Below are 288,358 nucleotides of genomic sequence, written 5' to 3' on the forward strand. Positions count from 1 at the left end.
ATATATTATCTGGAAAAGGGGATACGGGTTTTTGTTAGTTCTTGGAGGCGGTAACAAGGGTATTACATTTATCATTAATATACAACGCAGAACGGATTATTCTCCACGCATATCAATTGGCAGTATTGGTTTGAGAGAGGAGAAGTATATACAAACACATAAGTCCTTGTTATAGAATGGGGTTCGTATAAACAAGCATTTATCTTAACCCCTTCAGTCCCCTATGGATGTACCGGTACGTCCTGCCCTTCTTGCAACAGCAGGGACACATCCCTGCTGCTGCACGGGAGATCAGGCTGTCGTTTAACAGTCTGGACTCCTCCCCGGACAGCAGAACCCAGCATCACCAGCTTTCTGCTGTCCAATCTGTGGGGACTTGAACAGAGATCACAGCGTGATCGGCGTGGGCGGGGGGGGTCGTTTGGAGAAAAAAAAACATTTTCTCACCCTCCTCCCATGCTAAGAAACGAAACTGAGAAATAAAAAAATAAAAAATAAAAAACAGGTTAGCGATTTAAAAATATATATATATATATATATATATATATATATATATATTTCACTAATACAATAAATATAAAAAACAAAACAATAAAGTGATGTCACAAGTGTCATTGTGACATCACTGGCATTAATAACATGTTCAAAAGGTCCCTAAGAGGACTTTTATACAATACAAAAAAAAAAAACCTTAAGCATAAAAATGCAACACATATAATACACCTTATAGTATGTTCCCTATAAGTGCTGGGAAAGTATTGAAAATCTCTATAAATTAGGTATTTCTGAAATCAGGACACCTGAATTGATAAGCTTGGAGGGGATTTCCCATCACTTTACCTAATTTTGTGAAGATTCAGAGGGAAAAAAAAATAAAAAAAATGTTCCCTAGTTTTTACTAAACTTCTCATTATAAATGTTCAGCTAATCATCTAACTATGGTATCAAAAGAAAGCTCTATCTCTCCTTGAAAAAACAATATACAGCTTACATGGTTACACTATTCACAGGAAAAGAGAATAATCGCTGGACCGACATGCCGCAAAAAGGGCAAAATTTCTCTCTCATATATATTTATATTTATTTTAGTGTTAACCATTTTTATTAAAAGTAACACCAAAATTGGACACAAAATGCAAATAATAAATCACCCGCAGGGGCCCTGCTGCTTACCTGTGCGTTGCTTGCACATATTGCACAAGCAGCATCTCTTGTTCCGCCTGGGGGAAGCAGGAACCCAGCGTAGTATGCGCGATTGAGGGAATGAATGAGAATGCGTGATTGAGGGAATTAATGAGTATCTGTGAATGAATGAATGTGTGTGTGATAGCATGGATGTATAAGTTGGTGGTAGCATGGCACAGAGAGTCTGTAAGTGATGTGCAGATCCCATAGTGCTGGCAGCATCAATACACAAGGGGCAGATAGCCAGGTTTCAGCATGTTTTGGTTGCTTGTACATGATAGGAGTGCGAATGCTATATTAAATATATGATTGCTAACAGCAATCACATTCCTATCATTCCCAGGCATACACAGGTTTCAGCATGTACTGGTTGCCTGGGCATGGTAGGAGTGTGAATGTTAATCATTAATAGTTATGGATTTTTTTTTTCCAATTTTGGTGTGTTACTTACTTGCAAGATTTTTTATTAAAAGTGTGGTTTTATTTTTCTTTTGAATGGTGGGGGACATTTTCGGTTTCAGCCAAGTGAATCCTGAATTTTCCCTATCAGTGCATCCCTATTTTTTTTTATACTTAAAATCACACATACCTCTGCCACTTCTCTTAGGTGTCTTCCTACTGCAAGTTTCTGATGCTAAGTGGATTTCATCTGGATTTCCACCCTCTTCCACTATCGCCTGTGGAACAAAGAAAGAAAGAAAAAAAAAAAAGTAATTTTAAACAATCTGCAAGCAAATTTGAAAATGTTTGCATGTGCGTCTTAATTACCAGTCTTTAAAAGACAGCTAACAGTGATGAGCACCTTCTCACATTTGTAAATTCCGATAGAATTGCAAGTGAAATGCAACTACTGCATTAGTGGTGCATCAACGGTGTAATCTATAATTAATAAAACTGAAAAACTATATATTATACACACATGCGTAATAATATTAATTTACATGTAAACTTTTTTCAAATTTAATAAAAACTATGATTTAGAAAAATGCATTTCTTGCTTTTATTTCCTTTTGTCAACCTGCCTCCCAGATATGACCCGTCGCTCCGTCATAGAAGCCCTAGCGGAAGTGTTGGGCAGCGGCAGAGGTTGCGCGCACACATTCACCGGCTGTCAGAGTAGGATCCAGGTCACCTGCAGCGCTGCAGGTGATCTGGATCTTAGTCTTGTAGTCAGAGCTCTATTTCAGATATGATTATAAGATGACCTAGAAGACGAGGTGTATTTTTCAGAGCAAACCATATATGTTTGAAAACCCTTTCCATGCACTAATTTTCCCACCAACCTGTCAAAATTTGCGGTGGTATTTTTGTGTGTGGTTTTTTCCCCCCATATACTTTGTACTTTAGGTATGAATTTACCGCTCCTGGAACACGTCACATCAAAACATGGGTTTGTCAAATCATATAAGAGGCAAACCAGCCTTTGAGAGCTGTGTATTTTTTTTTGGCCTTTGGACATCTGGTCAGTCTGTGCTTATGTCCTATTTTTGGGACATCTCTAAATCCAGTCAATTCGATATACCCTATCAAATCATGTGATTAGACAGCTGGGCTTCATTGATTTGCATGGTTGAATGCAGTACCTGCCCAGAACTCTCACAAGGGTCTGGAGACCCACAGACTCATATTCCAAAACAGTAGTACACGGACATCTGCATAAACTTAAATACTTTAATATTTTAGTAAATACTGAAATCAAGAAACATAATTGCACACTAATGAACTACTCGTACAATAACAGATGGTTAGTACTTTTCCTTTAAATGTTTTTGTAAACAGTACATCCAGGTATTCATGTTGTGAATATGACTTTAACAGCCCCTGGATCAGGGAAGGGCCATGTTTTAAAGGTGTAACTATCATTATTATTTATTGTTTTATATAGCGCCATCAAATTCCATAGCGCTGAACTATATGGTTGGTGAAACTCCAACTAAATTGTATTACTGCTAAAAGAAAATATTGTGCCGATTTAAAAAAAAAAAAAAGTTCTAGGTTTTCCATCATATAACATTTTCCAGAAGGTGCATATTTACAATTTGCATGTATACTTGCTCGGTCATCGTGGCTAAACCAATCGACACCCCTTATCACACTGTGGTAGACAATACAATGGTGCATTGGTAATTAATGAATTGGACACTAACACATGAGTCTATGCAGCACGGGACTTCACAGCACTGCCATAAAGAATCAGCTCAGGGGGGTGATTGTGCATGGAGGTCACCCAAAATATATATATGAGCAACCACAATGGTCTGCATTTACAAGAAATGTTACTGGAACCAAAGGAAAGTTTATTTTGCTAACCTACATTACTGCACTGTATTATATACCCATGTTTAAAAATGTCTTTTTTCTTTCCAAGGGACTTATCGTATTTGCTCGATTATAAGACGAGGTTTTTTTCAGAGCAAATGCTCTGAAAAATACCACTCATTTTATAATCCGGGTCGTCTTATAATCAGACCTCGACTAGGTCTGACTATGAGACTAAGATCCAGATCCCCCGCAGCGATGCAGGGGACCTGGATCCTCCTGTTCCCCACCCCACCCCCCGGTACTTCTGAGGCCCCGGTGCTTAGTCCGGGCAGCGTGTAGAGCTCTGTGCGATTCGTGTACACAACTTGCGCTGCAGCCGGGAGGAGGTGCGGCTAGCAGCGGGGGTTGTGTGTGTCCATCGCGCAGACCTTCCCCGGTTGTGAGGCGGCCGGGGAACTCTGACAGCCGGGGAAGGTCTGCGCCATGAACGGAGGCAACCCCCGCTGCTCGCCGTACCTCCTCCCGACTGGAGCGGAAGTTGTGTACACGAATCACGTAGCGCGCTACATGCTGCCCGGTGCTTAGTCCGGGCAGCGTGTAGAGCTCTACACGCTACCCGGACTATGCACTCAGAGGCTCCGGTGAGTTTGGAGAAGGGAGGGGGAGGGAGTGTTAAATGGGGGGCATAAGGCATTTCTGGAGGCAGAGTGCTCTGTGAAATGCACATAACTGGGGGGGCTGGTTGAAAAAAAAAAAGGAAATAAAAACAAAATATTTTTCTCAATATTATACTCAGGCTTTTTCTTTTTTTCCTAAATTAATATTCAGATTTTGGGGGGTCGTCTTATAATCGAGCAAATAAGGTACTCTTTAGCAGAGTTTGGTGCACATATCTCTTAAAGAGACCCAGCCTTCCAGTACAATGGAGTGAATTCTCTTTTCATGTCAAATTGTAAGTTTGCATAACGCATGGGCACTTTGCAGCATCAAGCACATAGACTGCCTTTTAGACCACCACCTGGATCATGATGAGTATAAGGGACAGTTGCACCTTCTACCATGCATTAAAGATGGCATGTACAAAGTGGGGTGGAAACGAGCATGGCCCATTTAAGTTAAGTTTTCATGGTATTCACCCTGCAAACACATAGGGTTGGGAATTTTGCAGAATTCACCCCAAATGCTCCTTTGAGTCCCACTGGGAGAAAGGTGCTATATGAATACTAGTTATTGTTTAGCAGGGCTGTACTTAAATGCAAAAATACACGTATCTATACATATTTTACCAGAAAAGTAGCAATCCTCTCAACTTGATCTTCTCACACAGTAACCCCCATTACGCCTGCCAGTAATTCCACAGATTTTAACATCTACTTCATTGCAGTGCAGCCAAGTAACAACTTCCTTTGCAGTACAAGCAGATGATATTTACAAGAAAAAATATGAAAGCAGCGCAATCTTTTCGAATGGTTGACTTGCAAAACACACAATTAGTGATACTTGGTTGCAAAGGAGTGTAAAGCAGTAAATGAACGGCCAGAAAAAAAAATCTCGTTAACCCTGCGCTAGTGTATCACCTTTCGTAGTTTCTCGATCAAAGCACTCTTGTTGCCACCGGTGTCCAAGTTCCGCCTTTTCAGTTCGGCCTTCAAGTCTACGACCCGCAGCTCGTTTAACTTCTTTTTCTCAGTTTCAGTAATTGCGCCCAACTCCTGAGGAATCTGACCTTCTGCCATGCTGTCTTGCAGTTAAAATGAGCAGGAATACTCGTATGACCACAACTCCACAAAAAAAAAAAAGAAAATTATCTAAACGCTCGTTAGCGTATACCACTAAAGACAGTTACATACAAAATGGCGGCTAAAGCGCTATAGAGCGCATGCTCAGGAACAACCCATCCGATTACTCGCACTTCCGCTCAGAACGCCATGACAACGCAAGTTCGCAAACTCTGCGGTAATTTGTGGGCGGGAAGGATTTTTGTGTCCTTTGTTTACTGGAATAAAAACGGGAGCTGTTTGCAAATTGCTATATGGAAATATATCGCTGCCGTATTTCAGTAGTATCCTTTCTAGATCACCCATTTACGAGTTGAGTAATGTGTAAATGATATCAAATGGCTTGTAAAATCTGCTGCAGTTACACTTGAAACTAGACTTAGTTAGGGATAAGCTGTTGCCCTCCGTATTGTGCAGCGGACAAGTGCAAAGGTAGTGGGAACAGCTCAGTTGTGTTCGTCGGACCGCCATAAACAGGGGAAAATATCCAAGAAAGGCTCCATTGGCTGTGTCTTTCTTCTGCTCAGATGATTAGGGTGGGAATCCAGGACAGATGGAAGACAATTGGAGTCATAAAAAGGACACATGGGTACCCATTAACACAACAACTATTTGGAATATCTATGGGCAAGACCATGGAAACAAGATTTCTCACTATGAACTGTCTAGTTCCTATTCCTGTAAGGGACCTGTGTGAGCTGGAGGTATGAAAGTCCTTTAGCTGGATAGAAACTAGATTTCTCACCATAAACCATCTAGTTTCTATCCCTGTAAGGGACCTGTGTGAGCAAGAGATATGAGTCCCTTTGCAGTATAAGAACTAGGGATTGTTATCCTTGGTATAAAAGTCCTTTAACTGGATGGAAACTAGATTTCTCACTGAACCGTCTAGTTCCTATCCCTGTAAAAGACCTGTGAGCTGGTGATATGAGTCCCTTTGCAGTATGAGAACTAGGGATTGTTATCCTTGTAAAGGACCATTGTTACCTGATGGTATAAAAGTCCTTTAGCTAGATGGAAACTAGATTTCTTACCATGAACTGTCTAGTTCCTATCCCTGTAAGGGACCTGCGTGAGCTGGAGATATGAGTCCCTTTCTAGTATAGGAACTAGGGATTGTTATCCTTGTAAAGGGCCATTGTTAGCTGAAGGTATAAGAGTCCTTTAGCTGGATGGAAACTAGATTTCTCACTATGAACCGTCTAGTTCCTATCCCTGTAAGGGACCTGTGTGAGCTGGAGGTATAATTGTCTCTTGGTTGTATAAGGACCTGTGTGAGCTGAAGGTATAAAAGTTCTTTAGCTGGATGGAAACTAGATTTCTTACTATGAACTGTCTAGTTCCTATCCCTGTAGGGGACCTGTGTGAACTGGAGAGATAAGGGTCCTTAAGCTGGATGGTAACTAGTTCCTATCCTTTAACAGGACCTGGCCACAATTGAGCAAAGGGTCCTTTACAGGGATAGAAACTAGCTCCCTTTACATGAGTTGGATAGTTCCTATCCCTGTATAGGACCTGACCACTAGGGGGCAAAAGGTAATTTTTCTGGATAGAAAATAGCTCACACACACTGAGCAAGCTATTTCCTATCCCTGTAAAGGACATGGTCCTTCTACCGGATAGGAACTAGTCGCAACCCATTAAAAAGGCTCCGGGTAACGTCCTTGTGTAGTTGCGTCATTCCGTCATCGGGTCTGTATCATCCCTGCCGTCCCTCCATCTTCATATAACGATCTGTTGTCTCTTTGTAGTCTGTCTAAGAAAGTTTATTCTGTAGTGTGATCGAGTGGGAGGGGGGAGTTGAAGAGAAGCCATCTTTACTCCTTTGTTTGACAGCACGGTGGCTTACAGCAACTCGGATCCAGAAGCGAACAACGGAGTAGTGATGGGAAGTTCGGATCATTAAAGTGAATCGGATCATTTCGATTCATTCACTGAAATGATCCGATTCATGATCCGATTCTTCGGATCACTCAGTGTGACTCACAGGAGTTGCTGTTTTAAAGCTGTGCAGGCACACTAACGATTGGCCCCGCCCCTTTTATTATGAATCCTCCCCCCTGCCTCCAGTGATGTCAATGAAGGCAGAGTGTCGTTCAAAGATTCGGATCTTACAGTGATCCGGATCACTGTAAGATCCGGATCATTGTAAGATCCGGATCTTTGAACGACTCTCTGCCTTCATTGGGATTCTAATCGTTCAGATAATATCACCATACTGTTATAAATAAATACATTAATAATCACTGCCCCCAGGATTTACATTCCCCTTTACCTGCAACTGCACCTTAAGCTAACTTTATTAAATTAATTAAATTAACCCTCACCATTAAATTAACCCTAAACACCCCATCAACCATGTCTGCCCCTAAAATTAACCCTTAACACCCCATCAACCATGACTGCCCCTAAAATTAACCCTTAACACCTCATTAAGCATAACTGCCCCCAAATTAACACTAAAGACCCCATTAAGCATAACTGCCCCCAAATTAACACTAAAGACCCCATTAAGCATAACTGCCCCTAAATTAACCCTAAACACCCCATTAAGCATAACTGCCCCAAATTAACCCTAAACACCTCATTAAGCATAACTGCCCTTAAATTAACCCTAAACACCCCATTAAGCATAACTGCCCCTAAATTAACACTAAAGACCCCATCAACCATACCAATTTATTAGGTAATTTATCTGGAGTACATGCAATTAATTTAGGGGCAGTTATGGTTAATGGAGTATTTAGGGTTAATTTCAGGGGCCGTTATGGTTAATGGGGTCTTTAGGGTTAATTTCAGGGGCTGTTATGGTTAATGGGATCTTTACGGTTAATTTCAGGGGCAGTTATGGTTGATGGGGTATAAGGGTTAATTTTATGCTGATGACTGAGGGTTAATTTAATTAATTTAATAAAGTTAACTGTAGGTGCAGTTAGAGGTAAAGGGGGGCAAACTCAGGGGAATCTAAATCCTGGGGGCAGTGTGAACATTATTAATGTATTTATTTATAAAAGTATGGTATCAGTAATATTCTCTGTAAGATTCGAATCTCTGTAAGATTCGGATCCTTGTAAGATCCGGATCCCTGTAAGATTCGGATCATTCGACTCTTCGGATCATTCGACTCTTCGGAGCATTCGACTCTTCGGAGCATTCGAATCATTGAACGAGTCTTCCTCTGTGTAACCTAACCCCAGAGTCTGTGTCTGAGTGCTCTGCAGATGACTCACAGCTCTAGGATCAGGTTACAGCTGAATGATTCACAGACTGAACCGCTACAAATGAATCGTTCAGTCAACTGAACCGATCCATCTGGATCACTAAAAAGAACCGGATCAAATGAACGATTCGTTCATGATCCGGACATCACTACAACGGAGCACCAAGACAAGAACAATCGTCACAAATAAATACTATTCAAAAACCATGATTATGTGTGTTCATTTCCCATATGTAGAAAAGGATATAACTTATAAATAAGAGGTAAGGAAAGTCCAGAGGCTATATAGAGGCTGTGGGGTATGTAATATTGAATTGGGGATATAGGTGATATACAAATGATAAAAATGGTATATAGAAATATACATCTATAAATATAAAAATATGTATGTAAAAATATATATATAAGCTAAAAATGATATAAATATATATGCAATATGTAAATTAATGTGTATATGTAATGAATACAATTAAATATAAATCTAATAACTATAAATAACCTGGATACAGGGGTATATGTATAGAATACTATATATAAAAAATATAAATGTAAAAAAAATATATATCTATCAATATTAAAATATAAAAATATATAAATATGGGTATATGTTAAACAACTAATATGTGTGAAAAATATATATAATATATGATTGAATTATAATATTTGTTGGGGAAACAAATGTATATAAATATTATTAATTAATAAAGGTTAATATATCCAATTCAACATTAAGACCCTCTCTTTTAAAAGTTTTAAACTTGTAGATCCATTCTGTTTCTTTTTTGGACAGCACTTCTTTAATGTCTCCTCCACGCCAGTGGGTAGATACTAGGTCAATCCCTATCATTTTAAAGTCTTGGAGGGAAAACGTTTTACAATTAATACAGTGTCTAGGAATACTATGTTTTATATTATTATTTTGTATTCCTCCCAGGTGTTCAAGACCCCATATTTTTTATTCCCTTGATGTGCGTCCAATATATTGGATCCCACACTTACATTCTAAAAGATAAATAGCATTTTTTGATTTGCAATGTATAAAATGGCGGATTTCATATTCTTTTTTTTTGTTATAGTGCATTTAAAAGAGGTAGTTTTCTTATTTTGTAAATGACATGTTTTACAAAATTTACATATCCCACAGTGGTAAAAACCAGGTGTGTTAGGAAATGTTCTTCTCCATTTTTTATCCTTGGGGCTATGATAGTTTTTAAATTATTACATTTTTTATATATAACTTTAGGTTTATCTGGAAGATGGTTTTGTAATATACTGTCCCCTTGTAATATTGGCCAGCATTTTTGAATGGCCTTTTTAATTTTAAATGCTCTGTCGTTATATTGTGTAAGAAAAGCAAAATTAAAGTCTTCATTCATTTTTAACTTTTTATCATTATGTATCAAATCTTCTCTTTTAGTGTCCATAACCGCTGTAAGGCTATCTGTTAATAACTCTTTAGGGTAATTCCTGTCTTCAAACTTTTTAATTAGATTCCTACGAATTCTTGCCAATTGACCCTTAGGAATGTTTTTCAACCATTGGGGGTAATGGCGAATCGAATAGTCAATAAAGCCATTCCCGTCAGTGGGCTTAAAGAAAGTTTTAGCCCTAATTTTTTCATTACTTCTACCAATTAATGTAAGGTCCAAAAAATCTATCTGTTTCTTATTTATATTGGAAGTGAACCTTTTTATGTTAACATGCTAAAGGTTTGCCAGGAACGGCCAGAGGACATAGTGTTGGGGTCCACAACCCAGACCCTGACAAAGTAACTCACCGGAGTACCCAACAACCAGCTGCCTCCACTGCCGCTGCTCCTGCTTCATTGGCTGTCTGTTCCGGCCGCACTTAACTCTTCCTGTACAGAAATGGTGAGGAACACGCACCGATGACGCTGTACACGTTGGTGGGGCGTCCTTTGGCGGTGGATTTAAAAACCAGCACTGAGTTGTACTTAGTGCTCAGATATTTTGCCTACTGTGTATTCCTATGATTATTATTATTCTATTGATTCCTGTTGCTGACCTTTTGGCTACTGTTTTTGACCACGCTGATCTCTCGAACCCTGACCCTTGGCTTCGTTTACTGGACGGTGTTTTTGCGTAACCCTGACTCGGCTTTTCATCTGGACTCGCTGCACTTAGTGGATCTACCCTGGCTAGCTTTTAACCGCTATCTTTGCTCCAGCAGTGGAAGACTGCGAGATAAAGCACCATCGGGTTGAGGCAGTCCAGTTAGAAGAGAAACCAGGGACCTTGCAGGGTGAAAAGATGTTCTTTACTGTCCCTGGGTAGTAGAGTAGAGGCTTCGTGCCAGGCCCCTCTACAGCAGCCTGCTTATTGGGTGTCTAAAGCATTTAGAGAAGGGATGCGCCACAATCTTAGGGAGATGCTTGATTTAGGACGCGGTCCAATGGTCCATGGGCTCCCCAGTAGTTCTTGTGCAGAAGCAGGGCGCTATGACCCATTTCTGCGTGGACTACTGCAAACTTAATGACCGGTCCACGACTGTGTCCAATGTGTTCATGTTTCCTATGGATTTCTTATGGGTTTCTAGATCATCCAAGTATACTATGATAAACCGATAATGTAATGTTCTGAAAAATTTTGTTGATGATTGTGACAGAATGACCTGTCATATAAGGCCCCAAGGTAGTCAGAGATGGCTCTAGCCTGGCTGCCAAACAAAGATTGTACAGGCAGGAACTCCATTGTTTAAATAATCCAATCAATAGGATTGCTGGCAGGGGGAGATTCAGTAGCTAAAGGAGATTAAAGGTTGGGTTGTCTACATGTACCTGTTTATCAATGTTAATTTATGTTAATGAAGTTCTGTGGATATATGAGTCTATGTTTTACAACAATACACTGTTCATTCCTGCTCTTTAACAGGCAATGGGTGGTCAGCTAAAGTGTCCTTAATGGCCCTAGATAGAAAAACGCAGCCTTCAGGTAATTGCTGGGGTGTGAAGAAAATAGGGTTGTATCTCTTTAATTTGTGGGCTGCACATGCGCAGTCCGCCGCAGATTGTACTGGTCGGCCATCTTAACTGAGGTTTGCACATGCGCAGTACGCTGTTTGTCGGCCATCTTAGGTGTGGCACGCCTCACCTGCAACGGTGGTGGCGTGTAGGAGAAACTGCTACGTCCGTAGCAGTTGGTAGGTAAGTGGGTTACACTATCTCCCTCCACAAGGGCGTGCTCTGAGCGACCAGGTTTTGAAGGCCAGCATAGATGGAAGTCACAAATTCTGGCTGGAGCATGAATATTACAAACGGGTTCCCAGGATCTCTCTCTCCTGACCCTTACAAATTCTCGAATCAAGAATTCGACATACCACATACTCCTCCTGACTCTGGACAACTGTGGGTTTGGGAGAGCAAAAATTTTCAGAAAATCTATTGGTAATTGCTGGTTTCAGTTGAGAAACATGAAAAGAGTTAGATATCTTCATGGATAAAGGTAGATCAAGTTTGTTGGAGACGTCATTAATCCTGACCGTATATGGACCAATGAATCTGGGGCCCAGGGTTCTGGTGTAGATTCTCCGTGGAAACCCATTTACTAGCCCCTGCTGCCTATATATATATATATATATATATATATATATATATATATATATATATATATATATATATAAATATTAGTCCCTGCTGCCGATAGCGGGTATAGATCAACACACAAACCCAGATCAATTGAAATTCACTTGTGATCTCAGCACTGAAGGTATATATCAAATAAACAGAATCAGACATACAAGTCCTGTATTTGCAGGTATACAATAATAATATATGAAACATAGCATCGCAGGTATAGATCAACTGGTATAATAAGACATATTAACCCTGTATTTGCAGGTACACATAAATAATGTATGGAAACATAGCATATCAGATATGGATCTACAGAATAACACAAAAACCCAGCTTTGCAGGTAAAGATCAATTGGAATTCACATTAAAACACGGCATTAAAGGTATATTTAAAACCCCCTAAATTACAGGCATAGATCACAGGTTGTACACCCAAAAGCCAGCCCTGGCGTCCACACTGCCCACATAGAACCTGGCCAGCACCCAGATTACACACATAAGATTTGCAATCTTTGTCCCCAAATAGCCCAGCAAAAGTCAACTTTGTCCCCAAACAGTCCGGCCAGTGCCATCTTTGTCCCATATACACCCTGCCTGTGCCATCTTGGTCCCCAAGGCTCAAACCTCCTGCTAGTGCCATCTTTGCCCTTCCACAATTATACATCTATGATACACAAACACTTTTACAGTCACTCACTAATTCACACTTTAATTTAGACAACTCAAACACACATTAACTCATGCTCCCCCTCATTCACTCAATGCATCCACACATTAACTCATGCTCTCCCTCATTCAGAAAATTCATCCACACATTAACTCATGCTCTCCCTCGTTCAGACAACTCATCCACACATTAACTCATGCTCTCCCTCATTCAGACAATACATTCACATATTAACTCATGCTCTCTCATTCACTCAATGCATCCACACATTAATGCACACTCTTTACTTATATCTACCCCCTCTCCCTCCCCTATCACTTTCAACCCCATTCTCCCTCCCGCATCACTTTTTAACTCCCTCCCTCCCGCATCACTTTTTAACTCCCTCCCTTCCTTCCCACTTTTTAACCCCCTCCCTTCCTTCCCACTTTTTAACCCCCTCCCTCCCTTATCACTTTTTAACCCCCTCCCTCATCACTTTCTAACCCCCTCCCTCCCTCCCTCCCTGATCACTTTCTAACCCCCTCCCTCCCTCATCACTTTCTAACCCCTCTCCCCCCCGTCTCACCTTGAAGTCCAGCGACGGGAGGACGATGCTGCTGTCTTCCTTCACCGCTCGCTGGTGCCCGCTGGAGTCCGCGGTCAGAAATAATACGTTGAAGAACGCAGTGGAGGCGAACAATGTCCCAGAGGAAGATATTGGAGAGTTCCTTGGTGGAAGGTAACTTGGTGATTTGAGACGTTTTAGAAAATAAGTAGACCACCACAAGGATAGTGGTGTTACCCTAAGACTTTGGTAGGTTTGTAATAAAGTCTATAGCAATGTGGCTCCAAGGTCTATCTGGGATAGGAAGGGGGCACAGCAATCCGGACTATTTAGAACATGGGATTTTATGACAAGCGCATACATAACATGCTTGTATAAAGTCTTTAACATCCTTGAGCATGTTGGGCCACCAATAAGTCTGTTGAAGGAAGAACAGGGTGTTATGAATACCTTGATGCCCTGCCACAGGGGAGGCGTGAAACCAGGCTAGTAACGGTTTCACAAACCAGGGTTGGACAAACAAGTCTTGACTGGGAACTGGGAGAGACGTAGGACGTGGTTGTTGAGAATTGGCAATCAGTTGGCCCAGAAATTACATCACTTCTCGACATCCAGTGGAAGTGAGGGAGAATGATTGCTACACATCATGGGACCCAATAAGATCGCCACTCAGTGAGGAAGTGTCATGTACCTACCTCTCATGGCCGCCACACCTCCGTGGCACCCACTAGGAGGTTGTCTTCCTCCTCCCCACCCCTGTTCTTCACTCCCTGCATCCATGCAGGGAGCTGGAGACCGCGGTAATGCCTGACGGTCCTATAAAGGCCTGTGGAACCATGATGGCGGTGCTCAGGTATTCAAAGCTGCTTAGTTGCATTCTGTGTCTCTCTGCTCCTGTCCTTTTGAACCTTGCTTTTTGACCTGGTTTGTGCCCCATTTTCTGCCTTCTTGTCTGCCGCCTACCTCTGACCCTTGGACCGTAAACTGGATTGCTCTTGTCTGCCCCTGCCCTTGACCCCTGGACCTTGACCTGGATTATTTCTTATGCTGTTAACCCATTACTATTTGGACTGGTTCCTGTTATCGGTTTCACCACATAGTGGTGCTCCCTTCATTGTCTCCAGGTTTTTCCTGCGTAACGTGTTCCTACTCCTGATACCTACCCAAGGTGTTACAGGAAGCTAATTAGAAAGAGGATGGAAAATGTAAAAGGCAGACAACATAAAAAAAACAAGGAAAGGCAATAGAAAAAAACTGAGGGAAAGATGTCAGAAGTGAGGTGGAAAAAAAGACAGCAAGAGGCAAGAAGAAAAGAAAAAATGCCTTGAGGCCATCCTTGACTCAAACCTCTCCTTTATCCCTCACATTCAGATCCTGCAACTTGTGCCTAAAAAACATCTCTCGCATCTGCCCATTCCTCACCCAAGAGTCTGGACTCTCTCCTCTGCAGTCTGTCCTAAATACTGCTGCTAGGCTTATCTTCCTAGCACGCCGCTCTAATTCTTCTTCTGAAATACTCTACTGACTCCCTGTTATCTTTAGAATTACCGTATTTGCTTGATTATAAGACAAGGTTTTTTCAGATGCTCAAATTGAGGTCTGACTATGAGACTAAGAGCGCTGCAGGGGACCTGGATCCTCCTGTCTTATGCCCCCTATTTAACCCCCCCAACTTACTGGTGCTTCTGACTCCCTGGTGTGTGGTCGGGGGAACGGGTAGGCGTCTACGCAATTCGCGTAGGCAATTTCCACTGCAGCCGGAAGGAGGTGCGGTTAGCAGCGGGGATTGTCTGCGTCCATCGCGCATACACCTTCCCCGGCTGTCAGAGAGGAGAGTTCCCCGCACCGGTGCAGGGAGTTCTCTCTGACAGCCAGTGTTAAATGGGAGGCATAAGGCATTTCTGTAGGCAGAGTGCTCTATGAAATGTCTTTTAACCCCCTATATGCCTCTCTGCCCCATAATATGCATTTTAACCCCCTAAATGCCAGAGTGGCATATAGGGGCATAAGGCATTTCTGGAGGCAGAGTGGCACATAGGGGGTCAAAAGGCATATCATTGGGCACAGTGGCATTTAGAGGGTTAAAAGGCATATCATGGGGCACAGTGGCATATAGGGGATATAAGGCATTTCTGGGGCAGAGTGGCAAGCCTGGGGGCAGATGTGCATAACTGGGGGGCAGGTTTTTAAAATAAAAGGAAATAAAACAAAAAAAAAATATTTTTCTCAATCGTAGCTTTTATTAAAAAAAAATAGTTTACATAGTTTACATGAATTAACATTTACTAGGAACTTTTCCTATAGGGTCCTCTTTATATTCAGACTTTTTTCTTAAATTAATATTCATATTTTGGGGGTTGTCTTATAATCAGGGTGGTCTTATAATCGAGCAAATACGGTAAATTTAAAATCCTTGTATTTACATATACGTCCCTTCATAACACTGCTATCACTATCTTTACTTTCTTCCCATGGGCTAAGGCCCCATTCAGGCTGCAGTGCTACATGCCTTTAGTTTCCCTATTCCTTGCTACAGTGTCCTTAGTCCTTGCTACAGTGTTCCTAGTCCTTGCTATAGTTCTCCCTTTGCAGTAATCCATTCCTGGATTTCTCCATGCTCTGTCCTGTACCTCTGATTACTTTAGCTCTCTTTGCTTTAGCTCTGTTTCCTTTATAAGGTGTGCCCCACCATGTGTGATGTTTGTCTCAGTCAGCAGTCTAAAGGAATGTTTCATTGCTATGTGTTTAGATTTCATGTTTGGTTTGTTTAGTACCTCTCTAGGCAGGTTTTAGTGTTAGGACATACTTTGGCGTAGTGGTGGGCTAAGCATACTAAGGCCATATGATGTGATGGAATCTCCAATTGTTATCTTATAGTCCTAGGCTTGTCTTGTATCCATGTGTGTCAGTGTTTTGTGTACCTTTGCCCTCCTACCCTGAAGCATCTGAGGAGTTTGGTTCCTCTCTCCTCTCCCCATGTCCCAGTTAATATGTCCTATCCTTGTTTAAAGGAGAAGCGTCCGAGGATTCTGGCTCCTCACTCCATTCCCTGTGTTCCTTGCCTTGTTACCTGTCCTGTATTGTGCCCTGTATCATGTATGTCTTGTCTGGTTATGTTTCTTCCTGTCCCTTGCTCCTTGCTCTGTCCCCCTTGCTCGCTATGTTTCTCCTGTACTCTACTTAGCTTCCCTACTCCCAGCCTGAAGCATCCTGCCCATTTCTATGTTCTGTTATGTCCAGGGTGCCTGCAGGTTATTACTTTGTTTTGAACTGGACAACATCTGCTGATATGTCAGGGTGCTGGTACATGGCTGCACAACCCTGGGTGCTCGGCACCCTGCATCAGGCCCTGACCACTCCGCTACTGCGCAATAACCCCTGAACACCATCTTTGGGCGCTCTGGGTCATGGTAGCCGTCTGACCACGGACCCGGGACCTTACAAAGGCTCTCCTCATCACTTATGACCTCTTCCCTTTCCTGATATTGTATGCATAATGTATTCATTCTTTCTGTTTGATCTCATATATACATTTTATGGATCACTGTCAAATTATAACTCATTTGGGGAAAAAAAAACATCTTTGTTCTCAGGCAAACTTAGTAAGCATAATAACTGCTTACTCTTCCCGATATTGCATGTTATTTTAAAATAGTCACAGCTTCCTTTTAACTTTTGAGTGCCAAGGAGGTGAGTAATACATTGTTTCATTTTGTGTTGCAAACATGTCAGGAACTGAAATGGTTAACTTTGGAGACTTAGTTCAGCCCACAATGTAAGATATTACAAAATACCAACAGGTTTCACAGAATCATTTTATCTTCCTTGTTTTTAAGGTTCGGTCTTCAGAACTTCAGAAGCTATAAAGCTAACAAGAAATTTTCTGACGTAATATGGTGAGTTGTATAGTTCTGTGTTATATTTCCTCTTGAGAACAAGAAAATTATTTTGCTGGAATCTTCTTCATCTTTTTTAGTATCTACATTATTTTGTTTTAGCTACATACTTTGTATCCTGATACAATCTATGTATTATATCAAGATGGTCTCTGACACTTGGCCCCACATACAACCTGCTGTAGAAGGGGACAGTGTCAAGATCATCTAAAATTGGAGCAACAGATCTTTGCGCCCCGATGGTTGACATTTAAGCTGCAAGGGTGGAATTTTAGGGTTGCCTTGAAAGGTTAGATTCTTCTCCATCTGCAGAGCTCTCAATCACATCCTTTCATTCAGTAATAACATAAAAAAATAAAGTATGTTCTTAAACTAACTTGACTAAAAACATAACAACAAGTTATTTGGTAAAATAGTTATGTATTATGTAAGGACAAATATAATTTCATTAAAGTTTGTGCAGATATTTTGTCCTCAAGCTGTGCTAATAACAAGTTAATGATTACATTTGTAGAACAAACACTTTGTACTTCCTGTGATGTTTTTTTTTTTCTTTTTTTTTTTACATCTGGTAACATGCTTCTTCTGAATGTTAATAGTTTAGGAAACAGCTAATGCAAACCAAGAGAAGTATATTAAGGGTGAACTGACACATTTGTAGTTGTCAGCATAACTAAAATACCTTGTACATATTTTATGCATGTTTTAATGTCATGAATACTTTTTGAGGCATTTCAGTGAAAAGCTTATTTCAAGGTACAAGTGGAAAATCAGCATTATGCAATCAATTTATTTTCATGAAATATTTACTTTTAATTTACTTACAGGCTTTGTAATAAGGGGGAGTAAGAAAAGGGCAAAAAATTGCCTTGGGGCAATGTTGGCCAGGAGCCCCACTGGCTAGAGCGTCCTTTATATATTTACCATACTGTGCTGTCCAGTCACAACACAGTGCTTGTTGTATAAAGGCTCTCTTTTCCTGCAGCAAGGGTAATGTATAGAAACACTGACAAAGTACATTTCTGGAGTATTATGGGCAAAGGCAGAGAGAGCTTTTCACCTCCCATTATTTATCAGCTAGTAAAAAGCTCCTTTTGTACATTTGAATCAACGCAACATAGACACAGACGATTTCTGCAAGCCTTGTCATTTGTGTATAGGCAATGTGTCTATACCATGCCTGAACCAATCAACAGCAATCAGAAATATAACAAAAGAGGATAAGCAATTTAATAGGGAAGGATATCCTTCAAAATTTTGGGAGCCCTGTGTTTAGATAGCTGCTCCGATTGTATGCAAATAAGGTGATCTTTATTCCTTTTTTAACCCCTTAAGAACAATGGGCGGTCCCTAAACCCATTGAAAATAATACATTTTGAGCCCGTACATGTACAGGCTTTGTCATTAAGTGGTTAAAATCTGTAAACATCACCAAATAGATATAGTGTGCTGTGAAATGCAGGATTTCAAAATTGTGACACACCTTTCACAACTTGCTGACACTTTGTTAGAGTACAACGGAAATTTAACTCTAAAATGAAAAAAACACCATAATGCACGATGGTCCTACCAGACTTCCTCTTTTCTAGGTGCCAAGACATGATGATGTTTCCTGGTGTTTCCTCTTTGAACAAAAAGTGGTGCAGTGCTACAGTGACTGTTCCTCTGAATGACTGCTGATTGGCACCTAAGCTTACAGCTGAAGTCTTATATGCTTAACCCCTTAATGACAAGACTGTTTCTTAATCGTAGTACACTTTGAGACAAAGGCTCTCTTAACATTTTGAAGTGTTGCTCTTTAGCTGTAATTTTCTTCTCTCTAATTTTGTGCACCGACACACATTATATATTGTTTTTTTTTTAGGACAAGCAGGGCTTTCTTTAGATACCATTATTTTTATCATATCATCTAATTTACTATAAAAAAAAAATGATAAAATATTGTGATTTTTTTTAAAAAAATGACCTTTTCTCACTTTTATTTGAAAAATCTTTTACTCATCTGCAAAAACTAATGAAAAAACCTGCTAAATAAATTCTACTATGTTTTTTTTTTGCTTTTTTCTGCAAGTTATTGGGCAATAATTACAAGTAGCGTTTTGCTGTTTCAAAACGTTTTTCCCCGAAATCTGGTCATTCCGCCTCATGTGGTATTTGGGACATCTTTAACCCCTTCGAGACAAAGGCTGATTTTACTTTTTGTACCCTTTGTGACAATGGCCTTTTTAACATTTCTGCGCTGCTTGTGTTTAGCTGTAATTTTCTTCTTTCCCGTTTACTGAACCCACACACATTAGATATTGTTTTTTTCAGGACAAGAAGGGCTTTCTTTAGATGACATTGTTTTGATTGTATCATATTATTTACTATTAAAAAAATTATAAAATATGGTGAAAAATTTAGAAAAAAATGACTGTTTCTAACTTTTAGTTGAAAAATCTTTTACTCATCTATAAAAGGTAATGAAAAAACCTGCTAAATAGATTCTACTATTTGTCCTGAGTTTAGAAATACCCAATGTTTTTATGTTTTTTTGCTTTTTTCTACCCATTATGGGGCAATAAGTACAGGTAGAGTTTTGCTATTTCAAAGCCATTTTTTCCAAATCTGGTAATTCTTCCCCCTTTGTGCCATTTCGGGTATCTTTGAACCCGGCCAATGCAATTTACCCCATCAAGTCATATATTTTTGAAAACTAGACAGCCCAGGGTATTCCAAATGCTAGTATTTTAACTCTTTCCATGCACCATATCTACCACCAGTCTTTGTCAAACTTTATGGTAGTCATTTTTTTGCATTTGTTTTGTCATACACATTTTACTTCAGGTAAGAATTAAAATGTTCTCGTATATGTCACTATCACAAAACACCCCAATATGTGTTCAGCAACATCTCCTGAGCGCAGCGATACCCCACATGAATGATTTTGCCTGGCTGTTTGGGGGCAAAAGGGCCACATTTGGGGCATGCGCATTTTTCAATGTTGAACTTTGGCTTTTGGGGATCCACTGCCCATGCCCTATTTGGTACATCTTTGAGCCGGGCCATTTCAGTATGCCCAATAAACCCATATATTTTTGAAAACTAGACACCCCAGGGTATTTCAAATGATAGTATTTTAACTCTTTCCATGCACCATATCTACCACCAGTCTTTGTCAAACTTTGTGGTAGTCATTTGTTTGCATTTGGTTTTCCACACACATTTTAATTCAGGTATGAATTAAAATGTTCTCGTATATGTCACTATCACAAAACACCCCAATATGTGTTCAGCAACATCTCCTGAGTACAGCGATACCTCACATGAATGATTTTGCCTGGCTGTTTTGGGGCAAAAGGGCCACATTTGGGGCATGCGCTTTTTTCAATGTTGAACTTTGGCATTTGGGATCCACTGCCCATGCCCTATTTGGTACATCTTTGAGCCAGGCCATTTCAGTGTGCCCAACAAAACCATATATTTTTCAAAACTAGACACCACAGGGTATTTTAAATGCTGGTATTTTAACTCTTTGCATGCACACATTTTACCACCAGCATTTTTTCAAAGTTTGCAGTAATATTTTTGTGTGTGTATTTTTCCCACACACACCTACTTTATGTATGAATTTGCAGCTCCTGGTATATGCCGCTGTCACACGACACCCCATAATGTGTTCAGCAACATCTCCTGAGTGCAGTGATACCCCACATGCATGGGTGTGTCATTTTTGGGGGGAACTAAAAGGCCACATTTGGTACGTGTGCATTTTTCTAATTGGAAATTAGATGTGTGGCCATCCTTCCCCCCGTGTTAATTGGGACGTTGTTGAACCTGGCCCATTCAATTTACCCCATCAAATCATACATTTTTTAAAAGTAGACACCCCACGGGCATTTAATATGCCAGTATTTTAACTCTTTCCATGCGAGAATTGTTTTAAGCTAATATGCTAATTTTAGGACTTGCTCACAAAAATATATTTTTTATATATATATTTTTTTTTATTATTATTTTTTTTTTAAAAAATTTTAACATTTTTTTTTCAACTTGGAGGTTCCCCTGATAGTGACATCAGTGGGAAATGATTTTTACATTTTACTGTTTTTTTACTATTTTTTTCTAATTATTATTAATTTTATTTTATTTTTTAATTTATTTTTACTAATCACACTGTGATTAGAAAGCTGGGCTCCATTGACTTGCATGGTGAATGCAGTACCTGTATTCAACCTGCAAGTGGAGCCAAAGTTCTCTAGATGGTCTGGACCATCTAGCGAACTTTTAAAATTTGTGGTTCCTGTTACAGGACGGCGGCCATCTTCCTTGATGGCGAAGATTGCCGGCAGCTGCGGCTGTGACCGCTCTCCGGAGCGGTCACAGCCCATCAAAAGGTTAGTGTTTGGTGTCGCTGGATGCCTCCTGATCGAGGCATTCCAGCGACACCATTTAAGCTTTTAAAACGGGCGTCCGCCGCCATACAAAGTATGGCGGATGTTGACGCCCCGTGGAGGGGCCAGAGATGGCCCCTTCGTGCCGATCGCGGCATTGCTGAATGCCTCAAGGTCGAGGCATTCAGCAACGCTTTTTGGGTGCAGAAAGCGATAGTAGATCGCTTTCTGCACCCGTTTAAAGACGTGCCGGTCCTGGCACGTCAATTGTCGTAAAGCACATGCTTTTCCGTGCCGTGCCAGGACCGGCAATTGTCATTAAGGGGTTAAACCCTTTCCTTGCTCTAATCATCAGCCTTTGTCAAACTTGATGGTAGTAATTTTTTTTTGGTATTTTTTTCACACACATTGTACTTCAGGTATGAATTTACTACTCACCACTTTCAAACAACACTCCAATATGTGTTCAGTAACATCTCCTGAGTACAGCGATACCCCCCATGCATGAGTTTGTTGTTGTTTTGGAAGGTAAAAGGCCACCTTTGTAAGGTGTGCATTTTTTGGCATTTGGACATCTGGTCAGTCTGTGCCTATGTCCCATATTTTGGACATCTTTGAAGCCCGCCAATTCAATTTACCCCATCAAATCATATATTTTTTTCAAACTAGGCACCCCATGGGCATTTAAAATGCCAATATTTTAACTCTTTCCATGCAACAAGTTTTGTGAAGATATAGCGCAAAAAAGTATTTGTATATCTATATATAATCGGGGAATTTTTTACGTTACCAAATTTTTAAAATTATTTAATTTTTTTTAATTTTATTTTGCTAATCACATTGTGATCGGGATAGGTGGTTGTGTTACTGACATGCCTCGATATCAAGGCATGTCAGCAACACTGATTATGCCTAGGAGACGATTGCTGATCGCTTCCTAAACTCTGTTTTAGACGGGGGAGGGCTTTCCTCCCATGACCCACGGCCAGCCTCATTTGTGAGGCTTCCGTGCATGCTGCAAAGCCGCTGATCACGGCGATGCAGGTTATTAACAGCAGCCCATACATACACATATGTACGGGCTTTGTCACCAATGCATTGCATCGTGACCCTGTACATGTATGTCATGAAGGGGTAATTGTTTATTCAAGATTTATGTGAAAGAGAAAGCCTTGTACTTAGTTAAACAAGTTCCCCAGATTGATCAGAGAAAAGTTGACAGTAGGGATCGGTCAATGCTGCAGGCTGCTTGCTACCATGGTACCTATGTAAAAAACAAAAATCAGAAATGAAAATTAAGTATATTTTATAATTTTTATTATAACTATATTAATGAATTAAAATATATTTATTTATAACAATATTTTATAAACCCATCTTGATAACCTACATGACCAAAAGTAGGTTGACATTACTTCTAATTATTGAGTTTCGTTGTTTCAGCCACACCCATTGCTAACAGGTGTATATAAAATCAAGCACATAGGCATGCCATCTCCTAAGACAAACACTGGCAATAGAATGGGTTGTGCTGAAGAGAACAGTGACTTTAAATGTGGCAGCATCATAGCATGTCACCATTGTCACAAGGGGGTTAGTAAAATTACTGCTCCTTTACATCTGCCCCGGTCCAAAGTAAGTGCAAAATAAATAAACACCACTGTGATAAATAAATGAAATAAGTTACTAAAAGACAAACCTTACAGATCCCCACAAACAGTAGGGCAAAAATAATGAAAGTGATTTATCCTTCACGAGGGGTAAATTAAAATAAATTGACAAAATACTTAGCAGCCGCTTGAGCACAAACTCATAATGATGGATCTGACAAAGAAGAAAACCAAATATAAAAAATGGACATAGCTAAATATAAAATAAGTAAAACAATATGCAGGTACTCAATGTTTTGATAAGATATTTTATTACACCTAAATCAAAAAACAAATAATAATAAAAACATTTGTAGTGGGTAAGTAAATAATAAGAATACCAATTGGTATATAGAATATCTACAATATCTTAACAAACAAATTATTCAATACGTTAATGCCTTAATGTTAATGCTTGCTAAAGTGTCATAGCAAGTAGAGGGGAAAAAAACTTTTTACATATGTGGACAATGTTGTCTCAGATGGAGTGTAAATTTGAATAACTCACTCGAATAGGTACGTAGAAACGGCCCGAGAGAAACCTTTTTTCCAAAACCAAATATACATGGTTACATAGTTAGGCTGAAAAAAGACATGCATCCATCAAGTTCAGCCTTTCCCATATCTGTTTATTTCTTGTCCCAAAAGGAAAAAAAAATCAGATGTGGCTCTTTCCAATTTTGCACAAACTAGGGGAAAAAAATCCTCTTTGACTCTTTGCAGTTAGATCTCTCCTTGGCTCAAGAAGCTGTTTCCCCATAATTTAAATATTGTATCCCTAAATATTATGTTTTTGCAAGTATACATCCAATTGTTTAACCCTTTGATGACAATTGCCGGTCTGGGCATGTCACGGAAAAGCAAGTCGTTAACGACAATTGACGTGCCAGGACGTCTTTAAACGGGTGCATAAAGCTATCTACTTTCGCTTTCTGCACCCAAACGGCGTTGCTGTAATTCCTCGACCTCGAGGCATTCAGCAACGCCACGATCGGCACTAGGGGTGTCATTTTTTTCTAAATTTTTCACCATATTTTATACTTTTTTTAATAGTAAATAATATGATACAATCAAAACAATGTAATCTAAAGAGAGCCCTTCTTGTCCTGAAAAAAAACTATATCTATATATGTATGTGGGTTCAGTAAACGGGGAAGAAGAAAATTACAGCTAAACACGAGCAGCTCAGAAATGTTAAAACGGCCATTGTCACGAAGGGTACAAAAAGTAAAATCAGCCTTTGTCACGAAGGGGTTAAATGTCTGTACAGACTCTGATAAAACTACCTCTGCGGGCAGATAATTCCACATCCTTATTGTCCTAACTGTAAAAAACCCTTTCCTTTGCCTTAGACTAAATCTCCTTTCTTCCAGTCTAAATGTGTGACCACGTGTCCTATGCATAGTCCTGTTTATGAATAGATTTCCTCACAATGGTTTGTATTAGCCCCAAATATATTTATATCCCCTCTGAGGCACCGTTTTTCTAAATTAAACAGATTTAAATTAATTAACCTTTCGTCATAACTAAAGTGTTCCAATCCTTTTATACATTTTGTAGCCCTCCTCTGCACTTTTTCCAGTGCTATAATATGCTACTTTAGAATAGGTTCCCAAAATTGCACAGCATATTCAAGGTGTGCTCTTACCATTGATTTATAAAGGGGCAAAATTATATTTTTTATCCCGCGAATTGATGCTGCTTTTTATACATGACAATACCTTCCCGGCCTTAGCAACTGCTGACATTGCACATTGTTTCCTAGCTTGTTGTCTATAACAATTCCCAAATCCTTCTCATTTGTTGTTATCCCTATTTCACTACCATTTAGGGTGTAAGTTGCTTGTGCATTCCTTACCCCGAAGTGCATAACTTTGCATTTAGTCTATCTAAATATCCTGCTCACATTGTATGACTTTACAGGGTTTAGTGTCATCTGCAAATATGGAAACATGACTTTCAATGCCTATTGGAAGGTCATTTATAAATATGTTGAATAAAATTCTGAACCCTGTGGTACCATTTATGACAACTCTCTTTACTCTATCACTAAGCCAATGTTCAATCCAAGAACAAGAATTTGCTTCTAGACCAATTTCTTTTAGTTTGAATACTAACCTATTGTGTGGAACCGTGTCAAACGCCTTGGCAAAATCCAAGTAGATTACATCCACTGCAACACCCTGATCTACACTTCTACCTACCTACTTTTTTTTAATTTTTTTATAATCTTTAATATTTTTCACGTATAAATAGATACAAAACATAATATAATAAAAACATGTATACCAAACACAAAAAAAAAACAGAGGTGTCGAAGGGATCGCGAGGGGGGGTTATGAGCAAGGTGATATTTATCTAATTGTTTTTTATTTGTTTCATCTGTCTTTGTTTAGACAGAACTATTGCTGTTTATTGTGTATCTACTCCAATTTTTTTCCCACAGCTCTCAGAGATGAACCGTTAATCCAATTTACACCTCCATACATATCTGATTTTAAGTTGTGCCTCCAATTTTTGTAGAGAAATGAACATATCCTGTTTCCATTGTTTAGCAATTAGCTTTTTTGCAGCCAGTAGGCAGTGTATCACAAAAGTTTTTTGTAGTGGATTTAGAGGAGGCCATCCCTGATGCAGCAATGCCGAAGCAGGGTTTTTCTTGATTTCAATTTTTATAATCTTTTTTTTATCAAAGCAAAAACATTATCCCATAAGGTTTTAATTTTACTGCAATTCCACCACATGTGTAGGTAATTGCCCTCTACTTGGTTACACCTCCAGCCTAATCTGGATTGTTGAGAACAGCTATGTTCAATTCTAGTTGGAGTTAGGTACCAATTATTGCATAACTTGAATTGGGTTTCTAAGAGGGATAAATCTCGTGTAGCCTTATTGACACTGTTGAGAGCTTTGTTCCAATCTACTGATTCTATGTTTTTTTCACATTTTACTATAATTTTTTTTTTCATTATCCCATTCTCGAAGACAGTCTAAGAATTTTGAGGACCCTTTCTTTAATTTCCCTTGATTAAATAAATCAATTAGTTTTAGATCTCCCGAAATGCGTGCGCATAACTCTCCTATGGTTTTAATCCCTTTAATTTTCCAATTTCTAATTGTTAAATCCTTTATCTGGATCACCCCAGATGATACAGTTTAAATCCCCAAGATCACATGAGTCTTCTATTTTATACCACCCCTCTTGTTTAGAAGCAACTGTGTGTATTTTTAGTATATGCAATAGGATATTTGCTTCGTATTGTTGTTGTAATAGTGGAGCCCCCATCCCTCTTTGGGAAACCTTTTTTGCTATTAGATTAAAATGAATTCTCATTTTTTTTTTTCTCCATATAAAATTATTAAAGCTAGATTGTAACATATTGAGCCAGCTAGGAGGAATTGCTAATGGTATAAAATGGAATAAATAAATCCATTTGGTAAGAGGTATGATTTCAGGGCATTTATTCTCCTCCACCATGAAAGGCCTGTTTGATTCCATTCCTTTAAGGTTTTATTTGATTGTTTTAATAAATTTAAAAAATTAATTTCCATAATCTCACTGATCTTCTTAGGGATCTTAATACCTAAATTAATTTCTCCCTTTTGATTATTTAAGTGATAATCTTTTTGGATTATATCCTTAACGAATTTATTTATGTTATTGAATTGGACTGTGAATTTTTGAATATGTAATTTATTGTTTGATACCTTACTATATTCTGTTATTTCTAGCATTAAACTTTTTAGTTTAATAGGTCTGTTAGCGTTATTATAATATCGTCGGCATATAAGGAGATTTTCAATTCATTATTCGTAGTTAAAAACCTCTAATTTGTGAATTGGATCTAATGTTTATTGCCAGTGGCTCTACTGACAAAATATATATAAGTGGTGACAGGGGGCATCCTTCTCTAGTCCCATTTTTTTTAGCTGGAACCAACTCGAACACAGATCTATTCTTACTACTCTAGCAGAGGGATTGCCTAGTGTGCCTATCCAGACAAGAATAATTTCTAGTTGGTGCTTGTGCCAGTTGTGTCATGAAGGTGTCATTTAACAGGTTCAAAAACCTGAGTCCCCTTGTAGAACTACGAGTCCCTCTATCCAATTTATGTCCGGGTAATTAAAATCTCCAAGTGGAAGAAGGTCAGCCCAATAGTTCTGGTTGTCATTAATGAAAGCCCGCAAATACTGTTCGAGGCGTTGGTTGGATCGTTCAGCCGCTCCATTGGTTTGGGGTGATAAGCTGTGGAAAAGGAAAGGGTGATACCCACAGCTTTGCAAAAGGCTCTCCAGAAACGGGAAACAAACTGGACTCCACGATCGGAAAGGATCACCTGGGGATTTAAGGAAGTCTGCAACGTCCTGTCTCCAGGAGGGCCACCAAAAACGTCGGCCTAGAGCCTGACAGGTGCGCCGGAGACCAAGGTGGCCCGCAAACTTTGTGGTGTGGTGCAACTGGAGTATCTTCTCACGGTATACAGGGGGCACGAACAACTTGTCAGAAGGGGTCTGGGCTGGAGCAGAGGGTTGACTTGCTTGAATTTGTTGCAGAAGGGGAGAGGAAACAGCAAGAGTGACAGCAGAGATGATACGGTTAGTAGGTACGATGGGTTCCGGGTCAGGTTTCTCCTCTGAGGCAGTACAGAACATACGTGATAAAGCGTCGGCCTTGGTATTCTTGGACCCCGGACGATAGGAAATTATGTAATTGAAGCAGGAAAAGAAAAGGGAACATCGTGCTTGTCGAGGTGTTAGTCGCTTGGCATCGCCAATATACTGGAGGTTCTTGTGATCCGTGAGGATGGTTACAGGAATACAGGAGCCCTCCAGAAGGTGACGCCACTCAGAAAGGGTGAAAATGACTGCCAGTAGTTAACGATTGCCTATGTCATAGTTCTTCTCCGCAGGAGAAAATCGTTTAGAGAAGAAGCCACAGGGGTGTAGAGGCCCTTCGTACGTTTTGCGTTGGGACAAATCTGCTCCGGCCCCGATTTCCGAAGCATCTACTTCGATTACAAAGGGTTGAGATACATCCGGATGTACGAGGATCGGAGCGGACAAAAACAGGGTCTTTAGTTTATGGAAGGCTTGGACTACAGCGGTAGGCCAGTTATGGCAGTCGGCTCCCTTCTTGGTGAGATCGGTCAAAGGAGCTACCACTTTGGAAAAGTCCCGGATGAATCGGCGATAATAATTGGCGAAGCCGAGAAATCTCTGTAGGGCTTTAAGTCCCTGTGGTTGAGGCCATTGCAGAATGGACTGGAGCTTGTCAGGATCCATCTCGAACCCTGTACCGCTAATGACGTAACCTAGGAAGGATACACGGTTGACTTCAAATTCACATTTCTCTAGTTTTGCGTACAACTGGTTTTCACGAAGACGTGTCAGAACCTTCTTTACGTGTGTTCGATGTGAAAGCAGATCAGGCGAATGGATTAGAAAGAATGTCATCAAGGTAGATGACACAGAAGTGGTGCAGATAATCCCGAAAACAGTCATTTACAAAGTCCTGAAAAACAGCTGGGGCGTTACAGAACCCGAATGGCATTACTGTATATTTGGAATGACCAGAGCGGGTGTTAAAAGCTGTCTTCCACTCGTCGTTCTGACGGGATACGAATGAGGTTGTACGCACCCCGTAGATCTGATTTCGTGAAAACTTTCGAGCCTTTGAGACGGTCAAACAACTCAGAGATGAGCGGCAAAGGGTAAGTGGTTTTTATGGTGATTCGATAAAGACCTCGATAGTTGATGCACGGACTTAGACCTCCATCGCGCACCGGCGGGAGGTGTGGAGTGGCGGATAAAGCCTTTAAGGAAATTTTCACGGATATAGGTCTCCATAGCTTCGGTTTCAGCCGGGGATAATGGATACACCCTACCCCGTGGGGGTACGGTACCAGGAAGCAGGTCGATAGGACAATCGTAAGGACGGTGTGGAGGCAAGGAGTCAGCTTCCTTTTTGTCGAACACATCAGCAAAGGTCTGATATTGTGGAGGTAAGATGGTGGTATCTAAGGAGGCAACCTTCAATACACAGGGTTGAGGTGAAACGCAAGTGGTACACCGCCAGGAGGTGATCTCACGGGTGGACCAATTGATGTCTGGGTTGTGTAGCTGCAGCCAAGGGTAGCCCAACACTATGGGAGCAGCCGGAGACGATTTTACATGTAGAACCACAGTCTCTTTATGGAGAACCCCTATTTAGAGACAAAGTGGTGTAGTGTCATGGGTCACTGAAGCAGGTAGGAGAGGGCGCCCATCGTTTGCCTCCACAAAAACCGGAGAGGCTTTCTCCTGCAAGGGAATGTTGTGGAGCCTGCAGAAGTCGCGGTCGATAAAGTTTCCAGCGGCCCCAGAGTCAATAAGGGCTGGGGCTAGAATGGGTCTCTCCTGGACTGTGAGAGCAGCAGGCACAAACATACGCGATGCCCGGTAGTGGAGAAAAACAGCAGGAAGGCCTAGAGGAGACTCCCCAATCCTCCTTAGGCCCTGTAGGTTCCTGGCTTCATGGGGCAGGAGCGCACATAATTACCTTGTTTGCCACAGTACATACAGAGGTCCTGTTGGCACTGGAGGGATCTCTCCTCCTCGGAGAGATGTGTGGAGCTGATCTGCATGGGCTTTTCAGGCGGAAGAGTAGCAGAGTCAGAAGAAGCCGGACGTGGCGCAAAACGCACTGGAGCCCTCCTTTGACGATCTCGCTGTACCTGGCGTTCCCGGAGGCGCAGATCAATGTGGCCAATGTAGGCGATGAGTTCTTCCAAGTCCGTGGGCAGGTCCCGGGCTGCCATCTCATCTTTCAGGCGGTCAGATAGGCCATTAGTGAAGGCAGCAACCAAGGCTTCGTTGTTCCATGCCACTTCTGCAGCTAGGGTACGGAATTCAATGGCATAGTCCTATAAACTGCGTGTACCCTGACGCAGTGAGAAGAGACTTGACGAGGCAATATGGCCGCGAACCTGGCCTGTCAAACACTTGACGGAAAGTGGTTACAAAGTCATTATAATTGTTGACCACTGGAGAATTGTGTTCCCAAAGAGGAGTTGCCCAGGCCAGAGCCCTGTCAGTGAGTAGGGAGATGACATACCCCACACGGGCTCTTTCGGAAGGAAACAAGTAGGGAGACATCTCGTCGTGAATGGAGCACTGATTGAGGAATCCACGACAGGTAGCAGGATCTCCTCCATATCTGGAAGGAGGAGGTAAACGGAGGGTATGAAGACCTGGGTCAGCAGGCGGTGGAACAGCAACAGGTGCAGTAGCGGGCACAGGAGGAGGACCACGTGCTGGATCAGTCCTCGCCAGGAGTGCTTGCAAAGCCTGAGCAAACCGGTCCATGCGATGATCCAGACTTTCAATACGTGCTTCACAGGTAGACATCTTCTGGCCAATCTCCGCGGGGTCTATGGTGACCCTTGGTACTGTAATGGTATGGTGAGGTAGGACCCCGGATGGCAGAGTGGGCCAAACAGTAACCAGAAAGTCAGAGAACCAACCGGGTCACACAGGTAATCAGGATAAGCCAAATCAGAATCCAGAGACAAGGTCAACAAGCCGAATCAATACCAGACGAGCAGGAATCAGGGGCGAATCAGGAGACAGGAACGAGGTCAACAAGCCAAGTCAAAGCAGAGCAGTCAGTCACAATCTAATGCGCAAGCAAGTAGCAAAAATACACCCAACATCTTCACTCAAGCAGGCAAATCTGTTAGGCTGCACAAGGTCAGGGCTAGCTAAACCTTTCCTCTTTCATTAGAAACAATAAGGACCCGGCCTGAGAGAAACCTTCTTTCAAAAACCAAATTTATGTCCCAATGCAAAGCATTTCAGCCTTTCTCAAGCTGGCACGTATGAAAATAAATACAAGTGAGAACCCTCCAATTGAATATTAACCCCTTTGTGAAAATGGCTGATTTTATTTTTTGTGCTCCCAGTCACAATGGCATTTAACCCCTTAACGACAATTGCCGGTCCTGGCACGACACGGAAAAGCATGTGCTTTACGACAATTGACGTGCCAGGACCGGCACGTCTTTAAACGGGTGCAGAAAGCGATCTACTTTCGCTTTCTGCACCCAAAAAGCGTTGCTGAATGCCTCGACCTCGAGGCATTCAGCAACGCCGCGATCGGCATGAAGGGGCCATCCCTGGCCCCTCCACGGGGCGTCAACATCCGCCATACTTTGTATGGCGGCGGACGCCCGTTTTAAAAGCGTTTAGGAGGCGATCAACGATCGCCTCCTAAACTTAAATGGTGTCGCTGGAATGCCTCGATCAGGAGGCATCCAGCGACACCAAACACTTACCTTTCGATGGGCTGTGACCGCTCCGGAGAGCGGTCACAGCCGCAGCTGCCGGTGATCTTCGCCATCAAGCAAGATGGCCGCCGCCCTGCAAGAGAAACAAGCAAGTTTTAAAGTTCGCTAGATGGTCTCCAGACATCTAGAGAACTCTGGCTCCACTTGCAGGTTGAATACAGGTACTGTAATACAGCTTTCTAATCACAGTGTGATTAGTAAAAAATAAATTAAAAAATAAAATAAAATTAATAATAATTAGAAAAAAATAGTAAAAAAACAGTAAAATGTAAAAATCATTTCCCACTGATGTCACTATCAGGGGAACCTCCAAGTTGAAAAAAAATGTTACATTTTTTTTTTTAAAAAGGCAAAAAAAAAAATAAAATATATATATAAAAAATATATTTTTGTGAGCAAGTCCTAAAATTTGCATATTAGCTTAAAACAATTCTCGCATGGAAAGAGTTAAAATACTGGCATATTAAATGCCCGTGGGGTGTCTACTTTTAAAAAAGGTATGATTTGATGGGGTAAATTGAATTGGCCGGGTTCAACAATGTCCCAATTAACACGGGGGGAAGGATGGCCACACATCTAATTTCCAATTAGAAAAATGCACACGTACCAAATGTGGCCTTTTAGTTCCCCAAAAAAATGACAAACCCATGCATGTGGGGTATCACTGCGCTCAGGAGATGTTGCTGAACACATATTGGGGTGTCGTGTGACAGCGGCATATACCAGGAGCTGTAAATTCATACATAAAGTAGGTGTGTGTGGGAAAAATACACACACAAAAATACTACTGCAAACTTTGAAACAATGCTGGTGGTAAAATGTGTGCATGCAAAGAGTTAAAATACCAGCATTTAAAATACCCTGTGGTGTGTAGTTTTCAAAAATATATGGTTTTGTTGGGCACACTGAAATGGCCCGGCTCAAAGATGTACCAAATAGGGCATGGGCAGTGGATCCCCAAATGCCAAAGTTCAACATTGAAAAATGTGCATGCCCCAAATGTGGCCCTTTTGCCCCCAAACAGCCAGGCAAAATCATTCATGTGGGGTATCACTGCGCTCAGGAGATGTTGCTGAACACATATTGGGGTGTTTTGTGATAGTGACATATACCAGAACTTTTTAATTCATACCTGAAGTAAAATGTGTGTGACAAAACAAATGCATAAAAAAAGACTACCATAAAGTTTGACAAAGACTGGTGGTAGATATGGTGCATGGAAAGAGTTAAAATACTAGCATTTGAAATACCCTGGGGTGTCTAGTTTTCAAAAATATATGGGTTTATTGGGCACACTGAAATGGCCCGGCTCAAAGATGTACCAAATAGGGCATGGGCAGTGGATCCCCAAATGCCAAAGTTCAACATTGAAAATGCGCATGCCCCAAATGTGGCCCTTTTGCCCCCAAACAGCCAGGCAAAATCATTCATGTGAGGTATCGCTGTACTCAGGAGATGTTGCTGAACACATATTGGGGTGTTTTATGATAGTGACATATACCAGAACCTGTTTATTCATACCTGAAGTAAAATGTGTGTGAAAAAACAAATGCAAAAAAATTACTACCATAAAGTTTGACAAAGGCTGATGGTAGAATAAGTGCTTGGAAAGAGTTAAAATACCAGCATTTGGAATACCCTGGGCTGTCTAGTTTTCAAAAATATATGACTTGATGGGGTAAATTGCATTGGCCGGCTTCAAAGATTCCCGAAATGGCACATGGGGGCAAGAATTACCAGATTCAGAAAAAATGGCTTTGAAATAGCAAAACGCTACCTGTACTTATTGCCCCATAATGTGTAGAAAAAAGCAAAAAAACATAAAAACATTGGGTATTTCTAAACTCAGGACAAATAGTAGAATCTATTTAGCAGGTTTTTTTATTACCTTTTATAGATGAGTAAAAGATTTTTCAACTAAAAGTTAGAAACAGTCATTTTTTTCTAAATTTATCACCATATTTTATACTTTTTTTAATAGTAAATAATATGATACAATCAAAACAATGTCATCTAAAGAAAGCCCTTCTTGTCCTAATATCTAATGTGTGTGGGTTCAGTAAACGGGAAAGAAGAAAATTACAGCTAAACACGAGCAGCGCAGAAATGTTAAAACGGCCATTGTCACGAAGGGTACAAAAAGTAAAATCAGCCTTTGTCACGAAGGGGTTAAACGTTTCTGTGGTGCTCGTGTTTAGCTGTAATTTTCTTCTCTCCCATTTACTGATTCAACACGATTTATATATTGTTTTTTTCAGACGTGCTTTCTTTAGATGTCATTATTTTAATTGTATCATATCATTTACTATATAAAAAAAGTATAAAATATAGTCAAAAATGTAGAAAAAAAATTTCTGACTTTAACTTAAAAACATTTTACTCATCTATAAATCTCATTTTCTGCACATTATGGGGCAATAATTACAAGTAGTGTTTTGCTATTTCAAAATTAGACACATGCTAGTATTTTAACTCTTTCCACCAGTCTTTGTCAAACTTTGAGGTAGTAATTTCTTTTGTGTTTTTTTTTCAACACACATTTTACTTTGGGTAATAATTTACAGGTCCTGGTATATGTCACTGTCCCCAATATGTGTTCAGCAACATCTTCCGAATACAGTGATACCACCGATGCAGAAAGCCAGTGGCGACTCGAGAAACAATATATAGGGGGGGCACACAAGATACCACAGTCAAACTGGGGGGCATTCATAATTTAGAAAAGTAATGTGCTATGGAATTATACTTTTGTTATTGGGCTAAAATAACACTTGATCATTCAACATGGGAAGCCTGAAGCCACAATTGAGTGCGACTAATCCTTGAAATAAATATTATAACACAATAAATAACTTTTCCACTAAATGATTTCAGGGCTTTGAACGTTTTGTCCCTTGAAGTCACTACAACTTCAGGAGGGCATTTTATCTCTTGATAAATATAAATTAAATAATTCCTACTGTAAGTTAAGTGCCAGGAAATAGATGACCAAACACACACACCAACACAGGCTCTGTCACACCAACACCCAGACACACACATCAGGACAGGCTCTGCCACACCGACAACCAAACACACACACACACACACCAGGACAGGCTCTGCCACACTGACACCCACACACATCAGGACAGGCTCTGCCACACCCACATCCAAACACACACACACCAGGACAGGCTCTGACACACTGACACCCAAACACACACCCTAGGACAGGCTCTGCCATACTGACAACTGAACACACACACCAGGACAGGCTCTGCCACACCAACACCCAAACACACACCAGGACAGGCTCTGTCACACCAACACCTATACACACACACCCGAGGAAAGGCTCTGCTACACTGATAACCAAAAACACACAAGCAGCAGGACACAATCTACGTCACAGACGTCTACATCAGGATGGATTTTTCACACTGCATTGTCGTTTATACCCCCCTTAGTGTTTTTGCCCCTTGTGTATTGATGCCCCTGCTGCCCATATATATTAATATTAGCCCCAGTTGCCGATAGCAGGTATAGATCAACACATTAACACACAAACCAAGCTTTACATGTATAGATCAACTGATATTCACTTGTGATCTCAGCACTGAAGGTATATATCAAATAAACAGAATCAGACATACAAATCCTGTATTTGCAGGTATACAATAGTATATGAAACGTAGCATTGCAGGTATAGATCAAATAAATACATGGAAACAGCATTGCAGGTATTAATCAACTGAATAAGACATACAAACACTGTATTTGCAGGTATACATAAATAATGTATGGAAATATATAGATATGGCTCTACAGAATAACGCAAAACCCCAGCTTTGCAGGTAAAGATCAATTGGAATTCACATAAAATTAATTTACATTGCTGGAACCTAGGCATGATGGGACTGTGATTGCTGTTAGCAATCACACTCCTATCATGCCAAGTCAGCCACTACAGGCTGGTACAGGGTGGCTGTATGTGATGTGCAGACCCCATACTGCTGGCAGCATCAATACACAAGGGGGCAGCTAGTTAGGTTTCAGCATGTACTGGCTGACTTGGCATGATAGCAGTGTGATTGCTAACAGCAATCACAGTCCCATCATGCCTAGGTTCCAGCACTTACACATCCATGCTATCACACACACACTCATTCATTCATATACTCATTCATTCACAGATTCATTCCCTCAATCACGCATACTCATTCAAACACCCTCCCCACCCCCTTACCTGCACTGCAGCTCCTTGATGCCGCTCACAGACTTCAGCAGGGGGCGCGGCCTCCCTCTGCGTTCTCTGCTAGCTTCCGCTTCCTCTATGCAGTACAGAAGACCCTCCCACAGGTAAGTAGCAGGGCTCAAGGTGTGGCCCGCGTAAAATCGGTTGCCCTGGCTGCCGATCTTACGCGGGCCGCACCCTTTCTCTCCTCCGCATTACAAAATAAATAAATAAATAAAAAGACGGGATTTAAAGTCGCATTGCGACTTTATTCCAAATTCGGCAGGGGGTAACAGGGGGGGCAAGGATTAACCTAGGATTGCCCCCCTGTAGCGACGCCACTGCAGAAAGCCTAGTGGGAGCGAAAAACCCTTTGGGTAAAAATTCAGCCCACCGTCCCTCCGGAATAAATTCCCTCAGCGAGTAAGTTTTTCTGCAATTGACCTAGGACTGTCACTTTAGATTAAAACATGCATATATCAACATATTTACATTACAATCTTAAATACCCCCCCCCTACCCAAATGCAAAAAAACCCAGTGGGAGCAAAAAAAAACCTTATAGGTAAAAATTCAGCCCACCGTCCCTAAATTCCCTCAGCGACATGAGTTTTCCTGCAATGTATTTTACAATACCCGTGACTCACAAATTACAGTACATTTACTATACAAAGCATAGGCATAAATTAAATGAAGTGATGGTAATGAAGTGGTGGTCCAGGATTATAGCTGTAAGCTCTTTCATGGTTCTATGGATTTAAAAGAATAAAATAAATATTAAAATCAAAAAGTTATATTGTCTTTTTGGCAATCCCTCTTTTGGCCATCAAAATAAACTATTGCCAGAACACATTCTCCTCAGTTTTGACAGTAACTAATTACTTTATGTTGGGATGCACATATATTTCAGCATCCCACTCGCCTCCTTTAAAAAAAACTTTTAACATTTAACCTAAACCATGATTTTCTTCTCTTTACAATAATACAATTTGATACAGTGTATACTTATCCACTGGTCCATCACCACTGTCTCTTAAGCTCTGAGATGTCCTGTAAGATCAAAAAATAATTGTTGTGGGGTAGGGTGGGGTTGATGGCAGGGTTAGTATCTAGGTTGAGACCAGTGGCGACTCTAGAAACAATATATAGGGGGGGCACACAAGATACCACAGTCAAACTGGGGGGGCATTAATAATTTCCACCATTAAATCATACCACTGAAAACACACACACACACACATATATATATATATATATATATAGGAGGCAGAGTGGCATTATGGGAGTTAAAAGGCATTGTATAGAGCACTCTGCCTCCAGAAATGCCTTATACCCCTATATGCCACTCTGGCATTTAGGGGGTTAAAAGGCATATTATGGGGCAGAGTGCCATATAGGGAGGTATAAGGCATTTCAGGAGGCAGAGTGCTCTATTAAATGCCCCCTTAACGCCACTCCAGAAATGCCCTATGCCCCCATTTAACACACACCCTATACCCCCATTTAACTAAAACACACACACACACACTCTCTCTCTCTCTCACCCTTCTCTCCCCCCTCAGCCCTCTCTTACCGGTGCTTCCAGCCGGGGCAGCGGGTTGACGTCGCCTTCCGCTGCAGCCGGAAGGAGGTGGAGTTGGCAGCGGGGGTTTGTATGCGTCCGTCGCCTATACTTTCCCCGGCTGTCAGAGATCAGAGTTCCCCGCACCGGTGCCGCAACGGTGCGGGGAACTCTGATCTCTGACATTCGGGGAAGGTCTACGCGACGGACGCTCTGAAAAAAACCTCGTCTTATAATCGAGCAAATACGGTATATATATATATATATATTGCCAAAAGTAATGTGCTATGGAATGATACTTTTGTTATTGGACAATACAATCCTTGATCATTCAACATGGGAAGCCTGAAGCCACAATTTAGTACGACTAATCCATGAAATCCTTTAAACAACACAATACCTTAACTTTTCCACTAAATGATTTCAGGGCCTAATATTAGTCCCTGCTGCCGATATATATATATAAATATATATATAAATATTAGACCCTGCTGCCGATAGCAGGTATAGATCAACACATTAACATACAAAACCAGCTTTGCATGTATAGATCAATTGAAATTCACTTGTGATCTCAGCTGTCAGGACTCGGGTGATCAGGTCGGGTAGGAGCCCATGCGCAGGGGATACTTGGGGTTCAGTATGTAACCCACGGTGCATGATTATGCAAACAAAGACACCACAAGCAGAAATCCAGGTAATGCAGTGTGTTTTATGTATATAACAGGACCAGCAAATAATGGTAATACAGTCAAAGCAAGAAACCGGACGTATGGCAAAATAAATACCGGTAATAAGTCTTTTGGCAGGGAGCCCACTTGGAAGGGCACGAAAGGCACACAGCCCGCTTGGAAGGGTACGAAAGGCACACAGCCACTTGGAAGGACACAATAGCAGGGAGTCCACTTGGAAGGACACAATAGCAGGGAGTCCACTTGGAAGGACACAATAGCAGGGAGTCCACTTGGAAGGACACAATAGCAGGGAGTCCACTTGGAAGGACACAATAGCAGGGAGTCCACTTGGAAGGACACAATAGCAGGGAGTCCACTTGGAAGGACACAATAGCAGGGAGTCCACTTGGAAGGACACAATAGCAGGGAGTCCACTTGGAAGGACACAATAGCAGGGAGTCCACTTGGAAGGACACAAAAGCAGGGAGTCCACTTGGAAGGACACAAAAGCAGGGAGTCCACTTGGAAGGACACAAAAGCAGGGAGTCCACTTGGAAGGACACAAAAGCAGGGAGTCCACTTGGAAGGACACAAAAGCAGGGAGTCCACTTGGAAGGACACAAAAGCAGGGAACCAGGAACAGTACAGGTGCAGAGCCACAGCAGGAAGGTCCATAGACTTCAATACAAAGGCCCTGAGTGAAGGGCAGGGCAGGTTCATAAAGGCAGGGCAATCCAGGTAACAAGGCCCAGCTGGATGTATTCACTAGGGCTCAACCCAGGTAACAAGGCACACCTGAGTTCTGAGTGCTCCAGAGGGCGGAGGGTGGCCACTAGTGGTAGCAGATGTAAATGGCATAAGTATGAAAAAGCCATGGTTCAGGCAGCAAAAAGTGGTTCCTGACAGTACCCCCTCCCCAAGGAGCAGCCTCCGGGTGCTCCTGGGACTGTAGAGAGGCAGTATCAAAACCTGTGGTAAGAACACTTAGTCCTAGCACGTAGAGCTTTTTCAAATACGTGCAGGTCCTCCTTTCTTACTACAGCTCCGTTAGAGGCAATGACACAGTCTGAGGAAAGGTCATCTGCAGTGCAGTTGTAAGACATAGTGGTATTGGCTGCTGGATACATAGACATGATGGCACGGTTCCGTACTCCCTCTTTCTTGGCTGTCCATGCACCAGAGGTCACGAAGCTGCCCTGTACCCAAGGCACCTCTGGGTGCTGGGGGGTAGTAACCGAACTGCACTGGTTCAAGGCTGGAGTGGCAGGCTTAACAGACTTCTGTTCACGCAGCTGTTGCTCGTAACGGTTAAGTTCTTTACGATGCACAATTGTCCCGTCAGATGCTAGGATGTAACCAGGAGCCCCTAAGGAGTGTTTTGCTGTTTGGGGTCTACGATTCTTATTCCTGGGAGTGATGGGAGTGGTGGTCCCAACTGCACAAACAGCCGTGGGGTGATCAATTGCGGGTGTGTCCGTTGTATCAGCAACAGAAACATCTGAAGACACACTGTCCATATCAGACCAGTCGGTTTCATCAGAGATGGTCTGGAGGTCATCCGACATGGCTACAGATGGTGCAGAAGTTCCAGGTACTGTGGATTGGTTAACCCCAGGATCACCAGGTTGGGGAAGAGATAGGGTGTGCTCCAGCTTTGATGCGTTGCTGTTGTCACATGCAGGTTCCTGGGCCTGGGGTTTGTTGGTGTGGGTTGCAGAGGGTTTAGCTGGTTTCAGAGGACATTGAGTGATCCAGTGTCCCTTTTTGCCACAGTAAAAGCAAGATTCCTCATCACGCCTTTGTTGCAATTCGGTTGCGGTAAGGGGTTCACGTTTCCTAGAAGATACCTTTTTAATTCTGGTAACAGGCTTCTTGGATTTCTCAGGTGCTGTAGCAGGTGTAGGTGAATGGTCTTCATGAGAGTGATTGGAGTTGGAGTCCCAGATATGCATTAATGATTTGCACAGTTCAAGCAAGCATTCTCCTATCACTTTGATTACTGAAAGTAACCCCGCTGACTCCTTGTAAAGGCCTTTGTATTCTGTCAGGACTCGGGTGATCAGGTCGGGTAGGAGCCCATGCGCAGGGGATACTTGGGGTTCAGTATGTAACCCACGGTGCATGATTATGCAAACAAAGACACCACAAGCAGAAATCCAGGTAATGCAGTGTGTTTTATGTATATAACAGGACCAGCAAATAATGGTAATACAGTCAAAGCAAGAAACCGGACGTATGGCAAAATAAATACCGGTAATAAGTCTTTTGGCAGGGAGCCCACTTGGAAGGGCACGAAAGGCACACAGCCCGCTTGGAAGGGTACGAAAGGCACACAGCCACTTGGAAGGACACAATAGCAGGGAGTCCACTTGGAAGGACACAATAGCAGGGAGTCCACTTGGAAGGACACAATAGCAGGGAGTCCACTTGGAAGGACACAATAGCAGGGAGTCCACTTGGAAGGACACAATAGCAGGGAGTCCACTTGGAAGGACACAATAGCAGGGAGTCCACTTGGAAGGACACAATAGCAGGGAGTCCACTTGGAAGGACACAATAGCAGGGAGTCCACTTGGAAGGACACAATAGCAGGGAGTCCACTTGGAAGGACACAAAAGCAGGGAGTCCACTTGGAAGGACACAAAAGCAGGGAGTCCACTTGGAAGGACACAAAAGCAGGGAGTCCACTTGGAAGGACACAAAAGCAGGGAGTCCACTTGGAAGGACACAAAAGCAGGGAGTCCACTTGGAAGGACACAAAAGCAGGGAACCAGGAACAGTACAGGTGCAGAGCCACAGCAGGAAGGTCCATAGACTTCAATACAAAGGCCCTGAGTGAAGGGCAGGGCAGGTTCATAAAGGCAGGGCAATCCAGGTAACAAGGCCCAGCTGGATGTATTCACTAGGGCTCAACCCAGGTAACAAGGCACACCTGAGTTCTGAGTGCTCCAGAGGGCGGAGGGTGGCCACTAGTGGTAGCAGATGTAAATGGCATAAGTATGAAAAAGCCATGGTTCAGGCAGCAAAAAGTGGTTCCTGACATCAGCACTGAAGGTATATATCAAATAAACAGAATCAGACAAATCCTGTATTTGCAGGTATACAATAATAATATATGAAATGTAGCATTGCAGGTATAGATCAAATCAATACATGGAAAGAGCATTGCAGGTATTAATCAACTGAACAAGACATACAAACCCTGTATTTGCAGGTATACATAAATAATGTATGGAAACATAGCATTCCAGATATGGATCTACAGAAGAACACACAAACCAAGCTTTGCAGGTACAGATCAATTGGAATTCACATAAAAACACGGCATTAAAGGTATATTTAAAACCCCCTAAATTACAGGGATAGATCACAGGTTGCACACCCCAACCACACTGCCCACATAGAACCTGGCCAGCACCCAGATAACACACATAAGATTTGTGCCTGTGCCATCTTGGTCCCCAAGGCTCAAACATCCTGCTAGTGCCATCTTTGCCCTTCCACAATTATATTTATCTATGATACACACAAACACATTAACTCATGTCCTCCCTCATTCAGACAAATCATCCATTTTAATAAACTACGCCCCTTGGAGCTTCAAATGAGGGGCTACATGTATTTCTAGGACAAAAGTTGAGTGCACAAATAATGATGGAATATGTCGCTTTGGCTTGAAAATATGTTTTATCTAACCATAGCGACATGTTCATTTGTGTCTTGCGCACTCCAGGTTTGTACTAGAAACACATGCAGCCCCTCATTTGATGCGCCAAGGGATGTCGTTTTTGCAAATGTGTACTTTTTGTGCCATAATTTAACTTCCTACGTGAGCAGTAATGCCACGTCAAGGCTTCAACCCTAATTACTGATCATTCACACGCCTTTCATATCTCCATTCACTCGTAGAAGCACACACCATACTTTAAATACATTCACTCACAGAAGCACACACAATTCTTTCCCCTTACAATCCCAAAGAAATGATGGTAAAGGGAGAAAAACAAATCACTTTTACAGCAAAAATAAGTTTTGCAGTAAAAATGCAAGGCGCTGCAGGGATGAGATGGTTACTCACGTACCGCACAGGCTAAATGGCTGATTTTAATAATATTTGCAGTTCATCAGGATTTCTAAAATTGCCTCCCTCTACCGTTGGCTAAATTTAACCCCATGATCAAAGGGATCATAGGATTAAAAATTAGTATCGGCCATTTTTAAAAAGGGAATGTGACTTTTTATAGCTATATGATCGCTATGGTAACATTGGCTACCACAGTGATCATTTAGCTAGAATACTTAAACTTTTTTTTTTTTTAAGTTAAACTACTTTATGTTTAAATAATTTAATTTGGGGGTCTCTAGGCAATTTTGATCTTTCTTTATCTGCCTTTAGAGACCCCCAAATCATTTTTTTACATTTTTATTTTTTTTTACTTAATATTTTTTATTCTTTTTTTACAATCTATATACCATTGGAAAGGTGAGGCGATTACCTTTCCAACGGTATATGTTGGGGGTATGTAGCTGCTTAGATGCCTGAGATACAGGCATCTAAGCTGCATGCCCCCATACCTCTTTAACTGACAATTGTCAGTTGTTAATAAAGTTGCGCGGTGACGTCATCGCGTCATTGCGCGAGACGTCACCGGGCAGATCGGGTGGCCCCGGTGATGCCCTTCTGTGTGAGGGGCAGATCGCCAGGGTAGGTGGTGATGGAGGTCCACAGACCTCCATCAAGGTAAGATAGTGCTAGTGACGGCATGGTGCCGTCGTTAGCACCTGACTGGGACTGCTAGCGACGGCACCATGCCGTCGTTAGCAGTCAAGGGGTTAAAGTCCCATTGTGGGACTGTCCTGGGTGGTTACAAATTCGGTGGGGGGGCAACAGGGGGGGCAAGGAATAACCTAGGGGGGACAATTGCCCCCCCTTGCCCCCCTGTAGCGACACCACTGGTTGAGACCCAAAGAGAAGTTGATCTGCTGGGTTTGTTCTGTCTTGTGGAGATTGTTCTTCAGAATATTCTTCACAACCAGGCAATACTTCACTCATATAACTTTGTGACCCTGAGCTGGAGGAACAATCAGATAATCCATCGTCTAAGTCAGATGCAGGAACTGCCAATAATTCTGACTTCTTATGCTCTTCTTCCTGTTTCTTGATCCCCCTTCTTAACTCCCTAGCCTGTTCTCCCAATGTTTCTACACCACCCCTTTGTTGTCTTGGTTCCCTATAGTGACTCACCCCTTCTTTCCCCCTCCAATTATCATTTTTCCTAGTGCTGTTTCCCCGAGGATACCCCCATCTCTGATTTCTCCAGGTATCCTCTCTCTCTCTTTTAGTGTCCCAGTTATTATCTTGCCAGTAGTAGTTGTACCTTTGTGGCTCATCCCATCTCTGTTTCCCCAAATTATTACCTATCCTTCTTTTGGTATTCCAATTATAACTTCCCCAGTAACTATTGTCTTTCTCTGGCTCCTCCCATCTCCGATTTTTAAACTTCTCTTCTTTTTCATTTCTCATCCAATTACTACTCTCCCTGTTTCTTCCATTATTACTACAGTCTCCAAATCTCTGGTTTCTCCAATTATTTCCTTCTGTCCTCCTCCAATTTTGACTAAATCTATGTCTGTATCCCTGAAGCTCCTCCCATTGCCGATTTCTTCAATTATTCTCCTTGCATGTTATATCTCCAGTTTCTCCTTGAAACTTTCTCACTGCTGAGACAACAAAAGCATGTTCAGTGTGAAGATGATCAATCCACCACTTGTCTGCTCTAGTTAGCAGCAGTTCTAGGTCTGTGGGCCTTTGGTCAAACAGCCTCACAAACTCTTGACATCCATGGGGTAGAGCATCCAACACTCTGGATATATGTGCTGGTGAACCCAACACCATTGGCTGCTGTGGCTGGCGTAGTGTAGACCAGAATAATATTTGCTGAGCTACCTCTCTAGGACCATCTGTTTGTTTCATTGTAATATTAGCCAATTCTTTTTCTACACTGAGTAAATAGAATTGTTTTGCTGCAATTCTTCCTGTCTGTTTAGATACACTGTCATTAAATCCCAGTAAAAGATTAGCTATGGGGCCCATAGCATACTCTAACAGCTCAGTCCATTCCTCTAATTTAAGGCCTCCTTTACTAGCTCTTTCTGCTCCCCTCTGAAACCAATGTGTAAAATTGTTAAAACCATTGGTTGGCATGTTTCCCCACCATTTTTGGAAACTATCCTTCTCAGCCATAGACAAAGGACATGTCTGAGTAGAAAAACCTATTGGCATTTGTTGCACATTAAAATTTTCTGAGACAATTATTGGGGCTTGTGGAAGATTAAGTTTTGGGCTATTATGTAAATCTTCCCTTGGGTTTTCAGGTTTTATTTTATTTTTATACTCCATTACCATGTTCTGTGAGTTCAGTGATTTTAACCAAATATGTATCCCTCTGTTCCTCTATGTCTTTTAATTCCTTTTGTAAGTTATCCACGATAGTGGTGGTCTTTAAGGCAGCTAGCATAATGCAGTCCTTTTCATTTTGTGCTTCCTCCATTTTGCCTGCTAATTCCATATTCTCTTTTTTTAATTTCTGTACCATGTCTGCCAAACCTCCAATTGTAGACAGTACAGATTGTGCAATTAAACTTTTTCTTTTCTTAGCACTTAGCTTTGCTTTAATAATGTTTGTTAAAACATCCATAAATCCTTCATATTTCCCACAGTTTGAATCTATTGGTTCTGGGAGCATGTATGGACCATTATGCTTTTGAATATAATTTCTAAAATAATTGTGCACTTCTACAGAAAAATAGTCAGCTCCTGGGAATGCCATTGTAAAATACTGTTAATCTTCAAAAACAAATTCAAATGAAACCCCCTTTCAATAGTGCAGACAATGGTAACAATGCTTATATGTTAACTAAGGCGAATACAGAAAAGTTCCCCTTTGATGGCCTATCCTGAAATGAGAAACAAAGAAAATGGTGAGAAAAACAAACAAAACCCCCCACACACAATTCAATTCACCATGAGGCAAAGGGTTTTTGTATTCAACTAGGCCTCACACATGCACCAGGCCTACCCCACAATCAATGGCAAAGATATTAAAATTTGTGTATAGAGAAATAAATTACAAAAAAAATTACTAAAATTATGCAATGTAAAAATGAAATAAGACACCATTTGCAATAAAAACATTAAAGATATCTCCACAATGAGGAATAGTGTCTTACTATCACCAGGCCTCATACACAAATCAGGCCAAGATTTCAAACAAACCAAACATCAACAAGATTATGCACAATATATATTCAAATCAGTAATTACACCCCTGTCTTGTGAAAATGCTGCACTGCAGTTGCGTTGTGCACTAAAAATGCAATTTAGTCACATAAATATCTGCTATAGAAGTCTGATATTCGTGGTGGCCAAATGTGGTGTTAAAACCAAATATAAAAATATATCTCACAAAGGTTCGTCTACTTTAACAGATATTTAATAAGAGACAAAAACACAGTAACATACAATAAATGAGTGACAGCCCAACATACAAAGCACTTTCCTAGAGTAACCTGCAACCTAAAGGTCCAACATAACCCAGCACACCACCGATTACCCCATCCATGCAGGATGGTGGTCAGAGAGAAACTGAACTAAGATTTTTCATTCAACAGGCATATTGAATCACTGTAGGTGTGCCCTTGTTAACATATCAAAAGACATGTAACACAGGAAGAGTTCAACTGGCAAAAACATTGACAACAATACTTATGTCACCATACCCTGCACCAGGCGCTGTCCAACTCCGCTACTGCACAGTAATCCCTGCACACAGGAGGCGCTCTGGCTCTGTATGGACCCAGTTCGTGACAGTTTCTCTCTGATTTCATCTTCTTTTTTATCAGTGGTTAGAGCTTCAATAATATTACGTCGCTTGTAACCCTTTTCAAGGAAACTGTACTTTATTTAATTAGCTTGAACATCAAAATCTTTGATTTTGGTACGGTTACCGTATATACGCATAAACGGCCCCTTTGGGATATTATTAAGCCAGACTTGTTGATGATAACTCCCTGCTTGAAGGTATGTATTTTGTTCAACTCTTAAAAAAGGTCCTAGTATATAGGAGTTGCGCATAGCCCCTTGGATGGAGGCTGCAGTGCTTTAATGCTTTTTTTTTTGAGAGAGCTGAATATTTTCGGGTCCTGAATATTTTCGGGTCCTGAATATTTTCGTGTCAATATGTGAAAATTTCAGCAGGCTTTGCCAATTAGGATTGTTTCCCGGTTCAACTGTCAGCCCTGTCACTATGCCAGCTATGTGGCCTGGCTGATTTGAATTATGAGCAGCATCCCTAATCTCCGCCCTTTGGGGCGTGCAGCTAGTTCACATGTGGCTACTTAATGTTCAGTTGAAGGCTTCTCACTTGTATTTATTATCATACGTGCCAGCTTAAGAATGGTACAGTGAGGCTGAATTTGGATGTAGATTTGGTTCCTGAGCTAAGGCTTCTCCTGGCCGGGTCCCTATTGTTTCTCCATACCTATTCAAGTAAGTTATTAAAATTTACACTCCATCTGATACAACGTTATCTACATATGTAAAGGTTCCCCCCCCCTCTATTTGCTATGACACATAAGCAAGCTTTAACATTAAGGCATTAAAGTATTGAATAATTTGTTTAAGATATTCTATATACCAATTGGTATTCTTACTATTTACTTACCCACTGCTTATGTTTTTATTATTATTTGTTTGTTTATTGATTAATGTGTAATAAAATATTTTTTTATCAAAACATTGAGTACCTGCTGACACCAACCTGGATCAGCAGCCGCTGGTACGAAGGAGAGGGAGACCGCCTTCTGCCAGCCTGCAGCCACAGAAGCCTCCACGGAGACCTCCCTCTGCTAGCCAGCAACCTCCACGGAGGAGAAGAAGGCCTCCATCTACCTCCACACACCCTCTGGTGGTTAGACCCAGAACCACAGGCACCTATACTTATAGGCCAGGGGCGTCCAACATGCAGCCAGGGCAACCGATCTTACGCGAGCCGCACCTCAAGCCCTGCTACTTACTTGTGGGAGGGTCTTCTGGACTGCACAGAGGAAGCGGAGTTCACGTGACATCCTACTTCCTCTGTGCTTTAGCAGAGAAGGCAGAGGGAGGCCGCGCATCCTGCTGAAGTCTGTAAGCGGCATCGAGGAGCTGCAGTGCTGGTAAGGGGGTGGGGAGGGTGTTTGAATGAGTGTGTGTGATTGAGGGAATGAATCTGTGAATGATTATATGAATAAATGAGTGTGTGTGTGTGTGTGTGATAGCATGGATGTGTAAGTGCTGGAACCTAGGCATGATGGGACTGTGATTGCTGTTAGCAATCACACTCCTATCATGCCAAGTCAGCCAGTACATGCTAAAAACCTGGCCAGCTGCCCCCCTTGTGTATTGATGCTGCCAGCAGTATGGGGTCTGCACTTACAGCCACCCTGTACCAGCATGTACTGGCTGACTTGGCATGATAGGAGTGTGATTGCTAACAGCAATCACAGTCCCATAATGCCTAGGTTCCAGCATTTACTGGATGGATGTGTAAGTGCTGGAACCTAGGCATGATGGGACTGTGACTACTGTTAGCAATCACACTCCTATCATGCCAAGTCAGCCAGTACATGCTGAAACCTAGCTAGCTGCCCCCCTTGTGTAGTGATGCTGCCAGCAGTATGGGGTCTGCACATCACTTACAGCCACCCTGTACCAGCATGTACTGGCTGACTTGGCATGATAGGAGTGTGATTGCTAACAGCAATCACAGCGAGCACAGTCCCATCATGCCTAGGTACCAGCATTTACTGGTTGCCTGGGTTGCCAGCATTTACTGGTTGCCAAGTCATATTGCTTATTTTTTCCAGTTGTGTGTTACCTACTTTTATTAAAAATGTGAGTTTTTATTATTATTTTTAAAGGTGGGGGCCATTTTCGGTTTTGGCTAAGTGAACCCTGAATGTTTTGGTCCAGAATTTTCATTTTAGTTCATCCCTAGAATAAATCTAGGGAATCCTGAATTTGTAGTCGCAAAACTTTCTAGGCCCAGAAATCAGTGAAAGGAAGAGTAAAGGTTTTGTGTCATTTTACTTTATTTTAATCTGCATATTTTATTAAAGGCCATATTTTTTGTCACAGTGAAAAATGAGTGCGGCCCGCGCACGTATACAATTCTGATGAAGTGGCCCACTGCAGAAAAAACTTGGACACTCCTGTTATAGGCTATGGTCTAGCCACATTCAAGATGGCTGCCGGATTCCACCAAACAGGAAGTGACATCAGACTGTTCAAATTTTGGCACCAATAGCTCCAATTGGTGCCTAGTCACTTCCTCATCCTTGATAAACCCTCAGTGGACATTTAGACCTTGCCCTCTGATGCTCGTGCCTATGTTTATAGTGCTACTCCTCAGTGCGCGTTTGGTTTGTGTCTTCCGTGTTTGACCAAAGCTTGTTTATTGTTACTCCTGACTTCTGGATTCCTGACCTCGGCTTATTATTCGTATATCGTGATCTCTGATACCTTGACCTCAGCTTGATCTTGTCCTTGAATTTATGCGTTCCTTGTGTCCTACCTGCATCAGTGTCTCCAACACCTGCATGTTTGTTTTACTTTTTTTATATATAGCGCTGTCCAGTGAAGCACACCACCACTGGACCAGGGGAAACATGTTCTCTGGAATGGTTAATCACACTTTACAAATCAATTTATAGTATACTTGGCATTCTTGTTTCTCTCACCCAAGTGCATATTTTACATTAATATGCATCTTCCAATTAACTGTCAATTATTTGTCCAAGTCGTTGATAAATACATAATAAATAATTGGCCCAAGGACAGAACCCCGAGGAACTCCACCTTTGAACACCTTGATGTGATAATCACCCTCATTAATCTGTCTTTTAACCAGTTTACTATCCAAGTACAAATTTTTCTAATCCGATATGCCTCATGAGTAAAGGTGAATCCAGACATGTACTTCCTTGCTCTTTTATGCCTAGACGGATATCAGCCATACACTACTGACGAGGCCAGGGAGGCCGAATCGTATGTCTGAGGTTTGCTGGTTCCCTCGTACAGGGGAAACTTGCCTCACGTTTTAGTTCTGGACTTACTTGCTCTCTTATGCTTAGAGGGATGTCAACTGTACCCCATTGACAACTCCTTGAAGGCCGCAACGTACGTCCTGGGGTTTGTTTGCGTCATTATACAGGGGACAGGCTATGAATTGTTTTTGGTATTACAAGACAAAGTGAACGCTACCATCAGTCCTGTGGCATGCCAACAGTAAAGCATCTTGAGACCATTAATGTGTGGGGTTGCTTCTCAGCCAAGAGAGTGGGCTCACTCACAATTTTGCCTAAAAACACAGCCTTTGATAAAGAATGGTACCAACACATCCTTCAAGATCGACTTCTCCCAACCATCCAAGAACAGTTTGGTGAAGAACAATGCCTTTTCCTGCATTTCATACTCCTTGCCATAAGGCAAAAGTGATAACTAAGTGGCTCGGGAAGAAAACATCAAAATTGAGAACTTGTGGTCAATCCTCAAGAGGCAGGTGGACAAACAAAAACCCACAAATTCTTACAAACTCCTAGCAGTGATTATGTAAGAATGGGCTGCCATCAGTCAGGATATGGCCCAGAAGATGATGGCATGCCAGGGCCTATTGCAGAGGTCTTAAAAAATATTGACTCTTTGCATAAACTTACCATGGTAACATCTGACAAAAATATGTAAGAACACTGAAGCACCAAACTTTGTGAAGGCCAATGCTTATGTCATTCTCAAAACTTTTGGCCATGACTGCATATTGTTCTTGTGCGTAATATGTTTACACAATATAACTGTTGTTTCACCATACTGTTAGGCATAGTTTGTTGGTGTTGCCTTGGGCCACCTTAACTAAAGATGTGGCTTTGGGGATCCACATCTTGATATCAATAAACATAGTAAGAAATCATTTTTAGTACCACAGCAGAGTTTGGATTTTGTTATTGGGAGGTGATGTTATTATCTCAGCCTTTTTGGCTAAGATCAAGTGAGTACCTCTGAGACAGGGAAAGCCTGGTCCTCTGGCCTTAAGGCTGGGATAACATGAAGCCCCCAAGTTGTAATTTGTCCACAGTCTTTGGTCCAAAACTGGGTGCTGTGCATGATTTTGTTATGCAAAAGCATGCTTTTTTTCTGCACATGCTGGTAAGCACTTTTTGCAGAGTATTTTATTAGGTATATGAAACAGTACAATAAATCAATAATTTAAAACATGTTAACCCCTTAACGACAATCCACGTACATGTACGGGGTTGCCGTGCAACGCGATAACGACAATGCCCGTACATGTACGTGGTAACGTTATTTGCAGTTTACCGCGGCGTTTTCACCGCGATCGGCGGCATCGCGGTTTTCCTGGAAGCCTCACAAGTGAGGCTATCCAGGCAAACCAAAAAAAAAAGTTTTGCAACCTTCCGATCTCCGCAATTCACAGAGATCGGCGGTTTAAACAACAGACCGGCGATGCAAATCACCGGTCTGTTAAACACGCCCCCCGAGCCTGATTCAAATCGGGTAAGAGGCATTCTAGGCTGCTTCTACATTGAGGCATGCCTGCAATGCCCCAGAGGGGGCTTCACAACCTCCCGATCGCTGTGATTCACCGTGAATCACGGTGATCGGTGGGTTAAACGACAGACCAGCGATTCATATCACTGGTCTTTCAATCACGCCCCCCTGAACCAGATGCAAATCTGGTGAAGGGCATTCCGGACTCCCTCTTTGTTGAGGGAAGCCTGCAATGCCCCAGAGGGGGCTTCACAACCCCCCCGATCGCCGTGATTCACCGTGAATCGCAGCGATCGGTGGGTTAAACGACAGGCCAGTGATTCAAATCACTGGTCTGTCATTCACGCTCCCGCCCCTGCCCCCGATGCAAATCGGGTGAGGGGCATTCCAGGCTGCCTCTTCATTGAGGCAAGCCTGCAATGCTCGGGGGGGGGCTTCACAACCTCCCGATCGCCGCGATTCACAGTGAATCACAGCAATCGGTGGGTTAAACGACAGACCAGTGACTGAAATCACTGGTCTGTCAACCTCCCCCCCCGAACCCGATGCAAATCGGGTGAGGGGCATTCCAGGCTGCCTCTTCATTGAGGCAAGCCTGCAATGCTCCGGGGGGGGGGGGGGGGGCTTCACAACTTCCCGATCCCCGTGATTCACAGTGAATCACGGCGATCGGTGGGTTAAACTACAGACCAGTGACCTCAGAGGGGGCTACACAGCCTCAGTGTATTGTAAAAAAAATATTTTAAAAAAATGTAATTAAAAAAAATAATATATATATATATATATATATATATAGTTACATGTAAAAATAATTACCTACTGTCACGAAAAAAGTGCAAATAGGTATATATGTATACGTTTTTTTTATACACAATAAGCGCTACCTACAATTAGCGCTGTATCTTCCCAAAAAAATCCCACACGCAAAGAGTTAAAATATTAGGATTATAAATACCCATAGTGTGCCTAGTTTTAAAAAATTATGATTTGATGGGGTAAATTGAATTGGCCGGCTTCAAAGATGTCCCAAGTATGGGACGTGGGCACAGAGTGACCAGATGTATAAATGGCAAAAAAATACACACCTCACAAAGGTGGCCTTTTACCTCCCAAATAACCCAACAAACCCCTGCATGTGGGGTATCACTGCGCTCAGGAGATGTTACTGAACACATATTGGGGGGGGGTGTTTGGCAGTGACATATACCAGGAGCGATAAATTTATACCTGAAGTACAACGTGTTTGAAAAAAATACAAAAGAAATTACTACCATAAAGTTTGACAAAGGCTAGTGGTAGAATTAGTGCATGGAAAGGGTTAAAATACCAGCATTTCAAATACCTTGGGGTGTCTAGTTTTTAAAAATATATGGTTTGATGGGGTAAATTGCATTGGCCGGCTTCAAAGATACCCGAAATGGCACATGGGGCAGAATGACCAACTTTGGGGAAAAATGGTTTTGAAATAGCAAAACGCTACCTGTACTTATTGCCCCAAAACGTGCAGAAAAAAACATAAAAACATTGGGTATTTCTAAACTCAGGACAAATAGTTGAATCTATTTAGCAGGTTTTATCATTAGTTTTTGCAGATGAGTAAAAGTTGTTTTGTTTAAAAAGTGAGAGAAAGTAATTTTTTAACAAAAAATCACCATATTTTATCATTTTTTGTATAGTAAATTAGATGATACGATAAAAATAATGGTATCTAAAGAAAGCCCTGTTTGTCCTGAAAAAAACAATATATAATATGTGTGGGAGCACGAAATGAGAGAGAAGAAAATCACAGCTAAACAGCAACACTGAAAAATGTTAAAAGAGCCATTGTCGAGAGGGGCGTGGTTTGCTGCTCACCAAAATGGCTGCTTGAGCCTCGAGCTCCGATGACCCACTGCTTTTATACTCGTGCGAATCGGTACTAAACTTCGAGATGGGCAAGCATACCAGACCGTCTACCACCCCGAAAACCTCTCAGGTTAAGGAGAAGTCCGCACCTACCTCAGTGAAAGCGTTTTTCCACAGTGTTCATGACACGGACTCCCGCGACTCCATGTTGCGGCCCTCACCACCAGAAAGCCCGCGTAGTGCGCTGTCGGAAGACGCGTTGGATGGAGGGCCGTCTGCCTCGAGCCTGCGTTCAAGATCTCAGGTGGGCTCGTCTTTGCAAGCCTCTCTGCACGACTTGCCGACGAAAGCGGACCTGGTCGCGATCATTACTGAGACGCACGCCCCTCTCCGAGCCGACCTGTTGGAGATAAAACGTGACCTGCATCAGATCGGTGAGCGCGTTGCTTCGTTGGAACACGATAATATTGGTACCCGATCTACAGTTGATGCTCTATCGGATCAGCTTAAGCTCCAAGCTAACACTATATCCAGCCTGTTACAGAAAGTGGAAGACCTGGACAATCGCGGAAGACGCTCCAATCTGAGGGTCCGAGGCCTTCCCGAATCTGTTCCTCCTATGGAGTTGGCGAACACTGTTCGCTCCATCTTTAATAAATTGCTATCGCGACCAGCGGATGCAGAGCTTAAATTTGACCGGGCTCACCGCGCGCTACGGCCTCGTCTCTCTGAACCTCAGCCTCCACGTGATGTCGTGTGTTGTGTCCAGGACTACACCTTGAAGGAGGCCATTTTGGCGGCTTACCGGAAGGTTAGTGCCTTGGAGTGGGAAGGCCATTCAATACAGCTTTTTCCTGACCTGTCCCCTGTCACCTTGCAATACAGAAGGGTATTGCGCCCGGTTACTACTGCGCTGCGGGAGGCTATGATTCCTTACCAATGGGGGTTTCCCTTCTCCCTTATCATACGGCAAGGCTCGGATCGTCACATCATCCGCCATGTTACTGATGTTCCTGCGGTGCTTGATGCTTTGGGACTGCCTGACATCTCGATCCCTGACTGGGAGTATTCCTGCACTCTGCCACCTAAATTGTCGAACCCGGATTTGGCTTGGTCGTCTAGACCGCAGCGCAAAAGGCGTCCTAGGAACCCTGTTCCGCCGGCTCCTTGAAGGCTACAATGGTGGTGGTGACTTTCTTCTATGTTTCGATGCTTATCCTACAATCACTGATGTTCGGAACTGCCTTTTTGACTATTGGATGGACCTTTTTTTATTTTTTATTTGTTTTTTTATTTTTATGTTTATGTATCTACTTTTGCTTTTTTGGATCCTGGGCTTGGCTCCTGGCCCTTCCTCACCGGCCGTCTCTGCCGCCAGAAGATCTGAGTTGCCAGGGAGGTGTCACACTATTTCTCCTATCTTCTCGCCGCCATGCCTGATGATGTTCGGTGCTGCAGTGTAGGCTCCGCTCTCTTCTCACAACTTATGTACCGCAGGTTCCAGGACATTTTCCTTTTGTGTTTTTTTTTTTTTTTTTTTGTCGCAGTGTTATGTTACGATGCTCAAAAATTTTTACGCCCCAGGCGTGTGACACACGTATGCAGCTGGTATACACCTTTGGATCTCCCATACATTCGCGAGTTATACATTACTTACCTGTGGCATCAAATGTCTCATTGGTTTGTTTCACATGCATCACACACTGATTTTTGGCCTTTTCTCGCATTTACACTATGTTGCGTTGGTGTGTTTGGTTTTTCATTCCCTTTTTAGTCTTTTTTTGTTTTTTTTGTGTTTTGTTTCCGGCAATTCTTATCCATCCACATAGTGCTATAAGTGATTGTGGGGCTAGCCCCTATTCTGTATGTATTTGGATATTTTTGTACCGATTTGTACTATTTGATTTGTTTTTTCTTGTGTTGCTATGATGTTTTTTTTATTTCCGTACTCTCTGGGATACGCCTCATCCCAGACTGTTACATATATGCTCAAGCAGTGGGTCTCGGACCCCTGTTGGTTCTCGTGGTTTCCCTATTATGCATACTGTGCATAGGTCTTGCTCTTTTTGCATGTGTATGCGAAATTGCCCTCCGAGCCGGCCGGCCGGGCCACTTGTGGTCCTGGTTCTTGGCTTTCCCCGTTCTTCGGGTTCGATGGCTCTCCTTTTGGGACACTTGTCTCTCCCTAGGACTAGCTTCGGCTGGTTCCTCGGGTGTTCTCGAGTTTTCAATTGTTTGTTTTGTTTCCCATTTTTTTTCTTTTGTTTTTCTGACGTGTACCGCCTCGCCGCCGAATCCTTGATCTCTCCAGGTGTTCATCATGCACTCAGCCACACTTAAACTTACTACTTTAAATGTCAGAGGGCTCAATAAGCCGGAACAACGCTCTAAACTGTTCCATTTCTTGCATACTACGAAGACTAAGATTGCTTTCCTACAGGAAACGCACTTTAAAGCGGGGTCTGAACCGAGATTCTTCTCTAAATACTTTACCAATGTCTTTCTCTCTAGCTCACCTGCCTCCAAAACGAAAGGTGTTGCAATTCTATTACATAAATCCCTTTCGTTTCAACACTTGGACACCTGGAGGGATGAAGAGGGAAGATGTGTTTTTATTAAAGGGAATATTGCTACATACAAATTTACGTTGGCCTGTGTTTATGCGCCCAACCGCAATCAGACTAGTTTCCTTATTTCTGCCTTGAATAAGTTGGCTGATTTTCAGGAAGGGATTACGGTGCTGGGGGGTGATTTTAATATGATTTTGGACCCTAGGGTTGATAGCTCTTCTGGTACGTCGCACATTCCTTATTCCCGTATCGCTAAAGTTAAACGCCAACTTCATAATTTACAATTAGCTGACGCTTGGAGAACGCAACACCCGACTACTAAGGATTTTACTTATTTTTCTCCCATGCACACTAGATACACTAGAATCGACTCAATTTTTCTTTCCCATTTTCATTTACCAATGCTCTCTACTTCTAGCATAGGAACCTCAATACTTAGTGACCATTCCCCTGTTCATGTTACGTTGTCCCTTGCCAATCTCCCTCCTAAGACTTGGGCCTGGAGGCTTAATGACTCCCTCTTGTCCACACCCGCTAACGTTCAGATTCTGGGTAAAGAACTCACACACTATTTTGCAGAAAACATCTCGCCTCATGTTCCCTTTTCCACGGTTTGGGAAGCTCATAAGGCGGTGATCAGGGGGCACCTGATTAAAATGGGTGCTAACCTTAAGAAGTTGGCCTTGGGCGAGATTCTGCTCCTGACGGCACAAATAGCAGACTTGGAAAGGTCACATAAACTTACCCTGGCCCCACATGTTTTAACACAACTCTCTGTCCTGCGGGACAGATTAGCTGCCCTTACCAATGCTCGAGCTAAGAGACAGTTTCTGTTGACCCGTAGCTGCTTTTACGAATTTGGTGACAAGGCTGGTAAGCTCTTGGCTAGGGCCTTGCGTGCCAAACGGGCGGCCACCTTTGTCCCCAAGATACGGGATCGGGAAGGTAACGTTCATTTTTCTACTCCTAAGATAGCGGCTTGCTTCCACCGGTACTATAGCACTCTGTATAACCTGCCTCCTGACTCGGGATCCTCTTTGGCATCTCGCCTTGACTTGCAGTCATACCTGGATAAGCATTTGGGCACACGTTTGAAGGTGGCGGACTCTGCTCTGTTGGAGTCGCCTATTACGTTGGACGAGGTACGGGAGACTATTCTCTCTTTACCTAATGGGAAGTGTCCTGGCCCGGATGGGCTCACAAAGCCATACTTTGTGAAATTCCTTCATATCTTAGGACCACACTTGGTTACGTTATTTAATGGCCTCGTTAAAGGGGACTATTTGGACCCACATACTAATACGGCTCATATAGCTGTGATTCCGAAACCCGGTAAGGATGGTGACCAATGTGGTAATTATCGCCCTATATCGCTTCTTAACACCGATGTTAAATTGCTGGCCAAGATTTTGGCCACTCGCCTCAAGCCTTATGTCCCATCTCTTGTCCACTTAGATCAGGTGGGCTTTGTCCCGGGTCGGGAGGCACGGGATAACACGATACGGGTGCTAGATGTGTTGTCTCATGCACATAAGTCTCATGTGTCCATGGCCCTAGTTTCTACGGACGCTGAGAAGGCCTTTGACAGGGTGGCCTGGCCTTACCTCTTTGCAGTGCTACGCCAAATAGGACTGGGCCCGACGTTCAGAGGTTGGATAGAATCACTATACTATAATCCAACTGCCAGGATTTCGGTGAATGGTTTCCTGTCCCAGCCGGTCACTCTGTCAAATGGCACCAGACAGGGATGCCCCTTGTCCCCACTTCTCTTCATCTTGGGTATGGAACCTCTGGCCAACGCTCTTAGGGATAACCCTGAAGTTAAGGGGATACCTATCGCTAACAAGGAGCATAAGCTCTCTTTATTCGCAGACGACATGTTGTGTCTTCTGTCTGATCCCCAGAGCTCCTTGCCTCACGTTCTTGCAGAACTGGACACTTTTCGGAAGTTCTCTAATTATAAGATTAATATGGACAAATCAGAAATCTTAGGTGTTAATTTGTCTGACCCAGCTAAATTGGCCTTACGTACTCGCTTTCCCTTTAAGTGGTGCGAGACATTCATTAAATATTTAGGTTTAAAGATCCCGAGTGACCTCTCCTTATTATTTGACTTAAACTTCCTTCCCCTGCTTCATCAGGTATCTGCGGACCTCTGTAAATGGGCGTACCCCCATGTGTCTTGGTTTGGGAGGGTGGCGGTTATTAAAATGAATGTCTTGCCTAGATTTTTATACCTTTTTCACACCCTCCCTATCTTTCTTCCACGCTCTTACTTTCGGAAGTGCCAAAGGACTTTTATTAAATATATTTGGGCCTCGGGCTCCTCCCGATTAGGCTTCCATCACCTTACCCGCCCCAAATTGAATGGGGGTTTGGGGGTTCCGGACTTGGAGCTTTACTACCATGCGGCTCATCTCCGCAGGGTGGTGGAGTGGTCGATTCTTGCCCCCAAGCAGTGGGTGGATATTGAGAATGCTGTGACACCTTACCCTATTTATGCGTACCCCTGGTTGCCAGACTTGCATAAGCGCGCTGCTTCTCTCAGGCATACCACTATCTCCCCTACGGTTACGATACTTAAAAAATATATGTCTCTGAAGGCACTAACGACCTCCCCCTCCCCTCTGTTCCCTTTGTCTGGCAATCCTGCGTTTCAACCGGGATGCGTACTCCGTAGGATATCACGGCTCTCCCCTTTGCCCTCTGGTGTCCTGCGATTACACCACCTTGTTACAGCGGCTGGTGTTGCACCTCTGCAGCAGTTGCTCCGCTTGTCCCCTCCATTGGCTCACGACTCCTTTTTATATGCACAGCTCGTTCATTTCGCCACCTCCCTCCCTCGGGACATTAATTACCGTAGACCTTTAACGGACTTTGAGTCACTGAGCGCATCCGGACGGGAACCGGCCCACTTGATGTCAATCTTATATGCTATGCTACTGGCACCGCGTGTAGCGACTAAACCTTATTTTATGGCTCTGTGGGAGACGGACTTACCTGGCCTCTCCTCCGCGGAGGACTGGGACAAAGTTGTTCTTCTGATTCATAAAGGGGCAGTTGCAAGTAGGATACAGGAGGCTTCTTATAAGCTCCTAGTTAGGTGGTACCGGGTCCCGCATGACCTGCATCGCTTCTTGCCTCAGGTCCCTGACCTTTGTTGGAGGTGTCTGGCGGGTCCTGGTACGTTCCTCCATATTTGGTGGGAGTGTCCTCTTGTGGTGCCCTATTGGGCCATTATTGAACGGGTTGTTAGGGAGATTGGAGATCCGAATTACGTTCTGGTCCCGGAAGCTGCTTTATTGCATCACACTGACCTCTCCCTCGCTCAGTATAAACACTCGGTGACGTTTCACGTTTTAAGTGCCGCTAAGGCGGTCATTCCGTGCTTCTGGAGACAACGATGCACCCCGCCGGTCCAGGCGTGGATTGCGAGGATGCAGCGTGTTTCCTATATGGAAGAATTAATTTGGTCTTCTAGAGGCAAAGCCCCCCAATATGAGCGCCGGTGGTTTTGGTGGAAGAATTTCACTTCTTCTCCTGAATTCCCTAGAATTTTGGGCCTATCTCCATAGGACTTAGTCTTACACTTCCACAACACATTGTTTTTTTGTTTTTTCTTTCTTTTTTCGTTTTTTTTTTTTTTTCACTTTCTGTGGTCCTGATTATGACTCATTAACTGGTGGGTTGGCGGTATACGTCTTTTTGTTTATGTTTTTGTTTTGTTTTTCTGTGGTTATTTTCTCTCAGGATGGTACCTTTTGTTATACTTTTGTCTGCAATGCTCCACAGACGACGTATGGGCTTCGGTGGGAGGAGCCTGGTACTCCTTTCGAATTGTATGCCCTTTTTGCGCCACTCTTTTACTTTAGGGGGCATCTATCATGTGCCTCTTGTATGCACCGGTTTTGACATGCCTGCTTGATGTATATTTCAACATGTGCAAGCATTATTTGTACTTCTGTATACCTGTCAGAGTCTGTATCTCTATTGTTTATTTTCCCTCTCTGTGGACAATGTCATGCATTTATTGTACCATCAATAAACGGAATTTGAGTATAAAAAAAAAAAAAAAAAAAAAAAAAAGAGCCATTGTCCCGCAATATACTACGAGTAAAAACCCCTATTGTCCTTAAGGGGTTAACCCCTTCAGTACCGAGACGTACCTGGTACTTCCTGGTTAACAGTCACCGGTAGACCGGGACGTACCAGGTACGTCTCCTCCAAAAAACGCCCCCACATCACCACAATCACGGTGATCGTGGGGGCGCTGCCGCTGCTGTCTGCCCAGGACTCCTGGGCAGACAGCACAGCCTGTCTAAGCCCGCCCCCAAGACTACGATCACTCCCACGGAGTGATTTTGTAGGCAGAAACAGCGATTGCAGAAAGATCTGCAATCGCGGTTTCAGCTGCCACAGGCAGCTTCAGGGAAGGGGGGGTGTTGAATGGGTCCCCACGCAAGTGTGGGGACCTGATCCATCACCCCCCTGCTGCCTGATCGCTCCATGAGAGCGTCAGTGCAGCGTTAACCCCTTCAATACCGCGATCGCGGCATTGAATGCCGCGATCGCGGCATTGAAGGGGTTAATTCCCGTTTTGTAGGGGCCTCTGCTGCTGGTGGTCTGCCTGGAAGCCCAGGCAGACCAGCAACAGCAAAAACGACCCCCCAGAAGTCCTCTGATCAGTCCTGTAGGACTGATCAGAGAGACTCCTCCCCTACAATCTCCAGTCTATTGGAGATTGTGTCCCAGCTGCCAGAGGCAGCTTCAGGGACAGGGAGACAGGGTTCTTTGGTCTCCACATGAGTGTGGAGACCAGACCCCCCCTCTTCCTCAATTAACCCCTTCAATGCTGCGATTGTGTATGACCCCCATCGCAGCATTGCAGGGGTTAATATTAGTCCCCACAAGCTTGTAGGGACTAAATATCAGTCAATGCTGTGCTTCAATGGAGCATCAGCATTGAAAGAGTTAAAAAAATGTAAAAAATAATAATAATAATAATAATAGTAATAAAAAAAATTAAAAAATAAATTTTAAAAAATTAATAAAATAATAATAATAATAAAAAAAAAATAACAGCACTGACCTGAAAGTCCAGGGTGCTTCCAGGTCAAATGCTGGGCTGGGCTGATCAGATCGCTCCTGGCCAATAGGAGTGATCGGATCATTATGGCAGCCCACGGATGACCCTGCTCTACAAAGAGAGAGGGGTCATCTAGGGTAATTATGAAAAACACAAATTATTAATAAATGAAATAATCATAATTATTACCTGATCACTTGTCGGTGACATTTTAAGTCGCTGATTATTGATCGGTCTCCCTGATTGATGTCAGCGGCCTAAACCTGTCACTTACAAGTAATCTGATTAAAAAAAAAATATTAAGAAAAATGTAAATGCACATGTTCCAGTTTTGCCCTCATAGCTTCCTCAAAAAATGCATGAACCATGCATGTGAGGTCTTGTTGGAATCAGGGGATCTTGGTGAACAAAATGTGGTGCTTTCTTCCACTGTTGCACTTATGGTGTGCAAGAAATTCAGTGCAACATTGAAATGTATGCGTTAAAAAAGCAGTAAAATAATTTCCCTGTGAAGTTTGGCAGACATCAGTGAAGAAATGGCTAGCTGAAAACTGTCAAAACTACCCTAGTTGAACACCTTGACTTGTCTACTGTTCATAAATATATACTTTTATGGGGTAATTTACAGCGGGGGGCTTCCAAAATGTCCCAAATCGGATATGGGCCCAGGAAACCAATTTCAGAAAATTCCAAATGTGAAAACGAAAATGCGCATGTTCCAGTTTTGCCCTCATAGCTTCCTCAAAAAATGCATGAACCATGCATGTGAGGCCTTGTTGAAACCGGGGGATGTTGGTGAACACAATTTGGTGTTTTTTTCTGCAGTTGCACATATTCTATACAAAATATAATATAAAATCAAAAGCAACATTGCAACATATGCAAAAAAACCCAAAAAATATAAAAATACCTCAAAATTTGGCAGCAATTGGCGATAAAATCCCTGTTTGAAAAGTGTCAAAATGACCCTAGTTGTACACCTTGACTTATCTACTTTTCATAAACATATAATTTTGGGGGGATAATCAGTATCTGTGACAATTATTGCAGTTATTAGACTACCATGCCAAATTTGAAAAAAATTACATTTCAAAAACGTGATGCATGCCTTGCAATATTTGCCCTATACTGGTCAAAATAGATGAAAATCCTGGCCATGTTGGGTGGTTTTCAAATCAGGACAACTTAATGAATATATTTGGGATAATTTTTTCCCATTGGTTCAATGTGTGTACAATTTGTATGTATACAAAACTGTAAAAAAATGCGTTTTTTTCATTTTTTCCCCACTTTTTCCAGTTTATTTCAAACAAAACAATGTACTACCCAGCTTAATATGGTTTCAAATGAAAGCCCTGCTTGTCCTAAAAAAAACAATATATGATTTGTGTGGGTGCACCAATTGATAAGAGAGAAATTACAGTTGAAGAAAGACATGGCAAAAACACAAAAACGGCTCCGGTCCTTTAGCGACACGTTAGTATCAAAATCCCGGTCCTGAAGGGGTTAAAGGATATAATGGAACATTTTAAATAAAAACATGAATCAAACCATTTTTCATTACATTAGGACATTACAATAAATACATAAAATAAGTCTTTGGAACAATCAGTCCATTCCAAGTAAAATGTTACACATATTAAGGCACCAAAGTCTCTATGCCCTCATTGAACCTATGCCTTTAAAAAGTACATGTTACATCTTAAGAAAAATGGAAGGGTCTTGATATTCTTCCTTAAGCAATAAAATATGTCTTCAATTTGCTTCTTTTATGCAATTTATTATAAAACTGGTCAACTGTGGGACAAGTAAAAATGCCATATAGTAGACAAACATTTATGCACTACCTGCCATGCAAGATCTCTGTGAGAGTTGGCTACAAAGTGGCAGCATACATTCTGCCAAACTCTTCTGGACTCATTTGTTCAGGTTGTTTTTTCGATAGTATAGCAGCAGTAAACTTCTTGATAACATGGACTTGATAAAATATCTGGGCTAAAATCTTGGAGGTGATTGTATTGTTTTCTCTTAAATGACATACTGCTTTGGCACAGGAGAGCTAAGAGACAGTGAGTAAAAGTTGTTATAGTTTCTAAAAAATGACCAGCCACGTAGCATAAAAATGGACACATAGCAAAAAAACCTTTATATAAAATACACTTCACATCAAGCATCCCCGTACCACCATTCACATTTTGCTTGCAAAGCTTTCTCTTTTTATTTAAACACTTTTGGAGTTCTAGCAAAACATAAAACAAACATGCATAAGTTTATTTGCGTACAAGTTAGAGGCAGGGAATACCTCCCCTAAATACATCATAATTGGTAAGAGTATTGCCTTGATTAAAATTCCCCCCACCAATGTCGGCTTTTGAGCCATAATTCTATTTTGGGGTTACATTTTTCTAAAACAATATCCCATGACCTCGCTGCATTGTTTGCGGAATCAAAAACCACTCCCAGAATTTTAGTAATGTCACTTAGGGTGTGGACAGCACTTGCCTGACTGCCATCCCAATCACCAATAGTAAAACCAATAGTCACATTTGTTAAAATTCAGCTTAAAACCAGAGGCATATGTTAAATACTCATTCTTATAGCTCTTTAGTAGTAGGGCTAAAAAGGGTTCAATGGGACAGAGGAAAAGGAGTGAAAGCGGAAAACCCTGCTTCACCCCATATTTAAAAAGCTATATTCCGCCAAAAGGCAACAATATAACATTGATACACTGAATAAAATAATCTGGGAATGCCATTTTCTTTTAAACCATAAACATATACTCATGGGATACTTGATCAAAAGCTTTTTTAAATTAAGAAATAAAATGGCCTGTTTTTGTTTACAGTGTTTTTATACCAGATCAAATCGTGTATTACCTTAAGGTGTTCCCAGAGATGCGTCCTGGGATACCACAGATCTGATCTGGGTGAATGACATTATCTATAACAGCTTACAGGACATGCTTGGCCATAATTTTATAATCAACATTCAGTAGTGTGATCCAGTTATCTAATTTTGACCTATCACCCTTCTTAAAAATTAATGTAATGATTCCTCCTCTCCAGAAAGGGGGCAACGTTTGGGTATTAAAAGCGTCTATAAAAATATTAAAAATAAAGAGATTGTCCTTTAAAAGTTCCAAAAAACATGACTTCCTGTGGAGTGCCTGGACTAGTTCCTGTACCTCCTTGCAAGAGAACCAATGGCACTTAAAAAGATTCCTGGAGATTTTAGTTTGATCATAGACTTACACATGGTCAACAGTTTCCTGCCAAACACAAGGTTTAAGGTGGAGACCCTAAAACATGCTTTAGAGGTCCTGTAGCCAGAAAATTACCTTGCTAGTCTATATCTACAGGATGCCTGCCTTCACATCCCAATCAATAATTCTCATTGATTGCTTTGTATTGTCCTTCCAGCACGAAAACGAATATTGCATTTCCAGATCAGGGTCTTTCCATTTGGCTTCTTTTCTTAGCCCCATGTTAATACAACAAAATCATCCTTGCCTCTCTCCGTAACTCTGGTACCAGCTCGCTGTAGCTGGATGACTGGTTCCTGGTTGCTCAGTCAGAGGATTGCCTTCAGGAACACATTAGTCATGTTCTGGGATTGCTTCAAGCTAGGTTGGCTGGTCAATTTGAAGAAGTCAATTTTGTACCCATGCCAGAGATATCCTGAAGAGGAACTTCCTACTTTTAGTCAAGAGAATGGATCAGGTGACAGGGAAAGAACCTTTAAGAAGATAGATCTGTTTCCATTCATCAGATTATGGTTCCTCTTGGCCTTGTGTCAGCCTATAATGCAACGGTTTGCAAGAAAGAGGCCAGAGACGGTAGTGCATGGATGTGTAAGTGTGGGGGGATAGCATGGTAGGGAGGCTGTAATCCCACTTCTTTCATGCCTAGGTTCCAGCATGTGCTTTTTGTCTGGGTATGATAGGAGTGTGATTGCTGTTAGCAATTATAAATATATTTATATAATATTGTTATTGATTTTTTTTTGTTATTGATTTTGGTGTGTTAACCACACTTTTATATAAAAGTAACACACCAAATTTGGACAGCAAAATTCAATAACTATATATATATATATATATATATATAGTCTGTGCCAGGTTAAATGTCCGTAAATGCCAGGTTAAATGTCCGTACGAGCGACCAATAAAGTCGCTCGTACGGACATTTAACTAATTGAACAGGGAGGGAGACCAGTGGGATGTGCCGGGTAAGTTGCAGCATTGGGGTTTTGAAACTCCAATGCTGCAACTTACCCTGCAGATGCCACTGGTCTCCCTCCCTGTTCAATTAGTTAAATGTCCGTACGAGCGACTTTATTGGTCACTCGTACGGACATTTAACTAATTGAACAGAGAGGGAGACCAGTGGGATGAGCCCATTGATCACCTGCAGGGTCTTCCTCTGGCATCAACCAATTGGTTGATGCCAGAGGAGGTCCCTGTAGGCGACCAATAGGCTCATTCGCACTGCCCTGTAACCCGTGACGGCGAACCTGCGGATTTCCACTTCCGGGAACTGCCGCGATGCTGCGAAGACAAGGTAAGTTAGAAGGGGGAGGGGGAATGGTAGACGAAGACGATCACGAAGATCTTCGTGGTGTGTGTCTTCGCCTTCGCCTACGTTTTACCGCCGCTGTCTTCTCTTCGGCGTGTCTTCGGAACGAACACGAAAACGCACTCTTCGTGTTCGTTTTCATGTTCGCCCGAAGACTAATGCACAAGTCTAGTTATGAGTCCAAGGGAGTTCTCTGCTTCCGCCTTTTTTTTCTATATTTTTTTTATGCTTTGTTATCAGCCAGACCTCCCTGAAGATACTCCAGCTCCTAAGAAGGCTGTGTCTAAAGCAAAGCGTTTTGCCTGTAAAAATGGCAAGGCTACTATGTCTGACACCCAGGGAGGAATCCATTCCAGATTTCAAGGAGTGGATGAAGGCTGAGCTCCAGTCCACTTTACAGCAGATCCGATCATCTGTTTTGGATTATTTTCCCCAGCCTGACATCTTGTGGTGATCCTCTACATAGGTTCCGGTCTTCAGAAAGAGACTGGCACCTGGAGGAACCCAAATCTCCGGAAGAAGGGGATCTCTCTGAAAAGACCTTTTTTTATTTCCTGTAGAAGAGGTGAACAAGCTGGTTACTGCAGTGAGGGCCGCTCTAGACCTGGAAGAGGAAGAGGCTTTTCCAGTGCATGTAAACTTAAAATCTATTATGACTGACCAGTGGAATGCTCCAGAAAGAAAGCTAGCTGTCTCCAGAAGAGTCTTCAGATTGTTTCCTTTCCCAGAGGAATTCTCTGAGCTCTGTTTAGCTCCTAAAATAGATGCTTCAATGTCCAGGCCCACCAGAAGATCTGCTATTCCCTTGGAAGATTCCTCTCATTTTCAAGATCCCATGGACAGGAATGTGGAAGGGGCAGCTAAGAGATCTTTGGAGGCCTCAGTAGCTATCTATAAAGGAGGCATTGTGGCAGCCTCGGTGGCCAGAGCTTAGGCGTTTGTGGCTCCAAGATATTGAGGATATCTTGGGTGGTGAAGGAGAAGAAGTTTATTCTCTGTGGCATTTTGGATGTGAAGAGTGCGGCATATTTTTTTGTGCGATTCGGCTATGGAATCCGGCCGTATGGCTGCCCTATCGGTGGTCTCTAGGAGAGCTCTATGACTTGAGTCCTGGTCAGCAGACTCTGCTTCCAAGCGCCATTTGTGTGGTATTCCCTTCTCTGGGAAAGCTTTGTTTGGGAAGGAACTACAAATTCTATTGGAGAAAGCTACTGGTGACAATTTTTTTTTCCGAAACTTAACCTCTGCCTCGTTTTTGTCCCAAACCATTAATTCTATTTTTATTCTATCCAGAATAATATTATTATTATTCTTATTGTTATTAATAATAAGTCAGGATTCCAGACCCTGATTTCGAGATAGACCTTATGGTTCTAGGTTTCGGTCTTTCCGAGGAAGAAGCAAACCTTCCTCCTCTAAACAGAGGCATGATGCCAGAAGCATTGCAGTTGGGGACAGGCTGAAGAGATTTCTTCATCAATGGGCTCTAATATCTTCAGACACCTGGACTCCAGAGTGTACAGTCTGGAGTTTGTCAGCACTCCTCCAGAGCGGTTTATGATATCTATGCCCCCTTCAGATTCTTTTAGGAGGATGGCGCTTCTGGATCTTATTCAAGATTTGTGAGGAAACAAGTGTTGATTCCTATGCCTTCGGGACAAAGGAGGCAAGATTCACAGAAGTTTTTTTGGGTATCCATCCTTTCTTCAAACCTTCACTTCCACTTTCAAGCCCTTCCTTTTGGTCTCGCTTCTGCAACAAGAATTTTTACCAAACTGCGGTCAGGAGTTGTTGCTTTCCTGGGGAAAGAAAGAATCAAAGTGGGCCCTTATTTAGACGACAATTTCTGGCAGCAAGCTCTCCAGATCCTCAAACTTGGCAGATTCACAGGACTGTTTGCCTGCTTCAGGTTTTGGGATGGATTATCAATTTTCAAGAATCCCATCTGCTTCCCGCCAGACCAATTTCCTTTCTGGGATTGGTCCTGGACACCTCCTGTCAGAAGATCCTCCTGCCAGGGGGGCAATGTTCAAATATCAACAGCCTTACCTGCTTTATTCTATCCAGACGTCTCTCTAGTCTAAGACTCCTCATGTGTCTTCTGGGAATAATGGAGCCTGCCCTGACATGGGCTCTTTTTCAAATCTGTCCTCTACAGGCTTTCATCCTGGAGACATGGGATCTGGCTATTCCGCTGCTCTCCAGGAAGTATGCTATTCCAGCCACTGTTCCATATTTTCCCTCAGATGGTGGCTTCAAGTGGATTCAGGTCTGGTCTGGACCGAACCTACATAGACAGTTGTTTCTACAGACACCAGTTTATCGGGGTGGGGGGCCACTCTGGAAGAAGAATACTGACACGGTTTCTGGTAAAACCGGTAGTGTCTCCTACATATCAATATGCTGGAGCTTCTAGCAGGTTGGAAAGCGCTCTTTTCTTGGCAGTCCAGTTTACGAGGGAAGCAGTGAGTTTCCTGTCAGACGATCGTATGGTGGTGGCTTTCCTGAACATGCAAGGAGACACAAACAGTCTCCAATTAGGGACCCTTCTTTAGAAGGTCGGAAAATGATCCAAGTTCAATCTTTCTCACCTTTCGGCTGTATTAATTCATAGAAAGGAGAACATCACAGCGGATTTCCTCAACAGGACGTCGGTTCTTCAAGGAAAATAGAGCCTGAACGATTCGACATTTCTGTAGCTCACGAGAGACTGAGGTGCTCCAGAGATCGACCTCATGGCTGCAGCAACCAACAGAAGACTACCTCTGCTTTATTCCCTGTCATCAGCAGGCCACCCCTTAGCTCTGGAAGCTTTTTCTCAGACTTGGGACTTCAAGCTAGGTTACATCTTTTTCCCCTCTTCCTCTCATCACAACAGTTCTCATGAGAATCAAGAGAGAGAGAGATGCTGAGTGATGCTGATAGCTCCCGACTGGCCCTAAAGGATTTGGTACCCAGAGTTCATCCGTCTGTCCGTAGAGCGCCCAAAGAAGTTGGAGAACAAGCCGGACCTGCTCCACCAAGGCCCTGTGCTCCACCCAAACCCTGCTTACTTCAAGTTGTCACCGTGGCTCCTGAGAGGGAGAGATCCAGGCTGGCTTCTCCGAAGAGGTGGCTGATATCCCTGTGAAGAGCCGACTGATGAAGAGCTGGAAGCAGGTTATCAATCTCCGGTATAATAAGATCCGGAAGTCTTTCTGCTTCTGGTGGTCTAACAAACAGCTTCAGTGGGATAATGTCTCTATCGGCGACATCTTAGATTTCCTCCAAGCAGGTTTTCGTAAAGGACTGTTTTCAGCCACCCTGTAGCTCCCTATCAAACAAACAGTTAGCTGTGCCTCCTTGGGTGTCTGGTTCTCTGGAAGCCATCTCTAGACTTCGTCCATTCAAGTGGCCTCTAGTGCCTTCCTGTCTATCCTGGCTTCTCCTCCTTTCGAACCTCTCGAAGACATCTCGATCACATTTCTCACCTGGAAGACGGTCCTATTTATAGCTTTGACATGTGCTAGAAGAACGACCGAGATCCAGTCTCTGTCCATTTTGAATCCTTATCTTCAATTTTTCACCTTTTCTTTTATGACAGAATATTGTCCTACCGGTCTTTTGTCGCCCCATTGCCTGGACATATATAGATGTTTGGACTTTTATCTACAGAAGACTCCTCCATGGAGTAGATCTTCCAATCTGTTTGTTTTCCTTTTTCGGAACTAGGAAGGTATTAGCACAACAAGGTTCTTTTTTAGCTAATTGGTTGATCTTTGCTATCGCTGAAGCCTTCAAAGCTGCTGGTAAAGAACCTCCCTTTGGTAGAGGGTCAGCCCATTGGGTCGCGACATCTTGGGCAGAAGCTTCTGGAGTTTACAATTGAGCAAATTTGCAAAGCTGCTGTTTGGAAAAGTGTTCATACCTTCATTATACATTATCATCTGCAGCCTGCCGGTCTGGAGGATGCCTAGTTCGATAGAAGAGTCTTGGAGTCCGTTGTTTCATTCCCTCCCTAATGTCTTTTTTATATCTCCTATGCTACCGGGAGTGACAGGGGAAACATAAAATTCTTACCTGAGAATTTCTTTTCCTTGTCACTTCCCGGTAGCAATTTTTTTTGCAATTTTTTAAGCACACAATTAAGGCTTACGATTTTGGCATATATTGTAAACTGGAACAACTGTGTTAAGAATCCTGCATTCATTATTTGAGGTGATGCTAAATGCGCACTTTCAACTAGGTCAGGTTTTCAAGCTTTTTAAAAACCACAAATCAAAAAAAAAATGTTACAGAATGTTTTTCTCTGCAGCTTTCTGGTTCCAGCTGCTTGTATTCAAAACTAGGGCAGTTCTGGGGCTATTTGAATATTCTTTTTTTTTTTTTTTTTAAGTAAAACAAATACATTTCTGAAAAAGAACACTGACTGTTCTTCTTTTTACTCTAGTTTTCTATGAAGTTTTAATCACATAAATAATTATAGTGAAAACACATGCAATTTTAACAGTTTCTGTTGCCTGTTTTGCCTTGTGACAAATGTTCCGTACATATGTACTGGAATGCTGTTTCAAATGTTGCATTTCATCGTGAAAGTGTAGAAGCGTAAATAGAACTACATTATGGCTATTCAAGGTACCTAGCGGTGTCTCACAAAAACATCATCAGATGATTATACACTATTTGAATGTGTTTTACTAATCTGCCCATAAACAAACATAAATTAAAAAAAACTTCAATAAAATCAATTAACATTTTTACTGTTCCATACTCTAGTGGAATATTGAACAAAAATGTGTGCAAGACCAAGCTGGTTGGATTAATATTTTTTACTTTTAAATTTAAATGGAAGCACTTTCCTACCACTGATTGGCAGCTGGTTTTTAATCAAAACCAGACAGCAGAGACAGCATGGTAATATACAGTAGGCAACAAAAGAGTGGTACTAGATATGGAGACCAAATTTTTTTCTGCCATTCGGGGACACACTATGAAGCAGATGAGATTACACACACAGGTATATATATATATCACACACTATTATTTATTAATTATTAAGAAGCCTTGGGAACCATGTTGATTTCAGATTTAATGATATACTTATAATACATACATACATACACTCATTACAGACATGAGTAGATATGGAATGTCAACCCCTCTAATACCAGGCATGAATAGATTCAGAGAATTAACTCCTCTATTACCAGACATTACACACACAGTCACACAAACAAACACAGTGACAAACACAGTCACGCAAACAGAGTAAACACACATACCTGGTGCTGGCTGCAGCTTACACTGAGTTGGTGTGAAGGAGGGACTCAGCCTATCAGGAGAGGCTTCTGAACTCTCAGGCAATCAGGAGAGTTGAGAAGTCTCTCCTGATTGGCAGAGACCTCCTTCACTCAGACTCATTTTCCCGGATAGAGGCTGCCCAGGACCCGGGACTTAAAGTCCCATTGCGGGACTGTCCCAGACAATCCGGGACATGTGGTCACCCTCACCCTAATACTAGATAAGAATATAAAGCTGCAGATAGAATAAGGAGGGAGAATAGGTTGTACAGTATATGAGAATAGTATGAAGAAACAGTATAGAGTATAGTCTATGATGAAAGTGGAAGGAGAAGTGAATGATTTGTACACTGTACAGTATATGAAAAAAGTATGATGAAACAGCAAAGAGAAAAATCTGTGATGGAAGTGGAAGGAGAAATGAATGATTTATATACAGTGTATCATTAATATATACTGTAAATATCTCTCTATTTATAGCAAGGTACACAAATCTGCAAGTTTGTAACAAGTACCGTATTTGCTCGAAAAATACCCCTCGTCTTATAATTGGGGTCGTCTTATAATCAGACCTCAAATAGGTCTGGCTATGAGACTAAGATCCAGATCCCCTGCAGCGATGCAGGGGACCTGGATCCTCCTGTGTTATGCCCGCCCCCCAACTTACCGGTGCTTCTGAGTCCCCGGTGCTTAGTCCAGGCAGCGTGTAGAGCTCTACGTGATTCACGTAGAGCGGAAGTTGTCTACGCGGATTGCATAGAGTTCTACACGCTGCCCGGACTAAGCACCGGTGACTCAGAAGTACCGGTAAGTTTGGAGGAGGGAGGGGGAGGGAGTGTTAAATGGGGGGCATAAGGCATTTCTGGAGGCAGAGTGCTCTGTGAAATGCCTTTTAACCCCCTTAATGCCACTCTGCCACCAGAAATGCCTTTTAACCCTCTATACGCCACTCTGCCTCCTGAAATGCCCTATACTTCCCTATATGCCACTCTGCCCCATAATATGCCTTTTAACCCCCTAAATGCCAGAGTGGCATATTGGGGTATAAGGCATTTCTGGAGGCAGAGTGGCACATAGGCGGACAAAAGGCATTTCATGGGACACAGTGGCATATAGAGGGTTAAAAGGTGTATCATGGGGCACAGTGGCATTTAGAGGGTTAAAAGGCATATCATGGGGCACAGTGGCATATATGGGGTATAAGGCATTTCTGGGGCAGAGTGGCAAGCCTGGGGGCAGATGTGCATAACTGGGGGGGGGGCAGGTTGAAAAAAAGGAAATAAAAACTAAATATTTTTCTCAATCGTAACTTTTATTAACAAACAATTGTTCACATAGTTTACATGAATTAACATTTACTGATAAAACTTTTTTCCTATAGGGTCGTCTTATATTTAGGCTTTTTCTTTTTTTCATAAATTAATATTCAGATTTATGGTCGTCTTATAATCGAGCAAATTAGTCACTGATACCTCCTCCAAGGTTTTTCCTTCTTTAATGGCTTTTGATAGGGGGATTTGATGATGATAATCAAGAACTAGTGTATTGTTACACTAGTTTTGCCATCTTTTCTTCACAGATTCCAGCTTTGTAAAATACCTTTTCAGCCAAATCGCTCCAGAATTATTATATGGATTTAAAAATATTCCATGATATGAAAAATTATTACTTCAAAATATCATAGGGGCAATTTGTGTGAAGTTTGTATAATAAGCATATTAATCTAAATATTTTCTATATTTTAATATTGATAGGCGAAAAATGAAGACTTTAGAAGTAGACGGTGCAGATTTCAAATGGGTATTGAAGATGATAAAGAGAAGATAAAAGCGCCTCATGGAATGAAGCCTGCTATTCCAGCAAAACCTATTATTGGTTATTCTACTGATCGATTCTTCAAAAAACCTATACCAAAAGCAACCTCTTCCCCAGAATTACCAGTAATTTCAAACGTAAAGAAAAGTGGAAATATTACAAATTCAGACCAGACTTTATCATTCGGAAATAAATCCATAAGCAACCTAGAAACAATGGACACATGTTCTATAGAAAATATGTTTAACAAACCTGTCATTGCCATAAAATCAATTGCTCCAAAACCTCACACAAACATTGTTTTTAAAAGAAATGCCACAGACATTTCATCAAAAATTCCACCAAATATCAACAAGCTTGATGCTGAGGAATGTAAAAGTATTCCAAAGTTAAAACTTTTACCTAGTAAAACTGTCCTTGGCCAAAGACCAAAAAAACCTGCACGACCTCTGTTTGTGGATTTCAAAAAACTTGAAGAATCAGATGACAGTGATACATATATTGTAATGAAAAGTAACCCAGGTATTTATATTTTTTTTGTTAATTATTAAAACAGTATAATATGGGTTTAAGAGGTTGTGATTAACACCTTAAAAATGATCAACAACATGTGGCTTTTGGAAAAACAATATTAAAAATATTTTGAAACATGGTTTTAACTAGACTTGTGCATTCGTCTTCGGGCGAACATGAAAACGAGCACGAAGAGTACGTTTTTTTTGTTCGTTCCGAAGGAATGTAGAACAGAATACAGTGCCGGCAAAACGTAGGCAAAGACGAAGACTCACAACCACGAAGAATCTTCGATCGTCTTCGTTTTCACTGCGCAACTGCCAAAATTTCAAACAGGAGTGAGCTGATCCTTTTCTGTCCAATCAGCTCGCTCGTGTGACGTCACGCTAAGGTTCTCGTCCAATGCCTGTGCTGCTGTTTTTTGAATTCTGAAACCGCCTTTATAAGACCAGAGCTTGCCTGATAGATTCATACATTTTTCGCTGTGACTGCTTTGGCAACACTGCTGTGCTGCATCCGAGCGTTACAGAGAGAGATAGTTCTGTTCTGTGTGAGACTGGTAAGCACCCATTAAAATTTAAATTAAATTATTATTTAGAGATAATACATCTTTAACCAAAACAGTGCACTGCTAATACTCTTAACCATAACAGTTCTTGTCCCACATTTTTTCCATTCACATACCTGCCAACACACCCAACATTTTCGTGGACAGTCCTGCTTTTTTCCAGTCCTGTCCAGTAAAAGTTGGGTTGTTGCAAAGTATGCCATTATAAATAGGTGGCAAATGTTAGGCATGTATTCAACCCCTTCGTTCCCCTATAGACGTACCGGGACGTCCCAAAAACGCCCACAAAGAAACCCCTATGGACGTCCCGGTACGTCCAGCCCTTCGTGCAGCGTCAGGGACACATCCCTGCCGCTGCACGGGAGACCAGGCTGTCGTTCGACAGCCTGGACTCCCCACTGACAGCAGAAGCCGGCTTTGCCGGCTTTCTGCTGTCCGATCGCCTGTAACAGCTTCCGGCATGAAAGCCGGTAAGCTGTTACCGGTAAACTGCCCGATCACGCGATTCGGTCATCGCGCATTCGGTGATCGGAGGACAGGATATCCCCTGCGGGGATATCCTGCCCTCCGATGAGGCACAGAGACGCTACGATCTCTATGCAGGTCTGTGAGGACCTGGATAGAGATCACAGTGTGATCGGTGCAGGGGGATCGCGGGGAGGGGAGTGAGAGACCATCATTAAATCATTAAAATAATAATATAAATAATACTAAAAAAAATATAATGTGAGCTGTGATGTCACTGTGACATCACTGGCATGTTCAGGAGGTCCCTAGGAGGACCTCTTACCATTACTGTGTAAAAAAAAAATATAAAAAATACAAAAAAATGTAAAAAATATTTAAATAAAAAAAATTAAAAAAAATATTTAAAAAAAGATAATAAAAAAAATTCTTAAAAAAACCTTACATCCCATTGCCCTAGCATAACATCTAGCCAGTATAACCCTCCTGCCCCCGTTCACAACCCCCAAACCGGTTAAGCCATAGGCATAAAAATTATACAAAATTGTACACCTAATAGTATGCTCCCTGGTGCTGGGAAAGTCTGGAAAATCTATATAAATTAGGTATTTCTGAAATCAGGACACCTGAATTGATAAACTTGGAGGGGATTTTCCATCACTTTACCTAATTTTGTGAGGATTCAGAGGGAAAATGTAAAAAAAAATTAGTTTATTTTTCTAATCTTCACTAGTTTTTACTAAATTTCTCATTCTAAATTTTCAGCTAATCATCCAACTATGGTATCAAACAAAAGCTCTATCTCTCCTTGAAAAAACAATATATAGGTACACTATTCACAGGAACAGAGAATAATCGCTAAACCGACATACCCCAAAAATGGCAAAATTGCTCTGGGCTTTGAGGTACCAAAAACCCCTGGGATTGAAGGGGTTAAGTGGTCCAAAATCGATTTTAAAATGTAAAATAATCCCTATTCTTTTATTAAACATCTATGGATGTGTGACTATGTATGATAAAAAGGAGGCCAAGTTCCTTGGAGCATTTGTCTAGGTCTCAGACAAGACAACTGCTCGGAGGAACTTGGCCCTCAGTTTCGGGCAATGTGTATTGTGTACACCTCGGATAGCACCATGAAGGTACGTGTGTGCGACTCTATTGGTCGTTTCGGCAGGGGGCTCGCCTGCCATCAACGAATGAAGTGCATTCTGCAGTTCTGCAATTCATTTGTTGATGCCAGACCAGCCCCCTTCCGGCGCGAACGCATCTGCTGCTGCTCCGATGTGTTCTTAACCCTGTATTAACCCCTGCTACGCAGCCGAGAGAAAACTAAGATTAAAACGAGCACGAAGAATGTCCACGAATATTCGCCCGAAAAGATTTTTTTCGCCCCGAAAACGAGCACGAAGACGAACACGAAGAGCCCCCTGGTGCCCAAGTCTAGTTTTAACCCATTAAGAACTAAGTATATATTATAATATGAGTACAGAACTACCCCTAAATATACACAGGCATGTGAACAGTCTATGTTTTTTCCATATCAGGACATAATAATATCAGGACATCTGTTCCTTAGCAGGTCTAACATTTTGGTAAATTCAACCTCGGATGAACAACACATGACATGTGTATTATGAGGGTATATTTTCTTTTTCACACGACTGTGTATATATATATATTGTCACGGAAGCCTCCGTGACTTGGGGGGTGGCTGGAGGCTGTATTCCTGATTGGCTGAGACCCCTGGATTGCATTACCTACTTCCAGCATTCGACAGTGGATACTAATTGCAGTGCAATATCCGGTTCCCTTGCTTGGATTTATGTTTAAGTCACCCTGCATCTGATTAGGGGAATTATTCTGTATACTGTTCCCGGGTGCCATGGGGAGAAGGATCATCTGGTGGGTGTACTCAGTCGGGGTACAGGTTGTTCCCGTCACATTGGTGGCAGCAGTGGGATGCTTCCTTCCAAGCGGAAATTCCAAACCACCACCGGGATTGATCACACTGCGGGCAGAGAAGGAGTGATACCAGGATCCTCAGCTCTGGAAGTGGAGTCTCGGATGGGGTATACAGAAGGCATGGGCCCGACCCAATGGACCTGTATCGACAGAGGACGAGCTGCTGTGGAGGGATATCTGACGGCATCTCTGGTTGGAGGCTCTTCAATGGGAACAGGACTACAATGGTAAGTGCCTCCCAACCAGCAAGGACATGTACTTGTTCCAGCTGGACGCACGGATGCTGTTTTTGGGAGAGCAGCCCAGGGAGGAATGGGTGTCTGAGTTGGATGGGCTGGTCCAAACAGAGATGATGTGGGTTGACAGATACAGGGTGTTACGTTGGTATGCAGCCCAGGTCTGTTCTTGGCTGGAGGGTACAGAGCCCACGAGGGCTATGACTTTGGTGGCCAGGATTAATATGGGACAGTCTCCAGGACTATCCGGACTTTGGCAGTACGGCAAAGTGGCTGATTGAGGATATCTGGGATCTCAGAGCGTTGCACCTCGCCGCTGCACTTGGACTGAGAGGTGATCTAGACTTTATAGTTGTGCAGGAATGGGAACTGGAGAAGGCATATAAAAAAACTGTTCGACTGTGTTCAACAGTATGCCCAGTGACCATGGATTTCTTGGATTTTATTGATTATTCATCCGATGATGTTGACCCGGGAGGGGTGGATGGGACTGCCGTCTCCACCTCTGAATCACAGGGATACTGGGTAGCTAGCCCAGATCCGATACCGGAGCTGTGCGACTGTGCTCCACAACTGGATCCAAAGACTGTGGATTTATTAGATTTTTTGTCTGAGGATGTTAACCTGGGAGGTGTGGATAAGACTACGGTCTCCACACCTGGGTCCATGGAATGCTGGGCAGTCTGCCCAGATCCCTTAACCCCAGCTGAAGCGCTGGCACCGTTGGCCTCTGCCCCACACCTGCAATGGCTACAGGGATCCAGGGGAATGCATCAGCAAGCCCATCTCCCTAGCGGCAGCTCACAAGTTCGGACGCAGGGGAACCTGTCTTTCCTCCCCAGTGGCAGTGGGAGCAACCAGGAGATGTGGCAGCCCGCCCCTCTTTGCAGCAGGAGCACCAGGGAGGGGATGCAGGTGGCTCATCTCCCCAGCGGCAGCTGACCAGTCCGGGAGTGAAGGAACCTGTCCTCTCTCCCCAGCGGCAGGCCGACCCAGGAGATTCCCTAGCCTCAGCTGAAGTGATTGCAACAGGGTAGTACATCGCTGGCCTCTGCCCAGCACCTGCCATAGCTGCAGGGATTCAGGGAGATACAACAGCCGGCCCGTCTCCCCAGCAGCAGCTGGGAGGTGGGACAGCCAGCCCATCTCCCCAGCGACAGAACCCAATTCCGGGTCCGGAGGAAGATGACTTTCCTCCCCAGCGGCAGTAACAACACCAGGGAGAGGATGACATTTCTTCCCCCCAGCAGGACAAGTCCAGGACCTGTGGGTACATATCCTTCACTAACACAGAGGCTTGAGGTCTGGTGTCTGGTTAGTCTCTTTTTGAAGGGGGGGGGGTAAATGTCACGGAAGCCTCTGTGACTTGGGGGGTGCCTGGAGGCTGTATTTCCCAATATAGATGGTAGACCCCTGCATTGTATTACCTACTTCCAGCAGGTGACAGTGGATACTAATTGCAGTGCAATATCTAGTTCCCTTGCATGGATTTATGTGTGAGTCACCCTGCACCTGATTAGGGGTACAAGGTGGCAACAATGAGAGAACCAGAGCTCTCTAGATCCAGTTTCCTCCTTCCTCCTGGCTGTCTGACTAATATTATTGGTTCTGATGGCAGGATTGTATAAGTTGGTGTGGGTTTCTGTTATAACTGAACCCCTCATCTCCTGCTGTAACCCCTGTTTCCACTTGGTATGACTATCCCATATTCCGTCTGAACCCCTCATCTCCTGCTGTAACTCCTGTTTCCACTTGGTATGTCTTTATCCTGCCTGTCTCCATACCCTGCTGCTCTCACAGGGTTACATTTGGTGCCCTCTAGTCTAGCTTAATTGCATTTGTTAGCCAATGTGTGAACCATCTGCCTCCTGTATGCAATCACCTTATCTGATCACTTGTGAGGTAGCCCTATAAATTCATAGGCCTCGCTTGGACATGTAGCTGCTGTGGCCTCATCATAAGTGGATATTTAAGAGTTACACTGGAATTAAACAGGAGGGAAAAAACATACCAGGTACCACTGCAGAAAGCAGTTTACCTCCATACAAGTTCCGTCTTGTTATTGGGGTAAGCCTCGGTCTTTTGGCTAAGATCAAGTGAGTACCTGTGAGAGAGGGAAAGCTTGGTCCTCTGGCCTTAGGGCTGGGGATGGCGTCAGAGAGCCCGAAGAGTTATAGCGTCCCCTATCATTGATCCGCTGGGGCACTCGGCACTGTGATAAGTGTGTGTGGGACACACTTTTTTTTCCACTTTGCACGGTTTGATAAGCACGTTCTGTTCAACTTGGATCTCCTCATGATGCACTTTTTTATATACCCACTCTTAAATTGCCCTGGCCGGTGGTGGAGGGTGAATTTTTTATCTTACCAGCCATTGGCTGGGGCCTGTGATACTTTCACTGGCATTTATTTTGGCACCAACACTTTTCAGTTTTTTTCGGATTCAGAGCATGTTTGATTCAGGTTTCGGATGAGTTAAGCACCATTGGTTCGCCTTAAGCAACAGTGAAGCTGAGCCCCCGAAGACTCAGTCCAGTATTGGTGGGGAGAGGGCATGAAGATCCGGCCCATGCAAGGTTTTCTGCCTGGGTGGGAAGGAAGGGGATGCATATCCTTTCAGGGAGTGCATGCCCTAGAAGACAAAAATTGGGGACTCGGCTCCACTGTGGCTCCCACAGTTTGGATCACCGCAATTGGGGTAAGCCTCGGTGCTGCCCATATCAGGGTGGTAAAGCACTGCATTGCTATGCTCCTATATACTGCGGTGCCACCGAGGATCCCAAAGAGCTATGTTTCCTGCTGTCTTTGACGCTAATCTTGCCTGATGGTTGAAGTTTCGTGTTCCCGGTGGCCATGGGGAGAAGGATCTGGCAGGTGTGTATAGATATGTATATATATATATATATATATATATATATATATATATATATATATATATATATATATACACACACACACACACACTGGTCACTTCATTAGGTACACCTGTTCAATTGCTTGTTTACACAAATAGCTAATCAGCCACATGGTGCATTATCCTGCAGGAAGTAGCCATCAGAGGATGAGTACACTTTGGTCATAAAGGGATCGACATGGTCAGCAACAATACTCAGGTACGCTGTCGCATTTAAACAATGCACAATTGGTACTAAGGAGCCCAAAGTGTGCTAAGAAAATGTCCCCCACACCATTAAACCACCAGCCTGAACTGTTGATACAAGGCAGGATGGATCCATGCTTTCATGTTGGTTACGCCAAACCCTGACCCTGCCATCTGAATGTTGCAGATGGAATTGAGACTAATAAGACCAGGCAACGTTCTTCCAGTCTTCCATTGTCCAATTTTGGTGAGCCTGTGTGAATTGTAGCCTCAGTTTCCTGTTCTTAGCTGACAGGAGTAGCACCTGGTGTGGTCTTCTGCTGCTGTAGCCCATCTGCTTCAAGGTTTGACATATTGTGCATTCAGAGATGGTATTCTGCATACCTTGAGTTACTGTTGCCTTTCACCAGTCTGTCCATTGTCTTCTGACCTTTGTCATTTTGTCCCTTGTGTATTGATGCCTCAGTCAGCACCTTTTTAGTATTAACGTGGTGGCCCCAGACCCTTGTATGATCGCCTCCAGCCAGCACTATTTGTATTAATGCCCCCAGCAAGCCCCTCCCCAGGGGAGGGCTGGCAGCCTAAGGCCTGGGGGGCGAGTCTAGTCAACTGGCCCATTGCACCATCAAAGCGGCTGCGAGCGTCATTGAAAGTGGCCGTCGTGCGGCAGTCACTCCACCAGCGCCTAATGAAATTAAAGTGGCCGGCGTGCACACACCGCATGCCTCAGCTCTTCATCACACCCCTTTTAAGACGTGGGAAGAGGAGCTGAGGCATGGCCCTTGGGTCTGACAGCCGCATGATGCAGGGGCGTACCTAGAGTATTTGGCACCTGTGGCAGACCCTGTATGTGGCACCCCCCACACACACACACACTTTAAAACTGCATAGTTTCTATGGTTAGGCAAACATTGACAGGGGTACAGCAAAATTGTTATCATTATATACTTAGGGATTACGCGGCACCACCGTCAATGTGTGCCTATACATTGAGCCAGACACTGACAACCCCTATCACTATATACTAAGCCAAACATTGATGTGGCGTAGGCTTACCACTTTAGTGACTGGCATAGTATATAGTAGGGATGCACCGAAATGAAAATTCTGGACTGAAACTAAAAATTCAGCATTCACTTGGCAAAAACTGAAAAGAAAAAAAAAAAAACCTTTAAAATACTTTATTAAAAGTAACACCAAAATTAGACAAAAAAATCAACAACAATATTAACATATATATATATATATATATATATATATATATATATACACATATATATAACAACAATCACAATCCTATCGTGCCCAGGTTCTAGCATGTGCTGGCTGACTTAGCATGATAGGAGTGTGATTGCTGTTTGCAATTATATATATATATATTAATACTGTCATTGAATTATTCTGTCCAATAAAAGTGTTAACACACCGAAGTTGGACCAAAAATAATGTATAACAGCAATCACACTCCGATCGTGCCTAGGCAGCCACTACATGCTGGAATCTGGGCATGAAAGGAATGTGATTACGGACTCCCTATGCCAAGCTATCCCCCAACACTTACACATCCATGCTATCTGAAACCCTCATTCACAAACATTCAGCATAACACCCATCACTCTCACACACTTACATTCAGCATAACACCCATCACTCTCACACACTTACATTAGGCATAACACCCATCACTCTCACACACTTACATTCAGCATCAGTGGCGTCTCCAGCTTTCATATTTAGGGGGGGCACATGGGGGCCAGAGACCAAAGTAGGGGGGCCAATTATAAAACGGTACATATACACTATATATATATATATATATATATATATATATATACATACATACACATACATACACGTTAGACGTGCATTTTTAACTACATAATATGCACTTATCTCTTTGAAGTAAAGACCGTGATTAAAATATGATTTAAAAATAACAGCTAAAGTGACAGTTATTTTTCATTCTTTAATATTAGCCCCTGCTGACAATATACAGAAATATTACACCCTGCTTCCGATATATATTAATATTAACCCCTGCTGCGGATATATATTGATATTAGCCCCTGCTGCGGATATATACTTATATTATACCCTGCTGCGGATATACATAAAAATTATACCCTGCTGCCAACATATATTAATATTAGCCCCTACTGCCGATATACATTATTAGTCCCTGCAGCCAATATATTATAAATATTAGCCCCTGCAGCCAATATTTATTGATAAGAGGCCATGCAGCCAATATATATTAATATTAGCTCCTGCTGCTGATATATATTAATATTAGACCCTGCAGCCGGTATATATTATTAGTCCCGGCTTCCGATATATATTAATATTAGACCCTGCTGCCAATATATTTGCCACACTGACTGCAGATCAGGGGAAGACTGAGAGTCGGTGCAGCCTTCCCTCCTTCTGACTGCACCGTGACATTGAGAGGTCCTCTCCCCTGTAATCATCCCCAGAGTCCCTTTGTCCCCTCATTCACTAAACCATACCGCTCTTTTACTTACTCCCTGTAGTTCAGGTATAGATCAAATAAACAACACATGGAAACAGCACGTGCAACTGAATGAGATAAAAAAAAACCTGTATTTGCAGGTATACATAAATAATGTATGGAAACATAGCAGTTACAGATCAACAGAATTTGACACACTATTTGACATCCAAACAACTATAAATCATTCTTTTTTATCACATTATTAAAATCCCAGAAATCAAAAAAGTTAAAAGGCCCAAATAAATTAAGGAGATTAGACATAAGGGAAACTTCAACAAAACTTTTAGCCATTAATGCATCACAACCATCTTAGCGCTGCGTCACCAAATGAACAAACGAACGCCGCATCACAGATACCACAATGCATACAGCTGCATATAACTAAGCTGAGTACCACTTGGTCTGTGAAGGCCTGTGAAACCAAGGGGGAATAGTGTCCTGTATTATGAAATCAAGAATTGAGTTTCACAAACTGAACCAACATCTACGTTTCCTTTATAATAATATATTCAGACTGAAATAAGAGTAAATAACACAAAACCTTTACTTTTCCTCTCACTTATTTCTAGGCCTAGAAAGTTTTGTCCTCTAAAGTGACCACAAAATCTGGATAAATAAAAATTACAAAGTTCTATTTAACCCTCTAGAGCAAGTAAAGTGCCAGGAAACAGATGACCAAACTCATATCAGGACAGGCTCTGCCACACTGACACCCAAACACATACCCCAGGACAGGCTCTGCTGCCACATGGACCCCAACATCAGGATGGGATAACCATATAAAATGCCTTCCACATTGCTTTGCTGTTTGTGTGTATTGACCCTTGTGTATTTGTGCCTCCCCAGCCACCCCCCTTTGTGCATTTTTGCAATACACCCTTGTGTATTGATTTATTTGATGCCCCCAGCCAGCCCCCTCCCTTGTGTATTGATTTATTTGATGCCCCCAGCCAGCCCCCCTCCTTTGTGTATTGATTTATTTGATGCCCCCAGCCAGCCCCCCTCCCTTGTGTATTGATGCACCAACCCCTTGTACTGGTTAATTTAACGGCCCCCATACCCATGTGTATTAACCCCCCCCGTTTGTGTATTGATATATGTGACATCCTTCTAACCACCCTGATGTGTAATTATGTCCCCAGCCAACCTTTGTGTATTATTTAATTTTCCCAATGCAGCCCCCCCCCCTTGTTAATGTCCCTCCTTCTGTCACATCCACTATTTATTTAAAATAAAATACTTTTTTTTGCTGGCCTTCATTCTTCCACTGTAACACAGCTGCTCTTCACACTTGTGCTCTTCTCCCTGTCAGGCAGTGACAAGCAACTGCTCCGTAAGAGCCCGCCCCCTTCAAAGGGGCGGGACGAAGAGCCTCAGTCAGTGATTGGCATGCTGGCAATCCATTAAGCGGCCAGCGGAGGCAGTTTTACAGCTGCTTTGAAGCTGTCAGCCGCATCGGCTGCAATTGGAGCTTGGTGTGCACACCGGGTCAATGGTATAGCGTTTTAATTGGGGGGGCACACTGGGGGGCACAGCATAATGTAGGGGGGGCCATGGCCCCCTCTGGCCCCCCCCTGGCGACGCCACTGTTCAGCATAACACCCATCACTCTCACACACTTACATTCAGCATAACACCCATCACTCTCACCCACTTCCCCCCCCGCGCCAGGTACGCATGACGGCCGCATTCAACCCTGGTCGCGGCCGCTTAGTTTTTAACTTTGAGGCCGCAGCAGCATTGAATGCTCGTCTGCCGGTTGTCCGTCATATATATAACAACAATCACAATCCTATCGTGCCCAGGTTCTAGCATGTGCTGGCTGACTTAGCATGATAGGAGTGTGATTGCTGTTTGCAATTATATATATATATATTAATACTGTCATTGAATTATTCTGTCCAATAAAAGTGTTAACACACCGAAGTTGGACCAAAAATAATGTATAACAGCAATCACACTCCGATCGTGCCTAGGCAGCCACTACATGCTGGAATCTGGGCATGAAAGGAATGTGATTACGGACTCCCTATGCCAAGCTATCCCCCAACACTTACACATCCATGCTATCTGAAACCCTCATTCACAAACAATCAGCATAACACCCATCACTCTCACACACTTACATTCAGCATAACACCCATCACTCTCACACACTTACATTAGGCATAACACCCATCACTCTCACACACTTACATTCAGCATCAGTGGCGTCTCCAGCTTTCATATTTAGGGGGGCACATGGGGGCCAGAGACCAAAGTAGGGGGGCCAATTATAAAACGGTACATATACACTATATATATATATATATATATATATATATATATATACACATACATACACATACATACACGTTAGACGTGCATTTTTAACTACATAATATGCACTTATCTCTTTGAAGTAAAGACCGTGATTAAAATATGATTTAAAAATAACAGCTAAAGTGACAGTTATTTTTCATTCTTTAATATTAGCCCCTGCTGACAATATACAGAAATATTACACCCTGCTTCCGATATATATTAATATTAACCCCTGCTGCGGATATATATTGATATTAGCCCCTGCTGCGGATATATACTTATATTATACCCTGCTGCGGATATACATAAAAATTATACCCTGCTGCCAACATATATTAATATTAGCCCCTACTGCCGATATACATTATTAGTCCCTGCAGCCAATATATTATAAATATTAGCCCCTGCAGCCAATATTTATTGATAAGAGGCCATGCAGCCAATATATATTAATATTAGCTCCTGCTGCTGATATATATTAATATTAGACCCTGCAGCCGGTATATATTATTAGTCCCGGCTTCCGATATATATTAATATTAGACCCTGCTGCCAATATATTTGCCACACTGACTGCAGATCAGGGGAAGACTGAGAGTCGGTGCAGCCTTCCCTCCTTCTGACTGCACCGTGACATTGAGAGGTCCTCTCCCCTGTAATCATCCCCAGAGTCCCTTTGTCCCCTCATTCACTAAACCATACCGCTCTTTTACTTACTCCCTGTAGTTCAGGTATAGATCAAATAAACAACACATGGAAACAGCACGTGCAACTGAATGAGATAAAAAAAAAACCTGTATTTGCAGGTATACATAAATAATGTATGGAAACATAGCAGTTACAGATCAACAGAATTTGACACACTATTTGACATCCAAACAACTATAAATCATTCTTTTTTATCACATTATTAAAATCCCAGAAATCAAAAAAGTTAAAAGGCCCAAATAAATTAAGGAGATTAGACATAAGGGAAACTTCAACAAAACTTTTAGCCATTAATGCATCACAACCATCTTAGCGCTGCGTCACCAAATGAACAAACGAACGCCGCATCACAGATACCACAATGCATACAGCTGCATATAACTAAGCTGAGTACCACTTGGTCTGTGAAGGCCTGTGAAACCAAGGGGGAATAGTGTCCTGTATTATGAAATCAAGAATTGAGTTTCACAAACTGAACCAACATCTACGTTTCCTTTATAATAATATATTCAGACTGAAATAAGAGTAAATAACACAAAACCTTTACTTTTCCTCTCACTTATTTCTAGGCCTAGAAAGTTTTGTCCTCTAAAGTGACCACAAAATCTGGATAAATAAAAATTACAAAGTTCTATTTAACCCTCTAGAGCAAGTAAAGTGCCAGGAAACAGATGACCAAACTCATATCAGGATAGGCTCTGCCACACTGACACCCAAACACATACCCCAGGACAGGCTCTGCTGCCACATGGACCCCAACATCAGGATGGGATAACCATATAAAATGCCTTCCACATTGCTTTGCTGTTTGTGTGTATTGACCCTTGTGTATTTGTGCCTCCCCAGCCACCCCCCTTTGTGCATTTTTGCAATACACCCTTGTGTATTGATTTATTTGATGCCCCCAGCCAGCCCCCTCCCTTGTGTATTGATTTATTTGATGCCCCCAGCCAGCCCCCCTCCTTTGTGTATTGATTTATTTGATGCCCCCAGCCAGCCCCCCTCCCTTGTGTATTGATGCACCAACCCCTTGTACTGGTTAATTTAACGGCCCCCATACCCATGTGTATTAACCCCCCCCGTTTGTGTATTGATATATGTGACATCCTTCTAACCACCCTGATGTGTAATTATGTCCCCAGCCAACCTTTGTGTATTATTTAATTTTCCCAATGCAGCCCCCCCCCCTTGTTAATGTCCCTCCTTCTGTCACATCCACTATTTATTTAAAATAAAATACTTTTTTTTGCTGGCCTTCATTCTTCCACTGTAACACAGCTGCTCTTCACACTTGTGCTCTTCTCCCTGTCAGGCAGTGACAAGCAACTGCTCCGTAAGAGCCCGCCCCCTTCAAAGGGGCGGGACGAAGAGCCTCAGTCAGTGATTGGCATGCTGGCAATCCATTAAGCGGCCAGCGGAGGCAGTTTTACAGCTGCTTTGAAGCTGTCAGCCGCATCGGCTGCAATTGGAGCTTGGTGTGCACACCGGGTCAATGGTATAGCGTTTTAATTGGGGGGGCACACTGGGGGGCACAGCATAATGTAGGGGGGCCATGGCCCCCTCTGGCCCCCCCCTGGCGACGCCACTGTTCAGCATAACACCCATCACTCTCACACACTTACATTCAGCATAACACCCATCACTCTCACCCACTTCCCCCCCCGCGCCAGGTACGCATGACGGCCGCATTCAACCCTGGTCGCGGCCGCTTAGTTTTTAACTTTGAGGCCGCAGCAGCATTGAATGCTCGTCTGCCGGTTGTCCGTCCGGCCCACCGGCCCGGATTTAGGGCGGCAATTGCCCCCTGCCCCCCGGCCCAGCCCGTCCCTGCCCCTCCCTTTATTATTGATTTATGTGATGGCCCCTACATAATACGTATTTATCTCTTGAAATTGAAATATGATTTCAAAATAACAGCTGAACTGGCAGTTTCTTTAATATTAGATCTTGCTTCCGATATGTATTAATATTACACCCTGCTGCCCATATATATATTATTAGCCCCTGCCGCCGATTTTATATATATATATATATATATATATATATATATTAGACCCTGATACCGATAGCAGCTATAGATCAACATATTAACACACAAACCCAGCTTTGCATGTATAGATCAATTGAAATTCACTTGTGAACTCTGCACAGAATCAGACATACAAATCCTGTATTTGCAAGTATACATTAATAATGTATGGAAACATAGCATAGCAGATATAGATCCACAGAATAACCAAAAAACCCAGCCTTGCAGATATAGATCAATTGGAATTCACATAAAAACTCAGCATTAAAGGTATAGATAAAACCCCTAAATGACAGGCATAGATCACAGGCTTCACACCCCACAGCCAACCCAAATTATACACATAGGACTTGCCCCAAACAGCCCGGCCTGTTGCATCTTGGTCCCCGTGGCTCCAACAGCCTGCTTGTGCCGTTTTTGCCTTTCCATAATTATACACCTGATACACACAAACACTTTTACAGACACTCACTAATTCACACTTTCATTCACACAATTCATTCACACAATCATTTATTCTCTCACACATTCACACAAATCATTTACACATATTCATTAATACATTCTGAACACTTCATTAATTCTCTCCCTCATTCAGACAATTCATCCACACATTAATTCATACTCACTCATTCACACTTATTTCAATATTCTTACTACCCTCTTTCTTACCCCCTCCTCCCTTTCTCACTATCTACCCCCCCTTTCTCTCTACACCCTCTGCCTCCCTTATCACTTTCCCCCCCCCTTCTGCCTCCCTTATCACTTTCTATCCCCTCTCCCTCCCCTACCCACTATCTACCCTACCGCGATGGAGGTAGAGGCCTTGTGGAGGAGACTGAGGGGCGCCGAGCGGTTGCTAGGTGCCCCTCTGTCTCCTCCGTGTCAAATAAAAAAAAAAAAAGAATGTTTCTATTCATGCTGCCCGGGACCCGTGGACATGTGGTCACCCAATTACAGCTAGACTGGCTGCCCAGAGAGAATAATCAAAAACCTGTGAAATGCCCATGGAAGTGATCCAGATCATTTAAATGCTACCTGAAGTGCTTCTTGCTCTAGACCTGGTGGCTACATGTGGAATTAAAGGTGAAATGTTTCAGATAGTAACCCAAAAATCATTAAATTGGAGCAGCCCAGTAACAGTCTGCTAACCTCTGCTACAGCTCAGACCATCTTTCCAGTTTACTTGATGTAGCCTCAGGCCTAACATAGTCCACACACACAAGACAGATAACAATTAATTGTTCAAACTTATGTAATTATTCAAGTTTATTGGTTATCTCTTTCCTCTTGAAAAAATTTGTGTACAGTAATGACCATGTATAAAGCTATCATAATTAAATCTGCTTGTCACAGTTCCTTTTTCATTACATTTTTGGAATGCTACACTACATATAGCAGCTCATTTCCCTTTTTTCTATTTATTATGCAGATTGTTTAAAACAGACGATTCCTAGATTATCTACATCCCAGCCAAACCTTGTAACCTCCTCTCCATTACATAAGTCTTTGAAGTCAACAGGGTAAGTACCAGTCCTAGTCACAAAGAAATATAAAATAACTTATGTTATATCCTATTAACGGCCAGTGCCTGGCACTATGATCTCTGTCTTTGCTTAAATGGTGTTGCTGTAATGCCTCTGCCCCCCCCTGTTCCTAAGTAGAGCTTAGTTGATTAAGACCTAAACTCTACTAGCCAACCCTCTAATTTGTGGACAAATTAAATTTGTTTTAATTATCTTAAATATATATATTGGTGGCAAAATCGGGCATTTTATTGGGCTTGCACACAGTGTGACTCTCTTTAATTGTTTAAAATGTAAAACCTGTTCCTGAGTAGTTTAAACTGAAAAACTAAAAACTAAAAACACCCAAAAAACACGTGTAAGGTGATGGTAAAAGAATAGGAACCAAAAAATACTTCTCTAATGTATCACTGCCGCAGCCCAACCAAAACGCTCCTCTCGGCGTTCAAACACGTAACCAGCAAAATTCGGGGCGCATGTGTACATAGAAAAAAGAAATAATCTGATAGTGTAATATTGTCAAAAACAATAAGATATGTAGAAGGTGTAAAATGCACTCACAAACAGTGCCAGCACAACAGGCTCGTCTGAGGTATGAAGACTGTTCTTTATTCTTTAAAATCTCTAAGAGCATAAAATAAAGAAAACAACCATATGGTGCAGTATCTTCCTTAATAGTATGTGCGCAAGTTAAAAAAGCACTTACAGGATGGTTGAATTCAAGTCGCTATTCAAAATAAATGTCCATTGAAGTGGATCAGGAACATGCAGATTAAAAACTTCTCAACGCGTTTCGCCGCTCACTGGGCTTCCTCAGGAGAAATAAATATCAATTGATGTCATCCGCTATGATAATCCGCAATCGTGGTGAGTAAAAATAGAATAAAACTTGATTGTCGCCGTCCGCTTTAAATGTCCTCCAGAATGCTTTTAGTCACGGTGCATGTTGGGAAAAAACGTCATCACTTCCTTGAGTCGTATCCTAGCAACGGATCAAGCTCCTCACAGTGTCACGGTGCATGTTGGGAAAAAACGTCATCACTTCCTTGCGTCGTATCCTAGCAACGGATCAAGCTCCTCACAGTGTCACGGTGCATGTTGGGAAAAAACGTCATCACTTCCTTGCGTCGTATCCTAGCAACGGATCAAGCTTCTTCTTTCTTCTTCCCTGGATGGGCGTGGTTTACATTCAGATGTTGATGCGTCAATGGTGGGCGTTTTTCGGTCTTCTGTGTATGACGAGGTGTATCCAGGCAACGTATACGCTGAGGCAGTTCTCGGCTTGATCTCTTTTCAGGAGCTGGATGTCGGAGCTTATGGAAAATGATTCTGTGAGCTATATTGGAGATCCAAGCTCATGAAGGTATAAAGGAGGTAAAGGACGGGAAAAAAATATATAATTATGTTCACAGCTCAAAAAACGAGTGAAAAAATAAATGAGAGATATAGGTCATATAAGGTAAGTATGTCAGTGTTAGACAGATGTATGAGAGAGATAGATTATCCATGTATGGATAAATAATTTTTTTTTTTTTTTTTTTTTTTTTTTTTATAAAAAAAAAATATATATAAAAAAAATAATAATAAAAAAATAAAAAAATTCAGTTAACATATGTTAAAAAACTGGAACCAAAAGGATATATATAAGGTACCAAAAAAAATATGTATATAAAGGAGAATATATATATATATATATATATATATATATATACATGTATAAACATATATCTGAGTGGAAGTGTACAAAACATTAGTAAAAGGACAAAGTCGAAGTACAGGGATTGTTTCTTACTGATGATCCAGTTTGAAATATAGTGGAAATAAAATATAATGTGAAGCAAGGCTAGACTCATATAAAAGTAATGATATCCAGATCTGTATTAAGGCCATCTTTTTTGTATGTTTGGAAATTGAAAATCCATTGTGTTTCTTTTTTTGAAAGTGTAGAAATGATGTTGCCTCCTCTCCAGTGTACCGTTACTGAATCTATCCCTATAATTTGAAAATTCGGTAATGAAAAGGAGCTACATGTATTACAGTGTCTGGGGACACTGTGTTTGATGTTGTTGTTACGGATCCCTCCTAGGTGTTCAAGCGCTCTAACCTTCAGTTCTCTCGTAGTTCTGCCAATATATTGCTTTCCACATGTGCATTGTAGCAAATATATAACATTTTTAGTGTTACAGTGTATAAAGTTTTTGATGATGTATTCTTTTCCAGTGTTTGTACAGATGAATGATGTTGTTTTCTTTGGTTGTGTATAGCAAGTCTTACAGACTTTGCAATGGCCACAACGATGGAAACCAGGAGGTTTTGTGGCAAGAAAATGTTTATTTATTTTTTCTATGGGTGGGAGAGCGCTAGGAGCCAATAGTGTTTTTAAATTTGCCAGCTTTTTATAAATAATCTTTGGTTTATTTGGGAGGTGTTTTCGTAACACCGTATCTTCAAGGAGTATGGGCCAACATTTGTTGATGGCCCTTTTAATAGCTGGAGCCTGATCATTAAATTGTGTAATAAACGAGAAGTCAAAATCTTCTCTATTTTTCTGTTTTTTATTATTACGTACAAGATCCTCCCTTTTAATTTTATGGACAGTCTCTAGACTATTGGTAAGTAGGTCATTTGGATATTTCTTTTCACTGAATTTACTCAGAAGATGATTACTTTGTTCCAGGAAATCTTGATCCTTAGTACAATTTCTGCGAATCCTAGTAATTTGTCCCTTTGGGATGTTTTTTATCCAGTTAGGGTGATGTCGACTAGAAAAGTGTATAAATCCATTTCCATCCGTAGGTTTGAAGAATGTTTTTGTGTTGATTGTATTATTTTCGACGAACAATGTGAGATCGAGGAAATCTATATGGGATTTGCTTATGCAAGAGGTGAATTTTAGATTATATTCATTATTGTTTAGATATGTAATGAATTCCAATAGACGTTCTTCCCGTCCGTTCCATATAATAAGGACATCATCTATATATCTCTTCCAGAGAACCAGATTCGCGCCGAAAGGGTTGTTGTTCCAAATGTGGTTTGTTTCCCAATCTGCCACATAGAGATTTGCGTAACTCGGCGCGAATCTGGTTCCCATAGCTGTCCCGCATGTCTGGAGGAAGAAGTTACCATCAAACGAAAAATAGTTGTGTGTAAGAATGAATCTTATACAATTAATTATGAAATCGTTCTGAAGAGAGTTGATTTTTTTATCCTCTATTATTGCCTTTTTTATTGTTTCTATACCCAACTCATGAGGTATTACCGTATATAGTGAGGCCACATCAACTGTAGCCCATATATAATCTGTAGACCATGTTACTTCTTCCAGAATTTGTAAGATATGTGTGGTGTCTTTAATGTGTGAACGGTTTAGTGACACTAAAGGTTGTAGAAAAGTATCCACGTATTGTGAAACGTTATTAGTGAGGGAGTCAATCCCACTAATGATAGGGCGTCCGGGGGGCTTCTTTAGATTTTTGTGAATCTTAGGGAGAAAGTAAAAGATTGGTATTTTGGGAAATTTATTATCTAAAAAATGGAATTCGTTTTTGTTGAGTATTTTGTTATCAAAACCATCTTGTAAAAGTTGTTTTAATTGAATTTTAAAGGTTTTTGTAGGGTCATTGGACAATTTCTTATAGGTTATTGTATCATTAAGAATCCTATAAGATTCCTCTAGATAGTATGTTCTGTCCATGATGACGATCGCTCCCCCTTTGTCTGCAGCTTTGATTACAATGTTTTTGTCTTCTTTTAGCCTTTTTAAGGACTCTTGTTCCACTTTACTAAGATTATACTGTCTTTTTTTGTTTCTTTCTATTTTCTCGAACTCTTTCTGTAACATGTCAGTGAACACCTCAATGTGTGTGCTTTTGTCTTGTTGAGGGAAAAAACCTGATTTTGGTTTTAAGGTTGTATGTATAAATGGGTCTGTTTCGAGTGATGTTTTATCCATATTTATGCCCTGCTCTATATGGTTTTTAGAGAAAAAACGTTTAACTGTAAGTTTCCTTAGGAACCTTTGTGTGTCTATAAATAGGTTAAAGCCATCCGGTCCTTTATTGGGGGCAAATTTGAGTCCTTTTTCCAGAAGAGAGAGTTCCGTCTTATTAAGGGTATGTTTAGATATGTTTATAATTTCATTATCTTTCTTGTTGCTATTCTGTTTTAATTTATTTCCCTGTCCTCTCGATCCTCTGAATGTCTTGTCTTTCTTTTCCTCATTGGGGACCCTGCCCTGGTCAAGAGTTTTCTCTCCTCGTTCTGTGCTGTTGAGTGGTGGGATTGATCTGATATCATGTATCTTGTTTTTCGGGATTGCTCCCTGTCTAAAAAAGACTTATTAAATTGGTTGGAAGTGTGTGGTCTATTACTATCTTTGTCCCCCCAAACAGAGGACGCGGGCAGTGGAGAGTATGTTTTAGAAATGTCTCTAAAATCATTAGGAGCTTTTTCTTGTCTTTTATAGTTGTTGTATTTATGGTGGTAATTAGAGGACTTTACAGCCCTTTCACCATATCTATCTGATGATACTTTTCTAATTCTTTGTCCATATCTCTCTGATGATGTTCTTCTGTCTGTATTTCTATGGTTTTGATAGTCATGCCTCGTTCTTCTTTCTGCATAATTCTTATTTTTATACTGTGTTTGTGTAGGTCTATAGATCATATCCCCTGTTTTTGGTTTAAAACCTTTATGTATATCACTCAGATAGTCTCTCTTATCTCTCTGTAACTTCTTACTTTTAGTTTCAATTATAGTTGTTTCCAATTTTAAGATTCTATTTTTCATATTTTCATTTCTTGTTCTTATTTCCATTGTATCAAAATGTTGGTCTATCCTGTTCTCTATTTGTTGTATATCGGTCTCTATATCTCTCATATTTTCTTGTGCAAAATCTATCAATAATTTCATTAATTCAAATGAGCAGTGGTCAAGAGTGTTGTTCCATTTGGTCATGAACGGTGTGTTGTCATGACCAAACGCCGGATATTTGTGAATTCTTAGACCCCTTGGTATTAATTTATGTGTAATATAGTATAATCTTAGTAAAGTGGAACAAGAGTCCTTAAAAAGGCTAAAAGAAGACAAAAACATTGTAATCAAAGCTGCAGACAAAGGGGGAGCGATCGTCATCATGGACAGAACATACTATCTAGAGGAATCTTATAGGATTCTTAATGATACAATAACCTATAAGAAATTGTCCAATGACCCTACAAAAACCTTTAAAATTCAATTAAAACAACTTTTACAAGATGGTTTTGATAACAAAATACTCAACAAAAACGAATTCCATTTTTTAGATAATAAATTTCCCAAAATACCAATCTTTTACTTTCTCCCTAAGATTCACAAAAATCTAAAGAAGCCCCCCGGACGCCCTATCATTAGTGGGATTGACTCCCTCACTAATAACGTTTCACAATACGTGGATACTTTTCTACAACCTTTAGTGTCACTAAACCGTTCACACATTAAAGACACCACACATATCTTACAAATTCTGGAAGAAGTAACATGGTCTACAGATTATATATGGGCTACAGTTGATGTGGCCTCACTATATACGGTAATACCTCATGAGTTGGGTATAGAAACAATAAAAAAGGCAATAATAGAGGATAAAAAAATCAACTCTCTTCAGAACGATTTCATAATTAATTGTATAAGATTCATTCTTACACACAACTATTTTTCGTTTGATGGTAACTTCTTCCTCCAGACATGCGGGACAGCTATGGGAACCAGATTCGCGCCGAGTTACGCAAATCTCTATGTGGCAGATTGGGAAACAAACCACATTTGGAACAACAACCCTTTCGGCGCGAATCTGGTTCTCTGGAAGAGATATATAGATGATGTCCTTATTATATGGAACGGACGGGAAGAACGTCTATTGGAATTCATTACATATCTAAACAATAATGAATATAATCTAAAATTCACCTCTTGCATAAGCAAATCCCATATAGATTTCCTCGATCTCACATTGTTCGTCGAAAATAATACAATCAACACAAAAACATTCTTCAAACCTACGGATGGAAATGGATTTATACACTTTTCTAGTCGACATCACCCTAACTGGATAAAAAACATCCCAAAGGGACAAATTACTAGGATTCGCAGAAATTGTACTAAGGATCAAGATTTCCTGGAACAAAGTAATCATCTTCTGAGTAAATTCAGTGAAAAGAAATATCCAAATGACCTACTTACCAATAGTCTAGAGACTGTCCATAAAATTAAAAGGGAGGATCTTGTACGTAATAATAAAAAACAGAAAAATAGAGAAGATTTTGACTTCTCGTTTATTACACAATTTAATGATCAGGCTCCAGCTATTAAAAGGGCCATCAACAAATGTTGGCCCATACTCCTTGAAGATACGGTGTTACGAAAACACCTCCCAAATAAACCAAAGATTATTTATAAAAAGCTGGCAAATTTAAAAACACTATTGGCTCCTAGCGCTCTCCCACCCATAGAAAAAATAAATAAACATTTTCTTGCCACAAAACCTCCTGGTTTCCATCGTTGTGGCCATTGCAAAGTCTGTAAGACTTGCTATACACAACCAAAGAAAACAACATCATTCATCTGTACAAACACTGGAAAAGAATACATCATCAAAAACTTTATACACTGTAACACTAAAAATGTTATATATTTGCTACAATGCACATGTGGAAAGCAATATATTGGCAGAACTACGAGAGAACTGAAGGTTAGAGCGCTTGAACACCTAGGAGGGATCCGTAACAACAACATCAAACACAGTGTCCCCAGACACTGTAATACATGTAGCTCCTTTTCATTACCGAATTTTCAAATTATAGGGATAGATTCAGTAACGGTACACTGGAGAGGAGGCAACATCATTTCTACACTTTCAAAAAAAGAAACACAATGGATTTTCAATTTCCAAACATACAAAAAAGATGGCCTTAATACAGATCTGGATATCATTACTTTTATATGAGTCTAGCCTTGCTTCACATTATATTTTATTTCCACTATATTTCAAACTGGATCATCAGTAAGAAACAATCCCTGTACTTCGACTTTGTCCTTTTACTAATGTTTTGTACACTTCCACTCAGATATATGTTTATACATGTATATATATATATATATATATATATATATATATATATTCTCCTTTATATACATATTTTTTTTGGTACCTTATATATATCCTTTTGGTTCCAGTTTTTTAACATATGTTAACTGAATTTTTTTATTTTTTTATTATTTTTTTTTTTATATATATTTTTTTTAAAAAAAAAAAAAAAAAAAAAAAAAAAAAAAAAAAAATTATTTATCCATACATGGATAATCTATCTCTCTCATACATCTGTCTAACACTGACATACTTACCTTATATGACCTATATCTCTCATTTATTTTTTCACTCGTTTTTTGAGCTGTGAACATAATTATATATTTTTTTCCCGTCCTTTACCTCCTTTATACCTTCATGAGCTTGGATCTCCAATATAGCTCACAGAATCATTTTCCATAAGCTCCGACATCCAGCTCCTGAAAAGAGATCAAGCCGAGAACTGCCTCAGCGTATACGTTGCCTGGATACACCTCGTCATACACAGAAGACCGAAAAACGCCCACCATTGACGCATCAACATCTGAATGTAAACCACGCCCATCCAGGGAAGAAGAAAGAAGAAGCTTGATCCGTTGCTAGGATACGACGCAAGGAAGTGATGACGTTTTTTCCCAACATGCACCGTGACACTGTGAGGAGCTTGATCCGTTGCTAGGATACGACGCAAGGAAGTGATGACGTTTTTTCCCAACATGCACCGTGACACTGTGAGGAGCTTGATCCGTTGCTAGGATACGACTCAAGGAAGTGATGACGTTTTTTCCCAACATGCACCGTGACTAAAAGCATTCTGGAGGACATTTAAAGCGGACGGCGACAATCAAGTTTTATTCTATTTTTACTCACCACGATTGCGGATTATCATAGCGGATGACATCAATTGATATTTATTTCTCCTGAGGAAGCCCAGTGAGCGGCGAAACGCGTTGAGAAGTTTTTAATCTGCATGTTCCTGATCCACTTCAATGGACATTTATTTTGAATAGCGACTTGAATTCAACCATCCTGTAAGTGCTTTTTTAACTTGCGCACATACTATTAAGGAAGATACTGCACCATATGGTTGTTTTCTTTATTTTATGCTCTTAGAGATTTTAAAGAATAAAGAACAGTCTTCATACCTCAGACGAGCCTGTTGTGCTGGCACTGTTTGTGAGTGCATTTTACACCTTCTACATATCTTATTGTTTTTGACAATATTACACTATCAGATTATTTCTTTTTTCTATGTACACATGCGCCCCGAATTTTCCTGAGTAGTTTAAGACAGTTGCCAATTTACACTGATGCCAGCCAAACCTGTAATTTGTGGACAAGTTATTTTTTTAAATAAATATTGTTTACAAAACAAGGCATTCAACCGGTCTTCAAAACATGTTCTTCATTAGTTTAAGACAGTTGCCCATTTATGCTACAATACAAACTTCTAATTTGCAGACAAGTAAATTTTTTGACATTTATTTTTCTATAATAGCATATAATGATGAATAAGTATCCGTGACAAAACCAAGCCTTCTATTGGGCTTGCACACAGTATTGTTTAAAATTGAAACTTAAAAAATGTAAAATTATTTTTCTCATTTTTACCTGCGAGTATATCAAACATTTGGAAATGTCCATGAGAAAAAGTGATTCCAGTGTTGGTGGGCTGGACAGAGCTGGTGGCAGGCGTGTACAAAACAGACACCGTCTTGCTTGGAGTGAGAAGTTGAACTACCCCACAACGAGTTGCATGTAGCAGCTGTGGGAGATGGGCACAGTGCGAGTTGTGTTGAAGTGTACTGAGCAGGGTTAAGGTGAAGGACATTTTGCCAATTCTGGGATAAATCTACACCACAGTGTAACTTTCTTTTTCAATTTCTATAATATTGGGAAAACTCAGAGCGGTTAGGGGTGTAGTTGGATAATATGATAGAGACATAGGGGAGTGCAGAGTTGTTAAGGGCTCTGTAGCCAATGGAGCAACTGGCATACTGGAGCAGCTGATGAGGAACGGGGATGGAGAAAGAGAGTAATCTAGCTGCCATGTTGAGGATGGATTGGAGTGGTGAAAGGCTGGAGAGTGGGAGACCAGTTAGTAGGGAGTTGCAATAACCCAGACAGGATATGGCTAGGGAGTGGATTAATATTTTGGTTGTGTCTTGTGAGAGGAATGGGCAAATTCGGGAGATGTTTTTCAAGTGAAAGCGGCAGGATTTTGGATGTGAATTAATGCCCCCCTTTAGTATCATGTCAGCCCTGGCACCCTGATTGCATCCATAGAATCTGCACCCAAATGGGAAGCATAGGACTTGCCACCTTTGCCCCCAAACAGCCTGCCTGTAGCATCCTACACCCCTACTTACACATCCATGCTATCACACACATATACATTCATTTCTCATTCATATACTCATTCACAGATATTCATTCAGATATGTATTCCCTCATTCACATGTACTTATTAATTTACTCATTCACAGGGACTCATTTATCCATAGATATTCATTCATTCCCTCAATCACGCATACTCATTCATATGCGCCAGGAATATAGGCAATGAGGCTCCATAGTGCACCACTGTGACAGAATGACCTGTCATACAGGGCCCCAAGGTACTCAGAGATTGCTCCAGTCTTGCTGCCAAACAGGCAGGAACTGCAATGTGTAAACTAATCCCATTAACAGGATTGCTGCCAAGGGGGGGAGATTCAGTAGCTAAAAGGGATTAGAGGTTGGGTTGAATACATGTATCTGTTAATTTATGTTAATGAAGTTCTGTAGCTATATGAGTCTATGTTTTACATCAATAAACTGTTCATTCCTGCTGTATTCAATTCAAGGTAGTTGTGTCTACTTATTGGGGACACATCGCAGGGTTCCAAGGTGTGCATGCTGACTGGTGCTGGAAGTGATTCCGGGGACAACTGGAGGATACTGGGTGATCTCTGGGAGTTACTGCAGCTCTCTTGGTGAACCCGTTACAACCACTTACTCATTGAGCTGGATCGGTTAGATAACAGAACTCCCTTGTAACTGGTCAAATTGCACTATGGACTTCTGCATTCTAATTCATATTATGTTATTCATATAACACTCATTTTAACAAAATGAATGTACTCTTTACTGTGATACGATTAAGACCCTTGTAATCTATACAGGGTCTAAGCTCACCACCCTTCTTCACAAAGGAAAATTGGGCACCTGCTGGGGAGGACGACTTGCGAATGAACCCCCGGGATAGAGCATTTCCATGGCTTTATTCTCTGTGACAGAGAGAGGGTATAGTCACCCACGAGGAGGTATTGCACCAGGTTGCAATTTGATGGCACAGTCATATGGCCGGTGCTGAGAACCGAACACTGGATTGGGTAGCTTTAGTCATGGGTACCCAATAACCAGCAAGTAATGCGGAACACTAATTCTTTGAAATTGGAGTACCTCATTGTGGAGAGCCCCTACAGTCATAGATAGTGGGGCAGTCTTGTGAGTCCCCAGAGCAGACTGTAGGGGTTTGTAGTCAATGGCCAGTGGTGCCATTTAGGGCTGCACCGGAATGGAGTGTTTTACCGTGAAAACACGCGGCTCCGGAATTGACCAGTGCCATTGTTTCAACTGACCTATCGTCCCAAGAGAGACTGACAGGGGATTCATAATATGGGTATCTGGGGACATAGTGACTGTGACGGGACCGACCTGTACCCCAACTGGGTACTCCCGTCAAATGTTGCTTCCAACTGCCGGGACACCAACAATTAACCCCTTCAGTGCCAGGCAGAACCAGCGTTGTAGATAGAAGGGGGGATGTCGCTGCACTGGAGCTGCGTTGGCACTGTGGCTATCCGAAGCTTAGCTACACAGCGTGGCTATTGTCCGGAAAAGGACAATAAAGGATCATAGCAGCCCACCCCAAGCATCAGGCAACAAAATGAATGTACAGACATTTGTTCCATATATCACAGGTGGTACACATGTGTCGTGATTTACAATAAACATTATGGTAAAACAATAAAGCACGTGGTATTGTAATCTGCTTCTGTTCTCTCCACCCTAAACCAAAGGCTTAAAAACAGCCAGTCGCTGTCAGGCCACATAGAAAATCAGAAAAAGGAAAGAAAAGTAAGGATGACCTGAAAACCCACAAAGCACCAATGTGCTGATAATAAATTGTGCACTAACTTGAATATAAAATGTATCATAAGGCAGATATAATAGAGAAGATCTGCTAAAGAAAATATCAAAAATAGTGTAGTGTGTTCTGTAGAGTTCTGTGAAGTGAATAATAGAAAATCACGAAATAAGCTCCATATAGAGGCGTGGAGCAGTGCAGCAAACGTGGGTATCTCAAAATAACAAGTGTCGATCCGATTAAAAAATTGGAGCATTATTGGGCATTACTTCATATTCAGATATCTCTATATATTTCTATTTTATTTCATTTTCATTTTTATCTTTATTTTATTTTCATGTTATTTTTTGTAACAATACATATATTCAAGGGGTATGACAAGACGAGAATTGACAGACTAAGACAAACCGATACATTAGGGAATGGGGTGACAAACATAAGGCACAGAGAAAGGGTAAGAGGTAGTGTGGTGGTTGTATCAATTACAAGGAGGTTCTAGCAGCTAAGATGGTATGCTTCTCTGAAGAAGTGAGTTTTGAGATGTTTCTTGAATGTTGGAAGGAGGGGGAATGCTGAAGGTTCAGTGGAAGTAGATTCCAGAGATAAGGGGCTGCCCGAGTGAAATCTTGTAGACAGGAAAAGGAAGAAGTGACAAGTGAGGAAGAGAGCCTTAGCCCATGGGAAGAATGTAAGGATCGAGTAGGAGAGTATTTGCTTATGAGGGCAGAAATGTATGGAGGAGCAGTGTTATAGAGGACCCTATATGATAGTACCAGGATTTTAATTCTGGGAGTGGAGATGGAAGGAGGGAAGATAATGAGTTCAGTTTTAGAAATAGCAGACAAGCAATTGGTAATATGGGACATGAGAGATGGAGAGAGATCAAGACATGTAGATTTGTTTATGTAACGATTAAGGTCGTTATCCCAGCCAGGTTGTGTAAAGTGTTTAGTCTCAAAAATTGCATAACTTTGGAGTTTTAAATAGGAAAAACCATGAGATATTCATATCTCTCTGCAATGTTGTAAAGAGAGTAAGGAATGGTTTGATTAATCAAAAAAGTGATGTAATTATGTGAGACCCATGGCGTGCCACCCCCCCAAATGGATGTTGTTCGGTCCTCCTGGAAATTGGGATTTTGTAGAAGTGGCAGGTATAGCGTGTATTGCCATTGTAGGCCAAAAGCAATACAATTTTTTTTCCATGCCTTAAAGGGTTATCCTTGACCTCTTCAGTGAAGTGGCCATATGGTGTGTGAAAAAGCATAGGCTTTCTAGATTTGTGTCCGTGAATTTATTGGTGTGTGTTATCCAATGTATAACGTGTCGCATTTGTATAGCAAGGCTGTAGTCCCTTAGGTTAGGTAAGTTGAGGCCCATCATCATGTCCTCCATTCCCCAGGGTATCTTGGGGCATCGTGAAGTGTCCTAAATGTAGTGCCTCATTTATGGTGATATTGATCTTAAAATCCACACTGGCCCATACAAGGAGAGCACGTAAGGAAAAAAGGTATATACAAAGTAAATCTTTATTAAACAATATGATTTGTGCTCCGTGTTCCCCTATCCGAAGTCTGCTTCGTTGTCCCCTATCCAAAGTCTGTATTCTGCTGTGGTGCATCTGCTTTTGTGCCTTTTATCACGCTTATTGACTAGTCCTGTTTCTCCTGTTCTGCCAGCAGACTCTAATATAGACTGCTATTTGTACAGACATACTTACAGCCTCTTTTGTCTTTATTTGCCTGTCTGTGCCTACCTACCAGTCATGATGCATCGTGGGGTACAGAGAGAGCCCTTGGTATCCCCTGCAACTGGGCTCCTACCCGACCTGCTTTCTCGAGTCCTGACAGGAGATCAATTGGTGGCTTTACCATCCTTTGTAGTCATGTCCATAAGTGGCTTTACCAGGGAGAAGTTTCAAATGAACTTACGATAGTAGTTGACACAGCCAAGGAAAAGTTGCAAGGAATGGAGACCTACTGGTTGGGGCCATTCTAGGACCGCAGAGAGCTTCTCGGGGTCCATGGAGAACCCAGCAGGGGAAATAACTTAACCCAAGAATGTAATTTTTTCTGGGAAAATTCACATTTTTCTGGTTTACTGAAGAGATTATTCTCTCTGAGCCATTGCAGCACTTCCTGAAACATGTCCCGGAGGACATCATTAATAAATTCCTGGAAGACTGCGGGAGCATTGCAGAGACCTCATTACGAGGTATTCATAATGCCCGCTCCTGGTATTAAAGTGGTCTTTAATTCTGACCCAATTGTATGCCCATCGTAGGTCGAGTTTGGTGAAGATGGTGGACCCTTTTATTGGTCTCTGTTATCAAGGGCATTGGCTAGGCACTCTTTACTGTGATACGATTAAGACCCCTGTAATCTATACAGGGTCTAAGCTCACCACCCTTCTTCACAAAGGAAAATTGGGCACCTGCTGGGGAGGACGACTTGCGAATGAACCCCCGGGATAGAGCATTTCCATGGCTTTATTCTCTGTGACAGAGAGAGGGTATAGTCACCCACGAGGAGGTATTGCACCAGGTTGCAATTTGATGGCACAGTCATATGGCCGGTGCTGAGAACCGAACACTGGATTGGGTAGCTTTAGTCATGGGTACCCAATAACCAGCAGGTAATGCGGAACACTAATTCTTTGAAATTGGAGTACCTCATTGTGGAGAGCCCCTACAGTCATAGATAGTGGGGCAGTCTTGTGAGTCCCCAGAGCAGACTGTAGGGGTTTGTAGTCAATGGCCAGTGGTGCCATTTAGGGCTGCAGCGGAATGGAGTGTTTTACCGTGAAAACACGCGGCTCCGGAATTGACCAGTGCCATTGTTTCAACTGACCTATCGTCCCAAGAGAGACTGACAGGGGATTCATAATATGGGTATCTGGGGACATAGTGACTGTGACGGGACCGACCTGTACCCCAACTGGGTACTCCCGTCAAATGTTGCTTCCAACTGCCGGGACACCAACAATTAACCCCTTCAGTGCCAGGCAGAACCAGCGTTGTAGATAGAAGGGGGGATGTCGCTGCACTGGAGCTGCGTTGGCACTGTGGCTATCCGAAGCTTAGCTACACAGCGTGGCTATTGTCCGGAAAAGGACAATAAAGGTTCATAGCAGCCCACCCCAAGCATCAGGCAACACTCGTGTTGAGGTGAAAACAGGACTCCTTTATTTAAACCAAATACAGGGCTATATATAGAAGTAAGAAAAGGGGCAAGACAAATATCACATGATCTAATTACCATGTCAGGAGGGAAGTAATTAGATCAAATCCTGCAACACAATACCTGGGCGAAGGACAGTGTCACGACCACCACCACACTGGCACTTACCGCAGAAGTTTTTCTACCCAAAGTACTACTGCTGAAGGAGAAGCCCCCAGCGGCAGCACCCCAGGGTTTAGAGGATCCCAACAGTAAGGAGGCCAGGTAGAGGTAGGTAATATTGGAACGGAGTTGGATCAACAAGGTATAGGTAAAGCGTAGAAGGATCTGGTAAAGGATCCCGCAGGGTGGAGATGATGCCAAAACGGTAGTCAGGAAAGCTGGGTCAGAGCACCAAAATCGGGTAGTCATACAAGCCGTGGTCAAAATCCAGAGAGGGTAGTCGAACAAGCCGGGGTCAAAATCGAGAGAGGGTAGTCAGACGAGCCAAATCAGAGAAGGTAGCGGTACAAAATCAGCAGGCAAGAGAGACGTCAGGCAAGCAAAGGGTCAAAATACTCAGGAGACTAAACAGCACGGTGCACACAGCAAGACCACAACAGGGTAACTGGGAGGAGGATAACCGGATTTTTAAATCCTGTGCCAGACCTAAGCTCCGCCCACTGGATGACATCAAAGATGCAGCTTCAGCCTGCCATCAAGACCACGCCCCCAGCTATGCTGTGACGACACGCCCCCGTCTTCTACTCAGGAACCATGGATGTGCCGAGATCGGGTAAGTACTTGTCTCTGGGGGTCTCCACCTCGTGGTGCCCGTCGCACACGGGCATTAGCTTGCCCGTGCTTGCCGGGACCCGGGACTGTGACAGACAGAATGACATGAGAAATAAATACCGTAGTGGCTCAATTATAGGCCGCACCCTAAAAGTTAGGTGCTTTTTTTAAAGAAAAATTGTAATTCTGTGTAATAGATATGCTGCCACTCAGCCTTCCCCCGAGATATGCTGCCACTCTGGCCCCCAAGATATTCTGCCACTCTGCCCCCCCCCTGAGATATGCTGCCATTCTGTGTCCCCCCCGAGATGTGCCCCCCTTCCCTAGACTTACCAGTGCAGACTCCCGGGTGTCTTGCGGGGCCGGCGGGGGACATCTATTCTACGCAATACATGCTGCATACATATTGCGTAGAATAGATGTCCCCCGCCGGCCGTGCAAGACACCTTCCGGTGCTGCCACTTCCTCCGTGGGAAGTGCCGGCAAGGAAGATTGTTAAAGCGCATCGCGCAGACGTTCCCCGGCGAGCGTAAACAACCCCCACTGCCGGCACGTCTGCACAATGTGCTTTAACAATCTCCCTTGCCGGGACTCCCCCCGTGGGAAGTCCCGGCGAGGGAGATTGTTAAAGCACATCGAGCAGACGTGCCGGCAGCGGAGGTTGTTTACGTGCATTGCCGGTGAACGTCTGCACCATGCGCTTGATCAATCTCCCGTGCCGGGACTTCCCACGGGGAAAGTGCTGGCAGGGGAGGCTGTCTGAGCGGATCAGAGAGTAGGATGCAGGTCCCCTGCATCTCTGCGGGGGATCTGTATCCTAACCCTGCTGCCTGCCCGGCGCCCGGAACTGCATGTCCCGGGCGTCGGGAGATAAGAATTGCGCATTCCTGCGCTAAACCCCTAATATAGGAAAAAAGTGCGGCCTATATTTGGGCAAATACGGTAATTACATTGGTTGGGGACGTAGACATGGGATGATGATAGTAAACTCAAAAGGGGTAGGATAAAAGCGCTAAAAGCAATAAAAAAAATTAATAAATAAAAAGTCCTTTTTAAAACAGAATTATTGTAGATGTAGCAGTAGAACCACTTGCCAAGGTTTCTTCTTCTTGGCTTGAACAAGTAGAGTAGTTCACAAGGGGGTTAGTGGTTGTGCTCTCACGGATGTGAATATGTGAAAGAAAGAGAAACACGATATGCAATATGTCTCTTAAAGCTTATTTTTTACAAAATGAAGGCCGCAAGGGGCTACTCACATTTGGTGGGGGCTTCTTCAGTTAGCCCCAAAGTATGCGCTTGGTCGATATAATCCTCACCTTAAAGATTTCTTTGGCAGCAATATGTACTATGGGTTTCTTCAGTTAGCCCCAAAATGTGCATTTAGGCGCTATAATACTTGCCTTGGAATTTCTTTAGCAGCAGCATTTGGAGCAGTCTGGAGTGTCCTTAGTTCCTTTTTTGGTGAGCAGTGATAGAATTGCTCAATCCTTAGCGCATAGGTGGTATGATCCCCACCAAGGATATAGTGGTGGCTGACAAGGTATTCTGTTTTGTAAATTAAAAAAGGTCCAGGAGCAAGATAAAATAGTTTTCAAAAAAACGTATTTATTTTAAACTTTTGGTAATAAAAACCAATAAAAAGGTTAATATAAAATAACACACAAAGGTGTTTCGCTTAGCACAGGCTTCCTCAGAGTGTATAGAAAGGCTCCAGATACATTGAATATTTTTATACCGTTTGAAATGTCTAAAATGGCGCCAAATGACGTCATCAACAAGGGGTGTGGCTTAAACATCACTTAAATTTTTTAATTGTTTTTTTATTTTAAAAAAACAAGCATAATTGGAACATTACAAAAAGAGGTGCATGTCAAAATCTATATTTAGGGTTTTTAAACAATATATCCAATACAATTCGGTCTTTCCTAATATCTTAACAATATCCCTCCTCTCCAGGGTATGGATATTTTTTTATAGCAGTAAATTTCAGTAGCTTTGGATCTTTATCATGATGTAAGAAGTGTTTAGAGACGTTATGGGTGGCGATTCAGTTTCTAATATTGAGACAATGTTCTGATATTCTAACTTTTAAACATCTTGTCGTCATACCTACATACTGTAAGCCACAAGGGCATTCCAGTAGATAAATTTCATTTTTTCAATTACAGGTAATGCATTCTTATATTTTATATTCTTTATTTGTGATATTTGATTTAAACATTATTTGTTTTCTTTGCGTGTCAGTAGTTAATCTACACTGTACACTACATTTACAAAAACCTTTGTCATTATTAAAAAACATCCCTTTCGTATCCCTATGTTTGCATGTAAAATTCTTTGTTAATAACATTTTTAAATTGGGTGCGCCTCTAAAAACTATTTTTGGGTTATCTGGGAGTATTTTTCTTAATATATCATCTTCTTTTAGAATATTCTATTTTTTTTAATAATAATTTAATAATCTTTTAAAAATTTTATTCTTATTATTAAAATCAGTTACTATAGGTAAGATAAAATTAGTATTTGTTTTATCAGGCTTTTCTTTATATTTTATTATCTTTTCTTTCTAGGTTTTCTATGCTAGCTATTGTGTGTTGAATTTTCTGTGCGTTGTAGTTTTTTTCAAAAAAATTGTTTTTAAAAAAATCCGCTTGTGCTTTAAAAACAGGGGTATCTGTAAGGACCTGGGTCCGTGGTCAGACGGCTACCACGACCCAGAGCGCCCAAAGATGGAGTTTAGGAGTTATTGTGCAGTAGCAGAGTTGGACAGGGCCTGATGCAGGGCAACCGCACTCTCCAGGGTGTCGAGCACCTAGGGTTGTGCAGCCACATACCAGCGCCCTGACATATCAGCGGATGTTATCCAATTCAAAACAAAGTAATAACCTGCAAGCACCCTGGAGCAGGTATGAGACATAACAGAACATAGAAATGGGCAGGATGCTGCAGGCGGGGAGCATGGAAGCTAAGCAAAGGATATAGCAGAAACATAGCAAGCAAGGGGGACTGTAATAAATATAGGGCCAACGCAAACTTCGTATCGGGAACAACACATATATTTGAGTATATGCATCAACAATAGGCAGAGTCGCTTAGATGCAAACAAAGGTAAAACATTTAATACAAACAAAAATGGAAGAAGAATATAAAAAGTAGATAACAAAAATGATACAAAATAAGTCTTACAAAACCTTGGAGAGGAATTTAGTTCATGACATCTGTCCTATGCATTCCTGAGGATGGAGGGAGGGAATGTTCGAGACTAGAAGCAGGGCCGGACTGGGACTGAAAAGCAGCCCTGGAAACATTTGGAGAGCAGCCCCATGTAGTTAATCTCGCGGTCGCGCTCTTATACCCACACACACGCCTTATACATACCCGAGTCACACTATTTACCAAACAAATAACTATAAAACATTCTTTTTATCATATTATTTGTATTAAAATACCAGAAAGCAAAAGTGTTAAAAGGCCATAATAAATGAAATATATTACACATAATGGAATCAAAACATTTACTACTGCAAAAATTTTTAGATGAAAAAGTTCCATTTTATTCAGTGGAACAAAACAGCGATCACATTATTCTTCACAATATTCTTGTAAGAAACTTTTATTTCTTTATTCATTCATGTAAACTATTTTTTCATATTTAATAAAAGCTACGATTGAGACATTTTTGGTTTTTGTTTTTATGTCCTTTTATTTGCCAACCTGCCCCCCCAGTTGTGCACATCTGCCCCAGACTTGCCACTCTGCCCCTTTATGCCCCTCTGCCTCCAGAAATCCTTATACCCCCTATATGCCACTCTGCCATATAGGGGGTTAAAAGGCATATCACAGAACAGAGTCGCTGTTGCCCAGAACCTGATGCAATCTTTCCCTTCCTCTAATAGGGTTACCAGCAGCCCCTTCTACCCCCTTTTTATTTTCTTTTGCACAGAGCCCCATGTCAAGGAGCTTTCCATTACTTAAGTTAATAGAATCTGATTACTTTAGTAGAATCTAATGTCTTTTTGTCTTGCAGGGTACATCCAGAAAAAAAACACAGATCAATTCTGGTTGAGTGCCAGACATCTGCCCCAGGCTTGCCACTCTGCCCCCTTTTAACTCACTATATGCCCCTCTGCCTCCAGAAATGCCTTATACCCCCTATATGCCACTCTGCCATATAGGGGGTTAAAAGGCATTTCTGGAGGCAGTGGCATATAGGGGGTTAAAAGGCATTTATAGAGGCAGAGTGGCATATAGGGGGTTAAAATGCATTTATAGAGGCAGAGTGGCATATAGGGCTAAAAGGCATTTCTGGAGACAGAGTGGTATAAAGGGGGTTAAAAGGCATACCATGGGGCACTCTGCCTCCAGAAAAGCCTTATGCCCCCCATATGCCACTCTGCCTCCCTGATATGCCTTATACCCTCATATATGCCACTCTGCCCCATGATATGTATTTTAACCTCCTATATGCCACTTTGCCTCCAGAAATGCCTTGTAGCCCCTATGTGCTACTCGGACTCCAGAAATGCCTTATACCCCTATATGCCACTCTGGCATTTAGGGGGTTAAAAGGCATATCATGGAACAGAGTGGTATATAGGGGGTATAAGGCATTTCTGGAGGGAGAGTGGCATATAGGAGGGTATAAGGCATATCAGGGAGGCAGAGTGGCATATGGGGGGGCATAAGGCTTTTATATAAAAAATATTATACAGTTTGTTCAAAAAATACATTTGTTTACTGACCTTCTACTTCTTCCACTTTGGGGCTTTTTCATCCTGGCCTCCGTCCTCTTGTAGCTGCAGGCCACTGTTTTCTATGTTAACAGGATGTCAGTGATACGACATCCGGTGCTCTAGCAGTCCACCCCTTCCACCCCTCACGCTGCTCCCATCACTATGCGGCCATCAGAGTAATAGAAATAATTTAATAATTTAATATGCCGGATTGGCTTGCCATATAATGTAAAATAAAAAAAAGTATTAAAGTAGCTCCGGCCGGCGGCGTCAGCACGTACCGGCCGTTTAGATTAAATTTCCATTACTCTGATGGCCGCATAGTGATAGAGCAGCGTGAGGGGTGAAAGGTCCGTGCGAGGGGGCGGAGCTTTCACCCCTCACGCTGCCCCCATAAGTAGGCGGCCATCACACACGGCCGCTGAGTGCTGATGCCGCCGGCCGGCGATGCTTTAATACTTTAATAAAAAAAGAATTGAAGTAGCGCCAGCCGCAGCGGCTGTTTAGATTAGATTTCGGGCAGCCGCCCGGCCTACGGAAATTTCCCGGTATCCCGGTGGGCCAGTCCGACCCTGACTAGAAGAGTACATCTCCCCTCAACCTCGCCTCCCACGCCTCTCTATGCCATACAAATGCCTTGCTTATATACGGTTTGGATAATGATTTCAATCTATTGGTCGTCACCTGATTGGGTGTTCAAACATGCTTACTAAGGTCTTTACACGTCTAAACCCTATTTTAGGTGGTCACTGTAAGCATATTGAAATGCCCTTTTACAGTAAGAATTATACCATGCATTAACAAGTTACTATCCTATCTATAGAACGCCTGTTCAGCAAATCCTTCATTCCATACTTAAGGTCAGGAAAACCCTTTTCCCTATCATTAAAGCCTATTAATATATCTCAATAATCATTTATTTGTGAACAATGACTACATATTTTTGACTATTGCCTATACCAATAATTACATATGGTCCTTTTATATTATTGGAGTTAGAAGAGATGTTAAATGTGTTAGAATCTTTTACAGGGACAGAGCGAGCAAGATACAGAGAGAGCAAGGAGGACATAGCAAGGAACAGAGAGACCAAGCAAGAAACATAACAGACAAGATATACCTGATACAGGGCACAACAGGGAACAAGACAGGACACCCCGCTGCCGGGGATACAAGACAGGACACCCCGCTGCCAGGGATACAAGACAGGACACCCCGCTGCCGGGGATACAAGACAGGGCACCCCGCTGCCAGGGATACAAGACAGGGCACCCCGCTGCCGGGGATACAAGACAGGTTATATCAGACTGACACACATAAATACAGGAACTAGCCTAGGACTGTATGATAACTATTGGAGATTCCGTCACATCTTATGGCTATAGTATGCTTAGCCCACCACTACGCTAAAGTACTCCAATGACGGTGGGTCCTAACGCTAATCCCTGCTGACAGTGATATGAAACAAACTAAACATGAAAACCAAACACATAGCAATGAGAGACATACCTGTAGACTGCAGCCTGAGAGAAACAGAACACACAGGTGGGGTACACTTTATAAAGGAAACAGAGCTAAAGCAAAGACCAAGACTGGAATCATGGAATCAAAGGTACAAGACAGAGAACAGGGAAATCCAGGAATGGATTACTGCAAAGGGAGGAAAACCGTAGCAAGACTAGAGAAACTATAGAAAGGCAAGGTAAAATAAAGACATGCAGCTCCGCAGCCCGGATGGGGCCTGACAGTATCTGTGCAATTCCATCTAATTCATAGCATTTGGCTCTTGGGTATTCCTTCCAACCAAGGACCATAGTGGCATCTGGATTGGTCAATAAAAACATTCGTGCATGCTTTTTTAAAATGGGTTTTAGTTTTAATTTTATTGTCCTCTATATAAATGTCTAAATCTAAAAAATGAACACTGTCTGGACTAAAATTAGAAGTTAGGATTATTCCCCTATTATTGTTATTTAAAAATTTTAAGAAATCATTAAGATCTGGTAGAGTCTCCCCAAATAAAAAACACATCGTCTATGTATCTGCTGTAGGTAACCAAGCTTGCACTCCACTTGTTATTGTTCCAAATTACGTCATTTTCCCAGTCCGCCATGAACAAATTGGCGCAACTGGGCGCAAACTTGGTTCCCATAGCAGTGCCTGTTAATTTAAGATAAAAATAGTCATCGAACCAGAAATAATTATTTTCCAAAATTAACCTAATGGCTTCTATTAAAAAAATCTATAAAAATAGGAGAAAAGTTTTCATCTGATTCTAAAAGATTTTTTACTGCTTGACATGGGATGATGATAGACATATAATTGGCTTGAGACAGACAATGGCTAGGACACAGAGATAACAGGAGCTCACAGGATTAACTACCTGTTGTGTAATTGATAATTAGGTATGCAGCAGTGACACCTAGTCATACCTACAAGGGGTCTTAAGACAAGGGCTAACTCACACAATAACAGGGGGAACACTTCATACTTATACAATCAACAATGCAAAGACAATCAGCCTTCTTCCTACAACAGGATGTCCAGCTGACATTAGAGTTTTGAGACTCTGAGTAGTAAAACATGGGGAAAATCAGTAGAAACTGACCCCCTGTGTCCACACACAGAAGTCTCTACAAGGCCTGGGTCCATAGTCAGTAGGGAGGAGGCTGGCTCTCAGGCCTCTTCAGGGGCCACAGTGATGGAGGGTTCCATCACACTAAGTAGTTCTGTGCTATGGGTTTTTGCACTTCCCAGAGAGGGTTTGCCCATGCTAAAGACTGATCAGAGAGCAAGGAGATGATAAATACCTTACATAAATATGCCTGCGATGTGCTGGTTTCAGGGAGACCAAACACGCCATTCAGTCATGACCATAACAGTTATGCAAAGGTTTCCTTTTGCCACCTGATAGGGGTGTGGAGTTTGGTATGAAAATGACCACTAGGACCAGAGAATTACAATGATCCTGGTGTCATAATTATGCCAAGCTCAGCGGGCATCATATTGGGTATTATGTGATCCCAGCCAAAAGATCCCAGGCAGATATGACACTCCTTCAGTATGTTACATTGCTGAACCCCTACTCCCACCCATTTCTCAGGTGACAGAAAAGGGACTGTCTTGGGGGGATAAAAAGGTGGGCAATTGGTAATGGGGCAGAGCATTATATATATATTATATATATATATATATATATATAAGAGCATGCCTATATATATATATATATATATATATATATATATAGATATCTATCTATCTATCTATCTATCTATCTATCTATCTATCTATATATATGTATATGTATGGCTATCACGTTACTAAGGGGTTAACTATATTGTTATCTTAGTCAGTTGGAGGAAGTGCCGGTAGCAGCAGAGGATTGCCAGAGAGGAGGATCCAAGTCCCCTGCAGCGTTATGAGGAATCCGGATCTTATAAAGTGACCTTGAATATAAGATATTATAAAATGACCTTGAATATAAGAAGAAGACTATTTTTCCTTTGCGCTGAAAAAAACTTGTCTTATATTCGAGCAAATACGTTAATCACACTCCCAAAACCAGAGAAAGTGACAGATACCTGCTTAGACTTTCACCCCATATTACTCCTGAATAGTGATATAAAAATATACACAAATATATCAGCCAATAGGATAGCTTTCTTGTTACCACAACCCCTTCATCAGGATTAAGCAGGATTTATACTTAATCGCCAAACTATTGATAACACATGCATGCTTGTGAACATAATTCATAAATCTAAGTCAGATATGATTCGATAGACCCCACCGGGCCATCTTATTTAAAACTCTTCATCACTTTATAGCTCTCTGTGAATGTACTCTTTAATGGCTTCCTTTCAAAACGTTTTCGAATCTCCTTGGGTCCTGCCTGACACCGGTGTCTCCAAATTACGTTGTACATGACAGTACGTCATGTACAACGTAATTTGGAGACACCGGTGTCAGGCAGGACCCAAGGGAACAAGGGAACTTGTTCAAACAAGCCGAGGTCAGGATTCCAGAAGACAGGATAAACGGTAAACACGCCGAAGTCAGGATGCCAGAAGATAAAGTAGTCAAGAACAAGCCAAGGTCAAACACGAAGATCAAGAATGTATAACACAGTCTGTGGAACGAGCACAAGGCATGAAAGACCATCAGAAGGCAAGGATTCCTCAGTCTGAAGGGTTTATATAAGAACCGGAAGGGTAGGTTTGAATTTGCCGCCAAAACCGCAACCACGTGACCTCCTGTGTCAAGATTAGCGGCCATCTTGTGTGTGGCATTATATAGGCCTGCAGTTTGGGAGTTCACGAGCGCCGAAGCAGGTTGCCATACCGGCTGCTGCGGCGTTGGTTGTGCGGTAGAGGGAGGTCTCTCTCTCCTCCGTGGCGGCTGCTGTTGTGACACCGTGGAGAGAGGTAGGCAGATAAGTAACAGTACCCCCCTCAAACGGGAGCCTTCTGGATGACCACCAGGATGAGATGGCCATCTGGTGTGGAATGCATGTATCAGTCGAGGTGCGGAAAGATTTGATGATGGCACCCAGGAACGTTCTTCCGGACCGAGACCCCCCCACTGCACTAGGTATTGCAAGCTGTCCTGCTGCCTCGGAGAGTCGAGAATCGCTTGGGGAATATGATCCTTCAAATTTCTCCTCGGTTCATCTGCTAGACGGTCTTCTGCAAGTAAACCAGTTTCAAACCAGAGGTTTCAGCAGAGAGGTGTGAAAGACCCGAGGAATGCGAAGAGTCCTGGGTAGCGAGAGTTCATATGTTACAGGGTTAATATGACAAACTACCGGAAATGGCCCAATGAATCGCGGAGCCAGCTTCATGGATGGAACCCTGAGCTTATCTCCAGGTACGTAGGGTTGTAGGAGCGCTTCTTGTTGGCTTGTCGCTCTTGACACTGAGCAGCACGTTCAAGTGTGGAATGAACCGAAGCCCAGGTGGAGCGCATAGTTGCAAGTCTTTCCTCCAGAATCGGAACAGGCACGTATGGTTCCAGGGAGAGACTGAGGATGGAGACCATACAGGCAGAAGAATGGAGATATCCCGGTAGCCTCCTGGTGAGTATTATTCCTAGCGACCGCCGCAAATGGCAGAAGATTGACCCAGTTATTGTGGTGGTCATTGACAAACAGACGTAAATATTGTTCCAGGTGTTGATTGGCCCTCTCCACCAACCCGTGGAGTCTGGGGATGGTAAGCCAAGCAAAAAGGCCGGGGTGATGCCCAATTACTTGGTGAATTCGCGCCAGAACCTTGCTATGAACTGTGTTCCTCTGTCTGAAAGTATCTCCGAGGGTAATCTGTGCAGTCGAACTATCTCCTGGATGGATATGTCCACCAAAGTAACGGCGCTGGGCAATTTTTTTCAGAGATAGAAAATGACCCATCTTAGAGAACCGGTCAGCAACAACTAAAATTACAATATGTCCCTTAGAAGGCGGCAGCTCGACAATAAAATCCATGGCCACATGAGTCCAAGGAACAGAGGGACGAGGAAGGGGTCGAAGGAGTCCTCTCGGTCGAGTACGGGAAGGTTTGTTGGCAGCGCGATTGGTACATGATCTGACAAAAGTTGTAGCATCATTCCCCCAGTGTGGCCACCAAAATGTCTGTGAGATCAGATCCTTAGTGCGAGCTACTCCTGGAACCATGGAGCATGCATAGTAGCGGAACTCGCAATCTGTATAGAACAGATAGCTTCCCTGGGGGCCTGAGCCTAAGACTGTGTGATAAGATCCAAGAGAGGGGTTGGATGGCAGCAATAACCTTGGTTGACGGAATAATAGGTTCAGGCTCCCTACTCTTCTCCTCCGGCAGCGTCGAGGATGCAGTGGTCCGCTGTAAGATGCTCATTGCGAGAGTATAGCCCCAACCCCAGACTCAGAAGCATCCACCTCCAGAACAAACAGTAGAAGGGGGTCAGGATGTCATAACACCAGAGCCGTCTTGAATTTGTCCTTGAGGAGAGAGAATGCAGACACAGCCTTGCGAGACCACTCAGTGACCTTGACCCCTTTCTTGGTCAAGTCAGTTAGGGGTGCAACGATTTTAGAGTAATTGCAAATTAAACGTCTATAGTAGTTGGCGAAGCCAAGGAAACGTTAAAGAGCCTTAAGGCCAACAGGCTGCGGCCAGTCCTTGATCACTTGCACCTTAGATGGGTCCATCTCAAAACCCTCTGGGGTGATAATGTACCCCAAAAAAGTCACCTTGCGACAGTGGCGTCGCTACAGGTTCCCCCCCTAGGTTAATCCTTGCCCCTCCTGTTGCCCCCCTGCCGAATTTGGATCCCGTCTTTCTTTTTTTTTCTTTTTTTTTTTTTAACGCGGAGGAGAGAGAGGGTGCGGCCCGAGTAAGATCGGCAGCCAAGGCAACCGATCTTACACGGGCTGCACCTCGAGCCCTGCTACTTACCTGTGGGAGGGTCTTCTGTACTGCATAGAGGAAGCGGAACCTAGCAGAGTTCACGTGACATCACATGACTCTGCTCCAGTCCCGCTTCCTCTGTGCTTTATCAGAGAACGCAGAGGGAGGCCGCGCCCTCTGCTGAAGTCTGTGAGCGGCGTCGAGGAGCTGCAGTTCAGGTAAGGGGTGGGGAGGGAGTTTGAATGAGAATGTGTGATTGAGGGAATGAATCTGTGAATGAATGAGTATATGAATGAATGAGTGTGTGTGTGATAGCATGGATGTGTAAGTGCTGGAACCTAGGCATGATGGGACTGTGATTGCTGTTAGCAATCACACTCCTATCATGCCAAGTCAGCCAGTACATGCTGAAACCTAGCTAGCTGCCCCCCTTGTCTATGGATGCTGCCAGCAGTATGGGATCTGCACATCACTTACAGCCATCCTGTACCAGCATGTACTGGCTGACTTGGCATGATAGGAGTGTGATTGCTAACAGCAATCACAGTCCCATCATGCCTAGGTTTCAGCATTTACTGGTTGGATGTGTAAGTGCTGGAACCTAGGCATGATGGGACTTTGATTGCTGTTAGCAATCAAACTCCTATCATGCCAAGTCAGCCAGTACATGCTGAAACCTAGCTAGCTGCCCCCTTGTGTATTGATGCTGCCAGCAGTATGGGGTCTGCACATCACTTGTACTGGCTGACTTGGCATGATAGGAGTGTGATTGCTAACAGCAATCACAGCAAGCACAGTCTCATCATGCCTAGGTACCAGCATTTACTGGTTGCCTGGGTATGATAGGAGTGTGATTGCTGTGTGGGCAGTGTGGACGGCAGGGCTAGCTTTGGGGTGTGCAACCTGTGATCTATGCCTGTAATTAAGGGGGTTTTAAATATACCTTTTTAATGACGTGTTTTTATGTGAATTCCAATTGATCTTTACCTGCAAAGCTGGGTTTTTGCGTTATTCTGTAGATCCATATCTATATATTTCCATACATTATTTATGTATACCTGCAAATACAGTGTTTGTATGTCTTATTCAGTTGATTAATACCTGAAATGCTGTTTCCATGTATTTATTTGATCTATACCTGCAATGCTACGTTTCATATACTATTGTATACCTGCAAATACAGGATTTGTATGTCTGATTCTGTTTATTTGATATATACCTTCAGTGCTGAGATCACAAGTGAATTTCAGTTGATCTATCCATGCAAAGCTTGGTTTGTGTGTTAATGTGTTGATCTATACCTGCTATCGGCAACTGGGGCTAATATTAATATATATGGGCAGCAGGGGCAAAAACACTAAGGGGGGTATAAACGACAATGCAGTGTGAAAAATCCATCCTGATGCAGACGTCTGTGATGTGGATTGTGTCCTGCTGTTTGTGTGTTTTTGGTTATCAGTGTAGCAGAGCCTGTCCTCGTGTGTGTGTGTATAGGTGTTGGTGTGGCAGAGCCTGTCCTGGTGTGTGTTTGGGTGTTGGTGTGGCAGAGCCTTCCTGGTGTGTGTGTTCAGTTGTCAGTGTGGCAGAGCCTGTCCTAGGGTGTGTGTTTGGGTGTCAGTGTGTCAGAGCCTGTCCGTGTGTGTGTGTGTGTGTGTGTGTGTGTTTGGATGTGGGTGTGGAAGAGCCTGTCCTGATGTGTGTATTCAGTTGTCAGTGTGGCAGAGCCTGTCCTGGTGTGTGTGGGTGTCTGTGTGGCAGAGCCTGTCCTGGTGTGTGTGTGTGTTTGGATGTGGCAAAGCCTGTCCTGATGTGTGTGGGTGTCTGTGTGGCAGAGCCTGTCCTGGTGTGTGTGTGTGTTTGGATGTGGGTGTGGAAGAGCCTGTCCTGATGTGTGTGGGTGTCTGTGTGGCAGAGCCTGTCCTGGTGTGTGTGTGTATGTTTGGTTGTCGGTGTCGCAGAGCCTGTCCTGGTGTGTGTGTCTGAGTGTTGGTGTGACAGAGCCTGTGTTGGTGTGTGTCTGGGTGTTGGTGTGACAGAGCCTGTGTTGGTGTGTGTGTTTGGTCATCTGTTCCTGGCACTTAACTTACAGTAGGAATTATTTAATTTATATTTATCCAGAGATAAAATGCCCTCCTGAAGTTGTAGTGACTTCAGGGGACAAAACGTTCAAGGCCCTGAAATCATTTAGTGGAAAAGTTATTTATTGTGTTATAATATTTATTTCTTTTTTTTTAATTTCAAATTTTATTTATTTGATTTCATACATAAAAAAGATAAAATCAGTCAAAAGAGAAATAATTAGAAGTACATAAAAAAATAGAAAAGAGACGATAAAGAAGTATCCATCATCAATTTCATACAGGTATATGTACTTCATTGAATATATATATAAATTATCTTCAATTAGACATATCTATTTTTATAATTTACTTTAAAAAAAAAGAAAAACAGAAAAAAAAGAAGAAAAGAGAAAGAGAAAAAAAGAAGAAAGAATAGAGAGCTGAGGGTATTCTTATTATTTAAGATATGTACTAAACATTATTTAATTTTAGGATCCAGTCCTCATAAATTGATATTCTTTTATGGTAAGTCTGGTTAATCCATCCTAAACCTTTTTCCATATGTAATTGGTATAATTGATTTTTGAATTGTATCCAGGAGAAAATATGATTTTGTTTCCAATACCTAGCAATCAAAATTTTAACAGCTGCTAGAAAATGGATTAATGGGATTTCCCTATCTTTAGAAAGATTAGAAGGAAATAAATGTAAAAGGGCAATCTCAGGAGATTTATTTATCTTACATTTAGAGAGTTTTATAAAAAAAATCAAAAACCTTATCCCACATCTGGCTAACCATACTACATGACCACCAAATGTGTATAAAATTACCTTTTTCTCTGTTACATCTCCGACAGATATCAGAAACCCCCGGAAACATAGAACATAACCTTGAAGGAGTTAAATACCAATGATTTAGAACTTTAAAATAATTCTCTCTTAATGAAATTGAATGTATAATACTATAAGTTATTGATATTGCACTTTGCCAGTTCTTTTTTGTAATCGGTGTCCGGATTACTTTAGACCATCTTGAAATAGTGTTAGTAAGATCTACTTCTACTTCTTTTTTAATACTTCATATATTTTTGTCAGTATTTTCTTGGTTTCTTTTCCGTTCAATATATGGCCCAATTTTAATTGATTATCTGGATCATCTTTAAAAAGTGCATATTTTAGAAAATGTTTTAATCTTAAATAAGGGAATATTTCTGTAGATGGTAAACTAAATTGCTGAACTAATTGTACAAATGGTTTAATAGAGTTTTCTGACAAAATATCTTTGAGATTCATAATGCCCAATCTTTTCCATTTCGCCATAGATATATCTGGTAGATTGAGTTCTATAATATCCAGTCCGGCTGTATATAATATTTTTTCTTTAAGACCAAGCTTTTTCTTGATTTTAAACCATTCTTGTATAGTATCTTTAATAATAATATTATTTCCTATATGAATCTTAGTTTTCAATTTAGATTGAAACTCCCATACTCCTGGTTAAGTTTTTAATACCGGAGAGGTATTGTTCTATTTTGTACCATGGTTGAGTAACACTTGTTTCTAATTGTGTATTATAGATGTGTAATATCATGCATGTCTCGTATGCGCGCTCTATTCTAGGGTAATTTAGGCCTCCTCTGTTCATTTTTTGTGAGAGAAGTTTAATTCCCAGTCTTGTTTTTTAACCCTTATTAATAAATTTATTAAAGGCGGTTTGTATCATATTCAACCATGAGACTGGCATTTTTAAAGGAAGATGTCTAAAAAGGTACGTCCATTTAGGAAGAATATATGAATTTATTATATTTATTCTGCCGACCCATGAATTCAAAATATTTTTCCAATTGTTTAGCAAGTAATTAGTTTCTTTAATACAAGAGATAATTTTTTTTCCATCAAATTATGTACCTTTGTTGTTAATTTAAGGCCTAAATAATTTAACTCCTGTGATACTTCTTTAAATTTATATTCTCCTTGTATTATATGCTTAATTTGTCCAGATGTATTTAGATAAAGAATTTCTGATTTGTCTATATTTAATTTGTAGTTGGAAATTTCTGCATATTTATTTATAGTTTCCAATAATTCTTTAATGGACCGAACTGGATCTTCCACTGTCAGTAGGATATAAACAAATTTTTAGTTCTTCTTGTTTACATGACGTACCTTTTATCTTTTCATTAGCCCTTATTATAGTTGCTAAAATCTCAATGGTTAATATGTATAGCATTGGGGACAGTGGACATCCCTGTCGTGTACCGTTATTAATATGAAACCAATTAGATTTAATATCTTGTCCCACAATTCTACCAGTAGGGTTTGAACTATATTCATTAATTCATTAAATAAAGCCGTTAAATATTTCACAATCTCACGTTTAAATGTTTTGTAAAAGAGGCCACTGAATCCGTCTGGGCCTGGACTTTTATTGTTCTTACTCTTACCTATTATCTTGATCACTTCTGACTCTTCTATAGGTTTGTTTAATTGATTTATTTGGTCTTTATTCAGTTTAGGTATAGGTATTGTTTTCAAATACTCTTGAATTTCTTCAAGTTTACTATTGTTGTTCAAATTATATAAGGTAGCATAGTATCTATTAAAGGCCTGCCCTATAGTTTCTGGAGAGGTATAAGTCCTATTATTTTCAACAATTTTGTAAATACGCTTATTGGCTTGTTTTTTTCTTAAGTCTATTAGTTAATACTTTATCCACTCTGTTATTTTTTAAAATACCACCGTTGTTTTAGTTTTTCAAGATTTCTACTGATTTTATCAAATTCTAGATCTCTTATTTTTGCTTTTAGTTGTTGAATCTTATTTGATCTAAATTTAGTTGGAGATAATTTATTCAATTTGGTAAAATCGTAAAGATTAATATACAGAGTGGATAATTCTGGGCCTCTTTTACTATTTTCTATTTTACCGATTTTAATGAGATAGCCCCGAACAACGCTCTTAAAGGCGCACCATAGAGTGGATCGGGATTTTAATTTATCGTCATTTTCTTGAAAATATAAATCTATTAATCCTTGCAGGGATTGAATATGATGTTGTATATTCAAAATCGAATGATTTAACCTCCAATCTCTGGGGAGTTTTTTCGGATAGTTAGAAAAAGTCTCACAAACAATAGCGTTATGATCTGACCATATTATATCTTTAATAAAGATTTTTTTAGTGTTGTTAATTAGAGAACAGTTTCCTATCATCAAATCTATGCGCGCATACGAGGCATGAGGTGCGGAAAAATGAGTGAATTCCTTTAACGTAGGATTAAAAACTCTCCAATTATCATAAAGATTATTTTTTTTAAGAAACTGACTTAAGCGTTTGGCCGAACTTACTATTCTTTGATCAAGGGTCTCGTCTCTTCTTAAGATTTTGTCCATACTAATATCTGGAATTGAATTGAAATCTGCCATAACTAGGACTCCCCTAATATATTTTTCCGCTTTTTCGAATAGTTCTTCTATAAATCTAGTTGGACCCTTATTTGGAGCATATAAATTAATTAGGGTGTGTAGTTGGTCCTCTATCTTATAGACCATGATAATATATCTAGCCTCTAAATCAATATCTTTAAATAAAATTTCAAATTTAATACTAGTGGAGACTATAATAGCTACCCCTCTCTTTTTTTATACTGTAAAGAAGAGGCAATAACACTTGAAATTTGTTTACCCTTAAGAGGGATATCCTGAGAGTTAAGCCAGTGGGTTTCTTGTAAAAAGCATGTCAATTTTTTCTTTCTTTAATAATTTCATTAATGAGGATCTTTTTTGAGGACTGTTTAATCCCTGAGTATTTAATGAAATGAAACGTACCATCTTTTTCGTGTTAACCACTTATACCCCCGGCTCAAGAAATTTAGAGAAAAAAGAATAATAGATAAGATATAGATACCTAGACAAAACGAAAGTTTAAAAGGGAAGAAGGAAAAGTATATCCTGTATCCCGGGCCTGCATAACTCAAGGTTAAGAAGGCCTTACATCCCCTCTACCTGAACCGAAATTCCTGTGCCCCATAGTGTGAATTATCACTTTATGAGGCTTACTTTTTGCGTGGTCCCCTTGTTGGAGTTCAGGGTCTTATTTATAGCAATTGTAGCCAAAAAATTGCTACCAAGGGAGGGAGAATTTATATATAAGTTCCTGCTCAAAGTATCTCAATCATATACGGATCTCTAAGTGGGTTTATATTCATTCATTCAGATACTATAAAATTGCCGAATTAATTTAGGTCAAATCATAAGGGGGAGGGGGAATTCCCTTAGTGTAAATGTTCATTGAACCTTTTTTTCCCCCCCTTTTTTTCTTTTCTTTTTGTTTTGAGAAATATAAGTGCTTCATCCTGTCTCATACTTTATAAAGTATTAAGCAAAAATTTTCCATGCATATAATAGTATCTCGTTAACACATTTTCAATAATTATACTCATTAATTCATCAAATTCTCATCTATTAGTGAGACTTAAATATAGTATCCTACTTAATTTCCCTTAATAAAGTGCCATGCTGATAATATTTAAAGTGGATTTTTTTACAAAAAAAAAAAAAAGCATGAAATACATGAAAGATATACCGTATTGGCTCGAATATAGGCCGCACTTTTTCCCCCCTTTCCACGGGGGGGGGGGGTGCCGGCACGGGAGGTTGTCTAAGCGCATCGTGTGGACGGTCACTGGCTGCAGCGATGCGGGTAAACAGCCTCCGGGTTGTTTACCCGCATCGCCGCAGCCGGTGACCGTCCACACGATGCGTTTTACCTCTGCCCCCAAGACTTACCGGAGCAGACTCCCGGGTGTCTTGCGGGGCGCCGGCGGGGGACATCTACGCAATACGCGTATACAACTTCCGGTTGTATACACGTATTGCGTAGATGCCCCCCGCCGGCCCCGCAAGACACCCGGGAGTCTGCTCCGGTGAGTCGGGGGGGGGGAGGAGGACAGTGGCAGCGTATTGGGGGGAGGAGGACAGTGGCAGCATATCTCTGGGGGAGGAGGACAGTGGCAGCATATCTCGGGGAGGGAGGACAGTGGCAGTATATCTCGGGGAGGGAGGACAGTGGCAGTATATCTCGGGGAGGGAGGACAGTGGCAGCATATCTCGGGGGGGAGGACAGTGGTAGCGTATCTCGGGGGGGGGGAGACAGAGTGGCAGAATGTTTTTTTTTTTTTGGTGCTTTTTAAAGAAAAAAACTTTTTCTTTAAAAAAGCACCAAACTTTTAGGGTGCGGCCTATATACGGGGGCGGCCTATATCCGAGCCAATACGGTACATACTTTATCTTGCCTCATACCCCATAAAATATTATAATAATAATTTAAAGTGCGTATATTAAAATTTCATTAAATAATTCATTTTCGTTTAATTATAACCATAAATTCCTCAAATTCTTCTCTATAGATAATACTAAAGTGCAATATCTACATCATACATCATTTCCTTCGATGAAGTGCTATAATAAAAGTGTTTAAAGTGCATGTATGAAAAAAAACCAAAAAAAAAACAAAAAACCCTTAGTATAATGAATCCTGTTTTCTTCTTTCTTTCCTTTCCCTCCCTTTCTTTTTTCCTTGAAAAATATAAGTGCTTTATCCTATCTCATACTTTATAAAGTATTAAGTAAAAATTTACCATGCATATAATAGTATTTCATTAATACATTTTCAATAATTATACTCATTAATTCATCAAATTCTTATCTATTAGTGAGACTTAAGTGCAGTATCCTACTTCATTTCCATTAATAAAGTGCTGTGCTAATAATATTTAAAGTGCATATATAAAGAAAAAAAAAATATATGAAATACTTTAACTTGCCCCATATTATAATAATAATTTAAAGTGCGTATGTTAGAATTTCATTAAGTAATTCATTTTCATTTAATTATAATCATAAATTCATCAGATTCTTCTCTATTAATAATACTATGCAATATCCTACATCATGCATCATTTCCTTCGATAAAGTGCTATAATAAGATTATTTAAAGTGCATGTAATAAAGGTATAAAAAGAAGGAGAGAAGAAAAAAAAACAAAAAAAAACCCATGTGTAATATTCATTGAGCTATTATTTAGAAAATGTAAATACATTATTTTACTTCGAAGCCTATAAAGTGCTATAATAGAAATTTTAAAGTGCATGTATTACAAATTAATGAATTCATAATTTTTCAATAATTATAATCATTAATTCATCGAATTCTTATCTATTGGTGTAATTAGTGTCCCACCAACTTTGAGCTGTTATAATTGAATTAAAGGTAAGAGTTTGATTTCCCTGAAATATCAGAAGATTAGAAGCTGAGTCCCACTTGTATCTAATTTGTTTCTCTCGTAAAGTTTGAGTTAAGTCTTTATACTGGGTACGAAGTTGTCTTGTTCTCCTGGATAGGTCTTGTAAGAAGATTATATTTTTAAATCTAGCATCCACTGCGGAGTAAGATCTTGAAGCTTGATAGACTTTCTGTCGGGCTTGAATCGTAGAGAATCGGATTATTACGTCCCTTGGAACGTCTGCAGGAAGTTGCTGTGGTTTCATAACTCTAAATGCTCGTTTTATTAAAGACGACTCTTGGGCTTTCTCAATGCCCATTTCCTGAAAAAGTATCATGAGTTGAGGGAGGAGATCTGACGACTTAGATTGTTCTGGTAGTCCTCTAATTCGAATATTTTTACGACGGCTAATATCTTCCATGGTAGTAATTTGCATTTCCAATTTTAATATTTTATCTTCTGAAATTTTTAGCTTATCTGAAGTATCCTTTAGGTCAATTTCTAATTTATCAATTTTATTCTCTATCAAGGATATGTTCACCAATAGAAGTGATCTTTTTGGACATTTCTTCATGATGATTTTGTAGTTCTAATTTTATCTGAGTTAACTGGTGTTCTGCACATATCTGTATGCATTGTTGCATTTTAGCTTGTGAGAATGAATCATCTTGTGTTTTTAAAGTTTTTATAGCTCTTTCCTGTGATGTTATATCTGAGTAGACCTCAGAGTCTTCTAATATAGAAGATATTGTGGTGGAAATTGAATCGTCAGGATTTATATGTTGTTTTTTTGATATATTTGGTGAAAATATTGACGCCGTTTTTCTTTCTTTTTTAGAGTCAGTATTTCTTTCCTTCCTCTTTTCCTCAGCATTTCTTTTTTCTGACATAATTTGTTCTTTCTTTCGTCCTGTCTTCTCTATTGCCCCTTCTTCCTCTCCCTTGTGCAATTCTGGTTTTTAATATTGTGTCTGCGTATAATTTTCTTACTTTTCCTTTTAAGTCTGACTGTCCTTAAATATGGATTGAATTTCTATTTCCTCAGACGTTTAATTTGCCTGAAATATTTTACTTTTACTTTTACAGTTCCTCTCTATCGCTTCCTCTGTGCCTTTTCTCCTCTCTTTTCCTTTATTCTTTAATTTTGCAAACAATAAAAAATTTAATAATATATAGCGGCGTTTAAGCAATGTCTATCGAAACGGAAAGTATTTAGTAGTTTTTGTGTAAAGACTCACTGCGCCCGGGATCCGGCACCACTCCGCGAAATATTTCAAAGCAGTTAGTTGTAGTTCTGCTTTGGAGGGATGATTGTAGCTCTGGAGGGATGATTTATAACCTTCGGGTTCACCTTTGCGCAGAGTCTAATCCTTTACATCATAGTTTTCGCCATCATTCCTTTACTACTGTTGTTGCTATTTTCGATAGCAGTTATTCTTGCCGCTGTATTTCTTAAGCCACAGGAGAGAAGGAGTCTTCATAAAGATCTTTTTTTTTTTTGCACGGAAGGGAATAGCGAAGGAGGTTGACCAGGGAACTGTATCCGTCCGGTATCCGTCCGGTATCCATCCGGTATCCGTCCAGTATAGCTCAATCTATCGTCGGGCGTCAGTCAGACATTCTCTGGAGAAACTATGCAGTTCTTTAGTTTGCCCGCGAACTCAGGACGCCGCCCCTCTGGCGTCTTACATCATCACGTCGTCTCCCACAGGCTATATAATATTTATTTCAAGGATTAGTCGCACTCAATTGTGGCTTCAGGCTTCCCATGTTGAATGATCAAGTATTATTTTAGCCCAATAACAAAAGTATAATTCCATAGCACATTACTTTTGGAAATTATGAATGCCCCCCCCCCAGTTTGACTGTGATATCTTGTGTGCCCCCCTTTATATTGTTTCTAGAGTTGCCACTGCCTTGCGAATCTCAAATGCACACTTCTCCAATTTAGCAGTCCATGTTGTCAAAGGCGGGCCAGTACATAAGAGTAAATAAGAATGTTGTCTAAATAGACCACGACAAACTGCTGGAGGAAGTCTCTGAGACAGTAATTGATAAACTCCTGGAACACAGCCAGGGCGTTGCACAGTCCGAATGGCATTACCAGATATTCACAGTGTCCCGAACGTGTGTTGAATGCGGCCTTCCATTCATGACCGGCACGGATACGGACTAAGTTATGGGCCCGCGGAGGTCCATTTTAGTATAGACAGTAGCCCCTCTCAACCAATCGAACAGTTCTGAGATGAGGGGAATAGAATATGGATTACGTCTCGTGATCCTATTCAAGCCTCTGTAATCGATGCAAGGACGCAATTCCTCATTCTTTTTCTTGACAAAAAAAAAACCCTGCACCGGCCGGGGATGTTGACCGACGAATGAAGCCACGTTTGAGATTCTCCTCAATGTACGTCTCCATAGCCTTAGTTTCGAGATCGGATAATGGATAGACTCTGCCTCTGGGTGGCATGGTACCTGGAAGGAGATCAATCGGGCAGTCATGTGGTCTATGTGGCAGCAACTTCTCTGCCTCCTTCTTGTCAAAAATGTCTGCAAAATCCTGGTATTGCCTAGGAAGAACCGTATGGGGATTTTCAGAAGTCGTAGACAAGGAGGCCATTTTAATGGGCTCGATGGAATGCTCCTCACAGGTTCCACTCCAGGACGTGATTTGTCTGGTCATCCAATTGATGATGGGATTGTGTGATTGTAGCCATGGGAAACCAAAATTTATGGAGTTGAGGGAGAGCAGATGACCAGGAACTGTAATTCCTCAGCATGTACCAGACCCCCAAAGAGTGTTAGTGGAATTGTAGTCCGGGGGACCTGAGCGGGATGAAGGGGTCTGCCATCGATGACCTCGAGCCATAGAGGAGTCTCTTTAGGCATTGTGGGAACAAGGTGCTGCTCACAAAACGTAGAGTCAATAAAATGATCCACGGCTCTTGAATCCAAGAAGGCCTCCGTAAGGATGTATCCCGCAGGATACCTTAATAGGAACAGTCATACGAGTTATACTCGTGTCAGAGGACAGCCCTAGCACACCTAAAGCAGGTCCTCTGAACCACCCTAGGTGCGGGTGTTTCCCGGTTTCTTAGGACAGAATCTCACCAGATGACCTCCCATGCCACAGTATATGCAAAGTCCCTCCCTTCTCCTGTACAGAAAGTCGGGTAGCTCCCAGCTGCATGGGTTCCTCAAACCCCGAAGGAGTCATAGGTGGAGGGATAAACTGCGGAACCAGACGTAGGTTGGAACGTGGCCCTCTCTCTCGTGCTCTTTGGATCTCTCTCTGGGATTGTCTCTCCCGCAGTCGAAGATCGAAGGTATCACATATGTGATGACTGCATCGAGATCAGAAGGTAAGTCCCTTGCGGCGATTTTGTCTTTCAAGTTATTCAAAAAAGCCGAAATCAAGGCTTCGTTCGTCCAGTCCACCTCGGCCATCAAGGTGTGACATTAAATGGCATTGCTGATAAGGGGACAATCCCCCTGCCGAATATTGAACTGCGAGGACGAGGATCTCACATTGGTTGAGAAACCCACGACAAGCAACAGGATCTCCTCCATAGCGTTGTGTGGAGGTAAGTTCATAGGTGTACGAGCCATGGGAGCAGGAACCGTACCCAGAATAGGAACAGGAGGGGTCGCTACTGCAGGAGAAGGCATTTGTAATCCAGGATCAGTGCACTGCAGTAGAGCTTGGAAAACCTGGGCAAACTAGTCCAGATGATGGTCTATCTAGATGAGCCTCAAAACGTCCTTGCTGTCCCATCAAAGCGGGTCTCATAATGGCCTTCTGATACTGTCATGTACAACGTAATTTGTAGACACCAGAGTCAGGCAGGACCCAAGGGAACAGTGAGTTCAAACAAGCCGAGGTTAGGATTCCAGAAGACAGGATTATTATTATCTTTTATTTATATAGCGCCAACAGTTTAGGCAGCGCTTAATACAATACATAAATTCAAGGGATATGACAAGACAAGAATTGACAGACTAAGACAAACCGATACATTTGGTGGAGAGAGCCCTGCTCGCAAGCTTACAATCTAGAGGGAATAAATCTAGATTTATCTAGAGGATAAATGGTAAACACGCCGAGGTCAGGATGCCAGAAGATAACGTAATCAAGAACAAGCCAAGGTCAAACAGGAATATCAGGAATGTATAACGCAGTGTGGAACTGGCACAAGGCATAAAAGACCATCAGAAGGCAACGATTCCTCAGTATGATGGGTTTATATACGAACCTGAAGTATAGGTTTGAATTTGAATTCTCATCTCTTTTACACAATATCACTTTGAAATTGCTCACTGACGTCATCTGTGACCCCAGCAATATCTACCACCATTGCTAAAGCAATTTACTGAATATGGACTAGTGCCATACCATAAAGCCAATACAACTAAAACCCAGGTTAACTGATAGCCCCCTATGAGAAAAATACACCTTTGAATTGAGAAATGTTCACCTCACGTACCTGGAGATTAAATTGGTGAAAAACCCAATGTTTTTTTTAATAGACCTATTATGTAAAACGGGAGATTTGCTCAGTAAACTGAAGCTATCTTGATGGGGATGTATTCATACAAAGTTGCCCACTTTTTATTGATAGAAAGTCTCTTTTGACCCAAACTTAACATTTTACTTCTTGCTACAAGACTTGAAATCTGGGACACAGCTGACCCTCCTGAAACCTCTACTTAAACCTCTGATGAAACCTCCTGCAGGCTATTCACAGGTATTGCAATCAGCAATGTTGGGTAATTGAGCCCTGCTTACTGATCACACTGTGATTAGCAAAAGTGGGGATCAAAGTGAAAAAATAGTGTTTTAAAAATATTTTTCAAAAATACAAAGTAAACAATAATGAAAAATTAATGACTCCAGTAATGTCACCATTATAAGAGGAGAATTTTACTCGCCTTATAAAATTTTAATAACTATGCATGTGGGATATTATTCTACTCAGTGTACTTAAATCATAATTAAAATGTCAAAATGTAGTTTCTTAAAAAAACTTTACTGTTTTTTGATATATTGTTTATAATACATGACAGACTCTCCTTTAACTTATCTTTCCTAGTGTCTTACCTGACTTCGGACAATACTTATACTAGTCCTTCCCTGACAGTGGCGCTTTTACCTCTTGTGTAATATACCCCAAATCTTTCTAGGTTGTAAGCTTGTTTGAGCAGGGCCCTCCTTAACTCTTCTTCCTGTAAGTTGAAGTGTTATTTTATTTGTTATTATGTCATGTTCACCCATTGTACAGTGCTGTAGAATATGATGACACTATATAAGAGCCCCCCTCTTAGTGACCAGAGTTTTTTGTAAACATTTTTATAAAGCCACTGTCATGAAATGGTTAAGGATTGAGTTTTAAGTAAGCTGCTGATGTGTGCTGTATACTTTCCCTTTTTTACTTGAAAACTCAAAAAGTCAAGATTTAAAACATTTACTTGATTATTCCTTTTTTCCACATCATTATTTATTATTTATTTAATACAGAGAGGAAGAGGAGGTGTATGAAAATATATTAAATTTCTGTTCTGTGAAGAAAGAAAAATCGGCTTCATTGCAGAATTGTGTAATACCAGAAACTTCCCAAACAGGTATTTCTGCTGCTGTTATTTTAAACCCAATATGAAAATGTAAAAGCCATGTGTACGCCTTTTTTTTCTTTTCTAATCTTGAGTGTTTGTTTTCTTTCTTTCTTTTCATTGTTTTTATACCCAGTTTAGCTTCAGTCAGTTCAGGCAGACTACCTATAGTGAAGGAAAAAATTATTTGATCCCCTGCTGATTTTGTACGTTTGCCCACTGACAAAGACATGATCAGTCTATAATTTTATTCAAGGTTTATTTGAACCGTGAGAGACGGAACAACAACAACAAAATCCAGAATAAAAATTTCACATATATTATAAATTTATTTGCATTTTACTCATTGAAATAAGTATTTGATCCCCTATCAATCAGTAAAATGTCCCAAGTGTCTTTTAGACAGGTAATGATCTGAGATTAGGAGCACTCTCTTAAAGGGAGTGCTCCTAATCTCAGTTTGTTACCTGTGTAAAAGACAGATGTCCACAGAAGCAATCAATCAGATTCAAAGGATGTCAGGGACAAGATTGTAGACCTGCACAAGGCTGGAATGGCCTACAAGACCATCACCATCGCGAATGGAAGAAACACAAAATAACTGTCAATCTCCCTTGGTCTGGGGACATGGAGGTGGAAACATTATGCTTTGGAGGTGTTTTTCTCCTAGGGGGACAGGACAACTTCACTGCATCAATGGGATGATGGATGGGGCCATGTACCATCAAATCTTGGGTGAGAACCTCAGCCAGGGCATTGAAAATGTGTCGTGGATGGGTATTCCAGCATGACAATGACCCAAAAACACACGTCCAATGCAACAAAAGACTGGCTCAAGAAGAAGCACATTAAGGTCTTGGTGTGGCCTAGTAAGCCTCCAGAACTTAATCCCATAGAAAATCTGTGGAAGGAGCTGAAGGTTCGAGTTGCCAAATGTCAGCCTCAAAACCTTAATGATTTGGAGAGGATCTGCAAAGAGGAGTGGGACAAAATCTCTCCTGAGATGTGTGCAAACCTGGTGGCCATCTACAAGAAACATCTGACCTCTGTGATTGCCAACAAGGGTTTTGCCACCAAGTACTAAGTCATGTTTTGCAAAGGGTCAAATTCTTATTTCACTCAGTAAGATGTAAATCAATTTATAACTTATTTGAAATGCGTTAGCAGGGGATCAAATAATTTTTTTCTTCACTGTATACATTTAATGCAAATTTTTCATGGACAATAAAATGCCTTGCTTTTGTATTCAATCAATTAGATGCAGAGGAAATTTATGATGATGTTGAATCACTTTCAGAGAAAGTAAAACCACCCACTGAAAATTCAAGGTAATGTACGTTATTGAAATTTCAATTTACCAAGGGAGAATTTGAATTCAAGTATAATACCAGTATACCAAAATAATTTCATAATAAGTATTTTAATTTAACATTCATTAAGCATACATTGTATGAGTAGTAAAAGAGAAAACATTCTTCAAACTGTGACCTGATGTAGTTTTGAAACATTTAAAACACCTTCTGCACTATTATTAGCTAATATTAGCACCCTACCCTAGAAAAAGACCTTGGGTTTGATTCAATAAAATGTCTAAATTCAACTCATGAAAAAGATATTGCACACTAAACATATACTCATTAGAAAGAAATTTAAAATAAAGAGCCAAGCTCTTTGGGTATGCCAAAGAGGTATAACACAGTATGTGCCGATTCCAAGTATGTACAGATCCTACTTTATTTAGTCTTGTTATAATCAAAATGTGTTGGACTAGACGTGTACAGGAGGACTAAACTAATTTTAAACAAACTGGTTAGTTTTTGGCTTATTCATTTTCAAAATACAAATTTTCCCTGCCCTTTCAATTTGGATGAAATTCTGAGTTTTTCTTATTTTGGGAAAAAAATGTTGAAGAGTCTCGCTCCCTCTGTCCCCTACCCTTCTCCCTATAGTCATTTCTGTACCCTCACCCCAGCACTATCTGTATCCCCTGCCCTCTCCACAGACCTGTGTCTGCCCCCACTCGCTTACCCTCATCGAGCCACTGTTGGTCTCCACTGCTGTCCCGTTACTGGTCTCAAATACTACTTCTACATCCCGGGGTTTTCAACAAGGAGGGAAACTAGTCCTGGTTTAAAAGATAAAGGCTGGTGCCACTGGTGCACAGTGTCCAGTAGCCATAGCTCAGGGTACCCTAGGTGCCCAGTGGGGTAACGTAACCTGGGTTACATGACCCTGCATTAGTAGGGCAACAGTGGGATGGCAGCTCACACCCAGACAGCAAACTTTAACAAAGACAGGGTAAGAAGGAGTGGGAGGGAATGCTGCAATAATGATGGGAAACCAATGTGCCATTATACAGTGTTAGTGTGAGTTGTATATGGTGTACCTGGTATGTCATGCTTAAAGAAAGCCCCCACATCGCTACAATTGTGGCGATCATGTGGGAACTGCTGATGTTGTCTGCCTGGACACTTCATGAGAGCGAATGAGCATATTCAACCCTCTCAATGTCACAATCATACCTATGAAGCGATTTAGTGGTTGTTATTTGTGTTCACAGTCCCCACAACCTTGTAGCAACTTAATGACAGTCCATGCATAGGGGGTATCACAAATGTTGTTGAACACATATTAGAGTATTGTTTGGCAGTCACATACCAGGAGCTGTACATTAATACCTGAAGTACAATTTGTGTGATAAAAAATACAAAATAAATTATTACCACAAAGTTAAACAAACGGTGGTGTCACGGACTGGGTCCAAACAGATGACTGAAAGGACCCAGCGCGCCCGAAGATTGTATGCAGGAGTCACAGTGCAGTAGTGGAGTTGGACAGGGCCTGGTTGCAGGGCGACCACACTCACCCAGGTGTTGAGCACCTAGGGTTGTGCAGCCACATACCAGCGCCCTGACATAGCAGCAGATGTAATCCAAAAGGAAACAAAGTGAAATCCTGCAGGCACCCTGGAACAGGCATGAGACATCACACAGGACTCATGTGCGGGATTGCTGCAGGCTGGGAGTATGGAAGCTAAGCAGAGAAATATAGCAGACAGGTAACCCACTTGCTGGGCAGACACGACAGGAAACCCACTTTCTGGGCAGACATGACAGGAAACCCACTTGATTGGCAGACACGACAGGAAACCCACTTGCTGGGCAGACACGACAGGAAACCCACTTGCTGGGCAGACATGACAGGACACCCACTTGGTGGGGTGCACATGACAGGAAAACCCCTTTGGTGGGGTGCACACAACAGAAAAACCCCTTTGGTGGGGTGCACAAGACAGGAAAACCCCCTTGGTGGGGTGCACACGACAGGAAACCCCCCTTGGTGGGGTGCACACGACCGGAAACCCCCCTTGGTGGGGTGCACACGACAGGAAACCCCTTTGGTGGGGTGCAATGCTGCAGACTCCACTCCGTGAACTCCTGGTCGTTAACCTGCGGCCATTGTCACGGACTGGGTCCAAACAGATGACTGAAAGGACCCAGCGCGCCTGAAGATTGTATGCAGGAGTCACAGTGCAGTAGTGGAGTTGGACAGGGCCTGGTTGCAGGGCGACCACACTCACCCAAGTGTTGCGGTCGCACACCCCAAAGGCCGGCCCTGAACTAAAGCAAGAACGAGATATGCAGCTCCGCAGCCTGGGTAGGACGTGACAGGTGGTAGTATAATTATTGCACGGAAAGGGTTAAAATATATGGTTTGAAGGGGGTAAATTGCATTGGCCAGCTTCAAAGATGTCACATGGTGGCAGAATGACCAGATTTGGAAAAAAATGGTTTTGAAATAGCAAAATGCCTTTTTTAAAAACATTTGGGTATTTCTAAACCCAGGACAAATAGTAGAATCTATTTATCAGGTTTTTTATTAACCTTTTTAGATGAGTAAAAGATTTTTCAAATAAAAGTAGGAGAAAGTGCTTTTTTGAATTTTTTTAAAAAAAAACAATATATCACTTGTGTGGGTACACTAAAAAGGAGAGAAGAAAACTAAAGCTAAACACGAGCAACGCTAAAGTGTTAAAACAGCCTTGGTCACGAAGGGTACAAAAAATTAAAAACAGCCTGGTCCTTAAGGGGTTAAGCATTTATGACTACAATAAATCTGACACCTGCTAACTAACTGCAGGCAAAGTTCACAGAAAATGTAGGAGTGAAAAGGTAATAGCCAGGCAGAAAACAACAGACAAATGAAAGAACACATTTAAAATAAATATATTTTGTTTAATTTTGGTTTTGTCATTCAGGGCCCCTCCTTGTGTTTGGAGATTACTACATATCAATTAATTATTCTATGAAAGGGGGTAGGGACAAAATACAGTCCCTTTAGCACTTTTATTGTAAATCAGTTAATGTCCTACCTGATAAGTTGTGGATCTATTATTGTGTTGTCTGCTCCTGCTTCTGAGTTCCTGTCTCATCACTTAGTTTATTCTTGTATCTCCCTCTCCTGACTGTCTTTTGATCTTGTTACATCTACAAATGATGACAAGCCCAAGTAGGAGCAGGTGGGTAAGGCCCCAGGATTGTAATTGACGTCTGGGTCTGTTCGTGAAGGGACAGCTTGTTGTTAGATTTTGATACACAAGATAAACTTTGTTTCTGATCAGGGGCGTTACTAGAAACCACAGGGCCCTGGTGCAAAAGTTGTCCCGGCCCTCCAGGCTTCACAAGCGACATGTCCCACAATGCCACCTTTCTCCCTACACAGTTGTGAGTGCCACCCTAGCCCTGTGATGGGTTTACACCTTTCCTTCCATGTAATGTTTTAAGAAGAGGTTATTCTCCACCCTAAGTGATAAGTTACCAAATTTCAATTTTATACATGTGGATAGGTCTCACATTCAATAAATGAAATGGTAAGCAGAATTAGAAAGGACTGAGAATTCTCTATAGTAATTACCGTATTTGCTCGATTATAAGACGACCCTGATTATAAGACGACCCCCCAAAATCAAAATATTAATTTAGGAAAAAAACAAAAAGCCTGAATATAAGACTACCCTATAGGAAAAAAATATAGTAAATATTAATTTTCATATTTAATAAAAGCTATGATTGAGAACAATATATTTTTTATTTCCTTTTATTTGCCAACCTGCCCCCCCCAGTTATGCACATCTGCCCCCAGGCTTGCCACTCTGCCCCAGAAATGCCTTATACCCCCCTATTTGTCACTCTGCCCCATGATGTGCCTTTTAACCCCTATATGCCACTCTGGCATATAGGGTGTTAAAAGGCATATCATTGGGCTGAGTGGAATATAGGGGGTTAAAATACATTTCTGGAGCTATATTTATATATACTGCTAACAGCAATCACACTCCTATCAAGCCAAGACAGCCAGTACATGCTGGAACCTGGGGATGTTAGAAGTGTGATTACAGCCTCCCTATGCCATGCTACCACCCCCACCCCCCTTACACATCCATGCTATCACACACACATTCATTCACAAACATTTAAATACTCATTAATTCCATTAATCACACATACACACACATTAATCACAAAAACCCTCCCCCACCCCCTTACCTGAACTGCAGATCTACCACTCGCAGACTTCTGCCGGGACCCGGCTGTGCGAGCAACTTCTCTGGCTCCGTCCCCAGAGGAAGGAGGGGGAGGTAGAGTTATGTGAGGACTGTGCTAGCTTCCTGTTTCCTGCTGCTAATAGCAGAGACGCTGCTCGCGATCAAAGCCCGGTAAGCAACACAGCCGAAGCAGAATGAGGTCTGATTAGAAGACGACCTCGATTATAAGACGAGGGGTATTTTTCAGAGCATTTGCTCTGGAAAAAACCTTGTCTTATAATCGAGCAAATACGGTATTTATTTATTAAAGATCACAAAAATTACATAAGTCCAAAATTAAGCAGAGTGTAAAATAGAATGCCTATTAAAACTTATATGCATAAAAAATAAACATACCAGTAAATCTCAATCTGAAGTCTAGCTTCAGTCTCTCGGTCTGACCCCCATTATAAACAAAGATCTGCATATATATATAAGGTATAATAACTAGACCTGCATATCGCTACCTCAAACATAGTACTAACGGTCAGAAAAAAATCAGGAGAGGAAAATTACCACCAAGGCCAAGCTGTTGATCATTTTTTTACAGAGTAGCAAAAACATTCTAATCTTATAATATAAAAAGATCTTGTGTAACAGAAAATACTAGTTCTGTATAGTTAATCCTTAACCATTTTCAGGATTCTATTCCGACTACAGGATATTTCAAGTTTAACCCTTTGTCCAAGTCCAAGTGAAAGTCAGACCAGACACTTGCCCTGGTGGTCAAAGTAGGTAACCTACCTTAAGCCAGAGTCATTTATTGCTCTGGTGAAAGGAAAATGCCTGCAATCATCAAGTTTGTGTCTGTTAAGGACGGGAGACTTAACAATTCAATCAAGACTGAAGTTCCTAACAGAGAGAAGGAAGAGAAAGGAACAAAGTATGTTGTAGAGGAGGTGCTAATTAAAACACTTGAATTGAATCTTAAAGACATCTACTGCCTGCAAGACCAAGTTAAAGGTACATATGTAATAACATTATTGAACATCGGGGTGTGTCATAATATCCACAGGAGCCTCAGAGGAAAGAAAGATGACCGTTGATTGGATGGACTTTGCTTCACATTGTTGTATGGCGGTGAGGAAATCCCTCTTACTGTCATATGTATAATCCATACGTGTCTGATGAAGCTATCATAGCCTGGTTATATCGCTATTGCAATAAAATATCTAGCCCACAGAAGGTACGGAATGAGATGGGTATTTGGAACGGTAAGAGGAGGTTCCTTGTGCAGTTAAAAGAGCACAAGGAAGGGGTCGGTGGAATAGTGCATCCCCCCAGAGTTTCTCCATCGGTAGCAACAGGGGATTCTGTTTCTACCTTTTCTGTGCAGGAGGTGCGGGGGCTATGGGCACACTCAGGCGACCTGCACAGCTGACCTACGCAGGAACTTTGGAGAATGGGGCCACCTCACCGCTAGCTGTGAAAAATCCAAGCTGTGCAATGGATGTGGCAAGCCAGACCACGTGTATAAGGACTGTCCCAGTATCCCCCGGCGATCCTGGACAGATATGGTGGCTGCTGGACTGCCTGGAAAATTAAATCCAGGTCCAAGTAAGCCCTCCTCTACAGCTGACCCGAAGGAGCCTGTAATGGTGATGCCGCCACTGAATGATCCTGCTGTGCTGGTTGCAGTGGCATCAGTAATCTCAAGTGAGCAGATGAAGGAAAGGCTGTTTTGGGTCCAATGGATCCCTTCCCAGTGGTGGGTCCTGCAAATCCCAATGTGTTTTTAAATCCCTGTGCAGGTCCTTCTACCAGCCATGAGAGTGGCATTCCTGTGGGAGACCCTGAGAGCAGTCCTGACGATAGAGGTGGAAAGTCCAGCAGTGAGATCTCGCCATCAAGTCCGGAACAAGCGTTAACTACAGCTGTTGTAGAGGAGACCGTCCATCCCCTACTATCCATTAACCCTGCTGGTACTATGCCTAAGAGAGGGAGATCTGACAGTGAATGCTGTTTGGCACCCCTTCTGGGGGCTGATGTGGAGGTCCTGGGAGACAACCCGGAGGAGGAATCCAAAGTAGAGGATTCCGGGAGACCTGGAGATGATGCAGTTGAATCTTCAAAGCGGAAGTCAGAGCAAGGAGACGTTCCAGAGTTATCTGTCCGGAAGATGGCTCGGAACATACAGAGCTGTGCAGGTGTTGCTGGGATGGGACTTTCTCTCTCTGATCCTTTTTTCATCATGGATTACAGCAACATATCAGAAGTTTCTGACTCTGAAGGTTAGATGGACGTTGATAAAATGCACTAATGCTCTCACTGGATCTCACTGTTGCCTCACTTAATGTGAGGAGTATGAGGAGCTCTGTCAGAAGGGCTGCTTTGTTTGCATATTTACTTTAAATGTAGACATCATTTTCTTACAGGAGTGTGCAATAGATCATGGACTGTTTTATGGACATTTAAAGAAGGACTGGACCGTGGGGCCCTCTTACTGGTCCGGGTCAAAAGATAATAAAGCCGCTGGGGTTGGGATCCTTTTTAAGAACAAACATGTGGTTTTAAATTCTAAAACCATAGATTTTATGTTGTCCTCTACTGGTTTTAATCTCCAGAACATGTTTTTAGAAGATTCTCAGACCATAAGCTTCCTGATGAATCCAAAACTAGGAACGATCTGTGGAAACTTAATGTATTACTAGAGCAGTGATGGCGAACCTATGACACGCGTGTCAGTGCTGACATGCGTAGCCATTTGGGGTGACACGCGCAGGATTTCATGCAATTCATGCGATGAAAGAATCTGTGCTGGAGGAACGGGGGGGGCGGGACGTGCAGTAGCGTACCTAGTGGGGGGCGGGGGGGCGGTCCGCACCGGGTGCCGCTCATCAGGGGGTGCCAACTTGCCGGCACCCCTCCAGAGACGGACAGTAATGTCCGCCGCTGGAGGAGCAGGCTCGCAAGGGAGCGGTATCGGAGCTCTTTAACAGACCACCGGCTCCCTTGAGTGATTTTAAGCCGGTTCAAGGATCTCCCTTGAACCCGGCTTAAAATCACTCAAGGGAGCCGGAGATCTGTTAAAGACCTCCGATACCGCTCCCTTGCGATCCGCGCGGCAACAGCTGTTGTGCGCCGGGGTTTGTTGTCAGATCCCGGCGCACAACACTGAAGCCGCGCCCACCGCTGTCCGTGCCCTCTGAACCCAGTGCCCTCGGAAGAAGACAGAAGAACTGAAGAAGAAGAGGAGTGAAGAGCAGGAAAAGGAGCTGTAAGGAGAAAAGAGGAAAGGTAGGAAAGCATACAGTGAGAGTGGATTGGTGTATGTGTGTGGATTGGTGTATGTGTGTGGATTGGTATGTGTGTGTGGATTGGTGTATGTGTGTGGATTGGTGTATGTGTGTGGATTGGTGTATGTGTGTGGATTGGTGTATGTGTGTGGATTGGTATATATGTGGATTGGTATGTGTGTGTGGATTGGTATGTGTGTGTGGATTGGTATGTGTGTGGATTGGTGTATGTGTGTGGATTGGTGTATGTGTGTGGATTGGTTTGAATTATATATTGCAATTATACATTTTTGTAGTTTAAACTATAAATTGCGCAAAATTATGTTTTTTTTGTCGAAGTGACACACCACGCGAGTTATGCTCGATTTTTTGCCGATTTTTGACACACCACGCCAAAAAGGTTGCCCATCACTGTACTAGAGGATGAACAAATCGTAATCATTTTAAGGTCTCATATGGGAGATGGCGGCACGAGAAAGACCATCACGTGCCAGATTAAGAACTTTTTTTATTGTTGCTGACAAGAAGAAAAAAAAAGATAGCAAACAAGTTTTTAAAGATCTTAATGTGCGTTTGCAAACACTTTTTAAGTTGAAAGAGGCTGGTGTAAGCAATACTGATGAACTGATTTTTAATTTAAAGAAGGAGATTAAAAAGGTTTTAGAATTTAAAGGTAAAGAAATTATTTTTTATGCCTAGGTAAAGCACCTGGAGGAAGGGGAGAAGTGCTCTGCTTCTTTTTTAAACAAATATCTCAAATGAGAGACCTAATTTTAGAAATGGAAGGCCAGTCCTCCATTGCGGGCATTTTAAACGTGTCACAAGAGTTTTACCAAAACGTTCTTTAACAAGAAAGTTATAGATCGTTCCTTTTTAACAGATACTCTGGGGGCCATAAATAATGTTTTAAAATCTGATGATCAAGCGTGTTTAAGCAGAAAGCTGTTGTTAACTGATTACATGATGCAATTAAAAGTTTTTCTGCTGGTAAGTCCCCAGGAGCAGATGGAATCCCTATTGCATTTTATACATCTTTTTGGGAAGGGAGAATTTGAATCATCAAGGCAATACTCTTACCAATAATGATGTATTTAGGAGTGGTATTTCCCCAAGCATATTCACCACCCAACAGTATGTCAATGCACCCAAACAGCCTGCTGTCACCATCTTTGCCCCATTCATGCTCACACAGAAACAAATCCATTCATTTCTGTTGTCAATTCACCAGTGTTGAATGATGCGGATGTTGTCTGCATAATCCCATGCCTTGCGTAATGTTTTAATTATAAGAATCCTTTCCTATTTCCTGTACTTGTCAGTTTCCCCTCCAATAGTAAAGTGGCTAAATAAACTATACCTAGTCCCAATAAAGCGTGTTCTCTTGTACTCTGAATTCTGTGTTGTGTAGAGACTGGTGCTCCCCAGAGCATAACTAGAGTGGCTACCCCATTTTGTAGCCTGCTTTCACTACAAGCAAAGTGGCAGCAACAGCCAGGTAGACCCCCTAGTTTCTGTTACACTTTTGGCAGAAGTGGAATCTGATACTCCTCATAAACGATCCAACCACCACCTGGTACACCAACAGAGTCAGGATGAACACCCAGACATCCATGTCATGCCCCATCCAGGCTGCGGAGCAGCTTATCTCTGTTTTTTCCTTTTTGCCACAGTTCCTCTTTATTCATTGATTCTGGTCATGGTCTTGGCTTCAGCTTCAGATTTTTAAGTTGTGCCCCACCTATTTGTAATGTTTGTCTCAGTCTGCAGTCTATATGTGTGTTTAAATTTACTGCTTCATTTCAGTTTATTAGGAATGAATTACTAGGCAGGGTTTAGTGCTAGGACCCACTGAATATTGGAGTACTTTGGTGTAGTGGTGGGATAAGCATACTATGGCCATATGATGTGACTAAATCTCCAGTTGTTATCATATGGTCCTAGGCTAGTCCTGTATTTATGTGTGTCAGTATTTTATGTACCTTTGCCCTCTTTTCCCTGAATCATCTGAGGATCTCGGTTCCTTGTTCCTCTCCCAATGTCAAAGGTAAGAATCCTATCCTTGCTTAAAGGAGAAGCGTCGGAGGATCTCAGCTCCTCACTCCATCCTTTGTGTTCCTTGCCTTGTTCCCCTTCCTTTGTCTTGTCCTGTACCATGTATGTCTTGTCTGGTTATGTTTAGAATCTGTGTATTCTTATTTATGTTCGGCTTTGCTGGTTATACTTTATTCAGTTTCCAATGTACCGTATTTGATTGTAAGACGACCCCCCCCCAAAATCGAAATATTCATTTAGGAAAAAAACAAAAAGCCTGAATATAAGACTAGTAAATACCGTATTTGCCCAATTATAAGACAAGGTTTTTTCCAGAGCAAATACTCTGAAAAATACCCGTTGTCTTATAATCGGGGTTGTCTTATAATCAGACCTCAAATAGGTCTGACTATGAGACTAAGATCCAGATCCTCCGCAACGATGCAGGGGACCTGGATCCTCCTGTGTTATGCCCCCCCAACTTACCGGTGCTTCTGAGTCCCCGGTGCTTAGTCCAGGCAGCGTGAAGAGCTCCACGCGATTCGCATAAAGCTCTACACACTGCCCGGACTAAGCACCGAGGAATCAGATGCAGGAGACCTGGATCCTCCTGTTTTATGACCCCCCCCCAACTTACTGGTGCTTCTGAGTCCCCGCTCAAGCGGAAGTTGTCTACGGGAATCAAGTAGAGCTCTAGACGCTGCCCGGACTAAGCACCGGGGACTCAGAAGCACCGGTAAGTTTGGAGGAGGGATGGGAGGGAGTGTTAAATGGGGGGCATAAGGCATTTCTGGAGGCAGAGTGGTCTGTGAAATGCCTTTTAACCCCCTTAATTCCACTCTGCCTCCAGGAATGCCTTTTAACCCTTTGTACGCCACTCTGCCTCCTGAAATGCCTTATACCTCCCTATATGCCACTCTGCCCCATAATATGCCTTTTATAAGCCTTTTATAAGACAGTTCTGGAGGCAGAGTGCCACATAGGAGGTCAAAAGGCATATCATGGGGCACAGTGCCATATATTGGGTTAAAAGGCGTATCATGGGGCACAGTGGCATTTAGAGGGTATAAGGCATTTCTGGGGCACAGTGGCACGCCTGGGGCAGATGTGCATAACTGGGGGGGCAGGTTGAAAAAAGGGAAATAAAATATTTTTCTCAATCATAGCTTTTATTAACAAACAATTGTTCACATAGTTTACATGAATTAACATTTACTGGTAAATCTTTTTTCCTATAGGGTCGTTTTATATTTAGGCTTTTTCTTTTTTTCATAAATGAAAATTCAGATTTTGGGGGGTCGTCTTATAATCTTACAACATATAGCCAGTGGCTAGATATCCCCAGCTGCACACTACGTGAGCACTACGTGAGGATTACACCTGCTATTTTTCTCTGTATTGATGGCCTACTATTACCAATGGCTGTTGAATACAGAAAACACTGGGTAACAATACACTGTGTTAATTATGTAAATCCTTTTTTATTTTCTGTCAATCCCCCCCCCATTGTAAAGTGGCTTATATAGCTATACCCAGTCTTGTGTCTTGAAAGATCCCCCCTGGCTCCTGGTACAGCCTCAAAAATTTAAATTCACCCTAAACGTGATAAGTGGGTGGTGATTTTAGGAGCATACCTAGAGTATTTGGCACCCAGGGTGGATTCTGTATGTGGCACCCCCCACACAAAAAAATAATGTTGGCAAGAATACTTATTTTACAAATTTGTAAACTGTATGGCAACTGAAAAAAATAGAATTCTGCTAAAGAGAATTATTAACATAAATAAATTAAATAAGTTCAATGTGTATGTCTTGCCGCATAGACATCTCTTTGTTACACCCCTGGCCCACTGGGCACCCCCCTGATGAGTGGGCCCTGGGACGGACCCCCCCCCCTTAGGTATGCTACTGGGTAATTGAATTTTTTTACTTTGGGCATTTATGCACATTAGAAGAATGTATTTATACAAACTACCGTATTTGCTCGATTATAAGACGACCCTGATTATAAGACGACCCCCCAAAATCTGAATATTAACTTAGGAAAAAAGAAAAATCCTGAATATAAGACGACCCCAAAGGAAAAAAGTTTTACCAGTAAATGTTAATTCATGTAAACTATTTTTTTTAAAAAACGCTATGATTGAGAAAAATATTTTTTTTGTTTTTATTTCTTGTATTTTCCAACCTGTCCCCCAGTTACGCACATCTGCCCCCAGGCTTGCCACTCCAATATGGCACTGTGGCCCATGATATGCCTTTTAACCCTCTATATGCCACTGTGCCACATGGTATGCCTTTTGACCCCCTATGTGCCACTCTGCCTCCAGAAATGCCTTATACCCCTATATCCCATTCTGGCATTTAGGAGGTTAAAATGCATATTATGGGGCAGAGTGGCATATAGGGTGGTATAAGGCGTTTCAGGAGGCGGAGTGGCATTAAGGGAGTTAAAAAGCATTGTATAGAGCACTGCCTCCAGAAATGGCTTATACCCCTATATGCCACTCTGGCATAGTTTACATGAATTAACATTTACTGGTAAAACTTTTTTCCTTTGGGGTCGTCTTATATTCAGGCTTTTTCTTTTTTTCAGATTTTGGGTGGTCGTCTTATAATCAGGGTCGTCTTATAATCAAGCAAATACGGTAGTTATTGACAAGCCATATGTTTATCCTTTAAATAGTTCACAGCTAATTTTAAATTGTTTATTATCTTTATTTTTCAAGTTCTAAAGCTGAACTAAATATTTTAATAACCAACTGGCGAAATGACAAAAACCTGAAAAAAATGGAAAGACTAGAGAAGGAATTTAGAAAGAAATTCCAGGTAAGAATAATATACAGGTAAGAATAATATACACAGATGATGCAAAAAGTTCTACTGAAGTCTTTAAATTGCAGCTCCATATTACTACAGAATCATTATTTAATTAATTTAACAATTAAACCATTTGAATGCTCTAAATTTCTATCTCCTGCTTCCAATTTTCTCTGACACAGCTGCTCTAAAGAGCAGTGAAGCATGGATTGGCATTGTTTTTTCAGATGTGTTTCTAAAATGGCTATTAAACAAGCAGTTAGTAATTATTACAAGGTAATCTCTGCCATTGCTAGTACAACACTATGCATCCACTGTATAACTAGCAGCGAAGCCTATTTATCCCCTTCTGTAAAGCCACCATATAACCAATAGGTGCCTGTGGAATGTGTTTATATTGATGCATTGTTACTTAAACAGAGCTATAAATTAATTAACTTCCTAATAGACTTTGCGCAAGCAATTATTCTGGATCAAATGTTTCTTTGTTATTGTTTTACTTTTGCCCTCATTGTAACAGCCATGGCACTGGCAATATAAATATGATAAAAGTTAAAGTAATGATTGATTAGTTAGAACATGTTATAAATGTGTCCCTTTGAAACATGGTTATAGTACAACTTTAGTCTTGAAAGGCTGAATAGCAACAAAACAGCTCCTGTGAATACTAGTTGATTTGGGTCATTGGACAAGTGATTTTGAATTACCCCAAAAATAGTGATGATGCTTCTCGCCAACATTAAATCAGAAAAGGACCGTTTATAAAAATTCTCCTCAAACTTTCAGAAATGTACTTCTTTATCGAGTGAACATCCAGCACATATTCAGATGCAGAAGAAAGAGTTGCTTCCACGCAACAAATCTTTGGACATGGTGCTAATGTCACAGTCGTTTTGGAAGCTAGTGCTTGACAGATACTGGCCTCAGTATGTTGCTTCTTGCATTGTTCCTGACCAGCACATTACTTGACCTTGTGACTTGATTTGGGATTTCTGCATTTTTTTTTCTTTTTGGTATGCCACATTAGACTTATGATTCCCAGCATTTGCTCATCTACTAGATTCTGATTTTGTTCCATTGCCATCTGATACTTGTGTGGCCTTTTGTGATCCTGCCCTGCTTCTTAGTTCTCTGCTGTGGCACTCCCCTGGACTGTTGCCCAGGTACAAACTATCACTCAGTGTCACTAGCGGTGGGTCAGGCAGTGGATCCACGCTGCAGTACAAGGAAAGGCGCCCCCAAGCGGTGATGAGGAGCTACGCAATACTGAGCTACGTAGATTCCTGGTAGAAGAATCAGCAACCAGGGGTCCCCAATAATGCAGGAACACAGAGATAATTCAAAGAGCAGGCAATCGGATAGTCGGGGTCATGAGCAAAGGTCAGGGCAGGCGGCAAACAACGGGTAGTCGGGTACAAGCAGAGTTCAGGTAACGAAATACAAAGAGAAGATTCAAAACGCTAGTGAAGGCAAACAAGGCTCTATCACAGGCAAGGGATAGCTGCAAACTGAGGGTTTAAATATCCCTCTTGCTCCTAGATCCTCCTACCCCCTAAATTAGGGGGAGGAGGAACAAAGATAAATACCCCTTTAAGACGCATGCGCGAACGGCTCTCATGACGTTGAGGCACGCGTCCCATCTAGATCTCTCGATCCTCGCGGGGACGCGTATAGAGGCAGGAGGGCTAAACGTGCGGGCTGCGTCTCGCCTCCCCTGCTCGAGGAAGCCCCGGAACCGCCGGCAAGGTAACAGTACCCCCCCGTCTACAAGAGCCATCCTGGCGATCAGGAGCCGGTTTCTGTGGGAATTTCCTATGAAAGGAACGAATCTTGGCTGGAGCATGGACATCAGAGGCCAGGACCCAGGAACTCTCCTCAGGACCGTATCCCTTCCATCTAATAAAATATTGCAGTCTTCCTTGTTTCTTTCTAGAGTCTAAGATGGTTTGTACTTCATATTCTTCTTTGCCTTGGACTACTACAGGATCAGGAGTACGAACCGTGGAGGAGTATTGATTTCTAATTACTGGTTTTAATAAAGAAACATGAAATGCATTATTAATGCGCAGTGTTTTAGGAACTAGAGAATAGGTAACTTCATTAATTTTCGTTTTAATTTTATATGGACCAATATATTTAGGCCCTAGGGTTCTGGCAGCTTGTTGGAGGTGAAGATATTTTGTGGAAAGCCACACATAGTCTCCAGGGTTGAGCACAGGCCCTTTGGATCGATACTTATTGGCCGTTTTCTTTTGCAAACTTTTAGTCTGTCTTAACTGTTCCGAAATAAGTGCCCAATGGTCACATAAAACTTGAAATTGGGCTTCAGCTGCAGGAACCCCCGTAGTACTGGTTTCTTCAGGCCAAAACGAAGGTTCATAACCATGAACCACCTTAAATTGAGACATCTGTAGGGATTCATGATAAGAGCTGTTGTAGGACCATTCAGCAAGATGCAAAAGCGCTGACCAATCGGACTGGTCCTCAGAAACGTACATTCTAAGGTATTGCTTAAGTACTTGATTTGTTCTCTCAGCTTGCCCATTGGATTGTGGATGATGGGATGATGAAAAATGCAACTCAATCCCCATAAGTTTACACATTGCTCTCCAGAATTTCGAGATGAATTGTGAACCTCTATCACAAATGATTATTTGAGGAACTCCGTGTAGATCTCTCTCATGAAGGTTTCGGCTAGAGTACTAGCAGACGGAAGTTTAGCTAGAGCGATAAAATGTGCTTGTTTGCTGAATAAATCGACCACCACTAAAATAGTCGTATGGCCTCAAGAAGGAGGTAGGTCTGTAACACAATCCATGGCTATGTGTTGCCATGGCCAGTCTGGAACAGGTTGGCGCTAACCTTTTTGAACCCACCCGTTCCTCCCTCTCCTCCCGTGCCTCCTGTGGATGTCCTGCCTGAGGGCGTTGAGCCCATGCAGTTGGGGGCTACCCGGCTCTCTGAGGCCGAGAAAGCGTACCGTAGGAGGGAGGGCCTATGTCTTTACTGTGGCCAAAGTGGGCATTTGCTACGTTCCTGCCCAACTCGCCCGGGAAACGCTCGCACCTAGGGTCCGGTCGGGGACACACTCTAGGTGGGCTTACCCGGTCCCCTAACATCTTCAAAAACAAGCCTCTAGTTACGGTTGTTTTGTCATGGCCAGTGGCTTCGATTGTTACCAAAGCGCTCATAGACTCAGGTGCTGCCGATGCCTTTATTGACACCTCCTTTGTGGCTAACCATTGTATACCTGTTATTAACAGGGAGAAGCCCTTGGCCGTCCAGGCTATTGATGGTAGGCCTCTGCAGCCTTCGCTCATTACCAAGAAGACTATTCCTCTCTCCATGTCCATCGGGGCTCTCCATCAGGAGAAGATCCAGTTCCAGATGATCTCCTCTCCTTACTTTCCTGTGGTGTTGGGCTATCCGTTGTTACAAAAACATAATCCTACCCTCGACTGGCGGCAGTCTGAGGTGTTAGCCTGGTCGCCTTCTTGCCAAAAGGAGTGTCTTTGCGACGTTATCAAGGTCCTTTGTACTGATGCTACCCCGGTGTTGCCACAAGGATACAAGGACTATGCTGATGTCTTTGACAAAGTTCGGGCTGGTTCCCTACCTCCCCATAGGTCCTATGATTGCGCCATAGAACTCCAGCCAGGCGCTGCTCCTCCTCATGGTCGAGTCTACCCATTGTCAGTTGCTGAGAATAAGGCCATGGAGGATTATGTCTCCGATGCCCTGGCTAGGGGATTTATACGTAAATCCACTTCCCCCGCTGGTGCCGGCTTTTTCTTTGTAAAAAAGAAGGGGGGTGAACTTAGGCCCTGTATTGATTACAGAGGTCTGAATAAAATTACGATCAAAAATGCATATCCAATACCGTTGATCACTGAGCTTTTTGATCGGTTAAAAGGGGCCAAGCTGTTGGATTTACGTGGGGCCTACAATTTGGTACGCATTAAGCAAGGACACGAATGGAAGACAGCATTTAATACCAGAAGTGGGCACTATGAATATCTGGTTATGCCTTTTGGCTTATGCAATGCTCCTGCTGTCTTCCAGGAGTTTATCAATGATGTACTCAGAGATATGCTACAGGAGTGTGTTGTTGTATACCTCGACGATATACTCATACACTCGCCTTCTCTCGAGACCCATATCAGTGACGTCAAACGTGTCCTCCAACGCCTCAGAGTGAATGGTTTATACTGTAAGTTGGAGAAATGCGAGTTCCATAAAATCCAGGTTGCATTTTTGGGCTATATTATTTCTGATAAGGGCTTTTCTATGGACCCTCAAAAGGTTTCTACGGTACTTAATTGGCCTCGTCCTGTTGGTCTTCGGTCTGTCCTACGCTTCCTCGGTTTTGCTAATTATTACCGCAAATTCATACGCAACTTCTCTGATTTAGTCAAACCCATTACTGACCTCACCCGAAAAGATGGTGATCCTTTACGATGGCCTCTGGTTGCGATTCAGGCGTTTGAGGATTTGAAAAAAGCATTCGCGTCCGCTCCCGTCTTGGTCCACCCAGACCCGACACTACCATTCATCCTGGAGGTAGATGCGTCTGAGACAGGAGTAGGCGCCCTTCTGTCTCAACGTCCTAAACCTGAAGGCCCGCTACACCCGTGTGGCTTCTTCTCAAAAAAAACTCTCTCCAGCCGAATGCAACTACAGATTGGTGATAGGGAACTTCTGGCTATAATTCTGGCACTCAAGGAATGGCGTCATCTCCTTGAGGGGACCACGACACCTGTTTTGATTTTAACAGATCACAAGAATTTGACCTACCTCTCCGAGGCCAAAAGATTGACTCCTCGGCAAGCTCGGTGGGCCTTATTCCTTTCCAGGTTTAATTTTCTGGTATCTTACCTCCCGGGCTCGAAAAACGTACGTGCGGATGCTTTATCTAGACAATTCACTTCCTCTTCCAGAGAAGAAGTGCCTCCGACACCGATTATTCCTCCCGATCGCATCCTGGCAAACATCCGTACCAGTCTGACCTCCCCATTGGGGGAGAAAATCCTGGCTGCACAAAATCAGGCTCCACCGTGCACACCGCCTGGCAAGTGCTACGTACCTGTTCCCCTCCGACATTCCTTGTTGCACACTTACCATTGTTCTAAGGCCGCGGGCCACCCTGGTAAGAATCGAATGATTTGGGGTATGACCCGTCAGTTCTGGTGGCCCAAGATCCGTAATGATATTAAGGAATTTGTTGCCTCCTGCCAGACCTGTGCTCAAAGTAAAGATCTCAGGCATCTTCCTGTGGGTTTACTGCAACCTATTCCCAATGGCGAGAGACCCTGGACACACATTTCCATGGACTTCATTGTGGAACTTCCTCCCTCCCAGAACAATACTGTCATTCTGATGGTAGTGGATCGGTTCTCCAAGATGTGCCACTGTATCCCACTTAAGAAACTCCCGTCTGCGCAAGAATTGGCAAACGTCTTTACGAGGGAGATCTTTAGGCTGCACGGAATACCTAAAGAAATAGTCTCGGATAGAGGGAGTCAGTTTGTGTCTCGCTTTTGGCGTGCCTTTTGTCTCCAGTTGGGGATACGCCTTTCCTTTTCCTCGGCCTACCATCCACAATCTAACGGAGCCGCAGAGCGCTCGAACCAGGGCTTGGAGCAGTACCTTCGTTGTTACATTTCGGATCATCAGAACAACTGGTCTGACCTGTTGCCTTGGGCGGAGTTTGCTCATAATAGCCATGTATCCACAGCCTCTGGTCTCTCGCCTTTCCTGGTAAACTACGGGATGCAACCTGCCATGCTACCCGATAGTTTTCCACCCCAGAGCATCCCTGCTCTCGAGGACCGTCTACGCGAACTCCGATCCATGTGGGCACGGGTCAAGGACTCACTCCAGTTATCAGCACGACGGTACAAGCTCCAGGCTGACCGCAAACGGCTTCCGGCTCTTTCCTACCAGGTCGGGGAGAGGGTTTGGTTATCCTCTCGCAATCTGAACCTCCGGGTTCCCTCTCACAAACTGGCCCCTCGTTTTGTGGGTCCCTACCGTATTCTGCGCAAGGTTAATCCGGTGGCTTATGCCTTAGATCTTCCTCCCAACATGCGTATTCCGAATGTCTTCCATGTCTTGCTGCTGAAACCACTTGTTTGCAACCGATTCACTGCTTCAGCTCCTCGCCCGATTCCGGTTAATGGTCATGATGAATATGAAGTTCAGTCTATCATCGATTCTCGTGTGTCCAGGGGTCGCCTGCAGTATTTAGTTCATTGGAAAGGATATGGACCTGAGGAACGATCTTGGCTGTTCATGCCCCTAGACCGGTACGAGCCTTTCATACGCATTTCCCCTCTAAACCTGGTCCCTCCCCCCGGGGGAGGGGTCGTTAGGGGAGGGGTACTGTCAGGGTTTCGGCCTACCTGCACTGGCTTTCCTCCTCATGGCTCTCTGTTTGTTAGGCCGCGCCCCCTTCCTCTTCCAACTTTATGTCCAAGTTATCCCCTCCTCTTCCTGCAGGCTGTGACTATATTAACCAGCTAGTTCAGTTGCTGGTTGCCCTTTCGTGGTTCCGGACCTGTGAGTGCATGCTGCCTTCCAGTGTTTGATTCTTGTGTATGACCCGGCCTGTCTGACTCCCATTTTGGTGCTGACTCCTGCCTGCTTTTGGACTACGTGGATTACTGGACTCCTGACCTTGGCTTGTATGACTACCCGTTCTGGCTCCTGACCTTGGCTTGTTCTACGACCACCCGCTTGTCTTATGTTTTGGATTCTTGTTATTATTTTATTTTAATAAACATTTTGACCAGTACCTTTTTGCCTCCGTCCTGATTCACTGGTACCCTGACATGCAGTAATAGAGGTTTTCTGAGTCCTAGGCTGTAAGGGAATCCTATGTTCCAAAGCCCAAGTCTTGTCTATAAAATTTTCAGCCGCACCGAATCAATGAAAGCTTGTGTGGCCACTTGGTGGCCTGTCCACTGCAGCTTGATAGGAACCAAAAGTCTTTGTGACTGAGGAGCTGAAGCAATAGTAGCACTAAGTGAAGCACCTCCGACCTCCACTAAGTTCTGGCGTTCCCCGATTTTCTAGGGCAAGCATAAATCAAATGTCCTTTTTGTCCGCAATATAAACATAGTCCCAAAGATCTGCGGCGTTGTTTCTCTTCAGCGGATAGATAAAGCACAGGACCTATTGCCATAGGCTCAGCAATAGCGGCAGCAGGTTCAGTAGGTGCAGGAGTGGGATGTCGCATCCAAGGCCTAAATTGACATGGCCTTCGGTCGTGTTCTCTGTCGAATTTTCTCTCCTGACCTCTGGCTTCTAACCGTAGACACAGGGCGATCAGGTTCTCTAAAGCATGAGGTAAATCACAGTAGGTGGGTGCATTCTTTATCGATTCATTCAAACCCCTGCGAAAGGCGGATTTCAGGGCGCTGACATTCCAGTCTGTCTCATAAGCTAATGTACAAAATTCAATGGCGTACTGGGCCACTGTTCTCCTCCCCTGTTGAACCTCCATTAAATTGGATTCTGCAGCTTCACGCCTCCCGGGAGCATCAAACACAGCACGAAATGATGCGATAAAGGCGTCCGCATCTTCCATAATGGGTGAGCTCTGTTCTAATAGGGGTGATGCCCACGCCAACGCTTCTCCTTTTAATAAATTTATAATAAAAGTCACTCTGTTGCAATGAGAGGAGAAAGTATGAGGATGTACCCGGAAATATAAGGCGCACTGATTTAGGAAACCATGACACTATTGAGGGTCACCGGAAAATTTGTCAGGCAGTGGCATCAACAGTACTTTGCCCCGGAACAGGAGGTGAAGAATCGGATGATGCCCCTTGCGAGATGGTCGGTGACAGATTCGTGGCCATAGATCTTAGAAGGTCCGCAACATCGTCTAATTTCCGTTCCAAGGATTGGAGTTGAGATGTGTGAGCGGCTAGAACTTGATCCTGTCGCTAGTGAAGGCAAACAAGGCTCTATCACAGGCAAGGGATAGCTGCAAACTGCGGTTTTAAATATCCCTCTTGCTCCTAGATCCTCCTACCCCCTAAATTAGGGGGAGGAGGAAAAAAGATAAATACCCCTTTAAGATGCATGCGCGAACGCTGAGGCTGACGTTGAGGCGCGCACCCCGTCTAGATCTCTCAATCCTCGCAGGGGCGCGCGTGTAGAGGCAGGCCAGACCTCACCGCGTCTCACGCGAACAAAACGAGCAGGGGGCTGAATGCGCGGGCTGCGTCTCGGCTCCCCTGCTCGAGGAAGCCTCTGAACCACCAGCAAGGTAACACTCAGCTGGCTTAAACTTGCATTTGAGTTTGACACACTTAACACTTTCCCAACCTGTCAACTAATACCCATAGCACAGACTTTGTCTCTCAACTGATTGTGGGTTCAGCTAAACACTGTGATTGGTTTATCACAGATGCTCACATGCAGGGCCGGCCCAAGACAAAATGCCGCCTGGGGCAAAGTTTAAAATGCCGCCCCCCCCATTATTCATTACCTTTTATAGATGAGTAAAAGATTTTTCAACTAAAAGTTAGAAAAAATAATTTTTTCCACATTTTTCACCATATTTTATATTATTTTTAAAAGTAACTAATATGATACAATCAAAACAATGTCATTTAAAGAAAGCCCTTCTTGTCCTGAAAAAAAATATAACTTGTGTGGGTTCAGTAAAAGGGAAAGAAGAAAATTACAGCTAAACACAAACAGTGTAGACATGTTAAAACGGCCATTGTCACGAAGAGTACAAAAATAAAATCAGCCTGACGTCGGGACCCTTAGCAACAGTGTCAGAAACTTCCCGACAATATGTCTCACGGTAGCCGGACCCGAGTTCCATGGCCGTGGCTGGGTAACCCTGTCCCCGCACACATTAGGGGTATAAATGGTCGGTGAATCTTTAATCCTTGTGAAAACAACAGGGATGGGGTGTAACACAGGAAAACGGGTATGGGGCCAAAATAACATAGGGTATAAACAGATGGGCTGCCACAATTTTGTCATGCCCTTCATACCCCAGTCATTTCTCAATGATGTATTCAGAGATTTAGACACATTCCTGATACTGTATCAGAACAATTTCCTTATATATTCCTGATCTCCATATAAAGATAGCTTGACCCTGTTTTTTCCTGACTTATAGCTGAAAATCGGCTATATGATAAGCTAGAGAAATCTTTATTTAAGTCCACACAAGGTGATTTTTAGGTTTCATTTTATCCCCTTACAGTATCACTGTGGACCAAAATAGGTAACAGAGTAGCAGAAACAGTGAACCAATTTAAAACCAATAAAATATTTGTGGTCATTACATGGTTAAAGACCACCAGATCACATTGGACCCCTGAGACCATTGGATTCTCAACTATGTCCAAGCAGGATTGAATGTTCCACAGTGTGCGCAGTAGATCATCTGATGTTGGTCTCAAGCATGGGCAAGATAACAGGATTTGTATTTGTGCAACAAATCCTTGGACAATGTTGCTGGCACCCCTAACTCCAGAACTGGTAATTGTCAGATGGGTTATCTGTTGCTGAGGTGACTTGTTGCTTGCATGCTCCTTGTGATGTTCCTGATCTTCTGCTCAACCACATGACTTTGATTCTGGATTCTCTCCAGACATTCCATTTGGTTTGATGTATGTCTATTGGATTCTGATTTTCTTTAATTAGCACCTGATACTTTGATGTGACGTTGACCTGTTTATGGTTTATATTTTTTTTATTCTAATTTGGTTCATCAGCAACCTGATGACCAGGTATGTTGTCATCCTGACTACTCTGCTTTGGTATTTCTCTGAACTGTTGCTCAGGTATAAACTATTTTTCAGCTGGCTACCTTTATATACCTGCTCAGAGCCTTTGCATTACAGTGTCAGCAACCTATTTGCTTTGGCTCTGTACCTGGTCCTGGTATCTTATCCTGCCTGAGGACTTCCAAGCCGCTTGTCCTCACTATTGCTCCCTTTTATTCTGTTTCCAGTCCTGCTATTCAATCTGTTGTGTGCCTGTCTGTACCTACCTACCCATCAGGATGCATCAAGGGGTACAGGCAGAACCTCTAGTATCCCCTGCACCTGGGCTCCTACCTGAGCCCAGGTCCTGACAATATGTCCAAAAATGCACTGATTGAAAAACAAAAGCGAAAGTTACAAATAGTTGTAATAAATACATTTTAATATGAATGTGGTTATGGTAAAAGCTTAAACAGAGACACTTTAGCTTTCGTAGTACTTCTGAATATAGATATTTTTGTGTTCCTACAGTTTCATGGAGAAATTAAGGTTCTAACTCGAATGATGGCTGACCCCAATGCCATTGTCCATAAACCAGGAGAAAAAGACCTTCCTTACACAAGAGGAGAAATTCTAGATGTTATTCAACTAACAAATACAGACAAAATATTATGCCGTAACTTTGAAGGGAAATGTAAGTAAGCAGCCCTTAGTTACCTTTTTATTTTATTTTATTTTTTTTTTACATTTTATTGCAGCTACTGGGGAGAAGTAAAAATGTAGGCTTTGGTTGAAGTGGTAAGCTAATCTGGTGTCCATTGAGCTATTACTTACATTGGCTGATATGCCTACATCAGTAGTAGAAAGGCTTGGTTAGATGCAGTAAGAAGGGGGAAGGGACAGAAAAAGTGTAAGGAAAAATGGAAATAAGTCAGAAAGGAACAGGTGACAGTGTAGTTGAAAGAGGCGATGTGATAGGTAAAGGAAGCTATGATAAGTGTTAAAATATAAACAGAGGTATGTGTTACGGGACCGACCTGTACCCCGACTGGGTACTCCCGCCAATCGTTGCTTCCTCCTGCCAGGACACCAACAATTAACCCCTTCAGCGCCACACAGAAAGAGCGTTGTAGATAGAAGGGGGCGTCTCTGCACCGGAGCTGCATTGGCACTGTGGCTATCCGAAGCTTAGCTACACAGCGTGGCTATTGTCATGAAAAGGACAATAAAGGATCATAACAGCCCACCCCAAGCATCAGGCAACACTCATGTTGAGGAGAAAATAGGACTCCTTTATTTAAACCATATACAGAGCTATATATACAAGTAAGAAAAGGGGCAAGACAAATATCACAGGATCTAATTACCATGTCAGGAAGGAAGTAATTAGATCAAATCCTGCAACACAATATCCGGGGGAAGGACAGAATGACATGAGACATAAATAATTACATTAGTTGGGGACACAGACATGGAATGATGATAGACATATAATTGGCTTGAGACAGACAATGGATAGGACACAGAGATAACAGGAGCTCACAGGATTAACAGCTACCTGTTGTGTAATTGATAATTAGGTATGCAGCAGTAACACCTAGTCATACCTACAAGGGGTCTTAAGACAAGGGCTAACTCACACAATAACAGGGGAAACACTTCACACCTATACAATAAACAATGCACCCAATGCAAAGACATTCAGCATTCTTCCTACAACAGGATGTCCAGCTGACATTACAGTTTTGAGACTCTGAGTAGTAAAACCTGTACCTGAGGAAAATCAGTAGAAACTGACCCCCTGTATCCACACACAGAAGTCTCTACAAGGCTTGGGCCCATAGTCGGTAGGGAGGAGGCTGGCTCTCAGGCCTCTACAGGGGCCCCAGTGATGGAGGGTTCTGTCACAGTAAGAACACAAATCTCTTTAGATTGAAACTGATAAGCCTAAATATTTTATAATTAAACATTTAGAATATTAAATACTTCCACAATCAAAAATAATGACTCTTTATGAGACAATTATGTTTTTAACCTCGTTCATGGCAAATGAGACTTAATATTTTCTGTTTCTTGCAGTTGGCTATGTACCCAGAAAGGCTGTACTTAAGCTGTAAGTATTTATTTATACATATATATTGTGACAGGGTGAAAGATGGCTTCTATGTAAGCAGGAGATTGGAAAGAGCAGTTTATCCCAGTGACTAATGGGTTAACTGCTGGTCCAATTAACACAGGTGCCCCAGGTTTAAATCTGCACTGAGATAAATGTAGGGTGGAGGAAACAGCTTCTTAATCTGACAGAGAACAGCCCACTGCAATTTGTCCACATCTTGGAAGGAACAGGAGGTGTACCTGAGCTCCAGGGTGCTACAAGGTGGGCTGGTAGGAGACACGACTTTGGGAAGTATATTCTGTTTTATTTTATACTGGAAACCAGCTTAGCTGGCCAGTTCTATGTTAGTCTGTTTAGTAAGCCTCCTAAATAGGAGTAGGTTTTTCTTTGTATGTTTGAGTTGGGATAAAAGCCTGGAAACACATTGGGTCTCCTGCTCTCCCCACTGCTGTAGAAGTGTCCTAAAAGGTACTTTATTACAATATATATACAGTGGTGGGATTCAACTGATTCGCGCAAACCATTTCTTGTGGTTGTGCAGCCTATAATTGGGTGAAGGATCCAGATCCCCCGTGTTGCTGCAGGGTACTTGGATCCTCCTTTCCAGCAGCAGTGGACGTCTGTGCGATGCAGACAACCCCGCTGCTGCCGGCGGCTCCACCCACCCTCCTCACTGAACGGGGCTGTCACCACCCACGAAGGTCATTGAGTCGCGCTGACCAGCTAACTCAATTCTATTTCGGATCAACGGGGACGGCATCTTAAAATGCCACCCCTGTTGATTCTAAATATAAGTGAGTCAGCTGGCACCGCTCAATAACTTCCGTGGCCGGCACAGCGCTGTTCAATGACCTTTGTGGGTGGTGCCAGCCCCGTTCAGTGAGGAGGGTGGGTGGAGTCGCCGGCAGCAGCAGCGGGGTTGTCTGCATCGCACAGATGTTTGACAGCGAGAATCGGGGTCTTCAGTCAGGTAAGTTGAAGTAACTGGGGGCATGCAGTGGGAGGATGGGACAAAGATGGCTATGGGAGACTGGGGGCAAAGGGAAACTCTGTCCCCAATTTCCTATAGGCATCTTTGTCACTAAATAGCTTCCCATAGTCTCATGTTTAGTGACAAAGATGCTTATGGTAAACTGGGGGCAAAGGCAAATTCTATCCTCAGTTTCCCATAGGCATTTTTGTCACTAAACATGGCACTACAGGAAGCTATTTAGTGACAAAGATGCCTATGGGAAACTAGGGACAGAGTTAACTAATGTGATGTCTGCCAAAGTTCACAGAAAATTTGATTGCATTTTTAACGCATACATTTCAATGTTACAATTAATTTCTTGCACAGCATATGTATAACACTGGAAGAAAATACCACATTTTGTTCACCAACATCCCCTGATTCCAACAAGGCCTCACATGCATGGTTCATGCTTTTTTAGAGGAAGCTATGAGGGCAAAACTGCAACATGCGCATTTTAGTTTTCAAATTTGGAATTTTCAGAAATTGGTTTACTGGGCCCATATCCCATTTGGAACATTTTGGAAGCCCCCCACTGTAAATTACCCCATAAAGGTATATATTTATGAACAGCAGACAAGCCAAGGTGCTCAACTAGGGTAATTTTGACAGTTTTCAGGCAGCTATTTCTTCACTGATGTCTGCCAAACTTCACAGGGAAATTATTTTATTGCGTTTGTAACTCGTAAATTTCAATGTTGCATTGAATTTCTTGCACACCATAAGTGCAACAGTGGAAGAAAACACCTTGTTCACCAACATCCCCTGATTAAAACAAGGCCTCACATGCATGGTTCATGCATTTTTTGAGGAAGCTATGAGGCCAAAACGGGAACATGCGCAATTTTTTAGAAATTGGTTTGCTGGGCCCATTTCCCACTTGGGACATTTTGGAAGCACCCCCAATTTAAATTACCCCATAAAAGTATATATTTATGAACAGTAGACAAGTCAGGGTGCTCAACTAGGGTAATTTTGACAGTTTTCAGGCTTGTTAGTGACAAGTTTAGGACACTGACATTGACCAGGGAGACCGATCAATAATCAGTGACTTAAAATGTATTACTCCTCTAGGAATTCTACGTAGAATTCCTAGAAGAATTTACATTTGCTCGAAATCATGTATGGTAGTATATAGTATAAATCGCTATAGTAGTCTGTGGGGAAAATTGGGTGGTTGCAGGACTTCTGTTTGAAACCTGCTTCATACCAGAGGATTGGAGGAAGGCAGATGTGGTTCCTATTTTCAAAATGGGTTCCAACTCTGTGCCCGGAAATTATAGACCTGTGAGCCTAACTTCCGTTGCTAATAAAGTATTTGAAGGGCTGTTTAGGGATAATATTCAAGAATTCCTTGGGAAGAATAGTATTATTAGCATAAATCAGCATGGTTTTATGAAACATAGGTCCTGTCAAACTAATTTAATTGCATTCTACGAAGAAGTAAGTAGAAGTGTAGATCAGGGTGTTGCAGTGGATGTAATCTACTTGGATTTTGCCAAGGCGTTTGACACGGTTCCACACAATAGGTTAGTATTCAAACTGAAAGAAATTGGCCTAGATGCAAATTCTTGTTCTTGGGTAGAACATTGGCTTAGAGGTAGAGAACAGAGAGTTGTTATAAATGGTAAATTTTCAAGCTGGTCAAAAGTGGTAAGTGGTGTCCCTCAGGGTTCTGTTCTGGGACCAATTTTATTCAACATATTTATAAATGACCTGGCAGGAGGCATTGAAAGTCATGTTTCTGTGTTTGCAGATGACACAAAACTAGGTAAAGTTATACAGGGCGAGCAGGATATTACTGTGCTGCAGAGGGATCTAGATAGACTGGGGGACTGGGCACTCAAATGGCAGATGAAATTCAATGTAGATAAATGTAAAGTTATGCACTTCGGGGTAGCGAATGCACAAGCAACCTACACCCTAAACGGTAGTGAATTAGGGGTAATGACAAATCAGAAGGATTTGGGAATTGTTATAGACAACAAACTAGGCAACAATGTGCAGTGTCAGTCTGCGGTTGCTAAGGCCAGTAAGGTATTGTCGTGTATAAAAAGGGGCATCAAGTCGCGGAATAAAGATATAATTTTGCCTCTGTATAAATCAATGGTAAGGCCGCACCTTGAGTATGCTGTGCAATTTTGGGCACCTTTTCTAAAGAAGGATATCATAGCACTAGAAAGGGTGCAGAGGCGGGCTACAAAATTAATAAAAGGAATGGAGCACTATAGTTATGAAGAAAGGTTAACTAATTTAAATCTGTTTAGTTTAGAAAAACGTCGCCTCAGAGGGGATATGATAACGTTATATAAATATATTCGGGGCCAATACAAACCATTGTGTGGAAATCTGTTCATAAACAGGACTATGCATAGGACACGTGGTCATGCATTTAGACTGGAAGAAAGGAGATTTAGACTAAAGCAGAGGAAAGGGTTTTTTACAGTAAGGGCAATAAGGATGTGGAATTCTCTGCCTGCAGAGGTAGTTTTATCAGAGTCTGTACAGACGTTTAAACTGCAACTGGATGGATACCTGTAAAAACATAATATTCGGGGATATAATCTTTAATTATGGGGAAACAGCTTATTGATCCAAGGAGAAATCTGACTGCCATTTTGGGGTCAAGAAGGAATTTTTTTGGAATTGGAAAGTACGAAGCCGGGGTTTTTTGCCTTCTTTTGGATCAAACAGCAATAAATTAACAGATATAGGAAAGGCTGAACTTGATGGACGCATGTCTTTTTTCAGCCTATGTAACTATGTAACTATGTAAAAATATTATATCTTGGTGTAAATACTGGCCATAGAGGTCTCTTTACTCTAAGTCCTTACCCGATGGAGAGTAACACACCACACATAAAACATAAAATTGTAGGTTCTCCAAATCTGCGCCTGAGCTACACAGTCTCGGGTAATTGCGGAAACGTGGCACCCCGTACTAGGGGAAAGGAGTATTCTCAACGGACCACTTGTATCCACCTCCCCAAAAACAAAACCCCTTCCAAAGCCAGGGCCTATAGTCTGGAGAAGGCCCCTCCAGGCGCCCATAACATGGAGGCTTCACTGATATTTCTTCCCACCAAAAGGTATACTAACCAGGTCTGAGTTAGTCAGGTGGCAAACTCCATAACGCTCCTCCATCTGCCACTGGGGAGCGATGTTACCTGCATCCCCTCCTTGCTGCTCCTGCTGCCGCTCGAGAGATGGGCCAGTTGCTCCATTTCCCAGGTGAAGAGGACACAGGCCAACAGCACTCTACTCTGATTCCAGCGCTTCACCTAGGGTGGCAGGGCTGGATGGTATGAGGCTGTCCCAGTCAGTCTTTGGAGTCACAAAAAACCAAATACTGTCTGCGCTTCTCACCCTAATAAAGTTGGCAACAAATATATAAACATAATATAAATGAGAGGTTTTGGTTATATGAATTGGCCAAAGCATAATTAAGCTCACCCGCCACGTCAAGGCACACTCTCAATAGGGTGAGAACATACTCTCACCTCCTACATAGTGGGCACACAAAGCAGTTTATACTGCTACCAAAACCAGATTAATGTGGTGGGGGAGGTTCAATTAAACCTCCTCCCATTTAACCCCTGGACAGCAAGCTGCAACCAGACTGATGAGGAGCCAACAACCTCAAATATGTGCAAACAGGGAAAAGAAAAAATGTCGGTGCGCTAAGCTAGTCTCGGACTCAAATAATACAAATGTATAATATGAGGCCTACCAAACAGTGTGAGCATGCTCCAAATACAGTGTGTTGGCTGTACAATGTATACAAAAAACAAAATACTGTCTGCGCTTCTCACCCTAATAAAGCTGGCAACAAATATATAAACATAATATAAAATGAGAGGTTTTGGTTATATGAAATGGCCAAAGCATAATTAAGCTCACCGGCACACTCTCAATAGGGTGAGAACCTACTCTCACCTCCTACATAGTGGGCACACAAAGCAGTTTATACTGCTACCAAAACCAGATTAATGTGTTGTGGGAGGTGCAATTAAACCCCCTCCCATTTGGAGTCACAGGCAGCAGGAAGCACAGACCAGCGGTACGCTCCATGGTTTCTGCAGGGGTGGTGAGATCGGACAGTGTGGAGCTGTCCCAGTAGGGTTCTGAGGCCACAGATAGGAGTGGGCAGAGACTAAATGTGCTCTGCCAGCGCTTCTGCTGGGTTTTCCTTATACACACTGTATACGTAATGTTGAGCAGGATTGAATATTTTTTTATATGCCTCCTCCCGTTGCCACTCCTGTGTAACTAAAAAGTCTAGATCACATCTCAGTCTGATTGTATCTGGGAGGTCCTCAATCCACCACTCTCCTGTGCTGCCGATGTTCAGATCCTCCTGGAGACTGTCCCATAATAATCCCGGGCCGCCTAAGTCATAGCCCTCTGTGGGCTCTGTATCCTCTAGCCATGGACACACCTGAGCTGCTGTCACGATCCGGGACGTTCTCGTCCCGAACCGTAGCCAGTACCTATCCTCACTGGTTGGAAGGGTCTTTCCCTGGTAGCCCTGTTCATCTTGGAGAGACGCTTTCCGGAGCTACCGACTGATAAAATCCCTCCACTCTAGCTCATCCTCTGCAGACACAGGTCCATCATGCGGGTCTGTGCCCTCTGCAGCTGTAATTGGAACTCCTTTTCAATAGCTGATGATCCCGGCATATATTTATATATATATATATATATATATATACACACACATTTGTGTGAAAAATAATCATCTGTTCCTTAGGATAAGTACAACCTCAGATGAACAGCAACACATGACATCACACCGTGTCATGATTTATTCTACAAAAATAAAATTGTCTCTCAGTCTCTCTCTCGTTATTGTGGAGGAATTTTGGCCCACTCTTCTTTACAACGTTGCTTCTGTTCCTTGAGGTTTGCAGGCATTTGTTTATGCAGAACTCTTAAGGTCCTGTCACAGTATTTCAATTGGGCTGAAGTCTGGACTTTGACTGGACCGTTGAAACACTTCTTTTCTTTTTCTGCGATACTGTTGTAGATTTGCTAGTGTTCTTCAGATCGTCATGTTGTATGCTTGACAGGTGATATGCTGTGTTTGGTTTTCACCAAAAGTGGCACTGTGCATTACTTCCAAAGGACATGGTTCCTGAAATTCCAAGATTTTACTATTAACATGACGTAAAGTCATGATTTTATTAATGACACGGAGGCGAGTATTATGCATTCTCTTTCTTTATTACTGCTTCAGCAGCAAAGATTGAGGGAAAAAACAAACTAAGATCAAACTAAAAAACAAAGATAAGAAAAAGGAGATGGCAGTAACAATGAAATATATCATGCCAAAATTTCAATAAATTGTAAGGGGCAATCCAACACAGATATAAATAAATTTAAGAGATGAAAAAAGAAAAAAACAAATTTTAGCAAAACAACATAATAATATGAAATCAAACCTGTAGAAGATAAACAAGTATACCAATAAATGCTTACCTGAGACCTAAATAAAATTATTTCTCCCGCCCAGGGAGGGGATAATACTCGCCTCCGTGTCATTAATGAAAGCATGACTTTACGTCATGTTAATAGTAAAATCTTGGACTTTCTTTAATGACACGCAGGCTCCTATTATGCAATTTTAAAGCTGATTTACCAGGCGTTCGGAGAAATGTTGAATAGGATGAAGATAGAATTATTTATACGTGGTATCCAAAGACCAGTCAGTGGCTTTGATAATATCTTCCAAACGGCAACCAATCGAAGAAGCTTTGGATGCTGAAGCACCCTGTACAGGGTGTGGTGAAAAGATGGACATATCGATACCTGCCTGGTGCAATATCCATTTAAGCCATCTGGAAAGAGTGGGAGCAGAAACCGGATGATGTGGTTGCTTGAAGGCAAGGGACCTCTAAGAGTCCGGGTGCGTAATTCATACTCTCTGAGACAAAGAACAGGACACAAGAGTGGCCTATGAGGAAAGGCTGGGTAGAAGACTGATTTAGTGTTGGTTTGAAATATCAAAGAGGACTCCATCTGGTCTGTAAACCTTAGCATTGAAATCCAAAGCCCTGACATCTGAAACCCGTTTACAAGACAGGATACACAGCAGAAGAAGACGCTTTGAAGATAATTCTTTAAGTGATAAATCCTGATTGGGAGACCAACGTTCCAGAAAACGTAATACCACAGTAGATGAATAACGGGGTAAAGAAGGTCTGGAGAATCGAATACCTTTAAGTAATCTGCAGACCAAAGGATGCTGACCAATTGGGATCCCATCCAGATGATCGTGACCAGCTGAGATGGCTGAGCGATACAAGGTAACCGTACGATAAGCTTTGTTATCATTAAAGAGATCCGTAAGGAAAGGCAAAACCATATTCAGAGGGGCTGAAACGGGATCCAATGATCTGTCCAAGTACCAGGGAGACCATGATCGTCATGCTGAGGAATAGGCTGGTCTAGTTTATGGAGCCCATACATTGGCCAAGAGGCGGAGAGTCTGTTCTGAAACTCCCTCAATGCGCCATGCTATTAGTTGAAGTTTGCCCTGAAGTATTAAGTCATGAGGAGGATGGTCTGGGTTGAGTAACAGATCCTGAAAGGAAGGAATGGTCTTGGGGAAGTCCATTGATGTTTCCAATAGCCTAGGAAACCAAGGTTGAGACTTCCATAGAGGAGTTATCAGGACTAGCGATGACTTGAATCACAGCATCTGCAAGATCGTTCTGGTGGGAACAAATAAAGCAGTGTCCGAGGCTATTTCTGAAGAAATGCGTCCGTGGCCACGGCTTCTGGATCTGGTCTCCAACTGAAATACTTTGGTAGTTGTGTGTTGAGGCGTGATGCGAATAGGTCCAGTTCCATCGGTCCCCAGAGATGTTGGAGCCTGAAGAAGATGGATAAAGACGCTAGTCCCCAGAGTCCCTGAGGAAGCGCAAATTCCAATCCGCTGTGCAGTGGTAAAGTTTGGGAATGTGAACAGCAGTTACTGAGATTCCGTGGAGAAGACAGTACTTCCAAAAGACCTGTGCGAGGCATGCCAGCGTTTTGGATTTCGTGCCACCCAGGTCATTGATATATCTCACCGCTGCCACGTTGTCCATTTTGAGCAGAATGGAGCATGAGGGTCCGGAGGGAGCAAGACTGTGGATGGCAAAGGAACCTGCCAAGAGTTCCAGGCAGTTGATATGAAGATTCCTCCGTGGACCATCCGCCCCCTGTAGATAAGGTCCCGTAACGCGCTCCCCAATCAGGTAACCAGGTAAGTCCGATTCTATGGTCACGTCTGGAACGGTGCCGAAAACGGCCCTGCCATCCACGCCTCCATGTGGGACAACCACCAAGTCATCTCGTCTCTGGATTCGTCGTCGAGAGTTATATAGGTTTTGTAAGAGTGAGTAGAAGATAGCGCAGAATTTCTTAACCTTTGAAGCGCTCTGTAGTGCAGAGGGCCTGGGAAGATGGAAGAGAATGGTAATGACGTCTAGTCGCAATAATCTCCTGAGCTCCTTCTTGATTGCCACTATCTTAGGTTGAGGGAGGTAGAGAGACTGTTGGATGGAGTCTATCCAGAAACCTAGAAACTCCAAGGATTGAAACAGGACTTTTCCCAGTTGATGAGAAAACCCAGAGACTGAAGGAGATGTAGAGACCAATTGAGGTGAGTTTTTAGAAGCAGAGGAGACTAAGCCCTCGGGAACGAAGGAATGTTACTACCGGCTTCATGACCTTGGTAAAGCACCATGGGGCCGTTGAGAGGCCAAAAGGGAGACATGTAAATCTCCACTTCTGATCTTCCCAAATGAACTGCAGAAGATTTTGACAATCTAGTTTCACCATCCAATCCTCTGGTAACAGCAGGACTCTGTGCAAAGGATACCTTCCATTTTGAAATGGTGATACATCACAAACGCATTGAGAGGCCGCAGATTGATAACCGGTCGAACACCTCCGCCTTTCTTCGGCACTAGGAAGAGAGAGCTGACCAAAACCTGGGAAGTCCTTTCTTGGAAAGCAACTGAAATTAGGAGATTCAGAGATAGTAGAAACGTTGCTGAATGAGGGATATGAGTCTGTAGAGGTAAAGCGGTTAATTCTATATGATAACCCATGATCGTGTTTAAGACCCAAGCGTCTGAGCTAATACATGCCCAAGCCTGATAAAAGGTTGCTAGGTGACCACCCACTTTTGGAGGAGGACAAGGGAGAAAGGAATTTACTGTAAGGTCGTCTGGAAGAGATGAATCCCCGCGAACCTCTAGAAGTCCCAGATCTTCCTTGAGAGGGGAAGAAAGGAGTTGGTCATTGTTCATAAGAAGCTTGACGCTGGGGTGAAAGAGCCTCTATAGGTTCCATGGAACCTGGTACGACGGCCGGACAAACAAAATTAAAAGCATCAGGAGAAGCTTTACCTGCTTCTAATAATTCAAAGAGTTTGGTAATAGGACCTAAGGTGTCCAAAAGCTTGTCCTGGCAGTGACGCCTGGGAGAATTATAAACCCTTTCTGGGTTTCCAGCCTGTTTTGGAGAGAAATTAGACAATCTGAGGGTCAACTTCCGGAGTTTTACAGACCCCATCAAGCACTATGGGTCATGGGCATTCGGCCCTAAGCTTACATCTACTCTCTTTAGAGAGGGGCTTGCGCACCCGAAGAGCTAAATATTGGGCAATGTGAGTTGGGGGATCCCACTCAGCCGACCGGGGGTGGCGCAAGTCATCCGGGTCAAACAGGGGGTTACCCTGAGGGTCCTTGATATCATTGTCCGCCTCAAGAACCGCTAGGGTTGGGTCTGGTCCTCCCCCAGAAGGGGAGAATGTGAGGCCAGGGGAGTCCTCCCCATCTGACTTATCAGACACATGGTCTCTATAGGCATCCAGGTCCCCATCACTGTCGTCAGATTCTGACGAATCCTGTTGGGCTTTAGTCCTTTTCCAATTTCTGGCCTCTTTTGCCCGGTCAGTGGCTCTCTTGCGCGGTAAACCAGCGCTCTCAGGGACAGGATTAGATACCTTGTCCATCTTGACAACTGCATGACTGTCCATCAAGAGTGATGTAACATGTTTGGATTTAAATTGGGCCTTTTTGCCTAAAGGAGCTGCCACAGGAGCTGCAGCCGAGGGTAGAGGTGCCTGAAGCAAAGCCTGCTGTATAGATTGGCTGATGGAATGGGACATAGCCCCCATGGCTGAACAAAGTGCCTTAGAAATGGAATAGGACATAGTGGCATCGACTATCCGCAATGACTGAAAATCCTCTGAAGACAGAGGGTGAGAGTCCTCAGGCTGACCACCAGGAGGTGTGCCTGACTCCCTTGAAGAAGAAAAACAGTCTCCATGGTGATCCATGCCGGATCTAAATTGTAAGCAGGTAGGGATAAACAAAAACTGAAAGGGGAAAAAATAGTTTGGGGAAAAAAAAAAGAGTAAGCTAGTGAAGAGCAGGAGCAGAGCGGATCAGGAAGGTACCTCCCCGTCGTTTGCCGGAAACACACGGCCGAACCACATGATCGCAGCGAAACGCCTCACAAGATGGCCACTGTGAGCCTGAATGCGTATGTGCGGCTAAAAGTCCACCAGCTGAGAGCACGCGGTACAGCGACGCAGAAGCCAAGCCGGCGGAGGAGAAAACAAAGCGGTAAACGTAAGAATATAAGTATATATATATAACGAAGAGTGTAGGGAAAAACAAAAGAGACCGGGTACAGATCGACGGTACAATGCTAAAATAAAATATAAAAAGTAAATAAAATTAGAGACAACAAATACATATATCGACACATATATAAAATGCAGAGAGAAAAATATACTTAACTGTCAGTGAGGGAGCAGCAAAGAAAGAGTAAGTTAGTCAGGATTACACTCCCTTTGATGATGACGAGGATTGCTGATTGGTTGGCCTATCCCTAGGCAGATTTATATATGTTACTATTTTATTTGTTTTAACTCTTTCAGTCAAAAATGTTTTTCCCTCAATCTTTGCTGCTGAGGGAGTAATAAAGAAAGAGAAAGCATAATAGGAGCCTCCGTGCTGCCTTGTTCTTTTTAGAGAGTAGAGGCTTTCTCCTGGCAACCCTTCCAAACCAACCATAGTTGTTCAGACTTTTTCTAATTTTACTTTTATGAACTTTAACATTTAACATGCTGACTGAGGCCTGTAGAATTTACTGGGGCGTCCAATCCTTGGAAGATTGGCAACTGTATTGAATGTTTTCCACTTTTAAATAATCTTTCTTACTCTAGAATGATGGATGTTAAATTGTTTGTGTACTTAATTTTTCACACATGGCTCCTCTGTTTTGGCTTTATTTTTGTTGAATAACTCATAACCTGCAAATGATTGATATTATGTCCTGATATATAAAACCATAGAATTCAAAGAGAGTGTACTTTCTTTTTCACATGACCATATATTAGACTTGTGCATCTGGATTCGTACGAACTGCACATTTACAAAATTTTGGTAAATTCATAGATTTGTATGAAGCCCCAAAAACAAGGCCAGACCCCCCCCCTTTGTTTGGACGAAAGCACATCAAAAGCTATGAATTTGAGTTCAAAATTTGTGGGTCCACATTCACTCACACTCTCATTTCTCACGCCACATAAATGTTTCCCTACCTTTTCTGCTAACCACTTCTTTGCTTCTATGCTGTGTGACACGCTTCCCTTTTCCTTGGGATTTTTGTCAAGGATCTTGGCTGTAACCACAGTCTTCTAGGGTAAATGAAGCCCAGGACACATCCAGCTCAGTTTCAATGTTTATTTTAAAGGAATAAACAGCAGCAGAATAACAGTCTTTGCTTTTGCTTGAGTACTTGCTTAGGACAAAACAGGTCACGAATTACCATCCAAACAGCTTTGCAGAGAGAAGCCACGCCTCAGTTCATCAGCTCTCCTAGCTGGCATAACAATGGCTTACTCTCTCTGAATCAGGCTCAATCCCTTTTACCTTCTGCTTGCTAATTAATCAACCACTTTTTGGGGAAGGAAATCATTTTTTTATTTCCTACTTCCTGTAGTAGGGGTAAAAAGTATTATTTTTTACTAGATCCTTTTTTAGACTCTTGTGGGTGACATGATGGTGGTGACATCACTGGACTCCCTAAAATGTTTTTTTCCTATTCTCCCTTAACTGATTACACTGTGATAAGCAAATAGAACTCCATAGCTCAGCATAAGCAGCATTACAGCAACACTGGCTTCTGCTGCCAATCCTCCTCCAATCAGGGGAGATGGTGCGCGCAGAGTCTTTGCCCTTTTGCAGAAGGGCTCCAGAAGGTCTATTTAACAGAGCAGATATCGGGAGAAGAGGACGAAGAAAGAAGACTAAGGAACGAGAAGAGACAGGGACACAGAGGAGAGGGAGAGCGTGAATAAGGTTGAGAGCGTGAGCGAGCGCATGAGAGAGTTGGAAAGAGAGTGAATAAGCGAGTGACAATGAATTTTGTCTTCGAATGGAAAATGCTCTCTGAATTTTATACAAACCGAATGAGAAGAAAAAATAATTTGTTGGAATGGACCAAAAATGATTCAGACAAATATAGTCTTATGTATATGCAAATGTGTGGGTGTTTATAGGTTTATACTAATTATATATAAATATAATGATCTGTTCTGCTTCGTTTTTCATGCTTTAATTTTATTTTGTTTCTAAATTTTAGAGAGAAAAGTATGCAGAGTACTATTGATGCTGCTGGTATGTATGAAATATTTCACATCTGATTTACAACAATATATATATATATATATATATATAAAATTATTTTATAAACTGCAATTATATTTTGTAGTTGTGATTGGTATCTATATTATTATTGTTATTATTACTACTGTATATTTAACCCCTTCAGTCCCAGGTTTTTGGTACCTCAAGTCCCGGAGCAATCTTGCCATTTTTGCGGTATGTCAGTTCAGGGATTATTCCCCTTTCCTGCGAATAGTGTACCCATATATTGTTTTTTCAAGGAGAGAAAGAGGTTTCTTTTCATATCATAGATAATTAGTTAAAAATGTAGGATGAGAAATTTAGTAAAAACTAGCGAAAATTTTAATTTTTTAAAAATGTATTTCCCCCCTGTGAATAATCAAAAAATTAGGTAAAGTGATGGAAAATCCCCTCCAAATTTATAAATTCAGATGTCGTGATTTCAGAAATACCTCATGCACTCTTCATGCAGCTATTTGGCCACCGATCACTGTCAAAGTTGGCCACAGAAATTATTTCCTGTGCTTTTTTAACCGACACTTCTAAGTATTTTTTTATTTTTTTTTTAGGATTTTTTTCACAGGGTGTGTTTTATGGTAGAGAAATCCTGTCTAAAGTGCTTGTTATAGATTACACATTTTACATTTTGCTTCAGTGGTCTCATTTGGGCCTGTTTATTACCCCCAAAATTCTAAAAGTATATATTTCTGTGAAGCAGACAACTAAGAGTATCTCATCAAGGTTCATGTAGTCATTTGGCCGGATTTTTTTGCACAGGGTATGTGTTACGGCAGAGAAACCCAGCCAAAATTGTTTATCTGCATCTCCTGATTAAGGAAATACCTCACATCTTTAGTTTTTGTTCTTTCTCTAGAGGGCCATATCCATCCCTTACATGTAGTACCCTATAGGGTAGTATTTTTCATGCTTATGGCTTAATGGGTTTGGGGGTTGTGAACCTTTTAGATGTTGTGCTAGGGCAAATAATTTTTATTTTTGTATTTTTATGCACTGCTATCAGCGCAGTATCGCTAGAGGTCCTCTCAGGGACCTCTTGAACATGTTGTTTATGCTTATGATGTCACGATGACTTCACTTAACTGACTTTATGTTTTAAATGTATGTATTGTATTATTTTAGTGATTTTTTTTATTGTTAGAAGAGTGAGAAACATGTTTTTTTGTGTAGTGGCTGGGATGTGTCTCTGCTGCTGCAAGAAAGTCAGTACGTACCTGTACGTCCTAAAGGGCTTTACTACATGCATTTTTAGGACGTACAGGGGTACGTCTATAAGGGATTGAAGGGGTTAAAGAGGGATTTTTGGAAAATATATATTTTTCTTTGAGCATTAAATACAGTGTTATATTATTATTATTATTATTATTAATAATTAGCAATTATTAATAATAATGAAGAGGGGTAAGTTTTATTTCCTTTTGTTCCAATAAAAGTCAGTTTTTTGTGGGGGTTGCCATGGTAGACAAGTGGGATATTTGAGTTACAACAAACCAAAGAAATCAGTGCACACCCACCAAAATATATACTGTAAAATGTTATTTCAAAAGCACCTATCCAAAGTTTAAATATTGGGGATCCTGTCACACTATATTACCACTGTGACGGGAGCCAGAATGACTGATCATTCCATGGTCATCGACTGTATCTTCGTTGTAGCAAGGCTGGCTACAAGATAGGTAGCACCATCGGTTTCTGGAATGAAAGGTCTCCCAAAGAACTGTACCACTAGTCATGATACCACACACACACCTGTCAGGATGCAACAAAATACACTTTATTGGGATTGAACATGGGTTATATAGTAAACATGTGTATTTAGATTTGTACAAATTAAAATTTTAAACAAATTTGCCCATTTTGTCAATTCGTACAAATGTCCACAAACGAGGAGGGACCCAAAAAAAACCAAATAAAACTTTCCCACACCTCCACCTCTTCTTTTGCCTTTCTTGTCCTTCTGTCTTCGTACGTTTCTCCCGTGTTCCTCGAGGTGGAGAGGTATAGAAATGCTTCTTATTCTACAATAATCCGTCTTCATTATTCTGGCCTCTCAGAGTACTTTGCGAAAAGGGTGGCACCATTAGGACAGCCTTTACCTCATTCCTCCAATTGTGGGAGAGGGTATGCACAGAGAATCTTTGCCCAATGACGGCCCATTTGTGCTTTATTCATCACACATTCCGTAAAAGAATAACCCTGTAAGAGGGTCATAATTTCTTACAATCATAGATCACTTGCCAGGCACGTCATTGGTCATTACCTGATCGTTTGTGTCTGACGTGGCTGGCACATCATGTCATTAAACAAGCTTAGAAAGTGATCTACGATTGTAAGAAATTATGACCCTCTTACAGGGTTATTCTTTTAGGAAATATGTGAATAACAGTAAAGACAATTAACAGAAATTTTGAAAATGCTGCTGGTTCACCCTAAACCAAATCCCAATTTGTTTCCTTACAGACCAAAAAACATACATAGGTGACGGCACCCTTCACACCAAGTGAGTGTGAAAAATAAATAAATTGATATATATAATACCAACAGAATCTTATTCAAAGGGATCCGAGTTATATATCTGGCAGAAAAATGTACAGGAAGGAAACCATAAAATAGTGTAATATGTCAAACAAATATATATAAATGGTAAAGAAAAGATGGACCCTTATGTTTGGTGGGGCTTCTTAAAAGCCCAAATAATCGCGCATGTGATTTTCCCTTGTTAACCCCTTCTTTTCTCAGCTGGGTTATATTTTCTCCTCTGTGATGGTAAATGGAATCTCAAATACAGATCCGGAGTCGAAGGTAGTAAAAACAGAGACTTTAATATAATAAATCAAAAGGAGCCTTCGGATATATACGGCGTCCCGCAATTCTTCCGTAGCTGTAAGTCCGAAGAGTGTATATAGCTGAGAATAATAAAATTCACTCTTCTCTCCTCCTGTGGGTAAACTTCAATGGGGTCGCTGAAATGCCTCAATCACGAGGCATTCAGTGACACCGAACCCCCACTCCAGGACTGTGAGTGATTTTGCCACTCGCAAGATGGCGGCGTCTTTTACAAAAAAACAAAACAAAACAAAAAAAACAATGGAGTTGAAAAAGCCCAGCTTTCTAATCACAATGTGATTAGTTAAATAAAAATTAATAAAAAGAAAAAGAAAAAAATAGTTAAAAAAAAAAAATTAAATATAAAAATAATTTTTCCACTGATGTCACCATCAGGGGGACCTTCAAGTTCCAAAAATGTAAAAAAAAAATAAATAAATAAAAAAAGGCAAAAAATAATATATATATATAAAATATTTTTATGAACAAGTCCTAAAATTAGTGCTTTAGCTTAAAACAATTCTTGCATGGAAAGAGTAAATACTGGCATGTTAAATGCCCATGGGATGTCTACTTTTAAAGAAATGTATGATTTGACGGGGTAAATTGAATTGGCCGGGGTTCAACAATGTCCCAATTTACACCGGGGGAAAAACATGGAAAAAATTGCACATGCCCCAAATGTGGACTTTTAGCCAAACCCATGCATATGGGGGTATCACTATGCTCAGGATATCTTGCTGAACACATATTGGGGTGTTGTGTGACAGTGACATATACCAGGACCTGTACATTCATACCTAAAGTACGTGTGTGGGGAAAGAAATGCAAACAAATGGCTACAACAAAGTTTGACTTTGGAAAGAGTTAAAATACTAGCATTTGACATACACTGGGGTGTCTAGTTTAAAAAAATATATGGTTTGATAGGGTAAATTGCATTGGCTGACTTCAAAGATACCCCACATGGGGGGAAGAATTAACAGATTTTGAGAAAATGGTCTTGAAATTGCAAAACACTACCTGTACTTATTGCTCCATAACATGCAGAAAAAAAGCAAAAAAAACACCCTTAAAAACATAGCTTTTATAGATGAGTAAAAGATTTTTCAAGTAAAAGAAAAACTTTTTCCTTTTTTTCAAAATTTTTCACCATATTTTATACTTTTTATAGTTAATAATATGATACAATCAAAACAATGACATCTAAAGAAAGCTCTTCTTGTCATGAAAAAAACAATGTGTAACTTGTGTGGGTTCAGTAAATGGGAAGGAATAAAATTACAGCTAAACATGAGCAGCACAGAAATGTTAAAACAGCCATTGCCACAAAGGGTACAAAAATGAAATCAGCCATTGTCACTAATGGGTTAAACTCACTGCTTGTGCAATCTTTGCTTTTCCACAAATCAATTATACATCTATTATACACACAAATACTTACAGTCACTCACTAATTCACACATTAATTTACTCTCTCATTCATTCATGCATTCACACAAATCATTCAAGCAATTCATCCACACAATAATTCATTAATTTATCTCACTCATTCACACAATTCTTCAACACATTAATTCATACTCACTAATTCATACAATTTATAAACACATGAATTCATTGATTCTCTCACTCATTATTGCTCTTTATTTATTTCAATATGCTTACTATCCCCCAGGGCCGAACTGGGAATTAAAAACAGCCCTGGAAATATTTGGACGCCAGCCCTATGTATTGTATCGCATGCTTTAGCTCTTGTAGCCACACGCCACACACCTTACACATGCCTATCTGACCCATGCTATTTACCATCCAAATAGCTATAAATCATTATTTTTAAAACTATATTTAATGGTTCCTTCATGACAACAGAATACAACATTATTATCAAAATCCCAGGAAGCAAAAGTGTTAAAAGGCCCAAATAAGTACCTGGGAATAGACAGAATGTTAACTCCTCGGCATCCATGTGTGCTTGATAAAGATAACCTCAGAGCTTGACAGATGTATGAGATAAAATTTTATGTGAAGGGATTGGGAGTAATCAGTACACTAAAAAAACCACCTGAAACCACAATTTAGTACCACTAAGCCTTATTAATAAAATATGCAGATTGAAATAGAGTAAAAAACACAAAACCTTCACATTTCCTCTCACTGATTTATGGGCCTAGAATGTTTTGTCCTCTGAAGTGACTATAAATTCAGGAGGGTGTTTTGTCTCTGGATAAGGAAAAAATGGTTCAAAAATAGTTCAATTTATTCTTGCAGAAAGTAAAGTGCCAGGAAACAGATACCCAAACACACACGCCAGGACAGGCTCTGCCACACCGGCACCCAAACACACACACATCAGGACAGGCTCTCACACCGACACCCAAACACACAGACCAGGCTCTGCCACACTGACCCCCCAAACACACACACCCAGTACAGGCTCTGCCACACTGATACCCAAACACACACCAGTACGGGCTTTGCCACACTTCCACACAAACACACACACCAGGACAAGCTCTGCAACATCCACAACCAAACACATACACACCAAGACAGGCTCTGCAACATCCACAACCAAACACACACACCAGGACAGGCTCTGTCACACCGACACCCAGAACACACACACCTCAGGACAGGCTCTGCCACACTGAAGCGTAAAACAATTATTTTCTACACTGCTTTGTCATTAACTGCTGGCTCATATTTTCATGTGAAGTGTATCTGGGTCATGGAGAAATTTTGTGTCCAGTTTGTGATACCGTGACCCGGTAATCTTTTATAAGGCGTTTTATTTTGTAACCGGCCCAGAGACTGAATATGGCTGCAGCTCCAGCCTTCAAAGGAACAATCTTGTAACCTGGCTGGGGCTCTTAATTAGCCAGCACAGCCCTGTTTGCCCAGACGGCACCTGCACTACAAGGGGGATAACACAGTTGGGGGAAAACCATTGTATTCTTTAATCCCCTCCTCTTGATACATTGCCTGTATACTGATTGGATTTGTGATGGGATGTGGGCTGATGGGATTGGGGCTTGGGTTCTGTGCACATTTAATTGAGGTTATATATAAATTCTGTGTGTTTGAAATAGTTCTTGTTTTATTACGAATGGTGGTCTGACTGATCCGTGGATAGCAGGGGCTATCCGTATGAGGGACTGACTGGTGATTCCTCAGCCATCAAACATGGGTACCCAGCCTTGGGTAGGGTGACCCTGTAACATGCCCCTTTTGTAGTTTTTGTCCCCTTATGTATTGATGCCCCAGCCAGGTCCCCTTTAGTATTGATTAATGTGTCTCCCCACAACCTTATGTATTGCCCTCTTTGTGCATTTATGCCCCCACACCCTTGTATATTTATTTATGTGATGCCGGCACCCCTTTTTTGAATTGGCTAATGTGATGCCCAACCACCCTCTTGTCTATTGATGCCCCCACTGCCATGTGTATTACCCCCAGCCATCCACCCCTATTGATTTTGTAATACCATACCCCCCTTTTGTATTTAATTTGTCCCAAAGCAATTTCAACCCCTCCCTCCCATATGGGTCTACTTTCCTATAACCCCTAACAATTTTTTTTTCTCCTGCTGTCCTCCAACGTGACGATCCTCTCCCTGTCAGGAGGAAGTGTTCTGTGAGCCCGCCGCCCTTGAACATCACGTCTTAAAGGGAGCGGGACAAAGAGCTGAGGCACTGCTGCTACTGGGGCGGCACGCCGGCCACTTTAACTTTATTGGGCGGCCGGCAAAGACGCATGATGGCTGTTTTGAATTTCATGGCTGCATGACAGCTGCTTTGAACTTTGCAGCCATGCGGCTGCTTTGAACTTTGGTCTGCTGGCCCACAGACCAGCCGGCCCACTGGAAAATTTCCTGGTTTCCCGGTGGGCCAGTCGGGCCCTCCTACCCCCCTTTGCCACTAGCTACCTCTCCCCCCTTTTCTCACTATCTATCCTCCTTTTTTCACTATCCCCCCCTTCCCCCATTCTCACTATCTACCCCCTGTCCCCCACTTTTCACTATCTACATTCTCTTCCCCTCCTCCTTTTGTAGTTCACTTATCCTGCTGAAGTCTTGTGGGAGCGCGACACCTCTGGATGTTGATATCAGTAACTTAAGCTTTAGGTCAGGATACAAACAAACATGCACATGAGGGGAACCCCAACAGGCATCATGACACCTCGATTATAAACGGATGGTAAGGCACCAGCGAGGTCCATACAGAGATTCCCAGGCTCATTGTATAGACTCATGGAAGGAACAAACTTGTCAGATATACATCCCCCATACTGCAGGGTAGCATTTTATCTACACTGGTGGCATCAATACACAAGGGGGGCAGCTGAGGCCATTACATAAGTCAATACTAAAAGGAGGGGCAGGCTGGGGACAACACAGAAAAGTGGGTTCATTGACAAAGTAGTGTGGAAAATACTTTAGCCCGTCTGGATGTGGATGTTGGTGTGGCAGAGTCTGTCCTGGTTGGTGTGTTTGGGTGTTGGTGTGGCAGAGCCTGTCCTAGTGTGTGTGTGTTTGGGTATCAGTGTGGCAGACCCTGTCTTGGTGTGTGTTTGGGTGTTGGTGTGGCAGAGCCCGTCCTGGTTTCTGTGTTTGGGTGCCGGTGTTGCGGAGCCTGTCCTGGTATGTTTGGGTGTCGGTGGTGCAGAGCCTGTTCTGGTGTGTGTGTTGGGGTGTCAGTGAGGCAGAACCTGTTTTGGTATGTGTGTTTGGGTGCCGGTGTGGCAGAGCCCGACCTTGTGTGTTTTTGGTCATCTGTTTCCTGGCCCTTTACTTACTGCAGGAATAAATTTAACTATTTTGTTTTTACTTATGCAGAAATATTTTTTTTTTATTTTGGATATTGGGGAAATTCATGTTCCAAGGGGCTGCATAGGCTTGTGTTAGGGTGACCACATGTCCCAGATTGCCCGGGACAGCCCAGGACAATGCATTGTCCTGGAATTGAAACACCATAGTTTATTTTTTATTTTTTTGACGCAGAGGAGAGAGAGGGGCGCAGAGCGGTCGCTCATGAAGTTTTCAGCAACAGCTCGCCACCTCTCAGTCTCCTCCGCGAGGCCTCTAGCTCCATCGGGGTGCCGGCATGTCATGCTTAGCAGCAGAATATGATGTCATATTCCGGCACTCAGCAATGAAGCAGCATGCATTGCGGGAGAGCAGGGACAGAGGCCCTCGCGTTCCCACTGCAGGAGTTCTGGAAGGTAAGTGAACTATAAAAAGGGAGGAGATGGTAAATAATGAGAAGGGGGAGAGGTGGTAGATAGTGAGAAGGGGGATTGAAATAAAGAGTGAGAAGGGAGGGAGAGAATTAATTAATGTGTGGATGAATTGTCTGAAAGAGGGAAGAATTTGTGAGAATGCATTAATGAATATGTGTAAATGATTAATGTGAATGAGAGAGAATAAATGATTGTGTGAATGAAAGTGTGAATTAGTGAGTGACTGTAAAAGTGTGTGTGTGTGTGTGTGTATCATAGATGTATAATTGATTTGTTGAAAGGCAAAGATGGCACAAGCACGGTGTTTGAGCCATGGGGACCAAGATGGCACAGGCAGGGTGTTTATGGGACAAAAATGACGCAGGCCGGGCTGTTTCTGGACAAAGTTGACTCATGCTGGGCTGTTTGGTGACAAAGATGTCAAGCCCTATGTGTGTTATCTGGGTTCTGGTCAGGTTCTATGTGGGCAGTGTGGATGCCAGGGCTGGCTTTGGGGTGTTCAACCTGTGATCTATGCCTGTAATTTAGGGGGTTTTATCTATACCTTTTAATGCTGAGTTTTTATGTGAATTCCAATTGATCTATACCTGCAAAGCTGGGTTTGTGTGTTATTCTGTTGATCTATATCTGCTATGCTATGTTTCCATACATTATTTATGTAGAACTGCAAAAATAAGGTTTGTATGTCTTATTCTATGCCTTCAATGCTGAGTTCACATGGGAATTTCAATTGATCTATACATGCAAAGTAGGGCTGCAACAACTAATCAATAAAATCGATAATGAAAATCTTTGCCAACGAATTTAATTATCAATTAGTTGAATAGATGTTATCAATTATAAGATGAGGGTTTTTTTTCATCTATGATGGAGCACCAGCGTGACGTGCCCTTCCGTTGCTTCACCATAGAAGCCCCGGCGGAAGTATCAGCCAGCACAGCAGAGGTGGTCTGCACGCATTGCGCACGGATCTGCCGCAGCGCTGCAGGGGACCTGGATCATTCTCTCTGGCAGCCAGTGGGCGTCTGTGCGATGCACGCAGACAACCTCCACTACTACCGGCACTTCCACTGGGGCTTCTATGATGGAGCACCGGTGTCACATGACCTTTCGGTGCTCAGTCATAGAAGCTCCAGTGAAAGGGCCGGCTAGCACCAGAGGTTGTCTGTGTGCATCACGCAGACATTCACTGGCTGCCCCTACTAGACACCAAGGAGTCTGGAGCATGGGGGTAAGTCCGGGGAGGGGGCATATCAAGGGCACAGGGTATATAGGGGGATAAGGCATATTTGGGGGACAGAGGGGCATATCTGGGGGGCATATCAAGTGCATAGTGGTATATAGGGGTTATAAGGCATATCAGGGGGGCAGAGGGGCATATCTGGGGGTATAAGGCATATCTGAGGGGGCAGAGCGGCACATAGGGGGTTATAAGGCATATCAGGGGGCACAGTGACATAAAAGGGGTATAAGACATATTCAGGGGGCTGAGTGGCATATCTGGGGGTATAAGGCACACTGGGATATAAGGCATATCAGGGGGCACAGTGGCATACCAGGGGGCTGTTTGTTTATTAAATTATTTTAAATAAATGAAAAATTTAAATTAATTGGCCAACTCATCGATTATGAAAATAATCGTTAGTTGCAGCCCTAATGCAAAGCAGGGTTTGTGTGTTGCTATGCTATGTTTCCATGCATTATTTATGTAGACCTGCAAATAAGGTTTGTATGTCTTATTCAGTTGATCTATACATGCAAGTGGTGTTTTATGTGTTTATTTAATCTATACCTATTTTTTGGTGCAGGAACAAAGGGAGCGATTGCATGCTAGGGTGCATGGAGCAGGGCCCAAGGAACTGCTTGCGTAGGGTCCAATTTTTTCAATATAAAAAGTATTGGCAGCAGGGTCTAATATTTATATATATTGACAGCAGGGTCTAATATTTATATATATTGACATATTATATATATATATATATATATATATATATATATATATATATATATATATATATATATATATTGGCAGCAGGGGCTAATATTAATGAAACTGCCAGTTCGGTTGTTATTTTGAAATCATATTTCAATCATAGTCTTTACTTCAAAGAGATAAGTACATATGATGTAGTTAAAAATGCATGTCTAACACACACATATATATATCTATATCTACACACCTGTGTGTGTGTGTGTGATCTCTTGCAGGGCCGGCCTTAGGTGTTCAGGTCCCCTGTGCGGACTACCGTCACCGGAGTCCCCTTGTCCCCTCATTCACTATTCCACACCTCTCTTTTCCTCCCTGTAGGTACCTGTTCAGGTATAGATGAAATAAACAACACATGCAAACAACACTTGCATGTATAGCATTGCAGGTATAGTCCAACAGAATAACACACGCACCCAGCTTTGCAGGTATAGATCAACTGGGGATCACATATAAGCAATGAAGGTATAGATCAAATAAACACGTGGAAACAGCACTGCAGGTCAACTAAATAAGATATACAACCCCAGGTATACTTAAATAATGTATGGAAACATAGCATATCAGATACAGATCGACAGAATAACACACAAATCCAGCTGAAGCACAACATCCATGAGTAACCTTCTGGTTATTCCTGACATCTCAATCACTGTTAATAATTCCACAATCGACCCAACATACAATTATTTTGTGGTTGTAACGACACTGATGTTAAGTAGGTTTGGAGATGTTGTTTTGCTGTTCAATGTTTTTCAATGCCTGTAGTGAGACAAAGTTGTAAAGGACTATGGTGTTTTAAGGAACTGGTAATCATAAGGTTTGGTCTGGTATTTGCCAGGAGAAACTAAAGAACTCCTTCTATAACAATAATTTATAATAATTGGAACAGATTAACTAGTTTTTTACATTACTACAGCCCAAACATCCTAAGGAGACACATTGCAGAGAGCCCAGAACCAGTGTTCTGCACAATAAGGGGAAACATTATCCACACTGGTAATTCACACACACAGTACCTCTAACCAATCTATCACTACATATTAAAGAATAACCATCGCCTCTGTGCTTTAGTCCAGCACATGGCTTATTGGCAAACCTTGATTGCTAAAAGAGAACAGACTATTATTATTTTAAAATAAATAGTGATATTACACCTTCCTATTCGTTATCCCTGTAATGAAGCCGAAAGGAAAAACGCATCAGGGCAATCGAACAAGTATGCTAGGGCAATCGTTATATCGAGGAAATTTATGTTTTATATAAATTATATTTATTGTATTATATTTATTGGGAAGACCACTGATCTTTCATAGACCTGACAAAATCCTGTCAAAGGATGACTGGAAACGGCAAAGAAGGTTAGGTAAATCTTAAAAGCTCAGATTTTTTTACCTCATCATAATAAGGTACTGTTGCGTTTTACTGGAAATGTATACCACACACTGCATTTGCTTTCAGTGTGAGTCACAGTGTTTTGAATGCTCTGGCAGCTCTTATTTCATCATGTGCACCAATTTTAGTGGTGTAGTGCATCACTTTACTTTGAACCTTTATGAAGTTGTGTTTTGTTTACCTTTTTTATTCAGATGAAATATATGATGACACAGAGCTGATTTCCACCACGTTCCCTGCTGTACCTTCTAAACAAAGGTAGCTTATTTTCCTACCTGACTGGTATATTTATTTGGTTGGGTGATTTGAAGTCTATTGTATCAATATAATAATTGTTTTATACCTATTACTAAACAAGTGAAATATACATATCAAAAGATATGATTCAGCTGCCTAAGGTCCAAACATCCTCGGGACTCCTTCCACAGTTGTCCTTTTCATTACTGACTGTCTACCAATCATCTGACTGCCCCCTATGTGTCAGGGTGTGAATAAACATACCCTTCCAAGAAATTCGGGTAAATGTGCGAATAAATTTCACCTCCCCTCTACCATAAATGAATTTATGTGTTCTATAGACAGTTTCTGTGTGAAGTGTGACCAGTGTATGTGTGTCTCAGTCACGAAACAGGCCTCTGGGTTTGAGGAATCCCCTTATGTTGTTTTTAAAAAATAAACAAAAAAAACTTTTGTGTAAGTAGGATTTTTACATTTGGGTAAAAAAGTTAAGGGCCCCTACCAGTTAGCCTACTAATTTTGTACAGTACATACACAGTACACATAGACACACATTACACATATACCCACACAGTGTGCCCACACACACAGTACATGAACAAACAGAGTACACCTATACATTCAGTAAACACAGAGTATGCACATTCACACAGAACACATAACCATATATTACACATATAACACATGCAAATGCATATTAGTATAAATGTACACGCATACATGTAGTAAGCACACACTACGTACAAAATGCACAAAAACACACAACTGTGTAAACCTGCCAGGGAAGCCTGGATACCTCACATCGTACAGTAGGTTGCGTTATGATCAGCAGCTCTTGAATAGCTGAATCACAGTCTTGTGTCTTGATTGTTCATCTTGCTAATAGGGACAGATTAATCATCCCCATTAAATATCGTTGGGATGCAGAACGTGCAAAGTAAAGTAGGCAACCGCCTTGCAAAAATCTGGACAGGTAGCACCCTATCAGTGGAAGAGTGAGAGCACTTTACTATTTAAGGGAGGGTGGGTATGTTCTATGAAAAATTAAAGGATTTATTCTTATTATTAATGTTCCTGATACATTTCTGAGTTAGGATAATATATCTCCTATTAAGTTGTAATAAAGCCCAAAACAGATGTTTGCTCAGAGGCCTCTTAAATTTATATACAGCCCTGTACATATTTAATCAATTTCAGATAACTCAATTTCAATTGAACAACAGAAATGTGTATATCATATAGTTTACAAAACCTTTAAAGCACCTCATTTAATGTTTTAAATAATAAAATACATAGTAACCAATTGCTTCTTTTTTTCTACCTTGTTTTTGCTGCTACATGTTTTTCAAGATTTCAGCAAAGCTATGTCACAAGATTGTTTCAAAGAAATCCAAGTCAGTTAAGGTATTGTAGAACAAAGTAACTCAAGTAATAAAAGATTCAAGCCATTCATATAATTACACTATTATGTGGTGTTATTAGGGATTAATCTAGCCTAAATCTAAATTTTATTAAAGACAGAAGGCGAGAATTTTGCATTTCCTTCTTTACTGATTAACCCCCAGCAGCAAAACAGTTAACATGAAACAAGAAAAACAACCAATCAGGATGAAGCAAAAACACCCAATATCAGTCCAAGAGCCCAGTCACTCCTCCTCATTCTATGCAGAAAAGCCAAACAGGAACCGAACAGCAATAAAACAACTTCATCTGCAGGACACCCAGCTGAAAATAGACTGGCCCAGAACTGGACAGAAGAACGACCTGAAAAGAACAAACACAACGTGGCAGTACCAGGCTATATATATATATATATATATATATATATATATATATATATACCTGGCAGCATAAAAAGGCTGAACTACAGCTAAGAAGAAGCACACTAGGCAATCTGAACCATACATACAAATATAACAGAACACAGGAGGGACAATAAACAAGGGAGGGGAAATATATGGAGGCTACATATTTTGCACTTTCAACACCCGCCAAGCAGTGCAAAGGAAACGTGCGGATAAGGACAAAAATAATAGAGCCGAACATGCCGAAAAGAAATACGGCATAAGAGAAGCACAACCTTCACGGACAACTGATGAAAGGACAGACGGTCTTTTTTTTTTGTGATGCCAGGAGCCCAGGAGGAAGTCTCGAGCTGTAGCCGATAGGCCTGACACATGCCAGGATCCGCTGAAACAGTCCAAGCCACCAGCAACAGACATGAAGAATGGGGGATACGGGTTCCCCTCTGAATCCAGTAGTAAGTCCTACGACAACAGCAGGACCAAAGGATCCTCGCGTGACATCTCCAGGAGCAGCGGGAACCATGGCTGAACCCTCCAAAGGGTTACCAAGAGGACCGTCACACCCTATCTGGGACGCCACGTCTGCAGGAACAAGTTCATTGTCAGGGAGAGAAGGTCTGACAGCCAACTGAAGAAAGCAGATGTCTGACGATTTGTACTGGACACAAAAAAGGTCCAGATGGAGGTGACCCCGGTGTAGGTTGAGGGATCGAAAAATGCTCAGGTGGAGACACCAATCGATCGCGTCCCTCCAGTGGTGGGAGAACCAACCCACCACCAGATTGTCCTTCCCGGGAAGGTATTCTGCCTGAATGGACAGATGGCTGTCCAAACAGTACTGGTAGAGGTCCTTGGTGAGCTCCATGAGGAGCCTCGACCGCGAGCCCCCCCGACGGTTTATGTAGCGAACGGCGGACACATTGTCCATGCAAAGCACGAGAGAGCAGTGAGTGAGGGCTTTTGCGAAGCTGCGGACCACAAAAGACCCTGCGATCAGTTCCAAACAATTGATGTGTAAATTGCGTTCCTCGTGGGTCCACAGACCCCCTGTAGCAATCTCGCCACAGGCCGCCCAACAGCTACACAGGCTTGTGTCCGAGTCCAGGACAAAATCCGTAACTGACCTGAAGATGGCTCGCCCGTTACACGCTGCCATGTGAACGAGCCACCAGCGAAATTCCAGCCGCGCTTGGTCCTAAAGAGTGATCAGATGGTCATACAAGTCAGACGCGCAAAGATGATAGGTCCCCTAGCGAGATAAACTGACGGATGAGTAAACTCCGGATCTCTTTCTTGATGGATAACACCTTGACGTGAGGTAGCTTGAGCACTGCTGCCATGGAATCCCAGAAACTGAATCAACTGATTGGGCGTGAGTGCCAACTTTGCCTCGTTTATGAAACAGAGGTCCTGAAGAAGCCGTATCGTGAGAGAAGCATCCCGGCGTAGAGTCTCTGTCATCAGGAGAACATCAGGAGAACATCGTTCAGGTACAAAATGAAGCGGACGCCCCTTGCCAGAAGGAACTCCATGACCGGCTTCAAGAGCTTTGTGAAACACCAGGGTGCGGAGCTGAGAATGGAAGGCATGTGAACTGCCAGAGGTGGTCCCGCAAACGGAACTGTAGACATCTTCTGTCGTCCTGATGGACAGGAATGGTAAGATAGGCGTCCTTCAAATCAAGCCGCAAATCAAGATGGATACCTTCCATCTTGAAATGTCTATATACAATGTGAGAGTTGAGAGCCTGAAGTACCACGTACGAGAAAAAATGGACTAGTCGGCCTGAGACAGGAATAAGAGGAAAAATGTGAATGACCCATACCTGAGGACATCTTCCTTCTGAAGGGTGGATATCCTCTGCCTCTGGTAGCTCCGTGTGGGAATGGGCTGAGGTAGTAGGACGGTGGGCAGTAGATGCTTCCGAAAAACAAGGTCTGGAGCTGATGGAGGCATGACCCCTCTGCCGACCAGCCCTGTGGGAAAAACAGTCTCCAGACTGAAAGACGCCCCTCATTGAAACCTGAGCCTTATTGAGGGAGGTTAAGCTGTTGACGTGTTGGTTAAAATCTTTGAGGAGTTTTTCCCCCCGAAGAGCAGGCCTTTGGCCTTGGGGCCCAACTCCGCCTGCCTGCCCCGAGATGGCACAGTTTGCATTGCTCAGGAGGCAGAACACCCGTTAAGTCCACTCGCAAACCAGGTATATATCTAGAGGGGTACCCTCAGCCAGAACCTAGTCAGCCATCTGAAAAATCTGGGTCAGTGGACCTGGAAAGAGCGCAACCCTTGCTCGATACCCTTCATGGGATCCTTCCTGTTATTCATTAGAAAAATGATTGATCAAATTCAGGAGTGTTGGATACCTAAGCTGGGAGAGTGGGGCATGGACATTCGAACCCAAGTCTCTGAAGGACCTCCTTATCCAGAGGGCGGCAAAGCCAATATTTGTGAAACTCTGCAATGTGTGGGTGTCTAACCGATGTCGGGTCAAGGAATGGAATGCCCAAGTCATCCCGGGTTTCAAATGGTTGATCCTGTCCAATGGTAGCAGACTTAGGGTTCTCAGACAAGGCGTCATGCCCAAATCCCGAGAGGGGATCCGTGCCCAGGGGAGCCAGCGCTGTACTCGTTCAGTACTTCATACTCAGCGGCTAGATCTGTGGTTGGTGAGGCAGCAGATTCTGGTATGGCAGGAAGGAAGACACTCTTGAATCCCTTTAATGGGCCTTTGCCCTTGTCAGAACTGGAAGGGATGTCTATCCAGGGCCACTTGCGTGGATGTTCCGGGTCGGTGAAGGAATGTGAGATATTTGCATCCGAACCTTCACCACTAACCAAGGAGGCAAAAGGTTGGGTAGAACAGGCGAATTGGGCCTCTGCCAGTGTGGCCGGTAGGGATGCAGCCAGTGCTTGGAAGGGGACAGGAATAGGAGTCTCAAAATCTTTAGCCATGGTACTTCAATGTGTTTCTGAAAACCACAGACGGAGAAAAAAAACGTGAGACAAAATACGGGGGTCACCCGAATGCACCTGTGAAGGTCACCCACTAATGAAACCACCAAATTAGAAAAAGGGGGGTCACCCCTGATGCCCAGGTATGGGCAGAGTATTTGGTAGAGGGGATCACCCTCAAGAGCCAGCACAGGGTTAGTTACAAGGGTCAGCCTGTGTAAATCTAGCCGGCCTAGGCCCCGATTCAAGGTAGGTTCTCATCTGGAGGCTAAGCATCAAAGAAAGAGGAGTGGCTGGGCTCTTGTACTGATTTAGGGTGTTTTTTTGCTTCATCCTGAATGGTTGTTTTTCTTGTTTCATGTTAACTGTTTTGCTGCTGGAGGTTAAACAGTAAATAAGCCTCCTGTATTGCTATAAAATTAAAGAAATGTCCTATTTGTCTGTCTTATTCCTAATTACTAATACGGTGAAAACATTTTCTTTCCATTAGTGCTTATTTAAAAAAATAATGCCCTATTTGCTTTTTCACACATACTATAGTATATACATTTGCTTTTATATATATATATATATATATATATATATATATATATATATATATATATATTTCAGATGTTTAGGGTAATTCAGAAACATTTATTCTCTTTTTCTACAGATTCTATTTCTGACAAAAATAGCGTGAGCTATATCCTTATCACACAATGTAAAATGTTGCTATCTTCTCTAGCTCTGTATTTTAATACAAAACGCAATCATATTCATGTCAGTTCTCTTTCACAGTAGAGTTTCTTAAGGTGGAAATTGTCATTATTTTGTTCCCTATGTAAAATGTTTTCCAATGCCTCCTCTGTTCAGAGGGAAGAGCATACCCGGCATGCAAAGAAAAGACAACTTCAAAAAATCACAAAATGAAGAAAAAGAAATGAAGAAGAAATTTAAGGTACAATATAACACATAGCATACATAAAAAATCTATAGAATGATATAGCTACACAACAGTGGATAATACCCTGGGTCACATCTGGAGGCAGGACAGATGCACCCGCTTTGTACATAGGAACTCAAGTTCAGGGTTAGAGGTTTCATGACATCTGAGTTTTATTTTACTCTCCATATATTTATTTTTTTACTGTCAGACTAAGAAGCTGGTGCATGAAACTCTTAAGTAAGCCGGCAAGGACCCATTCCCTTACTTGTCTGTTTTGCAGCTGCGAAGGTGTATTTACGCCTGCTCCCCTTGCCAAACAATAAGAATATTTTTTTATTTTACTTTATATTACGTTATTTTAATGCATATTCTTTATTTTAATTTATTCCATTTAGACCTTTATTTCTATAATTTCAGTTCTTTTATATTACATTTCTATAGTTTAAATTGAATCTACTACTTTGGTTTTATTATTGTGTTTCCTAATCATCTTAAAGTAGTCCATTATAATGTAAGGGAACTTTCAACCATTCAACCCTTTTTTCATGTTCTTGGCAAGGAGATGCATCCTCAACTGATATTTTAGTTAGAGGGGATGTCTGTAGTCACTGCAGGAATCAATACTTTGAATGAGCCTAAGAGTGTGGAATAATCTGCCTGCTCTGAGGGAATAATAATGTTGATTGATTTATTATAAAAAAGTAATTCCTTCCCTTTTGAATAACAAATAGAAAGCATCTGATCAAAGAAGTCTAACCAGACCTTCATGGTCCATGTTGAAATTAACTATGATAAATGCGGTGTTAACTCAGTAAAAATATGCAGTGGCTTTGGTTCATTGGTCGATGCCAGAGGAGTTCCCTGCTGGCGACCAATAGAGTCTGTAAGAACTTACCTCCGACACTGCCCCACGACGTCCTGACCGGACCACCCTCCGGCTGCTCCCGTGCCAAGACCTCCTTTGACGGCTCCCTGGGCTGGCCCCAGACCTTCCCGGGTAGCGAGTACTCCTTCAGAGCCCGCTACCCGTCCACTGCCTGCACCGCATGGTCGACCATGCAGCAAACTGAGGCAACTCATTCTTGTGACCTCGGGTGACCCCTGCCTTCAGGACTTTTATTCCTGAATTACACTTGGTTGCTGTAACTTATCTGATTCGCCCATGCTCTGTTTTGTGCTGTTTTTACCCAGCTTGCTTACCCAGCTTGCTGACCCTGCTCTTGATTGCTGATTCTGCTCTTGGTTTTTGGATTTCTGGCTTTGACTCGGTTTGTTGACTTCGCTTCTGGTTCTGATTTGGCTCCGAATTGATCTCCTGGTTTGACCCGGCATGTCCACGACGCTGCTTCTCCGTTCCTGTCTCTCCTGGTACGCTCAGCTCTCTGGAGTCATACCTAACCAGACCGTTACAGTACCAAGGGTAACCTATGGATCCCGCAGAGATTGGCCAAAAGATGTCTGATTGTGAAGGCCGTATATAACATTTGTATCATTGTATGGACCAGTTCGTTCAGGCACTGCAAACACTCCTGGCACGGACAGATCTGTCTCGTGGTCCTATGGCTGCTGCTGCTGCTCTTCCGCCGCCGCCTGATCAAGGTCTCCTACCTGCCCTCCGTTTGCCTCCTCCTCCCTCCTCTCCTATCCAGCCAACTGTCAAGGCTTCCTTAACCAGTGCTCCATCAACTTTGAAATGTCTCCTCAACTTTTCCCATCTGACAGAGCTCATGTGGGCAGAGGCGTATCTACTGAAAATAGCGCCTATGGCAAGCACTGAAATTGCGCCCCTGTCCAAATATCTAAAACCCATTTACTAGCCCCTGCTGCCCATATATATATATATATATATATATATATATATATATATATAAAGTCAAAAATTAACAATTGCACTCCAAATGCCAAGTTTATGCCCGGTGCCAAATAGCTGTAGCAGTAAATAATATAAAGTCCAAAAATAGTTACCGGCACAAACAACTTCGGTTTTCAAGTCAACGTTTCAGTCTTGTTTATTACAGACTTTCATCAGGATATATATATATATATATATATATATATATGAAACCAAAGAAAAAATGGGCACTCACGGGTCTTTGCAGTAAAGTGCATTAAGCACAATTTTATTTCAACCAGCACAGCCAACGTTTCGGACCACCTCCGGTCCTTTCTCAAGGCCTTGAGAAAGGACCGGAGGTGGTCCGAAACGTTGGCTGTGCTGGTTGAAATAAAATTGTGCTTAATGCACTTTACTGCAAAGACCCGTGAGTGCCCATTTTTTCTTTGGTTTCATATATCTGGCTATTTATGGAGCACCTGGGCAAATAAAAGCCTGTGTATATTAATAAATTCTCTGAGTGTGCAGCCGCTCCCTTTGGTTTGTATATATATATATATATATATATATATATATAAATTATATATATAAATATTAGTCCCTGCTGCCGATAGCGGGTATGGATCAACACACAAACCCAGATCAATTGAAATTCACTTGTGATCTCAGCACTGAAGGTATATATCAAATAAACAGAATCAGACATACAAGTCCTGTATTTGCAGGTATACAATAATAATATATGAAACGTAGCATCGCAGGTATAGATCAACTGAATAAGACATATTAACCCTGTATTTGCAGGTACACATAAATAATGTATGGAAACATAGCATAGCAGATATGGATCTACAAAATAACACAAAACCCCAGCTTTGCAGGTAAAGATCAATTGGAATTCACATAAAAACACGGCATTAAAGGTATATTTAAAACCCCCTAAATTACAGGCATAGATCACAGGTTGCACACCCCAAAGCCAGCCCTGGCATCCACACTGCCCACATAGAACCTGGCCAGCACCCAGATAACACACATAAGATTTGCCATCTTTGTCCCCAAATAGCCCAGCACAAGTCAACTTTGTTCCCAAACAGTCCGGCCAGTGCCATCTTTGTCCCATATACACCCTGCCTGTGCCATCTTGGTCCCCAAGGCTCAAACCTACTGCTAGTGCCATCTTTGCCCTTCCACAATTATACATCTATGATACACAAACACTTTTACAGTCACTCACTAATTCACACTTTAATTCAGACAACTCATCCACACATTAACTCATGCTCTCCCTCATTCAGACAACTCATCCACACATTAACTCATGCTCTCCCTCATTCAGACAATGCATCCACACATTAACTCATGCGCTCCCTCATTCAGACAACTCATCCACACATTAACTCATGCTCTCCCTCATTCACTCAATGCATCCACACATTAACTCATGCTCTCCCTCATTCACTCAATGCATCAACACATTAACTCATGCTCTCCCTCATTCAGACAATTCATCCACACATTAACTCATGCTCTCCCTCATTCAGACAATTCATCCACACATTAACTCATGCTCTCCCTCATTCAGACAATACATTCACATATTAACTCATGCTCTCTCTCATTCACTCAATGCATCCACACATTAATGCACACTCTTTACTTATATCTACCCCCTCTCCCTCCCCTATCACTTTCTACCCCCCTCTCCCTCCCTTATCACTTTTTAACCCCCTCCCTTATCACTTTTTAACCCCTTCCCTTATCATTTTTTAACCCCCTCCCTCCCTCATCACTTTTTAACCCCCTCCTTCCCTCCCTCCCTCATCACTTTCTAACCCCTCTCCCTCCCCCTACCCACTATATATCCCCCTCCCTACCCTATCACTTTCTACCCCCCTCCCTCCCTTATCACTTTTTAACTCCCTCCCCACTTTTTAACCCCCCCTCCCCACTTTTTAACCCCCCCCATCACTTTTTTAACCCCCCCTCCCTCATCACTTTCTAACCCCCCCTTTCACCTTGAAGTCCAGCGCCTTCTGTCTTCCTGCACCGCTCGCTGGTGCCCGCTGCTTCACTGCTGAGCGCCGTAATATGACGTCATATTTCGGCGCCCAGCAGTGAAGCAGCGGGCACCAGCGAACGGCTTTTAAACGCTCTCTTCTTTTTTTTTTATGCGAGGGAGAACGAGGGGCGCCGAGCGGTTGCTAGGCGCCCCTCTCTCTCCTCCGCATCAGTCTTTAAAAGCCGCTCGCTGGTGCCGGCATTTCATGCAGAGCGCCGCAATCTGCCGGCATATTGCGGCGCTCTGCATGAAATGCCGGCACCGGGACGGGGGTAGAGGGCTCGTGGAGGAGAATGAGGGGCGCCGAGCGGTTGCTAGGCGCCCCTCTCTCTCCTCCGCATCAAAAAAATAAATAAATAAATGCCTGAGATGGCGCCCATGGCACGTGCCATGGCTGCCATACCCTATATACGCCTCTGCATGTGGGATATGTTATCTCGTTACTTACGGACAGAGCACTGGCCTGGGCTACTCCTATATGGGAAAGTAATGCCCCTGTCACAAACACGGGCTTTGGCCCGGCTGAGACAGTGGGGAGAGTGTAGCAGTGAAAGGGTTAATGACACCACCAATTTGCTGCCACCACCAAGACTTTATATCCGGGCATCTTAGGTTACCCCAAACACATTAGAATTACAGTATACCAACCTTACTTTACTAATCAGACATATATATAATTAACCCTTTGGTAACGTATTCCGCAGAAGAGTGAGTTCATATTAGAAAGCAAAGATTTGAGCTGATTAATTAAACATTTAATCTGACAAAAGGCTTCACAGTGCTGTGTACAAACATACAGAAATAAATGACATACAGAGTACAAGTTACAAAACAGTCCATAAAATCAAATAGGATAAAGCACAAGAAATCCTTATATATATAATTACCGATATACATAATCCTTGTGGGAGATTCAGATGGTAAAGGTTCTCTGTGCAGTTGTTAAAAGAAAAGACTCTCCCCCTCAAGATATAAGATCTTCTTATATTGAACCCTGGTTGTTCCTAAAATGACCAGCCCCCCTAGGTGGGTCAGAGGGGTTTGTCCTTGACAGTTTATGGTCCACTCCATCATACCTGTCAAGAGCCCAGTGCAGACTTCTACCTGAGAATGCGGTAGTCTTCCCAAAACTAGCAATTTAAAATATACCATTATAATGTTGATATGATCATATTCCTCATATCTTTATGAATCTTTAGACACCAAACACTAGGTTTATCTATTTTGGAAAGTAGCCATTCTCATCTCTCAGGGCAGAAATACACCAGTTAGGAATGTTTGGTACCCAACAAAAGGATACAACCTGGGCAATCCAAATATACATTCATATTGGACCCTCTCACAATACATACACGTTCTCAATATTTCATTTTATGTGGTTATGCTATGACTTTTGGGTCATTCAGAGGACATGTCCCAATATACCATATTTGCTCGATTATAAGACGACCCTGATTATAAGACGACCGCTAAATCTTAATATTAATTTAGGAAAAAAGAAAAAGCCTGAATATAAGACGACCCTATAGGAAAAAAGTTTTACCAGTAAAGACTGGAGCAAGACCGTCAAAGGAGGCCTCCAATACGTCTAGCCCCACGATTTACACGATTATAAGACGACTCCTAAATCTTAATATTAATTTAGGAAAAAAGAAAAAGCCTGAATATAAGACGACCCTATAGGAAAAAAGTTTTACCAGTAAATGTTAATTCATTTAAACAATTTTTTTAATAAAAGCTATGCTTGAGAAAAATATTTTGGTTTTATTTCCTTCTATTTTCCAACCTGCCCCCCAGTTATGCACATCTGCCCCAGAAGTGCCTTATACCCCCTATATGCCACTGTGCCCCATGATATGCCTTTTAACCCTCTAAATGCCACTGTGCCCCATGATATGCCTTTTAACCCTATATGCCACTGTGCCCCATGATATGCCTTTTAACCCTATATGCCACTCTGGCACTTAGAGGGTTAAAAGGCATATTATGGGGAAGAGTGGCATATAGGGAGGTTTAAGGCATTGCAGGAGGCAGAGTGGCATTAAAGGGGTTAAAAGGCATTTCACAGAGCACTCTGACTCCAGAAATGCCTTACACCCCCCATTTAACACTCCCTCTCCCTCCTCCAAACTTACCGGTGCTTCTGAGTTGGGGGGGCGCATAACACAGGAGGGTCCAGGTCCCCTGCATCTGAGCCCCAGGTGCTTAGTCCGGGCAGCATGTAGAGCTCTACGCGATACAATCTGTGTTAACCCCCCCCAACTTACCGGTGCATCTGAGTCCCCGGTGCTTAGTCCGGGCAGCGTGTAGAGCTCTACGCGATTGTATTGTGTAGAGCTCTACACGATTATATCGCGTAGAGCTCTACACACAGCCCGGACTAAGCACCGGGGACTCAGATGCACCGGTAAATTGGGTCGGGGGTTAACACAGGAGGATCCAGGTCCCCTGCATCTGGGTCCCCAGTGCTTAGTCCGGGAAGCGTGTAGAGCTCTACGCGATTGTATCGCGTAGAGCTCTACACGCAGCCCGGACTAAGCACTGGGGACTCAGAAGCACCGGTAAGTTGGGGGGGGGGTTAACACAGGAGGATCCAAGTCCCCTAAGACGACCCTGATTATAAGACGAGGGTTATTTTTCAGAGCATTTGCTCTGGAAAAAACCTCGTCTTATAATCGAGCAAATACGGTACTTTATGACCCCCACATTCAGCACTGGTGATCCTTATCTTCTAAGTACATTTTATGGCGTAGGCCTGGTGTTAGAGAAACCAGAGGTTTCCTGATCAAAGCCCACAATAATGACTCTGATAACATACACAAAACATATTATATTGCATACCAAATGCCAATTCATGAATTGACATTACACCCCCATAGTCAAGAATTATAATGACTTTATTGCCACCTTCCGTCAGGTGTTTGACAGGCCAGGCCATAGCCACATCACCTCCTCTAGCCTTTTTTCGTTGCATCAAGGTTCCTGCAGCCTGTCTGCCATAGAATTCCGTACTCTGGCTATGAGTATGTATGGATCGACGACGCTCTGGTGGCCGCCTTCACTAATGATCTGTCTGACCGCTTGAAAGATGAGGTAGACGCATGGGACCTGCCCACAGATTTAGAGGAACTCATCGCCTATATAGGCCGTATTGATCTGCACCGTATTGAGCAAGACCGTCAAAGGAGGCCTCCAATACGTCTAGCCCCACGATTTACACCTCCTGAACCTGCTCCCCGCACCCCTGCTGAGGAACCCATGCAGATTGGCTCTACATGACTCTTGGAAGAGGAGAGATCTCGTTGATGCAGAGAGGTCCTCTGTATGTACTGAGGTAAATGAGGACATTATGTTCGCACCTGCCACATTAAGCCGGGAAACTTCTCAGCCTAGAGAGGATTGGGGGACCTACTCTGGGCCTTTTTGCAGCTTATCCCCATAACTGGGCACCTTGTATGTTTGTGCCTGCTGCCCTCTCATTCTGGCAGAGAACCCTCAAATCTCTGGCCCCTATTGACACTGGGGCAGCTGGAAATTTCATTGACCATGACTTCTGTAAGGTCCCTGATGTACCCTTGTTGGAAAAGGCTTCTCCAGTATTCGTTTAGGCTATTGATGGGTGGCCTCTCCAACCTGCTGTTGTTACCCATGAAACCATACTACTTCATCTCCAAGTAGGAGTTCTCCATAAAGAAACACTGGTGTTATACGTAATTTCCTCTTTGGCTGCTCTAGTACCCATAGTATTGGGATACCCTAGTCTGCAGTTTCATAACCCAGACATTAACTGGCACACTCATGAGATCACCTCCTGGCGATGCTCCACTTGCATCTCCCCTCAACCATATATTTTGAAGATTGCCTCCTTGTACACTTCTATGTTACCTCCACTGTATCAAGGATTTGCTGATGTTTTTGACAAGAAAGAAGCTGATTCCTTGCCTCCCCTATGATCTGCTGCCGGATTCTGTTCCCCAACGGGGCCCAGAATATCCATTATCCCTTGCTAAAACCGAAGCTATGGTTTCCAATGTCCAAGAGAATCTTCTACCAAGACCCCCAGGACTCCAACCCCTGGTCTTCTATGACCCCTTCTGGTACCCTGTCATCACTGGACTCATATTGCCATGGACTTCATAATAGATCTTCCTTCCTCTCATAGTTACACCACCATACTTTCTGTTGTTGACCGATTCTCCAGGATGCTTCCTTTTGTACCACTTTTAAAACTAACTACAACTAAGGAACTTGCGGACATCTTCATCAAATAGGTTGTAAAACTTCACAGGTTTCCCTAAGAAATTGTTTCCGATTGCGGAATCCAACTCGTTTCTCGATTCTGGAGGTAATAGCTAAAATGGCAGTGAAGGGAGATGTTATAATCATGGGTGACTTTAATCTCGCTGATGTGAACTGGAAAACGAAAGTAGCTGGTTGTGCCCGGAGTGCAGATATTCTGAACTCCCTACTGGGATTATTTTTAAAACAAGTAGTTGAGGAACCAACTCGTAAGGAGGCCATATTGGATTTAGTGTTCACAAATGGAGATTTGTTAACAGATATTTCTGTAGTTTGGGATCTAGTGATCATCAGTCTGTGTGGTTTAATATACAAACTGTGACGGAGTCGCACCACACAAAAACAAAAGTTTTAGATTTTAGCAAAGCTGACTTTTCTAAAATGAGAATATGTGTAGACGAGTCATTATCAGAGATGGAGTCCAGGAGAAATGGGATTATTTAAAAGTTGTATTATTGAAGATAGCAGAAAATTGTATTAGGCTGGTCAGTAAGAGTAAAACATTAAAGAAAGTGCTGTGGTCCTCTGCAGAAGTAGCCAAAATCATAAAAGACAAGAAGTTAGCCTTTAGTAAATACAAAAATACCGAGAGTGAGGATGATGGACAGATCTATAAAATTAAGCAGAAAGAAGCAAAGTTATAAGAGTTGCCAAATCACATGCAGAAGAGCGAAATGCCCTGCCAGTAAACAAGGGAGATAAAGCATGTTTTAGATATATAAATGTGAAAAGGAAAGTACAACAAGGATTAGTTAGATTAAAAACAAAAGGAATGTATGTAGAAGAGGATAAAGGTCTAGCTGACTGCCTCAATGAATATTTCTGTTCAGGTTTTACAAATGAAAATGAGGGAATGGGACCTCAGTTTGGAAAAAAAAGTCATTTGATACATGTAAGTTTTTCGAGGCGGAGGTTGTACTTCAGTTGTCTAGGGTAAAAACAAATAAGTCGATGGGGCCTGATGGGATACACCCCAAGTTATTAAAAGAGCTTGGTGGTGTACTAGCAAAACCGAATTTTAAGGAATCATTGGTAACGGGAGTCGTCCCAGGGGATTGGAAATTAGCGAATGTTGTGCCCATTCACCAAAAAGCCAGTAGGGCCAGTTAGTCTCACATCTGTAGTGGGGAAATTAATAAAAACAATGTTAAAGGACAGGATTGTTGAACATCTGAAGTTTACCTCAGGAAGATCATGTCAAAGAATCTTATTGATTTTTTTGATTGAGTGACTAAAGTAATGGATCAAGGTGGTGCAGTAGACATTGCGTATCTGAATTTCAGTAAGGCATTTTACACTGTGTGACATAGAAGACTGCAATGTCTGAGTTTAGATCCCAATGTTGTTGAATGGATTAGGGAGTGGCTGAGTGACAGACAACAGAGGGTTGTAGTCAATGGCGTATATCAGATCCAGGTCTTGTTACCAGTGGGATACCTCAGGGATCTGTACACTGGCTCCAGACCTTCCCGGGTAGTGAGCACCCGTTCTGAGCCCGCTACGCATCCACTGGCTGCATTGCATGGTAGACCACGCAGCAAATTGAGGCAACAACTCCACCGTGACAAATCTTGAACACATGTTCCAGCTGTAACCCCTGCCTTGTTGACGTCGCTTTTGGTTCTGATTTGGCTCCGAATTGATCTCCTGACTTGTCCATGATGCTGCTTCTCCGTTCCTGTCTCTCCTGCTACGCTCTCTGGGTTCCTATCTCACCAGACCGTTACAGAGTCGCTTATATGGACCTTTAGCGCCTGACGCCTAAACTTAGCCTGGGGAGGTTCCAGGAAGGGCAGCTGCCAGAGGAGCTCCCTGCCGGTGACGAATAGAGTCGCTTGTATGAACCTTTAACTCTGGATGCAAGACTTGGCCTGGGGTTCTCCCGGCTCAAGGAGTTAAAGCCCCATACAAGCGACTCTAGTGGTTGATGCAAGAGGAGCTCCCTGCCGGCAACCAATAGATTCACTCATATGGCCCTTTAACTCCTGACCCTGAAACATGATCTGGGGAGGTTCCAGGAGTTAAAGGGATCCTTAGGAGCAACTTTATTGGTTGCCAGCAGGGGCCTCCTCTGTCATCACCCCTTTCATTGGGTGATGCCAGAGGAGCTCAGTGCCTGCAACCAGTAGAGTCACTCTTACAGACCTTTAACTCCTGCTGCAAACCTATGGATTCTCGTTCCTGTTAATCCCTGCGATGCTATGTAGACACAGTAGGTTAGAGGCAGTGACTTGAACAGGGTGTGACAAACCCTGTAGCACAAGGGCCATAAACATCACAGTTAGGGGTCTTAAGCACAGTCCTCTAGGGCAATCAGAGTCAGGAACAACAGTTTGAAGCAAAACAGTGCTTTATTTTTAATCGCTCAAACCCCAAAACCAAATCATAAAAACAAAACCTAGCTCCCAATTGGAGCCCTCTCTAACTATGCTGGTCCTGACTGACCAGCCTAATCACCCGCTACCTTAACCTCCCAGCCAGACCCAGCTACGCCAGGCTCTGGAAAACCTCTCCCAGACAACACAAAATGTCCAGGCAGGTATTGCCTCACTTGGCTCCGGGATGGTCCTCTTGTGCAGGGCCTCTCCTTGCCATGGGAGCTCAGGGAAACTTCCTGTTCCCCCAACAGTCTCTCTGAGTATCAGGCTCCAGGGGTTTTTAATGCCCAGCACCTGTGCCTGATGCCGGCCTCATAGAAATCCCGTACTGGATCCTGCAGACTTCTAGGCTCCTGGAAAAGCCGGCATGGATTTTCCACAGAATGGGGGAATGGAGCATTGGCCCACCCTTCTCTCCAATTGCTCCACCCCAGGGACCCATATGTATAATCTGCATAGCAGCTGTACTCAGATGCCATGCTAATCATCTCCCTGGGCTTCACAATCTCACAGGGGGAAGTGACCACGGAGATTAGCTAGGAGATATTTGTGTACATTTACCTGCCGCCATATTAGTTTATTCAATATTCGGTTTGAACAATGAAAACTCACCATTCGTGTTTTCATGCTCTCCCAAATACAAATGCACAAGTCTACTTGTTACTTCTTTGTTTAGCAATGGCCTAACTTACTAGAACAACATTATTCTTGTGGGAATCCCTTATGGAGGTAAAATAATAAGGACCTTTCCAGATCAAAGAATAACAAAAAAATAAACATCATGCCATTCTTTTCATAGGCGATGGATCATATACATCTCCTTAGCTGTATGTCCTGTAGTTCCATAACTGTAGTTCCATAATCCATAAAACAATTCTAAGAACCGACTTATAGGCCTTTCATTCTATGGTGATCTTAAATTCAATTGTTTGCCTTCTGGCAGATGTTCAAGAATTGATTCCTCCTACAAAGTTTCGTGTAATTGAAAAGGGTCATTGATTGTTTTGAATTTTTTACCAGGACATTTATTTTTTCCAAGCTACATAAGCTCTCTTCAAACATGCCTTTGAACTATCGTGGAAACAATGGGTCTTTTTTTCCCAGACCAAAGAGTAATTCTTTTCCCAAATTGGACATAATCCTTGCACATAGATGAAAGTGGAAACTTTTTTTTTTTTCTTTCTTTATTCATTTAACCCCTTCGCGACCTTTGCCGGTTCAGTCAAAAAGTTAAATAAGCTTAGAAAGTGATCAACGATCACTTTCTTTGCTTAAACGGCGTTACTGTAATGCCTCGATGTCGAGGCATTCAGTAAGGTCGAGATCGGCATCGGGGGCCATGTCTGGCCCCTCCCCGGGGCGTCAACAGCCACCATACATTGTATGGCGGCGGACGCCCGTTTTAAAAGCGTTTAGGAGGCGATCAACGATCGCCTCCTAAACTTAAATGGTGTTGGTGGAATGCCTCGACCTCTGGGTGGACTGTGACCGCTCCGGAGAGCGGCCACAGCCGCAGCTGCCGGTGTTCTTCGCCATCAGCAAGATGGCGGCCACCCTGTCAAAGAAACAAACACGTTTTAAAAGTTCGCTAGATGGTCTAGAGAACTCTGGCTCCACTTGCAGGTTGAATACAGGTACTGCATTCAACCATGCAAGTCAATGGAGCCCAGCTTTCTAATCACAATGTGATTAGTAAAATATTCAGAAAAAAAAAAAAGTGCTAACATTTAAAAATAATTATGCAGTGATGTCACCAGATGAACCATCCAGTACCAGCAAAATGTGTAAAAAAAAATATAAAAAAATTAAAAAAAGTATTAAAAAAAATAAAATAAAAAAATAAAGTTTATTATTTTGAGCAAGTGCTAAAATTTCTCAAAAATCTCAACAAAGAGTTAAAATAAAAGCACTTCAAATACCCAAGGGGTGTCTAATATAAAAAAAAATGGCTGATGGGGTAAATTGGAGTGGCTGAGCTCAAAGATAGGGCATAGGTACAGACTTTCCAAAATGGACAAAAAAAGCGCACTTCCCAAATGGGGCATTTTAAATCTCAAACAACACGACAAATCCATGCATGTCGGGTATCACTGCACTCAGGAGATGTTCCTGAACACACATTGGGGTGTTGTTTGACAGTGACATATACCAGAACCTGTATATCTATAACTAAAGTACAATTTGTGTGAAAAAAAAATAAAAAAAATTACTATTACAAAGTTTGACAAAATGTAGTTGTATAATTGGTGCATGGAAAGGGTTAAAATAACAGCATTTGGAATACCCTGGGGTGTCTAGTTTTCAAAAATATATGGTTTAAATGGGTTAAATTGAGTTAACCGGCTTCAAAGATATTCCAAAGAGGAGATGGAGGCAGAATGACCAAATGACCACCTGAATTACGCATGCCCCAAAAGTAGCCTTTTACCAGCCAAACAATCTGACAAGCCCATGCATGTGGGGTATCGCTGTACTCAGGAGATGTTCCTGAACACACATTGGGGTTTTGTTAGACAGTGGCATATACCAGCACCTGTATATCTATAACTAAAGTACAATTTGTGTGGAAAAAAAATAAAAAAAAATACTATTACAAAGTTTGGCAAAGTGTAGTTGTATAATTGGTGCATGGAAAGGGTTAAAATAACAGCATTTGGAATACCCTGGGGTGTCTAGTTTTCAAAAATATATGGTTTGAATGGGTTAAATTGAGTTAACCGGCTTCAAAGATATTCCAATGAGGAGATGGAGGCAGACTGACCAGATTTGTTAAAAAAGATTTGGAAATCATAAAACGCTGCTTGTACTTATTGCCCTATAACTTACAAAAAACAGCAAAAAACCATAAAAACATTGGGTATTTCTAAACTCAGGAGAAGTAGTAGAATCTATTTAGCTAATTTTTGTTACTTGCTTTTTTAGGTGAGTAAAAGATTTTTCAAATAAAAGTCATAAAATGTGTTTTTTTTCAATTTTTCACCATGTTTTTTTTATTTTTTTTATAGTAAATAAGATGATACGATCAAAATAATGGTATCTGAAGAAAGCCCATCTTGTCCTGAAAAAAACAATATATAACTTATGTGGGTACACTAAATGGGTGAGGAGAAAATTACAGCTGAACACAAGCACCACAAAAGTGTCAAAACAGCCTCGGTCCCACAGGGTACAAAACGAAAAATGAGCCCGGTCCTTAAGGGGTTAAAAAAAATATATAAACAATAAAAATATATAAACAATACAAACATGCATACAGACAATTCTAATATAACATATTAAGTAGCCATTTACCAATGGTTTCTAAACCTCATTTTACAATATCTGTATAATCTTCTCTCATATGATGAGGTTAATTATATTGTAGCCATTCGATTTAGCTATACCCAGTTCCATTTTACAATGGTATAACGAATGTGCTTTTATTTCCTCCTGAGGCTTTTTTTGTTTTTCAAATAGACATGGATAATCAATGTTCTAGCAAATGTAGACGTTTTTGGCCAATCCATATGTAATAAGGCTGAGTCTGGAGTAAATGGGAGCCTAATCCCTACCATGTTCTCAATTTGGTCATAGACCTTTTCCCAGAGAGCTCTTAATTGGCCGCATGACCACCAAATATGTAAAAAAATCCCATTATCCATACCACAACAGTTTGAGTCTGTATGACCATACATTTTTGCTAGCCTAGATGGAACAAAGTACCACCTGTTACAGACTTTATAAAAATTCTCTCTAATACTTATGTATAACTGACCGTATTGAGGGTATCCCAAGTAATAACCCCAGTTAACTCCTTTTCCCATGTTTTAATTGCCCTCACTGGCATTTACTTTTGATTTATTCTAATGAAAGCTAGACATCTAGTAATCATTCCCTTGTTCTTACTCAGGTTATAAAGATTTTTTAATAACCTCAACTCCTCTCCTTTAATTAACTGAAATTTGGTTAAAAATCCTTTAATTCTTAAATACGGGAAAATCTCTTTTGCGGGGAGAAAAAATTGCTCCTGTAACTGGGAAAAAGATTTAAATTCGGATTCCAGATATAGATCTTATTTGGATACCCTTTTGCTTCCAGGGATTTATATTCAGGTTTTCTGTGTTTGCTGATATTATATACCAGGTCTGTACTGTCCTTAGCCCACATAAAATCAAAATTGTGTTTTAATATATTTTATCCCATCTTGGCTCAGATTGCTAGATAAAAGAACCATTTTACTGACATTCAGTTTATAATTTGAAAAATTTCTATAGTTTTCATTAGTTCTGGTAATGATATCTTAGCTTGCTCTAAGAAAATAAGGATATTGTCTGCATATAGACTAAACTTAGTTTCCAATGTATCCAGTGGCGACTCTAGAAACAATATATAGGGGGGGCACACAAGATACCACAGTCAAACTGGGGGGGCATTAATAATTTCCAAAAGTAATGTACTATGGAATTATACTTTTGTTATTGGGCTAAAATAATATCATTCAACATGGGAAGCCTGAAGCCACAATTGAGTGCGACTAATCCTTGAAATAAATATTATAACACAATAAATAACTTTTCCACTAAATGATTTCAAGGCCTTGAATGTTTTGTCCCCTGAAGTCACTACAACGTCAAGAGGGCATTTTATCTCTGGATAAATATAAATTAAATAATTCCTACTGTAAGTTAAGTGCCAGGAAACAGATGACCAAACACACACACCAACACAGGCTCTGTCACACCGAAACCCAGACACACACACCAGGACAGGCTCTGCAACACCGACAACCAAACACACACACCAGGGCAGGCTCTGTCACACCGACACCCAGACACACACACCAGGACAGGCTCTGTCACACAGACACACACACCAGGACAGGCTCTGTCACACCGACACCCAGACACACACACCAGGACAGGCTCTGTCACACCGACACCCAGACACACACACAGGACAGGCTCTGTCACACCGACACCCAGACACACACACCAGGACAGGCTCTGTCACACCGACACCCAGACACACACACCAGGACAGGCTCTGTCACACTGACACCCAGACACACACACCAGGACAGGCTCTGCCACACCGACAACCAAACACACACACACACCAGGACAGGCTCTGCCACACAGACACCCACACACATCAGGACAGGCTCTGCCACACCCACATCCAAACACACACACACCAGGACAAGCTCTGACACACTGACACCCAAATACACACCCTGGGACAGGCTCTGCCACACCAACACCTATACACACTCACCCGAGGACAGGCTCTGCTACACTGATAACCAAAACACACAAACAGCAGGACACAATCTACGTCACAGACGTCTACATCAGAATGGATTTTTCACACTGCATTGTCGTTTATACCCCCCTTAGTGTTTTTGCCCCTTGTGTATTGATGCCCCTGCTGCCCATATATATTAACATTAGCCCCAGTTGCCGATAGCAGGTATAGATCAACACATTAACACACAAACCAAGCTTTGCATGTATAGATCAACTGAAATTCACTTGTGATCTCAAATAAACAGAATCAGACATACAAATCCTGTATTTGCAGGTATACAATAGTATATGAAACGTAGCATTGCAGGTATAGATCAAATAAATACATGGAAACAGCATTGCAGGTATTAATCAACTGAATAAGACATATTAACCCTGTATTTGCAGGTATACATAAATAATGTATGGAAACATAGCATAGCAGACATGGATCTACAGAATAACACACAAACCCAGCTTTGCAGGTATAGATCAGTTGGAATTCACATAAAAACACGTCATTAAAAGGTATATTTAAAACCCCCTAAATTACACGCATAGATCACAGGTTGCACACCCCAAAGCCCGCCCTGGCGTCCACACTACCCACACAGCAATCACACTCCTATCATACCCAGGCAACCAGTAAATGCTGGTACCTAGGCATGATGGGACTGTGCTTGCTGTGGTTGCTATTAGCAATCACACTCCTATCATGCCAAGTCAGCCAGTACATGCTGGTACAGGGTGGCTGTAAGTGATGTGTAGACCCCATACTGCTGGCAGCATCAATACACAAGGGGGGCAGCTAGCTAGGTTTCGGCATGCACTGGCTGACTTGGCATGATAGGAGTGTGATTGCTAACAGCAATCAAAGTCCCATCATGCCTAGGTTCCAGCACTTACACATCCAACCAGTAAATGCTGGAACCTAGGCATGATGGGACTGTGATTGCTGTTAGCAATCACACTCCTATCATGCCAAGTCAGCCGCATTTGGCCCGCATGTTGGATGCCCCTGCCTTATTACTTTCTAACCCCCTCTCCCTCCCTTATCACTTTCTAACCCCCTCTCCCTACTCACTATCTACCCTCCCCCTTTGTAGTTGTCTCACCTTTAGGTCCAGCGACGGGAGCACGAGGCTTCTGTCTTCGTTCTCTGCTGCGATGGCCGCTGCTTCACCGCTGAGCGCCAAAATATGACGTCATATTTCGGCGCTCAGGATGAAATGCCGGCACCGCGACGGAGGTAGAGGCCTCGTGGAGGAAAATGGAGGGTGCCAAGCGGTTGCTAGGCGCCCCTCTCTCTCCTCCGCATTAACAAAAAAAAAAAAAGAAAAAAAAGACGGGATTTAAAGTCGCATTGCGACTTTATTCCAAATTCGGCAGGGGGGCAACAGGGGGGGCAAGGATTAACCTAGGGGAGCAATTCCCCCCCCCTTGCCCCCCTGTAGCGACGCCACTGAATGTATCAATTCTAAATCCATGTATATCCTGATTTTGACGAATATCGATAGCAAGAGGTTCAATTGTTAAGACATACAACAGGGGTGATAATGGGCAACCCTATCGTGTACCGTTGGAAATAAAAAAAAATTCTGCCTCTATCCCTGGGCCTACCGTTCTTGCTGATGGGCAGGTATATAGAGCCATAATAGCATCAAACAACAAATAGCATGCCATATGCCTCTAATGTATCTCTCAGGAAATCCCACCTGACTCTGTCAAAGGCCTTCTCGGCATCTAATGACAGAGCCAGATGGGAGCCCTAGAGCGCTGAGACGCATCTAAAATATCAATTACTCTTCTGATGTTATTTTTAGCCAATCTCCCGGGAATAAATCCTATTTGATTCTAGAGGATTAGGTCCTTAATCACGCCCTTCGGTCTTTTAGCTAGAATTGCTGCATCAATTTTAACATCACCATTTAGGAGTGAAATTGGTCGATAATTAGCTAAATTCTCGGGATCTTTATTGGGCTTTAATATAGGAACTATATTGGCCCTTAACATATCAGGGGGTATGGAGTGGATTCTAATAACCTCATTAAAGGTCGTAGTAAGTTTTTTAGCTAGCAAGTCTCTAAATATTTTATAGAATTTATTTCCAAACCCATCGGGCCCTGGTGCTTTGTTAGTCGGCATTTGGTTGATAACGCTTTTAACTTCCTCTATATCAATAGGTTCATTGATAATTACCAATTGATTTTCAGATTAGGACTTCTTCTGCTAGCAAAATATATTTGAGGTTGTTCTTGTTCTTTAGCCTTTAAATTATATAGTAATTTATAATAGTCATTAAACGCAGCTCAGATTCTCCGTGGGGTAAGACATAATTCTCTGTTAGATCTAATTCTATATATTCTCCACGATTGTTTCTTGTCTTGTAATTTGTTAGATAACAGTTTATCTGCTCGATTACTCTTACAATACCAATAGATTTTTTAAAAATGTAGCTTTTTCTTCTTTTCCTCAATTAATAAATCATTTATATTATTTTGTATCTCAACCTTTATTTTCCAGGGAGAATTTATAGAATTTTAAATATAAGTCAGCGAGGGAGTCTCCTTCAGCTTTCTTCATTATGGTTCCTAATTTTATAAAATGGCCTCTGATCACAAATTTATATGCACTCCATATTGTAGGGGTAGGGACCTCACTGCTATTATTCTCCGCAAAATATTTCTCCGTCATATCTATAATATAATCCCTGTTCTCCTTCCTACACAGTATATTCTCATTTAATCGCCAATTAGCTCTATTTTGCGAATTTCCTGGTAGGATGTCAAGTATAATTACATTATGGTCTGCGCAGGTGACATCTTGTATCAAGACCTTTTTAACCTTTCAAACTATTTCCTCATTTCCCAGAAATAAGTCAATTCTGGAATATGAGAGAAATGTTTTGGAAAAGCAAGTGGAATCTCTTTCTTCCGGAGAGTATATTCGCCATAAATCGAACAGACTGTATTTCCTTATAGTATTCTTAAATTGGAGTGCATGTGTTTTTATATTTCTATATTTTCAACCTCATCCGTCTGGTTGTAGCTTGCTGTCCAGGGGTTAATAGGGAGGAGGTTTAATTGCACCTCCCCCAACACATTAATAAGGTTTTGGTAGCAGTATAAACTGCTTTGTGTGCCCACTATGTAGGAGGTGAGAGTAGGTTCTCACCCTATTGAGAGTGTGCCTTGATGTGGCGGGTGAGCTTAATTATGCTTTGGCCAATTCATATAACCAAAACCTCTCATTTATATTGTGTCTATATATTTGTTGCCAACTTTATTAGGGTAACCATCCATATGGTATACCATCCATAGTTTATTACATTACCACATTGATCATAGTAATGATTTCCCATGTCCAAATAGTGCTTTTATAGCACATTCCATCCAATTCTTTACTTAGTGCAGAACATTTATTACATGTATTATTTGTTATTTATTAGTGTCCCAAGTTAATTGTTAGTATGGTTTCCCATGTCTAGGTAGAAAGAAAAAAAAAACATTCTAAGCAAATTATCTAATCTAATTTGCAAAAAATGTGTTACTATTTATTTTATCATTATACCTATTCACCTCATTGTATGTATCCTATTCCAAATTGCTTATACCAGCACCTTAACTACGTTTTATAACATTTACATCCTTTATAAATGTATCTATATATGTCAGGAACCGCTTTTTCGCTGCCTGAACCATGTCTTTTTTTTTAAAAAATTTTTTTTATACCTGTGGTGTTTAAATCTGCTACCACTAGTGGCCACCCTCCGCCCTCTGGAACACTCAGAACTCAGGTGTGCCTTGTTACCTGGGTTGAGCCCTAGCCAATACATCCAGCTGGGCCTTGTTACCTGGGATTACCCTGCCTTTATGAACCTGCCCTGCCCTTCAGTCAGGGCCTTTGTATTGAAGTCTATGGACCTTCCTGCTGTGGTTCTGCACCTGTAATGTTCCTGGTTCCCTGCTTTGTGTCCTGATCAAGTGAATTCCCTGCTTTGTGTCCTTCCAAGCGGGCTGTGTGCCTTTCGTACCTGTAATGGTATGATGAGGCAGGACCCCAGATGGCGGAGGTAGCCAGGCCAAACAGGAACCAGAAAGTCAGAGAACCAACCGGGTCAGACAGGTAATCAGGATAAGCCGAATCAGAATCCAGAGACGAGGTCAACAAGCCGAATCAATACCAGACGAGCAGGAATCAGGAGCCGAATCAGGAGACAGGAACGAGGTCAACAAGCCAAGTCAAACCGGAGCAGTAGTCACAATCAATGCACAAGCAAATAGCAAAATACACCAACCAAGGGTGAACCAGAAGAGGAAGTCCAGGTTTAAATAGGGACAGGTGGAGGTGTGTCTAGCATTAAGGAGGTCACCTGAGGTTATAAGTACACGTTACGTATGTAACGTGTAATATTACTTTTTGTGCTACCTGTTTGCCGCGTGGTCGGCCACGCGGTGAAGACGCCGACCGGGTAGCGGTGGTACTAGCTGCCCGGGAAGCCGGTCGAGGAGGCAGCGTCGCGGGAGCGGCCACGGCGCGGGACCGGAGAGGCAGGTAAGTCCTTACAGTACCCCCCCCTCGAGAACCGCCCGAAGGGCGACCAGGACCCCTGCCAGGCCTCCCGGGGTATTTGGAATGGAAGAGACGAACCAGCCGAGGCGCGCGGACTTCAGAGGCGGGCACCCAAGATCTTTCTTCAGGTCCATAACCCTTCCAGTGAACCAGATATTGCAGAGCACCCCGGAAGATGCGGGAATCGAGGATGGAACGGATCTCGTAGTTCTCCGAGGAGGTGACCGAAACGGGACCAGGACTGGCCAGAGGACGAGTAAAACGGGAGAACAACACTGGCTTCAGGAGGGAGACATGAAACGTGCGAGGAATACGAAGGTTACGTGGCAGGTTCAGTTCATATGTGACAGGGTTAATACGGCGTAGGATGGAGTATGGTCCAATAAAGCACGGTGCTAGTTTTTGCGAAGGACAGCGAAGGCGTATGTGACGGGTAGAGAGCCACACCTTGTCTCCAGGCATATAGGAAGGGGCAGGTAACCTTTTACGGTCATAATACTTCTTTTGTGTCTGAGAAGCAGCTATGGACGCAGAGCGGACAGAGGACCAAACAGAAGACAGGTGTTTTAGGTGTGCGTCCAAAGCAGGTACCCCTACCTCTGGGGTGTCTGTAGGCAAAACAACCGGGTGGAAACCGTAGACACAATAAAAGGGAGTGTGTTGGGTGGAGCCTTGCACGGAGTTATTGAGGGCGAACTCCGCAAGTGGGAGGAGGTCAGCCCAGTCGTTCTGGTTGTCGTTAACAAAAGCTCGTAGATATTGTTCAAGGCGCTGATTAGAACGTTCCGCTGCCCCGTTGGTTTGGGGGTGATAAGCCGTGGAAAAGGACAGGGTGATACAGAAGGACCTCCAGAACCGGGAGATGAACTGGACTCCACGGTCAGATACGATATCCTGGGGAATTCCGTGGAGTCTAACAACTTCTCTCATGAAGATATCCGCGAGTTCTCTGGCCGAGGGAAGTTTAACTAGCGGAACAAAATGAACCATCCTGGAAAAGCGGTCCACGATGGTGAGTATGGTGGTGTAGCGGCGGGATAGAGGAAGTTCCACTATGAAGTCCATGGCAATATGGGTCCAGGGACGACAAGGCACCGGAAGGGGCCGTAGGTGACCAGCTGGAGGAGTCCTGGGGGTCTTGGTAGTGGCACATATGCGGCAGGATCTGAGGTAATCAGCCACGTCTTGTCTCCAGGAGGGCCACCAAAAACGGAGGCCTAGGGCCTGGCAGGTGCGTCGAAGACCAAGGTGGCCAGAAAACTTTGTGGAATGGTGTAACTGAAGTATCCTTTCACGGTACACAGGAGGCACAAACAGTTTGTCAGGTGGGGTATGGGCTGGAGCAGATGGTTGGCTGGCTTGAATGCGTTGTAGGAGGGGAGAAGCAACGGCTAGAGATACAGCGGAGATAATACGGTTAGCTGGGACGATGGGTTCCGGGTCTGGTTTCTCCTCTGTGGCTGTGCAGAACATACGGGATAAAGCGTCGGCCTTGGTATTTTTAGACCCCGGGCGATAGGAAATAACATAATTAAAACGGGATAAGAAGAGAGTCCATCGTGCTTGTCTGGGGGTTAAACGTTTGGCATCAGCAATATACTGGAGGTTCTTGTGGTCTGTGAGAATAGTAACAGGTATGCGGGAACCCTCTAGGAGATGACGCCACTCAGTAAGGGCGAGGATGACTGCCAGTAGTTCCCGGTTGCCGATGTCATAGTTCCTCTCCGCAGGAGAAAAGCGTTTGGAAAAGAACCCACAAGGATGTAGCGGCCCTTCGTATGTTTTCCGCTGAGATAGGACCGCTCCAGCGCCGATTTCTGAAGCGTCTACTTCTATAACGAAGGGTTGAGAGACATCAGGGTGAACGAGGACCGGAGCAGACACAAACAGATTCTTCAATTTCTGGAAGGCCTGAACAGCGGAGGCAGGCCAATTATGACAATCAGACCCCTTTTTAGTGAGCGCAGTCATGGGAGCCACAACCTTAGAAAAGTCTCGGATAAATCGTCTATAATAGTTAGCAAAGCCGAGGAACCTCTGGAGGGCTTTCAGTCCTTGTGGTTGAGGCCATTGCAGAATGGCATGCAGCTTGTCTGGATCCATTTCGAACCCTGTATCGCTAATGACATAACCAAGGAAGGGTACGCGGGAAACTTCAAATACGCATTTCTCCAATTTAGCGTATAAACGGTTTTCACGAAGGCGTGCCAGGACCTTTTTAACGTGTATCCGATGTGAAATAGGGTCCGGCGAGTGGATAAGTATGTCATCAAGGTAGATGACAACGAATTGATGAAGATAGTCCCGGAAACAGTCATTAACGAATTCCTGAAATACTGCTGGGGCGTTACAGAGCCCAAATGGCATTACTGTATACTCGTAATGGCCAGAGCGGGTATTAAAAGCTGTCTTCCACTCATCGTTCTGACGGATACGAATGAGGTTGTAAGCACCACGTAAGTCCAATTTAGTGAACACCTTTGATCCCTTCAGGCGGTCGAACAACTCGGTAATGAGTGGCAAGGGGTATGTGTTTTTAATGGTGATTCGATTGAGGCCCCGATAATCTATGCACGGGCGTAGACCGCCATCTTTTTTAGACACAAAAAAGAAGCCTGCACCGGCGGGAGAAGCAGAGCGGCGGATAAAGCCCTTTTGGAGGTTTTCTTGGACATAGGCCTCCATGGCCTCAGTCTCTGCCGGGGATAACGGATACACTCTGCCCCTTGGGGGTACGGTGCCAGGAAGCAGGTCAATAGGGCAATCATAGGGACGGTGAGGAGGCAAGGAGTCGGCCTCTTTCTTATCAAACACGTCAGCATATTCCCGGTATTGCGGAGGCAGGGTGGTGGTATCTAAAGAGGCGATTTTCACTAAGCATGGTTGAGGGAACATGCAGGAGGAGCACCGCCAGGAAGTGATTTCACGGGTAGACCAATCGATGTCAGGGTTATGCAGCTGCAGCCAAGGGTAGCCCAACACTATGGGAGCAGCCGGAGAAGATATTACATGTAGAACCACAGTCTCTTTATGGAGAACCCCTATTTGGAGACGAAGCGGTGTAGTGTCATGGGTCACCGCTGCAGGTAGGAGAGGCCGCCCGTCGATTGCCTCCACAAAAACTGGAGAGGCTTTCTCCTGCAAGGGAATGTTGTGGAGCCTGCAGAAGTCGCGGTCGATAAAGTTTCCGGCGGCCCCAGAGTCAATAAGGGCTGGGGCTAGAATGGTTCTCTCCTGGACAGTGAGAGCAGCAGGCACAAACATACGCGATGTCCGGTCGTGGGGAAAAACAGCAGGAAGGCCTAGAGGAGACTCCCCAATCCTCCTTAGGCCCTGTAGTTTCCCGGCTTCACGGGGCAGGAGCGCACGTAATGACCTTGTTTGCCACAGTACATACAGAGGTCCTGTTGGCGCCGGAGGGTTCTCTCCTCCTCGGAGAGATGTGTGGAGCCGATCTGCATGGGCTCTTCAGGCGGAAGAGAAGCAGAGTCAGAAGCAGCGAGACGTGGCGCAAAACGCACTGGACCCCTTCTTTGGCGATCTCGCTGTACCTGGCGTTCCCGGAGGCGTAGATCAATGTGGCCAATGTAGGCGATGAGTTCTTCCAAGTCCGTGGGCAGGTCTCGGGCTGCTACTTCATCTTTCAGGCGGTCAGTCAGGCCATTAGTGAAGGCAGCAACCAAGGCGTCGTTGTTCCATGCCACTTCTGCAGCCAGGGTACGGAATTCAATGGCATAGTCCGATAAACTGCGTGTACCCTGACGCAATGAGAAGAGACTTGACGAGGCAATATGGCCGCGACCTGGCCTGTCAAACACTTGACGGAAAGTGGTTACAAAGTCATTATAATTGTTGACCACTGGAGAGTTGCGTTCCCAAAGAGGAGTTGCCCAGGCCAGAGCCCTGTCAGTGAGTAGGGCGATGACATACCCCACACGGGCTCTGTCGGAAGGAAACAAGTAGGGAGACATCTCGAAGTGAATGGAGCACTGATTGAGGAATCCACGACAGGTAGCAGGATCTCCTCCATATCTGGGAGGAGGAGGTAAACGGAGGGTATGAAGACCTGGGTCAGCAGGCGGTGGAACAGCAACAGGTGCAGCAGCGGGCACAGGAGGAGGACCACGTGCTGGATCAGTCCTCGCCAGGAGGGTTTGCAAAGCCTGAGCAAACTGGTCCATGCGATGATCCAGACTTTCAATACGGGCTTCACAGGTAGACATCTTCTGGCCAATCTCCGCGGGGTCCATGGTGACCCTTGGTACTGTAATGGTATGATGAGGCAGGACCCCAGATGGCGGAGGTAGCCAGGCCAAACAGGAACCAGAAAGTCAGAGAACCAACCGGGTCAGACAGGTAATCAGGATAAGCCGAATCAGAATCCAGAGACGAGGTCAACAAGCCGAATCAATACCAGACGAGCAGGAATCAGGAGCCGAATCAGGAGACAGGAACGAGGTCAACAAGCCAAGTCAAACCGGAGCAGTAGTCACAATCAATGCACAAGCAAATAGCAAAATACACCAACCAAGGGTGAACCAGAAGAGGAAGTCCAGGTTTAAATAGGGACAGGTGGAGGTGTGTCTAGCATTAAGGAGGTCACCTGAGGTTATAAGTACACGTTACGTATGTAACGTGTAATATTACTTTTTGGCCACACGGTGGCGCTGTGCTACCTGTTTGCCGCGTGGTCGGCCACGCGGTGAAGACGCCGACCGGGTAGCGGTGGTACTAGCTGCCCGGGAAGCCGGTCGAGGAGGCAGCGTCGCGGGAGCGGCCACGGCGCGGGACCGGAGAGGCAGGTAAGTCCTTACAGTACCCTTCCAAGCGGGCTGTGTGCCTTTCGTGCCTGTCCAAGCGAGCTCCCTGCCAAAAGACTTATTACCGGTATTTTATTTTGCCATACGTCCTGTTTCTTGCTTAGACTGTGTTACCCTTATTTGCTGGTCCTGTTATATACATAAAATACACTGCATTACCTGGATTTCTGCTTGTGGTGTCTTTGTTTGCGTAATCATGCACCGTGGGTTACAGACTGAACCTCAAGTATCCCCTGCGCATGGGCTCCTACCCGACCTGATCACCCGAGTCCTGACAATATATGTGAGAGAAAAAAAAATTCTCCTCTCTTCCTTTCTTACTCTACTCCCCTTTTAGATCCCCTCAGGTATAGGCACGTTGTTCTAGCCGTTTCATTGCTTGCTGAATCTAATACTTCTATATTATCTCATGCTGTCACAATAATCTTAACAGGGAAACTCCACTTATATTTTATGTTATGTTTCCTAAACATCAACGTGGCTGGGGAAAAGGTTTTCCTATCTTTTCTTGTTTGAAATGAGAGATCCTGAAATACCTTAATGTCAGAATATGGTCCCTCCTTGATTTTACTTAATCTAGCAGCTTTGATAATACTTTCTCTAATTTTAAATGTACGACAACAAATGATAATGTCTCCTGTTGCATTTGAAAGGAGAGATCTAGATTTTGGTAACCTATAATATTTGAAATAAAATACCGTATTGGCTCGAATATAGGCCGCACTTTTTTTCCCCACTTTAAGTCTTTAAAGTGGGGGTGCGGCCTATATTCGGGGTCTAGCGCCCGAAGCCCGGGACATGCAGTCCTGGGTGCCGGGCAGGCAGCGGGGTTAGGATACAGATTGCCCGCAGCGGTGCAGGGGACCTGTATCCTCCTCTCCGATACGCTCAGACAGCCTCCCCTGCCAGCACTTTCCACAGGGGGGTGCCGGCACGGGAGGTTGTCTAAGCGCATTGTGCAAACTCCCGGGTAAACAGTCTCCGCTGCCGGCACGCCTGCACGATGTGCTTTAACAATCTCCCTTGCCGGGAATTCCCACCGCACCGGCACCGGAAGTTGTACACGCGTATTGCGTAGATGTCCCCCGCCGGCCCCGCAAGACACCCGGGAGTCTGCTCTGGTAAGTCGGGGGGGGGGGGGGGCAGAGTGGCAGCATATCTCGGGGGGGGGACAGTGGCAGCATATCTCGGGGGGGGGGGGGAGGACAGTGGCAGCATATCCCGGGGGGGGGACAGTGGCAGCATATCTTGGGGGGGGGGAGTGGCAGCATGTTTTTTTGGTGCTTTTTTAAAGAAAAAAACCTTTTCTTTAAAAAAGCACCAAACTTTTAGGGTGCGGCCTATATCCGAGCCAATACGGTACATATTGTATTTTATTTCCATTATGTTCTGAACAGTGGTGAATGTCTCTTTTGTGTGCTGCACTCACTAAATATTTATTAGGTGGCTTTATTCACAAACTGTCAGGACCGGGGTCCGTTACCTACCTCGCGGCGGGAGTCGTCGTCGCGGGGAGCGGATCCCGGGCGTCAGATGCCTCGCGGCGCGATCGCCCATCCGCGGGGTAGGCCGTATCCCTGGCCTCGATTCAGCCGCGTACCGCGCTTAGCAAAAGCGCGCGCTTTCCTCGTGGCGGGGGGGCGTGGTTACGCCCCGGAGGCAGGAGATGGACAGAGGGAAGATGCTAATAAGGAAGGGAGGGGGAGGAGCTTGCCTACCGCTCCCATACCAATTATCATGCCCATGAGAGATGACCAGGTGTGCTCAGAAGGGGATCAGGTGTGCAGGGGAGGAGACCAGGTATACTCTGAAGGGGATCAGGTGTGCAGGGGAGGAGACCAGGTATGCTCTGCAGGGGAGGAGACCAGGTATACTCTGAAGGGGATCAGGTGTGCAGGGGAGGAGACCAGGTTTACTCTGAAGGGGATCAGGTGCGCAAGGGAGGGATCTCCAATCAGAGACACTATAAAGACCCTGCAAATCCTACACTAGTTGCTTGCTAGTTGAGCCGTGTTCCTTGTGGATACCCTATGACCTTCTGCTTGAAGATTTTGATGTTCCCTGCTTGACTTTCTGGTGATTGAACTTTGGCTACCCTTTCTCGGATTCCTCTACCTGCCTTTGCCCCTTTAATTGGAACTGTGCCTTCGTTTTTGAGAACTGTGCTGCCTGCCTGTTGACCCTGGAATTGTTTGCTAGACTACGGTACTGTGCTTTATGTCTTTTGAACTGTGTGTTTAAACTACCTTATTCATTAAAGCCTTTTGGTTACCTGATCCTGCGCTACGCTCCGTCTCTGGTTCTGACAAAACTAGCAAGCCATATGGAGCCTGCAGGAATGATGGATGCTATCCAAGCTCTGACACAGCAAATAGCTGTTATTGCCCAAACCTTGCAAGGGGTACAAGACCATCAATTGAACTTACAAAACCAAGTACAAGCCTTACAGGGGGGCCGCTTCCTATTCCAGCGGGTCCACCCCCTGTTCCACCCATGGAGCAACCAGGAGGAGTTGCTGCAGCAGCCCCTGAACCGCAGATACTGTTACCCGAAAGATTCAATGGAGACCGCAGTAAATACCGAGCCTTCATTACATCATGTGAAATGTGGTTTGTACTCAAACCCCGAACCTATGCTACAGACTTTGTTAGAGTGAGAACCGCTATTTCCCTGTTGTCCGGAGGCCCCCTAACCTGGGCCCAACATCTCCTACAGACTCAACACCCTGCGCTGGACACTTGGGTCCAATTCCGCCAAGCCATGGACATTTTATACGAGGACCCCCATACCAGAGCTACCGCCGAGGCGGCGATCCACAACCTACGTCAAGGTCGCCGACCCGTTGAGGATTATATCACCGAATTTTGTCGCTTATCCGTCGAAATAAATTGGAATGAACCTGCCCTACTTTATCAGTTTCGAGTAGGCCTAGCCGAGGCCCTCAAAGATGAACTAGCCCGAGTAGAGGGCCCTGATACCTTGGAAGCCATGATACATACAGTAACACAAATGGACAGGAGACTCCGTGAAAGGAGAATAGAACGTACACCTGTACAAGGATGGACTACTCGTACTCCCACTCGTCCCCAGACAACCCCAGCGGGGTACCCTTCACCAACCGCCTCTGGGGACGAACCCATGCAGATCGGGCTGACGAGGGGACCCTTATCTGAGTCCGAAAAGGCTCAAAGAAGGAGAAACAATCTCTGCATGTACTGTGGAGAACCAGGACACATCGTTCGTCACTGTACCAAGTTGGCCGCCCGAGGTAAGACTACTCCCCTGATTACTCCTGTCTTACTGAGTGGTACCTCCCGGCATTTATCCATTTCGGTCTCGTTACAGTGGGAAAATAAAGAAACCTCAACCACCGCCATCATTGACTCAGGAGCCAGCGAGAGCTTTATGGATATCACGCTGGCCCAGACCTTCAAGATCCCTACCCGTCCAAGATCCAGTCCACTAACCGTCCAGCTGGTAGATGGAAGAGCCATTACATCAGGTCCTGTTACCCTAGAGACAGTTCCTATCAAATTATACAGTGGTCCCGGACATATCGAAGCAATCAGCTTTAACCTCGTCCAGTCTCCTCTGTTTCCCCTGATCTTGGGTCTCCCGTGGCTTCGGCAACATGACCCCATCATTCGTTGGTCATCTGGAGAAGTCACCTTTTCGTCAAGGTTTTGTCAACAACATTGTCTCTCGTCTTCCCTTATTGCAACAGTTCAAGGAGAAGAAGGGATAGAAGCACCTAGGATACCCAGTTCATACCAAGAGTTCAGTCAAGTGTTCGATCCCAAAGAGGCAGAACGACTTCCACCCCACAGACCTTACGACTGCCCAATCGACCTTCTTCCAGGAGCAGCCATACCATTTGGAAAGATATTCCCACTCTCAGAACCTGAACTAAAGACTCTCAAAGAATACATAGACGAAAACCTGAATAAGGGCTTCATTCGACCTTCCACCTCACCAGCAGGTGCGGGGATATTTTTTATTGAAAAGAAGGATGGAGGCTTACGTCCCTGTGTGGATTATCGAGAACTCAACCACATAACTATTAAAAACAAATACCCACTGCCCTTAATCCCGGAGCTGATGGATCGACTCAGAGACGCTAAGATTTACACCAAGATCGACCTTCTAGGTGCATACAATTTGGTCCGTATCCGCAAGGGGGACGAGTGGAAGACGGCGTTCCACACCCGATATGGCCATTATGAGTATCGAGTCATGCCATTCGGCTTATGCAATTCTCCTGCCACCTTTCAGCATTTTTTGAACGATGTTTTCCGGGACATGTTGGATACCTTCGTCATAGTATATTTAGACGACATTTTGATTTATTCTACTCTCACAGAGCACAAAGAACACGTCCGGGCGGTGTTACAACGTCTCCAGCAACACCACCTATATGCTAAACTGTCTAAGTGCATTTTTGAGACTGATAGAGTGGAGTTCTTGGGGTATGTATTCACTCCCGGAAAGATCGAGATGGATCCTAAGAAGATCACTACCATCCTTCAATGGCCAGTACCTACCTCCGTGAAAGCAGTACAAAGGTTCATAGGCTTTGCTAACTTCTACCGCAGATTCATCAACAGTTTCTCCCGTATAGTTCAACCCATCACCGCTTTAACCAAGAAAAAGACTTCGTTTTCATGGAACCCCCAAGCCCAAAAAGCCTTTGAAATCTTAAAACAACGCTTTACAACCGCTCCCATCCTGATGATCCCTGACCCTCAGAAAGCTTACTACTTGGAAGTAGATGCGTCAGAGGGTGCGGTGGGTGCCATCCTGTCGCAGCGTGATGGGGAGAAAGACTCTTTACACCCTATCTCATTTTTCTCTAAACGACTAACCCCTGCAGAGACCAATTATAGTGTTGGGGACCGAGAACTCCTAGCTATTAAGATGGCTCTGGAAGAGTGGCGACATCTCCTAGAAGGGGCCATCCATCCAATCACGGTGTTCACGGATCACCGCAACCTCGAATACCTCAGGAAAGCCAAGAGACTATGCCCTCGACAGGCCCGATGGGCCCTTTTCTTCACGAGATTTCAATTGCATATCACTTATCGTCCAGGTACGAAGAACACTAAAGCTGATGCCCTATCCCGGTTGTACGAATCAGACGCCAAACTCCCCACCACGGACACCATACTACCCCCATCTCACTTTCTGGCGCTTCACTCTTCGATGGTAGAAGAACTTAGGGAACACAGTCGAGTTCTAGGCGACACCTCGGAAACTTCCTCCTTACAAGCCGAAAATGGACTGTTTTACCGAGGGCGTCAAATCTATGTTCCCCCTTTAACACGTAACACCGTTCTTCAGTACATCCATGATCATCCCTTAGCCGGACATGGAGGCCAAAGACAAACTTTAGAACTAGCTACCCGATCCTTTTGGTGGCCTACCATGAGAAGAGACATACAACAATACGTCCGCTCCTGTTCAACCTGTACCTGTTCCAAGGGAAGTAACTCTCCACCCGCCGGTCTCTTACAGCCTCTCCACGTTCCAGAGCGACCCTGGCATGACATAACCGTAGATTTTATAGTGGACTTACCTCCATCCCAAAGACACAACACCATCATGGTCGTGGTGGATAGATTGACCAAGATGGCCCACTTCGTACCCACCATCAAATTACCTACCTCAGCGGAAACGGCCGATCTGTTTATTAACTTCATTTTTCGCCTGCATGGTATCCCTCATTCGATCCTATCTGATAGAGGGGTCCAATTTACCTCCAAATTCTGGTCCGCCTTCTGTAAAGGATTACAAATCAAGAGACGCCTGTCCTCTGCTTACCATCCCAACACCAATGGCCAAACAGAAAGAATCAACCAGATACTGGAACAATACCTTCGATGTTATGTGGCACATCAGCAAGATGACTGGTTACAGCTGTTGCCCATGGCGGAGTTCGCCTAAAACAACCACACTCAGAAATCTATCGGCATGTCTCCTTTTTGGGCCAATTATGGGTACCATCCGTCTTTTCTCATCGACTTACCCCCAGCCCGTAATACCCCACCAGTGGGTGACCGTCTTCAGTTGTTGCAATAGATCCTTCCCATATTAAAGACTTTGCTTCGCAAAGCACAACAGGACCATAAGAAGTTTTACGACAAACACAGAAGTAAACCCCCTTCCTATCAAGTGGGAGATAAGGTGTGGCTCTCCTCAGCACACATCAAGACTACAGGTCCTTCAAAGAAATTGAGTCCACGGTTTCATGGACCCTTTCCCATCACGGCCCTGGTGGGTCCTGCTGCAGTTCGTCTACAACTTCCGCCATCATGGCGCATCCATCCCACTTTTCACGTTTCATTGATTAAATCCTGGGTCCCGGAATCCACTCCAAGAAAAGGCCAACCACCCCCTCCGGTTAGTGTGGAGGGATCTGAGGAGTTCGAGGTTGAAAGGATTCTGGATTCCCGCATTTGTAGGGGGCGTTTGGAATACCTTGTCTTGTGGAAAGGTTATGGCCGAGAAGAATGTACTTGGGAACCTCACTGCAACATCCACGCCCCTGCGAAACTCCACCAGAAATTCCACCAATCACATCCAGGACGTCCTGGTCCTAGAGACGCCCGGAGGTCGTCTGTAAGGAGGGGGGTGTGTCAGGACCGGGGTCCGTTACCTACCTCGCGGCGGGAGTCGTCGTCGCGGGGAGCGGATCCCGGGCGTCAGATGCCTCGCGGCGCGATCGCCCGTCCGCGGGGTAGGCCGTATCCCCGGCCTCGATTCTGCCGCGTACCGCGCTTAGCAAAAGTGCGCGCTTTCCTCGTGGCGGGGGGGGCGTGGTTACGCCCCGGAGGCAGGAGATGGACAGAGGGAAGATGCTAATCAGGAAGGGAGGGGGAGGAGCTTGCCTAGCGCTCCCATACCAATTACCATGCCCATGAGAGATGACCAGGTCTGCTCAGAAGGGGATCAGGTGTGCAGGGGAGGAGACCAGGTATACTCTGAATGGGATCAGGTGTGCAGGGGAGGAGACCAGGTATGCTCTGAAGGGGATCAGGTGTGCAGGGGAGGAGACCAGGTATACTCTGAAGGGGATCAGGTGTGCAGGGGAGGAGACCAGGTTTACTCTGAAGGGGATCAGGTGCGCAAGGGAGGGATCTCCAATCAGAGACACTATAAAGACCCTGCAAATCCTACACTAGTTGCTTGCTAGTTGAGCTGTGTTCCTTGTGGATACCCTACGACCTTCTGCTTGAAGATTTTGATGTTCCCTGCTTGACTTTCTGGTGATTGAACTTTGGCTACCCTTTCTCGGATTCCTCTACCTGCCTTTGCCCCTTTAATTGGAACTGTGCCTTCGTTTTTGAGAACTGTGCTGCCTGCCTGTTGACCCTGGAATTGTTTGCTAGACTACGGTACTGTGCTTTATGTCTTTTGAACTGTGTGTTTAAAACTACCTTATTCATTAAAGCCTTTTGGTTACCTGATCCTGCGCTACGCTCCGTCTCTGGTTCTGACACAAACCACTTAAAATATTGCGCTTATCAGCACCCATTGTTATTTAACCTATAATATTTATCTAAGACAGATTCCTCCTCATTGACATCTAGTACTCTAAAAAAAGGCATTTAAGTAACCCCCCATATGTTGCTGTGTAATGTCTACTGGGATATTCCGAAGTCTTAAATTATTCCTTCTAGCTCTGTCTTCTATTTCCACCAGCTTCAATTCCAAATCCCTTAACTTAGATTGTTGTTTAGATGTCTTTCTGAGTGCAAATAATAGTCAAAATTTCCGATCTTCTCTTCCACTGTCTTGACTCTTTGCCCCAGGAAAGTCATCTCCTTTTTCAAGTCTTTTGTATTATCTTGGATCTCGTGTTTTGAGCAACAGTTTATCCGGATACACCAGAATATATTAAAATCTGTTTTAACGGTCTGTTGTTCCAAATTTATCTGAGTAACTAATTGATCTTCCATACCATATAAATCTTTATCTGGAGAATTGATCTGTCACACTTCTCTTAGACTCTTACCGGATTGTGGTGAAAACAAATGTGAGAGTCTTTTATCTTGCCTATCTTGTTTATCTTTCTTAACTCTATCCCTTTCCCGTTTTGGGAGAGACTTTTGTTCAGCCATTTTCCTAGTGGCCATTATGTCCGCCCTGGCTTTTTAGGCAATACTCTTATATTGATTTAATCTGGTATGACTATTAAATATTATTCTTGTGCTCTTATGATCTTATGTTCTGTAAAATTATCAGGCCTCCGCCAGATTGAACCAATGAAATTAACTTTTAGATATTCAGATATTGAGATGATAAATATATATTTGCAAAGTCGATCTTGCTATTTCAGCCAACCAATGTTAGTTAAATCCAAAAAGCCAAGAGATCATATATAATTCATTTACAGATGTATTTTACCAGTATAAAAATACTGAGGAGATCTAATAAATCTTCTATAACTACCACTACAAGGGAGTTACAATATATACTTTCAAAATCCAGTTTCTTTTAATGTCTTCTCCTTGCTTCTCCCCCCTGCTGGATGCCAGCTGGCGGGCTAACGGGCGTTACAGCTCATCCAGAGACGTGGCACGCAGCGTGCGTCGTCACGTCATCGCCCTCCCCTAATTTTGATTAATGCAAAATTTTTTATATTCTCGGCATTACTGGAAACATATATATTACATTCTCCAATTTCCCATGCTATGTGGAAAAATTGCAGAGCCACTTGGTCCCACCCCTTCCAGGTTAATGGCACTCTAAACTGTTCAGTACAGACTGGTGTTAGCAAGGTTTAATCCTAAATCATGCTACTCGGCAAATAACATTCAAGCATGTGTGCACATTAATGTTGCATAACAAGAAGTGGACAGCAGTTATCATTGAAATAAATGAGATGCATTTCTTATTAAAATGCCACTGACATCACTGAAAGAAAGACATTTTATTTTTCAGATTGTTTTATGCCCTAATAATTCTAATTATAGAATATGTTTGGTATAGTCCAACAGAAATACTTCTTGGAAGCTTCATTGGAATTTATGCATTTAACTGTAAATTGCCTTCTTGTTGTAGATTGAAGGAGAAATTCAAGTTCTGACTCGCATGATGGTTGTTCCAAGTGCTGGCAATAAGAGAGGAGGAGGAAAAGATCTGCCAATCAACAAAGGAGAAATCCTAGAAGTGATTCAGTTCACAAATCAAGAAAAAATACTGTGTAGAAATAGTAAAGGAAAATGTATGTTTGTCTTAGCATTAGTTATTTCATTAGCACAGTTATTAATGTGCATGATTACAAATACTGAAGTAGTCAGAGTTATTTTAAATGTTGGGGTGTGATCTTCTATATGTTAGTAAATATCTTTTGCGCTCTAAAAATTCCAAATATTGTCACAAGTTTTGGCTTTCCAGCTCTCTCTCTCCTCTCTAATAAAACAAATATTAGACTGACTGTTTGGTAGGTGGAATTATGAAAAAGTAACCAACAAGATGTATAACTATGAAACAAAGAGAGGTGTAGTCAAGCAGCAAGGCAAAGCATATACAGATAGTTACAAAGTTACAATATTGCAGTTACCGTATGTGCTCGATTATAAGAGGTTTTTTTCAGAGCAAATGCTCTGAAAAATACCCCATATCTTATATGCGAGGTCATCTTATAATCAGACCTGGATTCTCCTCTCTGGCAGCCAGTGAACGTCTGTGTGATGCGTGCAGACAACTTCCGCGGCTGCCAGCACTTCTGCCGGAACGTCTATGACGGAGCGCCGGCATGACATGACCTTCCGGTGCTCCACCATAGAAGCCCTGGCGGTACCGGCCAGCAGCAGCGGAGGTTGTCTGCCCACGTTGCCCAAACGTCCGCCGGCTTCCCCTACTTGACACAATGGAGTCTGGAGCACGGGGGACAAGTCTAGGGATGCATCGGTAAGTCAAGGGGCATATAGGGAGGAATAAGGCATTTCTGGGGGGCAGAGTGGTCAATAGGGGGGCATAAGGCATATATGGGGGGCAGAGAGGCATATAGGGAGTATAAGGCATATCAGGGGGGCAGAGTACCATATAGGGTGGAAAAGGCATATTAGGGGGCTGGAGTGGCATATAGGGGGTATAAGGCATATCTGGGGGCCAGAGAAGTAAGCCGTGGGGGCAGATGTCCATAACTGGGGGGCAGGTTGGAAAATGCATTTTTTTTCTCAATCATTATTAAATATGAAAAAAAGTTTACATGTGGATTAATAGTTACTAATAAAATGTTTTTCCTATAGCTTAATCTTATATTAAGGTTTTTTCCTTTTTTCTAAATTAATATTCAAATTTTGGAGGGTCATCTTATAATAGAGTAAATACGGTATTTATATGAATTTTCATTTAAGTTGTAAAGGATGCACAATGCCAGAATCGTCATTAATAATGATACGATCAGACATAGTAGCACCCGTGGAAAACAATTGAATTGTATGGTTTTCATCATAATTTAATTTTAATTTAATGTTAACTGTTGCTATATTTTGATTATCAAGAAACACATAATCTAAGGTGACATTTCTTTTCAATCTTTCAGATGGTTATGTTAAAAGAAGATATGTTTTAGAACCGTAAGTAATTTATTGAAAATACTTTTCCATTAATCTATGCATTTTAATGTCAAAATGTTGTCACTAAACAAGTAATACCATCAATGTTACTAGTGCTCCAGAAGGGCAGATTCCTTTTGAAATGTGCATCAGGACCCAAAAAAGGGGTAATAAAAATAGTTTCACCTTCATTCACTTATGTACCAGCAATGTATGGTGAAACACTGATTTTTAGGTTCTTTGCAGTACTAAAAAGACTAGCAAATGATTTGAGTTTTGAGATTGGAGTTTATTTACTATAATTCAGTTGTAGGGAGATGAAAAATGCTTCTCTGATTTGACAACACTGGGCCAAAAGTAAAAACATTTATTTTACTTGCACCTCCATGTATAGCCACACGGGTTTTTAGAATTACAAGGAGTTTAGGCAGTTTTTAAACCTTGACTGGATCCTTTTGAGATATTGTGCCTGAGCTTAAATTGCAGTTCCTGCAGATGTGTTTATAAGACTGAATAGAGTTTTTTTTTTTTTTTTTTCCTCAATCTGTTTGAAGACACTGTATTATTTGTCCATTAATCTCTTATAAGAATGAGTTAGGTGTTCATAATGGATACTTGCATTTTCCCCTTTGCTTAAGGATTCCAAAAAAAAAAAAGACTGTACAATGTCCTTTTAGTGAATTATTAATTGGTTAAAGCTTAAGACCTGAAGGTTTTTCAATATTTTTGTTAAATTGTTTTCAACAAAAATTTCCTTTTTTCATTTCTTTCCTTTCATTTAACTACACAATTTATTTATTGTTTTCTATATTGTTTTTTAAAAATACTATATAATTATATATCATGTTACCCAGATGTGCAGCTTTCTGAGTTTGCTCTAACAGCAGTTCTTCCTCATCAGTATTAACATTAGGTGGTTTATAACATATCCCAACCAGTAGTTGATTTCCTTTTTAGCCCCAAGCTGATATCTACCCATGAAGCTTCCACATTTTCCTTGTCACATTCAAGTTGCTTAATATTAGACTTTAGCTCATTGTTAACATACAAGCATACTCCACCACCCTTCCTGCTTTTTCTATGCTTCCTAAATAACGTGTAACCATTTAAGTTAACATCCCACCATGTTTCCGTTTCACTTTTTAATATTTATCTTTTTTTTTGACACCAATATATTGAGCACTTTTATAATTTTTGTGTGTATGTGTATATATATATATATATATATATATATATATATATATATATAATTTTTTTAATTTTTTTGTCACCAATATATTGAGAAATTTCCGTTATGCCTATTATGACATATTGCTTAGTGTATGCTTATAAAAAAGAATAATATGCTTGATTCTCGTGTTTGTGAATATAAATCAAAATTTTTTTAGATTCAATATGAAGATTCATTAAAGATATTATTTTCAACATACATTTGATGGGCTGGAAACATCATATTTGTTTGTGAGTGCAACTACAAACATCACCTATCTAAACTAGCATTTATACACTTTACACTATATTTTATTATTTTTTCCTTACATGCACCTGCGCCCCAATTATCTGTTCATTAGTGTATGCTTAGTCATCCCCCCCCTTGTTCCGATCTAAAGCCCCGCTCCTTTCTGTCCCATCTACCTTTTCTAGATTTCTGTGCCCCCCCTACAACTAGTTTAAAATCCCCTCTAGCCATCCTGTTCCCCAGCACAGCAGACCCTCTTCCGTTTAGGTGCAATCCATCACGGCTATAAAGATTGTACCCAAGCACAAAATCAGCCCAGTGCTCTAAAAAGCCAAAGCCCTCCTTCCTACACGATGACTTTAGCCACACATTAACCTCACTAATCTCCCGCTGCCTTTCTACTTTTGCGCACGGGACAGGTAATATTTCTGAGAATACTACCTTGGAGGTCCTTTTCTTCAGTCTACCTCCAAATTCCCTGAAATAATTTGTTAGGACCTTCAATTTTCCACTGACTTTGTCATTGGTACGAATATGGACCATGACAGCTGGGTCTTCCCTGGCCCCTCCCAATAATCCATCCACTCTGTCAGCAACATGCCGGACCCAAGCACCCAGGAGACAGCAAACTCTCCGGTTGAGCAGATCAGAGTGGTAGATTACCCTATCTACTCTCTTAATTATAGAGTCCTCTACCACCACAATCTGTCTAGCCTTTCTTATACTCTCAACCCCACCCGTACTAGAGGGGCTGTTCCCTCGACTGTAAGAAGGAACAGCTTCCTCCAGTACAGCTACTCCTGATTTGATGCACCCAACATCTTCACTCAAGCGGGCAAATCTGTTAAGCTGCACAAGGTCAAGACTAGCTAAACCTTTCCTCTTCCCTCCCCTCTGCTACCACGTATAACTGTCATCCAGCTACGTGCTTGTTGCTCAGCTGACTTATCTCCTCCCTCTCCACTACCTGCCATCACTACACTCTGCTCAGTGAGCAGTAGACTCCTTTCAAGATTGTGAATCTGTCTCAAAATTGCAATTTTTCCAATATGAGCTTCCAGAGAAGCCACTTGCTCACACCTGCCACAGTACCTTGTCTAATTTTATTTTTAAACTCCTGTTTTCTTTTTTAACTCCTACTTAAAACAGCCTACTTCAAAAGAGACTATCTCTATGCAGGAGAGACTCAAGGTTGCTTCAAGTAAAATCCCAGGAACCAAAAGTGTTAAAAGGCCCAAACAGGTACCTAGGAAGGGACAGAATCTTAACTCCTCGGCATCCATGTGTACTGGATAAAGATGATGTCAGTGCTAGGCAGATGTATGAGAAAGAATCTTATGTGATGGGATTGGGAGTCTCAGTACACTAAAAAAGTCATGATACACCTGAAGTTACACTTTAGTGTGACTAATCCTTTTTAATAAAATATGCAGATTGAAATAGAATAAATAACACAATACCTTTACTTTTCCTCTCTCTGATTTCTGGGCCTAGAATGTTTTGTCCTCTAGAGTGACTACAAAATCAAGAGGATGTTTTATCTCTGGATAAGGAAAAAATTAAATAGTTCAATTTATTCCTGCAGAAACACAAAACCCAAACACACACACCAGGACAGGTTCTGCCACATCGACCCCCAAACACACACACCAGGACAGGCTCTGCCACACAAACACCCACACTAGGACAGGCTCTGCCACACCGACACCCAGACACACATACCAGGACAGGCCCTGCCACACTGACTCAGACATCCTGACGCGCTAAGGTACAACAATAAAAACAAATGTATTTAGTGTTTTTTTCCCCTTGTGAATCACCCCCAGCCAGTCCTTCCATTTAGTATTGATTTATGTGATGGCTCCAGCCCCCTTCCCTGTGTATTGATGCCCCAACACCCTTGTGTATTTATGCCCCCTGCCACCCCCTTTTTAGTATTAATTTATGTGATACTCCCACCCCCTTGTGTTTTGCTAACAGCCAGCTCCATGTGTATTTGTGCTCTCCAGCCAGCTCCCCATTGTGTATTGTTGCCCCAATCATCTTGTGTACTCCTACCCCCCACCCCAGCCAGCCCCTATTTTTATAAATACCAATACTTTTTTACCTGACTTTCACGCCTGCTCTCCTCCACGAGACTGACTGTCATCCAAAGAACTCTAGTGGCTGTGTGCGCCCGCACCCTCCAGCGTCACATTGTGTCTTTAAGGGGCAGGACGAATAGCCTCACAGAATCAATAGGCGATAGGCAAGATTTACCGGTGGGCCAGTCTGGCCCTGTGTATGGATGCTGTATATGGATGCATCAAAAGCATTACCCCCATTAGAATTTTTTTTTGGAGACGTGATGACGTGAACACAAGCACGTCGTAGGAGGTGGGGCAGCGCACTCATCTCAGTGGGACGAACTTCAGGATCTTCAAGCTCGTAGAAGTCTCAATCCCTCTTCATCTGTGTTCCAGGATTTCGTGGTTGCTCATTTTGAAGAAATCAAGAAGGAAATAGCCAAACGCTCTATAGAAATTAAGCAAGAGCTAAGTGAGCTGACTAATAAGATCTTAATTGTTGAATTGAAAATATCAAATCTTTATCTGACCCCTGGACAAACGAGAACTTCATGGTCATCATGACCATTAACCGAAATAGGGCGAGGAGCTGAAGCAATGAATTGGTTGCAAACAAGTGGTTTCAGCAGCGAGACATGGAAGACGTTCGGAATACGCATGTTGGGAGGAAGATCTAAGGCATAAACCACCGGATTAACCTTGCGCAGAATACGGTAGGGACCCACAAAACGAGGGGCCAGTTTGTGAGAGGGAACCCGGAGGTTCAGATTGCGAGAGGATAACCAAACCCTCTCCCCGACCTGGTAGGAAGGAGCCGGAAGCCGTTTGCGGTCAGCCTAGAGCTTGTACGTGGGTAAGCCCACCTAGAGTGTGTCCCCGACCGGACCCTAGGTGCGAGCGTTTCCCGGGCGAGTGGGGCAGTAAAGACATAGGCCCTCCCTCCTACGCTACGCTCTCTCGGCCTCAGAGAGCCGGGTAGCCTCCAACTGCATAGGCTTAACGCCCTCTGGCAGGACGTCCACAGGAGGCGCGGGAGGAACGGGTGGGATCAAAAAGGTTGGCGCCAACCTTATAGGATGCCTTCTCAGGCGTTCCTTGAAAGAGGGTCTATCCATAAGCCTTGTATCAATAAGGGTCAGGAAAGTGATTAAGGCTTCGATGTCAGTAGGGAGATCCCTGGCTGCTACTTCATCCTTAATGGAATCGTTCAGACCATGGAAGAAAGCAGCCACTAGAGCCTCGTTGTTCCACCTGACCTCTGCTGCCCAGGTACGGAACTCAATCGCATAATCAGACACAGTCCTATTCCCCTGGCGAATGGACATAAGATGTTTGGCAGCAGAGGTAGCACGGGCTGGAACGTCGAAGACTCTATGGAAAAAAAACACAAACTCTGCATAACTCTGCCAATCCTGGCCCGCTGGGTCGGAAAAGCCTGTGGCACCAATGGAATATCCTTGGGGGAAACTACCAATGAGAAGGATTTAGGAATAATGGTTGACAACAGACTTGGCAACAGTGCACAATGCCAGCAAGCAGCTGCGAGGGCCAATAAGGTTCTGGCATGCATAAAAAGAGGTATTGATTCAAGGGAGGAGGATATTATCTTGCCTCTTTACAGGTCATTGGTAAGACCTCACCTTGAATATGCGGTACAATTCTGGGCACCGGTCCTTACAAAAGACATTATGGAATTAGAAAAAGTGCAAAGGAGGGCTACGAAATTAATAAGGGGATTGGGAGATACTAGTTATGAAGAGAGACTAAAAAAGTTAAAATTATATACGCTGGAAAAACGGCGTCTCAGAGGGGATATGATAACATTATACAAATATATGCAGGGCCAATAAAGAGCTCTTCGGTGACCTGTTCATTAACAGAAATGTACAAAGAACAAGAGGTCACCCTCTGAGACTGGAAGAGCGCAGGATTCATAGATGACAAAGGATGGGATTCTTCACAGTGAGGACAATTAAGGTATGGAATTCACTTCCAAGGGAGGTAGTGTTAGCCAATACATTAGATACCTTCAAAAGGGGCCTCAATATTTTCTTAGAAAGGCATGATATTCAGGGATATAAATAGAATAACATTAATATTTTAGAGCTTCTTGATCCAAGGAGAAATCCGATTGCCTCTTGGAGTCAAGAAGGATTTTTTTCCCCTGATGGCAGAATTCAAAGTAGCTTAATTGGGGGTTTTTTGCCTTCTTTTGGATCAAGAATAGAAAGGTTAGGTAGAAGGGTTGAGCTTGATGGACTTAGGTCTTTTTTCAACCTTATGAACTATGTAATTATGTAACTATGTAATTCGAGATATATGCCAACCTGGTTCAAAAAACCACAGCACTGGATGGGGTCCCCTGTCATAGCGTTGGGGCAGGGGAGCAGTCCCACACATGCCTCTGGGAGCCAGTGGCTCGGCTGCAACGGCTGGTGCAGGAACAACGTAAGGAGTCGGAGCTATAGGTTGTGCAGGTGGTGGTTCTAAATGCGCCGTACGGTTAAGGAGCGTTTGTACTGCAGCAGCCAACTGATCCAACCTGTGATCCTGTTGGTCTAACCGGGTGAAGACAGTAGGAACAGGATGAGTACCAGTACCATCAGGATTCATGGCCCTTTCGTAATGTCAGGGTACCAGTGAATCAGGACGGAGGCAAAAAGGTACTGGTCAAAATGTTTATTAAAATAAAATAACAAGAATCCAAAACGTAAGACAAGCGGGTGGTCGTAGATCAAGCCAAGGTCAGGAACCAGAACGGGTAGTCACACGAGCCAAGGTCAGGAGTCCAGAAATCCACGTAATCCAAAATCAGGCAGGAATCAGCACCAGAATGGGAGTCAAGCAGGCTGGGTCATACACAAGAATCAAACACTGGAAGCACGCACTAACGGGTCCAGAACCACGAAAGGGCAACCAGCAACTGTACTAGCTGGTTAATATAGTCACAGCCTGCAGGAAGAGGAGGGGTTAACTAGGACACAAAAGTTGTAGGTGGGTGAGGCCTAACAAACAGAGAGCCATGAGGAGGAAAGCCAGTATAGGTAGGCCGAAACCCCGAAACTAGCAAGAAAAGGCTCAGCGATAAAAGAATAAAGTCCCATTCAACGACATTTAATAACACTAGAAATCAAGATCTAAACATAAATCTCTATGCCGATGATATACTAATTTCTATAACTAACCCACAGGCTTCCCTAATTCATCTTTTGGAGGAATTTAAAGCATATAGTCTTGTTTCAAATTATAAAATGAATACAAATAAAACTATATTTCTGGAGGTTAATCTGGATAGTAGAGTTATTGAACAGATTAAAAGAAATTTTGATTTTGTTTGGGTTAGGTCAGATTTTGTCTATCTTGGTATTTACCGTATTTGCTCGATTATAAGACGACCCTGATTGTAAGACGACCCCCCCCAAATCTGAATATTAATTTAGGAAAAAAGAAAAAGCCTGAATATAAGACGACCCTATAGGAAAAAAGTTTTACCAGTAAATGTTAATTCATCTAAACTATTTTTTTTTAATAAAAGCTATGATTGAGAAAAATATTTTCATTTTATTTCATTCTATTTTCCAACCTGCCCCCCAGTTATGCACATCTGCCCCAGAAATGCCTTATACCCCCTATATGCCACTGTGCCTCATGATATGCCTTTTAACCCTCTAAATGCCACTGTGCCCCATGATATGCCTTTTAACCCTTTATGCCACTGTGCCCCATGATATGCCTTTTGACCACCTATGTGCCACTCTGCCTCCAGAAATGCCTTATACCCCTATATGCCACTCTGGCATTTAGAGGGTTAAAAGGCATATTATAGGGAAGAGTGGCATATAGGGAGGTTTAAGGCATTCAGGAGGCAGAGTGGCGTATAGAGGGTTAAAAAGGCATTTCTGGCGGCAGAGTGGCATTAAGAGCACTCTGCCTCCAGAAATGCCTTATGCCCCCCATTTAACACCGGTGCAGGGAACTCTGATCTCTGACAGCCGGGGAAGGTCTGCGCGATGGACGCAGGCAACCCCCGCTGCTAGCCACACCTCCTTCCTGCTGCAGCAGAAGTTGTTTACGCGAATCGCATAGACATCTACACGCTGCCCCAGCTACACCCGCATCTGCGGGGGATCTGGATCTTAGTCGTCTCATAGTCAGACCTTTTTGAGGTCTGATTATAAGACGACCCCGATTATAAGACGAGGGGTATTTTTCAGAGCATTTGCTCTGAAAAAACCTCGTCTTATAATTGAGCAAATACGGTATATAACAAAATCTATGACTACAATATTAGAGACTAATTTTATTTGGCTCTTGAAATTAACATCTGGCTAAAAGAATGGAGAATTAAGGAATTCTCTTGGTGGGGTCGAATTAACGTTTTAAATTTGTATATAGTTCCGAAGTGGTCATATTTGTTTTCAATGCTTCCGATAAGTGTGCCTGATCCCTGGTTAAGAATGGCCCAGGCGGGCTTTGAGTGTTTCATTTGGAAGGCAAAGAAACCCAGATTGAAGTCTACTGTTATGGCTCGAAAACCTAAATGTGGTGGCCTGGGCCTTCCCATCCTTAAAAACATATTTTTTGCAAACATACTACTACATATTTATAGATTGCAATTAGAGGAATCACTCAATGAAGGATGGAATGCAATTGAGTCGGAGATGTGTTGTACTAATGATCTGGCTGCTATTTTATGGTATCCTCTAACTTCAGAACATATTTCAAATATAAGAAGCTCCAATATGATACTGGGGCAGATAATCCCGATATGGGAAGTTATTAAGAAAATCTTAAATCTTCATAAAGGGATTCCGGGTTTCTCTAAACTCAAGTCAGTAGAATATTTTATTCCAAATATAAATTTTGATGATTGGAGAACCAGAGGTATAGAGTCCTTAGATCAGCTTATGACTAACCCAGGACCTAAATCTTTTCCTCAGAATTTGATCTGACCAGTTTTGATATATTCAGGTATTAGAGAATTAAAAACTTTTTACTAATTTAATAAAATCTAACCAGGAGACTCTTTTACGTACCCAAAAATTTTTTACGGGTAACTCCGTTGATAGAGTGCTATCTAAAAGTTTGGATTTAATTCGTTTTTTTTTTTTTTGCTACGGTAGCAAATATACCTCCGGCTATTACTATTTGGGGAAAAATAACTAAATATCAAGATTGATCTTGATAATTGGTACAAATCAGTTTGATGTTACGGTAACTATTCACTGGTTGTCATTGGCAGAAACTCAATTTAAAATTCTGAACAGATGGTATCTGGTCCCTACAAGGCTACATAAGATGTACACCAATCCATATATGGTGGAATTGTCCGGGTGTTACTTTTACTCATCTGCAAAAACGAATGAAAAAAACCTGCTAAATAGATTCTATTATTTGTCCCGAGTTTAGAAATACCCAATGGTTTTATGTTTTTTTTGCTTTTTTCTGGACATTATGGGCAATAAGTACCAGTAGCATTTTGCTATTTCAAAACCATTTTTCTCCAAAGCTGGTTATTCTGCCCCATGTGCTATTTCGGGTACTTTTGAAGCCAGCCAATGCAATTTACCCCATCAAACCATATATTTTTGAAAACTAGACACCCCAAGGTATTTCAAATGCTGGTATTTCAACCCGTTCCATGCACTAGTTCTACCACCAGCATTTGTCAAACTTTATGGTAGTAATTTTTTTTTTTTTTTTTTTACACACATTGTACTTCAGGTATGAGTTTACCGCTCCTGGTATATGTCACTGCCAAACACCCAAATATGTGTTAATCTCCTAGTTTGTTGGGTTATTTGGGTAAAATGCCACCTTTGTGAGGTGTGTATTTTTTTGCCATTGAGACATCTGGTCAGTCTGTGCCCATGTCTCATATTTGGGGCAGCTTGGAAGCAGGCCAATTCAATTTACCCCATCAAATCATACATTTTTAAAAAACTAGGCACCCTATGGGCATTTAGAATGCCAATATTTTAACTCTTTCCATGCAGGAATTTTTGTGAAGATATAGCGTGAGTTGTAGGACTTGCTCATAAAAAAGTTATATATATAACTGTATATAAAGTGTACTTTTTTGGTGACAGTGGGGAATTTTTATTATTTATTTATTTATTTATTTTTACTGATTAGTGAGCTGGGCCCCATTGACCTTGCATGGTTAAATGCAGTACCTGAGAGTTCTCAAGAGAGTCTGGATTCATTTTTCAGTTGGTGACGCCATCTTGTGAGTGGCGGCAATGTCATTTACATGATGGCGCTTGTGGTTGCTATTTTGTGAGCAATCACAAGGCGATCGGGGTAGAGGGGTTGTGTTGCTACATGCCTCGATATAGAGGCATGTCAGCAACACCGTTTATGCTTAGGAAGCAATTGCCAATCGCTTCCTAAGCTGTTTTAGCCGGCTGATGCCGAGAACTTTGATGATCGATGCGGCAGCAGCCATTTTTTTGTAAGGAGGGCTTTCCTCCCCGGATCCACGGTCAGCCTCACTTGTGAGGCTTCCGTGGATGCTGCAAAGCCGCCGATCACAGCCTGTTAGAATATTCTTTGTCTTGAATATCTAAACTTCTCCAGTCACCAAACCGCAACCAAGACCACAGCTTTTATGTCTTATTAAGCAGATTTATTCGATAACAAATTATCAATACATACAGTACAGATGCTGGAACAAATGGTGATAAAAGGTACTGTAGGCTCAATATTCTTTGAGATGAAGATGAGAGCGTAGAAAGAGACCTTGCCCTTATAATCATGCCTATTTATACCTTTTTACATTTGCTTAGGGTATACGTTAAGGAATCGTATTGGAGCAGTCATATGATACACCAGCATTCCACAGAAGACCCTCTAAGCTACGTCACATAATTGATACCATATGTTCCTAGCACTCAAGTTGCATTAAGGCCTAAGATGTGCAGAACAAAATAAAAAGTATAAAAATGATTTCTTACACAGTCCATACATGTACAGGCTTTGTCGTTAAGGGGTTGAAGGGCAGTGGCGACTCTAGAAACAATATATAGGGGGGGCACACAAGATACCACAGTCAAACTGGGAGGGCATTCATAATTTCCAAAAGTAATGTGCTATGGAATTATACTTTTGTTATTGGGCTAAAATAATACTTGATCATTCAACATGGGAAGCCTGAAGCCACAATTGAGTGCGACTAATCCTTGAAATAAATGTTATAACACAATAAATAACTTTTCCACTAAATGATTTCAGGGCCTTGAACGTTTTGTCCCCTGAAGTCACTACAACTTCAGGAGGGCATTTTATCTCTGGATAAATATAAATTAAATAATTCCTACTGTAAGTTAAGTGCCAGGAAACAGATGACCAAACACACAGGCTCTGTCACACTGACACCCAGACACACACACCAGGACAGGCTCTGCCACACCAACAACCAAACACACACACACACACACCAGGACAGGCTCTGCCACACAGACACCCACACACATCTGGACAGGCTCTGCCACACCCACATCCAAACACTCACACACCAGGATAGGCTCTGACACACTGACACCCAAACACACACCCTAAGACAGGCTCTGCCACACTGACAACCGAACAAACACACACCAGGACAGACTCTGCCACACCAACACCTATACACACACACACCGAGGACAGGCTCTGCTACACTGATAACCAAAAACACACAAACAGCAGGACACAATCTAGGATGGATTTTTCACACTGCATTGTCGTTTATACCCCCCTTAGTGTTTTTGCCCCTTGTGTATTGATGCCCCTGCTGCCCATATATATTAATATTAGCCCCAGTTGCAGATAGCAGGTACAGATCAACACATTAACACACAAACCAAGCTTTGCATGTATAGATCAACTGAAATTCACTTGTGATCTCAGCACTGAAGGTATATATCAAATAAACAGAATCAGACATACAAATCCTGTATTTTTAGGTATACAATAGTATATGAAACGTAGCATTGCAGGTATAGATCAAATAAATACATGGAAACAGCATTGCAGGTATTAATCAACTGAATAAGACATGCAAACACTGTATTTGCAGGTATACATAAATAATGTATGGAAATATATAGATATGGATCTACAGAATAACACAAAAACCCAGCTTTGCAGGTATAGATCAATTGGAATTCACATAAAAACACGTCATTAAAAGGTATATTTAAAACCCCTTAAATTACAGGCATAGATCACAGGTTGCACACCCCAAAGCCAGCCCTGGCGTCCACACTGCCCACACAGCAATCACACTCCTATCATACCCAGGCAACCAGTAAATGCTGGTACCTAGGCATGATGGTATCAGCATGTACTGGCTGACTTGGCATGATAGGAGTGTGATTGCTAACAGCAATCAAAGTCCCATCATGCCTAGGTTCCAGCACTTACACATCCAACCAGTAAATGCTGGAACCTAGGCATGATGGGACTGTGATTGCTGTTGGTCATGATAGGAGTGTGATTGCTAAGTCAGCCAGTACATGCTGGTACAGGGTGGCTGTAAGTGATGTGCAGACCCCATACTGCTGGCAGCATCAATACACAAGGGGGGCAGCTAGCTAGGTTTCAGCATGTACTGGCTGACTTGGCATGATAGGAGTGTGATTGCTAACAGCAATCACAGTCCCATCATGCCTAGGTTCCAGCACTTAGACATTCATGCTATCATACACACACTCATTCATTCATACACTCATTCACAGATTAATTCCCTCAATCACGCATACTCATTCAAACACCCTCCCCACCCCATTACCTGCACTGCAGCTCCTCGATGCCGCTCACAGACTTCAGCAGGGGGCGCGGCCTCCCTCTGCGTTCTCTGGTACTGCACAGAGGAAGCAGGACTGGAGCAGAGTCATGTGATGTCACGTGAACTCTGCTAGGTTCCGCTTCATCTATGTAGTACAGAAGACCCTCCCACAGGTAAGTATTAGGGTTCGAGGTGCGGCCCGCGTAAGAACGGTTGCTCTGGCTGCCCTCTCTCTCCTCCGCATTAAAAAAAATAAATAAATAAAAAAGACGGGATTTAAAGGATTTAAAGGGGGGGCAACAGGCAGGGGCGGGCTAGGCCAGGGGGCAGGGGGGCAATTGCCCCCCAGGCCGCCCGAAATCTAATCTAAACGGCCGCTGGGTGCTGATGCCGCCGGCCGGCGCTACTTTAATACTTTTTTTTTAAAATTTAATATGGCAAGCCGGATTGGCTATTAAATAGAAAAATAAATAGTATTAAAGCAGTGCCGGCCAGCGGCATCAGCACCCAGCGGCCGTATGCGATGGCCACCAAGTGATGGGAGCAGCATGAGGGGTGAAAGCTCCGCCCCCTCGCACTCACCTTTCACCCCTCACGCTGCTCCCATCACTACGCGGCCATCAGATTGTTGGAAATCGAATCCAAACAGCCGCTGGGTGCTGATGCTGTCGGCCGGCGCTACTTTAATACTTTATTTATTTTTAATATGGCAAGCTGATCCGGCATATTAAATAAATTAAAAAAAGGATTAAAGTAGCTCCGGCCGGTGGCATCAGCACCCAGCGGCCGTTTAGATTCGATTTCCAACAATCTGATGGCCGCATAGTGATGGGAGCAGCGTGAGTGGTGAAAGGTGAGTGCGAGGGGGCGGAGCCACTTCACTTGACTTGCCCTCCAGGCCTTAGGCTGCCAGCCCTCCACTGGCAACAGGGGGGGGGGCAAGGATTAACCTAGGGGGGCAATTGCCCCCCCTTGCCCACCTGTAGCGACGCCACTGTTGAAGGGTAAAGTACTTCCTGGACTGCGTCCTGACTCCCCACACAGCAATCCCACTGACATAAGCATTTGAGTAAACGTGAAATGCATTAATCTGTTACTTCTCCCATCTGTATAACTGGTACTTTACAAAATTACAAAACTGAGCAACTTACCTTGGTTTGAGGGACTTGGATTTCTTTTTAAAAGTAAAATAGAACTTATGATCCCTAGGTTTGTTTAAAAACAACTTCCTTTGCTTACATTAAAAGCAATGTATGTCTCGCCCATTCTGCAAGAGGAACTTTAGACTAGTACGGACCCTAAGAAAGACAAGTGCTCTTTAAGTTCTGTCAGTAATTATTGTTCTATATTCAATAGAGGCAATGTATTTTGCCTTCGCCAAAAGATACACAAAAGGAGCTTTAAGAAGGAGATAGATAAATATTTCATAGTATATTATTGATACAGCTTCTCAAAATTAGTAGAAAGTCTTACAGATTTGATAATGTACAGCTATTCCTTAATGTTTAAAGAAACCGGCAAAATTGTATTGTATATAAATTTATAAATATTAAAATAAATATTTTAAGTAATTCTCCAATCTGATATTTTTTTCTTGCAGTGAAAAGGAAATCTATGATGATGTTGACATCATAAGTATGTATATGAATAATTTCTACATTCTCACTTTTAAAATGTTGTTTGTCTTTTATTTCACTTACAAGCAATGCATTTTGCAGTGCCTGTGATGGTTAAATCTATGATGGTTTTTGCTGCAGTCCCAGTAGGAAAATAAATGAACCACTAGATTCACTTATTAATCCACCCCACCCTAGTCACTTTTCTTCACTGCTTGGGAGATGAGCTGACAGCACCACAGCCAGGCTGACACTGAGATTCAGCCTGATATCTAACACACTGTGGTGGTCTTAGTCTCAGCTGTTTTTGGTTTACCGTTTACCATTTAAAATACCATCAGCAAGCTTATACTATGCTTGAACCTCCCCCTTGTGCTGTAAATTGCTGATTGGCCAAAGTAGCATAATCACAACCATAATCAATGAGACTGTGCATCCATGTCATACCACAATTGTTTTGTCTAATTCTAGCTATCACTTATTATGTACCCTTCTACACGAGTCCCTTCTCACCTGCTGAAAGAGCAGCAAAAGGGGTTATAATGGTGCCAAACAGACTAATGAATGAATGGATTTCTATGAGAGTCCCTGATAATTTTCAGAGATTCATCCAAGTTTGTGTCTAAACAATGTATCTATGAATAACTGACCTCATCCTGAAAATATATAATGTATTTGCTTGATTATAAGATAACTCCCTTAACTTTGGATCTCAGTGAAAGAAAACACCTGAAAATAAGGCAACTGTGACAGTATACAGTCCCAGTGAGATGTTGTATGTATATTTTGTGCACAGATTATGTGCAGTGTTCCAAAGCCTGTGCTGGAGATATCTGGAGTTAAGTATATCAAGTCCATAGAGATGTGTTTTGCTGGAACACATTATTATTATTATCTTTTATTTATATAGTGCAAACAATTTACGCAGTGCTTAATACAATACATATATTAAAGGGGTATGACAAGACGAGAATTGACAGACTAAGATAAACCGATACATTAGGTGGAGAGAGCCCTGCTCGCAAGCTTACAATCTTGAGGGAATGGGGTGACAAACATAAGACACAGAGAAAGGGTGAGAGTGTGGTGATTGTGTCAGTGACAAGGAAGTTCTAGCAGTTAAGGTGGTATGCTTCTCTGAAGAAGTGAGTTTTGTGATGTTTCTTGAATGTTGGGCGGGAGGGTGAATGCTGAAGGTTCGGTGGAAGTAGATTCCAGAGATACGGGGCAGCCCAAGTGAAATCGTGTAGATGGGAAAAGGAAGAGGAGATAAGTGAGGAGGAGAGCTTTATCCCATGAGAAGATGGTAAGGATCGAGTAGGAGAGTATTTGCTTATGAGGGCAGAAATGTATGGAGGAGCAGTGTTATGGAGGGCCTTATATGTTAGTACCAAGATTCTAAATTTACCGTATTTGCTCGATTATAAGACGACCCCCCAAATCTGAATATTAATTTAGGAAAAAAAGAAAAAGCCTGAATATAAGACGACCCTATAGGAAAAAAGTTTTACCAGTAAATGTTAATTCATCTAAACTATTTTTTTTTTATAAAAGCTATGATTGAGAAAAATATTTTGGTTTTATTTCCTTCTATTTTCCAACCTGCCCCCCAGTTATGCACATCTGCCCCAGAAATGCCTTATACCACCTATATGCCACTGTGCCCCATGATATGCCTTTTAATCCTCTAAATGCCACTGTGCCCCATGATATGCCTTTTAACCCTATATGCCACTGTGCCCCATGATATGCCTTTTGACCCCCTATGTGCCACTCTGCCTCCAGAAATGCCTTATACCCCTATATGCCACTCTGTCATTTAGAGGGTTAAAAGGCATATTATGGGGAAGAGGGCATATAGGGAGGTTTAAGGCATTCAGGAGGCAGAGTGGCATATAGAGGGTTAAAAAGGCATATTATGGGGAAGAGTGGCATTAAGGGGGTTAAAAGGCATTTCACAGAGCACTCTGCCTCCAGAAATGCCTAATGCCCCCCCCATTTAACACTCCCCCGGCCCCCCCCAAAACTTACCGGTGCTTCTGACTTCCCTGTCATGTAGCCGGCACCAGTGCGGGGAACTCTGATCTCTGACAGCCGGGGAAGGTCTGTGCGATGGACGCAGATAACCCCCGCTGCTAGCCACACCTCCTTCCTGCTGCAGCGGAAGTTGTCTACGCGAATTGCGTAGACATCTACACGCTGCCCCAGCTACACACCGGGGACTCAGAATTACCGGTAAGTGGGGCGGGGGGGGGAGACAGGAGGATCCAGGTCCCCTGCAGCTGCGGGGGATCTGGATCTTAGTCGTCTCATAGTCAGACCTATTTGAGGTCTGATTATAAGATGACCCCGATTATAAGACGAGGGGTATTTTTCAGAGCATTTGCTCTGAAAAAAACCTCTTCTTATAATCGAGCAAATACGGTAATTCTAAATAATAGGGAGCCAGTGGAGGGTTTCACAGAGTGAAGAGGTTTCACAGAGCAGAAGAGGAGCGGCATGCAAGGAAGATAAGCCTAGCAGCAGCATGTAGGACAGACTGCAGAGGAGAGAGTCGAGACAGTGGAATGCCAACCAGAAGAGTGTTGCAATAGTCAAGACGGGAAAAAAGTGTATGAACCAGAGTTTTTGTGGATTCTTCAGTGAGGAATGGGCAGATGCGAGAGATATTTTTTAGGTGCAAGCGGCAGAATCTGTCGAAGGACTGAATGTGAGGGATGAAGGAGAGGTTAGGGACAATAATAACCCCAAGGCATCGGGCCTGGTTAATAGGAGAGATAGTCGTGTTGTTAATGTTGATAGAGAATTCAGGTAGTGGAGTGGAGATGGAAGGAGGGTACAGTTAAAGACATGTTTGTTGAGTTTAGTGGTTGACAGTGATAGGAATAGGGACGAATATGTGGGGGACAAAAGTAGCAGAGCAAACAGGCAGGTTTCACATATAAAGGTTTAGTGTTGAGGTACTTGGGTAGCTTTGAAAGGTGGAGAGATGGAGAGGGAAAAGATTTGGAATGGTTTAATGGGGAGTAATGGGTAAAAAAGGCATCCAAAGAGTTGGTGCCCTCTGCTGGCATGTTTAAATAAATCAGGTGATTAACTGTCTATATATTAGGACAACACAGGGGCGGGTGGGAGAAGGATACGGAGGGTATTGCAGGCTTTGAGGGCTGTAATAGAGTGTTAAATACTGTTAAAGTGGACAGAGGCAGTAAGAGGGCAGATATAGGCGATAAAGGGTTAGTAGAGCAGAAAGATAGAAAGTAAAATATATAACACACATAAGTAGTGACAGGCATGACATACATTTTACCAAATAAAAACAGTGAAAAAATGCCATGATTTTAATGGTCCGTAAATCAACTCTATTGGTCACAGCTGCTCTTCATTGGTTGATGCCAGACGAGTCCCCTGCCGGCGACCAATAGAGTTGCTGGTAGAAACCTTTAAAGTACTCCTGACGGCGAAACTCTGCCTGGGCCTGCTCCAGAAGTTAAAGGTCCGTACAAGTGACCTTGGACCTTTAACTCTTGACAGTGAAGGAGTCAGGAGTTTAAGGTCCGTGTGAGCGACTCTATTGGTTGCCGGCAAAGTTATCTGGCAAAGTTATTTTATTATATTTATTTCTTTACCTACATTTGCATACTTACCAAAGTTGACGGGACAGGATGCAAAAAATGGGACTGTCAGGAAATTTGGGACAGTTGGAAGGCATTTGATGAGAATGAGTGTAGACGGCCAAGGCAAATAACAGGAAAGATTCTTGTGAATTGTGTATGTGTGTGATGTTTGGTTGGTTGTGAATCAGAAGGAATAAAAGGAAATGAAATAAAGGAAAATGCAAGACTTGCAAAGAAAAAGTAGATGATTAAAAATGGAAAAGGTGAATGAGTGGGCAATTGGCGACCCACTCACCTGTTTCACCCACAGGGCAAAACGTCCAAAAACTTTCAGTCCTTGACGTTTGGCAGCGGACTTCCAGAGCTGAAACACTAGGCCCTAGTGTAAGGTGGCTACTCCGGCGGAGGTAGCAGGTGTTGCCACACCGCAAACAGATGCAGCCAGGGGGGAGAAACTACCTTTACCATTAGGGACATTTTGGGCCTGACATTTAGCCAGGAAGGGAACTGGCAGGCAAAAGAAATTGGCACAACCACCAGCAACACTGAAAATGAAAAATGTGAATGAGTGGGCAATTGGCGACCCACTCACCTGTTTCACCCCATGCAAAGCGTCTAAACACTATCAGTCCACAGCAAACAGACACAGCCAGGGGGAAGAAACTACCTTTATAACTGGGAAAAATTAACTTTCCAAGCTAAGAGATGGATACCCGAACTTGGGCAGATATAATTTAAGAAAGGCAATCTGGTCCATCCGATGTGGTGCCTGTGTGAGCGCTGTGGACTGGAGTATATTTCCAGTCATAGAAAGCACGTGCTCACTTTGAACAGTGGTTAGCGGGCATGATAGCAGCTGCTGCGCAACCCCTTCTTTTCATCCCAGTAGCTAAGAGGGTCAACATTAGGTATAGAAGGAACTTCACAGAGGTAAAGTTTGACCATTTCAGCAGCACTACTCTCTTTTCTGCTGCTAGCTCTGTCAGTGGGGCCGACTATACTCCCAAGTGCCTCTTCCCAAAACGCAGCTGCTCTACTCTGTGTTGTGCTGCTTGCGGCACTGCTGCTGATGCTGCTGCTAGGAGTAGCAGACAACATCATCTCTTCTTCTTCCTGCACCTCTCTCTCCTCGGATAGCATTCCCCTTTTCCACTGCCAGTCACGCACCCTTTGGATCAATTGTTCTCAGTAGCTACTAAGAACATTCAATTTGATTGCTAGCTTTCCCTTAATCCTTGGCTCACAAAGACACATTAGCATCATTTCGGGACTTTCTTCCATTCGTTTGCGAAGACTAACTTTTAGCAGATTCTGACTTTGGCTGCTACGTCAGGATGTAGAGTGTTTGCACTTTCCATAGCACCCTTCTTCCACACTTTCATAGTGCTCCCAAATTGGGGTGCTGAGAGCCTTGGACTCTGCCCTTTTAGGTGCTGCTTCTACTGCTCTGGGTGGATGAGCAACAGCAGGACTAGTGCTGCGAACACTGGGAGATGGCACATTAATCTCACTCTCCGTCTCTGGGCTCTCTACACTGCTACTAACAGTGGTTGTTCTTATTGGCACAGAGATAGTACTGGTGGTGGCACAGGTAACTGTGCCAGTGCAAACAGGAGTAGTGGCCATAGAAATGGTAGCAGGACTGCTAATTATTTTAATTCTACAAGATTTGGTAGGTTTTGCTGTTGGTGATGGTGATGATGATGATGCTAGTAGCGGAGAAGGTGGAGGCACATTGGGAAATTGTGCACTAGTCATTCGTTGAACTTTATTTTGTAATTCACTGCCCATGCCCTATTTGGTACTTCTTCGAGCCTGGCCAATTCAGTGTGCCCTATGAGGAGGAGCCATTTCAAATTGTATGTTGTGTGTGTGTTGTGTTAACAGTAGTAGTGGTGTTTAACCCCTTCGTGACTTTGGCTGATTTTAACATTTCTGCAGTGCTTGTGTTTAGCTGTAATTTTATATATATTTTTTTTACTATAAAAAAGTATAAAATATGGTGAACATTTTTACTTGAAAAAATGTTTTATTAATCTATAAAAGCTAATGAAAAGAACTGCTAAATAGATTCTACTGTCCTAAGTTTTGAAATAGCCAAAGTTTTTTTTGCTTTTTTCTGCACGTTATGGGCCAACAAGTACAGATAGCGTTTTGCTATTTCAATTTTTTTTTTCTCTCGTAATTCTTCCCCCATGTGCTATTTCAGGTATCTTTGAAGCTGGCCAAAGCAATTTACCCCATCAAACCATATATTTTTGAAGACTGGACACCCCAGGCTATTTCAAATGCTAGTATTTTAACTCTTCCCATGCACTAATTGTACCACCAGTCTTTGTCAAACATTGTGGTAGTCATTTCTTTGCGGTTTTTTTCACATACATTTTACCTCATGTATGAATTAACAGGTCCTGGTATATGTCACCCAACACCCCTATATGTGTTCAGTAACATCTCCTGAGTACAGTTATACCACACATGCATGGGTTTACCTGGCTGTTTTGGGCCAAAAAGGCCACATTTGGGGCATGTACATTTTTCAATGTTGAACTTTATTTGGTGATCCACTGCCCATGCCCTATTTGGTACATCTTTGAACCTGGCCAATTCAGTGTGCCCTATAAGACACCCCAGGTTATTTTGAATGCTGGTATTTTAACTCTTACCATGCACTAATTCTACCACCAGCCTTTGTCAAAGTTTGCAGTAGCATTTTTTGGTGCAAGCGGCAGAATCTGTTGAAGGACTGAATGTGAGGGATGAAGGAGAGGTTAGGGACAATAATAACCCCAAGGCATCGGGCCTGGTTAATAGGAGAGATAGTCGTGTTGTTAATGTTGATAGAGAATTCAGGTAGTGGAGTGGAGATGGAAGGAGGGTACAGTTAAAGACATGTTTGTTGAGTTTAGTGGTTGACAGTGATAGGAATAGGGACGAATATGTGGGGGACAAAAGTAGCAGAGCAAACAGGCAGGTTTCACATATAAAGGTTTAGTGTTGAGGTACTTGGGTAGCTTTGAAAGGTGGAGAGATGGAGAGGGAAAAGATTTGGAATGGTTTAATGGGGAGTAATGGGTAAAAAAGGCATCCAAAGAGTTGGTGCCCTCTGCTGGCATGTTTAAATAAATCAGGTGATTAACTGTCTATATATTAGGACAACACAGGGGCGGGTGGGAGAAGGATACGGAGGGTATTGCAGGCTTTGAGGGCTGTAATAGAGTGTTAAATACTGTTAAAGTGGACAGAGGCAGTAAGAGGGCAGATATAGGCGATAAAGGGTTAGTAGAGCAGAAAGATAGAAAGTAAAATATATAACACACATAAGTAGTGACAGGCATGACATACATTTTACCAAATAAAAACAGTGAAAAAATGCCATGATTTTAATGGTCCGTAAATCAACTCTATTGGTCACAGCTGCTCTTCATTGGTTGATGCCAGACGAGTCCCCTGCCGGCGACCAATAGAGTTGCTGGTAGAAACCTTTAAAGTACTCCTGACGGCGAAACTCTGCCTGGGCCTGCTCCAGAAGTTAAAGGTCCGTACAAGTGACCTTGGACCTTTAACTCTTGACAGTGAAGGAGTCAGGAGTTTAAGGTCCGTGTGAGCGACTCTATTGGTTGCCGGCAAAGTTATCTGGCAAAGTTATTTTATTATATTTATTTCTTTACCTACATTTGCATACTTACCAAAGTTGACGGGACAGGATGCAAAAAATGGGACTGTCAGGAAATTTGGGACAGTTGGAAGGCATTTGATGAGAATGAGTGTAGACGGCCAAGGCAAATAACAGGAAAGATCCTTGTGAATTGTGTATGTGTGTGATGTTTGGTTGGTTGTGAATCAGAAGGAATAAAAGGAAATGAAATAAAGGAAAATGCAAGACTTGCAAAGAAAAAGTAGATGATTAAAAATGGAAAAGGTGAATGAGTGGGCAATTGGCGACCCACTCACCTGTTTCACCCACAGGGCAAAACGTCCAAAAACTTTCAGTCCTTGACGTTTGGCAGCGGACTTCCAGAGCTGAAACACTAGGCCCTAGTGTAAGGTGGCTACTCCGGCGGAGGTAGCAGGTGTTGCCACACCGCAAACAGATGCAGCCAGGGGGGAGAAACTACCTTTACCATTAGGGACATTTTGGGCCTGACATTTAGCCAGGAAGGGAACTGGCAGGCAAAAGAAATTGGCACAACCACCAGCAACACTGAAAATGAAAAATGTGAATGAGTGGGCAATTGGCGACCCACTCACCTGTTTCACCCCATGCAAAGCGTCTAAACACTATCAGTCCATAGCAAACAGACACAGCCAGGGGGAAGAAACTACCTTTATAACTGGGAAAAATTAACTTTCCAAGCTAAGAGATGGATACCCGAACTTGGGCAGATATAATTTAAGAAAGGCAATCTGGTCCATCCGATGTGGTGCCTGTGTGAGCGCTGTGGACTGGAGTATATTTCCAGTCATAGAAAGCACGTGCTCACTTTGAACAGTGGTTAGCGGGCATGATAGCAGCTGCTGCGCAACCCCTTCTTTTCATCCCAGTAGCTAAGAGGGTCAACATTAGGTATAGAAGGAACTTCACAGAGGTAAAGTTTGACCATTTCAGCAGCACTACTCTCTTTTCTGCTGCTAGCTCTGTCAGTGGGGCCGACTATACTCCCAAGTGCCTCTTCCCAAAACGCAGCTGCTCTACTCTGTGTTGTGCTGCTTGCGGCACTGCTGCTGATGCTGCTGCTAGGAGTAGCAGACAACATCATCTCTTCTTCTTCCTGCACCTCTCTCTCCTCGGATAGCATTCCCCTTTTCCACTGCCAGTCACGCACCCTTTGGATCAATTGTTCTCAGTAGCTACTAAGAACATTCAATTTGATTGCTAGCTTTCCCTTAATCCTTGGCTCACAAAGACACATTAGCATCATTTCGGGACTTTCTTCCATTCGTTTGCGAAGACTAACTTTTAGCAGATTCTGACTTTGGCTGCTACGTCAGGATGTAGAGTGTTTGCACTTTCCATAGCACCCTTCTTCCACACTTTCATAGTGCTCCCAAATTGGGGTGCTGAGAGCCTTGGACTCTGCCCTTTTAGGTGCTGCTTCTACTGCTCTGGGTGGATGAGCAACAGCAGGACTAGTGCTGCGAACACTGGGAGATGGCACATTAATCTCACTCTCCGTCTCTGGGCTCTCTACACTGCTACTAACAGTGGTTGTTCTTATTGGCACAGAGATAGTACTGGTGGTGGCACAGGTAACTGTGCCAGTGCAAACAGGAGTAGTGGCCATAGAAATGGTAGCAGGACTGCTAATTATTTTAATTCTACAAGATTTGGTAGGTTTTGCTGTTGGTGATGGTGATGATGATGATGCTAGTAGCGGAGAAGGTGGAGGCACATTGGGAAATTGTGCACTAGTCATTCGTTGAACTTTATTTTGTAATTCACTGCCCATGCCCTATTTGGTACTTCTTCGAGCCTGGCCAATTCAGTGTGCCCTATGAGGAGGAGCCATTTCAAATTGTATGTTGTGTGTGTGTTGTGTTAACAGTAGTAGTGGTGTTTAACCCCTTCGTGACTTTGGCTGATTTTAACATTTCTGCAGTGCTTGTGTTTAGCTGTAATTTTATATATATTTTTTTTACTATAAAAAAGTATAAAATATGGTGAACATTTTTACTTGAAAAAATGTTTTATTAATCTATAAAAGCTAATGAAAAGAACTGCTAAATAGATTCTACTGTCCTAAGTTTTGAAATAGCCAAAGTTTTTTTTGCTTTTTTCTGCACGTTATGGGCCAACAAGTACAGATAGCGTTTTGCTATTTCAATTTTTTTTTTCTCTCGTAATTCTTCCCCCATGTGCTATTTCAGGTATCTTTGAAGCTGGCCAAAGCAATTTACCCCATCAAACCATATATTTTTGAAGACTGGACACCCCAGGCTATTTCAAATGCTAGTATTTTAACTCTTCCCATGCACTAATTGTACCACCAGTCTTTGTCAAACATTGTGGTAGTCATTTCTTTGCGGTTTTTTTCACATACATTTTACCTCATGTATGAATTAACAGGTCCTGGTATATGTCACCCAACACCCCTATATGTGTTCAGTAACATCTCCTGAGTACAGTTATACCACACATGCATGGGTTTACCTGGCTGTTTTGGGCCAAAAAGGCCACATTTGGGGCATGTACATTTTTCAATGTTGAACTTTATTTGGTGATCCACTGCCCATGCCCTATTTGGTACATCTTTGAACCTGGCCAATTCAGTGTGCCCTATAAGACACCCCAGGTTATTTTGAATGCTGGTATTTTAACTCTTACCATGCACTAATTCTACCACCAGCCTTTGTCAAAGTTTGCAGTAGCATTTTTTGTGTTTTCCTCCACAAGCTGTATTTTAGGTATGCATTTACAGGTCCTAGTATATTCCACTGTCACACAACACCCCAATTTGTGTTCAGCAACATTTCCCGGGTGCATGGGTTTGCATGGCTGTTTTGGGGCAAAAGGGCCACATTGGGGCATGTGCATGTTGAACTTTGACTGCCCATGGCCTATTTGGTAGATCTTTGAGCCAGGCAATTCGGTGTTTCCTATAAAAACATATATTTTTGAAAACGAGACACCCCAGGGTATTTCAAATGCGGGTATTTTAACTCTTTCTATACACTAATTCTACCACCGGCCTTTGCCAAAGTTTGCAGTAGTATTTTTTTTTTGCATCAGACCCATGTGCTGGGCGTTAAAACCTTCTGAACTGAGATAGACTGTTGGGGGAAGAGGAAGTTTCCTTAGGCTCCCAGGGCAAAGAGAGGACCTGAAGAAGATCATTGCTGAGCCAAGTGAGGCATTGCCTACCTGGACCTTTTGTGTGCTGTCTGGGGAGGTTTTCCAGAACCTGGCTTAGCTGTGTCTGGCTGGGAGGTCAAGTTAGTGTGTGATTAGGCTGGTCAGTCTGGGCCAGCATAGTTTAGTTAGAGAGGGCTCCAATTGGGAGCTAGGTTTTTCTTTTTTGGTTTGGTTTTGGGGTTTGAGCAGTTAAAAATAAAGCACTGTTTTGCTACAAGCTGGTGTTCCTGACTCTGAATGCCCTAGAGCACTGTGCTTAAGACCCTAAATTGTGATTAGAAAGCTGGGCTCTATTGACTTGCATGGTGAACGCAGTACCTGTATTGAAAATAAAGAAAAAGGCCTAGTGATAAAGATATAAAATATCCTCAAAGGGTTCTCTATCCATATACTTTTTAAAAGTGCCCCTTATATGCCTTAGCCCTACCATTACAAGTACAAAATGAAATATAAAAAAAAGATAAAATCACACCCCAAACCACATAAGCTTGTAGTAAAATATATATATATTTGCTCGATTATAAGACGAAGAGCAAATGCTCTGAAAAATACCCCTCGTCTTATAATCGAGGTCGTCTTCTAATCAGACCTCAAAAAAATGTCCGCTGGGGCCAGGCTGCTTACCGGTGCTTTGGTCGCGAGCAGCGTCTCTTCTACCAGCAGCAGGAGAACAGGAAGCTAGCAGAGTGTCACATAACTCTGCCTCCCCCCTCCTTCCTCTGGGGGCGGGGCCAGAGCAGTTGCTCGCACAGCCGGGCCCCTGCAGAAGTCTTCGAGTGAGAGATCTGCAGTTCAGGTAAGGGGGTGGGGGAGGGTTTATGAGCAAGTATGTGTGATTAATGGAATGAATGAGTACTTAAATGTTTGTGAATGAGTGTGTGTGTGATAGCATGGATGTGTAAGGGGGGTGGTGGTGGTGGCATGGCACAGGGAGGCTGTACTCACACTCCTATCATCCCCAGGTTCCAGCATGTACTGGCTGCCTTAGCTTGATAGGAGTGTGATTGTTGTTAGCAGTTATATATATATATATATATATATAAGCCACTCTGGCTTATAGGGGGTTAAAAGGCATATCATGGGGCAGAGTGGCATATAGGAAGGTATAAGACATTTCTGGAGGCAGAGTGGCATATAGAGGGTTAAAAGGCACATCATGGGGCAGAGTGGCAAATAGGGGGTATAAGGCATTTCTGGGGGCAGAGTGGCAACCCTGGGGGCAGATGTGTATAACTGGGGGGGCAGGTTGGCAAATAAAAGGAAATAAAAAAATATATATTTTTCTCAATCATAGCTTTTATTAAATATGAAAAAATTGTTTACATGAACTAATATTTACTAGTAAAACTTTTTTTTCCTATAGGGTAGTCTTATATTCAGGCTTTTTGTTTTTTTCCTAAATTAATATTTAGATTTTGGGGGGTTGTCTTATAATCAATCGAGCAAATACGGTAACATAGGGTCACGTGTAAAGCATGGATGTGGGCCTCGTTAACCTTGCAACCACAAAAATCATATATATATTTTTTTTAAAGATAGAGCTTTCTTTTGATCAGGGCATCAGGGAGGGTGAATGCTTGTTCCGAACGACTGCCTCGGCTGAGCGTACTTTCTGTGCTTCTGCATCGGGAAGTGGTGGGTAGCATTGTGCATGGACGCTCACACTGCTACTTTCTTCATGATGTTCTATCCCATCAACATTTATCAACATGAATTTTGTAATGGGTTAATAAAGGCATTTTAAAAGCGTCATGTGCTAAAAATATTCGGTTATATTTTACAGCTGTGATACTATGGCATTGGTTTGCAGCTATTGGTATATAGTATTTGTACAAATATTTCTTTCTTTCTCTGTTTGCTTCTCTTGGAGGTTTGTTCACTCTAAACAAAAAAAATAATAATAATGTAAACAAAAAATCTCATACCCATACATTTAATTTGTGAATAAACCCCAATGTCTATCCTTTCATACATTAATAGCAATAATCACTGAAACAAAAATATTACGTTCAACTTACATTTAACTTTTTTTTCAGGTTCCTGAAGTTTCATGAATCTCCATTGCATCTTGGGAAAAAAGCATTATTAATATATCAAAATCTACATTTTTATTCCATATGAAAAAGGGGACTATCATTTATTTCCTATCACTAAAGACAGAATGTTTTTCCTGTATATGACACACATGATACTTATTTTTAAACAAAGAAAAGAAGGCATTGTCAGAGTGTTGGTGGAAATATTACTGTTTTTTTTACACTGCCTTAGCAAATGGAAGCCCATTATGCCAGTCACAAATAAATGTATCTGGAACTACATTGTCTTCTAATATCATGTTCCTTAATTGATGAGATGGTCTCAATCAGGGGTGTGTCCTGAGTATCTCACACCGGTGGGAATGCTATATTTGGCAGCCCCCCAACATAGGCCTCTTGCCCCTCCCCTGAAACACACTCAACACCCTCATGTTAACACATACTCCCTGTTACACACACTAATGCATACACATCCATGCTCGAACATTTATTTTCATGCACTCACATACACATCCATATTCACACACATGGATACTCACACAAATAATTACATGCTCATACACACTTAAACATCCATGCCTACACACCAACATTAACACATGCATGCCTGTACATACTTACACATTCAAGCTCACACACAAGCACATACACATCTGTGCTGATACACATTTACCCATTCACATCTATGCTCACACTCACTTATATATATATACACATTTACACAGACACTTATACACTCTCACTCTAATGTAAAGGGAATGTGGGCATTGGACAACAGATTTATCTTCCAAATTAAAAAAAAAAAAAAAGATTTTCAGCTGAAACGAATGGATAGGAACCAAAATTCATTATCTGAAAACGAATGGGCCAAAAACGAACCAAAAATTTTGTCTTCATTTTTGGGTATTTTTAGCATATTTTAACATGTCTAGTAACAATAACAAAAACAAAGTAATAATCCTAACTGTTAGGATATTCTTTTTCTTGAATATCTAATCTTCTCCAGTGATCAAACAGCAATCAAGACCACAGCTTCTATGTCTTATTAATCAGGTTTATTCGATAACAAATTATCAATTCATACAGTACCGATGCTGGAACAAATGGTGATGAAAGGTACTGTAGGCTCAATATTCTTGGTGAGATGAAGGTGAGAGCGTAGAAAGAGACCTTGCCCTTGTAATCATGCCAATTTATACCCCTTTACATTTGGTTAGGGTATACGTAAAGGAATCCTATTGGAACAGTCATATGATACACCGGCATTCCACAGAAGACCCTCTAAGCTATGTCACTTAATTGATACCATATGTTCCTAGCACTCAAGTTGCATTCAGGCCTAAAATGTGCAGAACAAAATAAAAGTGTAAAAATGATTTCTTACACTTCCCCCCCCTGTTTATGGTTATGCACCATAAATGTTTGCTGTCCATTCATACAACATTCGTATCACATTCGTATCACATTCAGTGAGTGCAGGAAGATATGTACACGATAATATTATAAAAAAGGATCTGTGGAAGACTGATGCATCCTACGTCTTAAAGTTTCCCTTAATATGATCTCTCCTTGCTTTATCTTTTCTCGAATAGTTAAATACGATTTTCTTTTTTTAATTTCTTTATTGAATTATTTTTAACATAAATATAGACAAAAACATTCAATAAAAAAAGAAAATATCATCAAATGACAAATAACAACCACAAAAGAAGAAAGAAAAAAACAAAACAAAAAAACACAAGGAGATAATATCGTAAAATGGTACCGAGAAGCGGAGAAACGCGATTTAGGATAGATCAACTCTTCAGGAAGGAATATATAGTTGGTTCTACTTATTTAATACTTCATTCAATATCTTGTATTTCTCTATCATCTTTGAAATTATACCAACGAGACCAAATATTGTCAAAGGTATCCATCCCTCTATTCATATTATAGTAAATAGCTTTTTCTGAAATAGCTTGAAAGTCTATTTGTGCTCTAACCTCTGGCCATGATGGTAAAACCTGTTGTCTCCAATATCTTGCTAACGAAAGTTTAAAAGCTAATAGAACATTAACACATAGGAATTGATCGAATTTCCTTGAAAATGGTAAATCAATATGAAAAAGAAACATTTGAGGAGAAATCATTATTAGTGAATCAAACAGTTTAAATAAAGTAGTGGTTATTAATTTTTTATATTTGGTAAGTGAATCGCATTCCCACCAAATATGTAGGTGGGTGCCTATTGCAGATAGACATCGCCAACACAAAGGTCCCTTAAGAGGGTTAAATTTTACCATCCTAGCTGAAACTAGATACCATCTATGTGATAGTTCATAGAAATGTTCGTGTAAGTTAATACAGTGTACTGCCTTTTTTGTAGTTTGCCATGCATTATGCCATTGTTGTATGGATATGATAAGATCAAGATCTCTCTCCCACTGCTTAAGAGCTTTGGGTTTATCTGGAGGTCTGTTGAGCTTAAAAAATCTGACTAGACCGTATTGGCCCGAATATAGGCCGCACTTTTTTTCCCCCACTTTAAGTCTTTAAAGTGGGGGTGCGGCCTATATTCGGGGTCTAGCGCCCGACGCCCGGGACATGCAGTCCCGTGCGCCGGGCAGGCAGCGGGGTCAGGATACAAATCCCCCGCAGCAGTGCAGGGGACCTGCATCCTACTCCCCGATACGCTCAGACAGCCTCCCCTGCCAGCACTTCCCACAGGGGGAGTGCCGGCACGGGAGGTTGTCTAAGCGCATCGCCTGGACGTTCACCGGCAGCGGCGATGTGCCGCTGCCGGTGAACGTCCGCATGATGCATTTTACATCCCCCCCCGACTTACCAGAGCAGACTCCCGGGTGTCTTGCAGGGCCGGCGGAAGACATCTACGCAATACGCGTATACAACTTCCGGTGCCGGCACTTCCGCTGAGTGCTGGCACCGGGAGTTGTATACACGATGTGCATAGATGTCTTCCTCCGGCCCCGCAAGACACCCGGGAGTCTGCTCTGGTAAGTCGGGGGGAGGGGGGGACAGAGTGGCAGCATAGGTTGGGGGGGACAGAGTGGCAGCATATCTCGGGGGGGGGGACAGAGTGGCAGCATATCTCTGGGGGGTACAGAGTGGCAGCATATCTCGGGGGGGAGAGGACAGAGTGGCAGCATGTTTTTTTTGTGCTTTTTTAAAGAAAAAAACTTTTTCTTTAAAAAAGCACCAAACTTTTAGGGTGCGGCCTATATACGGGGGCGGCCTATATCCGAGCCAATACGGTAATATGTTTCTTGGAGTTTATAGATATTATATTATCCCATGGCTCTTGATCTAATATTATATTTGAAGACAAAAAGTACTTGACCCTAATATATTTAAATATTTATTTTGAGGCTAATCTGATTTTATCAGAAAGGGAGGCAAATAAGATTAAAGAGTTCTGATGGTAAAGATCACCAACCTTATCAATACCGGGTAGTTTCCAATTAATAATTGAGAAGTCAGGAAGCAGCAGACTCAAAATCTCTAAAGGAGAATTTTTTGAAATACAGTTATTCCTGCCAAATATTTTTTTTATTTTATAATATGTATACATAATGTCTTTTATAATTAGAAATATTAAGTTTTTTAAACTGAAGTTGTGGTATCCAGAATAATAGAGAGGGATCCTGATTGTTACAATTAAATCTCTCAATTTCATACCAAGGAGGGTGAACATTATTCGCAAAACGCCAAGCCAACGTATGAGCAATCCTTGAAGCATTATAAAGATTACGTAAATTGGGATAGCCTAAGCCTCCCTGATCTGAGGTCTTTTTCAGAAGTTCTTTTTCAGAGTCTAACCTTTTTAGCAGCCCAGACGAAGCAAGAAAAAAGTCGTATTGGAGTAGAAGAAGGTTAGAAACTGTAAATGGAATCATTCAGAACAAATACAATATTTTAGGAACAATATAGGCTATCAAGATATTAATCCGGCCTAACCAAGAGACCTCAGTCCTACCCCATTGTATTAATAGTGACTTAAGATCGTATAGAAGTTTTTCATGATTTATTGTGGAGACTAATCTAAGTTTTGGGTTTATCTTAATTCCTAGCTAGTCTATATTTTCCGAAAATGTATTAATTTGAAGTGTTGCACACAAGGAATATATCTGAGAATCAGAAAGGTACATAGGTAACATATGGGTTTTGGATAAATTTAAGCTATAGTTAGAAAATAACCCAAATCTGTGTACCCCATCCAAAAAGGATTTCACAGATTTCGTCGGAGAAGAAAAAGTTAGCAATATATCATCAGCATTTAAAGTGATCCGATGATTTAAGTCATTAATATTGATACCAAAAAGATCTGGGGAATTTCTAACAATGGCGGCAAAAGGTTCTATAGAAAGAGCAAACAACAACGGAGACTAAAAGAGGTCCTTTTATTTTAGCTCTAGGATTTATATATAATGCTTGAGTCAGATCTTTAAAAAATCCATTTATCCCGAATGCACTTAAAGTTTGGACTAGGAAATCCCAGTTAACTCTATCGAATGCATTTTTTGCATCGAGAGCCAGTATTACTGAGGGTAATTTGTTTGTGTGAATAAATTCAATGATGTTAAAGATTCTGCGGGTGTTTTCTTCACCTAATCTATCAGGCATAAAGACTGCTTGGTCTATATGTATAAGATTATGAATAACGGAATTTAGTCTAAGAGCTAAAATCTTAGAATAGATTTTAACATCTAGATTAATAATTACCTACTAGGGATGGATCTTTTCCTGGTTTTCGGGATAGGTGTGATGGAAGCTTCCATCATCTCCAATGAAAATTTAGCGCCATCGCCTATAGAATTATATATTTTCATAAGGATAGGGGAAATCATTGGATAAAATAAAGCAGAAAAACCGTCTAGGCCTGGAGCTTTCCCTTTTTTTAAATCTTTTATAACATCCGATATTTCTGTAATAGAGAAAGGTTGGTTCAATCTAAGAAGTTTATCGTTAGAAAGTTTCGGAAGATTAAGACTATCCAGAAACGTTGTCATATCAATTAGAGAGTTTGTAGATTTAGGAAGATTATACAGTTGTTTGTAGTAAGACGTGAAAGCGTTCGCTATTTGAAGAGGGGAAACACAAGTTTCTCCGTTATAATATATTTTCTGGTTTGTTGATTCTGAAATTTTAACTTATTAGTCAAAAATTTCCCCACTCTATTTTTACTGTAATACCACTGACTTTTCAGTTTAGACAATATAGCTTTAGTTTTGGTGTTAAGAGTATTCAAAATTAACCCCTTCGTGACAAAGGCTGATTTTACTTTTTGTACCTTTTGTGACAATGGCTGTTTTAACATTTCTGCGCTGCTCGTGTTTAGCTGTAATTTTCTTCTTTCCCGTTTACTGAACCCACACACATTAGATATTGTTTTTTTCAGAACAAGAAGGGCTTTCTTTAGATGACATTGTTTTGATTGTATCGTATTATTTACTATTAAAAAAGTATAAAATATGGTGAAACATTTAGAACAAAATGACTGTTTCTAACTTTTAGTTGAAAAATCTTTTACTCATCTATAAAAGGTACTAAAAAAACCAGCTAAATAGATTCTACTATTTGTCCTGAGTTTAGAAATACCCAATGTTTTTATGTTTTTTTTGCTTTTTTCTACACATTATGGGGCAATAAGTACAGGTAGCGTTTTGCTATTTCAAAGCCATTTTTTCCAAATCTGGTAATTCTTCCCCCCATGTGCCATTTCGGGTATCGTTGAAGCCGGCCAATGCAATTTACTCCATCAAGTCATATATTTTTGAAAACTAGACAGCCCAGGGTATTCCAAATGCTAGTATTTTAACCCTTTCCAAGCACTTATTCTACCATCAGCCTTTGTCAAACTTTATGGTAGTAATTTTTTTGCATTTGTTTTTTCACACACATTTTACTTCAGGTATGAATAAACAGGTTCTGGTATATGTCACTATCACAAAACACCCCAATATGTGTTCAGCAACATCTCCTGAGCGCAGTGATACCCCACATTAATGATTTTGCCTGGCTGTTTGGGGGCAAAAGGGCCACATTTGGGGCATGCACATTTTTCAATGTTGAACTTTGGCATTTGGGGATCCACTGCCCATGCCCTATTTGGTACATCTTTGAGCCGGGCCATTTCAGTGTGCCCAACAAAACCATATATTTTTGAAAACTACACACCACAGGGTATTTTAAATGCTGGTATTTTAACTCTTTGCATGCATACATTTTACCACCAGCATTGTTTCAAAGTTTGCAGTAGTATTTTTGTGTGTGTATTTTTCCCACACACACCTACTTTATGTATGAATTTACAGCTCCTGGTATATGCCACTGTCACACGACACCCCAATATGTGTTCAGCAACATCTCCTGAGTACAGTGATACCCCACATGCATGGGTTTGTCATTTTTTGGGGGAACTAATAGGCCACATTTGGTACGTGTGCATTTTTCTAATTGGAAATTAGATGTGTGGCCATCCTTCCCCCCGTGTTAATTGGGACCTTGTTGAACCCGGCCAATTCAATTTACCCCATCAAATCATACATTTTTTAAAAGTAGACACCCCATGGGCATTTAATATGCCAGTATTTTAACTCTTTCCATGCAAGAATTGTTTTAAGCTAATATGCTAATTTTAGGACTTGCTCACAAAAATATATTTTATATATATATATATTTTTTTTTTTGCCTTTTTTTTACATTTTTTTTACATTTTTTTTCAACTTGAAGGTTCCCTTGATAGTGACATCAGTGGTAAATTATTTTTCCCTGGTTTTTTACTATTTTTTTCTAATTATTATTAATTTTATTTTATTTTTAATTTATTTTTACTAATCACACTGTGATTAGAAAGCTGAGCTCTATTAACTTGCATGGTTGAATGCAGTACCTGTATTCAACCTGCAAGTGGAGCCAGAGTTCTCTAGAGGGTCTGGAGACCGTCTAGCGAACTTTTTAGTCTTTATTGTTTTTTTTTTACAGGGCGGCCGCCATCTTGCTTGATGGCGAAGATCACCTGCAGCGGCGGCTGTGACCGCTCTCCGGAGCGGTCACAGTCCATCCCAAGGTAAGTGTTTGGTGTCGCTGGATGCCTCCTGATCGAGGCATTCCAGCGACACCATTTAAGTTTAGGAACTTAAACGCTTTTAAAACGGGCGTCCGCCGCCATACAAAGTATAGCGGATGTTGACGCCCGGGTAGGGGCCAGAGATGGCCCCTTTGTGCCGATCATGGCGTTGCTGAATGCCTCGAGGTCGAGGCATTACAGCAACGCCGTTTCGGTGCAGAAAGCGAAAATAGTTCGCTTTCTGCACCCGTTTAAAGACGTGTCGTTATCGACTTGATTTTCGGTGACGTGCCCGCGGACCGGCAATTGTCATCAAGGGGTTAAAGATTGAATCTCATTTATTTGTCTTGAGCGCTCAGAGGACGAAAGTCACTTATTCTATCTTTCTAATTTAGCTAGTTTTATATAGAGATCAGTTAAAGCCAACCCTTTTTTCTTTTTAAGCAACAAACCTTTTTTTAATGAAATAGCCTCTAAGAACACATTTCATAGAGCACCATAGTGTAAAATCAGAAATTTGTCCATTATCGTTGTGTTCTAAAATTGTTTTAACCTGGTCTCTTAATTCCAGTTTATCTTCTTCTGTTTTTAAGAGTGATTCGTTTAATCTCCAAGTAAAATGAGATTTATAATGAGGGTTGTCTTTTAAAGTAATATATACTGGGGCATGGTCTGACCATGAGATGTTCCCCAGTCTAGAAGTGGAGCACATCTCTATGGATTGACCTGGCATTAAAAAATAATCGATACGAGAATATGACCGATGCATCGCTGATAAAAAGGTATAGTCCTTTTCCTGCGGATGTTGCACTCTCCAAACATCGTTGAAGAGAGCATTGGAAAAAGAATCAGCTTTGGTCTTTAAACAAGAGTCATATTTACATTTATAGCTAGACTTTCTATCTTTTAAGAAGTCTGCAATACAATTTAAGTCACCAGCAATTAACAGAAGACCTTTATGAATTTTGGATATAGCCTCTACCGAGGAGTTAAGAAATCTAACAGACCCCTCTGAAGGAGCATAAAGGTTCCCTAGTGTGTATTCAATATCATTCAATCGACATATCAAAATCAATCTTCTACCTTCTCGATCCGACTCATGGTGTATATACTCAAACTTAATCTTATTTGAAACAATTATTGCAACTCCTCGGTTTTTTTTTATCGATCAAAGAGGATGTAAATATGTGAGGAAATTTTTTATATTTCCATAGACCTTTATCACGTCCCAGCAACCAGTGAGTTTCTTGAATAAAGGCTATATCAATATTGTCTTTAGTTAACATCTCAAAAAGATAGGATCTTTTAAATGGGGAATTTAATCCCTGAGAGTTGATAGTAACCATTTTAAGAGACATGAAAATGTTGGTTCTCCGCTAAACTCAGTGCATCTAATGTGTATAGCATATTAAGTCTCCTCTGTAATAACTCATTCAAATTAAACAATACAAAAAGAAAAAAAAAAGCAAGACAAATATCTAGTGACGAAAAAATCTAACATCCTATCTACACTCAATGGGAAAATAATTGTACCCATCACAAGTATAGAAAAAAATACCTGATCCAACAGAGATAATGTGGGTCGAAGGAGGAGGTGCAGGCGAGAGAGAGAGAGCAGGAAAAAGTTTACTACCGTGTTGAAAATCAAGAAAAAAAAAATTGCTATAATGTGTTTTTAGGTTAGTTTCACCAAATCTAATACCAATAAATAAGTTAAAATATAAGAAACAGAAAAAAAAAAAAAGAAAGAAAGAAATCCACCACAGGATCGTAAATGTTTATATATCATTGTGCTTAAGGCTATTAATATAACTCAGCACGTGAATAAATATCTACCATATATTTTATATTAGATTTATCAGAATCTAATAACATCCTTATTCTTCCCTGAATCCATCCCATATTCTACACCAAATTTAGATTATATCAAAAGGTAGATTAATCTGTAAATCATATTCATTTTCATTTATAATCATATACACCATTATCTAGTTATAGTATAATATTGATTCTTAATGTGTTTTTAGGTTAGTTTGACCAAATCTAATGCCCATAAATAGATTAAAATATGAGAAGAAAAAAAAAAAAATACGATTTTCTTATTCTACATAATAAACATATTTGAAAAATAATACATATAAAAGATACAAATAAGACAATAATAAATGGATGTAACAAAACATTGGTGACAGCGGAGCCAACAGATGATTTTGACATAATTTCTGTTGACTTAGCAAAGTTTTTCCACCAAGATGTACCTGAGACTATTGACCATTCATGTTCTATGTTTTTGAGTTTACCTTGCTCATGCTGAAATACAATCTGTGCTTCTTTTAATTTTTTTGCAAGACATTTTTTTTTTTTTAAACTTCTTTATTACACGGAGAAGACAAAGCATACAATCATAAAAAACAATGGTACAGAGAGTCATGGTGATAGACTAGATGCAAACAAGTTACAAGTAATGCACAATTCCAAATACAAATACAGTGCAGGTAAAAACACTACCCCAATCACAGAACACCGGGCCACTACACAGATACGTCCCGTCCCGTAACAAGATCAGAACCCCGGTATGGGGCGAATACCTTTAAGAACCTGAAGACAATACCACTCCGTGGTATTGAATGTTTGAAACAACGACAACCTGGTGGCATTATCTAGTGTTGTGATATATGGGGACCAGCGACTGAAAAGATATTTGACTTTGCTCTCCTTATGAAGGACAGCTTCAAGCCAGTCCATATGAAACAAAAATTGCAGTCGCGAGAGAACCAGAGGAAGCAACGGAGGTTGAGGAGCAATCCATTGGGACAATATTGCCCGTTTAGCCACCGCGGAGAGTATGAGCAAGAGAAATTTAGCCCTCACAACAGGTGGGGGAATGTGGTCAGGGAATATGCCAAAGATAGCCCATTCAACAGATAGTACAAAACGAATGCCCAGAGTGTCATTGATATAGGTTTGAAGGGCATCCCAAAATGGGGCAATAGAGCTGCAAGACCACAAGCCGTGCAGAAAATCGGCCTCAGGCAATTGACATTTTAAGCAGCGGGAGTGATCCTCTAATCCCATTAAAAACCGAAGTTTAGGGGTGACATACGCTCTATGCACAATCTTGAGGAACATTTCACTATAGTCCCTAGAAACCAGGACTTTAGAATTGAACACATACGCCCGGAGAATCTGATCTGGAGTTAGATTGGGAAAAGCAGCCCTCCAGGAGGGAAGACCCGCGCCGTGGGACTCCCAGTCGATGACAGGCCTGAGCAGACTATAGATTGTGGACATCTTGAGCAGTATGACAGGGGACAATACCGTTACCTGGTCTAAGGGACTGTTAGAATTAGCCCCAGAGAGATGAGGAAGCAGGGTATTAACATAATGACAAATTTGAAAGTAGTGAATAGGGTGAACTGTCACAGTAGGGAATTTAGATTGAAGCTGCAAAAAGGACAACAATTTACCCCCACGTGGGTCCAGAAAATCGCCAATAGTGCGACCCCCCACCCGGGCCAGGCGTCGAAAAACAACATCCTCCCTCCCATGCTGGAAGTGCGGGTTACGGATCAAGGGCAGGAACCTAGAGTAGTGGACCTCCAGGCCCAGGCGCCGTCTAACACGCCCCCAAGCCTTCACAGTGTGATACAGCAACGGGTTGGATACAACCTCTGGGGGCAGGTCAACTGTAGATAGATGCAGGAGAGAGGCCAAAGAAATGGTAGGAGACAGGCGTTGCTCCAGAGACACGTTGGTGAATTTAGAACCGCCTCGCAACCAATCAGCCGCAGGCCATTTTGTACAAGTGGCATCTACCCAAGAAGGAAAGGTTAAATTTGGACCAGGTTTTGAAAGAATCCTCCATTTGCCGCAACAGAGGAGAAAAGTTCAGTTTACAAAGGTGTGCCAAATTTGTAGGGATAATGAGACCCAAATATTTTAAAGAGGGAAGTTGAGTCCAATTGAAGGGAAACGTTCCTCCCCAGCCACGTTTAGCCTGAGGAAAAATGGGAAGCGCCTCTGTTTTGAGCTTATTTATGAGAAATCCTGAGGCCTTATGAAAACAATCAAACAGATTAAGAAGGAAAGGCATTGCCGCTTTAGGGTTGGCAAGGTATAATAGAAGATCGTCAGCAAAGGCTGCGATTTTGAGCTCAACATCACCTATTCGGAATCCCTCAAGCTCAGTGGAACGCTCAACAATTCGTATGAGGGGCTCGAGTGCTAGGTTAAAAAGAAGAGGGGACAGAGGACAGCCCTGAGGAGTACCCCTACCTAGAGAGAACCAGCGGGAGTTCACATTATTTACTGCAACCTGCGCCATAGGCAAATGATACAGTGCTCAAAACATCTGTATGAAGGGTAAACCAAAATGATGGAATTTAAAGAAACTAACAAGATAAGGCCAGGAGATTCTGTCAAAAGCCTTATCAGCGTCACAACTAACTACGATAGAGGCTTTACTATTTGTAAGTTTAGCAGTAAAGATTGCCGAAATAAGGCCCCTAATATTTCGTGTAGAGTGGCGACCCTTAACAAAACCCGTTTGAGAGGGGGAGGTAAGCTTCATTAAAACAGGTTGTAGTCGAGAGGCCATGATTTTGGCATAAATTTTAAGATCCTGGTTCAACAGGGAGATGGGGCGATAAGAAGATAGCAGTGCAGGGTCCCTGTTGGGTTTCGGAATAACTATAATGCGAGAGGCCGTAAATTCTTTCGGGGGTATCCTTCCTTGTAGAAAACCATTAAAAACATCAGTAAGATGGGTTGGTAAATAAGTAGAAAGTAATTTATAATATTCGGCACCCAGGCCATCTGGTCCCGGGGACTTGCCGTTAGGGAGGGATTTTATGGCAGCAGCAATTTCGGAGGGGGTGAACGGTGTAACCAAACGTTCCCGGTCATCAGGCGTTAATTTAGGAATGTCCGCCTGCCGAAACATTTGAAGCATCATATCAGGATCATGGGATTCTGAGGAATAAAAATCCTCAAAATAGTCAGCAAAGAGCTGTGTGATTTTATCAGGGTCAGTCACAACCGATTGAGAACCATCTCGAAGCTGAGTTACACTATGATATTTAGATTTAGAGTGGCGGATAAGGTTGCCCAAAAGCTTACCGGGCCGATTGCCCCAGCGAAAAAAAGCGTTGCGAGTGTAATTATGGGAAAGCCGCGCCTTCTCAGTAACCCAGGCATCGTAGAGAGATTTAATTTCCTTATACGTTTTCAGGGTATTAGGACTAGGATGAGTTTTATGAGCAGCATACGCCGTGGAGAGATCCTCCGTAAGTCGAACAAGTTTAGCTTCGGCCTCTCTCCTGCGCCCCACAACATATGCAATAATGTGGCCCCGTAGAACTGGTTTGGAAGCACCCCAGAATAAATCAGGGTCATCCAAATGAACATGGTTATCATCAGCATAGTCATTCCATTTAGCGATCAGGAATTGCTTAAACGCTTCCGAAGTATAAAGGTAGTTAGGAAACCTCCAATTACGGGACATCCGATTTGGGGAAGTTAAAGAGACATCTATCCAGATGGGAGCATGATCAGAGATCACTATTTGGCCTATGTGGGCAGCCTTCAACCTATGTAGCAATAATTCAGGTAGGAACAGGTAGTCCAGCCTGGAAAACGAATCATGGGGGTGGGAGTAGAACGTATATTGTTTGTCCGTTGGATTAAGGAACCTCCAAGCATCCCGCAAACGGAGGTGATCCAGCATGGGTAGGGAGGAGAGTCCGAGAGGGCGAGAGGAAGGGTCAGAGACGTCTAAAGAAACATTAGCCACTAAGTTAAAATCACCCCCCAAAATTACGTTAGGGGCCGAAAGCTCCAGCAATAGCGAATAAACTTTGGCCAAAAAAGCAGACTGGTCAGAATTTGGAGCGTATAAATTGACAAAAGTAAAGGATTCATTAAACAATTTGACCGTAAGAATAATGTATCGCCCTTCCGGGTCAGCAATCTCCGATTCGATAACAAAAGGCAACTGTTTGGAGAGTAGGATAGTGGCACCTCTAGATTTCTTGGTGTACATAGCAGAGTAACAAGCGCGCAACCACGGCGCCTTTAGCGTGTTTTTGACAAGGTCACACCAGTGAGTTTCTTGGAGGTAAATAACATCCGGACGCATACGCTTGAGATGGGTGAGAACTTTTTTACGCTTAACAGGGGTGTTTAAACCTTCTACATTCCACGATACAATAGGCAAGGAGGATGGCGCATCGCACCTAGTATCTGATTGCGTCATGTCTAATATGGCAACGGAGCCAGGCTGTCACCCGATGCCCCGCGGTGGAAGAGATAAAACAGAGAATAAGCCGGAACAGGTCGGTCCAGGGGGGTCCCAGCCAGCCCTCCCAGACACCCTACAGACAAGACATAAAATGGAATCGTACATCACCATATGAAAAGAGCTATGCTTCTCCCATTTTTTGTATTTTTGCATAAACCAGAACTTGGCACATGTAATTTTGTGCCTAGAAACAGAACAAATGAACCAAAAACAATAACAGTAACCCAGAGCCAACAAAACAGTGCACGACAGAAAATTATGGCTCGAAAGATACAAAGCCAGGCACCAACGGCTGACTGAATTCTCAAGCCCTAGGGGAGACAGGCGGAGAGGAGCCAGGAAAAGAAGCAGGGCGAGAGCGAGAAGGAGGGGGGGAGGCCTCAGGCACTGCCGAACTGTCATCCGGAGCTGGAGAAGATCTGGAACCCGCGTGAAGAAATTCCTTGGCCGCTGCAGGGGTGTCAAAAAAGTAGGTGTGCCCCTCATGGGTAATCCTGAGCTTAGCCGGATAAAGAAGAGCGAATTTCACTCGCTTGTTGTGAAGTTCCGTACAGATTTCGGAGAACTGACGTCGCTTGACCGTTACTGCAGCAGAAAAATCTTGAAAGAGTAACAGCTTGTGCTTGTGATAGAAAAGAGCCGTGACCTTTCGATAAGCGTCCAGGAGCTTGACCTTGTCAGTGTAGTTGAGGACCCGAAAAATCACAGCCCTAGGACGAGACGAGGCAGAAACTGGTAATTGACCAATACGATGTACTCTCTCGATGACCAATTCGCCCCGAGGAAGCGCCAGGTCTAAAGACTTGGGAAGCCAAGTCGTTAAAAGGTCATGTAGCGCCGTGCCCTTAACTTCCTCAGGCAGGCCAACCAAACGTATGTTATTACGTCTACTACGGTTTTCAAGATCGTCAATACGGTCTTGTAAGGAGGTGATGAGATGATCCTGGGAGCGGAGAGAAGCAGACATGGAAGCGGCCCCATCCTCTATGTCAGAGACCCTGGATTCCAGAGAAGTGATCCTCTGTCCCTGAGAGACCAACTCAGCAAGAACGGCATTGATGGAATCAGACAGTTTCTCAAGCTTGGAATCCAAAAGTGGAGATATGACACCAACAAGGTCTTGAGCCGTCAGTGGATCTCTGGCGGAGGCATCAGACACGGAGGGACCCTCCGCTACAGTAGAGCCTGAGTCTGCGACCAGGCCCTGGAGTTCTGCCAGTCAGGGGGGCCCAAGGGGTGCTGAGCGGTTGCTGAAAACGAGCAACCGCTCGGCAACTTTTGGGCCCCCCTGACTGACAGAAATCCAGGATGCCTCCGCTGCTACCGCTGCTGCCGCCGTCGTCGCTGCTGCCGCCACCGCTCCCGCCGCCTGCCTCAGCGCTGCCCAGAGTGCAGTGTTGGGAGCGTGAGGCGTTTGTCTCGGGTGCCAGCGCTTCACGCTGAGCGCCGGCATATGACCTCATATGCTGGCGCTCAGCAGTGAAGCGCCGGCACCCGAGACAAACGCCTCACGCTCCCAACACAGGAGTTGACGGTAAGTGACCTACAAAGGGGGGGTAGGGAGGGAGTGGGTAGATCGTGAGATGGGGGGTAGGGAGGGAGTGGGTAGATCGTGAGAAGGGGGTAGGGAGGGAGTGGGTAGATCGTGAGAAGGGGAGGTAGGGAGGGAGTGGGTAGATCGTGAGATGGGAGGGTAGGGAGGGAGTGGGTAGATCGTGAGAAGGGGGGTAGGGAGGGAGAGGGTAGATCGTGAGAAGGGGGGGTAGGGAGGGAGAGGGTAGATCGTGAGAAGGTGGGGTAGGGAGGGAGAGGGTAGATCGTGAGAAAGGGATAGAGGGGTTGGGGTTGGGGTTGGGGGGGCCCTTAACAGATTCTCGCACCAGGGCCCTGAGGTTTCTAGTTACGCCCCTGCCTGTACACATACTCTACCTTTCTCTATAGGCGTTACAAGATCATTAGATGTTTTCACACTTTGAATTGTACCTGAACATGAGCTCTGGTTATGAAAACATGAATGATATATAGTTTCAGCTTGATGAGGCAAACAAATAATTTTTGACACAAAATATAAACATGCAGACAAGTCTAACTGTTCAGGTTCTGACATATCTGTGGAAAAAACAAAATCAGAATACTCTAATTTATAAAATAATAATTGTGAACTACTGACAGGTACTCCCAATACTCTCATAGGGAATAATGTTTCTTCTTTACCTGCCATGGGTATTAAAGATGTACCTTTACACACATCATTACTACATCCTAACCATTTATTTACCCATAAATCAGTATGATTTCAAGCAAATGTAAATTCTTCAGGTAAACTACATAGTATTCCTAGAGGAGTTATACCACCTTGGAATGCTTGTGCCATTATTTTGAAATCAGTAGAATATTCAATTTGGATTTCCAAGCAAGCTCTGGGTTCTTCTGATAAATCAGCATTAGTCATTAAAACCATGGTTGCTTCCTGGAGATGTTGCACTGCAGGTCCTATCACAGAAGCTGTTTTTTATTATCATTCTCCAAGATTTTGTTTAAACCTTGTTGAATATGTGTTTCTTTACTTCCTATTAATCCTGTAGTTTCCAAATCAGACTTTAGTGTCTTAATATCCATAGTATTAAGTACACTTTCTACTGTATTTACACCTGTTAAAATTCCTTGTATTACATCTCTCTTTTTCCTATTCAAATTTGTATTATTTCTACCAAAACCAGTCATCAACACCTCTTTCCATATTTAATAAATATTTTTTGCATTGTGGAAATCTAGATGAAATTTTCCACTCTGATATAATAAAATTCCAAATTATTGTTATAAATTTACCATCTAAAAGGAGAGGTTTGGAATGGAGATAGTTTACCTGAAATGGACTTGATTCTTTAAAGATTTTGTTTTCACACACAGATATTGTACAAAAATAGAGTGAATAACGTCGCTTCTAATAGATATTTAGATATATAAAGTGAATATAAATAGCTGCCAGCACTTAACACTTAACCCCTATGTGACAGTAAAACAAACAAAAGATAAAGTGCAGCGCTCCGTTTGTAATAACTCTATATTAATAGTGTTATGCAGTTTTGTATTATATACAATTGAACATGTCCGTCCTTACAAAATAACACCCATCATGCATAATAAAAAAAAAACAAAAAAAAAAAACAACAGGTATACTTAGATTCAGATCACAAATCACAGGTGATGTCTTCTATGAGACCCTCAGCAGGTTTACATGAAAAATAAAAGAAACATATAGATAATAGTATAATATTTTTTATACAAAAGATATTAACCCCCCTATAAGATTTGTACTCACAATCTTTTGAGCAACCAAGTTTGCTCAAACTATAGGGCGTCTGTGTAAGAATATCATAGGATCCAATAGGATATCTGTTTCTGGAAAACAGCAGCTTGTGGTATTCCACTCAATATTGTTGTTCCTCAATGATCATCAGCTCAAGATATACAGGAGGTCAAAATGAAGAGGAGGATTTTAAAAGCAAGAATAGCAATTTATTAGTAGTAAAAGTAAAAAAAAAAACGATATGCTTGCAACAAGCAAACAGAGTTCCATGCTTTGCCTGTGTAGTTTGTGCTACTTCCGGGTGGGCGTGTCGCCAATTTGCATAACGCGTTTCACCCAATCAGGCTTCCTCAGATGCATACCAGTCCCTCCTCTTCATTATCCTTATATGCTCTGCTGCATTAGATCCACCAGGTGGAGTTCCTTTATGTGCAGCTGATGTTTAAATCCAATATTATTAAAACACATCATGTATAAAAGTTTGTCCATATTCAGCACATATTCAGCAATTTAAGTGTCCATAAAAATGTCTATAACAATGTCCATATTGCACAAAGAGAATGAATTAAAAACACACTTAACTATAAAACATTTAAATCATAATAAGTTAGAAATTGGCTCAGAGACCTATCAAACCCATCCATATGGGGCATGTAGTATTTCTCACATGATAGTAGAATATTTATAAAAACCATGTATAAATACCAATATAAATAGATATACACTACATAATTTAAAACATATAAAAAACATATATGAGAAATATATATCTAAAATCACATATACATATATATAAATAATAAATTAGTTTCATATTTTATGAGGGACTAATTAATCTAAAAAATTAAATAGATCAAAGTCCTGATTCAATCCCATAGGATGTAGTGTTTTCAATGCATAGACCTTCACTGAGATGAAGTGGGTCTATCTCTTCTTGAATGTCAGGTATCTTTGCCATGATGGACTTTTTAATGATTTGCATTGTCCATTCGACTCTTATATACAACCTAAAAAACACAACAGATATGCAGCATCAAAATCTTAGCTGATACAAAACCTTTATTATTATAGCACCTCACTATAAAACATAATGTAATGTTCTAATATGATTCTTAAGAAATTCTTTAAAATGATTAGTTAACATTAAAGACTGCATCATTTTATCAAATAACCAAATAGCAAATTATAACACATGAATTTGGATCATGAGATGAATTTAAGAATATGGACAATAGTAAATAATTAATACTTCAATTGATTACGGAAAAACATATTTTATCAATACAATACAATACATAGTAATCCTTTTTAGTCATGATGCAAAACCCTGTTCTCATGAACTAAATTAAGGTTTTGAATCAACCTGAGAAGCAAGAAAGGAAGTATCCCTAACTTGTAGTTCTGCAAATGATGGACACTATGTAGTTGCAGTTTAACATATACAACATATAACATTACAGGATCAGAATAAAACTAAACACAAAACTTTAACATATAACACATCTGATGTTGTTCATATATTTTTTCTTATAAATAAATTAACTTATTCCAAACATCTTCATAGAAGACAGAGTGCAGGGATATAGTACGAATTAGAGTTAATTGCTATACTAGCTCCCTGTATACTGAATCAACATATATCTACGTATTATAGCTCTCACGACACTTACAACAAACATACTCCTGTGTAATTCCTGTATTAGGTAAATCTTCTTTATTAACTTCAATCTCCCTAATTTGGCTAATCATTGGAGTGTAAAGTAAATCTCTTTGAGGTGTTACAGCTCTGTTAGTATATACATTTGGATCTAAACTGTAAACAAATCCATTTGATTTTCTTTGCTCTTTTAATTTTTTTATTATAGAGAAATTTGTGACATTGTCTTTTAAAATGTCCCAGTTTCTTGCAATAGAAACAGTGAAAAGACTCTTCCAAAACCTGTGTCCCCTGGGATTCTGCATCTGGGTATGTTTAAATTTCTGAGGGGGAAAAGGGGGTGAATTAAATGTGATCTCTCCTTTCTACCTATATCCTTACTATTAACCATATTAACTACAGACACATTCATTTTAACCCCTTCATGTCTGCATTCTCTCCTGATTTTATCAATAAATGCAGCAGCATCCTCAAGTGTATGCATATCCGAAGCAATTGCTATGCTAGTAGGATCCAGGTAGTTAAACTTTTTAACAAAAACTTGAATCATAGAGGCAGGACATTCATCATCAAAAATTTTAAAAACTAATCTGTAAACATGCTCAATTCTTAATAAGAAAGAAACTAGATCCTCTGAAATTGTAGGTTTCAGATTTTCTAGTATATCAATTGTTGGATTGGTATTTCCAGTTGTAAACTTAATCAACTGCTGGAGTCTATCCTTATTTGTCCCATAAATGATTTCATCATCTTCCCCTATAGGAGAACTTATTGGAGCTACTAATCTTCTACTCATTTATGTAGGTAACCAGATTTTAAATAATCTGTTTCTTTGCTCATTGGACAAATTATGCTTGTCTGTATTTGATTCAAATACATCTCCATTACCAAATGCATCCAAATTAGAGTTATACGGCGGTATTTCTTTAAGTAATTTCATTAATTCACTTTGTATTTGTAATTTTAATTTTGCTGCTTTATTTCTAAGCTTCTTCTTTTGCAGTTCCTGTTCTGAACTGACCTCTGGTTCATCCTCTACATTTTCTGGAATTAAGCTATGTCTTTGTTTATCTCCCCTTGTAATTACACAAAACTGTTTCAAGTCTTTCTGCAACTTTGTAATTAACAAATTCTTAATTTCTAAAAAATCCGACAAATCAGAAATCTCGTTAGTTAATAAATCACATTTAGGACATTCCTTTTCTATTGCACACACATTGTGCATCTCATTTTTAACCATGTCACTGTGAATTACTTTGACTTACTTTGACTAACATCATTATTAGTCAGATTAACACCACCATCAAGTAATGTATTAAAAATCTTAATCATTTTCATTACATTCCCCAACTTTTGTTTCTCCTTATTCACAGAAAATATCTTTTTGTCTATCTTATTATTTGCATCTTCACACTGACGCCATAAATCATGCCACAAAGTTGAATCACTAGCCGTATAAGGAACAAACGTATATTCAAGTTTACTTGCGGAAGACAAAGTATTAATAAAATCCATACTTACCGTAGATCAGTTGCTTGCTCAATCTGCTCTCACTACGATACACGGTTCTGGAATGCTCTTCCTTCTCACCACGTGGTCTTGTAATGGTCTGGTAGTGTCAAATTACACTTTCTTCTGATCACACTGCTAGGTTTTTGGGTTTTTTTGTCAGAGGATCTCTTTGATCTCTTCAGACAACGGCACACTATCCCCCCTTTATCGAAAGAGGAAAAGTCAAAAACAAACGTGCAGTAAAGGCTCGCCGTAGAAAACTGACTAAAGACTGGCTGGCTCGTCAATTTGTTGTTCTTTGTCTTGAATATCTAAACTTCTCCAGTGATCAAACAGCAATCAAGACCACAGCTTCTATGTCTTTTTTTTTTAATCATATTTATTGTTTTTTCACAGCTCATACAACATATAACAAAAAAAAACAACATAAGTATACATACAAATTCATGGCACCTTAACCGAATTAAATCGTTCATCATCTCATATCATTAGACCTCTATATGGTCATATCATAGTAGGCACCAAAGAACATAAACAAACGGAGATAAAAAAAAAACAAAAAAAAAAAAACATGGAGTCAGGAATAGAATTATTTACCCAGTTACTAATTCATAAATTTCGTTAGTTTTTTAATCCAGTCTTCACAGATTTCTGACTTTCTTTTATATGATAGACTGACCCATCTTAAACCTCTTTCCATTTGCAATTGGAACATTATTTGTTTTACCAACAGTATCTTAAGTATTGGTTTAGATTCTTTCCAGGCTCTAGCAATTAATATCTTGGTTGCTGCTAGTACATGTATTATTATTATTTTTCTTTCTATAGATATATTCTTTGGGAGAATATGAAGAAGAGCAGTCTTCATATTTTTCTCAATTTGGATATTATCCAGTTTTCTTAATAACTCATAGGTATACTCCCAAAGAGATCTAATTTCTTTGCATCCCCACCAGATATGTTTATAGTCCCCCTTATCTACATGACATCTCCAGCACACATCCGATGTGTTAGCATGTGTTAGCATTAATATGTAAATATTTCTGAGTGTTAGCATTAATATGTAAATATTTCTGAGTTAGGCAATTTGTATTCTAAAGTTAACTGGTTGGTTTTTATTTTATCCTCGTATATAATATCTGTAATTTCTATTATCCCTGAATTTTTCCAATTCTTTAGATTTATATCTGGGACATGACATCTCCAGCACACATCCGATGTGTTAGCATACATATTTTTCAGCTTCGTTGGGGTCAGATACCATCGATGTATTACTTTAAAATAGTTTTCTCTAATTGTTATAGAGTGTAAGGTGTTATATGTGATGTTTATTGCTGTGTACCATTCTTCTTCTGTAATCTGAAACCTTATATCTTTAACCCATTTTACTAAGAACTTTTCTGGTGTAATCTCGTCTATTTTTTTAATCAATGCATATAATTTGGTCATAACATTCTTTATACTTCTCTTATTAAATATTCTTTCAAGTTTTTCATAAATCCCTTTATCTGTCTTATATCGTGCATATTTTAAATAGGATTGAATTCTTTAATATGTAAATATTTCTGAGTTAGGCAATTTGTATTCTAAAGTTAACTGGTTGAATGTTTTTATTTTATCCTCGTATATAATATCTGTAATTTCTATTATCCCTGAATTTTTCCAATTCTTTAGATTTATATCTGGGACATTCATTTCTATTAAATATAAATCTGCATTGTCTAAGATCTTATTACAGAGATTATTTTTTTTTAAACTTTCTCCATTCACCTGTGTTATCTTTAATTATATGACTTTTTATTTCGCTAACTTTACGGTCTACATTAAAATCTGATGTGCTGATAAGTATTCAATGTCTGTCATATATTTCTCCAATTTATACCAAGGTTGATCTAAATTTGAGTGGAGTTGCAAGTTATACGTATGTAATAAAAGGCTAGCTTCGTATATAGTTTCTATCCTAGGGTAATTTAAGCCTCCCCTATCCATTTTTTTTGTCAAATATTTAATTCCCAACCTCATCCGTTTCCCTTTATTAATACATTTATTTATACTAATTTGTGACATATTCAGCCAAGGTTTCGGAATTTTTAGAGGCGTATGGCGAAACAAATAAGTCCATTTAGGAAGTATATATGCATTGACTACATTTATTCTACCTATCCATGATAATGGTATATTCTTCCATTTATTCAATGTATAATTGGATGTGGATAGGAGGGTTATAAAATTTCTTTCTGCCATATCTTCTAATTTTGATGTAATTTTTATTCCTAAATAGTTTAACTCTGATTTCCATCTGAAATTATATTCCTGCTGTATTATTATTTTGGTTTGGGTCTATGTCTTATTAATCAGGTTTATTCGATAACAAATTATCAATTCATACAGTACCGATGCTGGAACAAATGGTGATGAAAGGTACTGTAGGCTCAATATTCTTGGTGAGATGAAGATGAGAGCGTAGAAAGAGACCTTGCCCTTGTAATCATGCCTATTTATACCCCTTTACATTTGGTTAGGGTATACGTAAAGGAATCCTATTGGAACAGTCATATGATACACTGGCATTCCACAGAAGACCCTCTAAGCTACGTCACTTAATTGATACCATATGTTCCTAGCACTCAAGTTGCATTCAGGCCTAAAATGTGCAGAACAAAATAAAACTGTAAAAATGCTTTCTTACACTAACCCTTTAAAGGCCAGAGCTTTTTTATGCTGCAGGACCAGATCCATTTTCATGTGATGGTCGAGTCTTTATTCAACCTCTTTTCCATCTTTTTCATTCGTATTCATATTCATAAAGGTAAGACATTATTTTTTATGAATATTTTTTACAGGTAACAGGTAAGTTATTCAAACCTAGATCTTGGCACCCAGGGAGTCACTGTTTTCAGAGAACAGAGACAAAGGCAGTGCAGGTGATCTGCTGTAGATGGACCACTTCGGTCATGGAGCAGTCAGCAACTGTGGTGACCATGCGGTCACCATAATAATTGCAATGTGAAACTGTGTTTTAGTAATGTAACAGGTATGTCATTAGTCCTCTAGGGACATCTTTTCCTGACACAAACAATGCATCATTGGTTGCGAAAGATTTAATTTAAAGAGTAAATTTTATATATAGAGAAGGCTGAGGCTTCGCCACACCCCTTGGCTTTGCTGCTACTGCTTCTGGTGGTGGCTGTTGTGGCTTTACTGTTGGCTCCAATGCTGACAGTTTGCCCATGAAGCAAAGCTGCCCTGAGTTGTGACATAGGTGTTGGTTCATACCAGCATTGCTGAGATATTTGCACCTTGCAGTGTGCCCATCTCCCACACTAAAAATGTCCACACTTCCATACTTTACTACTCTGTACACCAGACAAGGCAGTAGTGGTACTAGTTTTTTTTTCTATGACATTATTAGTGATGGCAGTGGAACAGTATTTCAAAAAGTAAACCACACTGCATGCATTCACAGGCCAATGTCTAATTTTGTCACAGATATTTACTGATTTATTACTTCATGTTGTGCAAAAAAGAGATTATGCTGATAGTATAAGTATGTTACTAAAGCACAACTTAATAGGAATAAGGAACCATATTTAAAGAATTGGTTCATAAATTAGTCTTTAAATTGATAAAAATCAGTCCTAAAAATAAATTAATACAGAAGAAATGAAAAACATCTGCTGCTGCAGTACAAATAAATTAATAAAAATTTGTAAACGCTAATTGGCCAGAGTAAAAAAACAGTAATAAAAAAAACAAAACACAGCCTGTTGTACCCATCGATCACAACCATAATCACAGCCACCTCCTCAATTTTTTGGGCTACTTCTATCTATCAATCATTAATTATGCTACACACAGCCCCTTCCCACACAAGTCTTCCTCCTGAAACAGCACCAGAACAGCTAGTAATGGACCTCCCCCAGGTTAGTCCCCCATTTAAAAATTTTAACAAAAGATCATTCAATTTGTTTGTAATAAACATATAGGGCCAATACAAACTCCGTATCGGGAACAACACATAAATATGTATGTGCGTCAAAAATAGGCAGAGTCACTTAGATGCAAACAAAGGTAAAACATTTAATACGAACAAAAATAGAAGAATATAAAAAGTAGATAAAGATAATACAAAACAAGTCTTACAAAACCTTGGAGAGGAATTTAGTTTATGACATCTGTCCTATGCATTCCTGAGGATGGAGGGAGGGAGTGTTCGGGACGTGAAGAGTCCGTGGATGGCAAGTACATCTTCCCTCAACCTCTCTTCCCATGCCTCTCTTATGTCAAACAAATGCCTTGCTTATATGTGGTTTGGATAATGATGTCAGTCTATTGGTCTTCACCTAATTGGGTGTTCAAACTAGACTTGGGCACCAGGGGGCTCTTCGTGTTCGTCTTCGTACTCGTCTTCGGGAAAAAAAAAAACTTCGTATTCCTCGAATATTCACCCGTTCCTGTCTTCTTTTCGGGCGAATATTCGTGGGCATTCTTCGTACTCGTTTCATCTTCGTTTTCTCCCGGCTGCGTAGGAGGGGTTAATACGGGGTTAAGAACACACCGGAGCAGCAGCAGCAGCAACAGATGCGTTCGCACCGTGAAGGTACGTGTGTGCGACTCTATTGGTCACCGGAAGGGGGCTGGTCTGGTATCAACAAATGCACCTCATTCGTTGATGGCAGGCGAGCCCCCTACCGAAACGACCAATAGAGTTGCACACACGTACCTAGACAAAAGCTCCAAGGAACTTGGCCTCCTTTTTATCATACACAGTCACACATCCATAGATGTTTAATAAAAGAATAGGGATTAGTTTACATTTTTAAATTGATTTTGGACCACTTGTAATACATGCCTAACATTTGCTACCTATTTATAATGGCATACTTTGCAACAACCCAACTTTTACTGGACAGGACTGGAAAAAAGCAGGACTGTCCACAAAAATGTTGGGTGTGTTGGCAGGTATGCGAATGGAAAAATGTTGGACAAGAACTAAAAAATAGCTTAGGGTTAATGTACGGTTATTTTTAAGATTATTAGCAGTGCACTGTTTTGGTTAAAGATGTATTCTGTCTAAATAATTTAATTTTAATGGGTTTATTACATTTTATTTTAAAGTTATATTTATCATTATTTACTTTATTATATTTCTTTAATGTTGTAGTACTACCCTACCCAGCTATACCTATGTGCACTAGCATACCTAGTTTAGCTAAATTTGATGGGACAGGAAAAAAGCAGGACTGTCCCTGAAAAAGTTGGGTCTGTTGGCAGCTATATGGATGGAAAAATGTTATAGGGTGAAGTGTGAGTTATAACGTTAATGCTAGTGAGTGTAGAAGTGAAGGCCAGGGCAAATAACAGGAGGAAAGGTCCTTGTGATTTGTGAATTGTACATGTGTGTGTTATGTGTGTTATGTCACTGTGTTATATGTGTTATGTGTTATGTCACTGTGTTATATGTGTTATTGTGTGTGTTATGTTTGGTAGGTTGTGTATCAGATGGAAAAAAATGAAATGGAAATGGAAAAGGAAATGGAAAAGGCGAATGAGTGGGCAATTGGCGACCCACTCACCTGTTTCACCCCAGCGCAAAGCATCCAAACAAATGTCAGTCCTAGACGTTTGGCAGTGGACTTCCAGAGCTCAGACACTAGGCCCTAGCGTAAGCTGGCTACTACGGCGGAGGTAAGCAGGCGTTGCCACACCGCAAACAGACGCAGCCAGGGGGGGAGAAACTGCCCTTACCATTAGGGAAATTTTGGGCATGACTCTAGCCAGAAAGGGAACTGGCATTAAAGAGACGCTGGCACCACCACCAGCAGCATTGAAAAATGGAAAAGGCGAATGAGTGGGCAATTGGCGACCCACTCACCTGTTTCACCCCAGGGCAAAGCATCCAAACAACTGTCAGTCCTAGATGTTTGGGAGTGGACTTCCAGAGCCAGACACAAGGCCCTAGCGTAAGCTGGCTAGTACACCGGCGGAGGTAGCAGGCGTTGGCACACCGCAAACAGACGCAGCCAGGGGGGAGAAACTGCCCTTACCATTAGGGACATTTTGGGCATGACTCTTGCCAGGAAGGGAACTGGCATTAAAGAGACGCTGGCACCATCAGCAGCAGCAGCATTGGGAAAGGCGAATGAGTGGGCAATTGATGACCCGCTCACCTGTTCCACCCCAGAGCAAAGCATCTAAACACTGTCAGTCCTAGACGTTTGGCAGTGGACTTCCAGAGCTCAGACACAAGGCCCCAGCGTAAGCTGGCTACTGTCACGTTCTGCCCTGGCTGCGGAGCTGCATATCTGTCTTGCTTTAGTTTCTCTGCTTTGCTTCGATCCATTCCTGGATTTCCTTTTCCTGTGTTCTAATCTTCCATTCCTTGCTTCTGCTTCAGCTCTTTGCTTCAGCTCTGTTTCCTTGATAAGGTGTGCCCCACCTGTGTGTTCTGTTTGTCTCAGTCTTCAGTCTAAGGTATGTCTCAGTGATGTGTTTGGTTTACATGTTTGTTTTGTTTTGTATCTTTGTCAGCAGGGATTAGCGTTAGGACCCACCGTCATTGGAGTACTTTGGCGTAGTGGTAGGCTAAGCATACTTTGGCCATATGATGTGACGGAATCTCCAATAGTTATCTTGTAGTCCTAGGCTAGTTTCTGTATTTATGTGTGTCAGTCTGTGATGTAACCTGTGGGGTGTCCTTACCTGTCCTGTCTGTATCCCCGGTAGAGGGATGTCCTGTCTTGTTCATGTCTTGTTCAATGTAGTGCCCTGTATCATGCATATCTTGTCTGGTTATGTTTATTCCTTGTCTTGTGCCCTGTATCATGTATATCTTGTATGTCATGTTTCTTGCCTGGTATCCCTTTCCCTTGCTTGTTATGTGTCTGCTATATTACCCTTTGCTTAGCTTCCATACTCCCCGCCTGCAGCATCCCGCACATTAGTCCTGTGTGAAGTTTCATGCCTGTTCCAGGGTGCCTGCGGGATTCGTTTGGTTCTGGACTTCATCTGCTGCTATATCAGGGCACTGGTGTTTAGCTGCACAACCCTAGATACTCAACACCCAGGTGAGTGCGGTCACCCTGCAACCAGGCCCTGTTCAACTCCACTACTGCACCGTAACTCCTGCACACAATCTTTGGGCGCACTGGGTTCTTTTAGTCATCTGTTTTGACCCAGTCCGTTACAGCTACACCGGCGGAGGTAGCAGGCGTTGCCACACCGCAAACAGACACAGCCAGGGGGAGAAACTACCTTAAACATTTTGGACATTTGAGGCATGACACTAGCCAGGAAGCGAACTGGCAGAAAAGAGACGCTGGCACCACCAGCAGCAGTAGCAGCAGCAGCAGCATTGGGAAAGGCAAATGAGTGGGCAATTGACGACCCGCTCACCTGTTCCACCCCAGAGCAAAGCATCCAAACACGTCCTAGACGTCCTTTGGGTCCAGACGAAGGCAAAGCGTCCTAGACGTTTGGCAGCGGACTTCCAGAGCTCAGACACAACGCCCTAGCGTAAGCTGGCTACACCAGCGGAGGTAGCAGGCGTTGCCACACCGCAAACCGACGCAGCCAGTGGGGAGAAACTGCCCTTACCATTAGGGACATTTTGGGCATGACTCTAGCCAGGAAGCAAACTGGCATTGAAGAGACGTTGGCACCACCACCAGCAGCAGCAGCAACATTGGGAAAAGCGAATGAGTGGGCAATTGACGACCCGCTCACCTGTTCCACCCCAGAGCAAAGCATCCAAACACTGTCAGTCCTTGGCGTTTGGGAGCGGACTTACAGAACTTAGACACAAGGCCCTAGCGTAAGATGGCTACACCAGCGGAGGTAGCAGGCGTTGCCACACCGCAAACAGACGCAGCCAGGGGGGAGAAACTATCCTTACCATTAGGGGCTTTTGAGGCATGACACTAGCCAGGAAGGGAACTGGCATTGAAGAGACGCTGGCACCACCAGCAGCAGCAGCATTGGGAAAGGCGAATGAGTGGGCAATTGGCGACCCGCTCACCTGTTTCACCCCAGGGCAAAGCATCCAAACACTGTCAGTCCTTGGCGTTTGGGAGCAGACTTCCAGAACTCAGACGCTAGGCCCTAGCGTAAATTGGCTACACCAGCGGAGGTAGCAGACGTTGCTATACCGTAAACAGACGCAGCCAGGGGGAGAAACTACCTTGAACATTTTGCACATTTGAGGCATGACACTAGCCAGGAAGCGAACTGGCAGAGAAGAGACGCTGGCACCACAACCAGCAGCAGCATTGGGATAGGTGAATGAGTGGGCAATTGACGACCCGCTCACCTGTTTCACCCCAGGACAAAGCATGAAAGTCTGTCAGTCCATGGCGTTTGGGAGCGGACTTCCAGAACTCAGACACTAGGCCCTAGTGTAAATTGGCTACACCGTCGGAGGTAGCAGACGTTGCCACACCACAAACACGTGCAACCGGAGGGAGAAACTACCTTAAACACTAGAGAAAGAAAATTAACTTTCCAAGCTAAGAGCTGGGTAACCCAACTTGGGCAGATTGAATTTAAGAAAGGCCTCAGTGGACTCAGTATGTTTCCAGTCATAGAAAACACGCGCTCACTTTGAACAGTGGTTGGCAGACATGATAGAAGCTGCTGCGCAACCCATGAGAGTGCAGGCCACACACTCTTCTGTTTCACCCCAGGGCAAAGTATCCAAACAACTGTCAGTCCTAGACGTTTGGCAGCGGACTTCCAGAGCTCAGACACTAGGCCCTAGTGTAAGCTGGCTACTCTGGCGGAGGTAGCAGGCGTTGCCACACCGCAAACAGACGCAGCCAGGGGGGAGAAACTACCCTTACCATTAGGGACATTTTGGGCATGACACTAACCAGGAAGCGAACTGGCAGAGAAGAGACGCTGGCACCACCACCAGCAGCAGTAGCAGCATTGGGAAAGGCGAATGAGCGGGCAATTGGCCACCCGCTCACCTGTTTCACCCCAGAGCAAAGCATCCAAACACTGTCAGTCCTAGGCGTTTGGGAGCTGACTTCCAGAGCTCAGACACAAGGCCCTAGCGTAAGCTGGCTACAACGGCGCAGGTAGCAGGCATTGCCACACCGCAAACAGATGCAACCAGGGGGAGAAACTACCCTTACCATTAGGGACATTTGAGGCATGACACTAGCCAGGAAGCGAACTGGCAGAGAAGAGACGCTGGCACCACCACCAGCAGCATTGAAAAATGGAAAAGGCGAATGAGTGGGCAATTGGCGACCCGCTCACCTGTTTCACCCCAGGGCAAAGCATCCAAAGACTGTCAGTCCTAGGCGTTTGGGAGCGCACTTACAGAACTCAGACACAAGGCCCTAGTGTAAATTAGCTACACCGGCGGAGGTAGCAGACGTTGCCACACCGCAAACACGTGCAACCAGGGGGAGAAGCTAACTTGAACATTTTGGACATTTGAGACATGATTTCAGCCAGGAAGTGAACTGGCAAAAGATGCTGGCACCACCACCAGCAGCAGCAGCATTGGGAAAGGCGAATGAGTGGGCAATTGATGACCCGCCCACCTGTTTCACCCCAGAGCAAAGCATCCAAAGACTGTCAGTCCTAGGCGTTTGGGAGCGGACTTACAGAACTCAGACACTAGGCCCTAGCGTAAATTGGCTACACCGGCGGAGGTAGCAGACGTTGCCACACCGCAAACACGTGCAACCAGGGGGAGAAACTACCTTGAACATTAGAGAAAGAAAATTAACTTTCCAAGCTAAGAGCTGGGTAACACAACTTGGGCAGATTAAATTAAAAAAAAGCCAATCTGCTCCATCAGATGAGGTGCCATGTGTGAGCGCTGTGGACTCAGTATGTTTCCAGTCATAGAAAACACGCGCTCACTTTGAACAATGGTTGGACATAATAGTAGCTGCTGCGCAACCCATGAGAGTGCAGGCCACACACTCTTCTTTTCATCCCAGTAGCTAAAAGGATCAGCATTAGGTGCAGAAGGAACTTCACAGAGGTAAAGTTTGACCATTTCAGCAGCACTACTCTCCTTTCTGCTGCTAGCTCTCTCAGATGGTCCAACTATACTCCCAAGTGCCTCTTCCCAAAATGCAGCTGCTCCACTCAGCTGTGTTGTGAATATGCTTGTGGCACTGCTACTGATGCTGCTGCTAGGAGTAGCAGACCACATCATCTCTTCCTTCTCCTGCACCTCTCCCTCCTCGGACAGCATTCCCATTTTACGCTGCCAGTCACACACCTTTTGAACCAATTGCTCCCGGTAGCTACTGAGAACATTGAATTTCATTGCTAGCTTTCCCTTAATTCTTGGATCTTAAAGGCACGCTAGCATCATTTCGGGACTTTCTTCCATGCGTTTGCGAAGGTGTACTTTTAGCAGATCCTTCAGCTTTCTGACGATGGCTGCTACGTCAGGATGTAGAGTGCCACCTTGAACAGCCTCACGGTTTTCAAGGAACACATCCATCTTGCTGCCTAGATGGGAGAACACTGGGATTACCTGGGCCAGACTGGCAGTGTTTGAGTTTAAATTTTCAGTGGCATCCTTGAATGGTTTAAGGACTGCCACTAGCTGGGCGATCGCTGTCCAATCCTCCCTATTCAATGGAGATGTAATCCCAATATTATGCTCTGAGGCAAGATTATGGATTGCCCTCTGCTGCTCCAAAATCCTCTCCAGCATCTCTAAAGTGAAGTTCCACCGCGTACTGACATCCTGTCGTAGGCAGTGTACGGGAAGACCTGACCTCTCTTGCTCTTCCCTCAAAAGTTGGCACTATGGTGAAAGTGCCCAGCGATCTTTCTGCAGTGGGACAGAACTACTGAGCTACATTAGTTCCTTCTGACATTGCTGCCTTCACTACAAGATGGATGATGTGGGCTGCACAGCGCACACCAACAATATGACCATCTCGCAGCGCTTTCACCATATTGGCACCTCTGTCAGTTACCACAAAACCAACTTCAACATTGGTGCCCGCCTCTGCTCCCACCCAAAGGCTAAACATTTTCCTCATTGCATACAGAATATTTTGGGAAGTGTGCTTTTCATCCATCACTTCTGCATGAAGAAGGAATGATCGGTAGCCTGCTGCAGCAGCTTCCTTGGGCACATCGGGCTGTCACCAGTGTGCTGTCAAAGAAAGAAAGGCATGCTGTCCGCTAGGTGCACTCCACAAATCTGTTGTGAAATGAACAGACTGACCAGCTCCTCTACAGCTGAAACACAGGACCGATACAATGAGGGGACAATGTTCCTACTGAAAGTGGAACGTGACAAAACTGTATATTGTGAAGCCACAGCTGCCATCAATTGTTTGAAAGGCTCCCCTTCAATCATGGAGAAGGATGCCCCTCCAACAGCAATGAACTGACCAATAAGTCGCGTTTCTTTTTTTGGCGTGCTGTTTAGACATTGACCTTTTGGAGTGGAATGCCACAAATTGTTCCAGGGTGGGCTGGACATGCAGTGCTCCAATCTGCCTTGGTCTCTGGCTGCCAGCACTAGCTGCTGCTGCTCAGAAGTTTTTCCACTCTCTCTGGAGATGGTACTAGTTGTTGTTGTAATACCACGGCCACCAGCTATGCTGCCTGCCTGCTACGTTTTACTTCTGCATCTTTCCCCAATAGAACAGCGTTGTGTTGAGTGCTGAGGTGATGCTTCATGCTAGCACTGGTAAAATGGCCAGACACTTTCCCTCTGCTTATTAGCTTCCCACAATGTTTACACTTTCCATAGCGCCCTTCTTCAACATTTTCAAAGTGCTCTGAAATTGGGGCGCGCATAGCCTTGGAGTGTGCCTTGGGTGCTGCTTCTACTGCTCGGGGTGGATGAACAGAGGCAGAACTAGTGGTGGTGGCACTGGTGGTACCAGTACTGGCTAGAGTGGGACTGCTAATTGCTTTAACTCTACCAGATTTGGTAGGTTTTGCTGCTGGTGGTGGTGATGATCGTAGCGGAGAAGGTGGAGGCTCAGGGGAAAATTGTGTACTAGTCATTTGTACACTGCTCCCTGAGGAATTTGATTCCTGACCACTCATCTCCTCTACTTCCTCTGGCTCATAGTCTAGTTCTTCATTAGCCAGATCAAATGGAATTCCTGCTAGCCTGGAGCTAAGACTGATATTGTGACTAGTCGTAGTGCGAGCAGGAAGAACAGCCTCTGCACTTGGCCTCTCAGTCTCGGGCTCCTCTGCTACCTCGCTAGGTGGAGTTCCACTATGTGTAGCCCTCTCTCTAACTGTCTTTACAAAAATATTGTAAGGACTTGGTGGCTTGCTAGAGGTACTAGGAGGACATGGTGTGGCGGTACCGGTGGGAACAGTAGGCGCAGCACTAGTGGTGGTAGAGGTGGTGGTGGTTGTGATTTTCCCTACGAAGGAATAAGATCGCTGCTGTTTTTTGAATTCTGAAGGTGCCTTTATAAGACCAGAGCTTGCCTGAGAGATCCATTCATTTTTCGCTGTGACTGCTTTGGCAACACTGCTGTGCTGCATCCGAGCGTTACAGAGAGAGATTGTTCTGTTCTGTGTGAGACTGGTAAGCCTTAGCCTGCCATTTCTCACAGTGTACTTCATCCTCACTTCAGTTCTACTTAATTAATATATTTAATAATAAATTTGATTTTTTTTATTTAATTTGTCATCAACTGTAGTGTATAGTTCTGTTGAGTTGACAGTGCACCCAGTGCCTCAGTGGCACTGGGGTGCCCTTGCCCTGGGCTGGCACTAGTGCCTACTGCCTGTCCTGCTTAAATAAATTAAATAATAGAATTTATAAATAATAATTTAATAGAATATATAATAATTTAATAGTACATTATAATAATATATATATATATATATATTTGTCAGTCATATATATATTATATACTATAGTATACTAGTGTAGAGTTTACTGTAGACATTCAAGACATCTACTAGTGTCTAATCTAAAATCATTAATTAATATCAATAATTCTATAATTCTTATCATAATAGTTAATTAAATTAGCTATAAATAAAAGTAATAATATTAATTAATTACTACTAGCGTATAGTTCAGCTAATCTTATTAGTACTGGTGCTGCAGCTCTATAGTTTGTGCTTTGTTTTAGCAACAGCAAGAGACCAAGTCAATTTTTCTTAATTAATAATCTTTCATTTTATTTCATTTGTTTTGCTCACCTCAGTCCATCAGTGAAGTGAACTTGTTGGGCTAGTGAGTGCAGCCGCATAAGTGCTGTGTGTTTCAGCAAGCAGTGAAGCGAACTGTTTTGCTGTGACATTTTATTTTATTTCTAATTTCTTTTCAAGAAAAATTGACTGTGTGACGACAACAACTGTACTAAGCAAAGCTTCAAGCTACTAGCTGTAGTACTAAAATAATTCTAATCTTTAATCTTCTTAATCTATTATATATAATATAATATAAATTCTAATTCATAATCTATAATATATAGATAATATATATAAGTAATTCTTTCTAATTCATAAACTATAGTCCATCTATAATCCCTAATATAAGTAATTCTAATCCATTAATAATATAATATTATATATAACTTAACCTCACTTTAGCTTAGTGGGCTTGAGAGCGTCTGCCTAGAGTTAGACTAGAATACTAATATAGCTTTAGGTTTAGCATAGTAGTAGGATGTTAAATGTTCAATGTTAAAGGGTAGCACAACTAGTACTTCTACTAGCCCAGTGAGTAAAAAGAAGTGCCTTTTGCCCCAAGCAGCATCTTCCCCATCCACGAGCAGCATGCAAGGTACCAAGCAGAGCCAAATTAGCAGCAAGACTCAGAGGGGTCCCAAACCAAAGCGATCACATTCCTTTGTAGGGAAAACCCAAGGCACACTCCAAGGCTATGCGCGCCCCAATTTGGGAGCACTTTGAAAATGTTGAAGAAGGGCGCTATGGAAAGTGCAAACATTGCGGGAAGCTAATAAGCAGAGGGAAAGTGTCTGGCCATTTTACCAGTGCTAGCATGAAGCATCACCTCAGCACTCAACACAACGCTGTGCTATTGGGGAAAGATGCAGAAGTAAAACTTAGTGCAGGCACTTAGTTTGTGGTGTGGCAACGTCTGCTACCGCCGCCGATGTAGCCAATTTACGCTAGGGCCTAGTGTCTGAGTTCTGGAAGTCCGCTCCCAAACACCATGGACTGAAAGACTTTCATGCTTTGCCTTGGGGTGAAACAGGTGAGCGGGTCGTCAATTGCCCACTCATTCACCTATTTCCGTTTCCAACGCTGCTGCTGGTGGTGGTGCCAGCATCTTTTGCCGGTTCGCTTCCTGGCTGAAATCATGCCTCAAATGTCCCTAATGGTTTCTCCCCCTGGTTGCACTTGCTGCAGTGTGGCAATGCCTGCTACCTCCGCCGGTGTAGCCAATTTACACTAGGGCCTAGTGTCTGAGTTCTGTAAGTCTGCTCCCAAACGCCAAGGACTGACAGTCTTTGGATGCTTTGCCCTGGGGTGAAACAGGTGAGCGGGTCGTCAATTGCACACTCATTCACCTTTTTCCGTTTCCAAAGCTGCTGCTGATGGTGGTGCTAGTATCTTTTGCCAGTTCGCTTCCTGGCTGAAATCATGCCTCAAATGTCCCTAATGGAAAGGGTAGTTTCTCCCCCTGGTTGCACTTGCTGCGGTGTGGCAATGCCTGCTACCTCCGCCGGTGTAGCCAATTTACGCTAGGGCCTAGTGCAGTGATGGCGAACCTATGACACGCGTCATCACTGACACGCGTAGACATTTGGGGTGACACGCGCAGGATTTCATGCGATTCATCCTCGGCGGCCGTGCTGGAGGAACGGGGGGGGCGGGACGTGCAGTAGCGTACCTGGTGGGGGGGGGGCGGTCCGCACGGGTGCCGCTCATCAGGGGGGTGCCAACTTGCCGGCACCCGGCACCCCTCCCTTGAACCCGGCTTAAAATCACTCAAGGGAGCCGGAGGTCTGTTAAAGACCTCCGATACCGCTCCCTTGCGATCCGCGCGGCAACAGCTGTTGTGCGCCGGGGTTTGTTGTCAGATCCCAGCGCACAACACTGAAGCCGCGCCCACCGCTGTCCGTGCCCTCTGAACCCCGTGCCCTCGGAAGAAGACAGAAGAACTGCAGAAGAAGAGGAGCGAAGAGCAGGAAAAGGAGCTGTAAGGAGAAAAGAGGAAAGGTAGGAAAGCATACAGTGAGAGTGGATTGGTGTATGTGTGTGGATTGGTGTATGTGTGTGGATTGGTATGTGTGTGTGGATTGGTATATGTGTGAATTGGTATGTGTGTGTGGATTGGTGTATGTGTGTGGATTGGTATGTGTGTGTGGATTGGTATATGTGTGGATTGGTATGTGTGTGTGGATTGGTGTATGTGTGTGGATTGGTGTATGTGTGTGGATTGGTGTATATGTGTGGATTGGTATGTGTGTGGATTGGTATGTGTGTGTGGATTGGTGTATGTGTGTGGATTGGTGTATGTGTATGGATTGGTATATGTGTGTGGATTGGTATATATGTGTGGATTGGTATGTGTGTGGATTGGTGTATATGTGTGGATTGGTGTATGTGTGTGGATTGGTGTATATGTGTGGATTGGTGTATATGTGTGGATTGGTATGTGTGTGGATTGGTAAATGCGGATTGGTAAGTGTGTGATGGGTGTTATGCTGTACCATTTCCAATGTATTTTTCATTATATAATTATGCTCTAAAGTACATCATAACTCCCATCACTCTATACTGTTCCATACAGTGGCAGAGCTGGGAGACAGAGGCCTTGCACCCCCCACCGCAGGACTCCTGAAAGGTAAGTAGTTACTAAGCAGGTATGTTAAATAATTTGTTTTTGGTTTATTAAATACAATTATATATTGCAATTATACATTTTTGTAGTTTAAACTATAAATTGCGCAAAATTATGTTTTTTTGTCGAAGTGACACACCACGCGAGTTATGCTCGATTTTTTGCCGATTTTTGACACACCACGCCAAAAAGGTTGCCCATCACTGGCCTAGTGTCTGAGTTCTGTAAGTCCGCTCCCAAACGCTAAGGGCTGACAGTGTTTAGATGCTTTGCTCTGGGGTGAAACAGGTGAGCGAGTCGCCAATTGCCCACTCATTCGCCTTTCCCAATTCTGCTGCTGCTGCTGGTGGTGCCAGCGTCTATTCTCTGCCAGTTCTCTTCCTGGCTAGTGTCATGCCTCAAATGTCCCTAATTGACTGTAAGGGCAGTTTTCTCTCCCCTGGCTGCCTCTGTTTGCGGTGTGGCAACGCCTGCTACCACGCGGGTATAGCCAGCTTACGCTAGGGCCTTGTGTCTGAGCTCTGCAAGTCCGCTCCCAAACGCCAAGGGCTGACAGTGTTTAGATGCTTTGCCCTGGGGTGAAACAGGTGAGCGGGTCGCCAATTGCCCACTCATTCGCCTTTCCCAATTCTGCTGCTGCTACTGCTGCTGGTGGTGCCAGCGTCTCTTCTCTGCCAGTTCGCTTCCTGGCTAGTGTCATGCCTCAAATGTCCCTAATGGTAAGGGCAGTTTCTCCCCCCTGGCTGCCTCTGTCTGTGGTGTGGCAACGCCTCCTACCTCCGCCGGTGTAGCCAGCTTACGCTAGGGCCTTGTGTCTGAGTTCTGGAAGTCCGCTCCCCAACGCCAAGGACTGACAGTGTTTGGGTGCTTTGCTCTGGGGTGGAACAGGTGAGTGGGTCGCCAATTGCCCACTCATTCGCCTTTCCCAATGCTGCTGCTGCTGCTGGTGGTGCCAGCGTCTCTTCAATGCCAATTCCCTTCCTGGCTAGTGTCATGCCTTAAATGTCTCTAATGTTAAGGGCAGTTTCTCCCCCCTGGCTGCGTCTGTTTGCGGTGTGGCAATGCCTGCTACCTCCGCCGGTGTAGCCAGCTTACGCCAGGGCCTTGTGTCTGAGCTCTGGAAGTCTGCTGCCAAACGTCTAGGACTGACAGTTGTTTGGATGCTTTGCTCTGGAGTGAAACAGGTGAGTGGGTCGCCAATTGCCCACTCATTCGCCTTTCCCAATGCTGCTGCTGCTGCTGCTGGTGGTGGTGCCAGCGTCTCTTCAATGCCAGTTCGCTTCCTGGCTAGAGTCATGCCCAAAATGTCCCTAATGGTAAGGGTAGTTTCTCCCCCCTGACTGCCTCTGTTTGCGGTGTGGCAACGCCTGCTACCTCCGCCGGAGTGGCCAGCTTACGCTAGGGCCTAGTGTCTGAGCTCTGGAAGTCTGCTGCCAAACGTCTAGGACTGACAGTTGTTTGGATGCTTTGCTCTGGAGTGAAACAGGTGAGTGGGTCGCCAATTGCCCACTCATTCGCCTTTCCCAATGCTGCTGCTGCTGGTGATGGTGCCAGCGTCTCTTCAATGCCAGTTCGCTTCCTGGCTAGAGTCATGCCCAAAATGTCCCTAATGGTAAGGGTAGTTTCTCCCCCCTGACTGCCTCTGTTTGCGGTGTGGCAACGCCTGCTACCTCCGCCGGAGTGGCCAGCTTATGCTAGGGCCTAGTGTCTGAGCTCTGGAAGTCTGCTGCCAAACGTCTAAGACTGACAGTGTTTGGGTGCTTTGCCCTGGGGTGAAACAGGTGAGTGGGTCGCCAATTGCCCACTCATTCACCTTTCCCATTTTTCAATGCTGCTGGTGGTGGTGGTGGTGCCAGCATCTCTTCTCTGCCAGTTCGCTTCCTGGCTAGAGTCATGCCCAAAATGTCCCTAATGGTAAGAGTAGTTTCTCCCCCCTGGCTGCCTCTGTCTGCGGTGTGGCAACGCCTGCTACCTCCGTCGGAGTGGCCAGCTCACGCTAGGGCCTAGTGTCTGAGCTCTGGAAGTCTGCTGCCAAACGTCTAAGACTGACAGTGTTTGGGTGCTTTGCCCTGGGGTGAAACAGGTGAGTGGGTCGCCAATTGCCCACTCATTCGCCTTTCCCATTTTTCAATGCTGCTGGTGGTGCCAGCATCTCTTTTCTGCCAGTTCGCTTCCTGGCTAGAGTCATGCCCAAAATGTCCCTAATGGTAAGGGTAGTTTCTCCCCCCTGGCTGCGTCTGTTTGTGCTGTGGCAACGCCTGCTACCTCCGCCGGAGTAGCCAGCTTACGCTAGGGCCTTGTGTCTGAGCTCTGGAAGTCCTCTGCCAAACTTCTAAGACTGGCAGTGTTTGGATGCTTTGCTCTGGGGTGAAACAGGTGAGTGGGTCGCCAATTGCCCACTCATTTGCCTTTTCCATTTTCTTTTCCATTTCATTATTTTCCTTCTGATACACAACCAACCAAACATAACACACACAATAACACAAATAATACAGTGACATAACACATAACACACATAACACATATAACACAGTGACATAACACATAACACACATAACACATACACATACAATGCACAAATCACAAGGACCTTTCTGTGACAGAACCCTCCATCACTGAGGTCCCTGGAGAGGCCTGAGAGCCAGCCTCCTCCCTATCGACTATGGGCCCAGGCCTTGTAGAGACTTCTGTGTGTGGATACAGGGGTTCAGTCTGCTGATGTACCCCATGTTTTAGTCTCAGAACTGTAACGTCAGCTGGACATCCTGTGGTAGGAAGAAGGCTGATTGTCTGTGCATTGTTAATTGTATAGGTGTGAAGTGTTTCCCCTGTTATTGTGTGAGGTAGCCCTTGTCTTAAGACCCCCTGTAGGTATGACTATGTGTCACTGCTGCATACCTAATTATCAATTACATAACAGGTAGCTGTTAATCCTGTGAGCTCCTGTTATCCCTGTGTCCTGACCATTGTCTGTCTTAAGCCAATTATATGTCTATCGTCATTCCACGTCTACGCCCCCAATTAATGTCATTATTTATGTCTCATGTCATTCTGTCCTTCCCCCGGATATTGTGTTGCAGGATTTGATCTAATTACTTCCTTCCTGCCATGGTAATTAGATCATGTGATATTTGTCTTGCCCCTTTTCTACTTGTGTATATATAGTTCTGTATTTGGCTTTAATAAATGAGTCCTGCTTTCACCTCAACATGAGTGTTGCCTGATGTTTGGGGTGGGCTGTAGCCACGCTGTGTAGCTAAGCTTTGGATAGCCACAGTGCCAATGCGGCTTCGGTGCAGCGACGTCCCTCCTTCTATCTACAACGCTGGTTCTGCCTGGTGCTGAAGGGGTTACTTGTTGGTGTCCCGGCAGGAGGAAGCAACGTTAGGCGGGAGTACCCAGTCGGGGTACAGGTCGGTCCCGTCACACTTTCCTCTTGTTATTTGTCCTGGCCTTCACTTCTACACTCACTAGCATTAACGCTATAACTCACACTTTATCCTATAACATTTTTCCATCCACATACCTGCCAACAGACCCAGCTTTTTCAGGGACAGTCCTGCTTTTTTCCAGTCCTGTCCCATCTAATTTAGCTAAACTAGGTATGCAAATACACGTAGGTAGTTATAGCTCGGTAGGTAGCACTAGTGTAAACATTAAATAAATATAATAAAGTACTAAATAATAAATCTAACTTTAAAATACATTTAAATAAACCCCTAATTTTTTTTAAAAAAACCATTAAAATTAAATTATTATTTAGACATAATACATCTTTAACCAAACCAGTGCACTGCTACTAATCGTAAACATAACCGTACATTAACCCTAAGATATTTTTTAGTTCATTTTTCCATCCGCATACCTGCCAACACACCCAAGATTTTGGTGGACAGTCCTGCTTTTTTCCAGTCCTGCCCAGTAAAAGTTGCGTTGTTGCAAAGTATGCCATTGTAAATAGGTAGCAAATGTTAGGCATGTATAACAAGTGGTCCAAAATCTATTTAAAAATGTAAAATAATCCCTATTCTTTTATTAAACATCTATGGATGTGTGACTGTGTATGATAAAAACGGAGGCCAAGTTCCTTGGAGCATTTGTCTAGGTCATTTTGTGTACAGTACACCTCAGTACGTGTGTGCAACTCTATTGGTCGTTTCGGCAGGGGGCTCGTCTTCCATCAACGAATGAAGTGCGTTCTGCAATTCACTCGTTGATGCCAGACCAGCCCCCTGCCGAAACGACCAATAGAGTTGCACACACGTACCTTCACGGCAGCTGCTGCTGCTCCGATCCGTTGTTAACCCCGTATTAACCCCTGCTAGGGAGGGAAACGAAAATCAAACGAGCACGAAGAATGTCCACGAATATTCGCCAGAGGAGAAGACAGGAACGGGCGAATATTCGCGGAATACGAAGATTTTTTCCCCCCGAAGACAAGCACGAAGAGGAACACGAAGAGCCCCCTGGTGCCCAAGTCTAATGAGAACCTAAGCATGACGTCACATGAGCAAGCTGATTGGACAGACGAGGATCAGCTCACTCCTGTTTGAAATTTTGGCAGTTGCGCGGCGAAAACGAAGATGATCGAAGATTCTTCGTGGTTGTGAGTCTTCGCCTTCGCCTACGTTTTGCTGGCACTGTATTCTGTTCTACGTTCCTTTGGAACGAACAAAAAAACAGACTCTTCGTGCTCATTTTCATGCACAAGACGAATGCACAAGTCTAATTTTAACCGCTTTTTGTCAAATTGGACTGCAGCCCTCCCTCTCGTTATACGCCTCCTTCGTCTCTTCAAGCGACTTATGCTTTGAACCATCGCATTGACGGCCTGCCAATTTATATTTATACAGTTTTATTTCGCTACTATTAAAGTTTTTGGAGTCTACTGCATTGCTCAACGCCTCTAAATGGAGCTTATTTCATGAGTGCAATCCTATGATTCACTTTAGTTTCACGCTATTTTTGATATTCTCTTTTGCAGATCGTTCTCTATTATATTCTATATCATTTAATTATTTTGCTTTTGGATCTGCCTTATGGTAAATTTTATTTCAATAAGTGCACACTTTATTGTCAGCACATTGGTGCTTTGTGGGTTTTTGAGGTCATCCTTGGTCTTTCCTGTTTGTGAAATTTTGACAATAAGCCTGATTTCCAATGGGGGTTGAGCAATTTTGAGTGCAACTGCAACTAATTCAATTCCACTGGGCATTGTAATCCCCAAATGATTTTTTTTTACACAGCTTATATGATATTCTTTTTTTTATCTTCTCAATACGTTTTATTTCTTCCACATTATGGAATTAAACTACAATTTTATTTAAACTTATCTTACAATTTTATTTTTTGCTGTATAGGTCTCCTTCATAATGTGTTTTAGAGAGGATTTTTGGTAGTAATTAGAATATCTTCTAATCATTTTAAAATCTTTCTTATTTACTGCAAAACCTATGATATTTGTATTATTTCATATATTTATATCTATAGCAAGGAGTTCAATTGTTAAAATATAAAGATTAGGCAATAGAACAATGAAACCAATCATTAACCAATAATTAATATCTTTATTAAGCACACATCATCCATCCAGCATCCAATGATAGGGTCAAAAGTGGTTCACTTCTTTTTCTGCAGCCTCTATTATGTTAATTATTCTTATTGTATTGTTACAGGGCATACTACAAGGTACTAAGCCAATTTGATCTGGATGGATTACTGTCGGAAAATCTTCTTCCCTCTCTTGTCTAGTACAGAAAAGAAGAGTTTTTTGTCTACATTTGTAAGGGAGATTGGGTGGTAGTTGGTAGTGGTAACTTCTTTAGAGCCGTCAGTGGAGCAGCGGCAGGATTTAAAAGAGGTGTGTATTGGCTCTTTAATGAGAGCCACTGCTGCTGGTACAGCTTGTGTCGCTTCAAACATGGGTGCCTGCACTGTGGAAAGGATGTGCCTGTGGCTTGCTCGGTACAGCAATAGCGTAATGATCTGTTGCTGAAACAGGGGTTTTTGGACACGATTTGTAAGTGTTAGCAGGCAGAATGGCAGGCCCTTTCTCTCATCCCCGTTCCCTAATCATCAAGTGTCCTCGCTGGGCCTGGTTCCTATGAAGGAGCCATGAATCCAGCATATCCCCAAAATGGCACTCGGATAGGGCAACAGGCAGCCATAGCGACCATGCTCAAAGTTCAGCAGATATTCCCGTGGGGCCCGGTCGCCAAACAGTTCCAGGAAATTACGGCTAGGACTTGGTCAGGTGAAAGATGCCTGATATAATTAGATTTCCCTTCTTGACTTTATACACTATATTCAATATTTTTGAGATACTCAACTTGCTCCAAATGGGGTTAGTATATATTGACTAGCGTAAAAAGTTGATTACCAGACACATCAGGATCGCATATCTGCCTTCTTTATCCAAATCTTGTTTAATTGTCTGTTTTTACAGACTTTGAGAAGATGATCCACATTTTATAGGGTATGTGGAACAGAGAAACTAAAATATTTAAAGAAAATTAACAAATCAAGCAACATACAAGGATTGAACTCCCACTATAAAAGACATATCCAATTTAATTTTATTTGTAAAGACCAAATAGATATAGCCTTTATTCAAGAGATTTATTGGAGATAGATAAGCTTAATTTGGGGGTAGGTGGTTCTCGTTGATTGCAGTACCTTTTGTCAACTTGGAGGGGTTGAGGTCTTAGAGGTCTCTGGAGGATCTGGTCTCCTCTGCACCCAGGAGTTTTTTTTGTGTGTGTTCTTGTGTTGTTAAATGTCTCAATATCGACATTTCGGCAACATTGGTTGAGTTTAGGAGGTGATCATTGATCGCTTCCTAAACTCATTACTGCAAGATATTTCTTCTAGAACATTCCTCCAGGCTATTTATTTTAGCGTCCCTGTTATCTGTATTTTGTGTCATATAATTGCATGACAATTTATATTGGTCCTCTACTGTCAGGCACCACCCTACTCAGCCTGGACCATGCAGTGATTCTATACCCTCAA

The 288,358-nt window shown here is 42.4% G+C and overlaps 2 protein-coding genes across 2 annotated transcripts in view; one reads left to right on the plus strand and one right to left on the minus strand.

The window, feature by feature from the left end:
• LOC128491243 (scaffold attachment factor B2-like) overlaps nt 1–5,310 on the minus strand; it is a 61,758-nt gene extending 56,448 nt beyond the window's left edge. The window contains exons 1-2 of the mRNA XM_053463521.1: nt 5,025–5,310; nt 1,775–1,862 (exon numbers count right to left, since the gene is read on the minus strand). Of these exons, the coding sequence (XP_053319496.1) occupies nt 1,775–1,862; nt 5,025–5,183 (247 nt within the window). The 5' untranslated portion in view covers nt 5,184–5,310. The remainder of the gene's footprint in view (nt 1–1,774; nt 1,863–5,024) is intronic.
• An 11,803-nt stretch (nt 5,311–17,113) lies between these two features.
• Nucleotides 17,114–233,322, plus strand: LOC128496705 (FYN-binding protein 1-like). The gene is made up of 15 exons (XM_053466500.1): nt 17,114–17,147; nt 71,656–72,238; nt 87,545–87,635; nt 127,801–127,904; nt 129,151–129,220; nt 141,472–141,571; nt 151,831–151,993; nt 153,379–153,412; nt 166,077–166,111; nt 177,782–177,845; nt 179,175–179,228; nt 183,437–183,521; nt 217,799–217,961; nt 219,288–219,321; nt 233,196–233,322. Exons 1-15 carry the CDS (start codon nt 17,145–17,147, stop codon nt 233,320–233,322), a joined length of 1,710 nt encoding a protein of 569 aa, XP_053322475.1. The 5' UTR covers nt 17,114–17,144.
• The last annotated feature ends 55,036 nt before the right edge of the window (nt 233,323–288,358 follow it).

This window comes from Spea bombifrons, chromosome 1 (genome assembly GCF_027358695.1).
Source record: "Spea bombifrons isolate aSpeBom1 chromosome 1, aSpeBom1.2.pri, whole genome shotgun sequence".
Taxonomy (NCBI): domain Eukaryota; kingdom Metazoa; phylum Chordata; class Amphibia; order Anura; family Pelobatidae; genus Spea; species Spea bombifrons.

Excerpts from the sequence above, each read along its gene's own strand:
- LOC128496705 (XM_053466500.1), top strand. Across the intron at positions 177,846-179,174 it reads GCTGTACCTTCTAAACAAAG|ATTTCAGCAAAGCTATGTCA; the intron begins GTAGCTTATTTT and ends ATGTTTTTCAAG. Across the intron at positions 217,962-219,287 it reads TAGAAATAGTAAAGGAAAAT|ATGGTTATGTTAAAAGAAGA; the intron begins GTATGTTTGTCT and ends TCAATCTTTCAG.